Source organism: Cygnus olor, chromosome 19 (assembly GCF_009769625.2).
Source record: "Cygnus olor isolate bCygOlo1 chromosome 19, bCygOlo1.pri.v2, whole genome shotgun sequence".
NCBI classification, from domain to species: Eukaryota; Metazoa; Chordata; class Aves; order Anseriformes; family Anatidae; genus Cygnus; species Cygnus olor.
The window spans coordinates 11,910,802-12,177,500 of NC_049187.1; the positions used below are offsets into that span (position 1 = coordinate 11,910,802).

The window sequence follows — 266,699 nt, forward strand, 5'->3', positions numbered from 1 at the left end:
TAGCTCTCTAAACTAATTTCCTGCCTTAAAGCTGAGGATCTCAAGGTAGTTGGTAAACACCTCTTACGTTGAACAATTGTTTCAACCAACAAAGAAATAACAATTTCTTAAGATGTGTGACTGTATACAGACAGTTACAGTGCTCAGTTACAGAATTTTAGTCATTTAGTCATTTTTAGTCATTTGTCTGTCATTCTCCTTAGTGGGAGCTTTTTTTTTTTTTTCCAGTCCTTCTAGTTCCTCCCACTATCCAGTGGGGAGAGATTAGTGTAAGGTTTCAAGAAAGGACACTGTGGTCAAAAAAGTACCTTTTTTATTTTGTCTATTTTGCTGTGATTATTTATGGTTATAAATGGGTTTCATAAATGAAGAAAACAGACTGGGAAGAATGACCTGTTAGAGACGTACATAGGAGAGTCACAGTGATGCCATACTTCTAATAATAAAATAAAAAAAAAAGCGTAATCCTCACCATTCTGTAGAGGATGCTCATTTCAGCATTTGCAAGGAGTTTGGGCCTGTATTTCTTGAAAGGTATTGATGGTTGTCTGACTCTAATGCTCTCTTTTCTATGGCAACCGTGTTCACCGTGATCGAAGATAACAGCGAATGACTTGTTTTAACCTCCATATGTTGTCATCCTTTTCTATCTTTGAAACTTTGAAGAAGGAATATTGAGGCTTAGGGGGAATAGGAGAAAGGTGTCAACAATATGAGCTGGAAAAGATCTGAATGGTCAGGAAAGGATTATGTAACGATGAGCTATTGACTAAATGTTGTTTTACATAATCATTCCCGTGTAGTCAGTGTTTTGTAAGCAAATGCTGCTATTTTTTTCTGCACTTAGCAGTCATAAATTTGTGCCAATATACCAGCATACGAACACGGTGCATCTAATGAACAGTTTTCTATAGGTGGTTACATAACCGCATAGAAAGTACTACAGAGAGTCTGTACAATAACCATAGAGGTGATTCATAATCATATCTTCTCAATTCCTTATTTTCATTACACATGAATTTCAGAGTACTATTTGTAATGCAAATTCTATTTCAATATTATATTCAGAAAGTGTCTTAAATTCTGTATGTGTGCTATCTGCTAATTTACTAAGTATTCTTTTTCAGGTGTGCAGCTCCACCCGTTAAGTAGGAAAGTGAGAGTTTTATGAGAAACAACTTGACAGAGGAAAACTGCTTGCTACTCCACAGCTCTGTTGGAGTTCCATTGTGTTCAATTTACTCATTGAAAAGTTGCACAAATTTAGTTTATTCAGGCTGTTAATGTTGGTCTTTTTGTTTTTACATTTAATCTTCTGTCGTTATTCCTGATAATAACATGGAAATTCGTCTTAAATTCAAATTTAAAACGTAAAGCAGACATTTTAAAGAATTCTAGCACAAAGCTGACATAGTCATTTAAACAATAATAAGATGTCTGGGTCATGTGGGAATGCAAAAAAATACCTGAACTGTTAGTTGAGCTTCTAGTGTATAATTGTTGCATTGTTACATATATACAAGGTGCATACAGTCAAAACTGTACAGCTGAGGTGCAGTCGGTCTTTATTGGGGGATCAATTAGATGATGTTGCCCGTTGAAATGCAATATTTTTCATATGCTGTTTTAAACACAAACATCCTGGAGTTAACTTTGTAGCTATAATTTCATGAAATAACTGTTCTTGTTATCCTAAATCCATGCTTGAAATGATTAACCTATGTCTACTGGGTGACTCTCTGTAGCTCCTGCTATAGTTGATGAGCCCTTTGGGATGGAAGAACAGCAAAATATGCTGGCATAGCAACTTGTGGCCTCAATATCTCTTTGAGAAAAGAGAAAGATGAGGTGAAGGGGAACAATAGAAATACAGCAGCGACATAGGTTGCAGAAAATATTGGACTGAGTTCCATATGAGTCCGCTTAAGTTATTGCTTTCAATTTCCTTATACACCTTTTCAGAAAGATCAATACTTTACTAAGCAGAATTTCTGATCTTTTTTTTTTTCTTTCAGCACAACACTAAATTTGTAATGAAATGGAGTCTGGGTCAAGCTCTTTTCGAGTGGAATTTCCAGATTTTTCTAGCACCATTTTGCAGAAGTTAAATCAGCAGCGCCAGCAAGGACAATTATGTGATGTGTCCATCGTAGTTCAGGGCCATCTCTTCAGAGCCCATAAAGCTGTTCTTGCAGCTAGTTCACCTTACTTTTGTGATCAGGTTCTCCTAAAAAATAGCAGGCGAATAGTGCTGCCTGATGTGATGAATCCAAGAGTGTTTGAAAACATTCTTCTGTCTACGTATACAGGTCGACTGGTAATGCCTGCTCCAGAAATTGTTAGTTACTTGACAGCAGCAAGTTTCCTTCAAATGTGGCATGTAGTGGATAAATGCACCGAAGTGCTAGAGGGGAATCCAACAGTTCTCTGTCAGAAGATGAATCATGGCAGTGATCATCAGTCCCCAAGCAGTAGTAGTTACAATGGCCTTGCTGAAACCTTTGAACTCGGCTCTGGAGGACAGACGGAATTTCACAAAGTGCAGGAACTGAGGGATGGTGAAAATGAAGAAGAGAGCTCTAAAGATGAACTGTCGTGTCAACTGACAGAACATGAGTACCTTCCCAGTAATTCTTCAACAGAACATGATAGACTTAGCACAGGAATGACAAGTCAGGATGGTGAAGAAGGAACTAGTGATAGTGCAGAGTATCAGTATACCAGACCTATATATAGCAAACCCAGCATCATGTCTCACAAGCGATGGATCCATGTGAAACCAGAAAGATTTGAACAAGACTGTGAAGGTGTTGATAATCCTTATGATGAACACCAAGTTTCTGAATCCGTGAATGCCATTCAGGCAGATCATTCAATCCAGTCTTCAGGTGTTGAAGACTTTCATATAGCTGACAAAAAGATGGAAGCAGAATTTGATGAACAGGCAGATGAAAGTAATTATGATGAACAAGTTGATTTCTATGGCTCTTCTATGGAAGAATTTTCTGGTGAAAGGGCAGATGGAAATTTAAGTGCTCACAGACAGGATCTTATGATAGCAGCAGGCTATGGTGAAGGAATTGAAATGGCTGCAGGAATTAAAGAAGAAACATCCCTCACTGGATTCTCACATGCTGATAAGCTGTATCCTTGTCAGTGTGGTAAAAGCTTTACACACAAAAGTCAGAGAGATCGGCATATGAGTATGCACCTTGGTCTTCGACCTTATGGCTGTGGTGTCTGTGGTAAGAAATTCAAAATGAAACACCATCTTGTTGGCCATATGAAAATTCATACAGGCATAAAACCGTACGAGTGTAACATCTGTGGGAAAAGATTTATGTGGCGGGACAGTTTTCACCGGCATGTGACCTCTTGTACCAAGTCATATCAAGCTTCTAAAGCTGAGCAGAGTACTACTGAGATGAACTGAGACATTAGTGCTTACATTTGTTTAGAAGAGTAATCAAAATAAACTAATTATGCAAATAGTGTCTGGTACTTGCTATTGTGAAATTTAAATTAAAAAAAAAAAGTTTCAATAATTATGCTGGTATGAGCAGACCAAAGTTTTTATTTTCCACAATATTATTCTAGGTGTTCAGCGTGTGACGTAGAAATGGTTAATCAGAAAGGTGGTTGCAAAATGAGGTCAATAAGGTCTTTAAGATACTGATTATCATCACAGCAGTGTTTAGAAGTCCTGTTGTTTTAATAAGTCTTCCAAATTCACAGTAAAACCCAGCTCTAAATTGGCCCAAATTCTGCAAACATTTACAGGAAGCAGGAATTGAAGTAGCCTTACTGAAAAAGAGAATTAGGATAACCATACCAGGCTACGTGGGCTACCTGTTGATAAAATTCTTGTGATTCACATTTTAATTAAAAAAAAAAAAAAAAAAAAGAATTTGACCTCAAACTGCAGATTGCCAACATACTTAACATGCATCATTAATAGCCTGCATCATTAAATATCACTTACTGTTTTGTTTAATGAAAGGCTGTGTTAAGTGATTTGGCTTTCCTTTATCTGTCCTCCATTCTTTTTCCATCTTCAGCGAAACAAGTGATTGTTTAATTTTGTGCTAGTTTCTATTTAAAGAGTCTGTAAAGCACTGAAATATAGTTGTGCACCATGTAAACTTAAATCTGTGTTAAATATAATTTAGTTGCCTCCTGTAGGGCCTAATGCTGTATGATGCTTGGCTTGATTTTGGTTGCTACATAATGAGAGCTTTTAAAGTGTGTGTAATAAATGTCTTGTCAAAACAAACAAAAATAGGTGTAACATTTGGAACTCTCCCTGAATACTCAAAATTCTAAACCCTAGCTTTATATTCAGATTTTTTGTCTTAACTACAGTAGCAAGTACCAAACTCCGTAGCTTCATGAATTGAATTTTTTTTATTGGTACAAAATCTTGTTTGAGAACTTCTATCTAGTTTTAGAACATGCTTTAGGAAAATGATTTAGACATTGATATGTGTTTTTACTCTTAATTCTTTACTCTTTGAATGGTAAGAATTATAATACAGATTCTTGGTACTGAACTACTGTGACTGGTTACATGTGATCATAAGCAGCCAGAGCTGTTTACCTCTTCATTTGAAGTTGCTTGTAGGGAAAAATGTAGAAAGTATGGCATTTGGATCTATTAATGGTACTGCAAAACATGGTACCATGCTCATGTCCGAAGTCTGGATTTTCGCTGGGAAAGTGGCACCTCTCATTCATTAGGATGAGGATTTATATCCTGTGCTCTCATTCCTGGAGCTATATAGAGGAGTGTTTGTAGTTTTGAGAGATGCTGCCAGCTCTGCAGGTAGAGTGAACGCATCAATTTTAAATGTGACAGGATTTGGGGTTTGAAAGCTTAGTGCATTTCTATGCAAAAGCAATTAACCCTTCTCTGTAGTTTACTGAAATATGAAAAGGAAAGAGCCTTTAGAGTATACGTAGGCTATAATAGGAAGGAGTGATGTCCAAGTACAGTGCTGGCGGAAATAAATTAACCAGCATCAAAAACCTTCTAAGTCTGTCTGGCCCCGGTTTATGTATTAGATACTGCAATAGGCGGGATCATGTACTTAAACAGATGACCCTGTAGCAAAAACACACTAAGGTAATTCCAATTTGGACGCTTTATTGAACTCCCGCTTACAAATTGTCTTAAGATACAACCAAACTGTATCCTGAACGTGAATATCTAGTGCAAGCTGGGGTTTATTACTCAGTGGGCTGTAATTACTGTAACATCTTTTCTGGCATTCTACTTACAAACTTTAATTTTTTAAGAGGCTCTTAATTCTTAATCTTCTAATGCTTCAGATATTTTTTCATATGGAATTTTGTTAAAACAGATATTCCCAAATATGATGAAACCATTGCTGGCAATGGGCATGAATGGTCAGCACCAAGGAGTTCATATTCTTAGCACTTGGTTGAACTCTGTAACATACCATGGTGGCCATATATATAACCCTTGTACTCAAGGTAACTAAACAGGGATTTGCTCACTAACACTGTAACCTGCTTAATGTATAGAAGCACTTTGTATTTAAGAAAAAAAACTTTATAAGTATGTTTTTTAAACTTAGAAACTATATTCCCTTTATGGTTTGTTTCCACACTGCTAACGCTGTCTTTTAATATTAAGAAAATTACAATGCTTGCCTGTTTACATGAGTGTAGAGGAAAAAATTCTTGCACTCGCTGGCCCTATTTGTCCATTCTCCAAGGCCTTATTACATACAGGGTGTCATTTCTTCAAGTACCATCATCACATTTGAGGAAGGTATTCTCATACTCATTTTACGAATGATCTTGTATATCACATTGGTTCTCAGACCCTTTCAAATTGTCACTTTAGTATTGCATAAAAAGGTTAAGGGTGCCTCTTCCCATTTAACCATTAAAAAGGCTGTTATGAAGCACCAGGCTGTGAAACATGGTCAAGCAAAAAATTCTATCTGTTAAACCCAGACCATCCTACAGAGCTGCCAGCAAAACCGTTACTTTTACCAGCTTGGAATGACTTTTATACATGACATTTCAAAGTTGAAAGTTGCTCCTTTTTGCAGTTAGATTACTTTGAAATAATGCTTTAAAATAAAATGTACTGAGAGAGACACTTTAAAGGTTTTATAACAGGTCCAGTAGATCATATTATAGAACCATATTCTTTTTAGTGGTTTAGCATGAATAGTAACCTTTAAATGTTTGCCTGTTACTGTTTTACCCCAGCTTGGAATTCCAGCAATTGTTGCTACACTGATTTTTGTAACACTTGGCTTTCTGATGTTGATTTACATGAAACCAACTGATTGAAGGGAAGTAATGATTTATCACAAGATCTAATTGAGAGGATTGAGGATTTAAGTGAAACTTGAGATATTTCTCTAAAAAAAAAAAAAAAAAACACCACCACTTTCTTTTGCTTATCACAGGCAAAACAGTTGACTTGTAATGTTTTTACTGAATTTAATTTATTGCTTTTCAACAGACTTCTAATCGATTCAGGTATTGAGAAAAAGAAAACAAAAAATTAAACACTTAAAGAAATGCCTTTCCCCCTTCCTCCTACTTAACTTCTCTCTAATACCTCTTCTCCCCACAGCTTCCTAGTCTTTCTCTTGTCACTGGGAGTTGCACTAGGTCAGTCTGTTCCAATTTTCTTGCTGAGGTGACAGTTTGCCCAGGAGGTTGGGGTCATATACGTACTGGCTTGTCTGGCTCTTTTCATTTCTTAGTGAATGTTCTCTGCTGCACTGGGCTTGTCAGTGTCACTGCCCCTGGCATGGTTCCTGCATGGACTGTAGCCTCTTCTGGGATGTGCCTGTTCCAGCTTGGGTCTCCCCCAGTCGTCAGTTTCTTCAGTGGTGTACCTGCTCTGGCCTAGGCCAAAGTCGTTCAGAAGTTTATCTCCTCTGGCATGGAGCGTGTCCTTCTGAGAGTGGGTCATGATACATGTTCTCAGCGTCTCCTCTGTGTGTCTTTCCAAGAGTATCTCCTCAGTTTCTCCTCATGTGTTTCCAGTTGTGTCTTCCCAGGAGTATCTCCTTCTTCCATGTCTCCCCACACCTCTTGATTGCAGCTGCCACTCTTTCTTAGATGTATTTCAGCAGAAGTGCTCTGATGATTGAAGTTTTGGCATGTAATGGGTTGTTCACATCAGTTTCAGTGCTGGCTAGAACCTATTTTGATCGGCACAGGGCAGCTCATGACTCTTGCTGTGTGTCACCCTTGCAGCCCACTGCCACTGAAACCCTGCAATTTACGCCCAATACAGCTGTAGATAGCAAACAGAAATGTAGATGCAGCTTCTGTCAAGCACTTAATCGTTGCTTGTGGGGTGGATTTGTTCAAGACAGGAGATGATTTCTTGTCTGTGGGGAGGAGGGAAGCGATCAGTGTGTAATATGAATGCATATGTATATGGTGAATTTCATTCATCTTCCCTTAAGATTCATCACCTTAATGATACCACAACTTTTGTGCATTTTTGTGTTGCTCACGTCTTCTGTTGACTGTAGTAAAGTGAGTATCTTCTGAAAACCAGAATCGTTGTATGCACAGGAGACTATTGATATTTTCGGTTACTGTGAAGCCATTCATTGTCCTATTGGTGGTAAGAACATTTACTGATAATACAATTCATTTTCATTCCATTCAATAACAAAGATGTTGATTACAATGAAATCTATGTAACTGGCATTCCGAAAAAAAAAAAAAAAGCTCGTAGCAGGCTTAAGTTGTCAGTTTAGGTGTATATCTGACACCTTTCTGAAGGGGGAGGTTCTGTCATGGTTTTGTTGTTGTTCTTTTAAACATTACCTTCACTGTTGCATGCAGCAACTGTCTTTATTTTATGAGTGAGCAGGTAGGTTCTAAAGGAAGCAGTTGGTAAAATATTTGGTCTTAGCTTTTTTTTTTTTCATCTGAGATACTTTGCAGTTAAGAAACTGTCCTGGATCAAAAGCAAGGAGGGTGATCAAAGACTAATATATTGGATTTCTTATTAAAAAAAAAATGAATATTTTACATCTCTGTGCTATTGAATCTGAAAGAATGGAGGCACTTCAGATCTTGTAACTTCACCACTTTAGCTGATGCTAGTGAGGTGTCCTGTTTCTGCATTCTGAGAACCTATAGCAGGATATTGAGTATTTTGGTTTAGTAGAACCTTTCTCAAAACAACAAATGAAAATGTTTTGTTTTGTTTTTGTTTTGTCATTTAAATGCTTAATTAGGTAGCTAGAGTTATTTAGCTATAAGCTGTAAACTGTCAGTGCCCTAGGGGAAGATGCTGGAAAACAAAATAGTATATTTTTAATGTGATTAAACTGTAAATTCTAATTTTGCTTGACGCCTGTGTCTGTCGATTGCTGCTCCTTTTTTGTTCTTCATGGGATTCCATATTTCTTCCAGAAATGTAACTGTTTATGCAAGTCAAGTGAATCTTCCTTAATGAGCTATAAGTTTTTATTCAAAACAAGTCATTTATAATAGTAAAACTGCATATCTTGATATTTTGTGAGATGTTATGCTTGTATTGCAGAGGTTGGATAGTTTTGTCTATAAATATTGCTGTCTTAATTGTACAGCATGGTTTTAATTTAATTTTACTGTTCAATATTTTCTTCTTATAGAAGAGTCCCATGCCCCTTTTTTGTATAACATGTTTTAATAAATGTTATCTGTCAACTTTGTAAATGTTTTCTTAAGCTTGAATGAAAGGAATGCATGTCTAGTACCAGTATTTAATATTTCACTTTTGCCAAAATAAGTGCTCAAACAAAACTTCAAATCCAAAAGTTGTTGATATATTATATAACTTTATTAAATATATAAAGAAAATTTTTTTCTAGTAATGTGTCTTCTTGAAATACTGAGAACATGCCAGCCTAGCCTAAGAAAACACTAAACTAAGAACTGATATTTAAAATACAAGTAGTTGATGAATACAGAGAATTGGTCCTGTTTCTTTGGTGCTTAGGTAATTAGTTGCCATGTGAGTCCAAATTTATCAAACAGGTTTTATCATATCTGTGGTTTGTTGTTTCTTTTTGCAAAACAGTGATTCCTTAAGTTGTAATACAATATGTACAGGCCAATATGAAAATTTTGGAACACACACTTAATAGTACCAGCAACTGCAAAAACCCTACAAGTAAACTAGAAGTAGGTACAGATAATGTGTCAATCTTGTCAAAGTATCAAAGAAATTTCACGCTGTGAAAAACGTATTAAAGATTAAATTTATCTTCCTGTGAGGATTCCTCCTCTACCTGTCTAAATTTGGTTATTCTAACAGAATAATTTGCTTTGCCCATCCTCCATCTGTTAATTCCTCATGGAACTGTCATAGCTGATGCTTCTTACTCAGCAACATAATGCTTGCAATCTAAACAATAGATGAATTCACTTTCTTGTAAAACGTATTGAGCTGATTCCTGGAGAACTCAGTATTTGTATACCATAGTCCTTCATCTTCAGCAATTTTAAATGGAATATGACACAAGCAAATTCACTTACTATTGCCATTAGTTACTCTTACTGCATACACACAAAAAGCTGCAAGTATTCCGTCTGTTCAGAGTTGATCGTTTGATTTTCTTTGATAAGTGTATCTGTTATTTAACTTTGCTATTTATGCACTGGTCAGGATACTTAGGGTACCTTATCCTATTACCATTCAGCACCTAATTTCTGAAGACTGCTTTCCATATTTTTTGATACAGAGAGAAAGACACACATCTTGAAGATAATATGTGATGTCTGATGTTACATAATGTGAATATTGTAGCAGCAGCTACTAGCTTCAGCCCTTCTGTCTTTTGAAAAGTGGTACAGTTTTACAGTGTATCGTTACCCTACATATGCTGCAAGCATGTGCAGGATAGGCTCTGAAAACATATGCATGCTCTCTAAAGCAATTGGTGTAAGTTAAAAGGATGGTGTAATACAGGTGACTTTCTTAATTCCTAATTTATTGTGCTCAGTAAAGGTGGTAGTTCGCAGCTGGGAGGGAGTTCCTCTCCCAGACGCTTGCTGTCTTCATCCAGGTGCACTTAGAACAGCCATGTAATCTGCAGTGGGCCGGACACCCGGTGTTTAAAAGACGAAGGGGGGGGAGAGGAGCAAGAAAAGTTGATCTCAAAATATGTCAGATCAGACGTTTCCAGAAATTAATACTGCTGTAACACTAAGCTGTTCTTGGGAATCTGGCGTTTTGTTTTCTCTTTTCCAAATTCCTCGCTCCTGCTAACGTCTTGGAATGCGCGCTCCGAGGCAGAATTCAGGAGGAACGTTATTTCCCGCTGTTGTCCGCAGCTTTCAGTTGCAGCTTGAACTCCCTCATTTCCTCGTGCGGCAGCTCGGCGGCAGGGCAGACGCCAGGCCTCGCGGCCCGCGCCGCGCTCCCGGGCCCAGCAGCGCGGGGAGGCGCCGAGACAGAGCCCGCCCCGCCCCGCCCGCGCCCCCCGGCGGCCTCGGGAGGGCTCTGCGCCCGCTGCCGGCGCGCGTCGCCGGGAAGCGGAAGCGCCGCCAGCGGAATCGTTTCCGGGTGCGAAGAGCTGCGGGAGAGGGCGGGAAGCGGCGGTGGGAGCGGGCAGGAGACGGGCCGGGACCCGCCATGCGAGAGACCCCGACAGCCCCAGGTGAGCCGCGGGCGGGCCGGCCGCTGCAGGGGGCGTCGGGCCGGGGGCTGGGGCGGCGCTACCGCGGGGGACGGAGGCGGCTCGGGGTAGGGGGTCCCGGCGCCCTGACAGGCCCCGCAGGGGCGGTGGCCCGGCGCCGCGGGAGGCGCCGGCGCCGCGGGGGGCTCGGCCCGGGCCTGTGCTGCGGGCGCCGTCTCGGCCCTGCGGCCGCGCGGCGCCCCGGCGCGAGCTGAGGCGAGCCCTGCAGCCGGCCGCCCGGGAGCCGCCGCGACGTCCCTGCTGCCGCGGCCGACCCCGGCTCCGTCGGGGTTGCTCCGCTTTCAGCCAGGTCTTGCCGAAAGCTGCCCTTGCGTAGCCTGAGCCTGTGGCTGGAGCGTAAGCTTGGTTTGCGAGCAGAGAGGCAGGACGCGCGTGTGTCTTGGCCTTTTATTAGTGCGAACGAGGCGCGGCGCAACTGATGCGGTCGGCTTGGCTGGCTGAAGTACTTTGAGACCCTAGTACCTTTTTTAGTGTTGTCCCCAGAAGCTGGCGGACCTTTCGGCTGTTGCTGTTCTGTTTGAGGAACTGGAAGTTCTAGTTAAGACTCAGTCTTCGTGAAGGCCCTTCAAAAGCTCTGCAGGTGCACATGGCGTATGCAATTAGTTTTATTTAAAAATAAGTCAGTGGTGAAGGTACACTTGGAATAAATCTGAACTGCCTCATAAAAGCTGATGTGGGAGTTCCCAGTCATGGGGGGGGGGGGGGGGGGGGTGGAATAAAAGCGGTTTAGGTATATACGTGTTACAGAATTATCAGCATCTAGAATAGGAGGAGCCTGTGCTTCTTTGCCTCGTTAGTGAGAGCTACAAAATGCTTGGTGTATCAGAAGTAATGGAATCAAAGACTGAGAGAATACTATGGGGAAAAAAAAAGGAGGAAAGCGTACTCTTGAGAGCTACCTTAAACCTATTATAAAAATATCTAGAGAATATAGCTACTTCATTGCTTAAAATAAGTCTTGAAGTCAAATAGTTATAATTTGATTAAGAGTGAGTAGCTAAAAAAGAAAAAGGATGAAAAAAGTAGGTAGATTAAAATGCATAATGCTAGCCAATTATTTCCTTGATAATACATAATTTCTTATTATAGTAGCAGAATGAAAGCTTGCTCTCCCTTCCCACTTATTAAAGGCCTTACTATGCTCTCAGTTGTTTCCCTGATTCTGATAGTGACTTCTCTAAACATGTATCTCAAAGTTGTCAGAAATTTAGGAAATAAAATATGTGGGGTATAAATATTCAGGATTAAATAAACAGTACTCAGAAGCTTGCATATTATGAAGTTGGTGCACGGAAGAAAACTGATCAGTACTGGTAAGGTCTTACAGCTTTAAAGCATATGTGTCATAAATGTGCCTTTATTTCACTTAACTGACACAATACTTCTGCTGATCTTGGCTATCTGTGTTTTGCCTTCTAATAACATTTTTTTTTCCCATCTTTAGAAATACATGCATACCTGCAATTGCTTTTATAGTAACTTGATTTCTAGGGCCAACATTTGGAGCTTATTTGTGTTCCGGTTTCTAATCATTGGGTGAACCTTTGTTTATCCATCTCTAGTTTCATATTTACTATTTTAATCACTTACATACAGGCAAGCAATTTTGAGAGGACTATTTGAGAATAAGGGAGGAAAGTGGTCCTTGGAATTCTGTTTCACAACTGCTCTGGATATTTGCTCAAATAAAATACTCTTTTTTTGTTGTTTGTTTGTTTTACTGTGAAATGCTAAATATGCAGTTCTGATAATTGCCTGGCTGCACCATACTGAGAGTTGTGAATAGCAATGTAGTTTTTACAATGTTAGCGTTTGTGTGTGTGTATGTGTATATATATAAATGAATTGGTTTTAATGTTGATACTAAAATCATCCGCTCCTTCAAGTGGTTTTCTCAGGATGGCAAATGTAATTGTCCATTTTCTGTATAAACAATTGTTGCTATGTCTGTGAAGAGCTTCCCAGGAGTATACTCATCCTGTTGTTTTAGTGAGGTCAAAAATAAATCCTTTTCAATTCCTGTTAGACAAAAGTCAGAATTAATAAGAATTTTTCTGCAAAAACTGTACGGGACTAAAGTATTGCTCACCTATGAAAATGATGGGATTGTGTTCTGCGATGCTTTAGGATGGGAGTGCTTGCCTGAGAGACGTGAATTTTGTTCTTGTAACTTTTTCTGTATTTTAATCCAAAATATGAGTGAAGCAGTCGTTTTTCAAAGCTGTTTCACCATAGACTGTTAAAAACTGTGCTGAGCTTAACAAAAGTTTGGGCAAGAAGCTCATGTAAACATAAGCTTGTGTTAGCTGTTTTTAATCATACTGGCAGTTTTTACCTGTTAGAGGCAAATCCAACGGAGTAATCTGTTGAATCGAACTGAAAAGAGTTTGGAGATCATTGTAAATGTAAAAGATGCCATAAATAAAGGTCATTTTATGCTATTGGAGAAGCTACAAACAAAATGAAACAGTGCTGCAACAGAAACATTACAGAACTTTCTCTTGTGCTGGAGCATCTTTTAGGAACTGCATATCAACTCATTGTTAAACTTCCATCTGAGTTGGAGAGTCACTCATATATTCTGAGAAAGCAAAATTCCATGTTTATGCATAGCGATCTATTTGTGCTCTCCAGTATGTTTTAAGTTTAAATATGTCCGAGTGAGTTTAAAAACAAATATTACAAATCAAACCAAGCAAAAGTTGTTTATAGGTGTAGTAATGCTTCTAGAATTCAGCTTTGTAATTCTCTTGAAATCAAGAGTTCACAGAGTTAACTGAAAGTGATTTAGGAAGTGACCTTGTTTAGCATGAGAAGTACTTGAGAAGTCAGTCCATACTTGTTTAATATTCCGTTCAAGGGATGCTTTAAAAGAATATGGATGAAATTTTCACTTTATTTACTTAAGTAGACACTTGCCATTTCACCTCTATTAACAGTGTGTAAGTGTTCCACAAAAGACATGTTCACTTGAATTCAGTTTAATAGATTACAGACTGACATTCCTGTAGTCTAAGCAATGAAGGAATACGGTATTGCTTTGAAATAAGTTGTTGTTGTAAGTGCATCTTATATTACTGCCTTTGTACCATAAATTTTTAACAAGGTTTTTAAGGCATTACATTTTTTGCCACAGTACAATTTCTTTCATCACAGTACTTCTTCCACCAGCCTTAAAGCCTGTTGCTCATGAAATTCTTTTGGTTTTAGGCAACTGTGCATTCATGAATTACTGCTATGAGATAACATCTAGATGATCAGATTCTGAACGGGTACAATAGTCTTCAAAGATTCCTTGCCTGCTCTAGTGCTGTGGTTTGTATAATACACGTTAAGTGGCTTTTAAATGTTCTTTCTATATAGTGCAGTCAACGTTTTGAAAAATCTATTTTGCATACAGACATACTTGATGTATTCCTTCTACCAATCTTCAAGTGGTTCTTTTTCTTAAGTATCAAGTGCAAACATTCCTTCTAATCATTCTTTTCATTGCTTAAAGGAGTTGTTTGATATTTGTATGACTTAGCATATAAGCTGCATGGAGAACAGTGTCACCTTAGGTACATTTTCAGTCACCAGGAGGATGTTTCTGGCAGCGTGTTGTGTAGACCTGGAAATAGTTTGTGTGGATGAGCTGAAAATACACAAGAGCCTATTTTTATTATTCGCCGTGTATGTTTCTGGAAAACCATTTAATGCAATTGATTTGTAAATCTATATTAAAATAAAAAAAGTGTTTAATTATCTCACTTGAAATAAGTATAAAATAACTTAGTCTCCTTCATGATCTTTAAAGGCTGCAGAGTTCTCAAGAAAATGGCTGCGTAAATTTAGGAAGAGTTGATACATTAACCCAACATTAAATATTTCCATAATACTGCTTATATTATTGTAAGTATTTTATGGTTCTGCAAGAAAAAATCTCAGTTGGGAGAGAAGCTTTTTTGTTTTACTCATTTTTAAATGATGGTTTCTTCCCAGTTTTCAAAGACTGTTTAAAGTAGACTGTCCTAAAGCAATGTCCTAAAAAATGCACTTAGACTATGACAGACCTGATTGCAGTTTTTCTTTGGTACAACTAGCTTTAATTATTGTGTCGAGTCTAATCCGAAGACTGTCTAAGGCAACTGAAACAAGTGAAAGTAATGAAGATGTTGCCATAAATCTTCCACAATCACAGATGATTGGGTTACATTCATAGATTAAAAATACTTCTGAATGATGGTTTTGCAAGAATGTCTTAAGTTCTCACAGATGGAGTAGTAAATAATATGACAAAATGCAAGGGAGGTATGCGGTGATTAATAGAAACACCTGTTTCTTTTCTTGCTTATTCTCTGTTCTGAGCAGTAGCGTATGGTGTATCCATTCTTGGTGTCACAGGAGCACTTTATTTTTTTAGTCTTAATTTTCCTTATGACCTTCCTAACTTTTATGCTTTTATGCATTTCTGTTTTCAAGCACTTTCCACAATAGTAATGTTTTTGTTTGTTTGTTTGCTAAGGAACTCATGTTGGTGAGCTAAAGAAAATGCAAGGGATCTTTACTTGCACCTTTGCTTGAGTTAAAATGAGCATAACATGTATCATTCACCTGTCTATGAGAACAGCAAACCATACATCAGCAAGTGAATGAAGTTAAACAGGTGCAGATTTAGAAGCAGAAACTAATATGATGCTGGCAAACGCACAGCTTCATGTTGTAGTTATATGATGCTTTCCTGCTGTTACTATATGATGTCAGTAAAATGAAATACCAAATTAGCTTTGTCATCATCTATTTTTGTTTTTTCAAGTGTAATGAGAGCTTTCATAGAACACAGTTTTTAAAGTATGTTTTTTTGAAATCTAACAAGAAATGTTAAATGCATGTCATTCTCATGTTCACAGGTTACTTCAACGAACACTTTTGTTTGAAGATAAAGGGCAGCGATCCACTGCTAGTAATTCATACTATATTTTATGTTTGTGTAAGACCCTGATGAATAAATGTAATGCAAACTCAAAGAGAATTTATATGATTGTTTTGAGTGTGACTGGATGATCACCCACAGAAATAGACAGGAGACTCAACATAGCACTGCTGGAACTTAATATGTGGTTCTGTCCCATGCTTCAAAAATTAGAATCATAAGGTTGGAAAAGACCTCCAAGATCATCTGATCCAACTGTCCCCCTACCACCAACATTACCTACTAAACCTTGTTCTAAGTACCACATCCGGCCATTTCTTAAACACGCCCAGGGACAGTGATTCCACCACCTCTCTGGGCAACCCATTCCAGTGCCTAAGTACTTCTTTCTGAGAAGAAATTTCTCCTAACTTCCAACCTGAGAAATTAGAAAGCCTTCATCAAATTTCTTGTACACATTTGTATGAAAACTTTAACCTTCCTGAATAAGTGGATCAAACTGTTTAACAGAAGACCTAGTTATAGACAGGTGACCAGAGGTGGACTTAAATTTTATAGCACTTTAACCTAAGGTGGAACTCTCCAACAACAGGGATAAAAACCTAAAGCAAGACAAAATGCATTACTTTGTAACAATGAGGTTCCCTAACATTACTGTGAGTTGTCTTGGCTCTCACCAGTCCCCCAAATGCTAGAGCTTGTATAATACACATCTTCATTCTGTAGTGGTCTTGGTCTTAACACAGATTGACTCCATATGTGCTGAAATATCATGGAAGGTATTGGACATAACTTCTGACTACTTATTAATTTTTTCTTCTTCTCTGCTAATTCTCTAAATATTTGTTATGTGAGTTAAAGTAGTTACCGTTCCATTGTTTTGAGAAGCAAAGACTGGATGGTTAACTGTAGAGAGAATGTTTGTGATTTATTTTTTAGTTTGTTTTGTTTTTATTTAGAGCATACAGTGGATGTGTCCATAGCTAATTTGCCTTTTAGAGTACTTCTCTGCTTCAGTTTAATGTGAATTTCCTCACCCTAAAAGAAGAGATTAGTAAGACACTTCAACTTGGAAGAAACTGTTTTTAAAAAAAAAAAACAAAACTTGAGGATTTCTTCTTTGCCAGGCTCATCAGAAATACTTCAAGCATAAATCACATTGTCTTGAAAGAGCTACTGGCTTGCCAGTATTGGTGAATAATCAAGTACTATTATGGTACAGTACCCTGCTGAACAATAATCTGCTTAACTCTACTGGAATTGGAATCTGGGTCTGCTAGCTTTATTCTGCATGCAAACATAATAAAAACTTTTTGTGTGGGGGGAATATATTTCGAAGATGATTTTCTAGATAATGAAATTGGGGATTTATATGAATAAGTAAGATCATTCTTCCTCTAATCATTACTCATCAGTAAAACATTGCCAGTGGTGCCTGCCTCTCTTACTTGTAATACCCAGATTTTTCCTCAGGTCTTATCTCCCCTAATCTGTGCAAGAAAGTTGGTGTGCCCTGGTACTAACCCTACCAAAATTACTACAGTCTCAGTCCAGTTCCTGCTATGGTACTGCTACACGCAAACGTGGTGTTCATTGACAAATTCCTTCATCTAGAAATGTTTGAGAGTTTAGCCAAAAGCAAAAGACGGGTTCCCTTCTGTCAGAGGCTGCTGCTGTGTAAAATTCTTGTTACTTTACACTTTCTACAGAAGTTTTCAGGATCCCAGGAAGCATTTGTTTTCAGAGGAAGAAACTGACGTTGCAACAAGAGCGTGCTGTAGATTCTTCTTTTTTAAGAACAGCGGGGTGTCCTCTGCTTTTTGGGCTACACTTGATGTGTTTGCTTTCAAAGCGATACCGTATGTTCCTGTGTTCACTACACTGACAAGCAACCTCGCAAACCTTCAATTCCATCATCCTTTCCATTCCCTACCAGGATTTGTGCGGTTTATTCTCCTGAAAATGGTAATAGTAAAATTCTCTGCTTCCTAAGAGGAAGTTGAAACAGTTCTCGGAACAAGGCTGTAGAATTGCTTATAGATACACATGCCCATGGATTTGGGAAGGAGTCCTCGAGGGGTCCCTTCCAACTTGGGATATTCTATGATTCCATAGAGAGAGTTAGAATTTCCAACAGTTATGATGTGCAAGTACTGCCAAGCATCCCTTTTCTCTCAGTGACCCCATCTTCCTGTCTCTCATGCTTTCCCTAGTATGTGTTTACAGTACCTTTGCAATGTGTGGTCATCTCCTAGGGGGTGTGAATTCATCTAGACGTGCCAAGATGCCTTGATCAAAAGAATGAAATTGTGGGCTTTTTTTTTTTTTTTCACAGTAAGACGTAAAGTACCCATCGTCTTTCTACTTAAGGGCTCCTATCCCTATCCCATTCCTTCTGTCTGTACTAGTGCTTGTGGTGACTATATTTTAATGTTTTGTCTGGGACTACGTTGTTTTCCATTTCACTGAATAAAGAGCCCTTAGGGAAGTACAGGGCAAGGAGAAAGGCCACTGGCTAAATATGACAAACTGTTTCTGTACATTCTATACATAAAAAAAAGGAATAACTTCTGATGGAATTTGGGTGAGGCTTGATTAGGATCTGGTTCCTGAGATCAGAGATCTGTAAAGATGTAGGAATGACAAATTATCACTGCTGGGGACTGGTCTTACAGTTTGTACATAGCTCTCAACCTAGGTAACAGCTCTCCGTGTTGTTTCAGGTCAACAAAAACCCTTCAAATGAGCAAAGAAAAGCTCAGTCAGGAACGTTGCACCTGTGTATAGTGCATAAATCCCACAAGTCAAAGGTAGTGGCCTATGTGGGGTTAGTAAAGAAACCTGATGCCCTGTCAAACAACAGTGATGTTGACAAATATGTATCCTTATTGCCGAGAATGCAGTCTTCCCAATGGAGTGGATGCAAGCTAGGAACTTGGACAGTGGTTCTCTGTGCAGCATGGAGGGATGCTCAGAATACCAAGGTTAATCTTCCAGTTTAATTGCTCCATCATTCACTTGAGGTTTGTTTGTTTGTTTGTCATGTTTGATTTCTGGTTTATGCCTGACTTGTTTCAGCTCACAAGCACTGAATCATTCTATAGCTTTATTTGCTGACTGAAAGAACTGTCCTGCCAAAGCTATCTTTGTATGGATGGCTGTGATCATATCAGTTCTGTTAACCATTTTAATCTTTATTTCCATCATCGGTCAAGCGAAGTACAATTTACTGAAGTTTTCTCAGTAATGCTAGTCGAGTCAGGAAGCTGGCTGTTTTGTTTCTCTGCTGAAAGGAACTTCCATTTGTGAAGACAATGAACCTTAGTTTTAGGTGACAGCTCCAGTTCTTCCTTGTAAATCTTTTGTCATATTCCTACCTGTTGATTTTGTTTTTTACAGTGCCTAAATTTTCGTAATTTGATTTAAAATTGTTCATATGTCCTATTACAGCATGTAACATAAGACACAAATAGAAAAAAAATCTGCTAGTATGTTGTGATACATTGGACATGCTTCCTGCATCAGAAGTCAATGGATGATGTTGAGATCTGTTTGTCCAATTGGAAAAGCAGGTATGATGGCTATATTATGACTTCTGCATTAATAAGAACAAGAATAACAATGAAAATATGAAGATTCTTGGGTACTTGATTACAGGCCTACTCTTAGAAATATAGGATAGTCTGCTACAGGCACTCTCGGGGAACAAGTGTGTATTCGCTTTTTACGATAATGTAGGGTAGTACCTTTCTTTAGATCTTATTCTGAAATGTATACATTTCGCTAAAGCTCTTGGAACATCCTTTCCCATTGTATCAAGAAAGTTTTAATACTAATGGCTTTGGAGTTATGTTGAACTTAATTGGCAAATCATCTTAGTTAAGAAGTCAGTGCAGTGTCAGATGAGCTTCAAAGCGGGGCAGAGGGCAGCAGGCAATAGATGAAAACCACAAAAAGAAACTCAAAAAATTGAAAGTCCGTGGGTGGCTCCCACACTTTTCCTTCAAAAATGCTGCCTTGCATATTGACACGTTCATTGTTATCTGGAAACCTCTGGCACACTGGGTAAACAGTTCAGAATTGAGTCTACACTCTGATATTTCCTTCAATTAGGATTCCTTGTTTTTTGATGTAAATACTGAATGATTGATTTATTTCTTTAATAAGTATTGAGAGTATTTTCTCAAGAGGTAAACGTTTGTCTAAACAGAAATACCATTGATGTCAAATTTATTTCAGAGCTGAATATACTACATATCTAGACCTAAAAAATACATTTTAAAAATATTTTAATGTTTGTGTTTGTATGCGTATACATATATCCACACAACTGTGGTTTTTCTTCATCAGGTTTTTCAAACTTCATGAAATACCTTTCAAAAATTATTCTTGGACAATTTAAAAGTGCAGTTCCCTGCAAGTATCAGTGTAGTCTCTTAAGACAGTAAAGATTCTGAAGTTTTTGACCTGCTTTAGTGACTTTAATATTAGGATTCTGTTAGGAGGTTGGGGACTGCAAAGTTTCTTTTAGGTTAAACATAGACTATCCCAGGGACCCTGTGATGTGTTATAAGCAATTGAATTATGAATGTTGCAGAGGGATAATTTGATAGCAATGCAAGAGATCAGTAGATCAAGACTCTACTTTTTCTGTTACATAAGTATTTATACCAGCTGTTTTGTTGACACCCACCTTAAACAGATCAATGTGGTAATTTAACCTCAACATGTGTAAGCATTTATTTTTGAAACGGAAAACTCTGTATTCATTCTCAGTTGTAAATCTTCTCACTTTTCTTTCAGATTCCATTTTACATCAGTAGAAATGGACAGCAGCAGTTTCATTCAGTTTGATGTGCCTGAGTACAGCAACACTGTTCTGAGCCAGTTAAACGAACTCCGCTTGCAAGGAAAGCTGTGTGACATAATTGTGCATATTCAGGGTCAGCCATTTCGAGCCCATAAAGCTGTCTTAGCTGCCAGTTCTCCATATTTCCGTGACCATTCAGCATTAAGCACCATGAGTGGCTTATCTATATCAGTTATTAAAAATCCCAATGTTTTTGAACAATTGCTTTCATTTTGTTACACTGGAAGGATGTCCTTACAACTGAAGGATGTTGTTAGTTTTCTAACTGCAGCTAGCTTTCTACAGATGCAGTGCGTCATTGATAAGTGCACACAGATACTGGAGAGTATTCATTCAAAGATCAGTGTTGGTGATGTTGACTCTGTCACTGTTGGTGCTGAAGAAAATTCAGAAAATCGCAATGGAGTTAAAGATGGCAGCTATTTTGCCAACCCCATTGAAATATCTCCCCCCTATTGCTCTCAGGTGCGACAGTCAACAGCAAGCAGCGATCTTAGGATGGAAACTACTCCAGGCAAAACTCTGCGTAGTCGACTGCAAGAAGAAGGGCATTCAGATCGAGGAAGCAGCGGGAGTATTTCTGAATATGAAATTCAGATTGAAGGTGATCATGAGCAAGGAGACCTGATAGTAAGGGAAAGTCAGATTGCAGAGGTGAAAGTTAAAATGGAAAAGTCTGACAGGCCAAGTTGCTCTGATAGCTCTTCCCTTGGTGATGATGGATATCATACTGAAATGGTGGATGGAGAGCAAGTGGTAGCAGTAAATGTTGGTTCCTATGGGTCTGTCTTGCAACACGTTTATTCATTTACCCATGCCTCATCACAGGCTGCAGGTGTGTCTGAAACTTTTGGAAGCCTGAGCAATTCAAGTCCCTCAAGGTCAATGCTGAGCTGTTTCAGAGGGGGTCGTGCACGCCAAAAACGGGTATCCACTGGTCATTTACATAGTGATGTTCAGGGCTTGGTGCAAGGGGCTGACAGTGATTCTATGGTGAGTAACACAGGATACGAAAATAGTCCACGGGAAAGAAATACAAGAGGTCATTGGTATCCATACAATGAGAGGCTGATTTGTATTTACTGTGGCAAGTCTTTCAACCAGAAAGGGAGCCTCGATCGGCACATGCGATTGCACATGGGAATAACTCCTTTTGTGTGCAAATTTTGTGGGAAGAAATATACCCGCAAGGACCAACTTGAGTATCATATTCGCGGTCATACAGATGATAAGCCCTTTCGCTGTGAGGTCTGTGGAAAATGTTTTCCTTTCCAGGGTACACTAAACCAGCATTTGCGAAAGAATCACCCTGGAGTAACAGAAGTAAGAAACAGGGTAGAGTCTCCAGACAGAACAGAAGCTTTTGTGGAACAGAAAATAGATAATGATGCTTCGGCTTCTGAAGCTATGGATTCTAGTATGGAAATTCATGCAATGTCTAGCACATCTGATTAAAATATTACATTCTAAGTGCAACACAAACAAGCACATTAATAATGTATTTTTAAAATCTTTTATTCTTTTAGTAATCTTCATTACAAGTATAACAGCCTTTTAATTTTCCTGACCTTCTGGAAATCAGTGTGAAATGGTTTCTGAAAAAGACTACATAAGTATTATTTGCTTCTGTAGGAGGTTGGGCTGTTTTTTTGTGTTTGTTTGTTTGTTTTTCCACTTTTGAAGATGCTCAAAATATAAAAAACAGTGTGCTGGGGAATGGATGGGAAGAGTCTGCTAAGGTGTCCCTACTGGTTGATCTGGTAAGACACAAATTCCAGTGGAGAAAGATATTAAAATAAGATTGGCAGCTCTGCTGGATACACCAAGAAGCTGTAGTCTCGCTTATTTCTTAAATCCTGTTGCTGATAAAGAGGGTTACACAGCAGTGGGGAGAGAGAATATTATATATTTGATTCCTTCCATGTGTTCCAATGAATTGTGCTTGTTTTTCCAACTGTTTTTGGTAGTTAGTCTGTTTATATATATAAATTTGCTTTATATATATGAAACGCTTTCACTTTCCCTATTCTGGTTGAAGTGAATGTAAAAGTATGTCAAGGTTTATACCACGTACCATTCTTTCAACTACTAGCTCTCCTCTCTGCCTAGGATTTAGGACTTCAGACTTTGGGAGGATGCTTTTGTTTTTAGAAGAATGTTTGGTTTTCATCTTATTAAACTATTACTTTGTGTGCAGAAGTGAGCAAAGTGAATTACCTTGTTTTAATTGCTTTGCTTTATAACATTTGTAAACCAAATGCCATAAATCTATTAAATTATGGTTAAATTGTTAAGGGGTTTTGTTAGTTGTCTAGAACATAAACTGGACAACCTGTGGTGCTGACCTTTTTATATATATAGAGATAGATATATATCTATATATATATTAAAAAAAAAAAAAAAAGGAAAACTAATAGCAAACCCAGAAGTAGCATTGTGGTTTTAAATGTGTTTTTACTGGCCTCAGAATCTACCTTCATTTCGTACTGTAGAAGTATACCAGGTAACTAAATTTAACTTTATCACTCTTCATGGTTGGTTGATACTAACCTGAGAGGTATCTTGTAGTTTAAACTACAGTATTTCCAAGCAGTGTTTTAACAGGTCTCTTCACAGAGAGCTGTTTTCAGGTGCACATTGACTTCCTACTTACAGCTCCAAGTGATATGTTAGCACTTGGAATTTGTACTTTTTTGTATTAAAAAAAAAACAAAACACAAATACTCTATGGGAACTTCAAGCAATATGTCTGTTATTTCATGTGCAAGTATTACAGAGTTGCTGTGGCTTCCCTATTATCTTCAGTGGTTGTTTTCTGTATAAAGGAACTACCAACAACTTTAAAAATACTCTAAATATTGTTGTTTCACCAAATGTTTTTTTTTATTATGGTGCTAACTTCATCATTTAGGTCAGTATAATATATTAAAATGTGAAAACTAATGGTAAACATTAAGCAAAATAGAAAAAAGAAATAAAAAAAAAATAAACAATAGTTTCAGACCTCAAAAGCATGAGCTGGCAAACACTACTGTGTAAATTCTACCTGATAAGCAAAATTAAATTAACCACATGCATCTTTAAAATACATGCTTTATATAATTGGGCCTTATGCTTTATTTAGCAAATATTGAAAATCCATCTGTGAACATGTTGTCTGAGTCCTGGAATTTAGAAAATATAGTCTCATTCTTAAGTTACAGGAAAGCAAAAAGATAGGTTTGATATCTTGTAATGCTTTTTGGGCTCCTGTGAAGTTGGGGCATATTTGTGTAGTAGTAGCTTTATTGAATACACTAGTTCTTAATATTGTGACAGTCTGCAATAAGATTTTTATTAAATACCAACTTACAGTAAAAATCCACCAGCTCCTTTGGAGCAGCTTCAGTTGAATTGAGTACATAATTTGCCTCTTTGTCCTAAAACTGCCTAAATAAAGAGGTGCAGGGAGGTGAGATGATGTTTCTCTCCTTGAACCAATAGAACTGTTATTTTCAGTAAGGGAAATTGTATGTCTGTGTCTATGGGAGGTAGTCTGTATGTTTACCCACTTAAAAACAGGTTGGTGTTTCTGATACTGTTTTTTCTCATGTTTGCTTTAAGTAATTAAATTTTTTAAAAAATGTGTTTTGACAAATTAAGTTTGAGACATGTAAAATCCAAGAAATGTACAGTTATTCTTAACCCTTTATCTTGGACCTGTGCTGTGGTGCCTTTGGTGTGACTTTTTTTATGGAAGTATGAGTTGAAGATAGCAGGATATGGGCACTAATTTTATATTTCTTGAATTTCTGTGTCACAATCTTAACATTATTTAAATCTAGTTCTTTGTAAATTTATTGAACTGGTTTGAGTTTACCAAAGAGTGACTTATCCAAACTTGTCTCTGACAAACGAAAAAAAAAAAAAAAGGAAAGAAAAATCACACAAAAACAACAACAAAAGTTACTTTGATTGTACAGGTTCAGGTTCAGAACATTGTAACAGGACTGTTAAGGGGCAGGAAGTGATCACTTTTTCTACAAAACCATGATTCATCAGTTTGCAAGTTTTACTTGCTCCTATTCACATTGATATGCCATTTACCTTTTCCACTGCTAGCAGTGTTAAGAATTATCAAGCCATAACACAGTACTGTAAAGTTCAGCAGTGCTTCAAAGGATACATAAAACATCATTGAACATTACGTTTACACTTACAAAGTGTGTGACTCTGGTAGAAAGCGAACTTCAAACCTGGCAACAGCAAATAAATTGTGCCTTGTCACATAATGGTATGCCAGGTTTAACATTGTCATGACACATGAAGCATTATCTAATTGAAGTTCATTTCACAAGTCCACCAAAACAGAGTATGCTGTGTTATTTTAAGCAGATTATGGAAGTACTGTACAGTGTCTTGTTTCTGTACAGTTTTAAGTTAGCACAGAATTGTTACACATTTCATTTACAATAAATGCAGAAGTCAATAAAATATGTGAAAAAATATTTGACAGCAAAATAAATCATGAAATTATATAGGCTGGTTCATAATTGAGTCTCTTAATCTACCTTTTTATTATAGACAAATGTGAAAACAGTGACAGTGTCCTTTCCTCTAGATGTTTAACCAATTATGACAAACTGTGAAAATAAAGGATTTTATATCTTTGCTAATGTTTGTGGTTTTAAACAGTTAGTTTACTTAATCAGTTATCTTCCATATTATTTTTAAACCTGTAAATACAGTTAGAAAATAGCTTTGTAAATACAGTATATTAGCAGTTCAGTTTGGTCAATAAGTCTTCAGGATTGGCTCTGCTTTTTTTAGTGTGAACTCTTTCAATAGCATAAAGGATACTGTCGATTTACTGTTCAGCAGAATATAATGTAGGCCTAAATTGATAGTTTTTAATGCAGTCTTCCCAAGCATAAAGTAACATTTTATGCTGAAGCCTTTGGTTTACTTTTAGATAAAACAATGAGGCCTCATAATATATTTAGTCTGAACTTTAGGAAGAACAGCAGGAATTAAATCAAGGGCTGGGAAAAGATTGAATGAGCTTTACCTTTAAAAATATCTTATTTGACTTTTTGTATTAGTTGACTGTGATTCTTTTATTGACATTTTTCTAAACAGGTTTCAGATGAAACCATTGAAAGGGACTCAAATATGCAACACCTAATCTATTTTCCAAGGGAGTTTTACCCTTGAATGGTGCTTTTTGACTGGTCAGGGTTATTTATTAAATTTTATATTTGAAAGTATTTGGGGAATTGTGTAAATTCTTTATATGAATCTGTTTAGTTCATTAATTGTAAATTTCATAATACTCAGTGATTGAAACGGAAGTTTAGTAAAGTCATTCAAAATGTTCAAAGTTTATAATCTGTATTTTACATATCTTTTAACAAGTGCCAGAATAGTTGTATTTAATATTTTAGATTTAATGCTCCTTGCACATCCCTGTGGCAGCATTATGTTAGTTATGCAAGTTTACATTAAAAAAAGAAAAAAAAAAAAAAGCCTGGGACACGTTCCTGTATTTATTTCTTCAGGGGATGTGAAGCTAATTATCAGTAACTGAGCAGGTTTGCTTCTAGTTTACCTAAGTAACTCCTGCTATAGCAAATAAAACTAACTGCTGTCTCTCCAATTTACATATGCTATGAATGCAGCCTTTGGACTTGTATTGCAAGCCTCTGGTTGTATATCTGATTAGAGGTAGAGCTCTTGCACGATTTAAAGTGTGTGTTTCTGACTGAAAATTTGTATTTTTAAATAACTTTTATTTGTATTGTTGTTTATCATGATAAATATTTGAACAGTTTGAATGACTTGACTTCGTGTTATTATCTTGCAATATAAACCGGTAACCTCACAACTCCACACTTCATCACCATATGAAGTAAATGAAGCTAGCTAAGCTGATGCTGTAACAATTAACTTGCCATTAAGGATTATTTTGTAGCATGAATTTTAAAATATTTATTCAAATGATATTTTACTCTTGTATTCACTTTGTTTTTAGATTTGTGACATGAATATTTCAGTGCTGCTTTATTTTGTTCTGATGAATTTGTTTCTTGCTTGTAAATTGCTTTTTTTATGGTATAAAGTCAATGGGAATTGCTGTTTGTAAATTAAAATGCTTCTAGAGCAAACCTATGGTGTCGGTGTCTACAATTATATATTTAATTAGCAGTGGACTTCAGGAAAAGCAGCTACAAAAAGTTGTGGTTTAATACTTATGTACCTACTAGAAATCAAAAAGCATTAGAGACAAACTACTGTTGAAGTTTCTCTTTTTCGCCAGCATCATGTGTTTAGTTCTGAACAAATGATCATTTCAGTATTGTGCTCCAAAACTGTCCAACCCTCAAAGCAGAACAAGAACAACAGAAACAAAAAAATGGACTGGCAATCTGCCCAACACCAAGCTAGAGGTAAGTCAGTTGGGCAGGGAGGTATACTTAATTTCCAGAGCAGCGTTTTGTTATGCCGTATGTAACAGTAGAGCTAATACTGTTCTCACCAAGTGTAGGATACATATCCTAGCCCACAAGCTTGAATTTAACGTGCGTATCCAGCAAATGATTAGCTATTTTTAGCTTGCAGAGCCTTAGCTTGTTTCATGGCAGCTGGCTCTTTAAGTGCCTTTGTGACAAGCAACTTCTAGGAGGAGTTAATACATCCTAAACAAAGTGTATACTGTCACTGATTTGCTGAGATAGACTCATACTTTCTGAGGCAAGTAGAATCTTGCAGAAAGAGATTATACTATTAAATTTGGTTTAAATTTTACTAGTGTTGTTCCCAACTTTTCATTGTGTTTGATATGTATACTAGCAAAGATTTTGTTCTATAATAAACCTGAATGAAATTTAAGCGAGTTTTAAACAATGTGGCAGCAAATGATGTGTTTATATTGTGTTAATGCAGCTGAAGAATCTTGACTGGCTCTGAATTTTGGGAGAGGGATGGGGATGTTGGTTTTTTTAGTCTTATATGTTACAGGCAGATCCAGAATGAATAACTATTCTAAAAAATGTATCTGTTCCATTTCCCTTGCTTATAGCATCTGAAAAGTCAAGTAATGCAGAGTAGGGTACACAAGACATGACTTAAGAATAGAAGAAATGTAGCATTGCTTGTATGTGAGGGAGGAGAGCAGAGAAACAGAACCTAACATACTAGCTTTAGTAAATTCCTACCCCCACTTTTTTCTTTTTTTTTTTTTTTTTTTTAAGGTGGTGAATTGTTTCATCTTGTCGAGTAGCCATAGGGGGTTAGAAATAAGTCATGGCAAAGCTATGTCCACAGAACTTAATGCACCTAACTTATGGAAATGTGGTTTTCAGTAAGAATGTGATGTATGTCTTTGCACAATCAGCAACATACATGCATAATGTGTGCAACAGCATCTGGATAGCATGCCCTATAGCACACATGATACTGTGAATTATAAAATTAACAATATAATAAAACATTATTTAAATGGCTTTTTTTTACCTTTTTTTTTTTTAATGTATTACTTTGAACAGCACCAAGTAGTATCATTAGTGAAATGCAAATATGCCAGTATGGGTAGTGATAAGCTACTAGTCCTGATCATTTGTCTCTGAACCTAGTGGAGTTTGGTCAAGGGCATTAGAAAAAGGTGGTGCTTTTATGGAGGTTCATACCTGTAAGTCCACTGTGCAAACAGCTTTTTTCTAGTTACAGAAGAACTAGGTCTGTAGGAGCTAATAATGCTGAGTGGTCAAAAGAGAGCTCGCTTTCTGCCAAACACCATTAAGTTCTGGCATTATGAGTAAAAATAGCATTGGGGAAGATCTTCCACTGAGAGTAACGGAAGACTTATGAGGATGGTATAGAGCTTTGAAACACCATATGCACTGCCATGGCACTATAAATCAGGTTCATGTTTAAGAAAGACATGTTCCCATATGACTTCTCTGGAAATAACATACTGTGTAAAACAAAAGACAACAGATGTAGGCAGGAAAGGAAAAGAAATGAGGTCTTTGGTCAGTGAGGCAAGCTGCAGTCACCCACACTGTACTTTTGCTAGCATTAAAACAAAGAAGGGGTTTGAAGCATTTTTGTGGCAAATTTGCAAGGTTGATGGAGAATTCATCAGTATGAGGCAGTATCAGAGAAAGTACAAAGGTGCTTGCTTGCAAACAGTAAGAAGGCAAAGAACAGTGATCCTGGGTAGATAAAAGAAAAACACGATGATAAGACAATAGGTAAAACGTATTGAAGATGAATGGAAAAGCCTTTAAAAGTGAAGATAAACAATTGCTTTTGGAGCAGAAAACTTAGGAAAACACAGAAGGGAAAGATCTAAAAGGGGAGATGATACAACCAGAGCAATAAGATTTGAAAACCATCTCCATATGTTTAACAAGTCAAAACTTATAAAGCTAGTTAAAGCTAAAAAAAATGGTACAGTGAAGTTCTCACAGTGTATAAAAGTGTCTATCAATTCCAGAGCTGTTCCTAATGCATCAGAAGATTTCACAGCATCTGAATACAGTCTTCTTAATATTGATTTCTCTCCTTTTATAGAGAGGAAAACATCTCCTTATACATAGACTATGCTCAGATATGAGATGGCATAGGTCAATTTTCTATGTAAACTGGCTACAGACAAAGGACCCCTTCTTTGCTAGCAACACATAAAGATGTGGAAATAAGAGAAACTATCATGGTGTATCAGATGACTTTAAGATTTAAAATATCCATGGGTTTAATAGAATGGTTCTGATAATTTTGGGCTTTTAACACTGGACATTATTCAGGTTTTTCTCTAACTCCGTATTTTCTAGATAACCTTATGCTGTGTTTTTGCTACGTAGGATTTCATCTTCATCCAGTTTTATCTAGGGATACACCATTGACCTTGGGTACTTCATATTTGTTTGAAGTTGCAAGCCATGACAATAATTACAGTGCCATAGTACAGTATGTATGGTTAAACTTCAACTTACCTGCTTGTTTAGAGTTTGCCCCTAATAACTGGGAGAATACGTTAGGCTACTTAAGCAGAGATATCCAAAAAAAAAAAAAAAAAAAAGCATAAGACAAAGTAACATATTTCCAAAGCACTAATTTTGTATAGCCTGAAAAAGGTATGCTCTAAATCAAAAAAAAATTAAAGAATTTATTTTTATATTAAAAAATAAATTTATTAAATTTAATAATAATATAATTTATTAAATAAGTATATTAATAAATATATAATTAATGAATAATTAAAATATAATTATTAATATAAATTTATTTATTAAAATAATAAATAATTTAACAATTTATATAAAATAAAATTTAAATAATAAAAAAATAAGAATCTGTTCAACTGATCTTTGTGTACATGCAGACACACTCCACGTTATTTAAACTTTCATCAATGCAGACTTCCTGAAGAGAGCTTGAGGGGACGCCAGAATAGGCCATGACCGTGACATTTTAAAGAATTTATTTTCTCACAGCAATAGTCATGCAGGAAGAATAGATCCCATAGACGCTACATTTTGCTACATATATGAAGTAGTATATTCCAATTGTATTGTGCATGGATTTAGGAAAAGTTTAAATCAGACATTCAATGCATTAATCTATAGACAAACTTTTAATGAAAACTTTGGGAAATTATATGACTATTGGCAGTCTTTAAAGTGACATTATATTTCCATGCAGTTTGCTAGCCTTTTCAAAGAACTCAGTACAGTACAGCTCTAAATCTTGTCTATGCATTTTTTCCCACCAGAGGGTGCTGGCTAATTTTTAAAAATATATATGTTATGGAAGAATAACTTAGGGTGCAGTACATAGCAGCAATCTGAAACGGGAACTGAAAAAGTTCTGAGTCTTCACTCATGTTGTCCTCAACACAGGCAGTTGCTGAGTAATTCCATTCTTAGCGGGGCAGTGTTTGTATTCAGGATTTCAGAGAGTGTCCTATTGTAATGCAAAAGACTATTTAGGCAGTGGACATTATCACTTTGCAGTAGTTTAAGCACCAGTTTGTAAACACTGATGTAATTATTAGGATAAGAACTAACTACCTTGCAGTTTGTGTTGGTTGGTTGGTTGGTTTGTTTGTTTTCTGAACCCTTGTAGAAATACAAGGAGATAGATTTTTATTTTTTATTTTTTTTCCCTCTCTCTCTCTCTTCTGGGGAGGACTGTAGCTCACAAACGTTTTGGGAAGCACTTCTTTACTGTGTGGGTGACAGAGCAGTGGCACAGGTTGCCTGAAAGTGGTTGTGGAATCTCCCTCCTTAGAAATTTTCAAAAGCTGGCTGGACATGGTCCTAGGCAATCTGCTCTAGGTAGCACTGCTTGAGCAAGGGGTTGAACCAGATGACCTCCAGAAGTACATTCCAATCTTAACCATTCTAAGATTCTCTGAACCGCTGTCTTTAATGTCCTGGTATAGTGATACAGGACAGAGTGGAAAATGTTTTGCCAGAGAATCCTCATTCTAGTAGGAGCTGATGCCAGAAATTTTAGAGGAAAGTATATGTAGCTTAGTAGTACCTATAGGACAAACTCTAATAAGTGAAGAATAGTCAATGCCTATGAAATGACTGGAGATTCACATGAAATAACTTTTAACACTTCAGCAATTCAAAGGAAAAAAAAAGTAATAAAATACCTTTCTGTAAAGTGAATTTGGCTTTGGTTTGCATGTTGGAGTTGTGAGCATCAGTATTCCCAGGGAGATCCCAAATCTCAAGTTTTTTTTTATTATTATTATTTTTAATATTTTTTTTAGCTTATTCTCAAAATGAATCCATCTGCTTTGGAAATAAAGTTCTTGCATGTTTAACTGGGATGTTTGAAGACCTTTAATCTGTTCTGGATTTAATAGTCTTACACTAGTTGTTCACCTTATGATAAACAATCACTGAAGACCTTTAGTAACTAGGAGATTGGAAAGACAACAACTTTGCAATATATTCTGCACATAATGCAGTCTCTCAAAACTTTCTCCTAAGTAACCTCATTTAGTTTGTGTTCTCTCACGCTCTGTGAGATGAACTTCAGTCTGATGCACTAGAGACCAGTCCTGCATGAACAGAATAAGATAGTGAGTTTGAAGGGACATGCAAAGATCAGAGTCCGAATCCTGGCTCCATTCAGGAGTAACTAAAAATCAGACCCTATGTCTGAGCATGTTGTCCAAACACTTGAACTCCACCAGGCTCAGTGCAGTAACCACTTTCCTGGGGATCCTGTTTCAATGCCCAACCACCTTCTTGATGAAGAATCTTGCCATAATATCCAACCTGAACCTCCCCTGTCACAGCTTCACACCGTTTTCTTGAGTCCTGTTGCTGTTGCCAGAGAAGAGCTCAGCGCCTGCCCCTCCACTCCCCTCATGAGGAAGCTGCAGGATGCCTTGAGGCCTCCCCTCAGGCTCCTCTTCTCTCAGCTGAACAAACCAAGGGACCTCAGCTGCTTCTCATCCATCTCGCCCTACAGGCACTTCAGAATCTTTATTGCCCTCCTTTGGATGCTCTCGAACAGTTTTAAGTCCTTCTTATACTGTGGCGCCCAAAACTGAACACAGTGCTTGAAGTTAGAGCAGAGCAGAGCAATCACTCCCCTCAACTATGTAGCGATGCTGTGCTTGATGCACCCCAGGATGTGTTTGGCCCTTTTGGCTGCCGGGACACACTGCTGGCTCATGTTCAACTTGCTGTCAATCAGAAGCCACAGATCCCTCTCTGCAAGGCTGCTCTCCAGCCTCTCATCCACCAGTCTGTATGTACAGCCAGGGTTGCCCTGTCCCAGGTGCAAAATCCAGCACTTTGTCTTGTTAAACCTTGGTGATTGCCCAGCAATCTATCAAGATCTCTTTGCAAGGCCTCTCTACTCACAAGGGAGTCAACAGTTCCTCCTCATTTAGTATCATCTGCACACTTAGTGTGCATTCAACTCCTGTGTCCAGATCATTGATAAAAATGTTGAAGAGAACCAGACCCAAAATGGAGCCCTGCAGAATCCCATTGGCGACTGACATAACCCCATTTACTAGAGCCCTTTGAGCCCAACCCCGCAGCCAACTGGTCACCTATCGTATCGTGTGCTTGTCTAACTGTACGCTGGACATTTTGTCCAGAAGGATACTGAGAGACAGTGTTGACAGCTTTGCTAAAATCCTAAAAAATCACACCTACTGGCCTACCTTGGTCAACAAGACGGGTAACCACATTAGAAAAGGAAATTAAGCTTATCAAACAGGACTTTTCCATTGTGAACCCACACTGGCTCTGACCCATGACTGTGTTGTCTTTCAGGTGTTTTTCAATAACTCTCACAATAATCTCCTCCATAAATTTACCAGGCAATGAAATGAGACTGCCAGGCCTATAATTACTAGGGTCTTCTTTCTTACCCCTCTTGAAAACTGGGACAGCATTTGACAGATTCCAGTTGACTAGGACCTCTCCCGATTCTCAGGAGCATTTAAAAATAATTGAGAGGTCTCAGGATGACATCAGCCAGCTCTTTGAGTTCTCTGGGATGAATCTCATTTGGCCCTGAACACTTACACGCATCCACCTGGAGCAGCAAATCCTACACAAGTTCATAGTCAGCGGGGAGTTTATAAATTGGTATATGGCTACCAATCCGAAGAGCAAATGTATTTTTTTTTAACCCATTTAAATACATAATTTGGTAGAAATGTTCTCTTTCAAATATACCCCAGTAAACATAAAAAGCCCTACTTGACTGCCTTGCAAGAACACATTACTGTCCTTTCTCAGGTGTTTCCAGTACTATTTCGTGTACGTGCACTCAACGTCTGGCTTGTGGCTTGAGGTATTCTTTGCTACACTCGGAAAGATGAGCTGAAGTCGGCAGCGCAGCAGGTGATGAGCGGATAAAGGTGACGAGCTCCTCTTCTCTGAGCAGCGACTGGGCTGTTCTACCCCCGCGAGCACGGGAAGGGAGGCGAGCCGATGAACTGAGGGAGCGCAGGCAGGCGTTCAGCGGGCACGGCGCGGGCCCTGCGAAGAGCGCGGGCTACGGCACGCTGGGCCCGTCCCGCCGACAGGAGGCCCAGACACCCTGCCGGCCTGACCGCGGCCCCGCAGCCCGGCTCGTCCCCGGGTGCTGCTGGCCGCGCCGCGACCCCGCCGCGGGGGCCCAGGCCGGGCCTAGCGGCGCGCCGTGCCGCCGGGACCGCGGCCCCAGCCGGACGCACCCCGCGGATGCCGAGGGCGGCGCAGCACCGCGCACCTGCAGCCGGCGGTGGCTCCTGCGCACTGGCTGCTTGCTCGCGCGCTCCCGCCCCACGCAGCGCCGATTGGCTGAGCGCGCCCGTGCGGAGCAGCGGTTGGCCGGCGGGCCTGTCGGTCCGGCGCGCCCCGTCCCCTCCGCTCGGTCCCCCCCTTGGCCGGCCTGGGCCTCGTCCTCGGCGGCTGAGGCGGGAGGGGGGGATCGGTGCGGGGGCGGCCCGCGGTGCTGCGGGCGCCTCCGTGCCGCCGGGGCCTCCGTCGCCGAGCAGGCTCGTGGGCGACGCCCGGGGCAGCCGTCTCGGGACAGGTGAGACGCAGCTGGGCCCCGCGTCCCTTCCGGGACAGGTGAGGCGCTGCCGGGCCCTTCTCGCTGGCGCGGGGCAGCTGCGCTCTCCCTGCCTCGCCGCCCCCCGCCCGCTGCTGCCAACCCCGCCTCAGGCGCGTGCAGCGGGCGGAGCTCTGCGGCGCCGGGCCGGGCTGGGCCGGGCTGGGCCGGGCCGGGCGCCCCCCCTCTGGGGGCGCGCCGCCTGCGGGAGGCCGCTGCTGCCCAGGGCTCCGAAGGGGCGGCGCGGGGCGCGGGCGGGGGTGCGAGTGGGGGGGCTGCGCGCCGGTGCCTCGCCCCCTGCCGCGGGACCCTTCCTCGCGGGCGCCTCCCCGGCTCGGGGCTCGGGCTTCGCCGGACCCTCAGTAAGAGCCTCCGAGTTCCGTGGCCCCGCGCTCTTAGGCGGTGCCCGGGGGACCTCGTACCGTTGCGGTCTTAGGGCACGTAGCCCGCAGAAGTGCTTATGCTGTCATGACTGCTGTACGTCGCCTGTCCCGTTTCCCCCCCTCCCCTTCCACGCACCGGGCGCAGCTGGCCTACCGTCTGCCTCGTATAGCTCGGACGTGGGAGCGGTCGTTGTCTTTGTGCCTTGTCTGCGCAGATAGCTTACGAATTAGTTGGGTTTCCATCGCTTGTAAGGTGTGGTGAGATGAGGTAGGTAGTTACTTCTGGGCGTGGGGATTCAGAGGGTACTGTGCTTTTCAAGACTGGGGAGAGGTTGCGGGTAGGCTTCTCAGCTGTATATTTATTGTGAAGAGGATAATGGGGGTGCAGATGTAAGCCTTGTTAGTTTGACCACATCGTGCACTGAACTTCAGGAATAAACTTGAAAGCTATCTGCATGTTGCATGCGTGATATCGTTCAAATACTTTAAAGGAACCTTGATTGGCTGAGATCTCTTCTCAGATCAGATAAATAATTTTTTAGTCTGGCTTCAGCAGGCTTGAAAGTGTCTAAGGTTCTGGCATGTGGTGGAGAAAACTTGTTGAAATTCTCAGCTGTAGAACTGTAGCATGTCTTTTGTCTGTGGTTCTAAATATACATAGAAATGGAACTTATTTGTGAAAAAAACAGTGTATTGGTACATCTTGCTGCATGAAAAGATAGTCCTTGCTTTAAAGACTTTATAGTTGAATGTAGAAATCTGCATCCAACAAAAGCTTTTAAATTCAGGTTTGTTTTCATACTGAACGCTCATGTTGTACCTAGCAATTATCCTTTGTTTGTAAAGGTTGAAAGTGTGTGTAGTAAGGACAGAACGGTGCGCACTTTTTTGTTCGCTGCCTCTGTGTTTTCCATCTCGCACGCTAGCACCAGTTTAGAAGAAAAAATATTAGGAAGCTCTTGTTTTAATCAAGCAATTTTAGTTGATTTTCTGTTTATTTACCTTAGGTGTAGTAAAGGGGAGATATATAGAAGTCACGATGGGTGGTAATTATGAGCTTTGCTTTCTGTCCATGTAAACTTTATTTTCAGGTTTTTAGAGTTCTTTATAATCAAACTGTATATGTGGATATGAAAATGTATTTAAAACTGTTATTAATAAGGGCCTTATTAAGTGGAAGATTTTATTTTTATTTTTCATTGTCCTTTATCTTCCATTCAAATGTAAATACCTTTAGACAAACTTGCATAGGAAGCACAGCCTTTGTCAGACTAAGAGACTACGGAACTTACTCCTTAGAAATCTACTACTGACTACATTTGTTATATTTCCTATCCTATCTAGTGTTTTCTGCAGCTACCAATGCTGAAGTTGAACTGTGTGGTTTTTTTTGGTTTTTTTTTTCAGTCTCTTTGGCTAAAGAGACTTTTCCTAAAGAGGAGCTAAAGCTCCTCTTTTTCAACTGCCAAAAAAAGTTTTGTTTTTAATTAAACGTCATTTTTCAACGACATTTCTCCATGAAAAGCTTTTATTCCACAGCTTTTTGCTCTGATTTGTCATCAAAATTAGGAAGTTAGCCTATTTGGAGTGGGGAAAAATAGTTCAACAGGGAGTGTCTGATTTAAAAATTGCGTATTCAGTTCCTATGAAACTTGAAAAAAAAAAATATGACACTTTTCATCAGCAGCTCAACCTGACTTAGTTGCAAAATGATGACATCATTTAGAAGTGAAAAGGAATGTATAAAAATGGGACCAGGGGAACTACATAGCAATCTGTATAAATGGAATTTATGAAGTACCATAGATCAAAATGTAAAGAAAATATTCTGGAGTCTGTTGTACTTATTAGAGCTGAGGACAGCAAGGAAGAATTGATACTGGTTCTGTAGGAAGGAGGGAGGAAGCCTAGTAATGTGTTTGTCTGTTGCTAGGTGAATTTGGGAAAATCATTAATGTCTGTATGTTTTAAAATATATATTTTACTGGTAATAAACAGGGTGCTGTATCAGATAAGAATGGTGAAATATTTTGCAGTCTAATAAGTGTTGGACAGTGTCTCCTGAGGATGCTACTTAAAAGTTTTTGAGAACCATGTTTCAAATTTCTTCTGAAATTGCTGGCTACGTTTGAGATTTCTGGCCTGCCGGTCCTGATTTTGAAGACTGAGAGTTCCAGTGTTGAGCTAATAAAAGACAAGTGCTCTCTCAGGCTCATTCTTTTAATATTATCTTTGTTACCTATATCAAACAAAATAATGGGAAAAATATGTTGGGGTTCATTTAATAATATATTGAAGGACAGTACTGGGGTAGTCAGGCAACAAAGTTCTGTGAAAAAATCGTCTTGCTAACCAAGCCTTTGTTCTTGTATGCAATTGTAGGTTGACTTGACTGGGGTAACTAGGTAGCTATAAATGTTCAGGTAATCAGTCAAGCAGTCTAGTACTGCATGATACTCCAACTTAAAAAAAAAAAAAAGTATTGTTTTAGTAAAAAATGCAATAAATGGCTCGTTTACTATCTGTCAGATACATTTCTATTAGCTGCTGATGGAAAAATTACTTAATAATACATCTGTAGGGCACAGTGCATAATTTCATCAGTGATCTGACAATAAATTTGTGAATGCCATGGTTAACACTTGTAAATGACTTATTAAAATGGTGAGCAGTTGTGACAGAACAGAGGGAAGTAGACTCTGCTATGGTATGCTAGGTATTCAAATAAAGTTTGTGTTAAGGTCAAACATTTTTATATCAAAGAAGAGGAAGTGTAGGCTTCATTTAGACACAAGGGAATGTATTTTGAGGAGCAGTCATTCTGTGAAAGATGCAGGCAGTCAAAATAGGTAAGCAACTTAATGTGAACTCTCAGTCCAATGTTACAGGAAAAAAAGGATTAATACTGTGTCTAAATAAACAGACAAGGAAGAAGTAAACAGAAAAAGATTTTAAGCTCTAAAAAGTATTGGTGAAATTGGTGCTGAATTATAATGTACAATTTTGAGATTCTCGTTTTTAAAAGGGAGATAAAAGTTTTGAATGCCCCAAAATTATCAGTAAAAATATTTCAAGAGTTTGTGATGAGAACCTTAAAGAGCAAGGTCCTCCAAATTGATTAAATGGAGGATCAAGGAATGTCTGGAACAAAAGAGAAATGTTTGCTGCAGTCCGCCTCTTCAAGGTGAGCAGAAGAGATCTGTGAGAACATCGAAGTGATCCAAAAAAGTGTTAGTACTAGGAGAATATTAGAGAACAAGTATCAGGTAGGTACATATCTTGAAGGGTGTTTGTTGTTCTTCTGTCCCAGTCCTGGAAATGGTGTTACAAAATTAGCAAAGCTACAGAAAGGGGCAATGGGGATGAAGGGAAGGATGTGGTCTACTTATGGCTAAACTGTAAGCTGCCTGGGAGACCTCAGCCTGCAAGATTCCTCTGGGAAGAGGGTATAGTATCTTTATAACATTACGAATTGTGAAGGTGGACAGGCAAGATTGTTTTTTTGTCTGTTTTTGAATTATCTTTAATGCAAGAACCAGAGGACATAAAATAAAACTAAAAAAGCCAGATTCAGGAGCAGAGTTTTTTCACAAAAACATTAATATTCTTGCAAATTAAGCTGCAGGGCTTTTCATCAGAGGATGTTGTAGGTGCTCCAACTTGATGTAGATTTGTGAGGCAACTAGATAAATTATAAGAGAGAAGTCTAAAGAAATCATAAAGTGAAAAGATTTTCATCTGTGACTCGAAGTCCCTGAACTGCAAACGATGATTGACTGGAAAAATATTTTGGGAAAGTAATGCTACATGTTTTCATTCTTCTGCTTTCCTGTACCTTCCACCTATGAACCCATGTGAAGTTTGGAAGGTGTGCTGCAAAGATAGTTGGTTTTTCATGTTACGGATGCTGTTATGTTCAGGAAATAAACAAATGATACTGAAGCCAAAAGACTTTAAATAAGAAATTAGGATGCGTTTATGGAGCAAGAAGACTGGAAACTTCAGATCTATCCGTTCCCTGTTAGTAAAAACATCCTGTGTTCATTTGTAGATAAATTATTAAGGTTAATTCACAAACAACTGAATGAAATTTAAAGACCTGTCATTAAAACCTACAGATCAGTCTAAGTGATTGTAGTGATCTCTTATGGCTTAAATCCCTGTGAATAAGGAGGTTAGGCATGTTAGTGATGTGTAATACCCATGCAAACTTACTTTAAGTGGGATATAGAACAATATGCTTAGGTATTCACAGTCTCTAGCTTGGGCATCTTTTAGAATAAGGAATTAGTGCAGTTGTAGAATAATGCAAGTTGGGAGGGACCTCCAGAAATAATCTAATCCAGATCCATGCTCAAAGCAGGGTCAGGTTAGAGCAGGTTGCTTTGAATTTTGAGTTTCGGTAACCTCACCAGGTAACCTTGCTTGTTCCAGTGCGTAAGCATTTTCATTGTGAATATATTTTTCCTTATGTGTAATTGGAATTCACTTTGCTCTGACTTCTCTGTTACCTCTTACCATTTCATCGCTTGCCTTGGAGAAAAGTCTGGTTCCACCTCCCCAATAATTTCTCTTTAGGCAGTTAAAGCCAGCAATGAATTAGTCCTTAACTTTGTCCTCTTAAGATTAACAAACCTAGTTTTGTCAGCCTGTCCTCTCACATCTGAACTTATTTTCTTACTTTCTGTCATTGAAAGCCTAACTTTCAGTTGACCTTTATGTCTGTCATGCATATTCAGTTTCCTGAGCATTATGCTAGATAGTCTTCTATTGAACTTCTTCTGAAACTGCTCCAGGATGGCTTTCCAGAAAATTCACTTACTTCGGTAGACTAATGATTGGTTTAGAATTACTGTAATATCTTTACGTTTATCTTATAAAATGTCATCTTCAAGTGATGGAAAATGAATAGCATAAAGGCTTAGGTATTTTGTATACTAATGTTTTCAGATTTTAAATGTTGAGTAGAAAAACCTGCAACTGTTACGTGAATGTAGACTTCGTTTTTGTGTTTTAGCAAAGCATAGCTGATCCTTTGCCAAAGAAAAAAGACTGCTTAGGTAGTGTAGTTAAAATATGCTACTTTCAGTGATTTTCTTTTATGACTAAGTCTATTTATAAGTAGTCAGAAATAGATAGGCATTAGTATCTCATCTCTTAAGTAAGTACAAGTATTTTTAATTAAGAAAATAAATTACTTTAAGTATTAAAAATGTGTATTTTTCTCATGTTTGGATAAGAAAGCATTTTCCTGTCTTACATAAGTTTCCCCAAAATATTTAGATACCCTTTTAAGGAACATGTGACATCAAAAGAATTGAGAATATGGAAGCTTTAATACTTCCTTTAGAAAGCAGTATGAAATGTAAGGAATCTGGAGTATTCTACAGTTGTCTAAGACATGGTTTGGGATTTTTTTTTTTTGAATTTCTGTCATTCCTTCATATAATTAGTGCTAAATGTTTTCTTTTTCTACAAACTTTTTATCAAGTATAGTGAATATTCAGATTATTTTCAAAATAAATTTTATTGGTTTAGTTGTGTGAAACATGCTTCAACTTGAACTAATGTTGGCCTCAAAATTAAAAGAAGGTTCAGAGGTCTCCTTTAAATGCAGGATTCTGGTGATTGATTCTGATGATATTGATGATTTTTTTTCCAACGAGATTTTCTTCTTCCCTGTTTATCCATAATACTTTCATAGACATCTGTTTGCTGATATAAAGTGTCGTGTATCTGTAGGTGATAAATTCTTTCTGTCTGCCTGTTTTCTGTACTTCCAATAGCAAATGACCTTTGACTATTAACAATATGGTGAAGGTGGAGAAGCAGGAGCAATTAATGCTCTGTAATTAAAAAGTTCAAACACAGTGGAGACTGAGTTTGCAGAGAATTTTTTGCAGAGAGATTTTTCAGATATATAGAAATTTTACTTGGAAAGTTAGTCTTCAACGACATTCAGAGTGAAAGAAGCATATAGAATAGGTTGTGCCCCCCAAAACAAACAAACAAAAAAAAACAAGTAAAGAAAACTGCCAGGAGTTGAATATGATTGATGAAGTTGAGTTGGGATGTGAACGTATGTTACATCTATAATTGTACCTGAAATAATTAAGGGGATACTGACTCACTTGTACCTTGTCATGTTCATTCTTGTGTGAACCAGGATCCCTTGATTTGGTAGGGAGCCCCTACTGTATGTGTATTTGCAGTATGGATGATTTTTGAGTGTATGAAGAGAACAGTACTTTTTGAGCAGGGAATAGCTTTCTTTGATACCAGACAGAATTTAAAGGCTAGAAGATACACATCTTTGTAAATGGAGGCTCCTTAACAGTAGGAAGAGTGTAGAGACTGTAGTAGAGGCACAGTGTTACTAACACTATCTGATTCTCAATGGCTTTTGTTAACATTAGCAATGCTACATGGGCTTTAGTGGAATTTTCAGTTTCCCGGTGAAAATTGCCTATCTTTGAGATGATTTTGTTCTAATTTGATATTTAGTTGTCTTAAATACTAGGTATTATAAAAGTCGGTATAAGGCAAAAGAGGAGAAAGGGAAAGGGTGACATGGTCTAAATGTCACTAAGGCAAGCCACCTAAATAGCATTTTCTCAGGTTTGGTGGTGGTCTTGTTTTATGGAAGAGCCGAGGCTTGATTTGCTGGTATAAAGAAATTGATTGTATTTGGGTTTGTGTCCGTTTTGCTATGTTTAGTTAAGTCTTGAGGAAACCAAAGTGAGAATGAGTAGCATTTACCAATAATCGCACCGATATCAACTTGAAAGCTGTACTGACTGATATTGTGAGAGTTACAGGTAATCTTTGGAGTATACAGTAATACTACAGGTACTATTTGGAGAATAGTTAAACAATTCTTCATACGTTGCTCTTTCCTAAGTGATGTATTCTTTGTTTAATACTTTTTTTTAAGTTTTGGAATTTGTCACATACTAGTCAAACTAGAATGGGAAATTAGCAATCAAAGCAATTTACAACTGGGAGGGAGAGCCAAGAATAAAAATATCCAAGCGCGTGTTACAGGTAAGAAATGCAGAGTTTGGGAAGAACTGAGTTATGTAATAAATGTCACCATAATTCTGTTTCTGGTTATTTGCAGGAATGTCATGCTTTTAAACAAGAGATAAACCATCTCAATAGTGAGAGCCAGACCGAACAATGGATTGATGGAGATGTGCAGCAAAATGGGTTGAGTGAGTGCAGCACTAACTTACTCTGCTGTAAGTATGCAACTGTGATTAAAGTAGGTATTTTCCTATTTTCATCTCTGTTTGATACCAGAGATTATGGAAGCGTCTATCAGCTCTCTTCTGTTGAGAGAAGAACCTAGAGTCATGATAGTATTATACAGTAATATTGCAGATATGTATTTCTCTTTCTTTGAGAGCTTTATTGAGACTTACCTGAAGTGTAACTCTCTCAAGTGTATATCTTGTCGTAAGTTAGCAGATGTGTTTGAAGGATAATGGCTTTTGAGAGAGGACTGACTTCTGCTAGAGATAAAACTGCAGCTCTGTTTTGATACAGATCAAGATGATATCAGATTCTTAAATCGGTATTTATTATTTATTCTTTGTGAAGGACAGGTATTGCTTATTTAGTTATTGTTGTTAACCTGAGAAATATTTTTTACTTTGTTCCCTTCAACATTAGGCAGCAGTGCTTGCTCCTTTTTTTCCTCATTTTATTTAGTAATCTTTCAGTTTCTTAGCAAATACTAAGACACGGTTTGTGGTCATGTTTCATTTAACTTAAGTAATTAACAGTTAACATAGTGTAGCTATGTTTGTGTGGTTATAAATGTTAATTTTGATTTTTTCAGGTGCCAAAACGCAGCCTCCATGAGCTGCTTTTGTGAGGGTGACTCCTGCAGAATATCAACTGCATGTAATCTGGATTAAGATAAAGTAATTTAACGCCACACAGCAGGGAGTTATAACACCCCAACTACATTTTTGGAAAAGGCCACTGAAATAGCAATATAGTGTTCTTTCAGTGTTCCACGAAAGTTCAGTCCTTCTTTCCAGAGCGTCAATAGGAGACTGGACTGGAGGCTGTGGTCTAATAGCTTGTTTGAACTGATACATGTATTGCAGTAAATTGTCTTCAAACAATCATCTGTTGGAATGAGGATTGCTTGCAGGCCAATTAATTTTAAACCAATCTTTTGAGATGCGTGGGATACATCTCTATGCTAGAGTTACTGTCAAAGTGTAGAGGAAGCCTGAGATGACTGATGCTGATAGATGGATGCTCTTGGGAAGTATCTTGGGTGACTGAATTATCAGCTCTGAGACCTGTACTCGTAAAGTATTTGGAATCCTGCACCCATTACTTTAAACTTCCGTAATACACATTTCTGTATTTTAACTGCATTGCATTAGTTTTCAGTTTAGTGCATCAATAGCCGATACCTTAATCTTACGTTCAAATTTAATAATATGACATAAAGTTGTTAAAGGATTTCTTTAGCCAAAAGCTTGAGATATGCTTTCTTTTAACCTCGTTGGGGTCCAAGGCTTGTCTCCATTGTGCCAATGTTCTCTCCTTCCCACAAATGCACATCTTCGTATCTTCATAGCTCTAGAGAGATGGCAGCTTTTTTTTTTTTCCCCTCCCTTATCTACTATTGCCTTGAGAGCTGCTACTGCTACTACATACCTGCTACTGTACCTGAAAGACAGTTTGGAGAGGGTGGAGCCCTTATCAAGTTCATGCGCATTCTCTGGATAGTATATGTACCTATGCAGCCTGTAAATGCTATATCACATTCAGTGAATAATAGGATTCTATCATATGGAATATAAATGTTCCACTAAAATAGTTTCTAGATAGTATTGTCTTCTGGTTGACTTCACATTAACCAATTGTGATACTTTCTCTCAATTTATTTCCATTTTTCTAAATTATGATGTAAAATAGGTTTTCAGAGTAATTGAATATAAAAGTAGAATCATTTCCATTTTAATTTTTTAAGAACATGTGGATGTCTTTGGTAGATTTTCTGAGTTATGATTATATACTAAAACAAAAGATTTAAGATACGTTGCAGACAGGCCTTTAATAAGTTAAGAATCAGTGCCGCCTAGTGGAACATTGCAAACCTTGAAGTGTTCTAAAATAAATTTGGAGAGACTAAGTCTAGAGGTTTTTATGGTTGACACAGAATGAGGCATTTTAAGTAGTAGCAAATTATACTAGATTTTTTTTGGGGGGGTGGGGGAGGATAGCTTACAGCTAATTTCTTAATTTAAGAAATGCAACTTCTTTTTTCCAGTGAGAGTAGATGTGAGATACCCCTGCTGACTTCTAGTATTTGAACACAAAAACCGCCTTATAATTAATAGAAGACTTCCAAACTGCAAAGGCTGTTCTTCTATATTGCAAATACTAGTCCTTGCGAGTCCCTCAAAGTAATATTGTGTTTATATACTGCTTCAAAATATGTTAATGATGTTTAGTGTGACTGCCCCAGGTGTCTTCTAATCTTGAGACTGATACTAAGTATGATAATTCAACTAGTTTTGCTGAGAAATTTAAACACAATTTAATGTTTGACTAGATGTTACTGCTTTAGCTGAGAGACATTATTTTCAATTTTTGAATGAAAACAAAAAGCTGGGTTTTACAGAAGCAGAAAATATGTTCCAAATGCCAGTAACTGACCATAATTGTTTCCTTCCTGCTGGGAGTGGAGACATCATTTTTTTGTTCCTGTTTGTGGTTGGATTTTTTTTTTTAACAATGAAGCATTCTTTTGTCCTGTGCAAACAGATTTTTTTTTTTTCCTTAACATGCTCTAGTGATACAATGAGAGCAAATGCAGCATTTACTTGACTTTGAGAGGAGAATCTGTAACACTGTGGTATGGGAGTGTCAAGTCAGTGAAGCTAAGGGTGAATTTAAGACACTGTGTCATTTTCCAGTAAATCTATTTTTGTACTATGACAAATTAACAAAATGAATTTTTAAATTAATTACTTGTTCACACTTTTCATACAGGTGTTTACTGCAGAGTCTGGGTTTTGCACTGATTTTCAGTATTAAAACTTTAAGTGATATGTGCAATGGATTGAATTAATGATGATGAAAACAAGGGAAGACTCTAGTGATAATCACTTAAGTCTTCTATACTGTATGTGTGCAATAAAATTTCCTTGAATTCTTAATCAATTTTAAGGGATGGCTGTGGATTTTTGTTGTTGTTTTGGTTGGTTGGTTGTTGTTGTTTGTTTTTAAAAAAGTCCAAGCTTGATGTGAAGACTTCAGAAATTGGTTATGAATTATTAGAAACCTCCACTATATTTCTTGTCTTAATTGGTTTAGGTATTCAGATGCTGTCTCTATTTAGTTAAATGTCACTTGATCATGCCTTTTTTTTTGTGTTTATACAGACAGCATTGCTCATATAATTACATTACTTCTTGAGGCGTTAAATGGCAGCAGAAATAGCTAAATGGAGATAAGAGAAGAGAAAATGGAATAATGAATTTGTAAATATAATAAACAGGCATTTGAGTGAACTCAGTTACTTGTGGGTGTAATAAAATATGGGATATAATCCGGATGGAAATAGCATTTCATATTCAAACCTGTTTTTCCAGCCTCCTGCTCTTTCATGGTTTTACCAGCTAAGGATTCTCTGAGATATTTAATAATTTTGAAAGTAATTTTGAAATTAATTTTGACAGTTTAGGAGCATTATGAAGTACATTTTGGTGATATTGTACATACAGATCTTGAATGAAAAATGTATCTTGTAGTTATTATTTCAAAAAACAGTAAGACCTTATTTTTATTGACTTTGCAGAGTGTCAGCTCTACCTTTTTGGTGTAGTGGTTGCCACAGATTCCTTTATTTATTTATTTTTGTGTCCAGGTTGCTATGATGGTGAGTTCTTTCGGGAAGGCAGGATTTGGACTGTTGCAGGACAACTAAATTACTGGGTTAACATACAGTTAATCCACAGTACCTTAATGTTTATATGTTTTTGGTTAAAATCCTCTTTCAATCTATTGAACACTGACAGGACTGATGACCCTAAATATGGGATGCACTTTGTTAAAACTGCTCAATTTTTGTTTTACTTGTGCTGATAGTATAACAGTGAATGGTGTAAATCGCTGCAATGAACTTTGGAGTACTGTTTCCCTTCAAAAGATGTATCTTCATTTGATCTTGTCGCAGCCCAGCACAGGATCTTATATGCTGAATTAAAAACATAATTTCCGTTAGCTTTTCATTATTCACTGTTAACTGTAGTAATAAGTTTATCAGAAAAGAATGTGCATGAAACTACTAACTTGTTTGTGACATTTTATCTATAGGTGGTACTGTTGCATAAATAATAATGAAATATATTAGAACTTCCTGGTAAAATGGATACTAAAAACATGTACACAAGACAGTTGTCACTTAGGATGATTTTAGTCGTAAGATTAAAAAGTCTTAACATTTATTTATAGCCTATTTACTTTTTTTTCCTTAAACTATTAGTAGGCAATTATTTGTATCCAGGGATTTTAATATTTTAGAACTTTTCGTGTTGTACAAAATCATAGAATGGCTCGGGATGGCCCAGGTTGGAAGGGACCTCAAAGATCATCTAGTTCCAACACCCCTGCCATAGGCAAGGATGCCACCCACTGGATCAGGTTTCTCAGGGCCTCATCTGTCCTGGTCTTAAACGCCTCCAGGGATATGGGGCATCCACAGCCTCTCTGGGCAACCTGTTGCAGTGCCTCGCCAACCTCTGAGTAAAGAATTTCTTCCTAATATCTAATCTAAATCTCCCCTTTTTTAGTTTAAAGCCATTACTTGTTCTGTCACTGTACTCCCTGAGGAAGAGTCCCTCCCCAGCTTTCCTGTAGGCCCCCTTTAGGTACTGGAAGGCCGCTGTAAGGTCTCCCCAGAGCCTTCTCTTCTCCAGGCTGAACAACTCCAACTCCCTTAGCCTGTCTTTGCAGGAGAGGTGCTCCAGCCCCTTGATCATCTTCTTGGTCCTCCTCTGGACCTGATCTAATACATCCATGTCCTTCTTGTGCTGTGGGCACCAGAGCTACAAAAATGGCCAAAAACATTGTGTTGAATCATTTCAAAAGAACAAAAGCTTTTGCATATAAAGCATTGTGGCTGTTAGACCACTCAGCTATCCCGAGTCTTATGCATGTGTTTGTGCATGCATTTTATATCATAAAAGGGCTCAGAATGGCACATAAAAGATTTCTGTTTTCTAAAGGAAGTAGGTCGTTTCTGCCTTTACAATAGGAAATGGGGTCTTTTTCCTTTCCACTTTGCGGAAGTCATATGTGAGGGAATGAGAAGTGAGATTTGACAGTTGATATTTGGCTGGACAGGGCACTCAGGAAAGCAAAGATAGGACGTAGTGTTTCAAAGTACTGAACTTCTCAGAAGGGATGCTGTCAGTCAGATTTTACAGCGGGGTGCTCAGTGCTTCTGAGGTTTGTGCATTAACTTTTCTCTAGGTTAGCAAGTATCTGCATAGAATTCAGCAGCTGTTTCTTTGAAAGATTTAAAGAAGTTCTACTTTTGAAATGCATCCAGGCTGGCTTGCTCTGTCACTGCAATAATAAAATAGCTATAAACTGCCCAGACTCAGAGTTTGAAAGTTTACTTTTTTGCTTTCTAATTTTAAGATGATGACACTAAGCAAATGAAATTTAGGAAAAAAGAAAAAAAAAAAGCTACATAAATACCTAGGTGTAGAGAATAAGCAAAACATGGTTCTAGATTACCTTAATTCTAACTCCCTTTTTATTTATCAATAGCACAAAAAGGTGGGGCTTTTTTTTTTGCCTCTTTCAAGCCTCCGGTCTGAAACTAGATGTGACATAGATGGTGATGTATGGTTCACATCAGTGGTTCACATCAGTGGTTGAAAGCAAGCAGAGGGGTGCAAGTGTAACCACGTTATTGTTTCATCCTGTTTTCATAATGCAGTCCCACTTTCATCTTCCAGTGTGTTAACTGTAGTATATTCTCATTTGTACTCTACGCCCACAGCATCTGAATATGACTTTGTTCATTGTTCATCATGGAAAGCAATGTTCTGATGTTGAACATCTGGAGGAATAGTTTTGCGATGAAGAAAGAGGAAAATGAGTGCAGAGATCATAAATCAGAATTGAACGTAGAGCTCTGTGTAGTATATTGTAAAGGTGTCCGTAGGTTATGGCAACTGCCAGTAAAGTGGAGTAGTATATTGAAAGGATCTTGCTTTTTACCTCCAGCAAGATCAACAGTGTTCTTCATTCCCTTATCTTGTTCAATGACAGCTAACCTCTCTGATGTTTGGTACTGGTGTTTGTTTCTTTTTTTTTTAAATAAACCAAAACTGTTAACTCTTGTTGGTTCCAGCCAAGCTTATCAGCGCTCAAATGAGGCCCTACTGCTTTTTAATTGTCTTCGCTGAACAGCTGAGCAATTAATTTGAACTTAAGAAAAAACAGTCAGCTTTTGATAAAATACTAATGCATATTTTCTTAAAAGCATGCTACAGCTGTCAGTTCATGATTCAGTGATATTGGGAAAACTGCAATGACTTAATGAAGTTATTAAGTAGGTAGGGTTTGAAATTGGTGAAGACAGTTATAGTTTGGAGCTCAGAACGGGTGTACCAGGTCTTATCAGAAGTTTGTCTAAACCAATATTTTTTCTCCAACAAGAAAATCAGTAAGATTAATGGTCATCAATGGTTGCTTACATAGTTATTCTCATATTTCTTGAGAACAGTGTGGTTAGTTACTTCCCCTGAATAGTCTGCTGGCATTTAGAATTTATAGCACAGTGACTTTATTGGCCAAAGGTGGTATCTGTGCTTAAGATTCCATAAGGACTTTCTCATGTAATAAGGATGAACTTGTGGTCTTTGTAAGTAGAATACATGCATATCACTAAAAACAATGTAAAATTAGCCTTTCTGCTTTCAGAGAGTGTCACTCCTGTACCATAGATGACAAACTTGACATATTCTGTTAAAATAATGGTTATAGGGATTATTCTTGTTTTGTTTTGATTTTTTTTTTCAATTTAGTTGATCTTGCCCTATCTCCACTTCTGCTGCAAAGAGGAGAAATCCATGTGTAAATGGGTTTAAGTTGGCAGCAAAGAGCGGACAAACTGTGCTGGTATGTACATTTGCATCCTGACTTACCCGTTTTGCTACTGTCTATCTCTGAATGAGGTCTACTGTACATGTGAACCTTCCCTACAAACACAAAAGGGCTTTTTCATTTTGTTTTAGCACTGTTTATATAATAAATCATTGTAATGATTAACTAGTCAAGAGAATTTTTAAGAAGCAAAGGCTATGAAATGAAATTATATGTTATTTTAGTGACTTTCATTGCGAACATGTTGGACCTTTTATAATTTTCAGAATTTTGAGTATTTCTTTTTAATCTCACTGGAGTGAAATATTGCAAGTATGGGAGAGTATCTTTTGTATTAGTTGTTCTTACTGTTTGCATGTAGTCTGACAGCCTTTTGTTACAGGAGACTTAGTAGTAGCTCCACTGTTAATTTGCAGAGTAATACCATTTGTGGTAGCAGGCGTGGAAATGCTTCATATCACCAGATGATTTCATAAGAATAAAATCCCCACCTTTGACTTGACTTGCGAAGACAATTGCTCCCTATGACTTTCCTCCAGCAAAAGAAAATGGGTGTGAGAGAAGTTGTTTTTCATACAAGAAGTGAATCTTGAAGAAACATGCACACAAAAGTAATGTAATTTTAAAGCTTATGTTATATTTGAAGTATTTGTGAAAAAATCGATTTTGTTCCTTTTTAAAATGAAAGTATCTAACCCAGTAGGCTTTCTGTGTGCTGAATTTTGAAAGCAAAAGTATGCTAGTGCTTTTGGTTTCAGATGTTAAAGCAGTTCTGTCTCTTGTTTAGTAAATGTAAAAACTTGCAGTAAAACAGAGCTTGGACAGGATACAAGATCACATATGGGATTTTTCTTTCCCCTTTCAGAGCATTTTTGAGCCCCCGCACACTGGAAACCTTAGTCAGGAAGGCGGAGAAGGAGGAGATGAGAGTGTTTTTGTGGCCATGATATAAATACTACATTTTAAAGAAATTACATCATAAAAATTGCTTTCCACCTCAGTATCTCTAAGGGCTATTAACAGAAGCAACTCCAGACCTAGAAATACTTTGCAGTCTGCTAGTGCTCAAAATACAAGTTTATTTTATCAGGACACAAGATAAAGGAAATTGATTCTTGACTAGTTTAACTGAGGAGATTCTGGTGTTATTTGAAACACAGTTATTGCTTGATTTCACACATGTCCATGAGATTGTGTGAAAAATTGCTGCTGTTTGTTCTGTAAGGCCTTCTATGGTGATAAGTGCAGCAAAGACCTTGCTTTTCTCAATGAAGTAAAATAAGGGGTTACTTTTATTCTCATCTGCTTTTTTTTTTTCAGCACTTTCCTGTTTGTGTGATTGAAGTATTTTGGGAAAGGATAAGGATGTGAAGGGAGATGTGGTGATATCCCTAGTTGTATATTTGAGTACCTGCAGACTAATTTGTATGCATTTTGCTAAAAGAGTACATATACAGGAGCCTGTGGCAGTGGTTGCCATGGAGTATGCTGTGCGGAATGATTGTTTTCTCATTTTGAAGTGAATCAGTGTTTGAGCTGACTTGGTAATTCTGTGAGCAGTTCCTTTTTTTTTTTTGTGCTTATTTAAACACACGTGAATAATACTGCTCATAGTATGTGTGTGCATGCTGTGTATGAAACATTCTCAGCAGCTGTCTGCTAGCAGTATGTTTGAAGTACGTGTAAACTTTCTGCAACACTACCAGTTCTTCATGCAGTGAAACAGGACTACAGAGTTAGCTATATTTTAATCTGTCCCTAACAGCTGATTTAGATGTTATAATAAAATAGTTCATTTTGCTTTCACCTCACAGGTATCATACTGATTTAAATTGGGGAAAAAGTTCATTCTTTTGATGGGACAGGTGTTGGAATTCAGCAGTCTCTTCTGTGCAGTCCTGTGTTAGCTTTTTTTTTTTTAATATGCATCTTAACAAGTTTTCACTTAAGGTTCCATTAGGTGCTCAGATGTGAATCATGCAAGTCATCACCTATGTAACAAAATGAGGGGCAGATCCTCTGCTTAGACCTTCTCTATATAATGAGGAATGGATCGTGTTGAACACTGTGACTTCAGGAAGGCTTCTAAACATCTACTGCTGTCCCCTTATTCAGTTAATCATCCATTTTATTGTAGTCCCAAGAATCTGTTAATGTATACCTATAAAATTGTTTACAAGGTAAAAGTAGTTTTAGATTTGAGAATGTATAAACTCTCATTCATGATGCAATGTACATAAACTTTAAATGTATCGTTATGATATATCTGACAAAATTTTCAGGATAAGAGTGCAATGTGGTATTGAATTTTTTACTGAAGGTCTTTGGCAAGTACTGTGCCATTGTGCTGTCACTAGGACAATAATGTAATGGCAGCTTTAGCTTATTAAGCTAGTAACGAGTATGAATGTGTGCAAAATGCACTAAACATAGTGTCTGTGTGAAGTATATTTTGGCTGTGATTGAGAGTAGAATTTAAATTTGGTGCTGACTTTTACTTCGTGTCATATAAATATAAAGAATGCTTGTCTTGAAACAGCATTTTCTGTTTCAAGAAGAACCAGTGAATTAATCGCAGTCTTATTGCGATGATAAGAGGTCCACTGTGAGGGAGGGGCCTGATGTATCCGTTGGTGACAGTTCTCTGAGTGACATAAGAAAGCTGCCTAAGGGAATTTCTGAATTAGCCAGCATTATGGTCACATTCTATGGGTTTTTTTTGGCTACATAGATTTGGAAATAAAGTTGCTTGTGATTCCTTTCACTTCCCCTTACATAAAATTTTGAACAAAAAGAATGTTGTTGTGTGTGGAAGTATCTGTTTTTGTTATCGGATAAGAGATTTTTATTTAAAAATGTTTGTGTGTAATTCTTTTGAATACCCTTTTAATCTGAATTCAAAGTCTGTAGTCACATCAGTTGCTGTCATTTTAGTTGTGCCTGTTTATATACCAGTTGTTTTTCTGATTGAGATGCAACTTAATTAAATTAATGAACTCATACATCCACCTCTGTCCACATGGCACATATCCTTTAAAGCGTAGTAGTTAAAATATATCAAAGAAAATGAAGTCGGATTTCCTGGTATCAGGGAGATGATTCTTTGCTGAATACTTAGGACTATGGTGTCCTGTAATTATTTGTGCTTTATTTGAGCTTTATTTGAAGATTGGTTGATTCTTTTATTTAATAATGTTACTATTATGACCAATGTCTATTAATTCAGAACTGAATATGTTTTTGTTTTAAACGTTCATTAAACATTTTGTATTTCTGCAGCAACTTAACTGGAACAGATCATTTATTTCAAGTAGATAGAGGCAGCTTCTTTCTGATAACTGCATACTCTTTTTTTGCAATCCAGTCTTTGGTTTCTGAAGGAAGCTTAAGGCGATATATGTGAAGTCATAATTTGGAAATGTATTTGTCTGCTTAAGACAGTTTGAAAAAGTCTCATTTCAGATGATGTTGTTGCTGGATTAGCCAAGATACTTGAGATTCATCCTTCCAATTACAGACGACGATGTTGGCATGTTGTGTGTTCTGTTCTTTGGGACCTGACTGAGATGCTTTCAGGCACACCTGTCTGTAAATATTAGTGGAGGTCTGAGCAGCTGCAAATATAATTTTTGTATTACTTTCATACAGTACACTGTATCACCAATTATGAGAGTAATTCATACATTTATAAAAAAGCAATGAGCAGAGGATTGTGAGGAAGCACCATTTCTTCAGTCAATTAATAGCTTCAGTTTCTCATCTAAAGGTATATAGTGGTATCCTGCAGTTTCTGGATGAATACTGTCTAGCATAGACTTTGAATAAAATCTAATGCAATATAAATCATGAATAAAACACGATGCCATTTAACATTTCTTGAGTTAATTGGAAATGGGTGTAAGGATTTGGCCTAGCTTTAGTGATACTTACAGTCCTTTGTGTTTGCTACCTGAAACAGAAAAGACAATCTAGCTTTTAAGATTATATTGTTTCTAAAGAATCTTTTCATTTAGAAATAACAGTGCATTTACTTTACAGGAATTCTGCTTTCGTCATGTTGTCTTACCTGTGCTGGCTGAGCTGAAACTTCTGGCTTCCTGGGGAGAGCATGTATAAAAGGAATGACTTCATGGCCAATGTGATGGTCACCTCTGCCACTCCAGAGGTACAATTCACTGTTTTTTTTTGTTTGTTTGTTTTGCCTTCAATCAAAATTGGAAGTGTTGGTTTGTTTCAAGTTTCAGAGAAACCATTTCCCCTGTCAGTCATTTCAGTCATGTTTCTTATGAACAGTGTAGTAACAGTTGACAACGAAGTAATTTGAGCTCCATGATTTTGAGTGTTTACAGTCTATTCTTTTGTTGTTGATGACAATAATTACTGATTTAGACTAGTTTTAAATAGCAGCTTTTGACCTCTTTCTACATAACTTAAATTTCTGAAGATACCAGTACTTGTTAAGGCGTTAAAAGCAATGTAATGTACCATCCAGATGGAGCCAGTCAGAAGTATTTTGGTTGGTTGGTTTGGGGAGTTTTGGGGGGGAATTTACTAGTATTCTGTAAGATGTTGTCCATTTCAACCCTTTGTATCCTTTGGAGGCCAGGCAACTCTGTTGTGGTGTCATGTCCTGTTCCCCCCCCCCCCAAAAAAAAAAAAAAAAAAAGTGTTCCATGTGATCTGCTGTGTATAGCTAACAGCCTGTGTTTGTAGGTCCAGGAGAGCCAACTGAAAACTGCTTGGTAATTAGTTACCCTACTGAATTTTTCTTTTTTACCCAGTAAAGCACATGTTTTAAATGTATGAAACTTGTTCTGAAACTTTTCCTGTTTCTATATACTTTTTAAGGTGGAGACTAATACTACATATGTGTTAAAGGTTTGGGTGCACCATGGATTTATAAAGGATCATATTCATACACCTTTATACATTTTCTCTTTTCTTTTATCAGACTAATCAAACTTGTGAAGCCCCTTTTGTAGTTTTTCATTGCCAGGTTATGTTTTTGTTTTACCATCTTGAGTAAACAAAGTGAAGATAAACGGTCATCAACAAATTGTCACCTCGTTGTTTATCTTTTCAAGGTTGCTGAATATATAATAATCCTTGCTTACCCATATGTACTTCTCAGCTGATTTACATATTCTTAATGCTTCTACCTCTAATCAGCTACTCTGCCTCCTGTCTTGTAAATAATTATTTATCATTGCAAGGATAGTCTCTGTTGTAAGGTTGCATGGTTTCCTTAAAGGCTTTGGAATCAGGAACCATGTTAAAAGTCTTTTGGAAGTCCAACAAGATTGTATTAACCATTTCCTTTGCCATTTCCATTTCCCTCAGTATCACCATGTCTGTTGATACTGAGGTAGTGCTGCTCATTCTAAATGTTATCTTGACAGTTTACTGATACAGCATACCTGTGTTTCTACTAATTCCCCTTTATACGCTTCTTAGATTTACCCAGTACCAATGTCAGGCTTCCTAGTCAGTAGTCCTCCAGATAATTGGGAGGAAGAAGGGAGGAAAACAAACAAAAAACAGCATCACGTTTACCATTTACCAGTTTCTAGTTCTTTGTTACCAAGTCAGTTTTAAGTGAGATTTACATGCCACAGTTAGTTGTTCATCTTTGTTTGACAGCCATGTTCTTCTAACAAACAAATAACTTAAGTGAGGTAAGGGCTTAAGATTTTACATGCATATATGTGTTTAATATGTAGTTTTAAGAAATAGGAAAAAAAAGATGGTATTACTATTATTAAATGAGATTATTCCTGAAGAAAGGAATTACTATTTTTTTCTTCCTTACTATTGTTATGGAGAGAGGAGCATGATTTGAATCTGCCTAATCTTTACCTGGCGCATTTAATTTAAACACTTCCTTTGAATATGAATCTTCAAAATCCCAATAAGTTTCCTTTTGTGAGAAAACTTTTATCTAGTCTATAATTTTAAAAATAGCTTTCTAAAGTGTGGAATTTCACAGAGCTAAAATTGTATGTCACCATAGTTTTTGTAGAACAAAGTTTTCTGAAATAGGTTAGAAATATTCACAAACTGTGCTAAACTAAGCTTAATAATGTAGAAGTATGCAGCTTTTTGAAGGTTCACAGTTTTTCTTGTCATTTCTTAATCGGATGTGAGTTTCATCAATCTGCAGATGTGTACTTTTTTTTGTTGTAGGGTAGTAGCAGCTCAGATTCTCTGGAAGGGCGAAGTTCAGATTATGCCAATAAAAGCTATGACGCAGTTGTATTTGATGTATTGAAAGTAACTCCTGAGGAGTTTGCTGTAAGTAGAAATACTAATTTTGCATTTATGCTTGTATTCTATTCATGACTTGCAGAATATAAAAAAACAAAAATCTGATTATATAAACTATAACAAAATAAACATCTCAGGACAATCATTTAGTGCTGAGCTGACATAGCACATTTGGTTTTCTGCTAAAGCCATTTGATTTTTTTCCCCAGTGTTTTAGAAAACAATGTATTAGGTAATAATACATGATATTAGGTATGTGCAATTCTATTGATTTTTTTTTTTTTCATTGAAATCACAGGATATCAGCTGTTGAACCTAGTTCAATGTTTCATTAACATTCTGGTTTTCAAAGTGATGTTTCATTTGTTTCAAATAAGATCCTACCTATAATATCTTCTTCACAAAAAAAGATCTGGATATGTGGCTACATTATTCTTTTGTCACTTCAGAAAAAAATCTGATGAATCTGTTCTTTAACAATAATGCAGAATACACAGATGAGAGCTGCTGTTAGGTAGAAATAATGACATGTTGCCACTCAGGATGGTGACATTTTTGCACGTGGTATGTCCCCTATGTGTAAGGTCCCTTCCAATCTCTAACGTTCTGTGATTCTGTGATATCAGCTTGGACAGGGGTGGCCTGATTCTGGACTGATTGATTATGTTCTGTGGAGGAAATACTACCGTTTGGTTTGAAGTTACTCAAGTGTCACATCAAGCAGATGTAAATACATGATTGTTAGCTCTTCATATTGCATTATTTAAAATTTTATCTTTATTGCAGAGCCAGATTACGTTAATGGATATGCCAGTATTTAAAGCTATACAGCCTGAGGTAGGTTTTTTTTTAAACTGTTTACATTTTGAGATTTCAGTACCTGTGGATATGTAACCATTTAATTAAGGGTGTTTCATTCTAAAATGCTCAACTTCTTGCAGTTCACTAATACTCTTCTAGGCTTGTTCCTTGTTAGCCCTGTGAGTCTGTAACTGAGCCTGATTTACTGTGATTTCCCAGCTGTCTTAAAAGGAGATGACTGTGCTTTTCTGCAAGTCTTTATGTCCTGCTCTGTGCAAGAGTTTATTCTGGATAAATATATAACGTGTGAAAATTGACTGCTCTCTTTTCTGCTCCCATCAGTTCACATTAGATTTCAGTGCTTGACTTATGCCTCTAGTTATAACCTGTATTTTAGGCTTTCATTTTCATTGAACTGGTGCCTTGGATTGGTTTTAGTAAAATGTGATAGACGCTGCTTTTATAAATTCTTTTATATTTTTATTGTTTTTAAACATTACTGACTTTGGATGCAATTTTTGATGTTTTTCCTAGGAGTTAGCCAGCTGCGGGTGGAATAAGAAAGAAAAACATATCCTCGCTCCAAATATCGTTGCCTTCACTAGGAGGTTTAACCAGGTATTATTTGATGAATGTGTTGAACAGGTACTGTAGTTTTCAAGTACAAAGTGAAATAGTACTACTCGTATGAATATTTTTATAAATGAGGATCAAGATTTTTAAATGACAGTTCTTTTTCTCAGTTGCTTTGTCCACGTTTTTTCCTGTTGTACCACTAGACTATAAGTTCCTAATAATTTTTGTTGGTGTGTCATTGTAGAAAATTAGCAATTCTTTTCCTTCTTTTTCTGCGTTCCGTCTGTTTCTTCAGTTATCTTAGTGTCAGCTCACTTCTGTACTTACTTCTTATATCAATGCTAATGCTTTGGGGTAATATTCAGATGAGAACTTAGGGGATCAGACCTCTTTTATTTTCCTACTCTGTTTTCTCCATCGAACATCATGAAACTATTTAATCAAGTTCTTTTTTGTAAATAAATTCAGTCACATCTCTTTACTTTATAGGTCAGTTTTTGGGTTGTACGAGAAATATTAACAACACAGACCTTAAAAATAAGGGCAGAAATACTGAGCCATTTTGTGAAAATTGCTAAAGTAAGTGCATATTTATTGTACTGTCATTTAAAATGTTATTTCCTTTTTATTTGCTTCTACACTACTCCTATGAACCATTTTTGGATTACATAGGGTAACATTCTGGGTATTTTTAGCACATCTGCTATGTTGTATGACATGAATAAGACAAAGGTATGATATCAATTGTTCCTATTTTGTTTAAAACAAAAACAAACAAAAAAAAATCATACCCAGTTCATTGTGAATTATCTTGTGTTTTTGCCTAACAAAGTTAAAAATGGTTTCTTGTGCTGGCCAACTACATGTAGCCAATGCTGAACATGGTTGTAAACTGTTCTGTTTTCTCTCCCCCCATTCAAATGTATGTCTTTATGAAAAGAAATCTTGCTTCCAAAACAGCTATTGTGTGACCTCATTACTATTTGTAAAATATAGTTGTTCAAATAAAACTTAGAGTTATAAATCATAGAATCATAGAAAAACATAATCATAGAAAAAAGCTCACAGTTTGAGAACTGTTTTTGTAAGTCATTCTTAACATTTAAAAATAAATATATTTATTTTAAGAAGTATTTTTCTGTTTCGTGACCTATGGTTATTTTGTGTATGAATACCGTGACACTTTCTAATATTAGTAAGAAGATGGCAGGTAGATCAAAGACCTGAGTACTAATCTTGTATATGTGAAATAGCTTGTGAGTGGTGGGATATGTAGATTAGCATAATATTTTCCATTTAATACAAAAACAATTTTTCTTGTATTATGAGTATTTTCAGTGAGTTTACATAGCAGTTTTGTGCTTATGGAGAAGAGAACGTACCTAAACAAGTTCCTGGCACAAATTCATAGTCCAAGTACTAGGAGAATGGTCAACCCGGAGACACTGGGTTATTCTTAGAAGAGTTTTCATGTCCTTTGCAAAATGAAAAGCACTGCCCTCCTTTTTTATTTTTCTTTCCTTCTTTTCCCTCAGTAGAATCACAAATCTTCATCAGATGCTCCTGAGCAATGAATCCATCCATCATTCAAGGATGAATTTTACATCCAGCCTCTTTCTACAATTTACAAACTACAAGGGCAGCAGTTCTAATTTTACTGTATTCTGGAACTATAGGAAAATTTTAGCTAAGCCAACTTTTTTTTTTTTCCAGAAGCTTCTAGACCTCAATAACCTTCATTCTCTTATGTCTGTGGTGTCAGCACTGCAAAGTGCACCTATCTTCAGACTGACCAAAACCTGGGCTGTAAGTGATCCCTTGACTGTTGTCTCTTCTTTCTTGTTTGAATTCTGAGGCTTTCTGAATTGATGAATTATGTGCCCTGGGAGATGATTCTTTACATTCTTGCTGTTGTGGCACTGTCACAGCAGCAGTAGTAATTTGGTATGTGGCTTTGGAAAGCAGAGATTAAATGACTGCATATCTTTTAAACAATCTGTTTTCCTGAAGAAGTTTCTTGTTTTCCTGTCTGTTTGAGAAGCTACTAATTATACGCTTGAGAGGACTTCAGTTGATAAATAATCTCAGCAGGCCCTTGCATGAGAGTGTGTCTCAGTATCCCATTGTCCAAATCATAGTGTCATTAATATATTGGGTAATAGGGAAAAAAAGATATTGCTAGTTTAGAAACACTAATTCTGTGATTATTGTACAGTGTGTTTCAATTTTTCATTTATATTGGAAATGCAAACATTGTTAATTTCATCTTCAGAAATTCATTCCCTTGATGGCAGAATTCATCAGTTAAATTTACCATGTTTTTGCTGTTTCTAGAAAGTAGAAAACACAATTGTAATGTAGTCCTACTGTATGTAATACTTAAATATACAGAGGCTTAGGTAATTCTCAATAATTTCAAATTTCACTCAACACGGACTACATCAACTGTTTGGAACTTATTCATAAAGATGGCTATACTTAACTTTTTTACCCAAGTTCATTATCATGCCTTAAAATGTCTAACTTTTTATGGTTTGAATGCTCAGAATTAGGATCTAGTCTAATAAAAAATATATGTGCCTGCTGTTCTGAGCAGCTTGATGAAGTTGGAACTTAAATAGGGAAAATCACGCATATGAAATCAAGCATGTGAATACTTAATTTCAGGACTAAGACCTAAAGAAATTTTAAGAACTCATGTAACAAAACGTAGTGTATTGCACTTATTACAATGATAGTTTGAGAGCAAATACTAACGTATTTAAGGAACTTAATTTGACATTAAAAAAGCAATACTAAAATATGACGTGCACAGTTGAATTTAGAATTCAAAATATTACTCTGTAACTTTGAATGTGTAAAACATTTCTATACAAAATGAGAAACATTTCTTTTTCTAAATATTATTACCGATCCTTTAAAAAGCTACTGCCTTTTAAGTGATTTTTGCTGCAGCTCTCAAAATATTTATTTCACTACTATAAAATGTTTTTTCCAAGATTTCATTAGAAACAAAATAACCTTTGCTCAATTCTTTTCTAAAGTCTTTGGTGACATAGAACCCGCAGGAATTATTTTTATTTCAGCTACAAAAGGTAAAATTATACAATGACACAGTTCAGCAGCTTGAAAATTATATTTATTTACTTTTTTATTAAACTGTTTTAAATGCAATCCCAGGTGATTGAATCAATATCATCCATTTGGAGACATAGCCCCTGTCCCAAATCTAAGACTTTTTATAGTCACCAGTAGTTCTGAAGTACAATACAATGCAGAGTTAGAACCTCAAAGAATTTGCAGTGCTGTTCAGAAAGAAAACAGCAACACTAATCTGAAGTCTTTTCACTCTTTTTTTTGTACTTTTAATGTTGGTTTGTTAACAGCTGTTACTTAACTATCTGTGGTATGTGCTGTTCCACTGTTGCAGAAGGCCTCAAGGCTTCCATCAGCAATGCTGGTTTACTGATGACTCTTGTTAACTCCATCCTGTTCAGAATGAGACAGACTGAAGCCATTAACTCATGCATATCCATTGCAGTATTTTTGATGAGAATGGGCAAAGTCAAAATTCTGTAGAAACAGAACAGCTAGATTTATGAGCCTTGCACTATGACGGTTGGAATTCTAGAGAGGAAGAGATCCAATGGAACTGCTGCTTTTTGTCAGAAAGTACAACCACAAGAAGCCAGCGTACGATGCAATAATTCTCCATTCACTGTAACACAGTTGGCTTTTAAAATCATCTTAAAAACTTTACTGATGTATCTAAAAACAGCTGAAATTGAGAATGTGTTTTTTATACCTACAGTTGCATATTTTATGTTTGTTTTCATCTTTTGTTGCTCTGGTATATTTTGCATTGTGTTTTTTTTCTGATTTGCTATAGTACCTCCAGTAATATAAAACAGAAGTGTAAATATCATAGCAATTTTCTTTTCTTAGACTTTTTGAAAAAAGTTTTGTGATAATTTTAATAAAACACTGTTGAAATGGCACTATTTGTTGCTATTTGTACTTTCAAATTCAATAAGATTTTTAGCAATTCTGGTAAACTATGAAAACTGGTGACTTTAGAGGAAAAAATGTATGTTATAAATTTAGTATTGCAGAGGTTATTCAAAACTGTGAGGTAGTGATATGTGGATCCTTGATGATAATCAGAAATAATAATCATATTTGTTCATAATTCAGGATTTAAGATTTTTTTAAATTAACAGGTAGCACTTTTTCAAACATTATGCTGCTTTGGGTGGTGGTGATGAATTGAATTTTAATTTGACTATGCTTTCCTTTACTGTGAGTGATTTGAATAAATCAGTATTTGTTGTTGTCTTTATACAGATTCTTCATTTGAAATTTGTATGATATTCTTTTTTTTTCTGCGTAGCTTTTGAATCGCAAAGACAAGGCCACCTTTGAGAAGTTAGACTATTTACTGTCTAAAGAAGATAATTATAAAAGAACACGAGAGTACATCAGAAGCCTAAAAATGGTTCCTACTATTCCGTATTTAGGTGAGTGCAAACATTTAGCTTATTTATGTGTTGTTCTTTTTGACTGATAACCACTAATATACGATGTTTTGATACTGTGTTTATAAAAATTAGATCTGGTGGAGATTTTTAAACTGTATACTGACTAAGATATGTCTGGCTTGTAGAAGTTTTATGCACTACTAACATCTGGAACTCTGAAGTATGTCTTTGTTTACTGTGCATTTGAGGTCATCAGAATTTACAAGAGTGTTGTGTTTCAGAAACATCTTTGAGTACAGCATGATTTAAGTCCTCATTCCTGTAGCTTTCTTTTTTTCGCTGGACTGTTTTTTAAGATACGTAATTTTATCTCTAAGTGGTAGTTGTTTTGTGTCAGTTTCACATAAATATGTTGAAAAGAGAAACAAACTGCAAAGTCATTTTACTTGATTTGTCTTTGTTTTTTTTTTGATTGATTTGTCTTTTCAGTAATTCCCTTTTATCCTTCATGTGGACGCACTATCCTTCATGTGGACGCACTATCATTATTTCCCTAGCACTCTTTTAACTTGCAGTTCCTGCACGTTACTGAACTGTGCTAGCTTTCCTGAAGACCACTCTAAAAACACAGATTACTGTTAAACAGAGACATTCATTGTACTGGAATGTCTTCCCATTGATGTTTTTTTAAAGTAAGAAGTTAATCTAATATATTTCCTTTAAATTAATCTAACTTATCATTTAATCTTACATATTTACTTATAACACGTTTAATTATGTGTTTTGAATGCAATTATATATTGTAACTGAAACAATACGGTAATTTACTGTAATTTTTTCTAGTGCACAAGAAAGACAAATATAATTCTTTTTGTACAGCTGTCTGTCTGTACAAAGCATGGTCCTGGTGAAGTTCTAAACATTCAATAAATGTAACTTCCAGAAAAAATATATTTAAAAAAAATCAAACTAAGTCTGAAATTGCCGCGCATTAATGACTTGTGCTGGATATCTGTGATCGTAAAATCTTATGAGCAACAAAATGCACCATAAAGAAATGTCTTAAATATCTTTAAACTATTGGTATAACCATGAACTCCACTTCTAATGCAAATTTTTTCTCATCTCACATCATTCTGCCTTGTGCTTTAGCCTCACAAACTCCACAGAATCAAATGTACAGTAGATCTTTCCCTAGAGTACTTACTATTTTTCCATGACTGTTATTCATGACACTGGAATTTCAGTTAATGATCTACAGTTACAGCTATGTGTGAAAAAGAAAACTTAAGTATTCTAATAATGATACATGATAGTTCTTAGAGAGCCATGTTGTATTCAGACAAGGCTTGTCGTGATTCTAGCGCTTCTTAATCAGCACAAGCAAACAAATATAGCCCTCTGAAGTGCTATGAGTATGAGGAAAGCTGTATTTACTTTTCCATACACTCTATTTATACTCTTAAAGTATTCAAGGGACTACAAAAATAAACTTGTGGATGATGTGTAAGAATTCAAAATAGTTTGCAGTAGGGTTTTTGTGTTTTGTTTTGTTGTTGTTGTTTGTGGTGGTTTGGGTCTCTTTTTTTTTTTTTTGAATCTTCATTCCTTCATTTTTTTTTTGTGTTGATTTAGTATATATGCTTTGGAATAAATCCATTACATGTGGTATTGTGTTTATTTTAAATTAAAAAAAACAAGAGGGGTATTGATTTCCACCCCACCCCAAAAGCAAGAGGTATAGATCCACAAAGATCTTGAATGTGAGAATCCTGCTGCTGTGCAGCTAACCTCCTTTAGACTTCCTATCCTTCTGAATATGTTACCCCTTAGGATTCATCATGGAGAACCTTTCCCTGATAATTGCAAAGATGTAGTGTTGCTGCTCTTTGAAAGTAAGGGTTACTACCTAGAGGTTCGGTTAAACCTTTGAGTAACCAGGTCTCTTCTAACCCAAAGCATTCTATGAATCAATGAATCCTGGACACAAATGGAATGTTCACAACCTCTGGCTATAATATAATATTAATATATTCCTTACTATAGTAAGGAATAGTGTATAGTAAATAGGTATATAGTAACAAGAAATATAGTTTAAAACAACTATGTTAAAATTCCCAACACTTGTTTTTCTTTTCAGACAAATATTCTAAATTTAAAATAATAATTAAAAAATAACTTGTGGAATCAGCATTGCTGTGGTCTAGAACATTGGAACTGTTTAGTCACAGGTTGCTCTAAGAAATAACAGCAGTCACATTGTTTTGAAAATTTGTGGGTGCAGTGGCTGTCTACAGCTTGTTCCTGTCATTGTTTTATATGATCTTTTACATTGTTATCTGTATGTTATAGAAAAGGCAAAGATATGTAAGTTCTGTTACAACTTAGAATTTTTACTGATTTTCTTTTTTTGTTGTTGTTGTTTTTTTAAATCTCTTGGAGTATGACAATGGGGATAATGCTGAAAACTTTGATAATAGAATAGTTTCAGGGAAAAACTCGTATGAAACTTGTGTATAACAGAATAGAGTTGTCTTCTGAAGTAACTTAACTCTTGTGAGCCTTTTCTCTAAATGCTGGAAGGGGAGACCCACTGTTTAGTTTCTGATACAGTGATAAAGTATTATTTACGGCATTTTCCTTATTGCTCTGAAAAAGGTAAAGATATTTCAAAAAGTTTGAAGAGCAACATTTTTAGAAGGTTTGTAGTTGCACGAATATTTCTACAGTACTTTTTGAAATGAGTGAGGAATAGAAAAGAATTGAAGTAGTCAAAACTCTTTGTTTTTCTGCAGTTCTGTCTTTCTGTCTCAAGTCAACTGTTGTGCTTTTGCTAATGACAGGAAAACGTTTTGTTTGTGATTTTTAGAAAATGTAGTGTAATCAGAGATGTACTTTGGGGAGCGATGAAACAAGAATGCTATTGAAAGAGTTAGAAGTAATTAGAGAAATATGAGGAAAAACGACCTTTCATGGTGGTGAGATGGTAGATCGTAGTGCAAAGCAATTTCTATGTGAATTTGGAAAAAAAAAAAAAGTGCATTGTGAAATTTTGCAAATCTGTGATTCAGACAGTATACTTGCAAATAACTTGTTTCACTATATAATTTCTCAATTCCTTATGTATAATTATTTTTGATGTGCCAGCCTCTGTCTTAAAAACAAATACCATGTTAAATGTTGTGTTTTTTTCTACTGGTGGCTTATCTGATCAAGTCTTAGCTAAATTATGAAATAATTATATGATCCTTATTGTTGTCTTACTGTGATGGTCCACACTGAGCCAAGCAAAGCTTGAATTTCATGAATAGTGTCTATGTAGTGACGTACACAACTTTTTCCAATGTCTTTAGTTTCTGTAAACCTGTGTCTTTAAAAGATTGCCCTACAACATTTGTGGAAAGTATTTCATTATGATGCGAATATGCTTTTTTAATACATGACAGGAACTAAATTATTAGGTACAACCAGACATACTCTTTTTCATTCATTATTCTGCTCCTTTCCTCTACCTCCTCCTCCCGCCCCAGTTGGTTTGAATGTGTCAGTTATACTTTGTGAAATTAATTATGCTTTTCTGTGAATAACCTCAACTAAAACAGGATGAAATCTGAACATTTCAAAATAACATTTGTTGCTTTATTAAAAGATTACAATATTACAGGGATGATCTAATATATTAAAAACCCTACTTTGTTATATACAACACATGCTGCTTCACACGCCAGTTTAATGCACATCATACCATTGTAAAGAATTTATGAGGTAATAAGGGAAGAAGTGTGCAAACAGATGCACAAACACATTAAGTGTCTTGCAGGCTTACTGAGAAGTATATTGAAATTCCAGGGGTTTTTGCTTTCCTTCCCTCTTACATGCATTCTTTAACTTACATTTTTCATGGTAGTTTCCATTTTGAAAGGTCTGTTCTAGAAACCTACCATAGAAGAATATTAGAATTATGCCAGTCAGTATGTCATAGTTGTGACTAAACTCTAATTATAGATGAGTAAAACGGTATAATAATTTGACAATAATATAATTGTGAAATATGGCAAATATAACTGTTCTTGGCTATAAGTAGCTTCTTTATATAATTTTCACCTATTGGCTACGAATATTAAATAGCTTATATAGTGGTATCCATCATTTGCCTGCAAAGTTGGATAGTCCCTTTAATTTATATCCAGCCATTTCTGACTAGAGAGCCTACACAGCAGGTAATGACTGAAGTCAGGTACAAAATATAGTATAGTATGACACGTTGGCTATACAGTACGTTATATCTATAGTGAATCTGGGTTTATTTCCCTGTGCAGGTAGCTAGTTCATTCTGATTAGAAAAATGGTTAAAGTTTTCCATCTAAAATGTTTTAATCAAATGCCAATTCTAATTTGTAGGAACAGATTATTAAAATGCTCAAAGTAAATAGGAAAGACTGGATTTAATATGACAGTAATGGTTTGAGTATCTGTTCACAAACTCAAGTTATATAGTATTAATTTTATTCATATCAGTTAACAAAGATTAAATTAAAATAATCATACTAATATACCAGCTACCTAGTTCAAAGGATATGATTTCCTGTGTCTAGTGATTGCTTACAATAATAATAAAACTCTTGCTGTACAGTTTGTAATATTTCCTGTATTTGAGAATATTTAATATAACATCCAAAAATATTTAAATGTTGTGGCAGTATTTTTACCATACAAACTTAATTTACAGGGAATAAAAAACAGAAAATGTATCTACAATCCATCTCAATTGTCAGTTCTAAAAGGCTTAATATAACTACTTCTAGTACAGAGAGGTGTTCTGAATATTATGTTGTTTCAGTTTTTTTTTTTTACTTCAGCTTTTCTTTCCCTGGAATGATTCTTGAAAATAAAATGTACAAGCCCTCACATCTTAGCAATAAATTTACAGTATCTTACATTCCTCATTTCTGAAATAATTCCAGGTGCTAACAGTATAGTTATACATCTTTTTTAGATCAAGAAAGGAAGAAAAAAAAAAAAGAGAAAAATTATCTCAGTGGAATGTGTTAGGGTTAGGTCTTATCATCATAACAACTTTCTTTAGTGAATATGATCCCCCCCGGAATTCAGCCCAGTAAACACCATCCTGATACCGACTGCGGTAATGTCCTCCACGATACCAAACTCCATTGAGATTTGAATGAGCACATGCATTGTACCACCATCCTCCCTTTTGGTAATGAGCACAATTACCTGTAAAAGAAAGCTACGATTCAGTCTCAGGAAAAAAATGAAAAATCTTACAGCAAGCAAACAAGCCTAGCACAAAATATACTTTTAACTGTGTATTTAACATGTAGGTACTGTGCAGTGCAAGGTGCTGCTTCTTCAAGAACCAAGTCTATATTTTAAGTTTTACAAATGGACTCATTAATGCTACTGTGCTTTGCTGGAAAATCTGGTTGCATTATTGTCTCAAATAACCTTAATAATATATTTTACAGACCTGTGTTTAATGTAATTAATAAATATTTCAGTGAGAGTGAGAATTTTTAATTCAGTTAGTACATATAAGGGTTGACACATCAGTTTGTATTTCATAAGTTACTAATTGACAGCTCTCTAAAATACAATTTCATTTTTATTTTTTTGTCTACAGCTGTATTTTTTTTTCCGTTTAAAAAAAAAAAAAAAGTCAAGGAAACCAAAAGGGGGCCTTGTACCTGTGTATACATCGTGGTCCCGGTCCAGCGTGGTGAACTGTTTACCATTGTGCCAAGTGAAAGAATCTCCTGCGTTTCCGTTATAGCGTCCCAATCTCAACTTGTAATACTCACTTTCTGGCTCTAGTCTGAAGCTAGCATACTCAGCAAATACTTTCCGACCTGACCAGTCTTCCATTGTTATGAGCAGTTTGTAGTTGCCTTGATTTGTTAGCCAATAAATATTTTCTAAACCAAGCCAGTATTCTCCATCTATATTACCAAATCCTTGCTGTAAAGGAAGCAAGAGAAGGGCGTTAATACTGTGCATATGTTTTAATGGTAAATCTGAGTGTATTCTTAAGTAGAAAACAAGTTCCTTTTTAAGAAGTCTATTGTCAAGACTCTAAAATCACCTTTTAAATTAACTTTACCAATAATTTTTAGAGGGTAGAAGACATTAAACTGCTCACTTGTCCTAACCTTGTATGTCTCCCAGTTCCTGAAAAAGTTGACAGACCCATCCAGTCGTCTCTGAATGACTGTCCAGCCACCAGGGTCATGCCGTTGATCGCACCAGACCTGCATAAGTCGGTTTGTGTTTTCTGGTTTTACAAGATAGATAGAGCTTGTATCATGGCCATCTTCTAATGCTTGTAGGCAATCTCTCCAGGGCCCTGTGTCAAAACAGAAGGACTCTGCAGTCAAAATGCAACTCAGTATAACTTTAATGCAGAGCAGTGTTTGAATTGGTAGCATGTTTCTACACTTTTCACAGTATATTTGCTTCAGCTGAATAGTGCATTTCTTTTTTCTCTTATTGAAGCTTTAGTGACCACTCAGTGTTTTCAAACAGATTACTTCACCATAACTTTTTTTTCTGGAACACTTCACAATGAAATAATGATATGGGTAGATTTTTATGTAAGGCAACTGAAGTCTAATAACATTGGTCATATTTTCAAAGAAACTAAATAGGAATTACTCTGTAGATATATATTAATATTTTCCTTTAGAAAACAGAATGATAAGTTTGACTTTATTTCTGTCTTGGAGATCCTGAGCTTTTTAGATCTCCAAAAATGTAATGAAAATAAACAGTGGAATCAGCAACATAAAACATGAATGTAGGTTACTGCTGTCACTCTAATAAATGATAATAAGCTAAACAAAATAAAAAAATCAGATTCATAACATGGAATGTGCACTATAAATACAGTGAGAGATTTTTAGATAAATGAGGTGATTTAAAATACTTTAAAATACTTTGCGTTCATGGAAGTCAAAGCTAGTGCTCTTTCCCATTTTCAGGAGAATGGATTTTTTGTTTCCCTGAATTTAGTAGACTCTATAAAGAGCATAGTTGTTTTGAAAATGTCTTTCGTTCATTATTTTATTCCTGTGGGAAGATAGATAGATTCCATGTTAACAAGTCTGAGAAATTTAGATATGAACAATCGTCAGTCCATGCTGATAACTGCATTTAGAATCCTCTAGATGTTTTGCTACTACGCTCATATCTGACAAGCAGTCAACAAGAAGTCAACAAAGAATCCTCAGGGTTAGAGACCTGTTTTTTTTTTTCCATGCTGAAGGATGGAGGTTTGTCAGATCTTCTGTCAACAGCCATACCGAAGCATGTATTGCTATTAAGAGTAACCTCTTTTAAATTAATTCAGTTCCTTTACCCTTTTTCATAATTCAGTGTCCAACAATGGAAGTAGTAGAGCTATCCTTATACTTAGTAAATGAAGTAGTAATAAATGTTTCATAGGAAGAATTTTGGTGTTTTGGGGAGTTTGTTTGTTTGTTTGTTTGTCTTTTTAACTAGCTAATAAAACATCAGTGCACCAGGAGGCAATCCAATTTTTTGGTGTGTGGTATTGCTGTGTTCTTGTTTCCTCAGTCATATTCACAAAATGCAATTAGGGTGCTGCTGCAAAGCCCATTTTCTAATTCTGTTGTGCTTAACTGTTCAGATTTCTGGAAGTGCAGGTGTAGGTAGAGTATTCTGGGACACAGTTGCATGGTTTTATTGTGAGTGGTGGAAGGAGATAGAGGTAGTGAATGATGGTAATTTAAATTGCTCTTGTTTATTTTATCATAATGTGTATGTAGTGGCACATATTAAAAAGAGCAACTGTAGTTGTATTTTGAATTCTGGAGCTGTATAATTATTTACATTTTTTTCGGGGGTGGGTGGGGGGAGAAATTCTTGTGGCCGATCTCTTCCAGTGGCTTCTTTTACAGGATCTTAAATTTTTTCACTGTATTTTTAAGAACATTAAGACATGGATGTGTGTTCAAATGCTTGTTATCTAAAAGAGACTGGAATACTTAAAATACTCCACAACTGGAAATCACAATACTTTGATAAATAGTTTTAATTGATATCTACAGTATTTGGACCGTCATTTCATGTGTCTTGATGGAAGAACATCTTCAGCATGCTTTTCTTTTTTCCAAGTTGTGATACAATCACAACTAAAATGAGAAGAAATGTAGTATATGCCACTATCCAACTATCCATCTCTTCGTTCTTCTATCTGTACTGTATAGTTTGCATCTATGCATACGGACATTCCACGTGCAAAATTACACTTATGTCCTCTAACTTTATTGCATTTGTTATTTTATAAGTATTTTCTGCATATTCTATATGTTTTCACCAAATACTTGCACTTGCTTTTCCTGCTAATTAACCTTTCTACCTTATTTTTTTATGTAATCGTAGTAATGAAAGCAATTCAGTTAAACCAAAATAATGAATATTAGTGGATTTATTATGAGAATGATTAACAAAAACATTACAGTGCATAGCTGTCTATAGGAATTCTCAGCTCTTATGTTCCACTTGACAGTCAGTTCTAGCCTGGAAAATAAATGCCATGTTGTCTGTAGATTTTTATTTTATGGTAATGTAAGCTTCTTGCTAACTATTTTGAATTACCTACTTCTATCTCTCTATCTGTTGGGAGTAGAATGCATCAGATGATATAACAAGGTTTTGGAATTTGTTGGTAACAGCCTTTTGATAAATGCATAAAATGGAGAAACAGACAAAATAGAGAGCAATCCATATTAAATTTGAACCCAGCAAGTAGGGATGAACTGACAGAAAATCTGAAATAGAAAGCACTGTGGGCAATCTTTTGAGTGTGAAATAATGGAATCTGCAATTCTTAAGAAAGAAAAGAAAGCAAAACAAAGAAAATGAGCTCAAATATAACAGACTTAAGCAAATTCAGAGAGCGAGAAAATCCTTTAGAAAAATTAGTCCAACAAAAGAGTTTAGAAGTTCATTAAAGAGTATCTGTTGAGAACACTACAGTGGATTTTGCTATTGTAGAAGGCTAGGAAAAATAGTAAGAAATTGACCTGGCTAGATCATGAACTTTCCAGTAGCTTTGAAAATCTGAAGAAAGCTCAGACAAAGTAGTTGCTAGGTCAAAGTACTAGGCATGACCGTTTGTTGCTTTTGTTCTTAAATAAATAAAGACTACAACAGTATTAAGGCCAAGATAACAGAAAACATTGACCTACTACTTTGTGATGAAGACTATCTGTCAACAGATTAAAATAAGATGCCATTTAATACCATTCTTCTATTTTGCTTCAATTTTTTTTTTTGAACAGGTCAGCTGTGGTTAGACGGTTAGTACAATCAGGAGCTTTGGCAAATTTAAGAACTTTAGACACGGTATAGAAAGGATTGGATAAAATGTACGTGGATTTTCTTTCAGTGGCTGGGCGGTTCTTCCAGTTGTGGTGGTAGGCAGGTTGTTTGTTTTGTGGGTCATTGTTCGTGGTACTTTTTTTCCTTTTTTTTTTTTTCCTAATTCATTCTAGACACTTGTAGAGCCCCTAGGGCGTGAGGGAGGGTGGCGAGGCTACCAGGGCAGGAGTTGGACTCGATGATCCTTATGGGTCCTTATGGGTCCCTTCCAACTAGGGATATTCTATGATTCTAATTGTGGGGAGGGGCTTTTGAGAACAGAGAACGTCCTGGATGATGAGGAGAAGGTATTTTATGTTCTTTGCCTACTGAAAAGGTGAGGGAGGAAGGGAGTAGAGAAGGATATCCTGGAAATGAAAGACTAAATAGCTTAACTTCAGTAGTTGGGCATTTACTTGAACAAATCAAACTGTTGTAAACTAAAAAATGAGAGAAATATTTGTGTGGATATTGTACAGAACAAACATGAAACTTTTTTCTGATAAGTTACATAGATAAGGGAAGAATAGCATATGTCAAATCAAATTAGGAAGGGACCTCTGGAGACCAAAATGAAAGACAGCTAGAAAAGCAGTACTTCCTCAGGCAAGGATCATGGGGTTCTATAGTACTGCAAGTTGATCATGAGTCAGTAACACTTCACTTTGCAAAAAAGAAAAATGCTATATGAAGATAGAACAACAAAGGTACTATGCGTATGAAGTAACTCTTCTATTCTTCTGTGTGATAGTAAAGCCAGTTTGGGTACTTAAAAGCACAAGCAGAATGTGGGCCAGTGAATGAGTTTTCAACAAATTTTAACAGGTCAGGTAAAGTCTGAAAAGAATGTTTGAAGGATAGATACTTCACTTACAGAAAGTTAGAAAAATTATAATACTGTTCTTCCATATATTAAAAAGAAATAGATGCTTTTCTACATCTGCTGTCCATAGGATGAATAATAGTAGACTTAGGTTACAGCAAGGGAATTTGTTTTTCCCTGATGAATTGTCTAATCTGGCAGTAAACTCAGCTGGGATTGGAAGTATACTACCTAGTGAGGTTGTAAATCTCCATCATTAAGGTTATACAAAAATGGACTGGAGATGCATCCGTCAGAAATGAAGACTTTCTGCTTTGTGGGAAGAGCCAAATATCATGCTCAGATTCCTTTCAGCCAGATTTTATTTTAATAGTCTTCTGTACTTCTCCCTTCATATTTCTGTCACTGACTCAAAAGATGGACTTCTGTTAAATTTGTGGATAATAGATCCAGAAAAGCAATTAATAAAATTTTGGAAAATAATGAGGAGATCAATGAGAATGTTACAGGAAAGAGAATTATATAGCAACTCTCACCAGCCACAGAACACCTTACCAGAAAATACTGGACTATCAGCCCTGACTCAGGTCTAAGTCAACATATAATAGAATCATAGAATCATTAAGGTTGGAAGAGACCTTTGAGATCATCTGATCCAACCATACCCCTATCACCACTATCACCCACTAGACCACGTCCCTAAACACCACGTCCAACCTTTCCTTAAATACCCCCAGGGGCAGTGACACCTCCCTGGGCAGCCCATTCCAGTGTCTGACTACTCTTTCTGAAAAGAAATATGTTCTAATTTCCAACCTAAACCTCCCCTGGTGCAACTTGAGGCCATTGCCTCTTTTCCTAATCATTAAAGTGACTATCCTATCATAGAATCATAGAATGGCGTGGGTTGGAAGGAACCTTTAAGATCATCTAGTTCCAACCCCCCACCATAGTCAGGAATGCCACCCACTAGATCAGGTTGCCCAGGGCCTCGTCCAACCCACTCTTGAAAACCTCCGGGTGGGGTGTCCGCAGATTCTCTGGGCAACCTGTTCCAGTACCTCACCAGCCTCCTAAGTGAAGAATTTCCTCCTAACCTCTAATGTAAATCTCCCATCTTTCAGTTTAAAAGCGTTCCCCCTTGTCCTGTCATTGTCTGCCAGAGCAAAAAGTTGCTCTCCATCTTTTTTGTAAGCCCCCTTAAAGAACTGGAAAGCTGCAGTAAGGTCGCCCTAGAGCCTTCTCTTCTTTAGGCTGAACAGCCCCAGCTCTCTCAGCCTCTCTTCATAGGAGAGGTGCTCCAGTCCTCTGATCAGCTTTGTGGCCCTCCTCTGGACCCGCTCTAACAGCTCCACGTCCTTCTTGTGCTGGGGGCTCCAGACATGGACACGGTACTCCAAGTGGGGCCTCACAAGGGCAGAGTAGAGTGGGACAATCCCCTCCCTTAACCGGCTGGCCACTCCTCTGTTGATGCAGCCCAGGATGCAGTTGGCCTTCTGGCCTGCAAGCGCACACTGCTGGCTCATGTCAAGCTTTTCATCCACCAGAACCCCCAAGCCCTTCTCTGCAGGGCTGCTCTCAATGAGTTCTTCTTCCAGTCTGTCCTCATGTCGGGGATTGGCCCCACTCAGGTGCAGCACCTTGCCCTTAGACTTGTTGAACTTCATTAGGTTCATGTGAACCCACTTTTCTAGCTTGTCCAGGTCCCTTTGAATGGCATCCCTTCCTTCTGTTATATCAACTGCACCACTCAGCTTAGTGTCATCTGCAAACTTGCTGAGGGTGCAATTGATCCAGTTGTCTATGTCATTGATAAAGATATTAAAACGTACCAGTCCAAGGGTAGTGCTCTACTGATACATCCTCTACTGTATCAATTCAAAGAAATTATAATAGATGTGTTTTTCTCCTGTTATTATTATTTATTTATTTTTTTTTTTACATAGTGAAAAATACCATGATTCTGAAGTTCTGTGGTTCCGTACTGGGTCTGGCTGCGATCAATTTAACTTCCCACACAGTGCTGTGCTCTGCACGTGTTGCTGGCACTGACTTGGTATCACACCACACACACCCTCCAAAATCCAGTAGGCTGAGGGTGGGCAAGAGGTGGGGAGGGGACATCGCCAGGGCAACTGACCTAAACTGACCAAAGGGATATTCAATGCTATATGATGTCACACTCAGCAGTAAATGCTGGGGAAGCGGAAGGAGAAAGGGAGGCTCTTGTTATGGAAATGTCTGTCGTCCCAAACAACTGCTATGTGTATTGAGGCCCTGCTTCCCAGGATGTGGCTGAACATCCTTTGCTGATGGGACGAAGAGAATAATTGTTTCTCCTTTTGGTTCTGTGTGGCCTTTGCTTTTGTTTCATTAAACAGCACCTATATCAAATCCAAACGTTTCTTTCCTCCATCTCGTTTTCTTCACCTAGCCCTGCTGAAGAGGGGGAGTGAGAGCAGTTGAGTGATAATTAGCTGCCTATCAGAGTTAAAAACAATAGGTTTTGCATGGCACAGTGCAAGCTATGGCCAGTTCATCTTTGGCAGTGTTATAAAATGACTACTTTGTAGCAAAGTGTGGTAGAGATTTTCTGTAGACTGAAACACCTGCTCAAGTTTCTTTCATTGGGAAAATTTCCATGGAGAAGTAAGTTGTGTGTTTGTGTTTTTTATTATTATTATTATTTTTATTTTATTTATTTAATGGCAATTACTATATTTGATAAATCTAAAGAGTTTGACAGGTCATTTGAAGTAAGTTGCAAATAGCCTTGAAGTATATGCTATGTGTATCTCACATGCCTTACTTCATGCCTTAGTCAGTGGTATGCCTTTTTTTCTGAAGCAAGTGCATGTTGCTCCCATGCTAAAAAAAAAAAAAGACTTCTCTTGTATTCCCAATTCAGGACACATAAAACATGAACTATGTGGAACCATAGGTGCAAGTGGATTCTTTACCTGTGATTTACCAATCACCTAGATTAATTGAGCTCTGATTTCCAATGCTTGCATTCTGGCTTATGGCAGAACTCTCTTAAGAGAGTAGTAACAGCTATATAATATCCCGTATTATTGTACCACTTGCTTCCCTTTCCTCCTGTCTTAGAGTGCAAGTGCCATATGCAAGTACAACACAGATATATTCCCTTCTGGATTTATACAAGCACAAAAATTATCACCTGCTAGATTTAAAAACTTACAATAACCTCATAAATGTTTACACGAAGTGTCAAACCCCTTCAGATGTCGTGAATTATAGCAGTTCAATCTTGAGCACAAGTAAGTAATATTTAAATCATTGACTCTCAGTTACTAAGAATTTTCTGCAGCTCCTTTGTCTCAAACATTTGGTATAAACTGATTTGTCTTGGTGAAGTAACACAGGAAAAATCTGTGGGGCTAATGTGCTTAAATCTGTTAGGTATTCAGAATGCATTTTTTTTTGCTTTTTTTTGTTTGTTCTACAACAGCTATATTAAAATTACGCTGACCTCCTTCTCTGAACATGCTATGAGACTCTTGATTCAGATTGTTGATGTGGGGAGTCTTGTATGGAAGGCTGTTGGGGATTACTGTAGCATTCTTTGACTAATTAATCTTAGCCTGATTACCTTTTTTCCCTGGCCTTGACAAGGCTACTGAAATTTCTTTATATTAAAAACAATAATAAAAATATAATACCTAGGACTTGAACTATTTTCCTTCTTACTTGCTATTCATTTAAAGCAAACTGACTCCATAACCAACATGATAAAAAATATGTCTGTAAAATCACAGAATATCAAAATAGCTGCGACTAAAAGTTAAGGACCTAAAACCTTGAGAGCAAGAGTGTACATAACCACTTCCTATTTTAAGAAAGAATTAAGAGCCAAAGGTTCAGGGACTGTGAGGCTATCTGCATTAAGAACAGGTAAAATACCGTTTTTAAATTCTGCTGTTGTCAGTTTTATTCATTCCTGGGCTAAGAAGGTGTTTTAGTTGGAGATAAAGTTTGAGATAGTTCTAAACTCTGCAAACAAAGACTCAATAACAAGAACTGAAACAACCATAAAATCAGTGTTTGATACAAAGTTACCTATTACCATTTCCTTTTCTTGAGGAGAAGGCACAGTAAGGTATAAAGGTAAAGATTGTGTTAGAATATAAACTCATTTCATGAGTGGCTCATCCAAAAGTCCCATTTGCTTCACTGGGAGTGTCTCCATTGATTTTGATTAAATTATCAACTCCAGTGGAACACCATATATAGATCTAATGGCAACTATTCACAAGAATCCGAATACCAAATGTGACTTGAATTTGGACAAAAGTCTAAAATGAATGTTTAATGCTCCAAATTCAGTGCAATCTCTCAAACTATTCCAACATCCCACCCAGCTACTCGTATTTTCCATTTTCTATCTCCTAATAAAAGCCTTGGAAATGAATCAAACTAATAATATTCCCATAAGGTCAGGAAAGTCAGGCTTTAACAAGCTGAAATTTGAAGCCTAATCTATCATGTAGATAGAACTCTGTCCAAAAAATCTGGTGCTAAAAGAAACAGTAGTTTAAATATTCTAGATAGTCAGCAGCTACATTTACCTTTTCATACAATGTCAGTTTTTGAGGTATCCTGTCATACATTAGCACGTATTTTTAGATCATGTTTAATAATTTGTACCAATAACAAATGTGGAAGCAGTATAACTGTTTTTCAGAGATGGGCTTAAGATCGACTACTGTAGTATAACCTTTCTATAACCTTAATTGATAATACAGTAGTAAAACAATGACTGAAGAAGTTCCGAATGATTGTAGTGAACTTTTTTATATTTTAAGGAAGAGGAGTAGGACTTTGTGGTAAACAGCGTTAAAGTACTTTTGTATCTACTAGTAGCCACAAGTCCAGTGCTCCACTGAAGTGAAGTTCAGTCATACTACTACGTTTTGGCTTTATGATCTCCCAAAGGGCTTTTGCCATTTGTACAGTTGGTTCAGTCAGCTCAATATACGCAGACTGTGTCAGATCTAAGAATCTCAATCAGTTCAAAATCATTTATTTTGCTAGATAAATCATGTGCATTTTCTTATATTACGATGTTTCCTACTACTTATTATTAGTGTAGACATATCAATAATATTACTTACCAGATGGTTTATCAGTTGAAGTTGGAATACTAGTTACTGCGGGCATGGTTGGTAAGGTAGGTGGCAGAACCTTCAGATTCTGATCACTCTGAATCTCATTAGTAGATATCTGGTTAATCAGGCGATTGTAAGTAGGAGGGTGGTACGCTTTGTTTGGTGGCTGTGGAGTTTGTGGAAGAGGCTTTATGGATGGCATTCTCTGACAGTGTTCTTCTAGCTGGGCAATTATTATTGACTGATTATTTGCAATTGACATCAAATGTTGGTACTTGTACTCTAAGTCTTTGTATTTGTTTGCAAGCTGCAGCATGTCTGCAGTTTGGTTCAAAATCTTATTCTCAAGTTGGGAAAGTTCTAAGGCATTGTCCCGTTTCCGGATAATTTCATGTAGTAACTGCATATAGAGTTGTGTGACACGAGAGTTCATATTTCTGCTCTCTTTTCTTAAGAGCTTGACCTCATTAACAATCCCACCATCTACCTCTACCAATTGCTGGAGAGTTTCTATTTGTCTCTTTTGTTTAAGAAGTTCATTGTTAAGTAACTGTAATTCCTGTTTATTTACCCGGTTTTCAAGTAGAACCTCAGGTTCTTTAGAATTAACACAAATGGCACCTGTCACTCTCTGCTGAGGTACAATAAAGGTGTAAGTGCATTTGTCCTGTGTGTCACTGGAACGTTTATATCTGTTCATATAAATGAATTCTTGTTCTTTTTCTTCATCATTGCCTTCAAATCCCTGTGTTTTGCTTGCAGCAGTTCCCACAACAACTATAAGCATTAAACAGATGAATCTTCTTGTCATCATGATCCTCTATTTCTGGTTAAATATTCTTCTGCAAAGAACTTCGTAAAATCTGTTTTAAAATAAATTTAACAGTAAGTAACATATTGGAAATCTGTGCAAGCTTTAAAAAAAAAACAATAAAAAATGATAATCTGTTCTAAAACTGACAATAGAATATTACATAGTATTTAGAATCGTAGAATCATAGAAACACAAGGTTGGAAAGGACTTACAAGATCATCTAGTCTAACCGTCATCCTATCACCAATACTACCCACTAAGCTACTAAATCATATCTCGTAGCACCTTGTTCAGGCACTTCCTGAACACCGCAAGGGACAGTGACTCCACCACCTCCCTGGGCAGGCTGTTCCAGTGCCTGACCACTCTTTGAGAGAGAGTTTTTCCTGATGCCTAATCTAAATTTCCCTAGGCGCAACCTGTGGCCATTTAAATTAGCTTGTCTGTGAACGAAAGAGATAATTTTCTTGTCCCATATGAGCTTGTTGTGGTTTAGCCCGGCTGGCAGCTAAACACCACGCAGCCGTTCGCTCACCCTCCCCCCTCCCTCTCTGGGATGGGGGAGAGAAACGGGAAAGTGAAGCCTGTGAGTTGAGATAAAGACAGTTTATTAAGACAGGAAAATAATAATAACAATAATAATAATAATAATAATAATGTGTACAAAACAAGTGATGCACAATGCAATTGCTCACCACCCGTTGACCGATGCCCAGCCTATCCCCGAGCAGCCGGCCCCCCCCCACCCCAGCTAGCCACCCCTATATATTGTTCAGCATGACGTCAGATGGTATGGAATACCCCTTTGGCCAGTTTGGGTCAGCTGTCCTGGGTCTGTCCCCTCCCAGCTCCTGCTGCACCCCTAGCCTGCTCGCTAGCAGGACAGAGCGAGAAGCTGAAAAGTCCTTGGCTTGGTGTAAGCACTGCTCTACAACAATTAAAACATCAGCATGTTATCAGCGCTCTTCTCATCCTAATCCAAAACATAGCGCCCTGCCAGCTACTAGGAGGAAAATTAACTCTGTCCTAACTGAAACCAGGACAGAGCTCATGTCAGCTAAAGGGGGCATCATCTGGAATAACTGTGCCACACTGTGGTCAGAACTGTAGTTAGTAGTTGCCAGATTATCTAAAGCCTGTCAAGAACCCCAAGAAACCATGTAATAAACACCAGTATTTGAAGAGCCCTTTCTACCAGGCAAGTACCACAAGTTTCCAAAATCGGTTTTCATTTAAACATATATTTTCATTTTGTATAGCTACAAATATAATCCTTAAAAATTAATCTCTTTAAAAACAAACAAAATAATACAACAAGCTTATAGGCAACAGTTTTCTAGGAAACATGAACTTAGCATTGGCAATACTGCCATGAATGCCCTTGTCAGGGAGCATTCTTTTATGAGCTGCATAAATACAACCTTGATGTCACGTATTTCTAATAGATTTGTTGGTTAATTTTAACATGCATGTGTACATCTATCCTAGTTTTCATAATTAAAAAAAAATCCAATAAAGAGCTTCTTCAGTGTATAAAGCCTGCTTGATACTTTTTAAAACCAAGGTGGTGTTATCAACATATTTTTTCTTTGCTTATAAAACATTTCACATGGAATAACCATTCAGTGTCAACTGTCACCTTACTGTTTGGTCATCTTTAGTACAATGTAATTTTATAAATGACATGACCTGTGATACTAACAGCTATGAGAAACTCAAATGAGTCCAGCTGAGCACCACCAACATGGATAGATAGGGGCTAGCAGAGATGATGTATGAGGAGCATCAGAGCAAGCTAGGTTTGTTTAGCCTAGGAGAGGAGGTAAGAGACATATTCCTGCTGTTTTAAGCTGCTTAATGGGTGTTAGTAGAGAAGATGGATTCTTTTCAGAAGGGCACGGTGAAAGGACAGGGGTCAATGGATCCAAATTGCTTCAGGAAAAATTTATTTTGGATTTCAGAAAAGAGTTTCACAATGATGGCAGCCAAGGACTGAAGCAGTGTCCTGGTTTCAGCAGAGATAGTTTTCTTCCTAGTAGCTGGTACGGTGCTGTATTTTGGGTTTAGGATGAGAATAATGCTGGTAGCACACCAGTGTTTTAGCTGTTACAGAGCAGCGCTTACACAGAGCAGAAAGGACTTTTCAGCTTCTCATACTGCCCTGCCAGCAAGGAGGCCGGGGGTGCACAAGGAGCTGGGAGGGAACACGGCCAGGACAGCTCATCCAAACTGGCCAAAGGGCTGTCCCATGTACCCTGTGGTGTCATGCAGAACGATAAAACTTAGGGGGAGTTAGGTGGGGGGCAGGCCACTGCTCAGAGGCATTGGTGGTGAGCAATTGTATTGGGCACCACTTGTTATGTATATTCTTTTGTCATCATTTTTTTTCTCTTCCTTTTCTGTCCTATTAAACTGTCATTGTCTCAACGCACGAGTTTTTTTTTTCCCTTTTTTTTTTTTTTTACCCCCCCCCCCCCCCCGCCTTTTCCCATTCTTTCCCCCATCCTGCTGTGGGGAGCAGGATGAGTAAATGAACAGCTGTGTGGTGCTGAGCTAAACCACAAGCAGTCACACAAAGAGATGGTGGAATTTCCATTCCTGGAAATATAAAAGCTCTTGATTTAGGCAAGGTGCTGAGCGACGTGATCTAATGTTGAAGTTAGTTTTCCTTTGTGAGAAGACGGTGAGGTCCCATCTAGTGTGATTTTTTTTATGGTTCTAGGCAGCTGCTGACTTTAAAGTAATTTTTCTTAGTTCCAAAATAATGATGAATATGCAGGCTTTAATTATTCATACTGAGAAGAGATATGGTTATTAGTCATTCACATTTTTCTGTTTTGAAATAAACCAAATAAATTTCTGTAAATGCTTCTGTAAATGATTTAAACAAATGTAAGCAAGACTGATCATTCTCAAAGTTTTTGGAAATGTATTTTTGCCTCAGTTTCTCATGCAGTTTGGAATAAGCTTTTTCATTTTGCAAACAGAAGGGCATTGTACTTTACAGAACTTGTCAAGAATTTTGAAAACTCGACAGATAAATGTTTGGAATTTTATATGGTTTCTCTGAGTAAAGGAATGTTATTTGGAACCCTGGAAAATGGGGAACATAAATTCACCCCAGACAGCAGTAACCTGCATAATCAACATTTGCATAGCAAGTCACATTTAGAAATCATGGGAGTTTCCAGGCCTTGTATTACAGTATAGATGGACTGTTCTTGCAAATGTCTCTAACATAGTAGGTGTAAAATGGGTTTCATTTCAGAGTTTGAATTGAAATACCTTTCTTCCTCTCAAAAAATGTAAGTATTTTGACCCACTGAAAGGAAACTAATTTTTTTCTCTGAGTTCACTTTTGTCTGTTTACAGCATCTCATGTCCTTATTCAAGCATAGGATTTGGGGTGCACATTCTTTTCCAGGCTGAAGAAATACAGAAGAACTTATAACAGTTTGTTTTTTCTCCTTTTCTTTTTTTTTTTTTAAGAATTGTATAAGAAAACATGGAACAGAGTTCATCAACCTCATCTTAACATATCTGTTCAAACATTATTTCAAAATTCAGAAGGTAAGCCGTCAGTGAATGACATCAGCATGATTAGACCGTGCTGAAATGCTTCTCTTATAAACTTGTCTGCATGTCACCTTTTCTAAGGTGTTCTTCCTATAAGAAAAAACATAGGAAATAAAAGTATCTTGGTAAAAAAATGCACCTTTACAAATTGAAGCAAGAAGTGTATTGTCTTCAGATGTCTTCCTTCCTGCAGTCTGTTTGTGAAACAATCTCTTAGTTTTATTGTCTGTACTTGTTCATTTTTAAAAAAGGAAGAAAGTTCAGAATGAAGAGTATTTGTTGCATATTGTGATTGGCTACATCAAATACATTGCATTTTTTCTGTAGCTGGATTCAAGTGAGCTTCATAACCAACATGCTTGTTTGCACAACTCTGAATGATGATTCCTTCACGGAGAAAAAAAAGCATGCTAGAAGTGGGGCAAGAAGCCAGAGAAGCAGTTTTAAGGAAGGCTTTAATACTTTTGATTTGCTTCCTCATCATTTTTGATTAGGAGAACATAAAATTTTTAGGACATCAGGATTCCTTCCCATGAGAGAGGAAGATTGTACTTATTAGATGTATAGCACACTAGCTTTCTGTTTTCTTCTGTTGTACTTATGCTGAGTAATTGCTTGTACTCTTTGTCCTTAATTAGTGCTGCTTCTTGCTGATGACGTTTCTTCCTGTTTCTCTGGCTCAGTCTCCCTCTTCCTCTTTTCCCCCTCCCTAACTCTTCTGCATTGGACTGGGAGGGAGCTGTATTGCTGAGGCCATGTTTGTCACCAGTGCAAAATTCCACTTAAGTATCTGTAGACTTTTCAACCTTGCTGTTGCATGGAGCAGCATTGTATAAAGACATGTTTGTAGGTTTGGTGTAAATTTTATTTGCTGGAAATACACCATGTCTTTCTCTTATCCTCATACGCACAAACAAAATTTCTCCAACAAACAAGCATACAAACAAAAGCAGAAGTGAAAGAATCACGCTTAGGAAGAAGATATGTCATTTTAATTACAAATGAAATATAACTTCTAATTAGGAAAAGCATGGGAGTTTGAAGTAATTTCATTTTTAAGATTCTGGCTGTTCAATACTTGTGTACTCCTATAAGCATTTTACATGGAAGTTGGTACAGTTATATTGCCAAACTCATCCTAGTACAGACCCAGCTAAAATCAAATTTGTGTATGCTTACCCTACTTGGTAGCATATATTATTCTATTCAAATTTTTTTTTTTGCCAATACAACTGCATCTGTATAAAAACTGTTGGCAGCATTGTTGTTATAACAGTATCATTTTTCATACTCCTAGCTAGAGTAAGTGCTTTGGTAAAAAATAAATCAGGTTGTAGATAAAACGTTGGTCTATTTATGTATATAACTGAAAGTAGGTAATAACAATTTGGTTTGTTTGCTCATTCGTTGTTTGCTCAACTGAGGATGTTCCCGTGATCTGGTGAAAAAAGAGGTAATAAATTTTCTGAAAGGGATATTGTATGTTTCAGCTTTTGATTGCTTTTTCCTGTCATTTAAACGGAAAAAGCAAATAAAATCTTTAATTTTCCTTGGAAATATTTCTGTTTTGTACTCTATCATATTTATATAGGATTTTTGGTTAGTCAAAATATATTACCTTTGGATTGTTATGAATATCTTGAAGCTTACAGGTGATATTTCAACAGGAGTTGAGTATTTTACCATCTGAAATTATACAGCTGTTTCACAGTCTGTAATTTATTACTGCCATGATCCTGAAATAGTGAATTTAAAAATATTTCTACGTGCAAAGTATTACTGTTTGACAGATGTTCAGAGTTGTGTTCTTTTAATCAGCTGACCTTAAGAGAAGGCATGGAAGGTGGCAATGCCAGCAGTATGTTTTTTGGTCTTTTTTTACGCTACTTGTATACAAAATGCACATTTAATTGTGAATGTTCCAGCATGTGTACTTTTTTCCATTATTTGTTTGTTCTGGTACCATCCTTCACAGGACCTCATTTTTACGAAACAGACATGCATGTATTTGTATTTAACAATTTCTTTAAGGTTTTATGAAATACTTTACCTATCCTTGGAACTTCTGTGTGCAAATGAGAATGAGGCATATCCCCATCAGATGAAATTATGACTTGCAATAATGTAATTAAGTATTGAGTTTCTTTGAAAATGCAAAACAGTAACCTTTCAATGCTATGGCTGTTTTTTGTTGGATTAATTTTTTTAAATAAAATAGACGTTTGTCTATTTAGTATTAGTATTATTTAGTATGTCTAATAGTATTACTCTGGAAATAAAGTTTTTTATAAAAGCCTCAGTATGTTATCAACACTTTTGCATGTGGAACTCAAGTGGTTTGCAGTGTTGAGTCTTTCAACCATTGAGAGACTGATCTCTTATCTCCGAGTGTCTGTACTGTGTTTTTTACACCTACACTTTCAGTGTTCTGCAAAGAAGAGCTGAGACCATAGGAAAACCACTGGAAGGTAGCTAAGCACTGAACTTAATTATTTTTTATTTTGGATTACAAGTCAGTTCAAGGAGAGAATGTCTTGACATTTAATGAAGACATCACCTATAATATAGCATTTTGGAAAAATACAGAAGTAAAATAATGAGCTCTGTAAATCTTGTGTGAAAGACCTTAACTAAGATAAACGTGGAAGAGAATTGTCTAGATTCCGTACCAAAATATAAATGTTATTGTTATGGGTTTTTTCTACAGATAAGATTCATGAAACAGCCCAGTAGGTAAAAGCTCTGTAACTGCTTCTTGCTGCTCCTCTTGTTTTTCTATAGTAAACTGTTACTAATCCAGAGGACTGAAGGTATGCAAATGTCACGTACTGAGGTATATAAATGCAGCTTTTGTATAAATGATATGTGACACTGTATCCACGGTTGGAGACTGCGTTACAGGGAAGACATTTTTCTGTACTAAAACCAAGATGTTACATGAGGGGAATTCTAGGGACTTCAGAAACCATTTGAATAAAGTTATTCAGTACTGTGTAGTATAGTTAACTTTACTGCAAAGATAATCTAATTAAGAAGAAACACTTTACTATTGTGGTTTGAGGAGCAAATAATTAAGATCCTATATGATGAAGATAGCAATTCTCACTTACAAACCATGAAAAAACTGTTTTGTTTTTTTTTAATGTTGCAGCTCAGGAGCCAAGTAGGCATTTTCAGTCCATCAGGTTTCAGTTATGCTAGTCATAAAGAAGGTGAAAGAGGATGTTTCGTACCTGACTTTTTACACTTAAGCAGGAGTGCTCCATCAACTGTCAAAGTAAAATAGGATTCCTTTTTTAACTTATGGTATCTTTTGGGATAGTAACTATTGTTAAAGCAAAAATGATTTTCAGTCATTGTCATTCAGTTCCCTTTAAAAGGCACCCAGAGTATTACATACTTAGAAAAATAATTTCAGTTCGGAGTTTTATTATTTCACTCTATTTTGTGTCTACGTTTTTTTACGTCATGTTTTCTTTCTTTTGATGGGGAGGGGAGAGGGCAGGGGGCATATTAAGTGACTTTCATCTCGTTAAAGAGTGAATAGACAGGGTCTAACACTCAATTTGTTTGCGTCATTGTATGTTGTTCATCCTGTTCTGACTGAAAGCGCTTATAGTCTAGACTGAATTGTTAAGTGTGTGCCCAAGTTGAATGCACATATTTAAACTGATACTTCATAGCTCTTTAGAAATACCCAGATAGATGGAAAAACATACATATGTGAAACATACAAGATACTCACTTTTTGCACAACACTAGTATTTTCTGACATTTCCCTGTATGGTTGTTTTGACTTAGAAGAAAAAAGCAGCAGTGTTACCCTACCTACAAATGAGTTTGTATTGCTACATTAAACCACTCTAACAAAATTCAGTTCTGTGGGTTAATCAGTATATTTTTTGTGTGTATGTTGGTCATACTTAATATAATGAGGCTAGCAGTCATCTGATGGTCTGGCTTTTCCTACATAACCCTGCATGCTGTGGTACCATGTGTGCAGCTTACTCAAGTATTTAGATACGTAAATAAAAGCATATTCACAAAAGGCATAGTGTTAGATCGTATAACATTTTCGCTTGAAAAGATCAACTATTTTGTTTGATTGTGTACTCAAGTGTAGTTTTATACTTGTTCATTCTAAACAAGAAACATGAAAAGCTAACAATAAATCTTCACTGTTTCTTTAATAATACTGTCTATGATATTAAAAGGATTTTTAGAGTAGGCAGTGCAGTTGTACATTTTCATGGAATTGTAAAAGCAAATGGAGCAAGGTTGTCAAAAAATGTAAATTCCTACTATACAAAGATCAGAGGTGTTTTATTTGTTGTTGTTTTGTTGTGATGCTTCCCCCCCCCAAACATTACTGTTTGCTTCTGCAGAGTCCTTTCATAGTCAGTGTTTGTGGATGTACAGTTAGCTAGCATGTTCCAGGCACCAAGCCAGTACTATTATCTGGATTTCACGACATTATTGTAAAAAGATACATAAGCATGACTTTTCTGAAGCTACTTTCTTTCTTATTCCCTGCCACTTTTTTAAAAGCACGCACCCATGCACTGTTCATATTCTCTCTCCCCAATATTCTTTTGAATAGAATTATATTAATCTATCGATTTTTCATGTAGCCTTTGTGTTTAATTTAATTTATTCATTTTTGCTCAATTTGAAGGGGAAGGGACTTCCATTGGTACAGATTTTCTTTTAGAATTAACTCCTGTAGCTTGATTTTAGGTGAAAATTATTGCTGTGAAAAAGCTGAATATTAAAATTTTTCAGTTTGGTAAAAGGAAATTCACAGTGAAAGTACTGCACAGTAGTGTGAATGCCACGTTTATTAGGAAAAGTTTTAAAGTTTTGCTTGAAGTATAATAGTGGATAGGAAAAGGTTGACACATAGTAAGTAGCATGCAGTTTCAATTTTGAAAAGGTGATGTAAAAGGAAGTTTAATTCCGAGTTTATTGGGTGGAGTTATATTTTTTTTTTGTCACTAGTTCTTGGTGCCATTGTGAGCCATGCCACACTTTTGACAGAAACTATTTAATTGCTTCAGAAGCTTTTATTATAGTGCATTCTATACTTAGCTTCTTTGTCCATTTAAATTCGTGGTAAAATCTTGATTCAAAAACTATCTCGTCCTTCTTAAAGGGAATGATTTTATTTTATTTATTTTTTCTTCACTCTGGGGAATGGATGACTAATGAAACACTTCAGAATGAGGATATCTTAGTTCCTGGAGAACTTTTGTTTTGAAATAGTACCAAATGCTTCAGGAAACTTCAAAGGATTATGTATCCTTTGCTGCCATGTAATATTTTGAAGTTTTTGGCAAAAGTATACAGCCTTTTTAGTTACAAGAAGTACAGATTTTCATTCTCGATTACCAAGAATTTTAGTAATATTGTTTGTGGGTTGTTCTTTCTGCTTTACTAAGTTTCCGTCCTAGACATGGAACGTAATTATTGAGAGAGCACTGTTATTGTTATTATTTCCCTTAACAGTGGCCTCACTTTATTTTTCACTTAATCCAGTCACTACCAAAAAAAATGTTTATGCCGTGTGTGTACATGCACTTAGTACGTAATAGCCCTTAAACACGTTCACATTTTAATAAATGTGACTCATTTTGCTCATGAAGAATAGTAGTTGGATCGTAAAGTAAATATTTAATGTTTACACAAAGATACTCATACATGCTATGTTCTGTTCTTCAGTGAAATTTATTTTGTAAACTGTTACAAAGTTCCAGGAACTATTGTGTCTCTTTGATCAGACATGAGCGTAAGAAAGAATAGAGATTTCATCATTTTTACTACAGGTAGTCCTTTAGAAAAGTTATCATTAGAAATTAGTATGTTCTAGAAAGTTTGTTGAAAGGCACGCAGTATTCATATGCATTTGCAGCCGGTTTGAGGAAACATGAAGCCCAAAGTTACATGCAGAATTAAGTAAGATAAAATAAATTTCATATTCGAGAAAATAATGGCAAGAAGGCTCTTCAGTGCCTGGCATCATACAATATCTCAACTATTTTCACACCTAAATTTGTTTTAAATTTGTGTAAAGGTTTGCTGTTTGTATTAGGGAGCAGTAATGTCTTTGAAAAGCTTACACTCACTCATATGCAAACCAATCAGTCTTTGGACCGTCAACATACAAAAACATATGCATATTTTAAATTTAACCCATTTGTACTATGCATTCTTACCCTGTCTCCTTCGTCTTCTTTCTTCTGTCCTTAGCGTGCCTTCATCAAAGGTTATCAGAACAACTTGTCCGCACGAGTTGTGGCATCTCACTTAGCAGTTTGCTTATCGTAAGCGCAACTCTTCAGTGAATGTAGCCTGGAGTCTACAGCTGAATAGCTTTGTGCGCTATACTGAAGTTAGAAAAGCAAATGTCTGGATGATCTACAAAATTATTTCCTTTCTTTTTCTCTATTTTTTAAAGATTTTTCACAGCTTGGCTGTTCAGTCTAAGCCATGCATCTGTACGGTGTTACCGTTGAGGTACGGTATGACTTTGTCTTGGTGAGAGAGAACTCAGCATTCTGGTTTTAAAACTGTGAGTCCATCATTTCTTGTAAGGCTAAAGCAGCCTTATTTGAACTTCAGCTCCTTTGTGGTAGACCTACATCTGGTAGGGGGGAAAAAAAGGCAGGCGTGCAGCAAGCTGACAGGTTTTGGTTGGGTAGGCTTTTTTCCTCCTCCCACGAGTGCAAGGGCTCCGCCGGTAACAGACGCGCAGGCCCCGCCGCCAGCGGCCGCGGCTGCTCGGAGCCCCGGGGCGGGGCCTCGGCCGCAGCTCGGCTGCAGCAAGGCCTGGACCGCATGGGGCGCCTCGCTCGGGGCAGACCTGGGTTTCGCTGTTTGTTGTATTTGCGTGCGGTTTTTTAAATCTGTTTCTGTAACTGAAACTCCTTAACCGTGAGTCACGAGTTCTTGTTCACAGTGCTAAAAACGTGTAAAAGCTAGACCCGGCTAAACTGTTGTGTTGTTGCCGTTGATTGAATAATCAGTGACAGTCCAAAATGGAAGTTATTTTTCTGTTGTGTAAAACGGTTATTCTTTAGAGTTAGGAAGAAATTCTAGAGACCGTGTTTGAGTGTGGTTTCGTTTTTAGGTCAAATGAGATGTTAGAATGTGTAACTGTATAGGATTCGTCCCCAAAATGTCGGAGTGGGGGGTGGCTACTTCCTGCTCATAAGGCTTTTTACAACGCGCTCTCTGATGGGAGAAGGAATATTTTTCATCCAGACATTGAATGAGCCTCTACTAGTTTTTCACAGACGGGTCCTCTTTGATGCTGACAAATACAGCAAAGCTGCTTTATTCAGAGTACCACTGATTTTATTTATTTATTAGCGCTTCCTAAGTCATTTCTATCAGGAAGCAGCATGTTCTCAGACAAAAAGGAATGTAAAATTGTCCGAATTCAAGCTAACTCTTACAATAATCTAATGCAGATTGAGAATCCATAATTTGGGTGAACGCCAGTGCATTTTTTAATGCTTGCCTGATAGTTCTAGTAGTCTAAAGCATGTTTCTCATTTGATTGCTATGAGGTCTTATTCCCCTGAACCTTTCTAAAAATTTGCTGTCACAGAAGTTTCTATGTGCAGAGTATTTCTGGTCATTAGCTATTACCTCTGTTTTTAAAAAGAATTTTTTGAATTAATGTAAAATTCATCTTTAGAACGTACTTAAAACTTGCTAGGAATCTTGCAAAGAAATTAGCAAAATTAAAAGTGAAGCTTAACAGAGCAAAGAAGTTAATTTTAAACTACCTTTTTACCAACCGCTTAACAAACCAAGCAATTCACTGTAATTGTATGTCAGTCACCTATAGAAATCTATAATGCGGTCCGGTAATTTATTTGCTCATAGTTTTCCAAGCACTTTTAAGGATCTTTGGGCTTTGAAGAAACTGAGGAAAAGAATATGGGAACACTGAAATTAGTCAAAGGACAAATAAGCAGATTAAAATGTATTACACTAGTAATTACATATGCTTTTAGGGTTTTCCCCCTTTCTTGTAATTGTTTCTTGTACCCTTAGTGTGTGGCCTGTGATACCTGCAGAGAATATTAGCACCTCTCATTAGTTACTGTCATTATTGTATCATTTTTTTGTAGTTTAAATTGAAAGTTTACTTATTTCTCTTGCCATAGACATACAAGCAGGGATTGAAGTTGCCGTTTTAGTGCACTTAAGTAGCGTGTTCTATATACTTGAGATTAAAGCATTTTAGAGCTTTTCCAGTGCATTAATTTTATATAGGAGGAAAAAAAAAAAACAACAAAAACCAGTTTTAATTGAATTGCAGTGTGAATATTCTGTTCATTTTTGAAATATTTAGCAAAAAAAAAAACCACCAAATTTTCTTTCAGTTTGCTTATGATTCCTCCTCCCTCATTTCCAAGGTGCCTTTTCAACATACAGATACATAGAGCTTCTTGAGGGACGGAACAGGAGAAGTGAAGTGTGGTTGTCATGAATGTTTGCCAAGTTATGAAGGTGTCTAGTTTTTGCAATGATCAATTTTTCAAATTCCTGGCCGTTTACAGAGACGGAAAAGTTAAGTGTCTACCTTGATTACTACTGAGTCGAATATTTAATTTTAATCTAAAAATAAATGCTTTCAGGTCTTTGCTTTTTTAGAAAAATACATTTCTAACTTGCTGTTATCCCAGAACAGCAAGATTCTGGTAAGTGAAATCTTTCCCAAGAATATAGTTCAGAATTTCTCAATAATCTTATTTAGGACCATATTCATATATTATCCATAACCATTTTTAAGTTCATTAGCATATGCTTAAGTTTTGTTGATTTTTTAGGGCAATTAAAAAAGTGTAATTAAATGCCTAGGAATTTAGTCTGTCTCTTTCATTGGGTTAAAGACTTCTCTTGTGTGTTCTTAAGTCGTTAATGTTCTCTTACAGAAAAACATGTTATTAATAAAAAGACTTGAAAGATTAAAAATAACTAGTCCTTTTTTATTTGATCACCCTCATTTCTGAATAAGAAAAAGCACAATATTACAGAGATCAACCTTTTGTTAAAGTGTTGAGTACTTTTTCTTATTTTAAAACAGCCTGAATAGACTGTTCCCAGAAAGTTTTCTGTGTGGATCATTCAAAATTGTGTATGGCAAAGCCTTATTTCTTCAGAGTGTTACAGTTTGTTTGTTGAGGAAAAAATAAAGATGTGCCCTCTTGCTAGGTGACAGGTAGCTTTTATTTGGATGTGCCCTGTGTTTATAGAATATCTGAATTGTTTGGTAGAGCACTTGGTGCTTGCCCTTTGGGAAGCATAGAAGAGAAAAATGGGATTAGCCTTTGTGTGGGCATTCTGCTTGGACCAGACGGGAATGCCCTTTCCTTGGTTTTGTAATAATTATGAATTAGAGTTTGTTGCTTTTGTTGAGGGCTTTAGGCTTCATGAAATAATTTTCAACACACTTCGTAGTTGTTCCATGTGCCTTTCCTACTGAGAATCTCAGAGATCAACTTCCATTCAAATTCAAGATTGCAGAATAGCACATTCTACTAATACTGGCAGGTCCCAGTTATTTCTGGCTGTGAAATCTGAATTTTTTCTTCATCAGAGTAATTCGGAAAGGAGTGGTCTAATGTTAGACTTGGCTTTGAGAACTTGAGAAAATACTATGAAGCAGCTGGTCTTAGGAAATTAACCTTAGGTCAGCAATTACTAGCTCAAGGTAAGCAAAATAGATAAGAATGTTGCAATCTTAAGGCAAACTTTGGGAAATCAGTCAAACTAACTAGTTTTTCAAACAGTGTGCAGTTGAATTGCTGAATTCATTTGCCACATGATCTTTCAAAACCAAAAACTGAAGAGGAAAAAAAAAAAAGCACACAGGGAGGAATAGAAGGAAAAGGTGAACAGACAGATTGAGAGAAGAAATGCCACCCAGACTTAAACACAGAAATGTTTATACAAGATCTGTCTCAGGAAGTCCCTAAACCACAGCTTACTGGTGAGAGGAACCTGAATCTCAAAAACAACTACTGTACCTTTGCCTTTTCCTATGCTCTTTTTCGTTAGCGTTCTCTGCTTTCTGACATGGGGTAACGTGTTTTAAAATGTTGAAAAGAATCACTATTACAATATTATTTTTTTATAATATGTTTTTCATGATTCATGGGAAGAACATAAGGAAATGGGTGGGGGACAGGGAGAAACGAGAAAATTTTGTAGTACTCTTGAGAAAATCTGATTGTGCTCCGAAGGAAAGCTTTGTTGGGAATTTCTGCCAGCTTCAGCATTTTTTAGACTGTTTCAGAGGGTACAGGAATTACTCACACCAGTCAGAGGCTATTTTGGACATAAATTCTTGAACAAAACTCCACCTGAACTACTGGTAACATTTTCTTTCACATACTGGAATCTTATTTGAAAGTTGCTTGATTTCCAGTGTGCTTATTTGTCTGGTTTTCTGTATTAGGCTGTGTTGCTACAGTAACAAATGTGGAATGTTTAACTTCAGTGATCCAATAGGATGAGGTTATTCAGGAAGTACTATGGCCTGATGTCCTTCTTTTAGTTTTGGGGTTGCAAAGTACGAAGTAATGATAATATTTCTTTAAAGGAAGAAAGTGAGCTCATTGAGGTGGTGGGGTTTTTGTTTGTTTGTTTGTTTTCATGTTTTTTAGTGTTTCAGGTAATACTGACTTTCTGAGAAGTCTCAAATATTTACAGACACTTTTGAGTGGCCTTTTGGATTAGCAGCCCAGCTTCTGAAAGATTTTTTTCTGAGGTCATCAATGTGCTTGAGTAGAGAATGGCAAAACTTTATATAGGTCAGCAACAATTTTTGTTTGCATGAGATGCAACATGATGTTATACTGCTTATTTGGGGATCTGGTACGTCAAAAAGAGTGAATGTCTTTCAGGAATTTTCAGTTTTCTCTGAAGCACTTTAAATCAGCTGTCAAACTGAAAAATTCATTGACATTGTGTTACTTTCATTTCCTTTAAAACCTGTGTATTTTTAACTACACTGCAATGTTGTGTCACTTACTGCAAGAGCTCTAATATTTCCAGCTGTCTCTGCCAGGCATTAGTAGAAAATGCTTGTCATATTAAGTCACTGTTATTTTCTTTGTATTCCTAAAAAGATTGATGCTGCCCATTTGTTTAAAATCTCTGCAGTATAGGACTCTATACAAATAAATGCTTCCATGGTAGATCTCAGAAACCACTGTTGTGGGAAAGTTAATGAAGTTTGAAAAGGCTAATCTATATTTGTAACACTCGCAGAAGTAATACCATGGCAATTAAAAGCATTTGCAATTTTGTTAGTGATGTATCTTCTTCCATAAAAAGCCTCTTCCTTTTTTTCTGAAAAACAAACAAAAAAACTCTAAACAATATAGAACAATGTTAAATATGAAAAATGAACTGCAGGTTAGTGGTTTAAGTATTCCGAGTACTCTGTCTGAAGCAAACGTTTCAGTGTTGAGCTTTTTGATAAAAGAAGTAAACGACTATTACTCGTCTGATGAGCAAATTAAGCTCAGGCAAAAAAAAAATCATCCCAAACTATTCAGTGAATTGCATTCAATCCACAAACAGCTTTGGAAGACCAAAACCAGACTTTTTTTACTAAGTTATTATTTGGTGGAGAAAATAGCTCCAAGCTTATTCTTTCTCCTAAATATTAACTACTATTCAGTAACAATTGCAGAGTTACCTTGAACAACTTGAACTGCTTGCACTTATGTTGTGCTTTGCGTATGTTCTTAATCCTGTTCTTACGACTCAGAGGACACAAAATAGACATGACTGAGAAAGAAAAATGTAAACATTATACAATCACATTTGTGGATAGAGCTATAACAAGGAACAGACCATTGGCACGCTCTTGGACCAGAGGAAGGACTGATTCTTTCTAAACTCATCCAGGAACTAGAATGTTTTCAACTTCCAGTTTACCACCTTTCTCAGAGTTAAGTCCAGTTAAAAAAGGTCTATTTTTTCTGTTTTATAACTTCAGTGACTCTTCAGTCATCTGCCTTTTATTTCTTTTCACTTTAGTTTGTTTATTGTAATCTTTCACTTTTTTTTTTTTTTAACATATCATGATGGTGCAGTATAGCATCTAGCATAAAATCATAGAATTATAGAATATCAGAGTTGGAAGGAGCCCACAAGGATCATTGATACTTTTGAAAATCTCAGAGTAAATGTGCAGTTCAGAATGTACAAATGCAGGCAGGTTGTTACAGTAGCAAAAATGCTTGGTAGAAGGGAAGCAAGCTGTTATACGTCTCAGAAAGATTCTTGTGTTTGTTTAAATCTTTTCTTAACTGAGTTTTATTAAGACCATGATTTACTTACTGAAAATACATAAACTATAGAGTTAATTAAAGGCAAGGCAAACAGATCTTTTCATGCTAATGGCTGTATGAAACAGATGTGGGCTAGAGGCTTAACTATCAGATGGCTTTATGAATATTTCCTCATTTCCTATAGCTGTCATTTATGAGAGAATTCTAACTAAGGAGCTAAGTAAGGTCTAGATGCATTGTGTGTGTGACTATGGTAAGACTAGAAACAAGTTCATTTGATGAACCGCCTAAGTGAGTAGCTCAAAGTAGCTGTCTAGGAAAAATGTATTAATGATTTGATGCATCTCTTTTTTGTTTATGCAAGTCTGTTAAATGTTGGTTTTTATCAATACTGATTACTGCTTTTCTGTAACAATACTAATGCACTTTATTACAAGATTTCTTAGTCTTTGATACAGAAAATTGAGAGGGAAGTTTTTTTTGTGAGGCTGGATTTTGACTGACTAACGTAGATTTCTAGGGCAGACGAGGTAGACTACTATTTCCTTTCCAACTTAGAATCATTTTAGTGCTGTTTCCATAATTTTTGTGAAAAGATTTCATTCATTTTTGATGTGCACATCAAAAGTAAAATTAATTTAACTGGTAAGAGATTTTTTTTACTTGTACTGTGTATCTGTTTTGCATGCATATGCTAAAATGATTTCCCACACCATACCTGCAGTTTTGCCTAAATGTACATTTTACAGATAGCATTTTTCAACTTATTATTAGTGAAAAAAGTATAGCAAGTACCTAAGTTGACAAAGAATTCTCTATTTTCTAGATAATATTATTTCTAGATAATATATTGAAACCTATCTGGCTGTTTTCAACTAAAAGAAATGCAGCCATGTGTCATTCTTTTCTGTAGCACAGTTGTATTCCAAATTCAGAAGAACAATAGAAAGAAGAAATTGTCTTAAATCCTGACTAAGAACTATTATTAATTTAGTTATTAACTCTTAAGTTATTATTAAGTTAATCCTTGTATTTAGCAAGGATTACAATTTTAGGATCCGCTAGTGAAATACTCTATTCTTCATCAAATGAGCAAATAGCAACACTCCATATCAAAATGAGTAGATTACTGGTTAGAATCCTCTTTTGTTTTTTTTTCTGTTCTATATACAATGGTTATGACTATAAAATAAATTCTATCTGTAACTTTATGTCGTATTCATGAGGAACACCTAGAGTTTATTCCATTTTCTCTCTTTATGATTCCCACTCATCTCTCTGTCTTGCTTATAAGATTCTTAGTACTGTTTTGCATTGGATTGATTAAATCACTGAAGAGGGTTACGGCTGTTCTTCCTGACAAATCTGGACTCAGGTGTACAGAATAAGGGAAAATCAATCAGAGCAGACATGAACTTATTCGGTGTTTTTGTTCCTTCCAGAACATCTTCTAAGTAGATACCAGAAACATCTAAAAAGAGGAAAAATATGTACAGTGTTATCACTCACCTGGTCGGAGAGCAGGAGCAAAGAGATTATTCATGGTGTGCATGTACACAGGACAAAGGACAGAAAAAAGACATATTGAGGAAAGTTTATTTAGCCTGATTTCATGCTGTATTCGGTTTACGTGGCAAGGTTTTGGTAGCAGGGGGCTGCAGGGGTGATCTCTGTGAAAAGAATCCAGAAGCTGCTCATGTTGTTTCAGTTTGCTTCTGACAGATGGACCCTGTGGTAAGAACCCATATTGGAGCAGTTCTTGAAGAGCTGCTGCCTGTGGGAAGCCCACATAGGATCAGCTCAGGAAAGACTGTATCCCATGGGAGGGACCCCATGCTGGAACAGGGGAAGAGAGTGACTGTGAAGGAGCTGCAGAGATGAAAGTGCTGTAGACTGACTGCAGCCCCTGTTCCCCTGCACCACTCGGGGGGGAGGAGGTGGAAGAGGGTGGATAGGGGGAAGGTGTTTTTAGTTTGGTTTTTTTGTTTCTCACTGCTCAACCTTGTTAGTAATAGGTAATAAATTACATTAATCTCCCTATGCTGAGTCTGTTTTGCCCATGAAGGATAACTGTTTTGTTATCTCCCTGTCCTTATCTCAACCGTTGAGCCCTTTTAATTATATTCTCTTCACCTTTCCCTTTGAGGAGGGGAAGTGAGAGAGTGGTTGTGGTGGAGCTCAGATGCCCAGCTGAGTAAAATCACCATACATGCCTTCTTGTGTATTTCGTTAACACAAACTTCGCGCAAGTTTCTAAAATAGGGATAGAATGAGCAGCACTTTTAAGTGTGTTTTATCCATAGCCAGCTCTGCTTTTTATACTTAGAATACTTCCAAAATTATCTGGAGTTGCCTAAACCAAATAATGTATCAACATGCTTGGGTAAATTGTGGAATTTACACATTTCCAGTTGTGCACACACAAATTTTCTGGAAACAGTTTAACCTGGCTATTAACATCTAAGAAAACAAATAACCCATCATTTCATTTTGTTTTGTGAGTAATAGTTTTCTCTGCAGCCAAAACAAAGCATTCCTTCTAGTCATGCCAATGTGTTTTTTTAATTGAAATTTATATTTGCACCTAAAGTTTTGCCTGTATCTTGTACTAAAATGTGCAGTATGGGGGAATACTGAGAGGGAACCATTATCTGTATGTCATAGTCCATGCCTTCACAATGCTGCCATGGTCGCCTCAGCCACATTGTGATGAGAGGGCATCATAGTAACATATGTGCCATTGTTCTGTAGAGTGTGATTCAGAAAGATATATACAGACACCACCACCACCCCCAACTATGTTATGAGTTGTCAAGTAAATAACAACAAATATTGGAAGAGCAGCTGCATCCTTTTCTGCAAAGGTGTATTATATCACAGTATCATGGAATGGTTAAAGTTGGAAGATATTTCTGGAAGTCATCTGGTTCAATCCCCTGTTCAGGCAGGATTACCTGGAGCAGGTTGCCCCAGACCACATCCAGACAGCTTTTGAAGATCTCCAAGGAAGGATGCTCCAGAACCTCTCTGGGCAACCTGTTCTAGTACTCCATCACCCACCCAGTAAAGCAGTGCTTTCTGATGTTCGGACAGACCCTCCTGTGTTCCAGTTTGTGCCCATTGCCTCTTGTCCTGGCTCTGGGTATCTCTGGAAAGAGCCTGGCTCTATTCCTCTTTTGCACCTTCCATTCAGGTACTTACGGGCATTGTTAAGATCCCTGCAATATGTCCATGTCTCTGTTGTACTGGGGCACCCAGAACTGGCCACTGCACTCCAGGTGTGGCCCCACCAGTGCTGAGCAGAGGAGAAGGATCACCTCTCTTGATGTGCTGGTGATATTTTGCTCAATGCAGCTAAGAATACCATTAACCTTCTTAGCAGCAAAGCCACATTGCTAACTCAGCTTCTTGTTGAACTTCATGAGATTTTGTCAGGCCATTTCTCCATCCTGTTGAGGTCCCTCTGGATGACTGCGTGGCCCTTTGGTGCGTCAGATACCTCCCCCAGATTCACGTCATCTGCAAATTTACTGAGGGTTCGCTCTGCCCTATCATCCAGATCATTAATGAAGGTTTTAAATATGGCTGGACCCAGTACTGACCCCTGGGCTACTCGTTAACGGTCTCCAACTGGACTCACGACTATGAGCATATGTGTGCAATGCTTGATGATCAGTGATCTCAAAATCTGTTAATGAATTTAAAATAATAAGCACAGATATTTTAGCTTAGAAAGGGCATAGTCTGCTGCAGTATCTGTCACAACTGCTGTTCTCTAGCCAGGTTTCTGTCATCATGCATATAGGTACCATTTGCAGGGCAGTTCCACAGCCACATCACCAAGTTACTACAGAATGGGGAAAAATGCACATAGAAAAAGGGCCATCTGGAGGTTATCTGGTTCAACCTCTTACTCAAAGTTGGGCTTACTTAAAATTAGGTTAGGATACTGAGGACCTTGTCCAGCTGTTTTGAAAATATCTAGAAATGGAAGTTCACAACCTTTCTGTGCAATGTTGTAGTGCTTGACCCCTCTAACAGTGATTAATTTTTCTTACACACATGTACCGCCCCAATTGGGATTTCCATTGTTGTAATTTATCTCAGTTGTTTCTTGTCCTCTCACAGTACATCTCTGAGAGGAGGGTCAATTTTTTTAATACTCTGTGGAAGTATTGGCTATTTAAAATATGGTTATAAAGCGATTTTAGCTTGTGTTCTGACAGAGGTAACAAAGGCAACAACTATTTATACTTCTTTGTTTTCCTAAGAGTGTATAACAACATTCTTGTTTTTCATGAAGTAAAATAATTTTCAGAATGTTCACTAAAGCTATTGAATTATTTGTATTCTTGGTTTTGATTGTTTTGGTTTTGAGTTAGAATTGTATATTAGAGTTAATGCTATGTATATGCGATATATCAACACTGTTTTTGAACCTGTGAAGTGCATTTGCTGGAACAATCCCTAAGTTTTATCTTGATGAATGCTGTCTCCACTGAAAACTTATTTAAGTATTTTGGATGTCATCATTTTTGAGGAATTCTGGGCCTGTAACAGAGTATCTATTCCAGAGTAAATATTCCAAAATAGTTTTTCTATGCTTTCCAGGTGTAAAAAAGCCCAGAGTCATAATCATAGAATAGAATCCTTCAGGTTGGAAAAGACTTCTGAGATTATCTAGTCCAAACTTTAACCTAGTACTAAAGTCCACCACAAATCCATGCTACAAAGTTCTAAATCTACACATTTCTTGAAGACGTGTAGAAAAATAATCTACAGCTATTTAACACTTCTTTGTTTTCTAGCACAGTCATAAAGATGTTCCCCAGTCTTCAGAATGAACATTGCATTAGTGGGTTTGTAAATATTGGCATTAAGGTTTTTCTGGAGTTCTGGGTATGCTCAGACATGTTCTGTACTTCTTTATCCAAGAGAATGTCAGTATTATCCAAAACTTTCTTTGGTAATTTTGCTTGCATAATTTTGCAGTGACACAGGAATTATAACAAATACTTACGGTACATTTTGATCCCTCGTCTCGTGTGTCTTGTTTTTTTTCTTTCTGTATATCATTTAAGCTAATATCTATATGGAGTGTGATGTTTTTAGATGTTTTGGCAGTCTTTCTGTGTGTTAATTTTTAGTTAAATGTTTCTATGAACTCTACTGGAGGCAGTGAAATTTTTTTAAAAACCTGTGGTTTTGCTTGTTGAATTCTACTTAGTAGCTATCCTGAAGCTTGGGCAGTTCGGAGAAGAGGTTTAATAATAGCCCAAAGTATTTGAAATGCTTCTTTAAGGTCCTAAATTTAGGTAATAAGTCACAACAACACAGAGAGAATCTACAAGGACAAAGTCTCGGAATGATTTATTTATTTATTTATTTATTTATTTATTTATTTATGTCACAGATGACTGTGTTTCACAGATGTTTATTCTTAAATTACCCTTGTACCATTCAATACTTTGGCCATGTACTAACAAGCTCTTTAAATCTTCTTTACAAATGAGAAAAAGAATCTGACAATTTCTGGAATGCTTGTGGTCAGTAGTTTTGAACGAGGCAGGTAATTTTAAACATAATTCATCAGTGATTAATGCAGTTTCTCTAATTGATTTAAATATGATAGTATGCTTTCCATTTCCAAAATCTACTTTAGAAGTTGTTAGTGACTTCTCAAGGCATTTTCTTGCATCTGTGGGATTTAATATGTGGACTCTCCAGGGCCACTGAAGATTGAAGAAACTGCCGAATTTAATTTAAGCAGTTTTGTTTGTTGATTCAAAATTGTGTTAGTGAGTGGACATATGTGATCTGTTTTTACTGTGTGAATGCAATTAAAGTAGGTGGTAGAAATCAGTAAAAATGTATTGTAAGAAAAAAAGTATAAATACTCCTGTAATATTTATATATTACATATATACATATATATTACATATATTACTGTAATATTTATATATAACAAATATTGTATTTTTTTTTTCTGTTGCACTCATGACAGAAATGGACTGTTTGATTTTTGTGTGTTTGATTTTAAGATGATTACCACCAACTTCTCTGATGGGATCTCCAGACTCATATACACATACATTTCTTTAATTTTAATGAAAATTGCTTCTGAAAGATGAGGCATGGATTGAAATCCATGGTGTGGAGTTCTCTACCCTTTTTGACATTGAACAAAGCTGTGTTGTTGCCATAGCAATAAGTATCTGCATTTTTACTGTGTTAGAGTAGCATATCTTGAGGATAGTTCCTGATTTTTCGCATTATTTGAATATCGTTCTCCACAAGTTAAATAGGGCTGTGTGATGAGGAAATGGGGGAAAAAAGCTAAGACAAATGTAGTGATTACTTTTTGATAACTTTTGACTGCTTCATTAGAGGATTCTTTCTGTACCTTCTGTTGAAAGTATGGGCGTATTTCAGAGACGATATTACTGTCTCTGGAAGAGACTTACATAGGGTACAGTATCTTAAAAAATAATTTTAAGCTTTTCTTAGATTGAAACAAACCAATTCAATCTTTAAAATTAACCGTTTTTAACTATAAACCCTACAACTCATCGTTGTAGGTACATTATTCATGAAATGGATGAGTAGAAAAATGACAGGATTGGGTAATTTTCTCTTGGTCCTTGGCACAGTGCTGTTTAATATAGTGCTGGATAAACAGAACAAGGAAGCTTTGGGAACTTAACTGGGAACTGTTGAAATTCCCAGTTAACTCACACTTTAATGACTTCAGAAGTTCTGAAGATATTAATTCATGGTTTTGTTATAGGAAACTAATTTTCTCTCATTGTTCCCATGAGTGTTATAATGCATGCTGTTTTTCTGTTCAATAATTGAAGTATTTGTCACTTAAAGAAAATTGTTATTTACGTGTGATATTATAATAAGTCTATACAGGAGAAGAGATAGGGACCTTCTTTTGTGTGTCTTTTAATTTAGCTAAAATTCTTTCGTGAATACAGTGTGAGACTCCATGGAACAGAATGCGGCAGGGCAAAGTTTGTGATAGCAGCCCAGAGATGCATAATCACCAGAAGGTTAGGCATGCATAATTACCTGAACTGTCTTACTGTGGTTGCAGTGAATGACCGAGGAGTCCTAAAGATGGCAAAAAAAATGGAATAGCGAAATATATTTTCTAAGTGGAAATCTAAAATGAACTTAAATTAGGAAGTAACTGTTTCTCAGACACATCAGAAAAAGTCAGCTGTTTTCTGCATAGTTGCAACAAACAGGCCTTTGAGGAAGACACCAAAAGTTAAGGTGAGCCATCCTAAAAATACTGTTTGGAAAGGTTGAAAGTGATTTGTTGAAAAAAGTCTTCACTGCCATTCTATGCAGACAGCGTAAATACAGCAGAGACACATGTAAAAAATGTATACAGTGACAGGGAGAGATGAGATTTTCATCAATGTACGAAAATTGAAAAGCTTAAGTAACAAAGCAAATGTATTTGGGGTCAAAGGTGACGATATATGTCATAGATGAGTCAAGTGTGCGGTGTTGCTGTATGTGAATCTGAACCTACTTTGGGTTAGTTTTAACATTGTAGAGATTTTTCTAACATGAGATCTAAAATGGAAAATCTTCTGGGCAGGGTTCACAAACTGTAGTAAAGGCATGTGATACATTGTAAGGAGTAGTTATATATAAACACCAAAGTCAGTGTTTCTTGGGAACATTTTGAAATTTGGAACTGTGTAAGTAAAAATAATAGAAATCATTTTATTGAAAAAAATATTTTGTCCTTTTGACTCTCTCATAATCTGCAATGGTATATGTGAGTGGTACTGATGCTATGTTCTGGCTAGCTGTCATCAGATAGAAGTGATCCCATTCGTTTGGCCACTGGACTGGCAATATCTATTACAAATCACATGTTGTTGCCTTGGCAAAGATTCATGTTTAGTTGTTCTTAAAGTATTCTAAGTCCTACCAAGGCTAACCAGCATATACCTTTGGTTCAGTAGAAAAAATATTCCAGCCCTTAGTCCGTGGAAAAGGTCCAAATTTTGTGAAACCAACGAAACCACAAAACTGTAGTATTTTCTCTGACTATGAGCAAATCTCCTAAGAATGGTGTCTTTTGGTTTTACAGACTGCTGACTGTAGGGATTTCAGCTTTCTACCAGTTAGTTAATTGATAAGTAGCTTTCTGTCTGTCCTCTGCTTCGTTTAGTATGGTAAAAGCTCGCTACTGTATGTGGGAAAAGGCTTTCTTAAATATGACTGACTAGAAATTGGAAAAACATTTTTGTCTCTTCTGGTTTTCCTATCAAATCAGTGTTGTTGTGCAACTTTTGGGGAGAGAAAAGGAAAATAATGGCATTCCATGGCTTTCTTTCTGTTATGTGTGCTAGTTAACTGTGTGTCTTATAGACATCGCTTCCTGTACTACAACTAACACTATACCTAGACGTACATGTTAAGCCACAGCATGCGTGCATTAAGGGGGTTCTGGATTGTGGATATCTTTAGAAAGTGTACGTGATGATATGTAGAGAGCTAAATTTGTCTGTTAAAACATTTAGCTGTTGTTCTCCTTTTATAGCATGTGTTTGTAGTTGTCACAGTAATGGTATAATTTAAAATGCTGAAGATTATTATAGCACTTAATCAAAATATTAAGTAAATATAACAAATTGAAGTCTCCAGGCTAATCTGAAATACTTCATCAGCTAGTTGTTCTTTGATGCAAAGTAGTGAATGTATGACTAACAAAAATGCTGAACTGCAACAGTTTAATAACTTCCTTGCATTTGCAGAATTGCACAGACCTTTAGCCAGGCACTATGCACTGAAGTATAGGTAAAGCATACAGTGTGGTGTTCATTATACACTTTATTTTGGATTTGCTAGCCTTGCTATTTCACAGGACAGCTTTATAATTGAGAATGATACAAGTTACCAATCTTTTTTTTATCTGCACTGATTTTTTTTTTTTTTTACTTCCAGTTTTGCAACAGTGTGCATTTGTACAAATTTAGGTACTGTGAATTTTGGATTACACTCTGTGCCTGCAAATTTTCATAAATCCACAAAACAGTTTTGGATTTCTGGATTGTTAAGAATAAATGCTACTACTTCTGTGGACTGCACATCCTTATATATTTTCTGTAAGGAATTTAAACCCCACTTTTGTTAAGTGTTAAGGTACCATGGTCATAATATTTATTTTCATGAGGTCTTTCTGACAGAATAAAATGTGTTTCCTGCTGAACTCATGGAAAATAGAGGACAACTGTAACTTACTCAGGTCAGAGAAATCTGTGGCAAAACAGAAAATTTGAACTCAGATTTTTGTAATTTTTTGGATAAGGCAAATACCTGAAAAAACAGATTGCCATTTGTTTCTGCTACAGGGGGTTGAAATAATACCACACCAGCTTTCTCATTGGTATAACTTTGTCCATGTGATTTGATTGAAAGTATTCTGTCATTCATAGCATGTTATGTCACTCAATGAGGAACAAATCACACAGCATTTAAAACTTAATGTTCATGCAAGTTTTAAAGCTTATATACTTGTTCTGAGCTTCAGAATTGGGTGGAGCTGAATAACCACTGATTTCAGGAGGTTTTGGATTGTGTTTCTTCAGAGCATGTTGTTAGTATCCTTTGGACTTAGATGCATCTCCAAAGTATCCATATTTATTGTCCACCTCAGTGTTATTTTCTTTTTCTCTTTCTTGGAAGCCTTGAGTAAAAAAAATAATAGGAGAAGCTTAAGGGCGAATCAAAAAAAACATGAATATATAGGCTTGGTTTCTGTATCCTGCTGAATACTGCAGTTCCCATAAATACTTTTTCAATAAAACTTGGAAAGTTGTTGTTTAGTGGATGGAGGACTCAAAATGCATGATCTGGCTGGCACTGCCTACTACATTTCAAATTGACTTTTCGGTTGTACTTCAGCTTCCCCGTTGGTAGTATTACTGCTTCTTTTTAGTTCTACAGTAAAAATTAAGAACTAGGTACTACAGTTCTTTTCGTCAATTTAAAAAAAATCACTCCCCTTTACACAATGTAATTTCCAATGAGTAATGTAATAATGGATTACTGGGCCATGCTTTTCCTTAACCTGTGTTGTTATTTCCATGATATCATAAACTAATGAATACTGTATTGTCCACATACAATAACCAGCTGCAAAATTGGTTTTAGTGACAATGGAGAAAAGGCAGCATCACTGGAAAATGTTTTGCCTGTGGAAGCAGCTGCCCATGAGCTCACCCTCTGGAAAATATCCTGATGGCTTCACATTTTAGAGAGCTTTTTCTGTGCACAGTAGCACAAATGTAAGCCAAGGTTTGGAAAGCTAGTGCTGTGTGTTTTCTTTGGCATATGGCACATCTGAGCCTTTCCTTTGAGAGGCAAGTCTTGAAGTCTTTTGCTGAGTGGAATTTTTTGTTTCCTCTGAGCAAAGTAAATTGATTCTCATCAATTCATCTATTCCAGTCATCACATCGTACATATATAGAACAGTTCACATTGCCATTGCACAGATGAAGGCTGGTAACACTTTAAAAAATAAAAATAAAAAACTAGTCCTTTTTATTTTAAAAGGGGGGAGAGGGACACCATTGAACAGGTGTAGCTTAATGTATATTTAAAAAAAAATATGGATATTACATATATGGATATTACATTCAGTTTAATTTATTGTTGGCATCCATCAGTTTGATTTCTGACATCCTGCACCTCACTACCCACAGAAAGCCCATTTTCCTGACACTTTTCTTTGCAACTTAAAGGACCTGTGCTGACCCCCCCACACACACACCCAGTTCTTTCTGTTGCGCTTGTATCTCATCAGTCCTCATCTGTATGTTGTCTTGCAAAAGTACTGTTTGTTCTCAAGAAATGCTTACTAGTGCTGGTAGAGATCTAGGTGTTCGTACCCTTGATATGAATGAAAATAGCAACAAACTTGCTCAAAACAACTAGAAAGTAGACATGAACCAAGCTGCCATAAGCCATGGCACAGCATAGAGGCACTGAGCAAATAGGATCTTTACGGTCTTCCATACTTTTTTGCATCTGAGGCTTACTTAGTACTAGGAGATGACATGAAAATAATTTGTTTTCACTGAACAGACTTAAAACACTTCCAAAGATCCAACTCTTATCACTAATTAATGCAAGCATATTAAATTTCTCTCAGGGAGGAGTGTGTTGCTTAGACATGCTCCATGCAAATCGTTATAATGGCCTTCCTTCCCTTTGAGAAAATTCTGCTTGACTAGCATAGTCACATTTTCTGTTGTTTTAATAGCTGGAATTTATTGAGAAATGTGCTGAGGCTGTAAGAGTGTAACTGAGCCAGCTAACTATTTTTCTGAAACTGTAAGAGTGTTCTTTTCAAGGCAGGGCAAGAAAACTTGGGGCAAAGAAGTCATTGATTATATACGTGCTTTAAAAGATTATGGAAAATCTGATACGGAAATGAGGCAAATTTTTATGCCGCATAAGTTATTTTCCTACTCTAAAAGAGTGTTCCTTTCATTGTTATGCAACAAAGAAACACTAGCTTCCCTATGCAGCTCATAAAATAGTTTAGGAATAGCTTAGGTTAAATTCTGCCTTTTAGCTGACCCTAAATGTTTGAGCAATCCTTTAAAGAAAAAACAGGCTGAAATAATGTTTTTGAAACACTGTAGTAATAGCTGCAGTTATCCGTGAATGAAGCACGTGCAGTGATTTCTGTTCAGTCTATTTGAATGCCACGTTAACAGCAGGCTCAGTACATTTTGTACAGCATTTTCTCACTGCATTCTTAAAGGGTTTCCCTTCCAGCATCACTGAGGTCAGTGAGAGTTTTGTTAATGACATCTGAGACTAGGAGACCATGCTGTTTATCTTTTTAGCTAAATTACAGGGCCAAAAAATAGCAGCAAGGCAGGCAAAGACTTCAGTGATGCTTGGTTTTCTAACCAAGCTGTCTTCTTTCTGTGTCTTCTTACGGTGAATATTCTGAATACTGACTTACGAGAAATATTTAATCTGTAAACAATTCTTGCTTTCAAAAGGTACTGTATTTACTATCCCTTCCTCTCAAACTTTGGAAATAAGAATTATTTCTTTCAAAGAAAGAATCTGGGATTTTAGGTATTAAGAGCTTCAGGCTAGCTTCAACAGAGGGCTACAATGGGCTGTTTGCTAACTTAGAAAGAACTAAAACCATATTTTGTATGTTTTTTCTGGTCTGGAGTAACAACTATAAACTTGCAGTGCTTTTGTACTCAGCACTTACATAAACAGTGAGCAGATATTCCTGAAAAGCTGTTTGTTTTTGAAAAGGATTAAATGCTTCATGTCCCACCCTCCGTGCAAAGCTGCATGGCCAGATTTTGTGTCAAGACTGTCCTGCACATGGCTATGAGACGCAGTGAACTGCTGTGCTGTTATTACAGATTGCAACACAGTTCTCCCACAGAGCCAAAATTTTATCATAAATTCCAGAGGAAGTTCTCAGCTGAATTTGAAAGATGGAATGGAAACCTACTGTAAACAACCAAGAAGATACCAGTAGTGCTCTTATAAGTCAGAGAATGTTGGTAGAATAGATCGCTTACATGTGATAATGGATCTACTGAAAAGCCAGAAATGTTAGGGTATATTTAGTTCTCAGGTTGACTTACCTCTTGCTTCTTGAAAAGGTTTTCTGAAGCTGATTTAATTTTCTGTTTGATGTTGTTGTTCACAACATTTTTACATGTAATTTTTCTGTTCTTAGTTATTTTAAACGGGTAATTCTAATGCTTTAGAAGAACCTGTAGACTTACGTAAATGGCTGTAGATTTCACCCATTGATCATATGGTGAATTTCTGCTTTGTATATGAGAGTGTGATAGTACATTTGCTTCTTTGCAATAGCGTTTCCTGTTTATTAGTCTCCTATTTTTATTTGGTAGCAAAATGAGGGACTGTTCTCTTGTTCTGTGTGTACGATTCATTATTTTACAACGCATTTTGCTGTCTTGTGTGTGTATGGTGTTGGGGGGGAGGATTATAGAAAAAACAGGTCAGATTCTTCTCAGAGTAGCACAGCAAAGGGGCAAGAGGCAGCAGTCACAAGTTTCCAGTCACATGTGGGAAATTACAGCTGCATATAAGCAAAAAGAAAAATTACTATTAGAATGGTTTGGGAGCACTGGATTAAGTTAATCAGTCTCCATCCCTAAGCTTGACTTGGTAAGGCTGATAGCATTTTTCAGCTTTGATTTAGTGCTGCTTTGAGCATAAGATTGGACTAGATGAGCTCTGGAGGTAGGTCCCTTTTGACCTAATTTATCCTATTATTTGTGCCAGTACAAAGCATGCATACAATGTAACCAGATTGGAATGGTGAGATTCTAATTCTTCTCTTAAAAAATCGCATTGTGCTGCAATAAAAAGATTTTAGAGAATCTATAAACGTGACGTACTTTTACACACATTTATCTCATCATTATTCTTTTCTGCCTTTTAACCTCACCCACGTTCTCTGTAAACTGAGGTTAGAAAAGGAATTATGTATGTGAATTAGTATTAGTACGAAGAAAAAAGTAAAATTTTTGAGATAGAACTTTAGTTTTGGAAATTCTGGGAATGTTTTCAAAAATAGAGATATCTAGTTCAGAAAGAGGGAAGTTATCACTCAGTGGAAGTACTGATTTTGATTTGAAACAAGTAATATTTGTTTAATATTTAGTTAGTAATATAACTGTCTTCTACAGATCACTTAGTTATTCCTCATATGAGAGGCAGTTTGCACACATACAGCACACTTCTTAGCCCAGTCCCTAGCAAATACATGTAGACTTTTCTCTCGTTAATCTACTTTTTTTTCTTCTACCAGTTGAATTTGCACCCAAAAAAGTCTGTACAACCAAGACTTACATCAGGTTAGGTTTCTGGGTCTGCAATATTGTTTGGGCTTTTAGAGCTTTTTAGTTTTGTTTTGATTTCTTCTGTAGTTTGGGGGAAGGTGTTTCTGGGAGATGTTCTAGAAGGATGTTGGGTCAGACCTCTATGACACTATTCATAGCTGTTCTTCTAACATTTTAGTTAATGTTTATGTTCTGTGATGTTTTAAGATGTTTTTCTGTCATTCGTAGGAATTGAATACTATGTCTTTTTGTGGCAAGTGGCAGAAAATATATGCTGACAGCGCTGTTACTGAACCATGAGAATATGTGAATTGAATGTTAAGTTGCAATGTTGTAAAAAGCTGCAGGTCCACAAAAAGGTGTCTCAAGGGCTCATGCATTACAGTTGCTATGTGCTATTGTGTCCATGGATTCTGCCTCAGTAGAAGCTTTTTAGAGTGTAATTTCAGAATGATTCTATTTCAGTTCTAACAGAAGATTCAAGTATTTCTGCTTAGCTTGCTTCTGCTTTTAAATGATTTTTTTTAATGATGAAATGTGATCTGTTGCTAACTGAAGTTTGTGACATCGATAGCCGTGAGATTTTGAGATAGCCAGAGAAAGGAGCTGATATGAGTGGGTTTTAGTAGAGCCGTGTCTCAAAGCAGGTAAACTAATATGTGGCTACAAAATATGTTTCGACCATGTTTGTATCAACTAAAAAAAAACTAGGTAATGTGTACCCACCTTTAGATGACAGCTCTCTTTATATGATATACAAAAATCACTTCAAGGACTGCTGCTTTGAGATGCCTCCATTGGCCTACACCTTAATACAATCTGGAATGCTTAGCAGAGTCTTAGCAAATTATATACACTGTTGTGCACATATAATACATACAATTATTATTAATTCATACAGAGTCATTAAGTTTTGGGATGCAAAAAGACTGATTTAGTCAATGTGCTAGAACTTAGTTATATTTTGCTTTAAGTTCATGGTGTAAACTGTGCTTTCCCCTTTAGAATACACGGCTTCCTGCAGAATCTGATCTGCACTTTGTTCTTTCAGTAGAAGTGAGAATACTGAAGACTATATAAAAAGATTTATACTGTAAATTGGTATGACAGTATTTAGGTTGCATCCACTTCGTTATTATTTATCACTACTGGCAGTGGCTATGTGTTTGTGTAAATTTTGTCTGAATTGCTTGCAAACTTCTTTTCAAAATTACAGGATTACAAATTTAAGCACTTCGTACTTCCTGCAGATTAAGCATGCAGTTATGTATTTTTTAGGAAAAAAAGTAAAACCTCTTTGTTAAGAGTGAATGAAGTTACACTTTCTTGTATTATCTAGTTTGGGTATGTCTGTCTGGCATATTGGCTCCATGAAGAATCAGAAGAGCACCAAGTCTCCTTTATGTATACAGCGATTGCTCTCACTAATCTCAGATCTTAGTCTCAGAGAGCTGTTTTAACCAAGGACATGTCAAAGATGACAGTGTGTTGTTGTCTGGCTTAGCAGACTACATATTTTGCTTCCCTAAAAGGTGAAGTACTGTGCATTAGGATTTTGTTCCTTCCTATGAGTTGTGGTTTAACCCCAGCAGGCAGCTAAGTACCTCACACCCACTCGCTCATTCTCCCCAGGTGGGATGGGGGAGAGAATCAGAGAGGTAAAAGTGCAAGAACTCATGGGTTGAGAGAAAGACAGTTTATCAGGTAAAGCAAAAGCTACGTGTTCAGGCAAAGCAAGGAATTCACTCAGTACCTCCAATCAGCAGGCAGACACTCAGCCACTTCCAGGAAAGCAGGGCTCATCACACGTAAAGATTTCTTGGGAAGACAAATGCCATCACTCCAAGTGCCTCCCCTTCCTCCTATAACCCAGCTTTTATTGCTGAGTATGACACTATATGGTATGGAATATCCCTTTGGCCAGCTGGGGACACCCCAAACTCCTCACTGGCAGAGCAGTATGACAAGCTGAAAAGTCCTTGACTCAGGGTAAGCACAGCAATAACAAACATTGGTGTGCCACTATTTTCCTCAAAAATCCAAAACAGCCTCTACAAAGAAAATTAACTCTATCCCAGCCGAAGTCATGACAATGTCCATGCCTTACGCCATACCATTTACGTCATGCTCAGGTCCCACACTTTCCAATACATCCTCATTAATCACCACCCTTTGGTTAATACACAGATTTCATTTCCTTAATCTGTGTACCACTATGGGCACTATGGTCTGCATCAGAGACCTGATCAACAAAAAGCATAGCTAGAAGTACTCGAATTAATTTTACACACACCACAGAGTTTCTCTACTCCTTCCCAGCATTCACTCAGTTGAAGTACTAAAACAAATTAGATTAAAGTATCCTCAGAAAAGGCAAGTGTTTCCTCCACCTCTTCATTTAAGTGCATTCAGAAAGTTACTGAAGTAAACAGATAAGCCTTGCATTGTGCTTTCATAGTACCTTTTGTGAGTTTTCTTACAGAATTATCATTCAATTATCCAGAGTTCAAAACTAAAACTTTCCATGCTTGGTGATTTTTCAGTTTTCTCAAACTTGATGATTTTATGTTGAATATACTTCCCAATTGGTGTTTGTCCTTTGTTTGCAATGACTTTCTAACTGCCTACAGCTGTAAACGAAGTTTATAAGCCATAGTGATATGAGTGAAACTGAAAGACGTGTGTTGATAAAGTGCAGTTGGGTACCATGCAAGAAATGTTACGAATTCATTTTGGCCTTATTCCTGCCCTTTTTTTTTTCCTTGCCTACTTGATAAAGGTGAAAGTACTGTACAGCCAAGACCAACTCTGCAAAATACTTGCCTACAAAATATTTAGTGAGAGGTATATTTCTGATGATGAAGATAGTTGACATCTTGCCACACTTGACTCCTGTATATAACATGCTTCTTTATCAACCAAGAACAACATTTTGTCTAGTTAGCCAGTGCTTTGGAGAAGAATAATCAGGATTTTTAGCAACTACAATAATCACCATCTTCCTGTATTTGCTGAGACATCCAAGGCCTTGGCAAGTAACCATGCCATTTTTTTTTCAACAAAGAAATTAATAAATCAAACCCTTTTCCTTACACCTTTTTAAATTATCTCATAATCAAAGCCAAAACATAATTTCCCTTCGTGTTTTACCAAATACAGCTTGAAGCCTCAGCAAATACATGTAATAATGTCTTAATGTAGTAAATAGTGGCAGACCTAGAAGGCAGTACAGTGCAGTGCTAAACTGTTCATTGTGGCCAGAGGCTGTTGTACTTGCTGTCAGTTACACCCAGACTCCCTTCACTCTCTTCAGTAGTTCGTAGCAGATGACTGTCTGTTTTTTTAGTGTCATTGTTATGGTTCTGCAAATTGCTCATAGTAGACATCAGGTTATATATAAGTCCACATGAGCAAAACCTTTTCTGTCCTGTTTTTTAAAAGATACAGAATTAAAACACTAATGACATTTTTGAACATGTTAATTTCAAGCTCTCTTTTATTTAATGGGCCCAGAATATAATAGTGGTCAAGAGTTGCTGGCTGTTCTGTTCATTAATAATTATGCAACTATTTCTATATGAAACACTAGATCAATTGATCAAATGATTTGTTTGTTTCAGGAATTTATCTCTTGGACTTAATCTACATTGATTCTGCATATCCTGCTTCAGGCAGCATTATGGAGAATGAACAAAGGTCCAATCAAATGAACAATATTCTCCGAATAATAGCTGATCTACAAGTCTCCTGTAACTATGGTTGGTAACTTTTTTTACACCTAGTAGTCTTAACTAAAATTTTTATAATACAAAAATGTGATAACAGGTTTCTGCCCTGTGTAAAGGCAACACAGGATGCTAACATTAGTGGAGTTGGACAATAACTGCTATAGCTTCCCTTTATGTATAGTTACTGGTAAATCAGGCAAATGAGCATGTATTCTAAATTTTGAGAGCTGTGACAGAAGTTGTGCAGAGTATACTGGTATGTGTATGGACTGGAAGTGGCATATTTTCAAACACAGCTGAAAGTACAGACAGAATTATCTCAATATCTTTCCTTTTATTTGCAGTAGATAGGATGTTTTTGGAGTGTACAATATGTTAATTTCATCCTCAATGTTAGTATCCTGACGTTTACAAAATGAAATACAGATATTCTAATCTATATAACAGTTGTTAAATTCTGTGTTAAATTTTTCACATATCTCACTTGGTGAGGAAGATGAGGGCTGCTTCTGTTTGTTAAAAAGATTTTGCTCTAAGATTGATTTCTGCAATTTTAGCCTGTTATGTGAAGCCGTATGTCAAGAAATGTGCTTTTTTCAGGGTCTTGATGAATACAGAGCATACTGTTGATGACTTACCATGAATTTCCATTTCCATTGCTTGAACATGGAACTATCTGGAAAACCTTGACAGCAGCTGTACAATTTAATTGAATAAATTCAGAACATTTAAATGGTACATTTTTGGAGCATTTTGAATCAAAAAAATTAAATCTTAGATTATGGAAGAATGAGATATTACTCACGTATGCTTAAGTATCCCTTGTCCTTTGTTGTAGATTTTGATATTATAAATTATTTAAAGCTAGGAATTAGGCATAATAATGTATGAGTCTGAAGAGCTAGATTGTTCAGCTGTCATGTTCTTATTGTGACTTTCATTTTGTCTGAATACTTCGACAAAGAAACCTCCTCGCTTCACTGACCCTATCTTTTGGCAGTTGTTACAGTTTCCTTCATTGCTGTTTATTAATTTTGAATGCTTTTGTTAAAATCAGAATGAAAATTAAAATGTGTCCTTGGAGAAGCAATCTTCTGTAATAACGTGTGCCTTTAAAACATTTGTTTTTATGAAAGCATAAAAATCACATAGTACAAGACCCATGTGTTGCTGTCCATACACCATACCCTCAAAAGATTTTTCTTTCTGAATTTAGTATCTTTGTATCTTAAGCATTGTAATTTTTGAAGTCTACTCACCTTGTGCGTATGAGAATCAGTAACAGCCATTGTTGCAGGCTTTAATTTCCCCCACAAAAGTTAGTACAAACTCCAGGCAGTGCTTGCATCAAAGTAACTCTTTTCTGCTTTTGACGCAGCATATAATATCATCCTGTAATCTTCCTGATGATGAAATGCATCTGTGTTTTCTTTAACAACTGAGCATCACTTTTGCTTAATCAAATATTTAACATCCTTTTAGAGTCCAAGCAATAGTTCTGCCTGATTTATTCTTTAGGAAATATCACATTCTATGTGTACATTGAGATAACCATGAGAACCAGGAAAAAAAAAAATTATTTTAGATGATGGGAATATTCATCTTGTTTTGTTTTAACACTACAGATCATCTCACAATACTGCCCCATGTGCAAAAGTATTTGAAGTCTGTCCGTTACATAGAAGAACTTCAGAAATTTGTAGAAGATGACAATTATAAGTAAGTACTATTCTTTCCTTCAGGTTTGGGGAATTTAAAGGAAAGATCACATGGATGTTAGTTTGATTCATAGTTGAACAAAAAGCTGTTGACAGAAGATGCTGTGGGGTTTGTCTGGAGTTCTTCATATTTTATTAACAGAGTTGGTAATACCAAGATGGCTGAATAAAATCCAGAATGACTGTTGTCCTTTATGACTCTAACCAGATTTCCAAAATACTTTTGTATAAGTTAAAAGCAGATGAAAATCTAATCTTCACTTTATTATACAATGTTTGTATTCTGGAAATTTTGTTCAGAAACACTAGAGCCATATCTAGGATGTCCAGAATTGACTCTGTGCTATTGTAAACTGTACATAAAAGACATCTCCCAAGCAACAAGCCATAGGACAAGAGGAAATGGCCTCAAGTTGCACCAGGGGAGGTTTAGGTTGAATATTTGGAAAAATTTCTTCACTGAAAGGGTTGTGAAGCATTGGAACAGGCTTCCCAGGGAAGTAGCTGAGTACCATCCCCAGAGGTATTCAAGAGACATGTAGATGCAGTGCTTGGGGACATGGTTTAGTGGTAGATTTGGCAGTGCTATGATAACAGTTCGACTTGATGATCTTAGAGGTCTTTTCCAACCTAAATGATTCTGTGTTTCTATCTTCCAAATTCAAATTACTATTTGAATTACTATTAAGCTGGTACTTCAGTTATAAATCTGACAATTTGGGGCAGTTGAGAAAGAGCCAACCCTCACAATGGTGTGAAGTAGACACCATAGAGCACATTGATTTTAAATCTTGCAGCCGAAGTTTTATGTAACTCAACCAAGGTAGATGCAATGCTATCTAATTAGCTATTGACAAATACAGTACATCTATTTAGATGAGCAGAATTAAAAGTGTTCAAGGCAACCAGATGTTCAGTAATAGGAGGATGACATGAAAGATTTTAGAGTATGTTTTGGAGAAAAATGTTGAGTTCTTTAAAACCAGTCTTGTTACCAGTTTTAGTAAATACTTCAGTTAGTGCCTTGTCTCAAAAGTTATGTGTATCTAGACCATATGCTAATAAAAGTGTTGGAAGGGTTCATCAAAGTAAAAGGTGATTGGGATATCACAGAAGAGTCAGAGTCCATCTGAATTAACAGTGACATAAAAAATCAAAATATTAAATATTTATTCTAACAAGTATTTATGGTGTTGATCTGTAGATGTCCCTCAGAAGTGAGATACAGCCATGAAAAGACAAATTCATGCATACTCTCTATCAAATATAATATTTCTAGGAAAAATTAAATTGTTAATACTGCTTCACAAGAAGGTGGTGAGACCTTGAATGGAGTGCTCTATGCAGTTCTGGTCATCCGTGCTTAGAATGGATTTGAAAAAAAAAAAAGATGGTGTGTTGAGAATAAAGTCTGTCTTGTAACACCAGATTTAAGGAAAGCCTGGGAAAGCAAAAGTGGAGGTAACAGAATCGCTATATGTAAATACAACTGGGTAAAAGTAGGAAGGGTAAAGAGCAATTTAAACTGCTTTGTAATGGTAGCACAAGAATAAATGAATACAAAAAATTATGAGCTCAGCATTGAAATATGGTTTTTAACTATCAGTAATGGAATTCTGGAATAGTTTCTTAATCAGAGTAGAGACACAAATAATTAGATAAGTTTGGGTTGAAACGTGATCAGTTAATGAAATGAAGACTGTTGGCTGGTATCTGTGAAAGCAGAAGAACAGTTTCAGTGAGTCACAAGATTGTATATTCCCAACGTGGGAATACCTGCTTAGTTTATATGGTTCTCAGTGTCATGCACATACCAGCATAAAGAATGACCTACTCTAACCATTCTGTATTTCTCTGCAATTATAGCTGACATTGCTGTCATACAAATGCAAAATCATACTTAGATTGTTCAAGGAAATAAAATGTGATTGCCATAAGAGACACCCCCACCGCCCCCACTTAAACAAACAGACAAACAAACAAAAACGCTATTGAGCATATGTTGAGACAAGTGTTTTTTCTTTGTTTTTGCACGTAACTGTAGTTGTTAACTCCAGTTGCCGAAGTTCATAGAATGGCCTGGGTTGAAAAGGACCTTAAAGATCATTTAGTTTCAACCCCCCTGCTCTGGGCAGGGTTGCCAACCACTAGAGCAGGCTGCCCAGAGCCGCATCCAGCCTGGCCTTGAATGCCTCCAGGGATGGGGCATCCACAACCTCTCTGGGCAACCTGTTCCAGTGCCTCACCACACTGAGTGAAAAACTTCCTCCTAATTTCTAACCTAAATCTCCCATCTTCGTTTAAAACCATTCCCCCTTGTCCTATCGCTACCAACACACATAAACAGGCGTTCCCCCTCCTGTTATACCCTCCCTTCAAATACTGGAAGGCCACAATGAGGTCTCCCCGGAGCCTTCTGTTCTTCAGTGCGCCCCCCCGCCCCCTTCCCCAGTGCATATTAATGTAGATATTCTACAAGGCAGGAAAATGGTAGTGTTCACAGATTTTGACTGGGAAAATGAGAAACTAAATGACCTGTTAATCATCACATGCTGTCCCTCAGAGAACCCCAGATTCTTCTACTTAACTCTGTTTCAAACCATTGCACATATAGAGCTATTCCTCAGCCAATTCTGTTGATGTAAATTCTTGGGATAAGTGTTTGTGGAACTTCACTTTTCCTGAGAGAATGATTCTAAAAGTGAAATAACACAGACAAAGCATTCTTTTTGAATCGGTACAAGAACTGCTTTGAATATTATCAGGACATATATCAAATAGAGAGAAAGTCTTCCAAAACTTGACCCCTTGTTTGGGGTAAACTCCAGCAGAAGTTCAGCAAAAGAATCTGAACTAGCACTGGGTAGATCACTTCAAAATATACTTGGCTGTGGTTTTGGCAGGTTTGTGCTTTTGTGTCCAGCTGATCACAGATACTAAGAATAGTGATGTTTCTGCAGGAAAATGACTTGGAACAAAATAATTTATCTGTGTGACGTTTTCATTGCCAATTATACTTGCTTTGTGGAATTAGAATTCCTACCAGAGTACTGATGATAGAATGTGTATGTCCACCTTTTTTTTTAGTCTTGTGATATTGTATATTTTTCACAAATAAAGATGCATTGTGCAACAGAGGCACATTGAACATTTGCATTGTGCACAGCCTTGTGAAAAGGTCAGGTGATCTAAGATTTGTGTTAAGATTTTTGTCTGTGATTTAAATCTCAATGTTAAAATTTAATAAGTGGCCATTATTTACTAATTTCTGACAACTGTCATTAAAGTCACATACAGAGCAAAATTAAACTGAGTAACAATTTATAAAAGTGAAGAATTCTAGTTTCTATAGGCTTTACAGCTCCTGGGCCTGATGCAAAAAAGTGTTTATGTTGCTTTATTTGATTTTTAGAGAGACTTGCCTCATGGCTTTCATTAACTCTAATATCTTAGTAAAAATAGATTAAACAAGTGGTTTCTATAAGTTTATCACACCATGACATAATATTTGGAGAAACTGCAAGTCATGAGTAACTCCAGTTTAAATTTGAAAATCATTTTAACCTTAGCAGCGACCTTGCTGATAATGCTGTAAGGTATTTGATGTATCTTACAGATCATTATGTACTTTTATTTGTACATTTTTAAGTACAGTTGTTTGTGAGAAAGAATATCTCAGTCAAATTTCACAGTTTTTTTTTCTAGGCTTCACTATGGCTGGGAAAAACTGGACTGAATTCACAAGAGGCATTAAAAGGAGGGAAAGATTTGGTTCTTAGCATAAGAGATGTTACTGCAGTTTGTATACATTGGTCTTTTTTTGAGAATCTTGACTTTATTCTACCAAGTTTGTTTCATCAGAATAAAGCTTTAAGTACAAGCCTGTATTTGTCAAAACTTAACACATCTGCCCTTAAAGAAATCTATTCCTTTTCTGCTTGTGTATTTTGTTTTGAGTATTTGATTTCACATTTTCCTCTCAGTTGTCCCTAATAGCATTTTTGCCTTCACAGCATTTTCTGGTCCCCTGCCAAAAGAAACTTTAAGCTTTAAAAAAGCTAAGAGTGGTAAGATTTTATAGTGGGAAGGAATCTTCTACCTCTTTCTCTTTTCAGTGACTGCTCTTTTTTAGCCAGGGACAGTATTAGTATACTCTGAAGAGGCTGCTTGATTTCTGGGAGGAAGAACAGAACTATCTCAGTACCAGGATGTCGGAGAGAAGCTTAGATAGTTGCCCTACAATATATTGGCAGGATCCCAACGCACGTTTCACCAAATGAGAACTTCAGTTACACTGAAAAGGAAAATTTGGCAGCCACTTTGTATAAACAAAGCTTTTCTCTTCAATTTTTTGTGCCAGTCTAATTGCTTGCTTTTGGTTTGTGCTTGTCAGCAAGTAGGAATACTCCAGAAAACCCCTGACAATGATGTCATTTCCTATAAATAATAGATTTTTCTTGCTCAGCCCATATACTGTTCTCGGCAGAAGATGAGAAATTAAATATGCTGGTTACAAGACTGAAGGGGAAAAATAGGAACCAAAACATCAGGATTCCTTCCAATTATATTCAAAATATATTGCTAATCATTTTCTCAGGGAATCACCAACAACCAACAGGTTTCAGAAATACCATGATGCAACTACTGCAGAATCTTCTTCCTCCCCCAGGAGTGTAAGAAGTGATCTGAGGAGAGTGCTTGTCCCCAGGTATGCAGTTTTTCCCTGAGCTAGACAACAGTATCCATACACTGTGGCATTATGCCACGTCATTTTGTAACCTGCCATGCCTTGCAGTGGTTCCAAAACAATTCTTTTTGCTGAACTCAGAATGATTAGGTCAGACCCGGTATTCTCCACACCTTATTCTTGGTCCTTGTTAGGATAAATAGGCATGTTTTCTCCATTCACCTTCTTACTCAGTCCTTCACCTCTGTCTTTCCTTCAGTTACTTTACTGTAGTCAAGAAAGACAGTCTGGGGAAAGGAGGCTGTGCCTTACTGACAGCCATAGAGAAGTCTTGGCTGAGAATCCAAATTAAGAAGTTTTAAGGGGTGTTTTTAAACCTGTAAGCTTAAAGAAGCAATTCTGTAAAATAGGCAACATCAGAGTACAGCAAACCCAAGACAAGATATTTCTGAGGTTTTCTTTAAAAAAGTTGACATCAGTTTGCCTAAATGTCTTAAAATTCTATTTAAATAAAATTAGTTGGAGAAGTAAGGAACCAATTAATTCTCCTTTGATTTTTTATCAGTGTAACAATGCTTGTATTCAATCATTTGACAACAAAATGCCTCCAACAGCTGCTTTGAAACTGGGTTTGTTTGCTTTGTAAAATAATTTCTCAGAACAACTTGTAAACATATTAGCTATCAGAAATTGCTGCCAAAAATCATGTTAATAAGTTTTTTTAGACAGTTATTTCCTACCAGTTAAGATGAAGACCTTCTGCATAAGTCTTTTCCTTAACTTGTACTTAACAACACAAAATTCACATGATAGGACCCTAAAAAAAAATAAAAATCACATGATAGGACCCTAAATACAAGAAGAGACCTCAGTGGCTTCTTTTTCTATTTTTCCATAATGAAGTGAATTCCCATGTGATTAACATCTTTATCATGTTCTGAGTTTTATAACTTCCTCATTACTGGCTTCCTGGAGAGGCATGTTGCCGCTTAGTCACTGAAATCATGTTAAGGGAGAGGAGAGGAGACGAGAGGAGAGTCTGGGGAAGAATAATTCGTTACCTACTTGAAGTGCATAACTTTGAACAGTTAAAAGAATCTAGCAATATCAGAAGAATATAAATTCTAAAATGTGAAAAAGGACTGTGGGTTTGTTTAAATAACTTCACAGTAAAACATAGTTGATGATATTTGAACACTGTGAAAAATGAACTGGGAGGTATTTCCAATAAAAATCTGTATACATGAAGGACAAGGTAGGAAGGAAAAAGGTAGTTAGGCCCTACATGATATTTTGAAATGCTGTCATAGGGTCCTTCCCTCACCCCCTTTTTATGGTTTTATTTAAAGTTAAGCGTGTGAAGTGGGTGTTTAATGCTGTGCAGTGACATCAGTTATTTCCTTTGGTTCTCTTCCTATTCCATTAAACTTTACTTAACAGTGTCGTCTTCTGTACTTCTGCTGTCAAACTGGTACAGAACAGAGAGAGAACTGTCAAGTTAAGAGTGCATTAACTTTATAGGTGGCAGAAGCCTTATGCACTAGAAGATCAAGACATGAGGAGGGATGTATAGCATTATAATTTCATTCTAATAATCTTTTTGAGTATTAAGCGCTTGCTATTAAGCTTTGGTCATCTCTCCCCTCTTATGCTTCTTTTCTATAGGTTATAGTAACTAATATTTTTAAATCGTTTTTCCTGATTCCACATTTTCACAAGATAACAGAATAGATTCCCTTTTCATGCACGGGGAATAAAATGTTTGCTATTAGGTTTCTCTACATTTACTGACTTTTGTAAGGGTTTTTCTTTTTTTTTTGAAGTGAAAGTCTAGGAAATTATATTTTTACGTTAATGGGGAGTATACGATATCAATTTCCGTTTCTGCTTTCATAGGCTTTCCTCACAGTTTCTTTCTTGGATCTAACAGGTAGTGATTTACTTTTAAAATGTATTGCTTTGTTACATAATGAAATAAATGACATTTCCAGCAAAGTAAAATTGCTGCTTACCACTGCCAAAATAATTACTTTAATCAGATTCTTTCAACTTTTATTGAGAAATTGTACTGTTAATTTGTCTAAACATTTGTTTTTTTCCAGATTATCATTAAGAATTGAGCCAGGTAACAGCTCTCCTCGACTGGTTTCCTCTAAAGAAGATCTTGCAGGTATAAAAGTTTATTTGAAAGTTTGAGTAAGAAAATAATGTTAATTACAGAAATCTACTGAAGTGTACAGGAGAGCCCATTAATCGGTTTCAAATATGGGCTTTTGTTGCAATTACAAAATTATCTTTTAAAGACTGTTAGAAAATTGTTCCCTTTCTTTGCATATGGCCAGTTTCAGCACACATTGGTCAAAAACACCACTCTTCTGATACTTGTTAAAAATCTGATTTTTACTACAAATTTTTATAGGGCCCACTTGTACTTGGGTTAGCATTTTCCTTTGTCTTATATAATTGCCTTACAGTGACAAATTATATACCACATGACAGGACTGATTTTGCACATATCAGCATTCATTTGGCTAGGCAAAACAAATCTGTTGATCTTGAATGAATGAAAGCAATTCTTTTATTTTCATTCTGATCAGACACTACCACCTCAGCTTATTATGGTTTAGTCCATAGTCATAGCTCTTTCTTTTTTTCTTAAGAATAAATAAAAATAAATTTGATTTCAGAAGTAAGACTTAATTTGTGGAGATTGCAGATCAGGGGTATACTGAGTAATTTGCCTTTCTGGGTGGCAAAGAAGCAGCATTTTTGATATGATTTATTAGTAAGTATTGTATCTTCAATAAAAAGCAGAAAACCTATTGGATTTTTTTCTGCTTTGATAAAAGCCCAGTTACAGCACAGTGCATCTAGAATTAATCCCTGGAACTGACCAGTGCAAATCGCCAAGTGGCACAAATAGATTCCCCCATAGATTTCCCACTAACCTTGTTATTGTATAAGAGTCTACTGCAGGACCATCATTCCCAGTAGTATTGCTATGAACTTCTAAGTCCACCAGCAGTTCAGATGTATTTCAGTAACATGAGTCATCAATAGGATATTCCTAATCTGTGTATAAACAACTGGGGTTTGAGGAGAACTCAGAATGTTTGTTAGCATTGGAACAGAAAATAGATTTGTTGTATGGTTGTGGGGGTTTTTCATTTTGTTTTGTTTTCTTTTTACAAATGTTTGCATTTTCAATAGCATTTAATAAGTGAGGCAGGAAGAATTCTTTCAGTATAAACAAATCAATGCAGTGAGTAATACAGGAAATTCTCTTTTCAGGTTTCTGTGTAAACCGAGGCACAAATTTGAGACAATTTCATTGTGTAAAGGGGGAGGACACACAATAGAAAGATTCATGTGAATGATCTGATCCATTGAATAGGTTACTTTATCTCTTAACTGTGAAAATAGATCATGATGAGAAATATTTTTTTTAAGAAATGCCTACAAGGATCACTTGTAGGGTATGCATGTACAACTCTTGTGTCTTTTAAAAATCTTCTAGATAGTAGTTGATAGTGTTTTGGCCTTGGACATCTTCTGTCGTCAGAATATATTGAAGTAGAGGTATAAAATTAAATTCTTCATAATCTCACTCTTCTTCCACCTAAACACTTACACAAAGACTCCTCTTCAAACTGATTACTGCTATGAACATGCATCAATGAGCAATGCTTCTTAGAATTTCCAATTGGACTGAACATTGAAAGTGTTATATTGGCACTGGTTTTCTAAAAACCATCTGAGAAAAGGAACTAAGCATGTGTAACATTTTTAATTAAATTATTTAATTTACAGATGAAGAGAAATGTAAGTATTTCTATGAACAGACTAAACAAACATCAGAATATATAAAATGTACTTAGGAGCCATTATCACAAAATCTCTTCTATTTTAATCTGTTAAGCTGAACGGCCTGTTTTCTGTCTCACCATGCTAAATCATATGTTAAAAAAAAAAGTTTTTAAAAACAAAAGAGTACATTTCTCATCTGACAAGCCATTTAATTTTGCATTCAAAATGTCTTTTTTTCATACCAAATGAGAGAGACAGTTTAAATGAGAAAGGAGGGAAAAAAAAAAGAAAAAAAAAAAAGGAAGATGTTCATAATGAAAGAAGAAAAATAAATATGGGTGTTCTTCCTCCACCTCCTGACTGTCTATATTGGCTGCTGTGAGCCCCTTCGTCCCTTCCTAAGTGTCCAATGGGCAGTATAGGAAAAGTATGGCTTGTCTCAGGTTGTGAATTCCATTCCTGGAGTCAGATAAGTTTAATCTGATCTTCAGTCTATACTGTTTAAAGGAAAAAGAAATACAATCTGCAGAAATAATAACTTGGAAGAAAACATTTCTGCAGGAAGGTGCTCTCTACATTCCTCTTCAATGCTCAGTTCTATTAGTTGCTGGGTAAAATATAAGGAAGTTAGTTCATATGAGGAATTTTTCGTAACTCTGTTAAGTTCATAAGGTGTTCTTGGTTAACACTTTGTACAGACATGTCAAGCTTGATATTGTTTTTGTGAAGATAATTTTTTTCATACTTGAAACTTTAAGTAATTGGTTCTCTTCATTGTATTTAATGCATTAAAGGCAGACATACAAGTGGGATTTTGGTTTTGTTGGCTTTTACTTTGTATTGCTCACTTTTAAATGCTTTATACCAGGTTTATGAAGTTAACATTTCATTAGGATGATTTTGGAAGTTCAAACTTCAGTCATAGCAGCATAATATCATCACCAATACTGTATAACTGTTAATTGAGGGCTTAGACTTCATTAGAGCTGTAATGGAAAGCAAATAAAAATACAGTTCTAAAGCCAGAAACAAGAGCTTTGAACTGTCCTGAGCCAGGCAAGTAATGTGGCTTTATACTGCAGTGAGCGTAGCTGGAGTCCACAAATACTGACTGGGTCAATGCTGAGGTGAATAGGAAATTGTAGGTTATCCAGCAGTATTAGGAGAGAATGGATTTTCACCTCTGAATCTGCAGTGTCCCTACATGCTCTGTAAGGTTGCTTTATTCAGAATGGTGAATAGAAACCAAGTCTTGAGTCATTTCTGTTGCTTAGTTTTTCTGTTAGTATTTCCTTCAACAGATTGACGTGCTTGTAGACTGCTGTTTCTTGCTCAGCTGGAGAGTTCTCATTTACTGCCAGTTAGACAATGAATGCCACCAGCATTTTGTAAAATCCAGTTGGATTTTTTCGCCTATGTGACTGCAAAAATGCTACTAAAGGCATTTATTAGGCTTCAATGGCTACTTAGGCTTCAATGTACTTTATTGAAAAAAAAACAAATTAATTCCTGAGGAAGGTTAGTTAAGTAAGTTATTATGAATTCACATCAAAATTTAATTAAGCATGAAGGCAGTAATTTATTATTTATTTCACAACATTAATAAATGTAGTCATCCACATTAGTCTTGAATAATTCCAATGTAAGATATGCAAGTACTAGTAATGAGTTATTTGACCATGCAGAATTAAAAATAGCACATTCTAAAGTATTCAAATGAACATTATTTTGATTGAAAATTCATTCAAATCATATTTTGAGATTATTTCCACTTCAACCTTTGTGCATCAGGAGTAAACCCTTTGTAGTCAGCAAGCTATGATCATAAGAGATGATCTGAAAATAGTTTAGGCAGTAGTTCAATGTTCCAGTCAAAAGCGTAGAAGTCTGAATATAGTCCATTTCAATGGACTATAAATAAAGGCTCTTGTCCCCAAAAGGCAGTCATCAGTTCAGTTCTCCTGGTAGTCAGAAAGTTAAAATGTTATTAATAGCTCTAATTCTGGTTGATTCTGTGGTTAAGTTCTGCATGTGACATATTTGCTTCTTATAGGCTGCCATATGTTTCCAAGTATGAAGAAACGTTGATTCCAAAGTTTATGGTGGACATAAGTGCAGGAAATGGTATCTTCTTCATGTCCTAAAGTATATATACTTGTGTTGATGATAGAAACTGATTTTCCTCCTCAGCATCGTGACTTCATATTCTACCCCACTTCAGCATTCTCTCTTTCAAAAGAAGATTAACAGTTTACGCTAGCCAGGGACATTGTGGTTTTTTTTTTCCCCCTTGAAGTATCTTTAGGAGTGTGAAGCTCAATAAAAACAGCTATATCCTCCAATAGTACTGTTTGCAAAGTACTGGAGAAAACCATGTGTCCATTTTCCACTGTGGTTGCCAACTGGTTTTTCAGTAAATTTTGAACAGGAGGCAGACATCTGATTAAAGTGAATGTCTTACAACAGGCTGTGTTTTGTATATTATTAGTGGCTATGATGGTCTCATTTAATTACCAAATTCATATATAACTGTGAATAGTGCTTTCACAGAAAGTTTTCATGCTTTCCAAAACACTGCAGAGATTCTTGTTGCTTGCAAGTAGCATTTAAAAAGGAGCTTTAAACAGTTTAATTGTATGTGTTTGAGGAACTGTGTCATTCACACAACTTCCTTGGCAGCAACTTAAGTCAGTTCGTTCTGCCTTGCTATGGTGAGAGGGAGAAGGAGGGAGGAAGGGAGAGAGGGAGGGGGGCTGGGGAGAATATGTAACTGGAGAGCTTATAGTATGCTAACTGTTCACAGTTTCCAGTTGAATTAGCTGTAAAAGACATCTGTGTTCCTGCAGTGTTGGCTAGGAGGTGCCAAGCATTTATGGTACAGCTATTAAACAGATTATTTTGGAAGGTATAACTTAATGTATTTTTCCAGAACAAAAGAAAAGATCTAATGTAATATATAGCAAATAAGTTAGCTTTCTAAGCAACTTAAGTTTCTTAGAATTTGCACACTGAGTGTAGCTCAGTATAGAAAACTTTATGCATGTTCTTTATCATCTTAATGCTGAAAAGTTCAGGGCTCATGTACTAATCAGAATGTAGAAAATGGTTACTTGCTGCCTGAAACATGTCTATCCTGTCCTGGAAAACTAATATAAAAAGATAAAATAATATTAAAATAATAATGATGCCCAGGAAATCATCTCTCTAATACTAAGTGAGTGACTCAATGACTAGCCTTCAAGTTTTTGTTTGCTTTAACTAACCCTTTCATTAAATTAGGAGGGGTTTCTAGCATTTAGAAAGCCTTTCTAGCAACACCTAGGCCTCAGCAATGGGTCCTTTATTTTGGGATTTTTGTTATGCAGTACTCAGGGACAGTTCCTCAACCTTCCTTTATTTTAGTTTAGTTTAGTTTCATTTTGTTTTGTTTTCTACGTTTTGTTTTGTTCTGTTTCTTCTAAGTGGGCCTCAGTATAATTCTTAACAGGACAATGGGCAGACCAGAGGTTTACCTTACTGCCCTAGAAATAATATGGAGCAATTAATCTGAAACCGGTGTATTTTCCTTTTTGTTACTGGGATAGATTTCAGCCCATTGTGTTGAATCCATTCAGCTTTGAGAGCTGCCGAAGAGCTTTTAATATGTATTTTAATTAATAGAAGTGATAGATTCATCAGATGTAAACTATGTGATATGCAGGAGTTTAAAATGTACAAAGAAGAAGGAAGAGATAGTGGAATGTTAGCACATTTGTAACTCTCTGGAAGTAGGTAGACTACACTAGTGACATCTCTAAAATACTCTCAGAGTTTTAGAATTTTTTAAAAAAATTTCCATGTAAACACCAAGTCTGACATTTAATTTTGCCATTTGTTTTACTGGTTGCTTTGGCAACTAATAAATAGTTTGTGTTAAGTGCTTTAGCAGCCAGTCTTTCTGTAGAAATGCGGTTTGTCTAATCCTCTCGCAAGTGCTTGATTATTGCTTCATGTGCATAGTGTCTGCTTTTCTTATGTTGTACTTAAACTAGAAATGGCAGAACTTTGTTTTCTTCACAAAAGTTTACAGACCATCCAGAAAACATTGCTCTTTAGTTTCAAACTTACGGTCACTTCCAATCTCTTCCTTTGTGATACTTTCCCTACAAATTTTTAAAACTTACTTGAGTATTTTCAAAAGAAATTAATACCAAACAAATGTGTGGGATTCACATGCTATTATCAACCACTAAACCCAGCCAGAATTAGTGTGCTCGGTATTTTTCTTAATAGACCAAAGCTTCCTAAAAATTGTAGAATATTCTGTAAAAATCATCAGAGAAGACGATCATGATGAGTTTTTAACTTTTTAAAATCACTTTCTAGTACTTTTTATGACTTCCTTAGCAAACGAGTCTCTTTACTATCCTAGTTTAACTTATACTTCTTTTAACTACCAAGCTATTACCTAGGAATGCTAAAAACACATAAAACAGCCAGAAAACAAGGGATTTTATCTACTCTGTGTCTCTTTCTTCAGAACAGCCACCTGAAATAATTTTTGCAAGGAGTTTTTTGTTGATGGATTGGTTAATGTTGTGTTGTTCTTTTTGAGCTCAGACTTCAGTTTCCTTGCAGCTATGCTCTCATAGTGGATATGTCTTCACTGTCAGTATAGATGTTGTCCAAACTCACACATTACTCTGCAGATCCAGCTGCAAGAAATTCAGCATTTTTACTGAAGTGTAAGTAAGGGTTTTGTACATTAGTGAATCTATAAAAGTAACACCTGAAATTGAAAATGTCACCTCTATTCAGGGAGCACCTGAAGGAAATACACTCAAGCGTGTTAACAGTGCAGTCAGAAGTGCATTAGAAATATGGTTAGTTATACATGGTCTTAATAAACTGGCACAGACAAAAGTGTCCTAGGTTTCTGATGGGCTTGTCCAGTTTGCTGACTATATTAAACTAGAACAGTGATCTTACCTGTACTGAACTTCATCTTTTACCATTATTAACCTATTTCCATGATCCTACTCTTGGAGGTACTGGATTGAGAATTACTGGGCAGACTCCTCTACGGTTCATTTTGTATTTTATTTGACACTTCATATATTAGCATCAACAAACTCCCCTCAGTGTCCACATCACTTAATTTGTAACAGCTGGTCTCCTTTTTTTGGCAATTTTAGTAAAGAAAATAGGCCAGAATTGAATAGTCCAAGAAGACTGAACTATCACACATGCACGCAGGTTTTTCCCAATACCAATGGAGACAGGTGAATGGAGCCACGCCTACTTAAACTGTACATGGCCATTAAAGGACATCTTTATCCTGAGATATCAATCCAGCATGATTCACTGTTACACTTAAATTTATGGGAAGGAAAAGTATAACTTAATCTGCTCATTGAATGTTCTATTTTTCTATAATTGTTTTTAGACATTACAAAAGATTGATGCATCCGTCAGTGTTTATTCACTTGTTGCAAGCCATGCTTTTGGAATTATCCTTTAAATTAGTGGATGTGTTCAAATGCAAATTTGAACATAAATCAAAGACTACATCAAAAGAGGGCCATGCTATATTTATTCCAAGCATTCTTGGCAACAGTAGGTGGTAGCATTTGGAAAAATAAAAATTTTTAAAAATTGGTCGAACTATTTTTGTTACAGGTTTGAGGGGGCTATGGAGAAACACCTAATAAATTGCCTAATAAATGTATTCTGGAGCTCTGTAAACGTAAAGTAGGTTCTAAAAAATAGAACCTGGAAGCGAAGGGAAGTGAACCAAAAGAACAACAGGTCCCTCTCTCTTAATATCTCATTTAGTTTGTTACGAATTTGGGGGGTGGCATTAGTTGACCAAAGCAAGTCAAATGATTTTGAGAAAAAAAGGAAATAGTCCTTTTTAATAAATGTGAATGTTTAAAAGCACAGTCTGTAATGAAACAGTGAATTAAAGTTTTTCTTTGTGTGAAATTTCTAGAATTAGAAAATCTTGATTGCCAGTGTAGACAGACTAATATTCTATACTAGTTATTGTCCTTAGGATAAAAAAAAAATGCACTGCAGAGTAACGTTGCCAAACTACTTTTTGTAAATTTATCTTTACCTTAGAATAGAACACTAATTATAGCAACAGGGATCATGTGGCAGAAATGTTTATGTTCCCTGTATTCCCAGGGCGCATGGTATTAGAAATTGTTAGTTTTTTTGTTTTCAAGCGAGACTTGTTGTGGGGGAAAGCAGAAAAGTGCAGCCAGAGTCCTGTTCTTACCATGTTCTTGTCTGAGAAGCCGGTGCAACATTGCATGTCATACGCATTGACAGGATCTAGTTGCAATACTTTGAAAATGAAATCTGTGCTTTGACAACAGCCATCATTCTAGATTTAATAATTTTTATGTCTTTCTTGATTGCATACACAACGTTCTTCTTCATTTCCTTATGGTGTGTTTTGCAAGTAGGTCTTTGTGTTTGAAAGTTTTAATTGTCACCCACTGACTTCGGTTACAATGGCAACAGAAAAGCAAAAACTCACAGCAGAGATTTAAGTAGAGAATCTGTGTCTTGGAATGTCCTTATTTAGTTTTAGAAACAGAGCTCGTAAACATCAATTTTGCTTCTTAGCTACTCATGAAAAAATAGTAACTAGTTGAAGCTGTTTTTACCTTCTACAAAAAAATCCTGTTGCTCAAATTTTTCATCATACAATATGCAACTCATTTGCAGATTTTTTTGTTTGGATGCCTAGTATTGGTTTATTGATAGACTTTTAGCAAATAAAAATTGTGAACCATTACTTCTTCACTCTGTTGCTTTATTTAAAAGCTCTGGAGACTGTAAATGTTCACATGTTCTACTGAAGGATTGCAAAAGTAACATTCATTTATAACATTCGAAGGATTATTCATGGAAAAATTATGCAAAGGAAAAAAACAGTGAGATCCTTTGGGACGTGTGTAAACTTTTCCAAATGTTCTTGCCACAGACCGCTAAACAGTACTCAGTTCATTCTGATGAAGTTGTCTTACATTCCCTACTGCAAACAATTTTTAATAATGTTTTAATATTTTTATACATTATTTTTTGTACATGTCAGCATAGACTTAAAAATGATGTTGAGAAATAATGAAAGCCAAACTAACCCTTGTTCATGCCAGCTGACTGGAAAATCCTACTAAGAGTGCTTTGTCTCCATGAAAGGCAAAAAAAAAACAGAATAGCAATCATGGTAACAGTATGCACTAGGAGTGGAGCCAGGAGAGTGAAGAGAGTAGTAGCAGATGACTTCAGTTATTGGAGGGAAAAAAAAAAAGGAAGAAGAAAAAGGGGGGGGGCAAAATAACTCATTCTCAAATGAATTTAAGTTTGGGGATTTTGTTATCAGCAGTCTCAGGCATAGTTCCCCCAGCTAATTGCTCAGCAGTCTGGTATGTCCATAAATATCCCTTGGTCTGTGCAGGTTTCATCAGCATCTCACCACTTACCCTCCTTGGCATACTTCTTGGCACAGGCTTTCTTGTATTTTACCCCTTTATAGAAACGAGGTCGTCTCCCCTGTGCCCCATAACTCACGCTGACACCCTCTGTGCCCCGTCTTCTTACTGAACTGACTGTACCCTGCAGCAGAGTTCCAGTCTAACGAGAGCTCTGAACTTCTCAGTTCTTCATAGACATTTGACAGAAGAGCAGATGTAAAGACTTTATAAAGGTTTATAGGCTCAGATTCTTTTTGTCTTAACACAGAGTTAACAGAGACAAACTGTATATATTTCCTTCTATTGCCTTGGAGATGAGGAAGATACAGAGCTACATAGAAAATGGCCACTCCAGAGAGAATATCATCAGCATAGGTGATACTTGTCTTCACCTTCTCCCACAAAGCATTCTGTTTTCATTGGGATCTTCCCTGAAGACACCTAACTAGGAATTAAAATAAGTCCATTATCTCCTTTCACAGGACTGATCAAAGCAATTGTAATGTCTAATGGTAAGTAAGCCAGGCTGGAACTGTTGGCTTAAATTGTAAGGCTCCTACACCTATTCCAACAAATTCTGTCACCACTGGGACATCTCACCTTACTCGGGCAGTATTTTAACCTGTACTGAAGTCTGATACAACAGGTTTTATATCAGTCTTCAGTCTGAGATACACAGTCCTCTTAGTCATATTACATAATTTGTTTCACTTTTTTTTAACAAACTTTTTCTTCTCTCTGTCCAGGTAATAAAAGCTCTTGCTATAATTAATTTATAATGATTGCAAATATTTTTGTTTCTGTTATATTCATAGTGTAAATTTCACCCCATGCTTGCTAAATGGGGATTTCATTTCCTAAACTAAAGTGAACTGTAGATTCTCAAAGAACTATTTTTGTTGATAGACATCATCTCTATTTTTTATTTAGAGGTTTTTGTTAGGGGTAATGTTTGAACCTGTAAACTACCTGGAGATAAAGCCAACTGACTTTGATTATGTTATGGCTTGATTGTGTCAGCATAAAGCTTGCTATTTTGCTGTTTTTTCTCTAGATAGATGTTTTGATGTAGTCTCCATGCTTTGTGTCAATGAACATTGCCTTAAAATCAAACTAATTGAACAGTCTTACTGCTTTGAGTTTAGTGGCTTTCCACGGTGAGAAACTTAATCCTTTAAACTGTTATGTATTACATCTAAATAACTTAAATTTTTTGTGGCATAGTGGCTGTGTGAAAAAGCAGTGCAATATACTAGTACTCATTTAAGGCTGTGCTTTGAGATTGCTATTCTTTAACAGGCTGTAGTTTCAACAATTTATTAAACATTGTTTCAGTAGCTCTCAGTGAACTGTAATGTCATCCACTTAAAAGGATTTAATGTAAATCATGATTTAGAACTGGCAATAGCACCAGAGAGAAAGAACTGAACAACACAACAAGTAGCCATAGAAAACTGAACCAATCCCGTAGCAACATTAAGGGGCATCACACTTTCCGTTTATGCTCTAACTGGTGCTCAGCCTCCATGGCAGAAGAGGAGAGTGAACTTTATTCACCTTGGGGAAAAAGCTTCTAAGGTTTTCTTACAAATGCAACATTTTAATTGAAAATGTATCAGAACATTGTACTAAGCCTTTTTCTTCTGACCTCCCAGGCATATGGTTCTGGTTGAATCTCTGGATCAAGAAATGATTAAAAGTGCATTTTTTTAGAATTGCATGTGACCTTTAAACATAAGACCTTGTCTGAAGCCACATGCCAGTGACTCATGCTACTTGTGTCATGTTTCACAAATTCTCAGTTGTGATAAACAAATGGTAGCAAAGCCAAGCAGGCAAAAATCCCTTCCTATATATGATGGTGTACAGGAAGAAAGCAGAAAACAGGATTCAGTGTGTTTTCTCTTTTTCTTCTTTTCTCCTCCCACTAAATGATGATCTGATGAATGGTGTTACTGAAAATTCTTCTAATGAACTTCGTTTCCTCTCTCTCGGCTGCTAGAAAGTTTCCTATTTCTTCTTGTCTTGAGGCTCCTTTTTTTTTTTTTTTTTTTTGATCTGTTTTGCTGCTACTTAATCTGTACCAAGTCTGGAAATAAGCAGGTATGGGGCAGACAGCCACTTTCATGACCACCATTCCCACTTCTGTCATGAGTACCAACATCACAACCAAATATTTATCAGTGAAATCTTAACTGTTTATTGTGAAGCCGAGAATAGCCTTGCGTTCACTGAGTATGATGATAGGCCTTGTTGTTCACTGCTGTATTGCAAAGTTCGTTGCTGATCTTTTGCGAACAGCATCAAGGAACTGGAACAAGAATATCTTGTCCAGGTTTTCCATGGGGCCTCATAAAATTTGTTAAATGAGAGGAAAAATAATTGCAGTGAGACATTGCTAAAGCTCATAGATGAGTGAGAAGTAATACATCTGTCTGGACATAAATACATGAAAAGCCCCTGCTTTCTCTTACATGCTTAAACAGTGAGTCAGTATAAGCAGGTTGTTTACCATGTATTCACAACATGGAGTTGTGAGTAAAACAGAAACGTGTGTGGACACTCCTGCTCACACCCAAAGTACAAACTGACTGTATGGTTCTGCATGTTACCCTTTGGCACATCCAGCTTTTTTAAGGGTGCCAAGATTTTTTTGTAGGAGTTCATTGTTGAAAGTATGTGCAAAGCTGTTTTAAAAATTGCTTCCAGGCAGTTCAAGTATATAGAGATGAATTCATAGTAGAAATGGATGTTATAACCCCGATGTGGAAGAAATACTTGCTCAGAAATGGTGTGTTCAGTATATCTGTAGCAATTAATTTTAATCAGCAGCTAAGCACACAAGCCCATGACCTTTCTGGGTTTTGCATCAGTTCAATGTTAAATTATGTGTGTCTTTTAGGTCCATCTGAAGTGTCAGCAATTATGAAATTCAGCAGGAGACCAACATGTCCTGATGCCTCAGTAGCAGCAAGTCTACCTACACCTCCTGTACCCAGGCACAGGAAGAGTCACAGCCTGGGAAACAAGTGGGTACACCAGGCTGTCTCACCATCAGGCAATTTCACACATCACAAAGGTTTAATCTGGCAGCAGAACACTCTTTGGTATTTGCCTCTTCCCTTTCCTGTATTGCAGGAGAGTTTCAGGCTTTAACGTCTATTCTGTAGGTTTTCTCTTTATACTTCGCTGACACTGTTCTCTGCTAGTGCCAGAAATTGTCAGTACTCCAAAGTTGTATAGCTACTTTGGCCTGTGGATGCCTGGTGTGCAGAACGTTTTTTTTTTTTTGTTGTTAACATCTTGACTAATAAATCTAAGGAGACATGCTAGCTTCTTGGCACTCATTATCGTTCAGGAAAGTTGTGACCTTTTGGACTGTTCTACAGGTTAGAAACATTTTTCTCTGTACCACTTACCAGCTAAGTAAGAGCACCTGCTCCCCAGTTAAGGGTAGCATATACCAAATTTCACATTTAATGGGTTAACAAAAAAGTAGTTCGCATACTTGATGTGTTAGTTCAGCTTAGTGCAGGATTACTGAGAAGTGCCTTAGCTGGAGCCCGCTTGTTTTTCTACCTTTGCATCTACCCATGATGTTCACATACTGTACAGAGAGGAGTAAAAAACTTACATAGTTTCCCATTTGCAGAAAAGTAATGCTTGTTACTTAAAAAGGCTGCTAAAATTTGAAACTTGTTTAGGTAGTCCAGGAGCATATATACAAGCAGCGGGAAAATGAGCAGTACCATTTATCTGCTTGCTACTTAATAACCTATGGATATTTATGATCATTGTATGATAAGGCAAGGTCTAAGCAGAAAAATCAGATAGAAAGGGTTGTTATCAGATGGCATAAGAAGGTTCTTGCATTTTCCTGTCTATATATTTCCAGCATGATGTGTCAGTTCAGTGTAGTGGAGAGCAAAAGTGCCACCTTCCCGACGGAGAAGCCGCGCCACCTTCTGGATGACAGTGTCCTGGAGTCGCACAGCCCAGCCCGCAGCCACGCACTGAACTCAATTTTCACCAATGGCGTTTCCATAGGTAGGGTCTGGGGGGGAATTGATATACCTGTTTTTCGGTCCCAGTTCTCTGGAAACTCTGAGAGATCTCCAAAAGCAGGAAATTATGAAGGTTATTAGCTCCTGAGCAAAAATTGATCCCTTTTATAGAAGAAAGTAGATTAGAGCTACTGCTCAGATATTTAGTCAACTTTATCTCAACTTTCCAGAATTACCTAATGATGGTTTTGGTAAAAGTGGCATGAAGGAGCACTTTCTTCCTATATGTTCTGTACGTAACACGGAGTGTTTGTTAGCCTTCACAGGTTAAAAAAAAGAAAAAAAAAAGTGCTACTGCCAAGATAGTATATATTCACAAAGAATATATTTCTTTAACAGAGAAAACTAGTTTTAACGATGTATTTTAGAAGGTGAGAGAATAATTTAGCTGTGCTCGCTGAGACATAAAAGAAGCTTAAAATAAACTTGTGAAAAATGTTGATGACAATAACATTATGGTATTATAATTAATTAACTATAATAATAAAAACGTCAAGGATCTGTATTCTAAGCAAGAGAAGGCAACCTTTTACGTGACTCAGGCTATTTCTAGAATAGGAAATAGACTGCAAAAGCTAGCAGAATACTTAATCAAGGAGAGCTTGACACTAAGATGATCTTTGAACTTCTGAAAATACAGCCACAGTTCACTTCAGTGTTATATTGAGCATTAGAGCATCACTCTTGGACATATTAAAACTGAGTTAATAGCTATGCAAGGGAAGGAGGGACAAATTGGTCATAGGCTTCAAAGAGAAAAAGGGATTATCATTGTGAATTCCATCACATTGATTTGTTATGGCTCCTAGCAGCAGCTGGCATACCGTCTGTTACAGGTGTGCTTGCTTGTTGAAAACAAATAATGCTATCTTGTCTAATAACTTTGAATTACAGATGTTGAGGTAGAAATAGTGTTTTACAAAGTGATTGTATTTTGTGTTCCTGAAGTATTCAGTTTTTAAAGGAAAGGCAACATAATTAAAAGAAAAGTAAGATGCAGATATCTGGTATTTAAGCACAGCAGCAATGATGACTTCATTCGTCAGTGAGAAATTATAAATAGGCTGATGTAAGCCTCTTCCAATTTTAGATGTTACCATGGTCTCTAAAGACCAACTTGGAAACATGATTTCAGTGAGCAATTTCCATGATAGTATATAAAAATTATTCTGGTGAGCCACATACAATGGCTTTTTATTTTCCCCTGGGTGGTTTCCTTACTCCTTCTCTGTACTCCTCTTTTTCTAGATAGCAGTGAAAGCTCAGAATTTAGTGAGGAGCTGTCATCAGGGCTTGAAAGGTGAGTTAGTTTTTGTTTACACTCACTGAGCACTATACAGATTTTGCTGAGAAATTCCTGAATGATCCCTAGCATAGATAAGCAATAAATCAATAGTTATTTTTATCAAATTATTGATCAGCTAATAAAAAATTGAAGACTTTTTAACATAAAGCACTGTCAAGTTGTTGTGTTTTTCTTCCAACGGACCTGAAAAAAATGGGAACTACCTCTTTTATGTTTACCAAACCTTAACTGTTGAAGTCTCAAACTAGACTTTAATTATCAGATATTTACGTTCACAAACAGGGGTCGTTTGTATGCCACACTTGGGCCTAACTGGAGGGTACCAATCCGGAATTCTCCCAGGAGTCGAAGCTGTGTCTACAGGTACAGTTCAGGCCTACTTTGCTCAGTGTATGGTGCTAAACTTTCATTTGGGCCTATGCTCTTTCCTAGATCAAAAAGGTATTTTGTGTCTTAAAGTATTCTTGTATGACTATATCAGCTTATGTGACTCTTCCTGTCCCACTTGTAAAAATTCCTGTTAATGCTAAAACAGTGTCAGGGCCAATTCAGATGAAATTCAGTTCAGGTGCTGATTCAACTGGTAATTACATCTGGCTTCCATACTGCGAAAGCTGTAGTTTACTTTTGAGTTTTATGACATTACAGAAGCAGGTTTGTCATGAAGGCTACATTAGCATTTAGATTGACTTGTTTTTAATAAAATTATCTGTGATGATTGATGAGGTTAGAAGGATGCCTTCTCTACCCTTTCTCAAAATTTCCTTCCTGATTTGTAGGACAGCTACCCATAACATCCATTTGTGTCAGAGAGCATTAGTAGGATGTGTTGATTTTGTACAGTATAGAGGTATGACCTTGGACCCATAGTAGGAGAGGGAACAACTGCAATGCGTGTGTAGCAGGTACTCCCAATGCTGCTAGTCACTAAACCATGGACTTTTCAGAAACAGGTAATCCATTTACAGCCCAAAGAGAGGTGATGTGGAAAATTGTGTGTAGTTAGTCATAAAATAAATTAAAAAAATAAAATTGGTTGCATTCATACCTGTTCGAACTTGATAAATTCTATGATAGTTGGAAGTGAAGAAGTATATATAAGCAGTAAAGAAAATAGGGCCCAGATACAGTATTCTGCAAATACTGAGATTTAGTTTGAGTTTAAATCGAGTCAGTTTTTATTTTGTCTAAATTACTTTACTATGGCTTTTGTAGAAATGTTGATATAATGCATAAATGTAAGTGCAGCCATTTTACCTGAGCTAGTAACATCTGACAGAAGCGCAAGTCAGAAGTTATACAGGATTATAAATATATATGTTATAAATAAATAAAGGAGTAACATTTTAACAATATTTCAGCTATACCTGCTTCTGAAAAATACTCCCTTATGCACGTCTATATAATAATACTGGGAAGAATACACATTAGCACAGACAGGGCAGTTTCATTTGATCAAAATAGTCACACCTGCCAGTTTGAAGTGCAGGTCTTGTATAGGTAGGTGCTGCTGTGTATATCATTCACTAGCCTGTGTTTTCATGATACCATCTGACTTGTTCATATACAGAATGATGTTTCTTTTGCAACTGACTGTGAGATTGTGTGCATGTCCTTTTCCTTGTATTCATTATCAGACATGATTTAATTGTCTCTGGTAAACTTCATTGGACCTTATATTTACAAAATATCAGGACTGGGATTACATGACAATGAAGAGAGGTTAGCAGCAGATAATTCTAGCAGATCATCACTCACTAATCAATCTTTGGTTGTTATATTATTAGCAACTGTTTATATTTCTAACTTAGCCTGTACTTGGGTTCTTTCAGTTGCAGCACTTTTTACTGTGGTATGTGGGAAGCTCTATCAGGAAGCCTCTGTCAAGGCTGTATGAACTCTTTACCAGGGATTTGACTCTTTATTAGGGAGTGTAGTGATAGGACAAGCTTTAAACTAAAAGAGGGTGGATTTAGATTAGATATAAGGAAGAAACTCTCTGCCATGAGGGTGATGAGGCACAGGAACAGGTTGCCTAGAAAACTCAGGGATGTCCCATCCTTGGAAGTGTTTAAGGCCAGGTTGGATGGGGCTTTGAGCAACCTAGTATAGTGGTAGGTGTCCCTGCCCGTGGCAGGGGGATTGGAACTAGATGGTCTTTAAGGTTCCTTCCAACCCAAACCATTCCATGATTCTATGTTTGTACTGGGTATGAAAACAATATCTTAATCACTGTACAATAACAATTTGTTACTGTTATTTAGTTAACTTTTTTTCCAATTAGCCAAGGTAACTTCATATGTTTGTTTTTGATAGCTAAAGCTTCTTTTAAGGTAAAATTATATTTGTGGGAGCTCTTATTGCTGAAATTTTAAGCTACTAATTTTCAGAAATCCAGATAATTTATTTAATTTACCAGAATAAAAATTGAAACTTGCTCTATTTCCCTTTGGCTTCAGGCCTTAGTATTTATTTTGCTTTATTTTTGTTTTATTTTTTATGTCTAAGCCCTGAGAATAGAATCTTTTGTTAACCTGCTATTTTTAAAGATTCTGCTTCCCTTTAGATGTCTAGGTCTGGAAAATAGATATTTATAGAGTCAAATGTCTAGTGATAAAATATATTCAAGGCAATACAGGAAAAGTATTAGAGTTAATATTTAGAATTATATTATTTACTTCTTGTCCTTCTTTAGCTCGAAATGTGTGGTAATGTTATGTCTCTCTAGCCCAACAGGGGCCTGCAGCTACACGTTAGGTAGTTCTACAGGAGTCATTTCCATGGAAGGGCCATTAAGGAGAAAAACACTGCTCAAAGAAGGCAAGAAACCTACTGTAAGTGATTCCTGTTCTCCCTGTAATTCTAATTCAGTAGTGATTGTTTTAATTTCCAGGATTACATTCAACTTGCAGACTGATAGTACACAAAATAACGTTCCTTGTTATTACCAACTGTAAAATCATGTGGAAAGTTTTAACTAGGTTATAACGAGGCTGTAATTCTTGCGTGTCATTTGATTTACAGCAGCTTTGCTTCTCCCTTCATTTGCACAAAATGTCTCTTGTGGCAGCAAAGCAAGTCCCAGACAACATTCTAAATCAGTGTGCATTTCTGTGAGGGCAGAAATTTAGTATCATGGTGAAATGGGAAGGCTGCAGGGCATCCACCCTTAGCACCAAAGTCATGGTCATTCATACTTACCCTAAATTCACAGGTCTCCAATGGTTCTGGTCTTACACACTTGATAATTTTTTGTTTTCTTTAGAGTTCATTGAAAGTTTTTATGTGGAACCCTACTGTTCAATACCAAAAGATTTGAAGAATTGCAGAAATGTCGTCTCAATAAATGTTACTGATCAAATGAAGACGTCTAAGTTTTGTCCAGTAGAAGGCAGCATGCTACTTTGCTGTGAAGCAATCAGTCCTGATACTTTTAGGAGATAACCGAGTAAGATAAGGCAGGGGGGTTGGAATTAGATGATCTTTAAGGTCCCTTCCAATCCAAACCATTCTGTGATTCTATGAAGATGGATTGCATTCACAGCCAGACACCTAAATTTAGGTATTTGGTTTGATTTACACCAGAAGACACTCTTTATCTAACTTTCCATTCCTGGCTTCTAAACTTACCTTCAGTAGCACTTGGACTTGCTATTGAATAGATTTTTTTAAATGTGTGAGATATGCTAAGTTCCTGTTATTGTTTTCCTTTCTGATTCAGCTCTCCTCGTGGACTAGATACTGGGTTATGCTTTCAGGATCAACTCTTCTGTACTTTGGAGCAAAATCTTTACGAGGCACTGAAAGAAAACATGTAAGCTTTAAATTTGTTCTAAAAGCAAAAATTGCATATTCATAAGCAGATCTGAGAGGGTATTTGAAGAGTATTTGCTCTTCTAGGGGAAGCAATATGTCTGCACAACTTTTGCAATGAGAAATTAATCCCTAGTACAGACTCAGCTGTGACTTATTTGTCTGTCTCTTCCAGTATAAATCTACACCTGGTAAAAAGGTTTCCATTGTGGGCTGGATGGTGGCACTGCCTGATGACCCTGAACATCCTGATATTTTCCAGCTAAATAACCCTGATAAAGGTAGATGTTGCAGGGTGGGCATTCTATGCATCGTATTTCTATGATGGGGAGTAATAGCTATTGCTGAGTTTGTAGATGACAATACTTACAGTGACACTCAGTTAAAAGAATGAAGAGAGATTTTCAAGGGAGGATAAAAATGAAGTTGATCATACTTCTATAATACCCTGTAGTATTTCTGTGGTGTCTACAGAGGTATTGCTGCATAGACAGTTACTGTAAGTTCTGCAAAAATTGCCAGACCAGTGTTAGATTTGTGCATGTATATGTACCTGCATACCCTAATCCCTGAGTTCTGAATAGCTTTCTTTAAATTGACCTATATCAAATCTCACAGTAAGGAAAACTAAAATATTATGAAAGTTCTCCAAAGATCAAATCATTTACCAAAAAAAATTTAATTAATTAATTTTTAATAATTAATTTTGAAGGGCTGTAACTCTTCCACTTTGATCCAACTTTAAAGAAAGATCAGAAAGACTCTGGTATTATTTTGTACTTTGGTTGCATAAAGATTTCTGAGGCTTCCTTCACTTCTCATGCGGTTAATTTTTGTACTGGACATGGATTCACATCTCTGGTGATAAGTGCATCTCTTGGTTGTTGAATAAAATGCGTAATGTGTCTGACAGCGAAAAAAAATAAAAATAAAAATTACAAAAAACTGATCATGGAGGAAATGTGCAGTAGGATACTGACGAAAACTAAGTTTCCAAATATCAGAAACATTCTTATAAGTTTGGCAGTAACTGCAACAGTCTTAGTGAGAAGAAAGTCAGGAGTAAATTAGATCACCGCACCGTCCTATCCAGACTTTTCTGTAGCTGTAATTTGGCCTCTCTCCCTACACACTCTCCTTAGCTTTGCAGAGCACTTATGTTCTCATGCTGCCTTCACCCAAGGACTGTTGGATAACATGCCTCACGTGGGCTCTATTGTATGAGCACTATGCTGTGTTAATTTTGTACCTCAAATGCTCATTAACAGTTTACTTAATAACTTCATCTTCTGCACAGGATTTAGAATTCACTGAAGCAGTATGTCTGCAAGTTTAGAGCCCTCAATTCTCTTATTTTTATAGGCAATGTTTACAAATTCCAGACTGGTTCAAGGTTTCATGCAATATTATGGCATAAGCATTTGGATGATGCATGCAAAAGCAACAAGCCTCAGGTAAGGCTGTGAAACTCTTTCTACCCGCTTTTTCCTATTTTTCAGAAAACCCTTACTAGAAGAGATACCTCTTTTAAATGTGTGCACACAGTCCTGTGGGGACAGACATAAATCCTTGTTTTGTACATTGATCCAATTTTTCAATAGGAGGAATGAATTTTTTTTTTTTAAACTATAGAATTCCCACACCAAATCAGGATTTGTCACGGTCTACCTATAGGTTTGGTGACCCTAACAGCATACAACCTCTACAATTGCAGCTTCAAGTAGGGTAGCCCCATCTTTATTTCAGAAGAGGCTTTCTCATGAACAGAGAAAGTAGCAAACATACTGGCATTTACACTGATGGCTAGGTTTATAACTACTTATTGGAGAGAGTGTCCTATAAAATGTTGTTTGTCCTTTATAAAGCAGCATCATTCTTCTCTTCAGGAAAAACATTCATTCTTAGAAGGATTTCCCAATGTTATATTAATAGGATGATGATCCATATAGGATATATATATATATATATGTACACACATATAGGATATATAACAGGATGCAGCTTAAGAATCCTCTTTACACGCACAGCCCCCCAACTTCCCCCCCTAATGACTTCTTAGGATACTTTGTCTGGATTTGGTCCACAAGTAGAAAAATCATTTGAGTCTTTATCTTTCAGTTACAGGGTTAGCCCTCTTTTGAGCATTTACGACTGATGATGCTTTTTGCATTAGATAATAAATTATCAGTACACTGTATTTTGCAGTTTCCCAATGCTGTAATATGCTCAGGAACAATACACTGTTGAATAGTTTACGTTTTCTTCCAGGTACCTGCTAATCTTATGTCATTTGAATAATTTGCTCTCTTACCTGCTGTGACTTCAAGTGCCAAACTGAAGAAACAGGTTATTGTTCTCTAAGGAGGAAGAGGAGAAAAGAATGGTTTTCCTGATGTGAGCCAGCCACAGCTGTTTCAGCACTTTCCTATGTAACTTGAAAGTGATTCTGAAACATCTTTTAAAAGCAGAAAACGAATGTTGTCCTTAGGACCAGACATAGTCTCATGCACTGAGTGAAAGAAAACAAGTTAGATGGACAGAAAATCAATCCTGACTCCTGCAGGATTCTAGAGCACTCAACTTTTTGTGGTCACAGACTGTCCCTGAACTGATGTTTGACCACAAACTGAGCATCATATCTTCTGCCTATCCTTTTTTAAACTGTTATTTTTATTGTTAAGCTGCTTTGTGTGACTGAAGAACATTTGGCCCATGTTGGGTTTCAATTCTTTCTAATGCACAGAATGATTGACAGTGTTAACTTGCTGCAGAGTGTCAATTAGAATAGAAAATTGTGGAACAACATTTTTATAACCTAAGTGCACTGAGTTGCTTGGCAATGTGGCTGCCTCAGATTTTGTATCAAATCTCTGGACAATTCTGCTGTTCACATTTGGGCTATTTGGGAAAAATGTATTTTGGCACAGGGCATTTTCTTTTCATTCAGTTACGTTACTCAGAAATGCCATGACAATGTATTTAAGGTGTATGTTTTTAAATTTATGTTGTGTTAAAGGTTGTCTTTCATTCTCTTACTAGTGGTATAGCTGCTTACATTTTTTTTTTTTGAATCTGGACACTGTTCATCATATATTCCTTGATACATGGAAGGAGGTGATCAGGTCCTATGATTCATATGACCCTGGCTCTTCAGAATGATTCCATATCATTATTTTCTGTTCTGTCTTTCTGTTGATGACCCAGACCCATTCAATTCCAGTACATGATGCGCCTTAATGGCATATAGTCATGGTACTGCTAAATCATGACGTCAATGAAAGCTAGGCAACACTGTCTGATAATGGAACAGGTACAAAGAAACCTCCATGTCAGTGTCCACACAATTAAAAAAATAAATAAAAATACAGAGAGCCTTATTATTAACTAGTCTTCTCCTGTAAAGGAACTCTTCTGACTCTTCCTACCTCCATAGCTATATCCCTGCTGTGCCCTAGCACACCTGTGGTCAGAGTTGTTAGAATTTTATTCCCATGATAAGTTCAGTCCTTTTTCAATGTGAAACTCTCTTGCTATAAGGCATCACTGTTCATACCTCCTTAATCACAGAAAGAGGAAAATCTCTTTTGAATTTCCTAAGATTGCATGGAGGAGATATTTTCAATACATCCAGCTTTGCAGACCATGAAAAAATGAAAGACAATTAAAATGAACAGAGCCTATATTAGAACAAGCTCCCTGGCACTAGTGGTATTTATTCTTGTGGCCTTGCATGATTTTCTGAATTTTGATTTTGAAACTTCTCTAACAGCAGCAACAACAATCTGTACTGTTAAAGGTAGGTTGACTGTAATTTTTGTGTTATTTTAATTGTCCGTGTTACAGTCCTGAGAATTAAGCCTAATTCATACCAGCTTTTCAAGAAAACCATTTCCTGACAACTCCTGCATTTAGGTCCAGGGACGTGAAAATTTATGTAAAGTTGACAGAGACTCTTCAATAGATCAAGAGTTGTGTGAAAAGAGTAGTATTGCAAAATGTATTTATACTTTTTTTCACTTTGTATGTTAAATTAAGACAAGAATGAACCAAGAAAAACACAGGTGAAGTCAGAGCATCCAGTGCTATTAGAGACAGCGTAAAAGCTTTTGAATGCTAAAAACCTGCCATCAGTAAATTAATTCAGACTGTTAGAATATATCATCTGAATTATTCTGCACCTGTGGACTTGTGTGATTAGTTATCAATGAGATTATTCATGAAAATACAGGTGTTACGTGGACTGCCATCTTAATGAGTATGCTACCTATACCCACATGTATCATGTGTTATTAGCATTCATAGGGTTTGAATGATGTCCAGTTTCTTCAGTATTTTAGATTACACTTACACCCTTAAAGCTAAAGATGGAGTCTTATTTCTCAGTACATATTATGTGCAGATACATGTATTGTCAAAATACTATCCGTTATAGAGTAGCTACATTTTAGGTGGGCCAACAAATAAATACCTAGGAAGAGAAGGTGTTATATACAGGAATTAAATCTTAACTGCAAGCATCAAGAATGGTGATCAATGATGACACACTAACCAAAGAACAACTATGCATGTAAAGAGGTGACTTTGGGGTGGGTGGTTGTGTGTGGTTTTGTTTGTGTGTGTGGTTTTTTTTAGTTTTGTTTTGTTTTGTTGCTTTTTACTTTATTAGTAGCCCTTTCCCCTTAAAAGGGAATAAACTGATCTGTCTTAAATGTAAGCTAAATTTAAAATGCTCATTGGCATAATGTGCATATATATTAGAACACCAATGACATATTTTCCAGCATATTGTAATTGAGATAAACTAATGGATGTCATGACAAATTTCAGTTATGTCTAACAAGCGTCCCTTGGAAAGAAGAATGATGTGCCTGTACACACTCAGAACTTAATAGCTTTTAGAATTTAAGGGTCTTGTAAGAGGCAGATTTTTCTGTTCTTCAAAGATATACTTTTACTCAAAATTATGAAATTATGAGCCATAGAGCTTGTTGGAGTAGTTACAAAAGGGTCCATTTTCACTTCTTTTAAAAAAGATTTCCAACTAAAAAGGAAACATCTTTACCAGAAAAGATCGAAAATGGTGTGGCATGAATGAATTAAAAAATTTATGAATGATTCTTACATCTAGTCATTTGTCACTGAGATATGTATTTGAGGAGAAAGAAAACCTTTAAAATAGTCCTACTGAGAACCTTGGAATTTGGGAATGTGTCAGAAGAACTTGAAATCATTCACGTTATTATAATTTTAATGTTTATATATATATATATATAAGATGAATGTAGTAGATAATAGACTTACACAGTAGTCAGGTAAAGTCTTTTCAGTATAGCAAAATTGTGAAATTACTGTACAATATAAAAAAGATTCAGAATGATGGAACAGTTTAAGAATATTATTAAAAATAGCTTGATCCAATTTTAAATGAATTTATAAATATTAAACAGTTTGTGGCTACTGGTTTGGGATTTTTTGCTGTCATTTGACAGCATTTGCTGTCATCAGGTACTTTTAATGTGAATTGAAAGCTGCTATCGACATACAACACATTGCAAATAGGTACTGGTTAATACACCGTTTTCACAAAAAAATGTCACAAACCACGCAAGTTTCATCTGTCAAAGAGAGTAACTGCAATAGTTGTGTAGAAGCAAACATTATCTCAAAATGACTCCAGGATTGTGAAGGTATACAATGTATTCAGGCAATATTAACTACTTAATCTGCGATTTTAATGTTACTCAGTGCCAAAATGCATGTTTTTCCAAAAAGCACTACAATGAGGCAAAGATAGTCCTTTTCAAATTGCAATTTACTTGTCACATTATAATCTAAACCAATTTCAACACTTTGGTTTGTTTTGTGTGAAGACTGTTGCACTATTTTTGGCCGTATTTTTCAGCAGTCCACTGCATGCCATTTGTGTAAGGATTCTTTCTATAATTCTTGTGAATTGTTTCACCTGTAATAACCACTAAACCCTAGCATTGGAATCTAGGTTTTTGGCAAAGTATTTTGTTACCTCAGTCTTGTATCAATTTGCTGTATTTTTCAGCTTGTTACATTGATAATGATTGTTTCAATAATTAAATACTTTAAGGTAAAAAAAAAAAAAAAAAGTTTGTTTACTTTGACAGCAATTACATTTGGTTGTAGATTTAAAAATGTGTGAAATATGTATGCTGTTAACAATAAAATATTTTAAAAAGGAATAGTAGAGGTACAGAACGAATTTTTCAGCTCAAAGGCAGCCGTTTTATTTGTGAATGAATGGTAATACAATCGAACAGATTTAATAGTGCATACCATGCAGCCATTCGATAGCATAAATACAACAGATTCATAATTTCTAACAGAAAATTGAAAATCCCTCCAGATTTTCAGTTCTGGGTTTGGAAAGTCCAAAGTAGAGACATTTATCTTACTGTTTTCCAAATGAAAGTGTTTAATCACAGCCAAACATGCATATTGACTTGGACAGCAAAGTAGATTTATTTGCGCTTATCATTAAACATTATTTAGACACCTGGGTTCTCATTTCCTGTCTGCTGAAATCAATAGGATGTTATATTTCATCCACTAATAAAGCTATCTGCCCTACATTACACAGTATATCAGTTTTGACATCTGTAATAATACCTTCCGGTTTGAGATCTGAAATATTCTTTCTTATTTCAGTGATGAAATCAGGGTTCACTCAGAACCTTGAAACACTGAGCACTGTTAGGGAAATCGTAATAATCAAGTATTCAGTAGAAAATTCTCTTGGAGAAGTCCAACATGGAAGTGTTGGCCATTGTCTGTCCTTTTTTGATAATTTCTCGTGTTATAAGCACCATTTTTCCCCCTTTGAGGGAAGCAGGCTCCATATTATGACTGGTAAGTAGGGTGTTTTAGCTGTAGTATAGTAACTATAAGAAATTGCCTGAGAGATGAGACATTACCTAAAGTGAATGTGAGAGCAAAACAAGATAGCAAAAAAAAAAAAAAAAAAGCTGCTTTCAGAGCTGAAAATGAAAGCACATATCCCTTTCCTGACATTGACTCATTTTCCTGTTTTCCCCCAGAAACAGGAAGACTTGTTCAAGACTTTAGTACTTTGTAGTCTTGGAAATCACTTGGATCTGTACAGTTTTCCTCCAGGGCTATATCCAATGTTTGATTATAAATATTTTATAAATTAAGCATCAGTGAATCTCTTACATCTACCAAATGGTTCATTTCACTGATAGCATTAATAGAAATGAAAGAAGGAAATTGGAATTCTTCTCCCAGTGGGGAACAGGATAGAAAATACACTAAAAGAACACATTAGGAAGGAAGAGCAATTATATTCATTATACTCCAGAATGTCATTGTATTATACAGAGGCAAATTTCATGGAGAGAGAGAACTACTTTCTGCATTGCAGTATTTCACTGTAATGCAACATGTTTCTGTCATAGAATACCTAAGGATGAGTACTGAAGAGCTCATTAAATGTTTATGTCCAAGCTTCTTGTTTTGTAGTCTGAGAGGAAAAAAAAAAATTTAAGAAGTTTGTTCCTACTTCAGATGTCAGGCATCAAAGGGTGGTATGTAAGTGAGGTAATGAGGTCACTGGTAAATTCTGTTCATTTTTTTTCTGAACTCGTAAAGATTGTTGTGGTACTTCTATAGTTGTGATCTACTAATAGCAACATTTATCTATCACATTCTGAAAATATGCCAGACCTTTCCTTGGGGTGCAAAGAGAAAAGAAAGTCGAAGTTCGTGTGTCTCTGTAGACCTCAGATGTGAAAGCAAGTCAGATAAGCATATTGGAAAGGATGAAAACTCCCATTTTATGTCAACTCAGCACAGTTGTTCATGAGGAAAGTGCAGATAGTAATGAATTGGAGGAAGTAGCTTTTATACTTCTGGACTTTGTAGACTTGATCTTACTGCCAGAAATCAGCTTTTCAGCTTTAAGGAAGAGTAGATCTAGTTCCAAGTGATTATTTGGTTTATGTGATCCATGGTTTGGGTTTGAAAGTGTGCAGTAGCTGGAAAATCAGAAAACAAATGCATTCATTCTGGCATCTGTACAGAGAAAAGTCTATGCAATTTTGCAGAATATAAAAGTAGACAAACAGATAATTGATTTTTACATGATTTTTTAATTGATACCACTACCTTAATAAATATAATTTTTGAATATATGAGAACACTTTTGACCTCTGGAAACACTGGCAATTATTTGTAGCCAAATGGTTAACATTTCCTGAAGTAATACAAAGTATTGATGTGAACTTGTTTGACACAAATGCATAGAATGAATGTATGCCTTGTCTGTTAGAGGGTGATGTCATAGTCTTTCACAGGGCACAGAAGACTGAAAGTAGAAAGCAAGGGAAGGGGCAACACGCTATATAGACATGAATAGCTGAAGATTCAAAAAGATTTTTTTTCTTCCTTTTAGATTGCAAAGTGTCCTTTGCTGCTTTCAAGTACTGCAATAAATTTAAGCCTAACCACTCCTGTCTGCATTGTTTAGTAGTGCAATTGTGCAATTACTTTATTTCAACAAATATGTATCATTTGGAGAATGGGAGGGAATACAGTTTTATTTCATATACCATGTGAAGATAAGACCTAGCAATTCCCGAGCAGTGAGTGTGCTGATTTACCATTAGGGGAAGCATCTGTGGCTATACAGTTCATTAGACATCTTAGAGTTCAAGCTGCCTTTTGTCTTGCTGCCTACTCTGTGCTTTGAGGAGGCAAAGAAAGAGGGAAGATCATTTAATGTCATAGCTAGCCAACTTCTGAACCAGCCCTTAACTTGTTGCTATTCCATGGCAAGGGCACATTGGTTTCAATCAAATATCTCACTTTGGAGAAGGACAACAGGATGTTGTGACATTGTAAAAGGTAGGAAGCAAAAAAAGGCTAGATGCTAAGGTGGAGTGTGTATGATGCAGGGGAAACTCAGGTGATGGCTGATTAAGGCTCTCAGTTAAGCCTTACGATCATTCTATAAAACTGGAAGCATTCTGATGGTGATTGAAACCAGTATGCTTATATCTTGCAGTTTTCTCACAGCTTTGTAAGCTTGCTAAGATTCTGTCTCAGTGGTGAATTGGTTTAGGATAAATGTCTTCACTGTAACCCCTTAGCACTATGACATACAGGCAGTCTAGATTAAGTAGTTTGCTAACTGTGGGTTTGTTTTTTTTTTTTTTTCTTGTTTGCTAATTCTGTGTGTGAAATTTTGCTTCAGTAGTTAGAGAAGATTGGGTCTGGGCTTCTGTGATTTTACTCTATTAAATGCTTGTGGGTTTTATTCATGTTACTACTGCTGTTACTTAATTTTCTAATGGTGGCTGGTTCCTTAGTTTTGTTTCTGTTTAGTCTTTACAACATATAGAGGCTGGCATTTGTACTTTTTTTTCTTTTTAAACTCATTTTGTTTCCTTATAGATCTGATAGTCATAAAAAATCATTTGTTTGTCTCTGTTTCTTTTACCATACCATTCAGTGAGTGAGATGCTGCACAGATTTAGTTTTATAATTGAATGAGGATTTTTTTTACCCAAGATTCTGGTGCCAAAGTAAGGCAAAGTGGTAGTGCGATTCTTCACTTACTAAGTCTACGGAAACTGGTATGTTTTCAGTTGGTGATAACTATATATGGAATATCACTGAAATCCTGTTCTGGTTCTTTTCTTTATTCAAAAGAGAAAAATAAAATAAAATCCTGCAGATGTTGTTTGAATATGGACATAACAGTGTCTGAGTGAAAAGCAAGCTTAGTGTAGTCTGATAGCCTGTCTTCATTAGTGACTGGTCTCAGTCGCCTTCTAAGAAGCACCAAGAAATCCCGTACCTGCCATTAGGGGTTATTCAGATTGTAAGATAATTCTTTCCTGTCTTGTTATCTGGTACATACCCGACTGAAGTGTTGCAGTAAATTGAAGAGGTTTTTTTTGTTGTTTGTCCTTGTTACAAAATTATTAATGAAAGTCTAATTCTTAATCTCAAAGGTATTTTGTGGTCAAGAGTTCTGTAAGATTTTGTAATGGCCTCAGGAATTGTAGATAATGTATAGCAGTGTTCCAAGGTGATTCAGATGTTGTATCAAAAAGCTATTGGGCAAAACTAAACCAGAAAGAGGAAGGTAAGGCCAGAAAAGAGACAAGAATGTACTATATAAGCAAAGTATTTATGGGTATGTGCATATTTTCTGGTCAGGTTTCTTTGCTTTTCTTTTTAGCAAACATATAGCCATTCATATTTTAAAGTATGAGGAAATCATTGACACTGAGAAACAAGAATGTGGTCTGTTGCAAGCTTATACTGCACAGATTACAATTCCAATATACATATATTATGCTGTTATCTATTTACATATTTCTACACTGTGGCCTGACGCACTATAGGTTAGGGTTACTTTGCCATGTCTTGTATATTTTGTGGTTAGTAGCAGGACTTTAAACTGGTTGCATTTTTTTTAAAGTCTCTAGCGTGCTGGCCTGCTAAAGCAAAATTATATTTTACTCTGTATATATTATTTGAAAGGGAGATGTAATGGGGGCACACAGACAGTGAACACAATTTATATGCAGCCTATGCCCAACTGCCAACATGTGCATGCGCTGTGAGGACATAGGGGTCTGTCAGCCACGAGGAGATTACCATGTGATTATGATATTTGAGTTAAAAAAAAATCTGAATTTGCTGAATTTTGACCTGAGAAAAGGGAAGATGAGAGAAGAAAGGGCCTGAAGGTTTGTTTTTGTTGATGATGTTTTTAGTTTTCTCCTACATTTATTTTGTAAATCTCATTTATAAGCTAATTTCTTTCGTATCCTTTAAGATAAATGGGCCAGGTGATTGCTTTGTGTCTTTACATGAAAGTATCTCTGGTCCTTTAGTCTCCCTTGTTACCCGTCTCTGAACTTCATTGTTTATCTCTTACCTTTATTAAGCAGAATAAACAGAAGTGTTCAGTGAATTTTCTGTTTCCTCAGAAACACTGGAAACTTGTCAGTGTATTTCAGGATGTTTTTAACATGTTCAAACATTCCTCTCTCTCTAGTTAATTAACAGTTAATGTAGCCACCAAAGAAAGCTGTGCCAGGGAAGGACACATCAGTGCCAGTCCAATTCACAAGGGGATGGTTCCTTCTGCCATTTACACAAAGCCACAACTGATCAGATAGAGACACCTCTCTTGCTGACTCCCACTCTTCCTTCAGTTTAGTAATGTACTGTCACCAGGATAGGGGCCAGGAGAAGAGACCCTCTAGAATGGAGATTTTACTGAAGAAACTAGAAGACAAAGGTATATATAGGAGCATGGAGTCACTTCTGTTTATGACGTGACCCCTGAAAAGGAGAAAAGGACTCTAGGTGCACGCACAAGCCTGGAAAAATCCATGGTAACCTGGGCAAATTCATGCAGCGCTGTTTTGGTACAGTTTTGTGAAAGTAAATGGGAAGTCTTAAAGGCAAAAGACAGTTTTTCATATCGTTTTGTTTTGTTTTGTTTTTCAGAAAAGCTGCAGATATCTAATTAAAATGAGCTTAGTGCAGATTTTTCTAGTTCTCATGCTAAAGTCAAGAGACCTGTTGAGATGTTAAGATTTCCAGTCAGGTGGCTACAATGTTTGCCTGACCGTTCTACAGAAGTGACCGTGTGCACACTGCAGCCCTTGGTGATCAAGTGCTTCACAACCTGAATCTACTCTAGAAGAAAAAAAACAAGATGACTATAGTGCTTTTAGGGTGGAGCCCTTCCTGACATCAATCTACTAAAGTTTATAATTAATATTACAGATAGTTGTAGTATGAGTTACTCTAAACCTAAAAAAGAAAAAGGGGGAAGGACCCTAAAATAACTCTTACATAAAACTCTTACCTGCAAATTCAGTGACAGGAAAAAAAAGATGAAAGAAAGGAAGGAAAGAAGGAAAGAGAAAGGAAGGAAGGAAGAAAAAGAAAGTAAGTTATTTCTTGGTCTGATTTGGAAAGTGTCTTTTTTGTATATGAGAAATTCACAGATTATGATAGTTTATCAGTAACATTAGTTCCTTATGCTTCTGAGCAGCAGGAACAAACCTATTTCAGGAAAGAAATTACTGCTTTGATAACTATACAAGACCACTCCTATTCTAGTTTATATATCTGGCGCCTGTACAGGCTCTGGGACCAGAATGACAGCCTGCTAAGTATTGAGTATTATGTACTGCAGCTACTTTACTGTCTTCTCACTCAAAAACATTAAATAGGCAAGTCACATACTACTTTCATAACAATACCTGTAAGTATAGCAATAGCATTAAAATAATAATAATAATAATAATAACTCCCTTCTCCATCCAGATGACTTCTTTTGAAGTGATAAGTAACTGCAGATTCAGGGACTCCTTTTGGAAATATCTCCCATAACAGCTTAATAAATAAGATTAATAATCTGTTTTAGAATTCAGGGAATTTTAACAACATACAAGTTCGAAAATGTTGGCCTAGAAGTTCATCTGACAAAGTGTGCTGTTGAAGGGCATTGAAATTTCTAATATTGATCTGAACTCAGTCAGTGTGTGGCAAAGGGAAATGGACATTAGTTGTGTAATGATCAAACTTACTGATGGAGGTCTGGGGCTACCTTAGATCTTGTTGATGCTATCTTGTTTTACTTGAAAAAAAATTGTGTATAAAGATATATTACTAGTTAATATTACTGGTTCATGGAGACTAGTTATCAACTGTGCGCAACCACATAACACAACCAGCCTCGGTTCAAGAAGGAGCAGCAGTGGACATTTATTTCTGTTTGTTTTACTCTTAGATAGCGAAAGAAACAAATTATCAAGCAGGTGAAAATTGCATAGGTCTCCTGTTGATTTTTTTTTTTTGGTGCTGGTGCATGAGGGTAGAGAAACAAATATGCATAAATAGTATAATTAAACTGTAATCAAGCCTCTTCTGCAATTTCAGTTTTTCCCACTGTGAAAATGCTTGTATTTCCACGGAAATAAAATTTATTTAAAATGGAAATTGCAAGCACCACATTCCTATTAAAAGATTTTTTTCTCTCTCTCTAAATATGTAACAAAGGAAGCTAATCCACTTTGCCCCAAAAGAATATAATCTTTTTTTTTTTTCATGTTTCCCCATCCAGAGGACTCGTCCCACTGAAGATAATGTTTATGTTAGCTACTAGCATAGCTCCAACAGCCTATCAAGTGTTGAATGAAGTTATATCCACCTGCAATTTCAGACAGCTATGATACATTAAGATATGGTATGATTATATACTGAGCTTTATTTCCTGGTCTAACAACCATGCACATAATTGTTGTGCTTGATTTTTATGTTGTTATAAAGTGCAAGAGACCATTCTTAACAGAAAACTAAGTTTTCCTGAAAATTTTCTGAAAAATACAATGGATTATTTAAGATTGATCATTGAAACACACTAGGTTACATTTGATCTAATGGAAAATATCCTGATCTAGATAAGAAGATCTACAAGAACAGATACGCAGACACCATTATAGAGGAAAATGTTCATCTATCATTTTCCCAGTTAATACGACTGTTTGAGAGCCTGAGGTGGTATAAGCATCAACTGAAGAAAATGTCATTCAATTAAGTCAAAGTTGTTAATCTGAAAAAAAAAAAAAGAACAGAAAGCAAACCAATTTGCAATACAGGAAGCTAACCAAGTCACGGGATTTCCCACAGATGGTCAGAAGTACTAGCGTAATTGCGGAGGAAGCAGATGTTGGGGGACAAGCGGGGTTGCAAGGTCTCTCATTTCAATGCACAAATCAGGCTGGGCTGAAGCACTGGAAAGCATGAAGTACTAGACAAGGAGGCTAGAAACTGTGAGTAAATACATTACCATTTGATTCGTTGTATGTTCAGGAGGGCATAATTTTGCACGTTCTGGTGAAGTGCCAAGACTGCACCTAACGACCATTGATTCCATTACCAATTATTTTCTCCTTATGTAACAACTGAAAAATACTGAGGTTTTGTCTAACTATTCCGGGCAAAATGGGTGACAATGTTTTAGAAAGCTCATCTAAAGCAGCTATACAAGCAAGGCTCTTATTGTTTTGTTTGAAGAAGTTGCTTTTACTATGTCGATATACCTTGCTGTAAAACATTATCTTCTGGTTTCTGCTCTGTAACACAAGTAGTATTAATCTAAACAGGCAGAGATGGTCCAGATTTGCTAATGTATTTTAAAACTTCTCTTTTAGACAGGAGGGATATTTTTCATTTTCAGAGCATACAAAATAATTTTTTTCAGTAACTAAGACTGTAGTGATATCAGACACAGTAAAATAGTGGTCATTTTCTCAACATTAAAATGTCATATGATATGAAGTGAGGCTTTGCCAACATATGCTCATTTGAAAAAAAAAAAAAAAAGACAATACCAAGCACAACAATATCTCTTAAGGAGCCTGCATGTAGAGTCTTTTTTCAGAATGACAGTGGCTACTCTTGTTCAAATGTTTGCTGTAACAACAGCTGAGAAAAATATTTTTTTAATGATCCTGTCCCAGCTAGAAAAAGAGAAACTACATTTTTAGCCACCTAGTTCAGTGGACACCAGGTAATGGTTTTAGCCTGTGGACTCCAAAAGAACCGTCACATGCTTGAACACAAAATCATATTTCATATTTAGGAATTGGTGCCATGTCTTTCTCAGAAAATTGTTGTACCAACTAGTCTTCCTGAGAACAGGTCAAAATTAAAGACCAAAATGACCAGGGTCAGCTATCACTAGAAGTTTCCAGAAGCTAAACAAGTCTTTGGTGGGAAAACAATAGGTTATTTAAACAGATTTTATATATATCTGTATGTGTCTCTACAGCTCTTATGGACACCATGTAAGAGAAGGGGCTTACTTGTTTATGTTCCCTAACTATATAGTTTTATTCACAGTCGCTCCTCATGTCCCAGGAGGCCTCTGTTTTCTAATACAAGTGTTATTTTACTTTTTTTACAAATCAAGTAGATGATAATACTTTTGGCATGCTAAAACTACTAATCTGAAGTAGCAGACCAGCTGCTTCTGTTCCTCATAGGCCTGTTGTTTGTCTAAAAATACACTACGGGGATGAATTTTAGGTTGCACTAATTTGGTAATATATGCATACAACATTTTTGAAAAGAAACTATATCAAAAGTTTTTTTGCACAGTTAAAAATAGACAAAAGATTGCTGTGCTTAGAAGATGTGAGGTACAAGCTAACATGTAAGTGAACTTCCTGCTTTGTGTAATTTGCATGTAAAACTAAAATGGCGGCTTCTGTGCCGGGGGGATGTACAGGAATTGCTCTTTTACGTTGTCTAGAAAGTAGTTGTGTTCCAAAAGGAAGTAAGGGTAAACAAGTGTTTGCCCATAGTGAATTTTAACACTGGGGCTCTATTGCAGGAAGAGACTACTAATATGTCTTCAATTAAAAAAAAAAAAAAAAAGCATTTTCCATGTAAATTTCCCAAGCCTGATTTAACAGGAAATTTTTAAGGCATAGAACTGCCTGGTGTAACACTAATGCAGTAAATCATCCCTCCAGAAGAGTAATGAAATTTATATCAGGGTTCTGTGATCTTCTCTACCTTCCTCAATCACATTATTGTTCTCTTGGATGGAAAGAAAAGATTGTACCCATAAACTATTCTACTTTTAGAAATTAATTGAAGTTATTGTAGTTGTTACATATATTAAAGTTGTTGTTAAATGCATCTTGGTCCCATCTGTTGTTGATTACAAGAGAACACTGACAGTTAAATCCTCCATAGTGTTAAAAAAAAAAAAAAAAGGCAATTATTTATTAAAAAAAAGGCAATTGTTTATTAAAAAAAAAAAAAAAACAAACACCAAGAACTAGAACTTGGACTGACACTTTTTTGTGTTGTTGTTAGCTTTTTTTTTTATGAATTTTTCTGTAACTATTTTTCAATTCCACTTCTCAATTAAGAAAAAACTTCAATCTAAAATATTCTCTCTTAGATTTCTGACAGCATATTAGTAATTGTAAATGGTTTACAATCCAAAAATAGAAATAACAATAAGTATTTGAAGAACTTTTGTGCAAGTTAATTAACAGCTGATTATGCTGATACAGATAGAACTCTTGGTCTGGATTATATTACAGCAGATAAAGAGATATTTCCTGTAGAACCATGTGTTACCATAAAAGTCAGTTAATGAAACTCTCTAAGACTCAATTTGGAGTTTTAGGACAGCAGGCATTCTTTAATTGAGGTGCCAGACACACAGGGGATCACTCTACCTAGTGTGCATGCCGAATTCTTCAGGTTACAGGGGTTATATGCAACCAGAGTATGCATATTCATTAGATTTCCAATAAATAATTAACATATTCATAATATTTCCCGTAACTCACTAAAATATGTAAATGTCCCTGACACATGCGCATTTGTGTCAGTTGGTCTTTCGGGGTCTTCTGGTCATCAGTAGTCTTCCTCACTATGTTTGCTGTTCGAACTCAGTTCTTTGCATGCTTAGGCCATTTCCTTCTTTTTTATCTTATTGTTTCAACTTAGGCATGCATACTAAGCTAAGTTATTTACACGTCCAAGGACACATGCCTACCCTGAGTTCCTCACCTATTCTTTTCAGACACCTCCTTCAGGCCCAAGTTATCTTACTCCCCTCCCCTGTCCTTAGATACAATTCTGTATGGTCTTACAGATAAGACTGACTAACTAGTGAGTAAGGTAGCTTCAGGGATATCAAGTTTATAGACTTCCCTCTGTCTAACTAAACATAGTAAAGGTTTGGCCTATCTGTTCATAAAACATTTCAGATTTGGTTCTATTATTCTATCAGGGGGAGAACTATATGTCCTTCTGGCTCTGTATCAATCCATCCTTTTCTTTTGAGGGTTTGTAGTGAGCAAGCTACAACTCTCATCATATTACTTTACTGTAAGCTCCAACAGAGGTTGTAGCAACAATTACAACATAACATTGTATCATTACACAGGCGATTATATATACAACCATAACAAAAATGATTAACAAATAATTCCTGTTTCCAAAATGATTGTCTTTTCCAGACCCTTAATTTTGAGCAGCAGTTGAAGATAAATTGAAGTAATACCTACATAAAACAAAAAAAAAAAAATCAAGTGTAATTACTACAGCTAAAATTCTCTCCATCCATAACTTTAAATCAGGCAACCAGGATATCATAGAATTCCACATTTCAAAAACTCCTAGAATCATAGAATATCCAAGTTGGAAGGGGACCCACAAGGATCATCAAGTCCAACTTCTGGGTCCCCAAAGGACCACCCAAAAAATCAGACCATGTGTCTGAGAGTGTTGTCCAAATGCTTCTTAAACTCCAGCAGGCTCAGTGCTGTGACCATTTCCTGGGGAGCCTGTTCCAGTGCTCGACCACCCTCTCAGTGAATAACTTTTTCCTGATATCCAGTCTGAACCTCTCCTGTCACAGCTTCAAGCCCATTCCCTCAGGTATTATTGCTGGTCACCAGAGAGAAGAGATCAGCACCTGCCCCTCTTCTCCCCTCATGAGGAAGTTGTAGACAATGATGAGGTCTCCCCTCAGACTCCTTTTCAGGCTGAACAATCCAAGTGACTTAGCTGCTCCTCATACGTCTTTGCCTCTAGACCCTTTACCATATTTATTGCCTTCCTTTTGACTCTCTTTAACATCTTTATATCTTTCTTATACTGTGGTGCCCCAAACTGCACACAGCACTCAAGGTGAGGCTGCACCAGTGCCAAGCAGAGTGGGACAATCATTTCCCTTGCAAGCTAGCAAAGCCATTGCTGATGCACCCCAAGATACAGTTGGTCCTCCTGGCCACCAAGGCACTCTGCTGGCTCATGTTCAGCTTGCTGTTGATCAAAAACCCAGATCCCTTTCTGTGGGGCTGCTCTCCAGCATCTCATCCCCCAGTCTGTACTAGGGTTGCCCCTTCCCAGGTTCAGAATTCTGACACTTGCTTTTGTTAAACTTCACATTGTTGGTAACTGCCCAGCTCTCTAATCTGTCCAGATCGCTCTGCAAAAGCCTCACCACCCTCGATGGAGTCAACAGCTCCACCCAATTTGGTATCATCCATGAAGTTGCTCAAAAAACCTTCAAGTCCTTCATCCAAATCATTTATAAAAACATTGACGAGGACTGGTCTTAAAATGAAGCTCTGGGGAACCCCACTAGTGAGAGGTCACCAGCCTGATGTAACCCCAGCTACAAGAACCCTCCCTGACCCATCAGCTAATTGTTCACCCATCTTATTATGCTTTTTTCTAACTGTGTTCTGGTCATTTTGTCCAGGAAGATACTGTGAGAGACAGTATCGAAAGCTTTATGGAAATCCATAATCAACTCCATATTATGTGTTGTCCCGTTGAACCTTGTGTAAAATTTTGGTCTGCTTCTAGATTTCATTCAAGTCTGTCATAATTCTTCCAGTCTGATCCACATACACATAGCTGGCCTAACTGAGTCTTGAGAGTAAAATTCATTTTTTCTACTCTGCCACTAGACTAGGGCAGATCCCAACTAATACCTAACAGTCTGCTTATTTCAGTAATTATCTTGGCTATAAAATGTGGAATTCTACCTGATGACATTCCCAAAGGTATCCCAAATCTTGGAATTATTTCTTCTAGCAAAGCTTTTACTACTTCTCTTGCCTTATTGGTATTACAGAAAAGCCTCAAGGCCAACCTGTATATATGTCCACGAGGACTAACAAATACTTTACCCCCCCTTTTCTTGGCAATTTGGTAAAGTCTATTTGTCAATACTCTCCAGGTGCCTGCCCTCAGTAGTGTGGAGACTTTTCTTTTTTTTTGTATCCTTCCAATTTGAATTTTATTCTGTTTTTGGATTATTCCTACAACATATTTCACACCTCTTGGTGACTGGCCTGTAACAGCCTCTACCATATTCCTGCTAATAACTGATATTTGTAAATGTTTTAACAAATTTTCTGTTCCGCAGTGCACAGAATTATGCTCTTTCTTCACTAGATTATTCATAAGGGAATAGGGTACTACTACTAGACGTGAGGGTGTAACTGCCCATCCATTCTCCTATTTTTCCACTTTTGATGTTTCAGTTAATCTTAAATCTTGCTTATCATAAATAGGGTTCTTTTGAAGAGTCTTTCCTCTGGCACTATAGCTAGTACTTCTTTTTCCATGCCTTTTTCTGCAGCCCATTCTGTGGCTAAATCAGACAGCTTATTTCCTCTTTCTTGGGTGGTTCACCCCAATTGGTGAGCTTTACAATGCATAGTAGCTACAGCAACAGGAATTTGTATACTTGCGTGTAAACTCAAAATTTCTTCCGTATGATCTATCTCTGTCCCTTTTGTAGACAGTCATCCTCTCCCTTTCCAAATGGCTCCATGTACATGGACTGTTCCAAAGGCATATTTTGAATCAGTCCAGATGTTTATGCATTTGTCTTTGCTTAACTGCAAAGCTTGAGTGAGGGCAATTAATTCAGACTTCTGGGCTGATGTGTTGGCAGGTAATGTTTGAGCTTCCACTACCATCTCAACAGTACTGACTGCATATCCAGCCTTCATAAAACTGATACAATTCCCAATCTGTGTCTTGCAAAGGAGTATACTTCAGGTTGGGTCTACTCAAATAGACCTCCTCAATTGTCTGTAAGCAATCATGCTCAGGTTTACTTTCTTCATACTGAGGTGAGAGAAACATGGCAGGGTTGACCACTGCTGTTGTCACATCATCTGGTTCTATCAGTACCACCTGAAACTTTAACATTCTGCTAGGGGATCTACCCTTCTGATCCAATACTGTAGTTACCATGTGCAGAACATAAACGTGTTTTCTGTCCCATGGCGAGCTTCCGGGTCTCTTGTGTTAAAAATACTATAGCAGCCACTGCTTTTAAGCATCCAGGTCATCACTGACTTACTAGATCCAATTGCTTGGGAAAGTATGCCACGGCTCGCTTATGTTCCCCCAAGTGCTGGGTAAAGAAACTGAGAGCTACAGCCTGCCTTTCATAGGTGAACAGTTCGAAGGGTTTTTCTAAATTAGGTAGCCCTAAAGCCAGGGCTTTCATCCAGGTTCTTTTAAGTTGACTCTGCCTTTCATTGGTCCACTGAAGGGAGCCCTCGGATAACTTCAACAATTCATCCCACCATTCCCAAGAAAGCTTCTAATTCATGAACATTTTGAGGTTCTGGGAGTTGGTGAATAGCTTCCTTCCTTTCATTACTTAACTGTCTCTGTCCCTTTAAGATTTCAAAACCTAAATATGTTACAATTTCTTGTGCAATTTGAGCCTTCTCCTTTGACACTGTATACTCACTGAGTGCAAAGAAATTTAATAGGTTAATTGTCAGTTCCAAACATTCTTCCTGGAAGTTGCCAGCTAGCAGTAGATTGTTAACATATTGTGGTATCGTTATATGTGTTTTAAAATAATTCTTACCTTTTTTAAAAAAAAATAAAAAATGAAAAAAAACAGTTGAACAACATCTTGAATTTACAAATTACACCAGGCAGCAGTGCTTTCAGTAAGTTCTTCAAAGCTAGAACTCTGAAGTCAGAATAGAGATGTAACTAAAGTGATGATTTTGTAAGCAATTTGAAAGCATTCAGATGTGACTGAATGTATTCACAAGAGAACAGAACACATACAAATGATAGATTTCCATTGTTAATGGTTCTAATGTGTTGTTGTGATGTGTCACATTATCATGCCTTTATGGCCACTCATAGTCTAAGGCAAGGTTGATTTTTATTTTAATTTGCCATCCTTCTGCTTGATGGTCTAAGCAGGGTTTAAGTAGGTGTAAATACGAAGCTGTGAATGTGTATTGAAAATCTTCACTTTGTAGTCTGGATTTGGTAACATATTAGAGAACTTTCCATGGCAAGGTTAAAAAGCTCAGTACTGCATGTAGTCCTAATGAAGGGTCACAATATTCACACAAAGTTATTCTGAAATCTACTGCCAATTTAGAATTGTGATCTGAGCTTTCATCTTTAGTGGTAAAAGCAATTTACTTTTAAAATAATTATATCAACCTGTGCAAGTTAAAAGGCAATTCTTTACAAAGCTCTTTTCTTAGATAATGTTGAACACCATAGGAGCCCACTAGACATAGGATCCCACCAGACTCTGAACACACCAGGCTCTGAAACTATTTTCTTTGTGGCTTGGGACTCAGGACACTGAAAGAATAGGACGAGATTATTCCTACTCAATACAAAAGAAAGCAGTTTCAATTTGTGTTCACATCATCTCTTTTAAGAAGGAGAATGGAAAGAATAAATCCATAGTTTTAGTTCTCAGAATAACAAAAGATAAAGATTATGGGTCTTCGCTAACACAAAATTTCTTCCAGGCTTCAAAATGACTAAAATTACACAATATTACCATTACTGTATAATGAAAAAGCTGAAACTGTTCAATTGTAGAGTTAAATAAAATTGTTTGCTTCATTTTTTCAAAATGCCAAGTCTATATGAAAGGTCTTAATACTAAAGTTTAAAGTATCAAAAGTATAGCTAATGTCTTTAAGAGAATACAACTCAGTGCAAAAAAATATCTTTTTTATTTTGTTTTATTTTGGCAAGACACTGAAAGTTTTTTTTGTTTTTTTTTTTTAGAGAAAGTAAATAGAACACTGTGTGTAAAGGTGTGTTAATTTCCAAACTGTGAAGTTCAGCAATGATACACAGTGGAAAAAAAAATATTTGTACTATTGTTGTGTGTATTCTTATTTTTGGAACTATTTTCATCTACTCCTGGAAAAGTCATCAGCTACAAAATAATATATCCAGGAAAATCTTCCCACCAGCAAAAACTGCCAGTCCAGCAAGTCAGCTCTGTAGGGGAAAACCTGCCCAAAATTCAATAACACCATTAAAAGATAACAGAACTTTTATTATATCCCCATACTTTGATGACAGAGAAAGCAAAGTCACTCGTGTGATTGGGATTGTTCACCATGAAGATGTAAAAGAACTATACTGCTGGTTTTGCTGTCAGCCCCATGGACAGATATACGTATCAAAAGCAAAAATTGATGTTCACTCAGATAGATTTGGATTCCCTTATGGTGCGGCAGATATAGTTTGTCTGGAACCTGAAAACTGCGATCCAACACATGTATCAATTCATCAGTCTCCACATGGAAATATTGACCAGCTGCCAAGGTTTGACATTAAAAACCGCAAGGCTGAGACCTTCTCTGTTGACTTCACTTTATGTATCTCTGCCATGTTTGGAAATTACAACAATGTCTTACAGTTTATACAGAGTATGGAAATGTACAAGATTCTTGGGGTACAGAAAGTGGTAGTCTATAAGAACAGCTGCAGCGAGCTGATGGAGAAAGTCTTGAAGTTTTATATGGAAGAAGGAACTGTGGAGATAATTCCTTGGCCAATAAACTCATACCTCAAGGTTTCCTCTAAATGGCACTTTTCTATGGATGCAAAAGACATTGGCTACTATGGGCAAATCACAGCTCTAAATGACTGTATATACCGTAACATGCAGAGGAGCAAGTTTGTGGTTCTTAATGATGCTGATGAAATAATTCTTCCCCTTAAGCACCCAGACTGGAAAACAATGATGAGCAGTCTTCAGGAGCAAAATCCAGGCACTGGCATTTTCCTCTTTGAGAACCATATCTTCCCAGAAACCGTATCCACTCCTGTGTTCAACATTTCATCTTGGAATACCGTGCCAGGTGTTAACATACTACAGCATGTGCACAGAGAACCTGACAGGAAAGAGGTTTTTAATCCCAAGAAAATGATAATTGATCCAAGAAGGGTGATTCAGACATCCGTCCACTCTGTCCTACGCGCTTATGGGACCAGTGTGAATGTTCCAATGGATGTGGCCCTCATTTATCACTGTCGAGTGCCCCTTCAAGAAAATCTTCCCAGAGAATCCCTCATCAGGGATACGACACTGTGGAAATATAACTCATCATTAATCACAAATGTTAACAAAGTGCTACATCAAACAGTACTGTAAGCTCAAAAGCAAAACTTTGTCTATAAGGAGGGAAAGTGGAGAGTTGTCTATGTCCCAGGGAGACATAGGATATCATTCAAAGATCACATTAAAAATCTCTTGCACCTGAAGATTACATCCTGTAAAGCTTTGGGAGACCAGCCCTTTTATGTACCATCCAAATGTAAAGGCATTTTAGCTGTGAAATGAAGCAAAGTATCCAGGGAAGGAATATTCAAAACTGAAAAAATGTATTTGATTCAAGAAGGGTGATTTTTTTTAGTTGATTGTCTTTTTGAAAGTATAATGGCTTGTTTGTGTTTGTATTTCACACATGTTAATTACATGATCTGTCAGTTAAATTTGGGGTAGAGCCCTGATCCCACTCCAACAAGGTATAGCATTGTTGTGGTCTCTCGTTTGCAGTTGCGCTCTCTTTGCTGTTCATTCCCGGGATGCTGGTGTGGGAGCATGTCCCGGTGCACGGCATCTGGACCGGGGCGGACTGCGCTGCGGGAACGGGTCTGGCGCGGGACGGGCAAGCCCTGTTCGGCCCGGCACTTCTCCAGACGCTGGGGCAGACCGGCGGCGCCGTGTTGCTCCCGGGACCGGTGCTGGCCGAGACACGGCCCCGCCCGTGTCAGCGTCCTGGGTCTGGCCCCCGCGTCACCCAGCCTCGCGGCCTTGCAGGGAGCCGCCCCGGTGAACGCCCCGGCGAACCTCCGGAGGTGGCGGGAACGAAGGCATTTCGCCTGGACCGGCCAGAGGCACACGCGGTGCGGCGCTCGCCGCAGTGGTCTGGCCGGCTGCCTGTGGCCCCGCTCCACCGGAGCGACTGCCCGGTGGCCCTCGCGGCCCGCCGATACCGGCGCCGTGCGCGGCGCCCCGCGTGTGGCGGCGCCAGAACGGGACGGCGCCCCGCGACCCAGCCCCGCGCGAGCGGGGGCGCGGCGGGGGCCCTGCCGGCGGCTCGTAGGGTCGAGCGTCTAGTGCCGCAGCCGCTCACGGGGCGTCCCGCGGGGCCGGGGCTGCCCCGCCCGCAGCTGCCGCACCTTCCCAGGTGGGAGGTGATGGGGCCGGCCGGCCCCGCCTTTCCTGGGGCTGCAGAGACGGAGGCTCTGGCGTAGCCGCCACGGAGGTAATCGCTGCTGGTTTCGGTGCCGGGGGTGGGGGGGGGACGGCGAGAGCTCCGCTAGCGCCGGCGCCCTGCCGTGGTTCAGCTTCGCGCCGTGCTACGTTTACAGTCGTGCGGGCAGCGACGCTCCGGCGTCAGCCTGCGCTGGGAAAGGCGAACCCGCGGGACGAGGACCGGAGGCAGCAGGGAGAGGGGCGTGTTGCTGTCGGATAGTTGGTAAACTGCTGGGCACAGTGAGGGTGTCAGGCTGCAGCGCCCGCTTGGGATCCTGTAACTGGCATCACTTGCAAAAGAGACTCGCCATGCTCGCCGCCCATGAAATAGCAAATAAGATATTGGTCAGCTATAGCATTATTTTGGGGTACTGATGTTGACCCCTGAATGGTAAGTTTAAGGTGTTTATTAATTGTAAAAGACAATTTTTGAAGTCTCTATCTGAATACACTACAAGGATGGGAGTTTAATTTTAGATTTAAAGAATGCATAACTTCTTGAAGGAACGGCTTCAGTGTGTGTTGTGGGTTAACCCTGTGTATTGGGTTTACATGGCAGGGGCTTCGGGGGTGGTGGTGGTGGAGAGGTCTGCAAGGGTGGCCTCTCTGAGCAGAGCCCAGAAGCTGCCCCATGTCAGTTAAGAGCCAGCTCCAGTTGGCATCAAAAGGGACCCACCGCTGGCCTGAGCTGAGCCAGTGAGCACTGCTGGTTGTGCCTCTGTGAGAGCATATTTAAGAAAGGGAAAAACAAAAACAAAAAAAAAACCTGCTGCACAACAGCAGCTGGCAGAGAGAGGAGTGAGAAACAGCACTGCAGACACCAACATCAGTGAAAAAGGAGGGCAGGAGCTGCTCCAGGCTCCAGAGCAGAAGTTCCCCTGCAGCCTGTGGAGAGGACCATGGTGGAGCAGATTGTCCCCCTGCAGCTCATGGGTATCACGGTGGAGCCGATCTCCACACTGCAGCCTATGGAGGAGCCCACGGTGGAGCTGGTGAATATGTCCTGAAGGAGGCAGCAGCCCACAGAGAGCCCCCGCCTGAGCAGATTCCAGGCTGGACCTGTAGCCTGTGGAGAGGAGTTGACACAGTAGCAGGTGATCTGGCGGGAGCTGACACTCCTGCGGAATCCATGTTGCAGCAGTTTGCTCCTGAAAGATGGATCCCGTGGTACAGACCCATATGGGGCAGTTCTTGAAGAGCTGCTGTCTGTGGGAATCCCACATAGGATCAGTTCAGGAAGGATGGCATCCTGTGGGAGGGACCCCATGATGGAGCAGGGGAAGAGAGTGACCATGAAGGAGCAGGGGGAGACGTGTTGTGGACTGACTGTAGCCCCAGTTCCCCGGTCCCCTGCACCACTTGAGGGGAGGACATAGAAGAGGGTGGATGGGGGAGGAAATGGTTTTAGTTTGCTTTTAGTTTCTCACTGTTCTAGTCTGCTAGTGATAGGCAATCTCCCTATGCTGAGTTTATTTTGCCCATGACAATAATTGGTGAGGGATCTTCCTGTCCTTATCTCAACCCTTGAGCCTCTTCCATCATATTTTCTCACCCTTTTTCTTTGAGGAGGGGGAGTGAGAGAGTGGCTGTGGTGGAGTTCAGCTGCCCAACAGGGTAAAACCACCACAACCTGGTAGGCAGCAGAGCCCCACACAGCCACTTCTTAGTCCTCCCACCACCCCCAGCAGGATGGGGAAATGAAGCAGAAGGGCAAAAATGAGAAAACACATGGGTTGCATTAAAGACAGTTTAATGGATAATGCAAAGCTGCATGAACAAGCAAAACAAAACAAGGAATTCATTCACTACTTCCCATCAGCAGACAGGTGTTCAGCCATTTCTGGAAAAGCAGGGCCTCTTCCCATGTAACAGTTGAGAAGATGAACACCATACCCCTAAGTGTTCTCCCCCTCCTTCTTTCCCCTACGTTTTTCCTTTCGTTGGTTTGGTTCAGCTCTCTCATCTGTGTCCACTCCAAGCTTCTTGTGTACCCTCAGACTACTCACAGGGACTCAATGTGTGAAGCAGAAAATGCCTTGACCCTGTGTAAGCACTGCTCAGCAGTAGCTAAAACATTGTGTTTTATCAACACTGTTTTGGTCCCAAATCCAAAACATAGCACCATATGAGATACAAATAAGAAAATTAACTCTCTCCCAGCCAAAACCAATACAGTGATAAGGACAATAAGTAGAAATAACACTCTTTTAAATATTGTCATGCAACTTTTATTTTACCTGACCTATTTCTGTTCAAAGGATACAAAGTCTAAATGTTTACAATGGGTTTATGGGTGTATGGCAGATTTTTTGTGTGTGTACAGGGACATGTGTGCTTGGCAAGTCTCATGGCTCAAACTAAGTTAATGGAATTACTCTCTGGTTTACCTTCATTGCATTTAGAATAGAAATTGCCAGTTTAATTCTTCAAGAACAATATTCTATCAACAGTGAAATAATACTGTCCTCAGTTTAACCCTTCAAAAATTATACTTCTGACTCTGGATCATGTAAGATCATGGAATGCCAGAACACTGGCATTTCAAAGAGAAGAAGCTAAACTATCAAAAGTTCAGTGACAGAATCCAGATTAAGATGGCAAAATGGTTGTTAGTCTTTAGAATTTTTATTTAAGCACTGGTGGTTTGTGTGGTTGCTTTTGGCAAAACCATAAAGCAAAGAAGAGGGAATAAATCTTATGAAAAACAATAAATTAATAAGGCTGTCCATTAATAGTAGCTTGCTTTCAGTTAAACCCCAAAGAAGCCAAGTTTTAGGCTGTGTAGTGTTCCTGTACTACTGATGCTAAGACTTTATTAGTGACTGAAATTTTGTAATCACATCTGTTAACTGACCCCTGAAATAAGTTTATTTTGCCACCTTCCACCTCTGCCCCACCCCATTTTGAGAGGTAGAAGAGTAAGGTGAGAATTATAAAAACAAACAAACAAAAAAACAACCACCCTTAATGTAGATGTCTTTGTGAAGATACTGAAATGAGCAGGATGAAAGATCTTCAGCTGTCTCAATACAAAGAAAATAAATTAAGGAGGAAGGACACAACACAGGGAAGATGTTGGTGAGATTAATAACGATCTGTGAAGGGCTGTTGAACTAAATTAGCTCTTTGTTCCACCTTTTAGTAAGGATAATGCTAATAGTGGAGAGTTCAGGAAAAGAAGGTCTGAAAATAGAAGTTGTACTGCAAAGGTAAAAACAACACTCCATTTAGAGGCCAGTATTGAATAATTTCCATTACAAAATTCTAAGATAGACAAGTTACTGAAGAACCAGTGACAGGTGTTTAATAAATATGTTGTGATCATATTGGTACAATGTGGCAAAGAAAGCACAAGTAGTTCCCTTTTTTAGGAAGGAAAAAAAAAAGACGATTTAAGTGTGCGGAAATTTCTAAGTGCAATCTTATCACGTTCAGGGTTTTAGAGCATTTTTATTTTTATTTTTATTTTTATTTTTTTAAGGACAGTAAGTAAAGAGATAAAGAGAAATGTAATTAATTCAGTCAGCTGGGACAGATGTTCTTTATTACAACTTTGCAGCAGAAGAAAGCATGTTGTGTAACTGCAGTTGGCTGGAAAACTGAGCCAGTGTATTAACGTTGGTCTCATGACAAGCTCAGATGTATCTCTCCAATGTGATGCATGTGCAAAAAAAGTAATCTTAGCACATGTTAAGAAAGAATATGTCCAGTATGTGAGGGCTTGCAATTCTCATTTACAAATGTATTTCTGATCACCTGTGCTAGAGATGAACTGAAACTGGACTAACTGTGCAAAAGCAACCGATCAGGGAAGAATGCTTCTTATAAGAATATACTAGATCATCCTGCCTTGTTTAATGAAAAAGTATTAAAAGTGAAGATTAGGAGGGGATATGACTGCAGTCCATAAATGCAGAGAGGAAGAAAGGCTTTTTGCTCTTAACGGGAATACTGAAAAAGAACAAACTGGTGTGAAGTAGTCATTGATACCATTAGCTTAATTTAGTATTAAAGCAAATTTGCATGATTTGTATCATATTCTACTTGAATACTAATTGGAATTAAAGTACAAAACCTGAATTCATTATTATTGTTAAAAGAAAATAAGCTCTTTAAGATATGCTGGAAATGTATTTTTGAAGTTAAAATTTGCCATGTACTCTCAGTAGTGAGAGAACATAAAAAATGTACCATTCCTCATTAATCTGAGTTTATGTATTTCTTGACTAGATTTCTGTGCTATTAATCTCAGGAGATAAAAATTCATGAGTCACATGTCAGGAAAACTGTGAATTTAACTCCCAAATATTTATTTTCTTTAAGAATCAGTTCTCTGGTGTGTCTTGACTTTTATATTTTGCTCTTTGTGTCTGCTTCTAGAAACTGCTGTTGTTTTGGATCTCTCTCACACTTCCTCATCTGAATCTGTCTTCGTCTATCTTAATTAAGCCTATAGTACTTTACTGAAAAAATGTACATTACAGAAAAAACAAACAAAACCAAATATAGAGTATATTTTTAAAGTTCTCTTTAAGCATGCATGTGAACTGCAGATATATCAACATGCATGATTAATTTCCAGAAGGAAACCAATTGGGTTTAAAATATCCATGTGTCTAGGTTTGATTTGCTTGGACAACTCCATATTCAAGTTTGTAATGTAAATGAAGTTCTTGGGAGGCAACTGTATGCTTTGCTCAAGAGAAGGAAAACTTGTTTTTCTGGTAGGTGTGGCCGCTATTACGCACATTAAAGAACACTAGTCATTTGAAGTAGAATGTGTTGGCATGTGTCTTAGGTATTGTACCAACTTTTTTTTTTCTCCTCAGTATTGTTCTGTATTGAGCATTTCTTGCAGATTATCTTAAAAAAAAAAAAGCTTTTATCTGATTAGAATAAACAATTAGTAGATACATGTTAGCAAAAAAAAAATCAGTTGAACTGAACAAAACTTCACTCAGCTGTCTGCTTTAAAAGGTACTTTTTCTTTCAGATGTTCACTATTCAAAACAAAATTGAAATGATAACTTTTTGTCGTCCATTTATAGCCAGCAAAAGAAGAAGAAATAACAGGTAATAAATTGCTTGTATATTTTTAATGATGATATGTTGGGACATTTCTTTATTAAAAACTATTAGCCTATAAGAGTGAACAATATTTTAAGAAATAAATAAGGAATAAGAACACTGAATGCTCCAGGGAAACTTCTTGGCTGACTTCAAAATGTTTGATAAAGAGACACATAAAATTTGAGTTTTCTCAGTCCCGAATCTTCAGCACTAAACTGCATAACTGTAGCGGGCTCTTAACCATGTATTTAATTGCAGTTCTGCTCTAAATTATAAGGACTTCTGTGGGGGATTCTCCACCTCAGATTCAGAACAGAGTCAGTATTGTCTGCTGCTGCTGTTCTGCTTTCTGAATAGTGAAAGGCAGTGAGCCTTTTGATGCCCTGTGACAGTTCTGCTCTGCAAAGAAATTTCTTGATAGCTATAAAAGTGTAATATAAAAAATATCAGCCTTGGCAAATAGGGCACTTTAAGGGTTTTATTGTGAGTATAGCTCTCCTGTGCTTTTTGAGGAAAGGACGATTGGGAAAATTCTGCACACAATTCTGAAGGCTTGGGCAATTATTTTTTTCCTTGGAGATGCAGAAGCTAGATTGCTATATTAAGAAGCTAGATTTTTTTATTATTATTATTATTTATTTTTTTCCCTTCTGCTTGGAAAGTACTGTCTTTAAGCAGAAAACCAGACCATAGGGGAATTTTTCAAGCCAAACAGTAAAGTTGCTAGAGAATTTAGGGACTTCCAAAGCTGTGAAGCTGCCGAGTGTGGTACCTGTATCAAAACTATGGATTTAGGTGTTTAGGTACTTTCTAGTTCTCTTTCTTGCTTTTCTTTAAACATGCTAGTATTTTGTTCCATCACAAAACAATATTGAGCTAGATGCTCTCAAAATAGATCTAGGCAATGTGTGAAATGTGAAAAAAAAGTGTGAAATAATAGGTGTAATTATTATTTTACAATAGACTGAATAATATGCTATGGAAAAAGTATTGTTAGAGCTCTAGCACGTGCATACTTTCAGAAGACGCCAGATCCCTCCAAAAATGCAAGTGATTTTTATTCAGATCCTTGAGAAGAAAATGGAAGGATAAGAAATAGGAGTCTTCCAATATCTACTAAATCTATGACATTGCTACTTATTTTTTCTATAAATTATACACATGGAAATCTGGCTCTTTTATTTATTTGTCTGTTTGTTTGTTTATGAGCAGCTGGCTTTTTGCAGTAATAATTTGGCCTGTAGATACATTTTCTTCATCTTGTGCAATAGGATTAGTTTATTCCATCTTGGCATTTTAACCCCACTCTTCTTGCTGGAATTCAGGGATTTTTTTTTTTCTACCAGTCTAGTTTTCTGGCCTAACATTAATTTGATTACTCTGTGTCATGCTTCTTCCAAGAATCATTGCAGCACAAGCGGGCCTTTGAAGAGACTTGCTGTCACTGTACTACTTGTGGATCACATCCGGATGGCTAAAGGTGAATTTATAAGGAAAAATGTAATTTTAGCTCCATTTGCAGAAATTACTGATTGAGAGTGCCATGGGCTCCCAGTCATATGTCAACACTTGCTCACAGAAGAGTGCTGCAAGGGACTTTGGCCAGCTAGATGCTCAGAGATGCATCTGTCCCTGTAGCAGCAGAAGTTCAAGAGCTGACCCCTCCCCAGCCATGCCAGGAGCAGTACCAGCATTAATGCAGTGTCAGAAGACACAGATCTCTGGTAATAATAATAATATGAGGCAGCCTTCCCTGCGAGCTCTGCCTTGTGCAGTGCTAAGTAGTGTAGAGCTGATAACTGAGAAGCTAAGATTTATATCACCCCTCAGCTATATATTCACTTGTCTTCTGCTGAATTGTACAAACTGACCTTCCTCTGTATGTATTGTTTCATTTGTGGTGAAACGCAAGTTAGGGAATTCACACATTATAGACTATATCTGGACCATCATGTGTAATAATCCCTGATTGATATATTTCTTCTCTGAGCTTGATTAATTCTGCCTATATTTCATTTATATGTCTGCCCCTAACTTTGTGAGAAGTCCAACTGAGTTTAGTTTGTGTATCATTTTCATGTACACTATGTAGATATTTTTTTGTTTTGCTTTAAAAATTATTTTCTATTTAATGTTCTAAAGTTTTCATTATAAAAACAATAATGCTTAGTGGCTCCCTGTTCTCCTGTATATAGACCTCTATCATATTTTTTCACATTCAGTACCCAAAGAACCCTGCATTAACAAAAATTATTCCAAACATCTGAAATATAGGTGAATTCAGAATGTTACAGACAGTACCAGCCATTCGTTTAAAGGCTTGTTCTGTGTTTTTTTTTTCTTTTTCTGCACAGTGACAGAGATTTGTCCCCTGCCCCAAGATTGTTTTTGAAATTCTTCAGCAATGAACATGAGTCAATATTATCTTATACTAAATATTTTCTTTCCTGCAGATGCAGCAGCATAAACTGCAAGGACAAAGAAATTTGCATCTACATTTAGATACATTCAAAATGTTTTGTGGTGGGAAAAAATCATACTTTGCTGCCACTGTGTGCATTATTACTCTAACTTCAATGGTCGCATTTTCATATCTGAGATTACAGAGACTTGCTCACCTGCCAAAAATAATACAGGAAGGTAGAAGATGTAGAGGGGAAATTACAAATAACACAATAACGCCATTAAAGGATAAAAGAACTTTTATTATATCCCCATACTTTGATGACAGAGAAAGCAAAGTCACTCGTGTGATTGGGATTGTTCACCATGAAGATGTAAAAGAACTATACTGCTGGTTTTGCTGTCAGCCCCATGGACAGATATACGTATCAAAAGCAAAAATTGATGTTCACTCAGATAGATTTGGATTCCCTTATGGTGCGGCAGATATAGTTTGTCTGGAACCTGAAAACTGCGATCCAACACATGTATCAATTCATCAGTCTCCACATGGAAATATTGACCAGCTGCCAAGGTTTGACATTAAAAACCGCAAGGCTGAGACCTTCTCTGTTGACTTCACTTTATGTATCTCTGCCATGTTTGGAAATTACAACAATGTCTTACAGTTTATACAGAGTATGGAAATGTACAAGATTCTTGGGGTACAGAAAGTGGTAGTCTATAAGAACAGCTGCAGCGAGCTGATGGAGAAAGTCTTGAAGTTTTATATGGAAGAAGGAACTGTGGAGATAATTCCTTGGCCAATAAACTCATACCTCAAGGTTTCCTCTAAATGGTACTTCATGCAGGATGGAACACACATTGGCTACTATGGGCAAATCACAGCTCTAAATGACTGTATATACCGTAACATGCAGAGGAGCAAGTTTGTGGTTCTTAATGATGCTGATGAAATAATTCTTCCCCTTAAGCACCCAGACTGGAAAACAATGATGAGCAGTCTTCAGGAGCAAAATCCAGGCACTGGCATTTTCCTCTTTGAGAACCATATCTTCCCAGAAACCGTATCCACTCCTGTGTTCAACATTTCATCTTGGAATACCGTGCCAGGTGTTAACATACTACAGCATGTGCACAGAGAACCTGACAGGAAAGAGGTGATCAATCCCAAGAAAATGATAATTGATCCAAGAAGGGTGATTCAGACGTCCGTCCACTCTGTCCTACGCGCTTATGGGACCAGTGTGAATGTTCCAATGGATGTGGCCCTCATTTATCACTGTCGAGTGCCCCTTCAAGAAAATCTTCCCAGAGAATCCCTCATCAGGGATACGACACTGTGGAAATATAACTCATCATTAATCACAAATGTTAACAAAGTGCTACATCAAACAGTACTGTAAGCTCAAAAGCAAAACTTTGTCTATAAGGAGGGAAAGTGGAGAGTTGTCTATGTCCCAGGGAGACATAGGATATCATTCAAAGATCACATTAAAAATCTCTTGCACCTGAAGATTACATCCTGTAAAGCTTTGGGAGACCAGCCCTTTTATGTACCATCCAAATGTAAAGGCATTTTAGCTGTGAAATGAAACATGGTACCTTGTAAAAATTGGCTGAGTGCTGATGAAGAGTTGGATTCCTCAGATGAAGTCTGTGCTGCAACCTTCTTAGATGGAAGAGCTGAGGCGTAGTGAGATGAGTGCTTTTACCTGTCCGTAACTATGAAAGGACATTATTAAAGGCATAGGAAATGACCATGCAGAAATCAGGATAAGTACTGATTTCCAGCTTTCTTTTTCTTTTCTCACCTTCATATATGTGTTACCATGTACAAGAAACCTGCCTGAAGAAAGAATGAATGTTTGGCTATTTGTATCTCTGAAGAACTGGGTGGATAAAAAAATACATCTGTGTTTAGCAGTGCTTATTAAGCAATAGCATGGGACAACATCTGCCAGATGAAGAGCTACATTGGAATTAACACTGCAGTTCATTAAAAATCTCAGAGACAGGCTAAGAAAACATACCAGCTACAGCGCTAGAGTTGTCACCTATTAAATGAGTCACTTTTTAAGGGAAACAGGAACTTGTAGCAAAGCCATAAGCCATTTAATGACAGCAAGGATCGATACAGGTGGTATTACCTCTTCTGGAAAAAATATGAGTTTGCTTTTAACTAAAAAAAATAAAATAGTATCTCTCAACTGATTTAAATAATGTTATGATCCATTTGCATTTTTCTACCTATGTACAAAAAAGTAACTACAGTGTTTAGCAGTAAAAACTAATGCTTAATTCTTGTAGTTCCTATGGCATGATTTGGGTACCAAATTTTTATGCACCAACTTAAATAAAATATAAGAAAATGCATTGTGAAAAATAACCAAGCAGAAATTACCTGTTTCAATAATCGGGGGGGGGGGGGGGGGGGGGTGATAATAATTATAATTTTAAAAGGTATTATTGGAAATAGGTTTTGTTAAAGTGTTAATATATTGAAACACTAAACATAGTTGTTGGAGTTATGCAAAGTCGAAGAGCTCTTTGACTGGTTTTTGCGACCTGTAACTTTAAGAAGTCCTTTTTTGCTACCCTGAGCTGTTGTGAATTAGTAAGAATGTGCTGTGTCTTGTTGGAAAGCTTTAAAACAGAGGGAAGGTATATAGATTGATGTTGAAGAAAAATAGGTGTCTGTGAACTGAAGACTATTTCAAGTCGGAATAATTGAAGGGAAAATGACTGCTTATGATACATGATAGTTTTGGTATGTGATAGTTTCTTTCTTTTCCCAGCACCTTAAAGCCTCTTAACAAACTGTGTCTTTGTTCAGCAAAATTAGCAGATGATTTTACTATTTTATGTGGTGGGGTGAGGTTTTTTTTGTATTCCTGCCTTATGTGGGTATTAAGGTACAGAAGACACTTTTTTTTTCCCCAATCCCTATCTAAAAAAAAAAAAAAAAAAAAAAGTAAAATGTATTCATTCATTTCTATTGAATGGTCAGTTAGGAAGGAAGGAAAAGAAAATATGTTTGCTGTACTTTTACAATTTCAGTGATTTTTCATTTTTGCTAAACCCCAGTAAGTGCATTGTACTGCATCTACAGATGTGGCAATATACTGGAACTTTCCTGTGAAGGGGCAGAAGTATTAGTCTGATGTGGGAGAGAGCAGGAGGTACATGTGGGAGTAGGCTTTCATTTATTTATCTTCTATGCCAAAATCATGTTTTCATTCTTCCATCAGTTTTGTGGTGGCACATATCTATGTCCTGAATGCATGCTGTCCTGAGTTGCTTAGTAGTATTGGTTAGGTTCAGGTGGAACTTTTCCTTGGAAGTCTTCAAGAGTCAGTGTGTGAATAAATATCTGCTTGCTAATTGTGTTTAAAATAAATATCAGCTGCCTTGTAAAGGCTAAAAGCTTTTTTTTTTTTTTTTCCTTTTCTTTTGACTAAAACTAAAAGGGTAGAACAGCAGTATACTGTGTACTGGATACTTCTCATCATGCTTTTTTGCTTGCATACTCTGTCACAATGCTGAAAAGAATTTAGCGCTTGGCAAGAGGGCCATTTAGAATTATGGATTCATAATTTAGAAGGGTCAGCTGGAAGTCTCCATTCCAACTCCCTGCTCAAAGGAGGGTAAGGAAGCAGGTGTTCTTCAGGTTTTTTTTGTTTAGGTTAGCTAGACACACAACCTCTCTGGGCTACCTGTTGCAGTGTTAAACTGCCCTCACAGTGGAGAGCGTATTTTCATTAAAGCTAGCCAGAACTCTTATTGCACAGTTTATGACCATTGGCCCTTATCTTGCTGCAAGATGCTGGAATGTCTGGTTTTTGTCCTCTTTACACCATGTTAATAGGTAGTTGGTGACTGTAATAGTGCATACCAACTTTCCCACCCCCAGCCCTCCCTTCGCGCCTATTCTGTCTGGAAGGTTGAATTTAGTTTTCACAGGTTTTCAGACACCTTGTGCTTCAGCTCCCTGTCCATCTCTGCAGCCTCTCACTGGACCTGTTCCAGTGCATAATTGTCTATTTTGTACTGGGGAACTCAACACTGAATGTGGTTGCGGATGTTCTCTTGAATGTTGAACGTAATTTAAGGATCTCTTCCCTTGAACTACCAGCTATGTACTTGGTAGAACATGTTAGTGTACAGTTGGCCTTCTGTGTTATAAGGGCATACTACCGATTCATGTTCAATTTGCTGTACAGTAGCACTCCCAGGTCCATGCCTGTAAAGCCACTTTCCATTGAGTTGTCTCCAACTATCCCTTTGTGTGGAATGATTCTCAGATGCAGAATGGTCAAGATTTCTGCCAGCCCATTTGTCCAGTTTGTTAGTCCCTCAGAACAGCATTCCCAATTCCCTTGCATATTGACTCTTCCCCTTCCTATGGGTCCCCCCCTTTGCACCTCCAATTTAGAATCATTATAAATGTGCTGAGAGGGCACTCTGCATCATCAGTGTCACGAATAAAAAGATTAACCAATTCTGGCCCTTGAAGAATACTATTAACTGGCTACCAGTTGGATTTCATATCACTAATGACCACTCTTCAAGCTTTTCATTAATCTTGCAGTCCAAATATTCAATCCATATTTTATCAGCTTGAGTATAATGGCATTTTTGGCATGTTCCTGCTTAAACTCCTCCTGTGAAGGAATCTTAATTAAACTTTCAAGGTTAATGCAATGTTTTATAGGTGTCCCATCTTCACACAGCTTCTTTAACATGAGTTACTGCACACATCAAGCACAGCATAGTTATGCTCACCTTAAGAACAATGAGACCTGCATTTCCAGACAGGTTATTGCAAGCTTTCTGTTTCATGTTGGTTTTGGTTTTGTTTTTTCACTTTTGAGTGAGATAGCAAAAGCTGTAAGAGATCATCATGTGTGCCCCACTTGGCATAGTTTAAATAAAGTGCTGTGAATTTGGCTTCTACCTGATAAAATCCTTAACTACAAGCATAATTTCAAAGTAAATTGGCATGAATAAAGGTGGAAAACTGGGTAGTTAAAGACTCCAGCCTTGTATTCAAGAGATGCTGCTCCACTGTGAACTCATGCAATTCCTACCACATCACTCCAGTATTGATTCTTGCCTATAAAAATTCTCCTTCCACTGGTGCAATTCATACTATATACTTTTGTTCAATACTACACAAGGAACTAGGTCTCCACAGATAGATACTGGAAAGAAAAAACATCACACTTAAAATACTAGTGCTAGGCAAATTCATCTTTTCAAGGACCTGAGCCAATCTTCATGAAAACTCCTGTTTTCAGCTTGTGTAAAAATAGACATTAAGGGGAGATTTTATTGTAAGGAAAACAAAAACAAAATAAACGAACAAAAGAAACCACCTCAAAGTATTTCTAAAGCACAGGAGTTGCGATGTCATTGATACAGCTTTTAAGTACAAGTCATACAGCACAAAAATATGTAGAGTATTGCTACTCGATAGTTAACTCATCTGTTCATCAGGTCTCTTACAGCTGATTAAAATAGATGTTTTTTTCACTCCTATGCCTTTTTTTTTCCTTCAAAATTTTGACTTTTTTTTTCTTTTCAGAGATGTACCGTTCACATATGCCCCTGCTTTCTAAATCTAGATGCAGCAACTACTTTAAGTGCGTAATTATAACTTCAACTTTTTCTGGGAAAAGTGTATGGCTGCTAGACATCACTTAATGTAAGTGTGATTCTTGGTGTAGGGATTGAACGTCATCTTCTGATTCATTTTATTTCTATCTGTCTGTGAACTAAATTACATTCCCACACAAACCATAGGAAACGTGAACTATAAAATACTGATCAAATCATTCTGAGTGAGATAACCACCAATAAATACGATAATACTGTCAGATGTTCTCTAAGGTTAATTGCTGTGGCAAGCTCTATCAGATAGATGAAAAGTTGGTTCATTCTGTCTGAGGAAAGCTCATATCGACATATTCCTGAGCTTAAACAAATTATTATTGTTAGCATCTGATCCTAGTTAAAGGACTGCGTTGATTCCTCAATTTCAAAGATTAAGTGCTTAAAGCTATCTCAAGGAAAAAACATTTTGACAAAAATCAATTCTAGGGAGAGAAAGGGTCTATGTTCTCATTCAATTTAAAAAAGCAGCCATGCACTGTAACCAGTATTTGCTGATACATATAAAAAAAAAAACAACACAAAAGTCTATTCTAAAATAGTAGCTTCACCTTCTGTTCCAACAGCAAAAAAAAAAAAAAAAAAACAGGGCAGAAGTCAGGTACAAGCATTATTTCATTTTAGACTTAATGGTGGATTTGAATGGTTTAAACATTACAAGCTATGCTTCAGAGCTCAAAAGGTATGCTTAAACATGAATAAAAGAAAAATTTAGTGGCAAATACTGTTAGCATGCTGTGTTGCATTATGTCAAAAACAACTCATTCCCAAATGCCCAAATAAAAGTAAATGATTGTGCACTGCATGATGATACCACTAGGTGTGCAACTTTGGTTCATGCAAAGTTTCATTTTATGGACACACTGCTGATAGTCCTGAAGATTCTGCATACGTGATCTTTTCAGCCATGTTCTTTCCATAACACCAAATGGATACTGTGGTCTGGCATACTGGTGGCAAAAACCAAGCCCATATCATTTTGGCCATTTAGTCCATTTAACCAAGATATTTCACCAGCTAAAAAACTTGAACCTCTCTTTGATTTTCTGTACTCTGGTAAAGGCCAGCGGCTTATCAATTCTTCTGTCCTCAAGTCCATTATATACAGGTATCTGTTATCAAATAGTAGAGCAAATATCTCTCCAAAGCCCAGCAAGGACACGTTTGAGAAGTCAGGAGGCTTGATAACCCTGGAAGATAAAACAGTGTTGTTAGAAACTCTGTCACTACACAGTCATGAACCAGCATTACTAAAACAAATTCTTATGTGTCTATAGAGAATAAGTGTCTAAACTCATCTTTTCTAAATTATTCAAGAAGAACTAGATGAAAATTTTTCAAATCAAGGAAGTGAGCCCTCAGGTCAGGCCTGTGGTTTCAGTGCAGGCTTTCTGCATTCAGGACAGACCCTTCTAAAGATAAATAAATGTTAAGGTTTGAAAGGGATTGTGCACAGCAGAAGAGGAAAAAAAGTCAACTTTCAGATATACACAAAAGAGCAGATGTACTTGTATTTTACAGTAAATTTTCATAGGGATTTCACACCTAAATGTCTTTAAAAAGGTACAAGATCTGTTACTATTCTTTTGACCACTCTTTTAAAAAAAAGCTGGAAATAAAGCATAGAAATGTCTTTTTGTGACAATACAATAAATCATTCAGCATTGGTCCTTAAAAGAATGTTGCTTTACTGACCCTTAGCATAAGTTAAATATTTTTACTTTAGGGAGAAATAACTGAATATATTAGTTCCACTAGACCTTTGGGATTTTGTTGCCTTAATAAACAAAACTTGAACAGAAATTAAAGAGAATGTTTTCCACAGCTGACTGATTATAGCATTACATAAAGCACAGAACCAAGGCACAAAAACACATGGAGATGAAAAACTGTTCTCAGCACTGAGAGAACATCTTTCTCTTTTGAAGAAGCACTTCTTCTGAAGTAGATCTTCCTACAGTAGGCACTCTTCAAATATTCATGACATTTCAATTAAGAGTCTGCTAACAGTTCTAGAATGCACTTTTTTGATAAGTTACAATCTTTGATGACACCATTTCCAACAGACAGAACCTCATTCTGTTTTTTGAAACAGAATACTTGATCCTTTTTTTGCAGTCCAATAGATTTTACTGTCATTCCACACTGTTATTGAGAATAACAGATTTCAGTTGAGTAGTGCTATATAAGGGAGAAATGTCTTTTTAATACCTTGTACTGTCAAATGACCTGCAGAAATGGTCTTCTGGTTTGCTGCAGAGCAATTTGGGTAGCAACATTAGCTTCCAGTCACTACAGTTTTATGTTCACAACTAGAGCACTGAAGTCTGATTTAAGTCTATTTTGAAACTCTACAGCACATGTATTGAAAATAAGAGGAGTAGTGTGTGGCCAGAAAGCAAAACAGCAATCAAATGGTTGGTATTAACAGGTGATAAATTAGAATAACATCTGGTCAATATAAACAGAATGAAACCAAGCCAACCCAAGCCTTCCTCCATATTTGAAGTTCTGGCAATTAGGTGAAGTCTCCGGTGACTGGAGAAAAGGAACCATCACTCTCATTTTTAAAAAGGGTAGGAAGGAGGACTCGGGGAACTACAGACCAGTGAGCCTCACTTCTGTGCCTGGGAAGATCATGGAAAAGATCCTCCTGGAAGCAATGTCAAGGCACGTGCAAGACAAAGAGTTGATCTGAGGGAGCCAGCATGGCTTCACCAAGCGTGAATCATGCCTGACCAATCTGGCGGCCTTCTACGATGGAGTGACTGCATCAGTTGACAAGGGAAGACCAACTGATGTCATCTGCCTGGACTTCTGTAAGGCCTGACGCGGTCCCACATGACATCCTGATCTTCAGCTTGGAGAGATATAGATTTGAAAGGTGGACCATTCAGTGGATAAGGAATTGGCTTGAAGGTCGCACCCAGAGAGTGGTGGTCAATGGCTCCATGTCCAGGTGGAGTCTGTTGATGAGTGATGTCCCTCAATGGTCCGTTCTGGGACTGGTACTGTTTACTATCTTTATCAACAACATAGACAGAAGGATCGAGTACACCCTCGACAAATTTGCAATGACACCAAGCCGAGTGGTGCAGTTGATACCAAAGAAGGAAGAGATGCCATCCAGAGGGACCTGGATGAGCTAAGTCTAAGTGCAAAGTGCTGCACCTGGGTCAGGGCAATCCCAGACATGAGGACAGACTGGAATAAGAACTCATTGAGAGCAGCCTTGCAGAGAAGGACTTGGGAGTTCTAGTGGACAAAAAGTTTGACATGAGCCAGCAGTGTGCGCTTGCAGGCCAGAAGGCCAACTGCATCCTGGGCTGCATCAACAGAGGAGTGGCCAGCCGGTTACGGGAGGGGATTGTCCCGCTCTACTCTGCCCCACTTGTAGTACTGCATCCAGGTCTGGGGCCCCAAGCACAAGGATGTGGATCTGTTAGAACGGGTCTAGTGGAAGGCCACGAAGCTGATCAGAGGGCTGGAGCACCTCTCCTGTGAAGAAAGGCTGAGAGAGCTGGGGATGTTGAGCCTAAAGAAGAGAAGGCTCTGGGGTGACCTCATTGCAACCTTGCAGTACTTAAAGGGGACTTAAAAAAGATGGAGAAAACTTTCTGCTTTGTCAGATAATGACAGGACAAGGGGGAATGGCTTTAAACTAAAAGAGAGGAAATGTAGATTAGAGGTTAGGAGGAAATTCTTCACTCAGAGGGTGGTGAAGCACTGGAACAGGTTGCCCAGAGAACTTGTGGATGCCTCATCCCTGGAGGAGTTCAAGACCAGGTTGGACTAGGCCCTGGGCAACTTGATCTAGTGGGTGGCATCCCTGCCCATTGCATGGTGGTTGGAACTGGATGATCTTAAAGGTCCCTTCCAACCCAAGCCATTCTATGATTCTATGAATATGTGTGAAGAAAGATGTTTAAAGACTTTTTTATCAAGATCCTTTTGAATTACATCTAAAGAAAGTTATTAAAACCAATACATTTCATATAATACTTCCACAGAATACTTTATATTTTCTTCAAAGTACACCACTGGAATAAGTTCTACACACCTTAAGATGAAAGATTTACCTGAGAATATCATAGCTGGCAAAGTCCCACTGGTATAATCCTAGTGCTGAACTGCACACTATGTATTTACCATCGAAGTGCAGCCTGGGCTGCAGGGATATGCTGCGATCTTCAGAAACAGACAGTGTTTTCAAACATTTGCAGTTTATTTCCCTTCCAATAGGCCAAATCTAGAATTAAAAAACAAACAAAAAACATTTTAAGACCACAAAACATTCAAGTTATAAACCATTACTCAAATAGGCTCAGTCTCTTGTTAAACGGCAGGTAAATGTGCGAATGTTTTTCAGAAATACTTATCTTCTTTATCTTATCTTCTAAAAACAGCAGTATTTGCCCAAGAGTTTCACTGTCACATTAGCACATTAGGCATGAAAAAAAAACCTTATTTTTTTAAATTACCATTCATGTTGAGCTACCATTTGATTCTAAACATGACAGAAAGTATTGAAAAGTTAGCTTCCAAAGAGTTTCTTGTCTTGTACACAACTTTACAAGTAAGGACTATGAGAGAAAAAGTCCTATTAATTGTAAATCAGCAGAGCACTCAAGTATTCTATTTCCCTAGGAAGAACAATGATGTGTTCGTGACATATGGTACATACCTTGATTTCATACTTATCTGCACTTAGAAGAATATAATCCCCGGGACTATGCATAAGAGATTTGACTTTACACTTCTGCAAAACTACCTGTAATTGAAGGATGTAATGACTTATTCTGATGCTGTTAACCACGCATTCATTTGTATTTTCCATTTCATTATACAGGAGTATGCTACAGAGATTGTTAAAGGCAATACAGATACTTTTAGCAACTGAAGGGAAACTGCTGTTTACACTTTTTTTGCTCCTACTAGTGAGAACTTACTGTACTAATACACTACGATATGTACTTCTCTACAATTCTCCCCCCAGCACACATTCCAAGTTCTGAAATGCTCACAAGGAAAATACTGTTTCTCAACTTCAGAACACTTATGTCATGCTTAGACTTTGGTTATCAAGATCATCACTCTTTCTACATAATTTTTAGAGTAGCTTTCTTTCAGAACTACTGTATTCATTTGGTCTTTGAATTGAACACCAATTCCTAGTATTATTCCAGCTGCTTTGGAACAGAAATCTCTTCAGTGTTCTGAAAGGTTTAGTTACAGCTGAAGTATTTTTTCTTTTGAAATGTTATTTTGCAATATCTACATTTCTTGATATTTTTCAGGTTCTGCACCTAGGGACAAGGTTGGGATTAGGAAACAGAAATTCAGAACACGCTAAAAACTTCATGCAAGGAAGTCTTTTGCAAGTGTTTTTAATTAAAAATTCAATATTCCCACCTTAGTGACCCATTCCGTGTGTCCAGTAAGGGTATTCAGGCATGTTCCTGTTGATAAGGCCCACACTTTCACACTGAAGTCTGCAGAACCACTGACCAGAATGTCAAGTTCATCATTGTAATCCACACTAAAAACTACAAACAGAGCGGGTTTTAAATAAGGAATGCCAGTCTCTGTGCATGTGTTTTTATGAGACACACTAACTGGGTCAAAATGCATAAGCTACTACAGTTTTAACTGTTGTTCTTGAACTGTATATATGAATTATCAATGCATCCCCAAACGTACACTACAAAAGTACCATTTGTTCAAATTAAAAGCATGTAAATCAGTGGTTCCATTATGACTGGATTACAGTGAAGTGTAACATCACTGTAGTTCCTAAGATAATAGTTCTAAGAAGTCAATTTCAGCAGGATTAGTACAACTGGTACGTCATACAAGAACAGACCTACAGCTGAGTTGAGGATATTTTGTGGTAGAGGACAGATAATTAAGACAGAAATGCACATAGAGATTCCCAGGATCTATTGTGCTCTTTCCTGTAAGACCATCTCCAGTTTGGGATATAAACACGTCCTATTGACACGTGCTCCCTGTTATATATGGCTTGCCTCTTTTTTTTCTAAACTCTAGAGCACTACATCACCACTGCATTTAGTATTATTCTCCTGCAAAAAACTATATTACTATGCCTTGGCATTATCCAAGGACAGACAGATCTAGATCTGCTCTGGCCACTTCCCTCCCAAAAAGTGATTAGGGACAGAGCTTTAAAACAATATGCTATTGTACAGAAAGCTAACTTAAATTACAATGTGTTCTATTATATGTGATATATATTACTTGACTGGTGAAATTAAAAACTGAGAAGTTCAACATACCTGCACCAGTGTGTCCTCTGAAATGCTGTGTCTTTGCCCCAGAGCTCCACTCCCAACAGGCTACTGTGTTATCAAAAGATCCTGTTACAAGCTTTTGTTCATCAAACTTCACTGTAGCACAAGTGTGTGTCTGGATACCATAGATGCACTGACCTGTGCTTACATCCCACAGTTTTGCAGACAAGTCATCTGATCCTAGAATATAAAATAACAGGATAATTGCAAGCAAATAATATATACAATTTTCAAGCCTTCACTAGTATTTCATTTTTGTCTTAAACATAACATTTTCACAGAATCACAGAACAGTTGAGGCTGGAATGGACCTCTGGAGGTCAACCCCCCTGACTCAAACAGGGCCATGTAGAGCCAGTTGCCCAGGATCATGACCAGATGGCTTTTGAGTATCTCCAAGGAGGCAGACTCCAAAACCTCTTTGGGCAACCTGTGTTAGTGCTCCATCACGGCACAGAAAAAAAAAAAAACGAAAAAAAACCCACACACACAAGGGTTTCCTGACGTTCAGATGGAACCTCTAGTGTTTCAGTTTCTGCCGACTGCCTCTTGTCCTGTCACTGGACACCTTTGATGAAACTGGTTCTACCCTCCCTTTAGGTATTTATGTATATTGTTAAGATTCTCCCAGGCCTTCTCTTCTCTAGAGAAAATAGTCCCAGCTCTCTCATCTTTTCCTCACAAGGAAAGAATTAACAATCATAATTATGCTGCTAGCTGTCTGCCTTCCATTTTTCCCTTCCACAGATTCCAGCACCCACTTTGATTGATAGTATCTACTGAAACAAATGCCTAGAAGCTTTATAAGATAGATCACACTCAGGTTTGGGGAGCCACTGACTATACTGTGTTTTAGTTTCTTTCAGGTAGGAAAGGAGTCCATCGAATCAGATCAAATCAAAAATCAGAAAGATGGAAAGACCGCAGATGAATACCAGACCCCCTCACCTGCCATTTTCCTTTCTTCCCCTGGATGTTTTTTTTTGTTGTTGTTGTTGTTTTTGTTTTTTAAAACAAATAAACTTATAACAGTAACTCAAGTCTGCTGGTTTTAGAGAGTGGGAAAAAGAGCCCAGACCATTCCATCTCTTTTTTTCTCCTGTGGTTTCAGCACATAAATGTGCCACTTTTCAGTAACGTTTGACAATGCTGCTTCGTGTGGATTTTCCTTCCCTGCTGACTAGGAAAGTGAAAGACTGGCCAGCGTCTAGTTGCTAGTTTCTAGTAAACACCCTAATGTACCAGCTGATGTGGGGGTACTTAGCCACTATTTCCAACTTATTCTATAACACTCTGTTTTCAAGTCATTGGGAAATCCTTGGAGTATGCTCTGACAGTAGTTACCATTCTTTCGTACTTAATGTTTCATATTTATTCTGGCTGTATTTCTGAGTTCAAACTGAAATCTTGAAGTCTGCATTCTTCAGGAACGAAGCTGAAACCACCATTACAATATGCAAGTCAGATTAGTAGCAAGGTTAAATCTAGTTTATAGGTCTTTATACAAGAGCTTAGATTATGTTAAGAACTGAAAGTGCTTATGAATATATCAGAGAAATTGTCTTGTCACAAGGAAGACACTTTGCCTCATACAGCTCGAGAGACTGCAGTGACCATACATACGGTCAGCCCAGTCAAGGTCCCTTTAACCTGACTAACATATCTTCTAAAGGATAACTAACATAACTGTACTTCTCAAATGTGCTTGCTAATATGAAGAATGATATGCAACAAGGTTACCATCTTCTTTTTTTTGTCCAGTAAAGAAATTGGTGTCCTTGTGTATTTTTTTTCTATTAAAGTGACTAGTGAGCTTACTAGAGCCAGAAGCTTCAGAAACTGCAAAACAAATTTTTTTTGAATCACATTGAATTGAATTAGCATTATGAAAATAATCTGTCTGGTCAAGGAAAATCAACTTGTAATTAATCAAATGAGGCTGTGTAGAAGATAACAAAATTGTAAGACTACAAGTTTTCTGAACTTCCTACCTGTGCACAGAAGACCATCTTTATAGTAAAGTGCATATACTCTGGCACTGTGTCCAATTAAAGAGGATGTCTCAAAGGCTTCATGGTCCTTCAGTTGCTTCATCCTTGAAATAGCCTTTAGGTAAACCTTCTTCCAGTGTAGAGGATCCTGAACAGAGTCATCTATTTGCCAACCCAAATTCTTACATGCAGTCTGCCAGACCTCTGTACAGGCACTTATAACCTTATTCCATTGCTTAGAGACGAGGCAACATGTGAGTAAGGTCTGAGGATCAAGCCATTTTAACAGATAAAAACTCAGTTCCAATGGAAGAAGTTTGAGGAAGTCCCTCTTGAGAAGAATCTCTAGATTATTGGAGAGGTGCCTGAGCTGGACTGCTCCACTCAAGCTAATCAGGTGATCCAGAGTTTCATTTTTCTGCAAGTCCGTCAGAGAAAGAAATGTAATAGAAATGTTATCAAGCCATGCTTCAAAGTCCTTTTTCTCCATAAGGTTATGGAAAAATTTACCTGTGATACATCAAAATACTGTATTAGTTCTATTCAGAAAACAAGATAAGCATCACATCTTTATTACTGGTATATCAGTATTCCATCGGTTAAAGCATAGACTGAAGTGACCAAACACATCATAAAATATTCATGAAGCTAGTAATGAGCATTTGCACAAACTTTGAACTATTGTCTGACCTGTATAAGACTTAGAAGTGAGTTGTACAGAGCATGTACATGTTAGCATTCATTATGAATATTTACATCTTTCTTGTTACAGGTTAACATTTTCAAGTTCTCAATCCAGTAAGGGTTGATTCAAGTTTTAAACCTACTACAACATATAAACACTGTCTTACAGTTTACTTATGGTTAAGCTGAAAAAGGGAAGAGAACAAAGCATACAGAGTGATAAGAAGCTAGTTACTGACAGAATTTATTCAGACTTTCGTCCTGAACCACTTTATGGGAAAAAGAAAAAAAAAAAGTTAGCTGCTTTGTGTTTAAAGAAGATACAAAGATATGTCTGGAGAATTGTATTGAAGGATGTTAGTTATCTTTTGTATCTCTCTGACTTCTTTAATTTTTTTTCCCTATTTCCCAGTTTATTTCCAATGAACAGAATTAACCATGAAACTGAAGGCTTCAAATGCTACTTCTTGAACTCTGTAATCGGTATGCACTTATACTATGCTGTAGCATTCTCAGGTTCCTACAATATGTTTGAAACGTCCGGCAAACAGTTAAAAAGCTTTATTTATATGTATTTTCTCTGGAAGAACTCATTCCACTCATTAGATAACTAACCAAATTTAATTAATAGAAGCTCCCAAATCTAAACAATTGAGGAATCTGAATGGGAGTCAATAATATGTTTATTTCTGTACAGAAATGTATTTCTGTTTACCTTCACAGAATAAGACCGTAAAGTACACCTCTTAACACAGCATAGTAGCACTGAAAAGTAGAGTCTTCACTATAAGAGGCTGCACATGGCCTGCATAGAAGTATCGATTCTTGATAAAAACACAGTAAGGCACTGGGCATTAAATGCACAAAACCAGCTGCTTCTGTCGAGTCACAAGTTCATGCAGTAACTGTTACTGTTGACAGCACGTAAGGGCTTTCCTCAGCACATATGGCAGAAAGCATATCTGCTGCTCTAACAGGCACATGTTCTCTTTAGAACAAACACAATTTTCTAACAGTCTCCCTAACGATAAAAAATACGTGAACTCTAAGGCGTGTGTTGCATTCAGCACATGACGCTACTGCTGAAACCAACAGCAGCTGTGAGGGCCCGAAACCGGTGCTGCGTACATAGGGCTCTTTCCTAGGCGTTCTCCGACAACCGCGCCACTCCCCCACCCGTTCCCATTTCCATCCACAAGCAAAAAGCACGGCGAGGACCGGAGACTTTTAGCGCAGCTGCAGCCAACAGCAGCCGCCTGAACAACTCCCTCTCACCTCAGGTAGCGGCCAGGCGCGGAGCGTCCCTCGGCAGGCAGCCGCCACGGCTCGCGCGGTCCCCCGGGGCCCGGCAGGAACTGGGGCTTCCCCGCAGCCATCGCTCCTGCAGCAAAGGACAAGCTCCCGCCACTTCCGCAGCCCGCACCACAACCTGCAGGCACCCGCGGGAGCGGCCGCCCTCGGACACTGCTGTGCGCCTCAGCCACGCCCGACGCGGGAGGGGGGCTGAGGGGGAGGGCGCGGAGAGAAGGCGAGCCCCGCGCCGTGGCAGCTGCGCCGGGCGAACCGGCCGGCACCCGGAGGGAAGGCACTCGGCCGGAGCCCACGGCTCTCCGTAGTCGGGCAGCTTCCGGCGCATCCTCCAAACGTCATCGCGCCCCGCTGCCGCAGCCTAGCCGCTTCCGTCTGAACTAGAGCTGGCGAGAGGCGCAGTGTCCCCCTGGGGTCGGCGTTGTCCTGAGGGCCGGTGCCTGCCCTGGAGCGCGGCCGGCTGCTCGTGCAGAAGTGCTTGGGGCTGGCCGCGCTGGGGCGCTCCCCGCGGTAGGGGCATGGCGGCAGAGGAGTCGCAGTACCTGCTGGGTTACCCGGCTTCGGACGCTTACCAGAGGTGAGCGCGGGCGCTGCGGCCCTGCCGCCTTGGCTGGCTCGGGGACAGCGCTCACTGCACTGGAGATCGTCCGCGGCCGGTATCGGGGCAGGGCGGGAGGGGGAACGTGACGGATGCGAGCTCGGGGTCGGGACCTCTGTCAGGCCCTTCTGGGCATTACCGGCCCTTGTGAGAGGCGTCGGAGGCGGCGCGATCCTTCTCATCCGTCTCTTCTGCCTCAGAGTGCAAAACAAGAAGCTGTACCTGGCCACGTTTGCTGCTGTCTTAGGACCACTTAGCTTTGGCTTCGTGCTAGGCTATAGCTCACCTGTTATACCAGAGCTGAGGAAAATCAATGATCCTACATTAAGATTAGACAGCAATCAAGCGTCGTGGTTTGGGGTAAGTCTCTGTATGATAAAGTGTTACCATTATGTGTTTTCGATTTAAAGGTAAAGAAGATACTGTTTACATAAGGGGGTCTTACTCCTCGTAAGAACAAGGATAAATATGGATCTTGTTAATGAGATTTTTTTTGTGAAATTAGTGATTGATTCAGATTTTTCCTGAATGACAATGCTGTTGTGCTCTGATGACCCTCAATTAGCATATATGAGTAAATGCCCATGTTATTTGAACTTATTTTTGATGATAAAATACCTTGTGAGAATTCTCAGCTTTCTCAATTGAGCCTGTCAGGGGATCACAGAAAATCGACTCTTTAGTAAATTAGGTGTAATCCGTCAACATAGGGAATATTTGCTTTTTGGATACAGGTTGAACTTCAGGTTATTCAAGATAACATTCTTCAGGGCTTTAAAACAGTTTGAAGGCCTGTTTGTGAATGGATGGCTTTATAGACAGATTAAAAAGGTTACTTCTGTTTTCCCTTCTTCATTGGAAGAGCTTTGTATGTGATCTGAAAATTACTTGCTGTTCAATTGTGGTGAGTAGTGCTTCTTGGCCATGGTTTGATTAGGAATTTAGTGTTTATTTTGGTTTTCAAAACACCTGCATGTTCTTGCACAATTTTTTTTTTCAGAAGCGGCTATTTACTTTAAAAGCAAGCAAAAACAACAACAAAAATGTTTTTATTTAGATGCATATATGTATAAATATATGCACACGTATTTTTAAACTTTTTTTTGAAGTCTGTAGTAACATTAGGAGCTGCTGCTGGAGGAATACTGGGAGGCTATCTTGTGGATAAAGTTGGGAGAAAGCTGAGTCTAATGCTGTGCTCAATACCATATGTCTCTGGATATGTAGTTATCATTTCAGCTCAGAATGTCTGGATGCTTTATTTTGGACGAATACTGACTGGCTTAGCCAGTGGAATTACTTCACTTGTTGTTCCGGTAAGTAAGGTGTTATTTCTGTTGGTGAGTGGTTTGTTTGTTTGGTTCATTTGTTTTTAAAGCTTTTCTAGGAGAATGTTTGTTATTTCATAGTATTATCATAGGTGGCTTGGATGCAGTAACTAACTCTAGCCAAGGCAGTTTGTGGATTTAAAATAAACTGATTTTTACAGGATCATATTTTGCGTATTTTTAGTCATGAAGAAAATACAAATACAAAAATGTTTTATTTATTCTAATAGCACTTCTGCATTATGCATTCTTAGTACAGTGATATGATCCTTCAGATTTTTAGTCTGTCCTTACTATCTGATTGCTTCTGTTTGTTTTAATATTAGTAGCTATATCTCTTGAAGTTGGATTTTTGTTTGTTTGTTTTTGCTATTGCCATCTGCTTCTAGTCATCTGGTATTTCACCAGACTTCTTAGGTTTTCAAATAAACTATGTTCACTCACTCATTCTAGCGCAACACCGAGCAGTGACTACTCCTTCCATTTAACTGCTGTCTTTGGAACATTAACTTTTCACAAGCATTCAGAAATATCTGTGCAGCAGGTTAATGGAAAGAATTCATTCTCTTGTTGTCTTCTTTTTTTGGTATAATTTGCCTATTGGACCTAGTGGCAGCAAGATATAAGCTGTCTAGAATTTCAGAATTCAAGCTTGTTTCTTTTCTGGTGGTTCCAGCATTTCTTGCTTTTGAAGTAAAAAGCTAACTGAAAATAAAAGGGAAAGAAGTCATGGTGAAGTACAGAATAAATGTTCAATTATCAATCTGGATAGTTATAAAAACAACAACAAAAAAAAGATTTCAGCAGTGGGATCTAAATTATAATCTTGTACAACTTTCTCTATTGCTAAAAGCTTGGTTATGCAATCTGTTGTGCTAATGCCTATGGAGGAACTCTGTTTTCTTTACGAACGACTGCTTTCTTTTTGTTTCCTGGAGCTGAGCTTTAAGTTCCCGTTTGCAAAGGCATTCATCCACAGCCAACAGTAAAAGATCTATATGACTGCAGTGATGAAGGAGGAAAATGTTATCTGTAATACCATGGTTTTGTAGCTGTAAACTATTTCTGAACTAAGGATTACTTATTTTTCCTCTTGAAAAACTTAAAATTGTAACTTTGGAAAAAAAAATTGCATCTGTAAACATGAGGGATTTCTCTTCTATGTTTCTATGTATACTGGTGAGCTGTAGCTGTTGACTTAGGATCAGCATTTTTTTTTTTTTTTAAAGAACTGAAAAATTTAAGTTGTTCCCAAATTTTGGAGGAGATATGTTTGCTGTTTATGTATGTTAAGATGAGCTGTCAGTTGAGGACTTCGTGGAGAATGCCATAATACGCAGTCTTTACTGTGAATGAAAAATTTTCAACTTTCATTTGCAAAGAGTTTTATGTGTGGTGTGGGCCATGTGTTCATGCAAAGACTGTCCCAAGCACCAGAATGCTTTTCAGTGATGCATTTGTTGTTGATATGGCTAACAAAAGAAACCGTTACTAATACAAGTTTAGTCATCTGTGGGATGCTGATACATCAGCATTTTTCTGTTTTAGGGCCTCCCCTTTTTCCATGGTTTTTCCATAATGCCAGTCTGCATTTCTGACATGGTACTTTTCTACTCATGCCATTTTACTTAAGTTTTTTTTTTTTAGAGAGGGGAGTTACTAGAAAGTATATCTGTATTTCAGAAATGAATTACTTCTCAAATTCATGATCCAAAATTGGATAGAAGTAATTAGATTTTTCTCCGTATGTTTTAGGTGTATATATCTGAAATATCTCATACAAAAGTCCGTGGTATGCTTGGCTCTTGTGTTCAGCTGATGGTGGTAACTGGCATACTTGGAGCCTACATTGCAGGTATTGGGGTTCGGGCTCTAAAATGACAATAAAGAGTTAGTACATGTAATGAAAGAACTACACTAAGGAATCGAAACTAGCTAATGTTCAGTCTTTTTTTTTTTTTGCCCAGGAATAACACTAAAATGGCACTGGCTGGCAGTGTTGTGTTCTTTTCCACCCTGCATAATGCTTTTGTTGATGTCCTTCATGCCTGAAACACCAAGATTTCTGCTGAATCAAAACAAACATGCAGAAGCCATAGCTTCTTTACAGTTTCTGCGGGGACCATATGTGGACCATGAATGGGAATGCAGGCAGATCAAAGCTAATGTTGAGGAGGAGGTGATGAGAATCTGATTTACATTAACATTTTTTTTGCATACTATCTGAAAGCATACAGTGTAATTAAAAGGGTTTTTAACCATTGCTTGCTTAGTAGCCTTTTCTACAAACATCAGTCCAAACCTGTTTCCTCATACAAATGAAATTTAAGAATCGGTGAGATTTAGAGTCTTTTTTTTCCACTTCCTTTCAGCTGCAACTATCACTGTTGGCTGCCATTGGTATGCCTGAGTAGCAGTCAAGCTCATGATCTTGGTAATTATCTGTGCTGATTGACATCTAATTTTTCTTTATCTAGCAGCTTTGGAGGATTGTTCAACATCTCTTAACACTAATTTCATATTGTTTGTGTTATATGAAAGCATTTCCTCTTGCACCTCTCCAAACGCGTCATTTGTTGGTGGTCTCTAATTTAGAATATTGAACTTTTCATGGAATCATTACTTCATCTTTTTAACAGGGACTAAATCTCTCTGAATTTAAGAATCCTTCCATCTACAGGCCACTTCTTATTGGTGTGGCTCTGATGTTCCTTCAGCAAGTAACAGGCATTAATGCAGTTATGTTTTATGCAGAAATTATCTTTGAAGATGCAAACTTCAAGGTAATCAGTTTGTGTTGCCAGATTGGTAAATGTCTGTTGTTTCAGTTTAGTAGGTACTGAGTAAGTCTAAAACATGTAGCAAACTGACTTGATGCTGATCCTGCCCGCATCATAAATAACAGTTTGGGTTTTGGGTTATAGATACCCTCTTGACTGTGTTACTCTGGCATATCTGAACATGACTTTTTCGGGGGGAAGTATGTTGTGTGTGAAACTTTGCTACTGATAGAAATTCTTGTTATAGTCATCTTAATTCGTAACTTTTTTTTTTAGTACAGTTACAAATCCAATGCTTCAGAGAAAGTCAAACTCTAGTGAGAAGCTGTGACTTGTTTTAAAGTTTATTAAGAGACCAGTATGTTATGTTAATTAATCTTTATGTTGGCATTTATTTTTATTTATTTATTTAAGGTTCTCCCCACCCCCCCCAATTTCTGTGGGATAGCTTTTCTTCCTCCAGAGTCAAGAAACAAATGCATCTTTAACGCTTAATAAGTGATCCTGTTATCAGCCTGAAAAAGCAAATTCTTCTCCCTGCCTCTTACTTTATTTCAGAACAGCAGAATGGCTTCTGTTGTTGTGGGTGCCGTACAAGTATGTTTCACTGCTGTGGCTGCACTTATCATAGATAAAACTGGACGGAAAGTGCTGCTTTACATATCTGGTAAAACATACTACTGACTTCAGTTAGAAAAAGAACCATATAGAGTACCAGAAAGTCTTGTAACTGTTGGGAGAATTAAGTATTACAATTTATGTATGTTAAGTGGTTTGCTTTATAATTTAACTATGGACTTAATTCATAAGAGGAAATTGTCACGTTATATGTACATAATTTGATTGTTTGACTTGGATTGGCCATAGCCAAATCACAGAATCATCTAGGTTGGAAGAGACCTCCAAGATCATCCAGTCCAGCCTCTGACCTAACACTAACAAGTCCTCCACTAAACCATATCACTAAGCTCTAAATCTAAATGTCTTTTAAAGACCTCCAGGGATGGTGACTCAACCACTTCCCTGGGCAGCCTATTCCAATGCCTAACAACCCTTTCAGTAAAGTTCTTCCTAATACCTAACTAAAACCTAGTACTAGTGTTTACAGTTTATGGTATTTAACCTAATGTATTCTTTGGACACAATTTCTGATTGTTTGTCAGAACTCATTGTAGGTGGAACCCCTTAAACCTGCGTATGGCTATCCTTTTTGTCATTTTACCAGGCCAGTTTTTACTTTGGAGTAGCTAGGTCATGAAGACACAATACATTTTCCTACCTAAGGTGTCTAAAAGTGGTCATTTCAAAGTAGCTTCTCCATAGCTGCAGCTACATTCACAGAGTGTTGTGCTGTTTAGCTACGCGAGGCCGCATGTAGTTTAAAAAAATTTAACTTTACAAATAAATGTGCCAACCCCCCCCCTAAATGTTTGATACAGTTGTTGCATTGCACACTTAATAGCAATGACTGCTTTAAGGACTTTTGTTTGACTAATGCATGGAATGATTGTTTGGTATCTTTCACTCTTGTCTAAGCCAGTGTTTGTTTCCAAGAACCCTATCTTTTTAGAAACGCTTCTGCTAGGACCAGCATATCTTGTATTTGGCTGAGCACCTGTGTTTTAGCTCTCAGAAAGAAGAGTACTTAAGCAGCAATCAGTGACAACATGGTTATTGCTTACTTTTCAGGGATCATCATGGCTGTCAGTACTGCATTGTTTGGGCTTTACTTTAAAATGGTCCTTCAACATGGGAACAACTCATCAAATGCTGATCTGTGTTTCACTCTAAATACAGTATCCCCAGGAACAGAAAACAGCCTATCCTGGCTTGCAGTAGTAAGCCTAGGGCTCTTTGTTGCTGGTGAGTGGAACAAGCTTCTAAGCAGCCATTATATGACACTCATAATTGCTGTTGAATGTGACAAATTTGTTCCATCTTGTCACATCATTGATAAATGGAGTTCTGTTTGACAGAGCTTTTTTAGTGTACGAGACAAAGTTAGGCTGGGCATTCACAACCCTGCTGATCAAGCCAGCAGAAAAGTAATTAAGCCTATGTCCTGGAAAATCAATTTATACCTCCTTCTTGTAATACTAAGTATTAATCGCTCAGTTTGAATTACTTTGTAGTCATTAATGGAAAGAAGAGTCTTTGGTAGTATTTGAGCCATACTGAATTCTGTGACAGTACAAGGAAGCAGCAGTAAGAAACAAGGTTAATTTTTAAGTAGCTTCAGAAACCTCTCAGTAAGAAATTTTGCTTGTTAAGACTATTGTTGTAAGAAATTTGACATAGAGTGCAATAGTATATAGTGGGCCACCCTCAAGTAAGTAACTCCAAGCTTTTTTTAGAGGCAGTTTTTTGCAGAATCATCCTAGAATATGGAGTTACTTGCCTAACTTGACCATCATTCAGTTTTCCCTTTGAAATATACTTAACTTGCATTTAATCTCTTCTGTTTGTAATTTCAGGTTTTGCCCTTGGCTGGGGTCCTGTTCCATGGCTGGTGATGTCTGAAATTTTCCCACTTAAAGCTAGGGGCATATCTAGTGGTGTCTGTGTGTTAACAAACTGGGTTATGGCGTTCTTGGTAACTAAGGAATTTCATGATTTGATAGTAAGCATCATAAATTACAATCCAGTATTTCTTTTCATCAGAAAATTTATTTAAGATGATTCTGAGAGAGCATTGGGCCAGTCTTCTCTGGTGGCCCAGACTGTAGTTGCACAGTAACAATTTATATAATATTTTGCTGTTGTTTCCCTTCCCTCAGGCTTTAATGTCCTATGGCACATTCTGGCTCTTCTCTGCCTTCTGCTGCCTCAGTGTGACTTTTACAGCCTTTTATGTACCTGAAACAAAAGGACAGACCCTGGAACAGATTGAAGCCCACTTCAGAAGATCTTAAGTCGGAGCCTGTTACTGATATGAAACCTTTATATCATGAATTATGGTGCTGTTGCTAAAACTGACTCTCACTTGGCAGATAGTTACACAGCTTCCTAGCAAATTGTTTTAATGAATTTTTGTAAAATGTTTTTCCCTTCTCCCCCCACTTGCAACTTGATTATCTCTGTATGTTCACTGTAGCATATCTTCCTTGTAAAAGTCTTAAACATACTCCTTCTTAAATTGCCATGTTTTTTTGTTTGTTTTCCCCTACCTTGTGCAGACTGTAATGGACAAGAAACCATGTTTAATGTATTGGCTGGTATCTTTTTTTCTAATAGGTAAATCGAGATCTAATTTTATAAATAATAATAAAAACAATTCCTTGTTCTTCTGTACCTTTTCCTGATGGCATATGGAGAAACTAGTGATAGAGCCTGGATAACGTTAATTTCAGACTGTGACTTTTCTTTTATGTGTGTTACTACTTCAGTATCTGGGATACCTGACCAAGGAAGTAAGTCTAGATCCCAAACGGAGATGAAGGTTTGGCTGTAGTGGGTGGTAGTGTTAGGGTGGCATTATCTGTCCTAGTGCTGTCAGGTTGGCTAGAAATGCATTTAAATCACAAGATGGGTTGTAACTCTCAGCAGAATGTTTTTTGGAGTCTCCTTTTCAAAAGGAATCAATAGATCTTGTAGACTGAGACGATATACCTATATATAGCCAGAAAAATGGAGGAAATCTGTCTTTTGTAGCCTTAAGTTAAGGGGTAAAGATCTATAACTGAAGATTCCCGAAAGACTTAATGGCCCAGAAACACAAACCAACGCTGAATTATAGCTCTTGTCCAAGATGGGTAATGCTTAAGATACAAGCACCAATCTCAGCAGCTGTGACAAGCACTTGAATGAATGACATGTCTGAAATGCTTTGTACAGAACTCAACTAGAAGTAGTAATCCAGCACTGTTGGCAGCCATACTACCTCTTTTCTTTTTAATTTCTCTTGATTGATGAACCAAATTTAGAGAAGCCATTAGTCCTGCAAATGTGAAAGAAAGAATCGATGTAAAGTTTATTACATATGAAGGAATAAATCTTCTCTTCCTCCTTCACAAAAACAATAAATTGCAATAAATTAAAACAGTTCCAGCTGTGATAGGAATGTTTCTATTTGGATGCTACATCTAAAACACAAACCATACGCACTATCACATGACATTAAAAACAATGATAATACATACTTAAGACAACTGGTATTAAAGAGGTTTTGATCACAAACTCAGCAATATCAGTCATTAAATTACAAAAACAGTCTGCCAACATTCAAAGACTGTTAAAATTGACACTGCAGGTTGATAATACTGTCTGCATAAACCTTCAGAGACATTTTCCATCCAATCGGATATATATCTAGTAGAGCTATAAATACACACACAAAAATAACCTCTTATTTTTTCTCCTGAAATTATAGGCTAATATGGTTTCAGTAGCAAACAGGGTGTCAGTCAGTTGCAGGTCAGCAACAACAAAGTGAAGCAGCTAGGCATTAAACAGCCTGGTGAAGTGGCTGTGCTCAACTGTAATAATGCACATACTTTCTACCCTGCATGCTAGTACAGATGTTTACTGTCTATTGGCATAAGAGCTTCCTTGTATTATTATTATTATTTAGTTCTCTGGGTATAATTTATTTCTCCACAAATTCAGACTATGCCTAAGTATCTGAGAAAACTGCTTTAACAGAATTAGCAAGCACTGGGCAAATTAACCATGACATCAAAATTGTTAATAATGACACCAGTCAGTATCACACACACGTGTGTGTATATATATATATATATATATACACACACACACACACATATACACATACACATACATATATACAAACACACATTAAAAAAAAAATAAATCCAAATCCAAGGACTAGGTCTCAAATGCAGACTAAGCCACAGCTCTGGGGACGCTCCTGCATCTGCAAGCACAAGCCATAAATGCAAATCAGGCAAGCCTGCAAGAGCTTGAAACTCGCTTGTCCAAATACACCTAGAACAGCAGAGAGGAAATGGCAGGCACAGCAGCCTTGGCCATATATAACAATGCTACACTTCCTGTGGGTGCAACCTAACCTATTACCTGCCCTACTAAGAACTGTTTAAATATATATGCAGTTGACCAGCCCAGTACTCCAAAAATATTTTAATTTTAATCTACCAATCAATTACAAATGCTTGCACATGTATAGGGACAGATACATGAATACAGACAACAAAACTGCTACTCATTCTGAGTGACACTTCACATCCTGTCACGGACTGAAAAAAAGAAAGAAAAAGGCCAGAACAAATGAAAATTCCTCATTCCCCAGTCTAGGAAACGACTGTAATCAGAAGAGGCCCCACTTGTTCCTGGCAAACCAATCAACTGGAGTTATTATTCACATGTCCATTCAACCTAGAGTCTGCATCTTTTGCCATAATGAGAGCACCCAGCCCTTCCAAAGTTGTGCTTGGGTCTTTATCTCCTCAGAGTGAAACATTCCATTGCTTTCAGTTTCAAACATTTTTAAAATTTATGTGTACTCCATTGCCACTTGAGGAAAGAGTTAGAAAGAAATGACTGTTAGTCTGGAACACAGGTAGGTTTATCTCTCTTCAAAGTTCCTAAACGTCAAACCGGTACAGACCTTGGAAAGGGCTCATCAGCCTTGAGTGACGTATTATGCACATGGGAAGGATTTAATTAATGTCTCAGGGCTCTCAAGTCCTACTTACACTTCAAAGTAGTGATGGTTTATCTGCATGCTGTACAAACGCAATGCAAGGATGATGAGTTGCTCAAAATTTTGCATCTCTATTCTTGAACATAATCAAAATCAAATGACATCATACTGAACAAGCTGCTCCAGTTTTCATTGTTTTGAATGGAGATGCCCGGGGGCAGCTATTGGACTGGATGATCTGCAGTGATCCCTTCTAACCTCACCTAGTCTGTGATTCCATGTGTTGTTTCCCACGGTGTTGATGAGGTATATGTCCATTCTAAATTAGCTGCCTGTTCAGTCCCACTGCTTGAACCAAGTAAATTACATTCCTATAGTTTAGTCAGACTAACACATGATACTGAAGTGATGACAATCCCACTGTCCAGAAGAGGTTAAAAGCCCCCCTCCTCCAACACATCCATCAAGTGAAGCAGGAAACATTTCCTACAGAAACGTATCTGTAATAAGAGTTCATAACTGGCCTTCAGTTTAGCTTAGCTTGATAGTAACTGTTCAAGCTGGTAACAATTCTTCCTTAGTGGAAGGAATTTTTTTTACCCTTCTGTTGAAGGTGGTAGCAAGCTTTATTCAGTATTCTTCTTTATTAGAAAAAGCATCTACCCATCATAGCTGTAGTTTTAGAGATTTTCTTTTTTCTCATGCATATGATGATCAGCCAACACTAAGAACACAGGCTACTAATACCAGTTTTAACACAAGATGTGAAAGTGGGAATGGTCGTGCTTAGGGTAGACAGGGCTGCTATTTGTGTCCAAGGCTACTTTCTAAGCTTTAATGAGTATACGCATGTTACAAAGAGGAACAGAAATAACATGATTCCAAGGGGCTGTATTAACAAACACTATACCTGTCCATCCCAGTAGCCTTCCAATAAGCCATTTCATGTTTCCTGGTCACCTGACACTGGTTTGAAGACAGATTACAAAGATGTATGAAAAATGTGGCCTTTAGAAATGATGAACAAGAACATATCCATCAATACCACCACTTGGCTTTTGTTTTGATCAAGAGCCTGAATAGGATGGATCTAAGACACTACTTTGAGACAGCCAATGGCTAGAAGCTAGTTCAGAGAACAACGTCTCATCACACTAAGATGCATGTAATTCATGCCACAGTCTGACAAGACTACTCGTATACTGGCTATTTGTCCAGTTTTCCCAGCAGTTTCACATTATTGTGTGATACTTTGTCTTTTAGATACGACAAATGTGAAAAAGAACTTCACACACTGGTTCCTGTGGCTTGTGTCAAACAAAATTCAAGCATAACTACCATGTTCCCTGCCTTCTACCTACGCTCCAGGCTGCTCTTGTACGGTAAGTAGAGAGTAAACTACACATACGTGACCCTAAAGCCTCAGTTACCATACCTAGGAGTCATATAAAACAAAATAATTTTGCCTGATCCCTCCTTCACCTCCTCCTGCTAGGTCCAATATTATTCCCACGTGCCTGCATGACATGGTGGTTGACCACAGAAGTAAATACTCAAGAAGTGACAGTACTGTTAAGGCACTTACTGCATACCTAAGGAATGAAGACAGGCCTTTTTTCCAGTGTTCAGATCCTGCCTGTCCTGTACGAGTAATAGTATTTTAGGTCCGGTAGTTCCCAATGTGACCTGCATAACAGTTTGCATCTGACACATTAAACTATACCATAAAATTCAGACTGGAGGGGAGAGACAAGCCAATTGATATGGGATCTATACTTCCTCCCTCCTAAAACTATTCCAACATCCTCTTCCAGATAAAATAAATACCATGAAGCTAGTCTGATCCTTTTTTTTCTTTTTTGTCTAGCTTAAGCAGTCAGACTTTTGCTGTATTCCTTACAGTACTTTTGCTGCTTGTTAGTATTTGCTAGATGTCATCAATACTGCTATTACAGGCAGAACTCCACACACACACTTCATAGCAATACTTTATTGCCACTGCTGTGGTTTCGCATCCTGACTATCACCCTAGGTCAGTTATAGTCAAGCTTTCTCCATTCTTCTTGATCTCTCTATTGCTCCATCTATAAGGTCTTTCTATGTCTTTCAGGATACCTAAATGTGTGTTTGTTCAGGTTCTTCAAACAAGTTTTCTAATCAACATATGTATACACATGTATATTCAACTACTATCAAGCTATCATTTAATCATGTTAAATCATGCTAGAATAGCAGAGGTGAACCTCTGCAATACGTTTAAAATCTGATATTCTAAAAGTTCAAAGCAAACTTTCCAGTTAAAATTTTATTTTAATTAAAGCCTGAGTTTTGCAGCACACTGGTACAGTCTTCAAAAACACCCACACAACAGAAATAAAAATACTACACTGAGAAACCTGTTTATGGAAAAAGGTGATGCTTCAGCTTTCTAAAAATATCCAAGCCCAAACAGTGCTTCCCCTAAAATTGATTCAATGAGTCCACACAAGTGGTTACAACTTGCAGCAGAATAAGGACTACATGATACTTTGAGACTGACTTTTTTTTTAAACCATAGCTAACCAGATAAGTAGAACAGAATAAATGGATACTGGTGGGTTTTTTTTTGTTTGTTTGTTTGTTTGCTTTCCCCCAGAGACATTCTCAAAAAGAATTACAAGTTTTTGCAAAGACTCTGAGGTGGCACTTCCAGGTGTTTACTAAGGTTCACCCCATACATATTTAGGTGCAAAAATACTAAAGTACAAGTAGCCACTGGTTAATACTGCTTCTGCCCCTGTACTAATTAATGTTTAAAATATTGCTTCTTTTCTTGATCAGCTACTCTGACTGAGAATAAGAAGTAATCTTTTCAGTTAAGGCCTTGCGTATTTTCTTAGGCGGAGAAATAAAGTCATCATATACCATGAAACTTTGCAAAAAAAAAAAGTTTTACAATCAGACAGACTGAAGCAAAAGGCACAAATCACCAGATGTCATGCTTGGACAGGGGAAATCATGACACATAAATGGTATTACAAAATAAATCAAGGATACAGAAATATTTCCACATAAAGAGCAAGAAATACCCTAATAAAGCCCAAATCTTCATATATAAAAAGCCTGGAAGCATCACTTTTTCATGAAAAACAGCAAACCCCTTCAAAAAATTGTCTAAAATTGATTTTTGGCATAGAGGAAAGGGTTAAAAAAAATCAAGCTTTAATGATGAAATACTGTCCTTTAACAAAACGAAAGATCTAATATGACTATTTCATCATAGAAAACTAGCTTCTTGGCAGTAAAACTTCAGCCCGGTCCATTTAGAAAAATATGTTTACTTGGAGCAATGAATTCTATTGTTGGTGTAAAAGCAGACAACAGTTATTTCTGATGCCAGCACAGGAATCTTTGTGTAGTCAGAGAGAAAATCAGGGCACAGGCTTCTGCCTGTAATGAGGAAATATGCAGGTGCACTACAGAAACAGCATTCCAGTAGTGGAGAAATACACTGTATTTTTGACTTTCAATTTTATGGAAGATTTGAAAGCTTGTATTTTCTTATAAAAAGTCCTCCTACTCAAAGATTCTTAATGCCAAAACAGTTTTCAAGTTTCTCTTAAAAAAAAAATGTGCAAGGACAGGTCAGAGAAAAGAAAACAGCACGTTTGTGTTACCTCATCTTTATAGAATAACCATCACTCCTCAGTGAATAAAACACAGCTCCATCATTTCAAGGACAGACTGCACTTGCACTGTCTGGAAAGACCTTGTCTACAAGCATTTTTTTTTTTTTTTTAAGAATGAAAAAACAAAATGAGTGATTTACATTATCAAATTCTTCTTTCTACATGGTGCACACTTGTAAAACAGCTCATGATATTAGTAACAGCAATTAACTTAACTGAATGCCACTTTCATTCAGGTACTTCAAATATAAGAAGCTCAGAATAAATAATACTTTTTACTTCATTTTCAGCCTGAAGCTCTCATTGATTACCTACCTTTAGAATGCCACAAAAAGTAATGTTTCATTAACTGAGATAAGAAAACATACATATGTCAAAGATGTAAGCATCACCAAATCAGGCTAAGCAAGCCAGAACAACATGGGATCTATAAAGATTAATCACCAATACTTCCAGCCACATTTTACCACTAGAAGCAGTGTTTCTGACGTTCCTACAGAGCTCACAGATCTGTAAGAAAAGGTGAAGTAAGGAACAGTCTGTTGGTCTTCACTTCAAGTCAATGATGTCCTCATCGTATAAAGAAGTCAGATGGAACGGATAGCTAGATGGTGAGCTCTCCTCTCTGTTTGCTACAGTATCAGGATCTGAACTAGTGGAAAGATGACGACTCTCAGAAAAGCTTTCAAAAGAGGTTGAGATTAATCTGCAAAGATGAAGACAAAAGTTACTGAGAAACAATACACAGGTAAGGGCAAGCAGGGTCAGTGGCTATTTCTGCATACAATCAAGTTATCCCAAAGGGGGAGACAAACCATTAAAACTGAATTTCTCTCTGTTTTACTCTGCTTCCACACCAGGCTAGCACTGAACCAGAGCCTTGATAACAACTCATATTAAAACAAAGATTACGTACATCAGATTATTGCCCAAAGGTAACATTAATGAACACTCCCCTCCATATAATTCTCAAATAGTGAAATAAATAAAATAAAGTTTTACATTGCAGCAGATTGAAAAAAATAATCTCAGTCTACTGTATCTTGGCTAAATTCTGCTGCTACTTATCACAAATGCAGGTTATAAAAACAAGTAAAAAACAGAATGGCAGGGGGTCTGGTAAGCAGACCCAAATAGACATATGCAATAGCGTTTATTTGCAAAATTCATTTTGGAGATAATGAGACACGAGGAAATGAAGAAAACAGCAAGTGAGTCTGCACAGTGCAGATGTAGTAGGCCTAATGACCATCTCAACTGCACCAGGTCCCCACAAAGTCCCATTTAGCCTTGCTTTGCTCATAACATATCTTTAGCAAAAGGTATAACCATTTCAGTACTGATAGTATTCAGATACTCTCATACACAGTAGGATGAAATTCCCATTAGTATACAAGGGCCTCAGTCAGTCTACGCCCAACTAAGATTAGAGTAAAAAGGTTGAGAAACAATCAGTTCCCAAAATACTTACAGTCTAACTTAGGTTATTTTCTAAAGCCCATATATTTACCTGTCACTACTAGTTGATCTTACCGCTCCCTGCTTGGGATCTGACTGTCTTCGAGGAGCCTTTTTTTGCTTCTGTGCACCTTCCATCTTGGGAATAGGTTCATCCAAAAGGCCTCAATAAAGGAATAAAAGTCTTAATACTCTTAAAAGGAAATAAGACATTCACAAAAACATTGTGATCTCTCTTGATGGTTTTCATTACTAACTAAACAGTTCCTAGCTGGCTTAGAATATGGTTACCTTATCATAGAATCATCATAGAATGGCTTGTGTTGGAAGGGATCTTAAAGATCATCTAACTCCAACCCCCCTGCCATAGACAGGGATGCCACCCACTAGATCAGGTTGGCCAAGGCCCCATCCAGCCTTGCCTTGAACACCTCCAGGGATGGGGCATCGACTTCTCTTGGCAACATGTTCCAGTGCCTCACTACCCTTACAGTGAAGCATTTCCTCCTAATGTCTAGTCTAAATCTATCTTGTTTTAGTTTAAGACCATTCCCCACATCCTATCATTATCTACCCGAGTAAAGAGTCCTCCACCTTTTTTTAAAAGACCCCTTTAATTACTGAAAGGTCACAGTGAGGTCCTCCCTGAAGCCTTCTCTCCTCCAGGCTGAACAGCCCCAGCTCTCTCAGCCTTTCTTCATAGGAAAGGTGCTCCAGTCCTCTGAGCATTTTTGCAGCCCCCCTCTGTACTCACACTAACAGGTCCAAATCTTTCTTGCGCCGGGGGTCCAGACCTGGATGCAGTACTCCAAGTGGGGCCTCACAAGGGCAGAGTAGAGGGGGGACAATCCCCTCCCTTAACCTGCTGGCCACTCCTCTCTTGATGCAGCCCAGGATTCAGTTGGCCTTCTGGCCTGCAAGTGCACACTGCTGGCTCATGTCGAGCCGTTTGTCCACCAGAACCCCCAAGTCCTTCTCTGCAGGACTGCTCTCAATGAGTGCTTCTCCTAGTCTGTCCTCATGTCTGGGATTGCCCCAACCCAGGTGCAGCACCTTGCACTTGAGCTTGCTGAACCTCATTAGGTTCACGTGGGCCCACTTCTCCAGCCTGTCCAGGTCCCTCTGGCTGGCATCTCTTCCTTCTTTGGTATCAACTGCACCACTCAGCTTGGTGTCATCAGCAATTTTGCTAAGGGTGCACTCAATCCCATTCTCTATGTCATTGATGAAGATATTAAACAGTACTGGTTCCAAGAAAGACCCCCCTGAGGGACACCGATTGTCACTGGCCTCCACGTGGAAATAATTCAACCAGAGGCTATCTAGAGTATTTGCGAATAACATTTTCACACTGATTTATTTGTTTCTTTGTACTAATTATTTATGAACACTGGTTGCATAACACTAATCTGACTGTGACTGTCCAAAAAATAGAAATTACATACTTGGTAATTGATATATATACAGAAGAACAAGGGAAGTTTACCTAGCAATTCTTTACGTGTTCTGCTTGCAATTTCTTTAATTTCCATACGAGATAAGGATAGTGAGTGAGTAACAGGAAGAGAGGTAACACCACTAGATGTTGGAGTAGTGATGACTTTGGGAGTCAAAGGTGACTTCAGAGGTCGTTCAATGCTTCGCCCAACTAGATTACTGAGAGGAATTTTGTACAGGTTTTTGCCTGGGATTTCACCTGAAATGCAGAAGGAAAAAAGAACGTTACACTTTCATACCAGTATCAGTTCTAAATACTTCCAATGAAAAGTTATACAGAAAAGTTATAAACATTATGTGGGGAGCTTTTTAACCCAAGTAACAAAGATCTTCCTTGTACTGTATCTTTCAATATAAATAGGCTAGAAGGATGAAGAAATACGACCACATTTTGCAGACAGACAATTTGGCTTACTGAGAAAAGCATACTGACTGTCTTAAAAACTAAAATTCCGACTCCTTTCTCTTTTCCCCTTCTGTCAACAGTGCAGCAGCAGATTTAAACACATCTAAATGAACAAGATCCACATATATCTTGCATTATCTAGTTGGTGTTCCCTTGTTTCTCCACTATTTTTCCCTTGTAGATCGATTGTTCACAGATCATGTTACACCAAATTTACTGTGCATTTATTAACTTTAAATTTATTAACTCTTTTGAGACTAGAAATACTTCTTGCCCTTAGTTTGCATTAGTTTAATTAGCCATTGATAGTTTAGCTGTTCATAAATGAAAGGAATGGCATACATGAAGTCTGAAAGTTTTCCCACAATTTTATACCTCTTCTTGCCTTATAGTCTTGGCCACATTGCCAAATACTCATTAAGCTAGTGAAGCTTAACTCTTCCCCTCCTACAGAAATGATTTCTTCAAAACAGTGCTGCTATTCATTCAGAAGAGATACTATGGGGCAAAAGCTCAGCCAGGTGCTTCAGATCTGTGGATAAAAAGGTTTCCATCTTCCAGACTCTCAGCCATGAAAACAAAATCTTTTACCTGATCAATTTCATTTTACTAAAGATAATAATCGAAGCTTCAAGCTGCCTGGAAACCATGTTACCTTCTGAAGAAGAAAGAGGACATTCTGCCATTTCATAAGCCGTCGGTGTTTGAGGAGAACTCCTTGAACTCATTTCCTTAGAACTGCTATAAGATGATCCCCTTACTGCAGCAGTAGCTTTAAAATAAATATCCGACTGAAATCACAAAGAACTCATCATTAGTACAGCAAAACTTTCTTAAACATTTGCTGAATAAGAGCTCAAATGTTTGTCCACTATGTTCTATTGCCACTGTTGCTGTATTGCTGCTAAGTCAACTAGAGCTGGCCACAGAAAGGCTATCTCACTGTAAATGGGGAGAACTTCTGTGATGTTCAGAAGAGCATTTGCCCCATAAATAACCAAATACTTCAGCTCTGCATTACTGCAAGCAATAAAGGACAGTTAGATCAATTCTGATTCTCATTGTACTCACTACAAGCTAAGAGCACACAGATTAACAGTTAATGCAAATCAGAAAATGTGTCAGTTTTGGTTTGGTTTGGCTTCAGCAACTCTTCATGTGAATTAGGTCCCAACACCTCACAAATAGTCAAACATGCTTTTCTTGTGTCTTACCCTTGATGCTACAAGTTGAAGCTCAGGCACAACTGCTGTGTGGACTAAGTTTCCATTCACCACTAATCGGATCTCAATGGAATCAGTAGTGAAGGCAAGGATATAAGGGAAAGCACAGACTGCAAAGAAACAAGAATTATTTGGCAAGGAAGAATGATTAATGTAAATGTTTCTCAGATGCTCCCTGAAAACAATTCTTGAGTATCTGACCTACTCTGCTATCTCCCTTTCCTATGACAAGGTTTGTCTACTGTACTGACGGACATTCAGATACAACAAGCCTGAAGAAAACTTCGCTCTCCATGCCTGGAAGAATGTAAACTGAACGGAAAATGAAAAACAGAAAAAAGAGAAAAGAAAAAAAAAGGTTTATCAGAGGAAAAACTTGGCCCCAAGGCTCCACTTACTAAAGATACCATATGCAGAATCTTAGCTGAAGTGGCATCATGAATGCAACACGCTTAGAGAATCACAGAATCATCTAGCTTGGAAAAAACTTTCAAGTCAATGAAATACAATCAACCTGACCTACCAAAAGTTCCATCACTAAACCATGGCCCTTGGTGCTATGTCAACACCTCCCTCAAATATCTCCAGCGATAGGGATTCCACCACTTCCCTGGGCAGTCCATTCTAATGGTTAACCACCCTCTCCATGAAGAAATTCTTATTTATAAGAATTTATTAATCCATATTTATTGAATTTTAATATATTAAATATAGATTTATGTATGTTAAATTATTTTTAAATTTATATTTAATCTTATATATTCCTAGCACACATGCTGCAATTCCACCAATGGCCAAGTGCAAGCCTAAATAGTAATGAAAAAAGGGTAAAAAGAGGTATGTTCTTACCAACAGCATAAGGAACTTGATTCCAGCTAAAGTGAAAGTCATAAGCCGATGACTGGATGAACGGAGAACCTCCATTAAAAGGATACACCTTTCTATATTGGCAAACATCTGTAAAAACAAAAGGAAAAAAGAAGCCTCCAATATCTTACAGCGCAAATGACGAACACCAACATTATAGGTAGATTTTACAGAAGTGTGGATAATACACAGATAAATATCAAACACTTACGTAGAAGTCGCTCTATATCTAAACAGATCATAAGGGAAATGTGCTTCCTTTGTGAATACATTTACAAGATAAAAATAAGAGAGCTACATTTTAATAACTTGTCAGATTTCACAAAGTAAGTATTATTCTGTTTCAATAATCATCAGCTCCTTACTTTGTCTATGGATAGAGGAACAGGTAAGAACATTTCTGAAAGTGATGTAAGCAGAGCTGTACCCCTCTGACTGTAAGAACTACCCTTCAAGCAGCCACATACTAGCACAGTTTGTGTTCTTTGAGGATTGTAATACACATGGGATACTACAGATACCAAGATTTCATTAATCATATAACTTGTGAATCTACTTCTTCTCTATTTTTAGGTAAAATCCTTTTTTTTCTGTAATTGGTGTCCCTAAACTGAAACTAACTTTATATCCACAACTGTAAAAAAAGGTCTTGTTTGAAATCCAAACTTAGAACACTGTCGAATCATGTGTTTTCATACTTGTTCCATGATGATACTTTCATAACTGTAAAACTGTCACAAGACCAAAGGAGGTTTCCCTGTGACAGGGCCCTACAAATAGGGATTCAAGTTGCTGCAACCCTGTGCAACAGGCTTTAGGACCTTAGGATCAACCAAGTTTGTTAGCTCTGGCTCTGTGATGAGCCTATTAGAGTAGAACTGATTCTGCACAGAAATACAGGTTTGGGAATTCACGCTACTCTGTCGCAGACCTTTTAGTTCTGAAGCAGTGCTGAGTGAACCAGAACTAGGCAGGATCTGTTAAACTACCAGAACCAATGAGGCCTCACAGAGCATAGAAAGATACACTTTAGAGACTTTTTCCCTGTGGTACCTATCTAACAGCCAATGCTAGAATACGTAGATGTATTTATCCTGTTTCCATCAATGCTCACTTCGGAAAGGCAAATAGGACACGCCATCTGAAACAGAAAGTTGTGCTTTGTCCTTCAGCATCACCTCATAAAGGATGTTTCATATTCATAACTTTGATTTTCCTGAGGACTGAAAGCAAAACTACACGTGTACTGCACAGAAAAGCATATGCATATTAAATCTAAGGCCGTTTTATAAAAAGAGGTTAAGAGAATTACAACCAAAAAATGTGACAGCACAAAGAAGTGTGCAGAAGGAAAGAAAGCACAATGACAGAATGGGAAAGCACAACGAAGAAAAGGGGTGGAATACTAAATTGTACACGTCTTGGAAACACCTAGTGTGTGACCGGGTAAAGAGTAAGATAGATCTGAAGAAATAGGACTTTTGTGAGTAAGGTGGTAATGTCTGTCCAATTACACACACTGCAATAAAACAGTACTTCCATTTCTAGTCCTTCTAATATGCACTTAAATTGAAAGAAATTTATTTTGAAATACTTTCCATTAAACACTGACATTTTAAAATACAGATCTAAGCTCCAATGAAGAAAGAATTACATATTGAGGTATTATCATTTCCAGCCTTCCCTAACTACTTACAGTTATAACATAACAGTAGGCCAGCTTCACCATCTTCATATACATCAATAGCTGCAACAAAATTAACCTGCAATGATAATGGGAAAGGGTAATGATCAGGCAGATGGGATACTGATGTTACTATGACCAGGTTTTGACTAAGAAGCAATCAAATCAGTTGGTGCATAATTACAGATAAAAAAAATACTATTTCTCTTTTGTGATTCATTTTCAGGATGCTGATAGGATGGAAATCACTTTCTTTTGTATTCAATGCTGTATTTCAGTAATGCATATTCACTTCTGTACCTTCAGTATAAATATATACCTACAGTATAAAGTGATACAAACATACCTAACTTACTTGACAATATAAATTTTGGGAAATGGAGTTATTTCAAGATAGCTTTGAATTAACACGCTATGCTAAAAATAGCGATTCTTTCCAAAAAGTGAAATCTAAAAAGCTCCACTGAAAATCATGACAAGCAGAAAGATCGAAAGTGCCAATTATTGGATCAAAACCACTAACAGGTACATTGATTGACGTGGATGTACTTCAAGAATTACTGAATAAGCTGAATTTAGAAACTGAGAACCACTGCTGGATAAACTGTTTTTTGCATAGCATAGGCTACTTATATTCTCATACTTTAATCCTGTATTTGTCTTTTACAGTTAAATTAAAAAAAAACACAAGACACCCATAAGTAGTATATACATTCAGAAAATGAGACCTCCCTGATGAAATACTTAAGATTGGATTAGACAAATGTCTCCTAGACCACACTATTTGCTACTTGGGCAGGGCTGGAGATTGACTACACGAACAGCAGTTCTTTGGCTTTCCTTTGTGCAATAAAGTAGGTGTTCTCTTGATTTAAGACAAATATAGGGCAAGAACTGTTAAACAGACCTGGAAGCTTATATATATCTATACAAAACACATTTTGACCCATCCTTTGTAGCAACTGAAAGACATTTCTGCTTTGTGACCTGTGGAAATAATTTGGTGACCAATTTCAACAACACAAAAATCACTGGCACAGCTCTAATTAACTTCCTGCTTTGTCTGTGTTCTCAAAGGAAATAAGGGTTACTGGGGAGGAGAACAGAGGGGGGTGGTTCTTGTCTGTCCACATTCTTTAATTGTCTTTCCTTCTCATCCAGATTAAAATAGATTCCCATCGCTGTGGAGAAGCTTAACGCTGTATTGCCAATGCTAGGAGTACCAACCCTCTTCATCATCAAATCTGAATAAAAATACAGATGATTTAAAAAAAAAAAAAAAAAAAAACAACAACAAAAATCAACAAGAAGCATCAAATGAAAAGAGACGTCCCTTATATCATTATGAGCAGAGAAGTCAACAGAACACAAAAGAGTAACCCTGTAAAAGGTTCCTTTTTTTTTTAATTACGTTTAAAGTTATACATCCACATCCGTATTAAGAAATTATTAAAATTATCTGATTTTCAAAGATGCTGAAGATCATTATCTTCCCAGCAGCAGGAAACATTTGAACTCTTTTCCAAAAATCAGGATGTTTACTTAAATCCCAACCCTATGTCCTAGTTAGTAAGATACAGTTAATGTATTACTTGGCTGGGCAGCAGTTTAGAACTAAAAGATATACACAAATATTTCAGCTTTAGTACATGCAAATAGGCAAATCTGAATGAGATAATGGTGGCCAAAACCTGAAATTATTTTGCTGCAACCTCCAAAAGAATAAAACACTGAAACCACGAAGAAAAGACAAAAATCAAAATATTGACTAAGAAAGGAGAAAAATGGCTTTGCATTTACATCAACAGCAATATTCCAGAGCTTGAAACACAGGCTCTTTCCTAATGTGTCATACCTTATAACTACCTCTCCTAGGAGTGATTATCATCTCACATCCCAAAAGGAAAAAATGCCTCAGAGTACCCTAGTACTCTGTAGAGTAGAAGTTACAAAAGTGAAAAGTAAAGGAGACATGAGGATCTCCATAAATGCTGCTCCCAGGAGGTCAGCACAGCATGGACCAATTCTGCAATAAAATAGTTTCAATGCTAGAAACGTACAGCACAGCATGGACCAATTCTGCAAGAAAATAGTTTCAATGCTAGAAACTTACTTTGTTTGCTTCAACATGATGCAGTCTATAGGACTCCCCAGTACTCTCATTAACTAAATCAAACTGATGCCGATATGCCACACAGATCATATTGTCACTGTCTCCAGTAGGTCCATCCACCAGTGTCATAACCACTGGAGGGTCAGAAAGGCATATTTCCTATAAGATAAATAATAGTATTACTCTCTTTTTCGGGCACTTAGTGTGAATATTGCATTACTCCATGAATTTACAGGAACATACTCTAAGCAGAGAAACATGATGCAGAACAAGATGACAATTTAAGAAGTCTGAAATATTTCTTTGGCATATAAATGATGATCTCCATCATATTGCTTCTCACATCTGTCTGGAGGTTCCAGAAGATAAAATGTATGCTCTTTGCCTTTTTCCCCCACTAGCTGAGTGCTGCCCAGTCTGTAAAAGTAATTAGTGATTAGATTACACATACCCGGATGTACTGGAACTCGTCTACTGGAGATTCAGGTAATGATAGCAGAGAGCTGCTGGTTACACTGTTGCATGGATTGTATTTCTTTGTGATGAGTAGTAGTTTGTTCCGAATAGCCACAACAATCCTCAGTTCACTGCCATGGTGAGTATTAATGGCATACAAATGGCAGCCTAAGACAAAAAACAATTTAGATTGTAAGTATTTGGGGTAAGGACTGTTTTTTTTTGTTCTGTATTTGTATGATGGTTAGTACAATGGGTATCTGATGCCTGAGCACCACAGAATTACAAACATCTCAACAGGATAATATTAAATTCTAGAAAAAGACAAAAGGCTATAACTCTTTTGAAATCTATTTTCCCCCTTACTCCTTTTGCAAGTAAAAGAGTAAATTTTTTTTTTTTTTTTTTTTTTACTATTCTGCAGTTTCCAGCTTTCCAAGGAAGCTTGATGCTGAAGATCGGAAAACGTTTACATCTACTAAAATAATCTGCAATACCCAAACTATTCTAAGCACTACTAATTTAAAAAGATTTGCCATTGTTCCTCTACCTCATAGTGACCTTTATTTCAGTCTTACATCCATGCATAATTTTTCTTATACGCCTCAATCCTGAAAGCAACATATCTGTTTTCTCCAGAGCTTTTCATCAGCAGTGATTGCCAAGTAACATGGTATTTTTTACCAAGTTCTCAAATGGTAGGCTGGACTGTACCCTATGTTATTTTCACATATAAACTAACAAAGTTTGAATTAACTGTCCAGAGATAAAACTAAAGGTGAATACCTACAACAGCCTCAAGGGAGCTAATAAACCCTGGCAACTACTGGCACAATACCACAGTGGACGCTTTTAACACAAGATAATAAAGCCACCTTTTGTTCTCTCCAATTTATTTTCTCTGCAGTCATATTTGCTTCTTATCATCTGCTTTGTTTCTATATCTTTTTGGACAGCACTCAATCTGAAGACAAGGAGACGAGAGTCTTTCCCTGAAGATGGAGAAAGCCAGGAAACAGCAAATTAGAAAAAAGACAGTGGTGGTTTGAAATTAATACTTCCAAAGAGATGAAGCACCTAACAGACAGAGCATTGCCGTGAAAGAAAAGATAAACAATTTTGCTTCTCTGAGTGTAAGCAGCAATGTGACAGGAAGGAAAGACTGCTTGTGAACTCTATCTAGACTCTACAATTCCAGTAAGCAACCCTTTCAGTTCACTAGCAGAGTTTCCCATCAGATGGTGCTGCAGCAATGAATGATAGGAGCCTCAAAACAGTGAAACCTACACTGCTGGAAGACAGTGAAAATACGATAGATACAAACTAAAGGCAATAGAAGAAGGGTTAACTTTAAATCCTGGAACCATCCAGCCTAGCAGCTGATACCTGCATCTTTAACAGAGTCTGAAAACCTTTTAGATGCGGGCTGGTTTTGCTTATCAGTTCTTCAAAATTAGGCAAGTTAGGTTCAAGGCATATTCCAACTGCAAAAATAATACAGCATCCACCACCATGGCTAAATGTATTTTCCACAAAGATAGACATGAGTAGAATACACAACTCCTAAATTTAAAATAAATAAATAAATAAACGATACACTACTATTTGCAGTTGGAAATAAGCTATTATTAAGAATAGTTTCTCACCTAAAAGCCAAGTTTCTTAAAATGCAAGCAAAGCAAGATTTTCTGACAAAGGTATACTCTTTTACTAGTCTAGCTGGTATAGCTGGAAACATAAGCACACTTTTTTAATATATAGTCAGTGTGGATCCTACCGCAAATACAAAAGCAAGATTACAGTTGCTGCCTTCAATTCTGATAATAGATAAACATGAATCAGGGCAGCTTCTGGAACCTTTATGACCTTCTTTTCCCATAGAAAGTGTAAGAGTAAAGAAGATGCAATGTTTCCTTAAGTCCACCACAACTTGAAACACTGAGCAACCAGCAAATTCTTACTGTTAACACCAATAAAAGGAAAATAAAATATATGCAATCTCTCTCTTTTCAAGAATGTACACACAAGAATGTGTGCTTCTGTGAATGAGTTCATGGAGGAAGAATGGCAAGCAAAATTCACCCTTTTGAAAGGAAGGCGAGAAAACATAAGCTAAATCAAATGTTCAAGAACCGCGTTACTACTCAGTAATTCAGCTTTGTCTCTTTGTCAGGTGTGTCCTATAGGATGCATCCTAGAGATTGCACTCCTCAATGCATTCCTCTTTCAGGATACTAGTTGTTTTGCAGATGTCCCAAACAACCCCACTGCAGTGTTACATCTATCTGGCTGCTCATGAAACTGACCATCATCCAAGCTTTTTTTGATGTCGTTTTTTTTAAGAGAGTTTTTCTTCACCTCCTACAGACTTGATTATTCCAAGTGAAGGAGCTCTTCCTCCTTCCCCCTCACCATATCTAGGTGTTTCACAAAATAAGTTGTAGCAAAAGAATAAACAAACATGTTTGGAGGACAAAGTGGATCCACTTCTATAACTCATCTCTCATTACTAAGACAAATTTAATCAACATTAGAAAAGAGAGCACTGCTACCAAAGCAATTTCTGCATCTGTCATTAATACCAGATGTATTGTTGGTGCCTACAATACCCCCTTCTCTTGGTATGCTGACCTGAAAAATCTCAGTGATATCATTATCTTCAGTTCTAGTTTCACTGTTAACATTTCCTCTCTCCTGGAAATGCACAGGGTACTAGAAAGCAGTGGAAACAGGATTTTCTTCTTAAATGAGCTGCCTTAAAGTGATCTTAACCCTGGCTGTTACAACTGAGTGCTGGATAATACCACATTCTATATGAACATTTTCATAACACAAACATCAGTCTTTCTGCTTGAGTCTTAAAATATCACTTTTACATTGATGCACTTGAAGTACATCAGAAGGATGCATTTAAAGTACATACAAAGTTAACCTTGAAACATATTATTATATCCTAAAAACCCATATAGTCTTTAATACCAATTTGTACACCCAATATAAGATTGCTTTTACCCATCTAACTCATTATTTTTCTCATTTTCCTTTATCAGCCAACATCAGTCATCATGGGGATAGGAAGAGGGTCTCCAGAAGACCATATGGAAAACTAGACTAAGGCATAGTCTGAAAATAATGGGCAACGATAGCTTTTCTTCCACTCCAGATCTCAATTTCACTATGGTATACAAATGCAAAATAAGAGGCAAGGATACTAGCAAGAACAAAAGAACTTTCTCTCTTCTAAATGATTCAGAAAGCACCCACAACAGCAGTCAAAAATCTCTGCAACTTTTTACACAAAAAGTCTTTATCAAAATATGCTTGAAGCATCAGGAATTGATGCCAGTAATGCCTAATCGTGTTACCTCAAAATGCTTGTAACATCTCTCTCTTCAGGTTTAACCAATCATTACAGCGTTTTGACTATTAAATACAATTATCTATTCTAGAAGCTTCATAAACTAAGCTTCAGATACAACTACCCTTTTCAGATCTTCAAAAATGTCACCCACCCACCAGGTGTCTTCAGAGATGACTGCAAATGCCTCTCGGGTAATCTCAGCTGGTTCTGCAAGGGTTCCAGGATGAACTTCATCAGGTCCAGCCAAAATGGGCAACTCCCAATGATGTAAAAGGAACCACATTTTACCCTTAGTTTAGGTAAATGTAACTTCAGCTAATATTGAGCAAACAGACATAATGTGGTAAAAAACAATAAAACAATCATATTTGTAATTCTTTTATCTGTGTTACACATACAGATCTTGTTCTTGCACTGTGCACATTCACTTCGTGAAATTCAATCGCAGACTTCTGAGTAAAAAGTACCTAATTGAAAAAGTGCATCTTTTAGGGACATTTAATCCTTTTGAAATGAGGGTAAAAAAAAGAAGTCGTTTGGACTGACGGGTTTTAAGTGTTTTTTTATACCAGAACACTCAAGAAAATATAATCTATAGCACTAGAATGTGGTTACACATCACAGAACAAAAACCAGTAACACATTTGGTAGAACAGTGACAGCATAAGTAATTTCCTCCACATTTTGTACAACTGAACAAACACATTATTCAGCTAGGGAGATTTCCAAAGAGTGTTGAGTTCTAACAGTAGCTGGAGACCAACTATATACTGGTGGATGACAAATCTGACATGAGCCAGTAATGTCTACCTTCAGCCTAGAAAGTTATTCATATTCTGTGCTGCACAAAAAGAAGTGTGGCCCAGCAGGTCGAGGGAAGTGATACTCCCCCACTCCACACTGCCCCTGTGAGATACAACCTGGAGTACTATGTTCACCTCTGGTGCCCCCAGCACAAGAAGGACATGGACCTGCTAAAGTGGATCCAGAGAACGGTCACAAAAATGATCAGAGGGCTGGAACACCTACAAGAAAGGCTGAGAAAGCTGTGTTCTTTTAGCCTGGATAAGAGAATGCTCTGGGGAGACATTATTGTGGCCTTTCAATACTTAAAGGGGGCTTATAAGAAAGACAGAGACTTTTTACAAGGGCACGTAGTGACAGCACAAGGCATAATAGTTTCAAATTGAAAGACAGTAGATTTAGATTAGATATAAAGAAGAAATTCTTCACTATGAGAGTGGTTAGGCACTGGAACAGGTTGCCCAGAGAAGATGTGGATGTCCCATCCTTGGAAGTGTTCAAGGTCAGGCTGGATGAGGCTTTGGGCAACCACATCTACTGAAAGATGTACCTGACCATGGCAGGGAGGTCGGACTAAAAGGTCTTGAAAAGTTGTTTACAACCAAAACCATTTGATGATATGTCCAGTTTCAGGTTTGCTCTGAAGCATGATTCTGAGCATCTAGAGACTTTTTTTCCACACTTTTTAGAAACAAACAACAGTAGTTGTTGTATGCACTCCCTTATTCTAAATGAGGCATCTAATGCACTTGCCACTGATAAGAACATGATTGCCTCATGACACTTACAAACCCTAAAGCCTTAGGGCATGTACGTAAGTTAGCACCATGTGAGCAGCCCAGAGGAAATCAGAAAAGGGAAAGGGGTGGAAGGATCTGAAAAGGAGAACCAACAAACTCAGAGCTCAGAAACCTAACAACAACAATTTAAGAATAGCTATGTGATGTGACAAAAGGCAATTATATAAATCTAGTGCTGTGGGAATTAAAATTCTACAGCATGTTTCCCAGTTAAAAAACAAAAACAACTCTTAAAGAAGAGCAGCTAAGACATTCCCTCCTACTGATATGTCTGCCAAATAAACAGTTAAACAGACATATTCATATGAGAACCAAATAACAAGGACCTCTCCTACCTTTGTCTGTTCGGGCAATCAAAAGATCCAGAGCTTCCAACACATGCATCTGCTTTATTTGGAGCGTTTTATCAAATACTTGAACTGATGGCTGACCATCTAAAAAGAAAACACACGTATTTCTTTACAATTCTGCTAAAATTTGGTAGTCAATGGTTCTGAACTATTTCTTTCTAATAAAATAAGTCTTGTTTTTTCTCATGAAAATGAAACATCCTGCACAAAGCTCGTATGTATGCTGCAGCATCATAACCAGTACTTCCCTATTGGAGTGTTTTATCATTGCCATGGATGAAATTACGCAACTGAAGCCCAAAAGGGACCTTTCTTTGGAAAGTTTGAAAATTTTCACTGAGAACTAACTTCATTCCCTTAGTCCCAATGGCCTTATGTGGCACACAGAAGATATGAGGTTAAACTAGTAAAAGCACTGCTACGGAAGAAACAGGCTTTCAACACCACATAAGCCTTGTGCTTCATGTTCATTAGTATTATCAAGGGCTAAAAAATCCAGACACTCCTTGAGTTTGGGTTTGACTTCATAAATCTTTTCAGATGGTCAAGATAACAGCACCTGAAATAACAAAATATTCAGAAATCTGCATGAAAATTGGCTCCAAATAAGGATTCTGATGCAGAGAAAAAATCTGCAACTAGATTACATAAATGTAATAGATTCACTTGGATTGGTACTATCCTTGCAGGTGAGGACTTACCAATTACCTAAACGGAGCTTATGAACATTTATTTTGAAGAAAATGGTCAGATACACAAATAATTGACACAAGAACACAGCATCATTTACTAACCATCAATTAACAAGATGCCAGCATCTGTAGAAACCAACAAGGACTGGCCCCAGGAATCTGCACAGACAACCTCATGAGGAAAATTACTGCAGAAAGATTGGGACTCCCAAGGCTATGATGTAACATAAGGGATACATATTAATTATACTAAGAAATACTGACCATATAGACACGAATGAGATAAGACAATGACATGTAAGAACACTTAAATACTTTTGGCAGGATACATTTCTTAAAAGTATATTTTTTGAATTTGAAATATCAAAATCTAGTTAATTTTCTTGCAGAGAAACACTCTCCCTACCAATTGGACTTGGAGACTAATAAGTATAAGATACACTCTTGGAACACTGGAATTAAAACCCAAGCAGCTGATATTCAGTGCAACCCTGGAAATTTGTTATTAAAAAAATAAAAATACAGACTTAAAATATATGCACCAACATGCATATACAGTTTGATTTCATTTCATGGTTCAGTTTGTGATATTTAGACATGGTACTGCTAAAACTACCTTTCCCCCAAATTGTTCTTTTGTCATGTTCTCTGTACTTACCTCCTAAATTCTGTCCCCTCCCCACCCTCTTCCCCAATATTAAGTATTAAGCTGAAGTCTGAAATTCTACGAGCACTTCTGAAGCTTCTATATATAAGATGCACATAGAAAAACATGGTTTACATTTTTCACTCCTATGCCTTGTAAAAAAAAAAAAAAAGTAGTTACAGGAAATAAAAACGCAACTAAATTTTGCTTTAAACTTGATAAAGATGTTAAAATAATCAAAAGATGATTGCTTATGGAAAACATTATGGTTTTTTTTTCACGAAATATGCTCAGATATAAAAGTATCCAGACTTGCATTAACATGAGAAGTACTACTACCTTCAGGCTCATCCTTTACTCATTTGCTATGGGCTGAAGAATCACTTTAACAGTATACATTACAACTTTGCTGCTATAGTATCTAATCACAAAAGTAAATAAACAATATATAGAACTGATATACAATGCCATACTCAATTGCATTTAGTTTTTTTTTTTGAACTCTCCTTACACAAATGGGTTCACTCACCTCCTTTTTACAAAAGCTGGTGGTTGCCAGGGTAGCTGGTGTATCCCCTTTCACAGTGGTTTTCAATTTCAGCGCCTAATACAAACAGGTATTTTAACTAAATTAAGCTTTTGTCACTAATATATAACCTAAAGCCTAAAAAGAAAGGACAACTTAGGATGACAAAGTAGTTTACAACTTGGAATTCCTATTACAGTTATTAAGAAAGAAGGGGAACTATCTATACCCTGAAGAAAGAATGCACTAATCACTATGGAGCTGCAGCCAAAGCCTACATAGCTTATAAAGAAAAAGGAAGCTCAAAATATGAAGTGTTCAACATAGTAATGAACAGAACGACAGAATGAAATCATAGAATGGCTTGGGTTGGAAGGGACCTCAAAGATCATCCAGTTCCAACCACCCTGCCACAGCCAGGGACACCACTCACTAGATCAGGTTGCTCAGGGCCTCGTCCAATCTGGTCTTGAACACCTCCAATGATGAGGCATCCACATCTTCTCTCAGCAACCTGTTCCAGTGCCTCGCCACCCTCCAAGTGAAGAATTTCCCCCTAACCTCTAATCTAAGTCTCACCTCTTTTAGTTTAAAGCCATTCCCCCTCATCCTGTCTTCATCTGATTGAGCATAGTTGTTCCCCATCTTTTTTTTTTTACGCCCCCTTTAAGCATTGCAAGGTTGCAATGAGGTCACCCCGGAGCCTTCTCTTCTGTAGGTTGAAAAGCCCCAGCCCTCTCAGCCTTTCTTCATCGGAGAAGTGTTCCAGCCCCTTGAGCACTTTTGTAGCCCCCCTCTGGACCCGCTCTTAAAAGATAAATGTCCTTCTTGTTCTGGGGACCCCCAGACCTGGATGCAGTACTCCAAGTGGGGCCTCACAAGGACAGAATAGAGGGGGACAATCCCCTCCCTTAACCTGCTGGCCACTCCTCTGTTGATGCAGCCCAGGATTCAGTTGGCATTCTGGCCTGAAAGCATGCACTCCTGGCTCATGTCAAGCTTTTCATCCACCAGAACCCCCAAGTCCTTCTCTGCAGGACTGCTCTCAATGAGTGCTTCTCCTAGTCTGTCCTCATGTCTGGGATTGCCCCAACCCAGGTGCAGCACCTTGCACATGGACTTGTTGAACCTCATTAGGTTCACATGGGCCCACTTCTCCAGCCTGTCCAGGTCCCTCTGGCTGGCATCCTTTCCTTCTACAGCAAAGTCTTGTAGCTTTTTTTTTTTTTTTTTAAACTGTTTGGAAACAGAAGTGCTGAGGTACTAAAAGGCCAACTCTTGTTCTTACCCCTGCCATCAGAGTGGTCCCAAAGAGTGTTTATCAATATGGTGATAGGCATTTTATATATATAAATATAAATGAGCTTTGTGTCAGCTTGGTGTCATCTGCAAATTTGCTAAGGGTGTACTCAATCCCACTGTCTATGTCACTGATATAAATATTAAACAGTACCCGTCCCAAAACAGATCCCTGAGGTACACCACTCGTCACCGGCTTCCACTTGGACATAGAGCCTCTGACACATCTACACAATTCATTCTGTAGGTCAGCTGATCAGAGGAACCTTTTATCAGTTACATAAGCTGGCCTTTCACTTGCAAAAGCATTTAGCAAACCACTAAATCAAACTACACAGATACACACTGCTACAGGGGTGGTGCCAAAAGACACACGGTCACAGTATCATGAATTCTTCAGCTACGTATAACTGAAAGTGTTCTGATTCTAAAAGGGCTAAACACTCCAGCGAAATACCATATAAACATAGTTCCACTCAGATAGAGAATAAAGCTGTTTAAGATATCTTATATATCTTCATTGCTAGTATTTACAGCACACCAAAATCCAGTATGCCTATAAAGTGATGACACAGTCTTTGTAAACATAGATGCATACTTGCTGAATTGATCCCACCTGACCAAGTCGGACAAATTCTGCTTGCCGAGCTTCTTCTTTTTTCCGTGTTGATTTTGGGGACTCTGGCAACACATCACTGAAAGACCTTCTATTGAGCATGTTCTAAAACAGAAAAAATTGTTTTTGTTTTAAAATTAAATCAAAAGTTTTCATATTTTTTTTAATTTTAGTCAATTTAATACAATACCATTTACATTGTCTGCTTTTTTTAATATACTTTCCTGTCCTGATGAATCTAACTGTATTGCTTCTCAGAGAACAGTAATCACTATTTTTCCAATCGTTGACTTTTTTTTTTTTTTTTTTTTTTTTTACTTTCCTACTTGTCATCCTTTACCACTTTCATACTATACAATTACAACAAAGGTTGCAGACATAGAATCATAAAGGTTAGAAAAGACCTCCAAGATCATCTGGTCCAACCATCCTCCTACCACCAATATTACCCATTAAACCACGTTCCTAAGTACCACCTCCTATCCTGTCAGTCTTCTTGTCAGTCAGGACAGTCTGTCAGTTTTCATATAACTGTAAAACAAACTATGTCACTATTAGTATTTAGCCTAGTGTACACAATCCAGTGCTCATCAGGATTACAGCCTTTTAAAGCAACAGAACATTCAACATACTAGTGAAAGCAGGAGAGAACATACGAGAGGCACAGAGATCACTTTTGACTTTCTGACTTACATTTACCTTGTGTAGATCAGGCATCAGGTCCTGGTATAAAGAGCGGATCAGCATGTCTAGAGTGCGCTGACGTTTTTGAGAAAATGTTGGGGTTTCCAAGGTGGCTTTTTCACCATTTATTACTAAAATATAATGGAAAAGAAGATACGTTACTTTAATGTGCTTTGCTATTTTCCACTGACTCTATCTTGCCTCTATATAAATATAACCAGTTTTCCCGTAGTAACTTAGTTTCACCACTTTTTGCATGTTTTTTAGTAAGTGACAATCCCTCAAGCTTAAAAGGAAATAAAGACTAATAGCAGTATTCTACAAGGCACCCCAATAACCTCCTGATACAAAAATTAAAGACAAACTACTCATCAATTTAAGTGCTAAACCAACTTAAATATTTGTTAGCAATGTGTGCAAAAGAAGTTACTAGTAAAGTTCCTGTCAGGTAAGTGTGTAATTGTAATCCTTATGATTATGTTAGATGTCTGTTATTGACCTCCCAGTCAGGACAACAAGGCCAATGAAGCCTTACTTCAGCTGCTCAAAGATGTCTCAGGCCAACAAAACCTGATCTTCAAGGGTAACTTCAATTACCTGGACACTTGTTGGGAACACAACACAGCAGTGCACAGATCCTCCATCAGGTCCCTGGAATGCATTAAGGACTGCTTCCTGCTACACGTGCTGGACATGCCAAAGGTGCACTAGGTTTACTGCCCGCAAACTGTGACCTTGACAACACAACTACCAATGATAGACTTGGATACAGAAATCCTAACACTGAACTTTAAGAGCCTGTTGAGCACACCGAAGACCAGCAATAGGACAAAGATTCTGGATTTTAGAAGAGCCAAATTCAATATGCTCAGAGCCCAGCTTTGAGGGATTTCATGGGAAGCATGCAAGGAGGGCAAAGGAGCTTGTGAGCGCTGGGATTTATTTGAGAACAACCTCCTGGAAGCACAAGAACAGTCCATCCCCTACAAAGAGAAAGGATGAAGGCAGAACAAGAGACCACCCTGGCTTAACGATGAGCTTTTGGGTATGCATAGGAGCAAAAAAGAATCATATCAGCTATGGAAAAAAGGCTTAAATGAGTACACTGAGGACTACAAGAACCTTGCCAAGACCTATGCAGAGATGCAAACAGGAAGGCTAAGGCTCAGGTAGAAATGAAATTGGCCCAAAATGTCAAGAACAAGAAAGTACTCTTCAGATACATGAGCAACAAGCAGCAGCACAGAGAAGACGTAGGCCCATTGCTGAACAGGGCAAGGATACTAGTTACTAACAGTGCTGAACAGGCAGAGGCTCTCAATACTTTCTTTTCCTCTTTCTTTACCAGTGTAGCTCACAATCCAGATCACAGTATCAAGTAGCTCCAACAACACCTGTGTTGACACACCAATAGTGGTGGAAGGGCTGGTCTGCAGATAGTATGCAGGGCATACACTCATACAAATCTATGGGTCTGGATGGAATCCACCCGTGTTAAGATGGCACAAAGTGGTGATCAATGTTTTTTACTCAAGCTGGCAACCTGCCACAAGTGGGGTCCCCCAGGGACTGACACTAGGGACCACGCTGTTCAACATCTTCATAAATGATCTGGATCGCGTGGTTGAAAGCACCGTCACTAAGTGTTCTGATGACACTACACTGAGTGGTGAGGTGGACACATCAGATGGGGGAGTCATCTTACAGACAGACCTAGAGAGGCCGGAAGAGTAAGCAAGCAAGAACCCTATGAAGTTTAACAAAGCCAAGTGCGCCTGGGATGGCATTACAAAAGAGCCCAGCACAGGCTAGGATCTGTGCCTGGGGTGCAGCATTGCTGAAAGGGATTTTTAGGTCCTGGTAGACAAGATGAATATTATTCAGCAGTGCACTAGTGCTGCAACGAAGACAAATCAAATCATGGGCTCCATCCACAGAGGCATTACTAGGAGAGAGAGAGAGAGATGTGATCATCTCACCCTACTCAGTGGTTGTCAGGCCACACCTGGAGCACTGTTGCAGTTTAACCTGGCAGGCAGCTAAGCACCACACAGCCATTTGCTCACACCCCCTCCCCACTGGGATCAGGGAGAGAATTGGGGAAAAAAAAAGTAAAACTCGTGTGGTAGAGATAAAGACAGTTTAATACAGAAGAAAAGGGGCAAAGAAAACAAAAGAAGTGATGCACAACTCAACTACTCACCACCAGCCAACCAATGCCCAGCCAGTCCCCGAGCAACAGTAGCACCCCCCATAGCCAACTCCCCCCTAGTTTTATTGTTCAGCATGACATCATGTGGTATGGAATACTCCTTTGGTTAGTTTGGGTCAGCTGCCCTGTTTGTGTCCCCTCACTGCTTCTAGTACTTTCCCAACCTCCTTGCAGCATGAGAAGTCTAAAAGTCTTTGTCCAGTATAAGCACTGCTGAGCAACAGCTATAACATGTGCATGTTATCAACATTATTTTCATCCTAAATCCAAAACACAGCACCACACCAGTTACTATGGAGAAACTTAGCTCTATCACAGCTGAAAACAGAAGTACTGTCCAATTCCAGTTCCCACAATTTGAAAGAGATGGGGTCAGACTGAAGAGGGTCCAAAGGAGTGACACGAAGATGATCAAAAAGCTGGAGAATCTGCCATATGAGGAAAGACTGAAGGAATGAGGTCTTTTCACCCTGGAAAAGGCTCTGGGGTCACCTCATCACAGTATTCCAATAGTTAAAGGGTGGCTACAAAGAGAATGGAGGCTCTGCCTTCACAAGGATCCACGTGGAGAAGACAAGGGGCAATGGGTACAAGTTGTACCAGAAGAAGTTTTGTCTTGATATAAGAAAGTGGTTTTTTGTGTGTTTTTTTGTTGTTTGTTTGTTTGTTTGTTTTATAGTGAGATCAGTCACTGGAACAATCTCTCTGGGGATGTGGTAAAACTCCCATCATTGGAGGTTTTCAAGATGCAATTGGAGAGGTTGCTAGATAATCTCAGCTTCCTTTTGGACCAGATGATCTTTTGAGATCCCTTCTAACATGGGTTATTTTATGATTCTATGATCAACTCCCAAATATCTCTTTATGGCTCATTTAGAAGCGTAAGTAAGGGTCAAGGAAACCTGGAACTGAATCACTACAGAATTAAAAAGGTCTTAAAGGTGCAGAAAGGCAACTATTCAGCATGCATTCAGAAATACTTATATTTTCAGAGATGCTAACCTAACACCTTTTATTACTAAGTATCAAGCAGCACTATAAATTATGTGAGATCTCAGGTTCCTATAAGAAAACATGAAAATATATGTGGCTGCACATTCTACATATGTAAAGGTCAGTTTAGATCTAGTAGTCTGAGAAGCATAACTGCATAGAAAATAATTTTTGTGTTCATCTGACTGGACCTGGCATCCCATCTACTTTACAGATTTGGAAAAAAAAATTGTACAGAAGAGCAGCACACACAATAAAATGTATTTACGCTTTACGTATCATGAATTTCAATTTAGTAAAGTAATTATTTAAAAAGTGTTTCTAGCAAAAGAAAAAACTGACTTACATTTCACTAACAAAAAATCCCTGAATTCCTGGTGATTTGTAAACACAGGGGGGGATGGAAGTGGAGGCCCAAAGAGAGGAACACTTTCTTCTGAAAATATTTTCAGCCTAGTGAAAGAACAAGTATTTATCTGTGTTCAAAGCCATGTTCAAAAACCACCATTTTTACAGACAGGAGAAAGAACTGGAAACAATTATCTGGGTATGTCTAAGGTAAGAATTTCCACAGGTCTAACAAAAAACAAGCAAACAAACAAACAAGCAAGCAAACTCACTCATAAATGGGCATTCATTTGGAATGAATTGCTTGAACCAAAATTCTGAATCTTTTACATGAACATTGGGACAATAACAATTACAGCAGAACTTTGCAATTCTACTCATAGAATAATGCTGTTAATGGTATTGCCAAAATCTAGTCCTTTTCAAAAAAAGCTGTAAAAGAACAGTTCCTCACCTACAAAACATATTCTCCTTATAGATTTCCACCTTACCTGTGCATTAACCACACTTATGAAAGATGCGATTCTTTCTGAGTAACACCAGAAACACCAAACTTCCACTGATAATTATCAACTTTTGGAGCTAGGCAAATTTATGGTTTAATTAATGCAGTATCTTTAAAATAAAAAAGGTTCAGGTAACTTGTGTTGCAGAAAAAAAAACAGCAAACAAACAAAAAAATGGATTCATAGATTACTATAAAGATAGCTCAGCCTATTAAGAATAAAAAAACCTTCCAAAGCAAGCCAGAAATTATTACGTTAGAATAACGTGATCAGATCTGAGCAGCAGCTTCTGAAACCATGGACCATGGTTGGTATCTGTGGTCTATACCGTGCATGGAGGAAAAGGCTAAAAGAATGCCTTCCTTCAACACTTTAACTGTATTTCTCAGCTGTCAGAATGAGATTAGTTGTTCAAAAAAGGACTACTGCCAGGTGATCAGTATAAGGCATATTGTTGGTCTCTTTCACAACCTGCCTGAATCCTTATAGTTACGGAATTTTCAGGAAAGGAGGAAGCAAAACCAATCCACCTAATGACCCTGTTGATTCCCGGACGCCATTTCAAAGTCTACCCTGTACACAGCTTCTTTCTTTCCCCTACAAGCTACCTGATACTTCACACAAAGTAACAGACCCAGCATGGTCAATCCTCCTCTTGGTCTTGCAAATGTGGGGTATAATGATTTACAAACAAACAGTTTAAAATTATGCTAATTAACTACTGAAGTCACGCACGGTCACACCATCATTAAAAGTCTGCATTCACAGTCTAACACACTGAGTTCCCCCTTCCATCTTGCAAAGTTTGTAGCTCTGAATTAGCGTTATAGACGCACACATGCATTCCAGTTTGAGGCATAATTTTAGTTTCATGCCCCAAAATCTCCTGTCTAGTGCTAGATAAACCAAATATTTTGATTTCCTAATATAAATTCTTTAGCCATAAGAGACTTCAGCATTTGAGCTTACAGTATCCTGTCCTCAGACATATCTGAAAGTGAATGCAATCCTTTTTTTTTTTTTTTGACCTAAACAGTAAATGATGTAGCACAGTTTCAATAGAAGAGGGATTAGTACAGACATTGCTACTACTTTGAAAAGGAGAAATAACAGTGCCAAATCTGTGTCCTACGCTGAGAAATGCAGTACACAACAATTTAAGTCAAAGGGCGGCTCTTTTATTTGTCTTTACTGCTTATTCTGTTCAAGCCCAAATTGAAACCCTCGCATGAGCTCAGACAATGATATCCCTCTGCAATTCTGCTTTTTCAAGACTGACAGATATCTCTGGCATCTCACCATTAACCTCAGGACAATAGCTGGAATGGTTAATGTGGTAAAAGCCACTTCGTTCATTTGTAACTTGTTTACATGTTACATGGGCTGCAGCCCATGGAGAGGGGACAACACAGGAGCAGGTGACCTGGCAGGAACTGCTGTCTGTGGGGGACCCATGTCTGAGCAGTTTGTTCCTGATGGATGGACCCTGTGGTATGGACCCATATTTGGAGCAGTTCTTGAAGAGCTGCTTCCTGCTGGAAGCCCATACAGGATCAGTTCGGGAAGGACTGCATCCCATGGGAGGGATCCCAGGCTGGAGCAGGCGAAGAGAGTGACCGTGAAGGAGTGGCAGAGGCAAAGTGCTATAGACTGACCGCCGTTCCCCTGTGCCATTTGAGGGGAGGAGATGGAAGAGGGTGGATGGGGGGAAGGTGTTTTTAGTTTGTTTCCCTTGTTTCCCATTTCTCCATCGTGCTAGTAATAGGCAATAAACTCCTCTATCTCCCTACACCGAGTCTGTTTTGCCCATCACGATAATTGTTGAGTGATCTCCCTGTCCTTATCTCAACCCTTGAGCCCTTTGCATCATATTTTCTCCCCCTTTCCCTTTGAGGAGGAGCAGTGAGAGAGCAGCTGTGGTGGAGCTCAGCTGCCCACCTGAGTAAAACCATCACATCATTAAAGCCTACAAAATGCTAGAATGCCGGAATGCTTGCTGTTGAGATTCTGCTGAGAGCTAACAGACTCAGACTTGGATAGCACAGGACTCTCTATGTGTGAGGGTCCCACAGCTAACTGAAAAATACACTATTTGCCAGCAAAATTTCCCTAGGTTTTAAGTATGTGATGACCAACTGTACATCCCTTAAGTATTCCGAAGATCCCTAAAAATGAGCTGGTTTGCTTAGCTACAACCGAAACCGGACCAGTAAAGATCCACTACACAGCTATCACAACATCATGTCTATTTAACTTTCATCATACAGGTAGTTCACTATGTCATTGATCTCATCAGATCAGAATCTTGCAGACATATCTTCCATCATTTTTCACATTTCATCTAAAAGGTACTTTTGTTTTGCCCCCTTAGCTTATGACTGTTCCAGAATTTCATTATTCTGATTGTTAGAAACACATAGCTTAGAACCAATTTACAGTTCTCTGCATCTAGATCCATACTGTCTTTCAATTTTAAAAGTTCATTTGGCTTCCAGGCATATAGACAGGTGGACAACACAAAATGTTTTCCCATTACCTCTAAACGATCAGAAATTAAGTATGAAATGATTAGTTACAATCAGAACCTACCTGTAACTATCATTCTGCTTATTATATCTCACTAAGGCAAAAATATCTGTCATTCAGTTAAGGAAATTAATCCAGTACTAATAAAGCTCACATGTATTTTAATTTTAATCTGTTCCTGCAACAGATTTAATAGTAGTCAAGCATAATAATAAATGTAAAGACAAAATATTCCAGACCGTACATTTTACTACTATAAAAGGGGTCAATTTAAAAAATTGAGCTACTACCACAAACACATACTTGTTGCTGTTATATGAAGCATAAAGTGTGCTATATAGTTCTGTTTTTCATGTTCATATTTTATAAACTTGAGATTAAAAATTATTTCAGGTGACCAGAAAAAAAAAAAAAAAAAACACAAAAAATGATTCCTAGCTTCTCTTATGCCGAAACTCCCACTGAGGAAAAATAATCCCACAAAATAATTTTGCTATCAGAGTTGTAAGAAAATAAAGAGAAAGATGTAAACTGGAAATACACAAAAATATATTTAAGATGCTTGAGAGCATACTCTCTAGACTCTAGCTGGCACTCCAAAAGAGTAAAGATCTTCTGTAAGCCCTAAGTCATATAAGCCAGACTTGCACAGACATTTCAGGTACGTTGGGACATCTGAACTGACACTGGCTGCCTTTATTTGATTAACTCAATCCTAATCTACCTGTGTCATTGCTGTATAGGACAGCACACTGAAATATCTGCATATTTAACTTTTCCCATTGCAGAAGTAACAAAAAGGGGATGCTATAGTATGCAAGGTGAGTAGGAAGTGATAGAGCATGTTAAATAAGTTTTGAGATTTACACATTTCACACAGACCAGCCCCTGTATTTTTTATGGACACCTTTATCCCTGGCTGCTCTTAACTGAAAACATCAGGAAGGTGATATGACTCTGCGGACCACCTGTGTATTACTTACAATGACCTAAACAAGTCCGTATGGATATAGGACACATCCTGAAATGGCAGACGTTAGGTACATTTCTCAATAACGCCACTCAATAGGAGAATCATGTACCTCAGGGAAAGAGAAATCCCTTTATAGGCCACACCTTTCAAAAAGTTTTCCAGGACCATTTTTCTGGTGCTGAGTAACACCTCAGCACTGGAGTATTCTGATCAGTGTTTTCCATTCATCAGCTCATTTATTCCACACCATCTTCAAGATGCTTAACATCATTGTCAGCAAAATGGACAGTGGAATCGAGTGCACCGTCAGCAAGTTTGCTGATGACACCACGCTGTGTGGTGCAGTCGACATGCTGGAGGGAAGGGATGCTATCCAGAAGGACCTGGACAGGCTTGAGAAGTAGGCCCGTGTGAACGTTGTAAAGTTGAACAAGGCCAAGTGCAAGGTCCTGCATCTGGGCTGGGGCAATCCCAAAACAAATACGGGCTGGGTGGAGAATGGATTGAGGGCAGCCTTGATAAGAAGGACTTGGGGGTGTCAGTTGATGACAAGCTCAAAATGCGCGCTTGTAGCCCAGAAAGCCAACCATAAAATAGTTCTCCCTTCTCTAAACAGCATGTAAGAGGGATTAGGGTAGAATTAGAAATAATAATAATATTCAAAAAATATATGTATATAAGAAAAAAGATACGTGTAAAATGAGAGCGAATCATGGATGGCTTGAATGCTGGAGAAGATTCTTCTCCTTCCTGAAATACGATAGTGACAATGTCATTTCCAATATGCCGCTTCCTTTCTACCTGAAAGAAAAATAAAGAAGGAGAGAAAAAAAGCAAAAAGAAAAATAGGAAGGAAAAGACAGACACAAGGATTTAAAGGAGATCAATGCTTCAACAGTTCTGTGACAGAACCCTGAAACAACAACTCCTAATCTGTATGCAGCTCAGGAAATGCCAGTCTTAAGAAAAAGTATCATAAATATGATTGAAGACAATATAAATTACTAACTACAATTAAGTAAACTTAGCAATGTCATGTTGCACATACAAGGCAGCTGCTAAAAGTGCAGCTATTTTTTTTCTTTCCTTTCCTTTTTTTTTTTTTTTTTTTAAGTTAGAAAAGCTCTCAGAATTTCCAAATATTAATATTCACAAATAGAGTATGGAACACATAATATTCCAAAAAAGAAAATCCACCACTTGAAATAAAAGGAGAAAAACACCAATCCTATTATTCTTTAAAAACAATAAAGGTCCTCTGATTTCTGCTGTGATCTTGTCATCCAAGGCAAAAACATGAGAAAACTGACATGGAAATAAAAAAAAGACATTATATAATCTAATTATATGATTATAATAGTTGCCTAAAAGATTAATAAAACAATTTGTGAGTAATTTTAGATATATCATTATGGATGTGCTTATAAAGTGTTGTGGGTTTTTTTTCCTTCATAAAGGTTCAAGCAATGGATGAGAGCATATTTGAACAAGCACCCCAAGAATCCACCTAGTCCATCTATGAGAGGGCAACAGCAGTGCTTTACAGCAAATGCACAGAACTGGTCTTTAACACGTTCACAAGCAGAGTTTCTTTAAAGCTACATTAATTACTACCTGAGTATGAGTTGTACGTTATGCATGTGCATATTCTGATAATTCAGAATTAAGTCTAATTTCCAGTCTTCATAAATTCTTTGAAGGCAGTGACAACTGCAGCAGTGAAGTTCTGCAAGTCATCTCAGTACCAGACTATTTAGTAATTTTTAAATTAATTAAATTTGAAATTCTTCACAAAAGTCTTAAGACTTGTATTTCTAAAATATTAACACGCAAGAAGATTCCCTATTTTAAGACGTTTTGGAGTTTATGATTAACTACATTAAAAAAAAAAAGGAAGGGAGAACGGGGGGAGAACGGGGGGGAGAACGGGGCAGGAGAGAGATGAGAGAACCGTGTACCTGCTGCTTGTTCTCTCTAGAATACGGCAGCATGGTTGAAACATGGAACATAATTTCATGCCCTTGGTAAACTGTATAGATGGAACAGGTTCCTGTTGTATCATCTGCAAAGGAAGACAAGATTCTTAGTAGGAATGTATCCTTTAAGTTTTTTAAAGATTAAAAGATATTTCAGGTCTTTCTACGAAACCTTCTTTAGTCATCCCTTTTTCTGATCAATTTTAGAACATGTCCACGCTGCATGTTTTTGCGCAGATGTCTAAATCTGAGTTTGCAACCTAGTCTGCATATTCCCACAGCTAAAACCTATGACATCCTTCACCTAACCTCCTGAAATCACATATGGGCATTCAAACCATGATGCTTTACTGTTATGAAACAACTAATGTCTCAGGTTATTCTCCACTCCCTTACAATATAAAATGAAATGTTCACCTTAAAATACAAGTTACATATCTTTTCTTCCACTGCATTACATACCAGTGATTTAAGCTAACCTGCTCAACTGTTTCCTCATAAAGCACAGCATTTAACATGCATGTGAAAAAGTTTTTGGAATCGTATTATTTCTTCAACAAATATTATGCACATGCAGTAAGCAAAATCTTTCATATTGTAGCCCCTGCTTCTTTGCCTCAGCTGAGTTCTTACTTTTTGTGTCCAGTCCTCCTCTGTAGCCTGTCCAGCCTTTCAAAGTAATTGTGTCGCCCAAGAGATGCAAAAATCTCTGAAAGCTCTCACTTCCAGTTTCTATACATGGAAGGGAGAAATGTTACAAAAACAAAGCACATGTAGTAATAGAACACCTACCAAAGATTGATTAAAATACAGGAACAGATCCTGCCTTCAGGACATAAGGACCAGAGTTTAAGCTGAATTAGTTTCTTCTCATGTCATCCAGGCTTTCTACCCTTACAGAAAGGGCATCCCAGCCTTACAGAATGGCAGAAAAAGGATCACCATGCGACATTAAACACCGATCTCTTTTGCTAACTCCACAACACTGTTCAAGTGCATAGAAGAATGAGATCACAAAACCTTAAGAATGAAAGAACTAGAAACAGTGACTTCTTGCAGGTAACAAGAGTCACCTCCTTCAACTGCTTCTTTTTTTTTTTAAATCTTACTTTGTATAGTCTATTTCTAGAAAGAAAATTTCATCATTTTCCAAGCTGTAACATTAGGTTTCCTATAGCAACCTTTCATAGAAATAGAATATTCTTTGCTACAGTTTTTCCACCCAATATGAACATGAAAACCTTACAAAACTACTGTTAACATGATCATTATCCACTGTCTGGCTTCCACGTGCTCGGTATATGGGCAGTAGCCGATATTTTTAATAAAAAATTAAGGAAAAGGTAAAAAACTCACCATTGCTGAACATTTCATCATCTGTAAGCTGCCCATCCTTAGCGTAAAGGACTCCAAATTTAAAATTCACAGATCCCTAAGAAATAAAACTAAAGATTATAAGCTAAACAGGCAAAAGACCTAAACTAATGCTTTCTCTAAGGAATTTTAAATGTGTAACTTTGTATACATCCTGCACATGTGAATATATATCTCATACCAACTCCATTACATGCACAAATAACAAGCACCTAATATTTTACCTTTGATTATAGACTATGAATTGTATGACATACTTTTTACACTGGTGTTTAAAATGATTTTTGATTTCATATATTGAAAACTAATACTCCATTTTTTTATTGCAATAAGCAATCGACTGGGAAGTTGTCACAAAAGATGTCAGTACAAATATAACAAATACAGCTATATTCTTTGAACAAGTCTATGAGCTAGGAGTGGTAAGCTTACATTTACCTCTTGCTCTTCAAGAACCAATAAATCCTGCAAATAAAACAGTTTGTTTAGCACTCTGGCATTAAAGGCAACACAAATAAAATGATTACATCCTTGTGTATTTAAGTTTTGCTTTGAAGTGGCCAGTTCAACTGATAAACGAAGTTTACTTTTTAAAACCCCTAATCCTCATTATTATTCTGCTGAAACAAACAAACTAGTAATATTTATGCTTAATTATTTATTTTCCAGAAAATAATAAAGAAAAACAACTAAGCAAAAGAAGAAATGACCACTTACCTTTTGTATCTCGGGATGAAAAATTTCCCTTGGGCTCTTCTCAAATTTCTCAAGACTCATAGCACTGAAATGTAAATGAAATACTGTGTAATAGAAAGGCAAGCATACATTTCAACATTAAAGCACTAATAGTTGCAGTTAGAACTGCTTACAAAAGGAATTGTTCAAAGGCCCTGTCTTACATGGAATGTATTGTGGAAACAAAGATTGGTTTTGTTTGGAAGGGACCTTAAAGATCATCCCATTCCAACCCCCATGCCTTAGGCAAAGACACCTTCCACTAGACCAGGTTGCTCAAATCCCCATCCAGCCTGGCCTTTAACACTTCCAGGGATGGGGTATCCACAACTTTTCTGGGTAACCTGTTCCAGTGCCTCACCACTCTCTGAGTAAAGAATTTCTTCCTAATATCTAATCTAAATCTACCCTCTTTTAATTTAAAGCCATTACCCCTTGTCCTGTCACTATACTCACTGACAAAGAGTCCCTCTCCTGCTTTCCTGTAGGCCCCCTTTGGTACTGGAAGATCGCTATAAGGTCTCCCTGGAGCCTTCTCTTCTCCAGGCTGAACAACCCCAACTCTCTCGGCCTCTCTTTGTAGGAGAGGTGCTCCAGCCCCTTAATCATCTTTGTGGCCCTCCTCTGGACTCGTTCTAAATACTTCCATGTCCTTCTTGTGCTGGGGGCCCCAGAGCTGAATGCAGTGCTCCAGGTGGGGTCTCACAAGAGTAGAGTAGATGGGGGAGAATCACCTCCCTCGACCTGCTGGCCACGCTTATTTTGGTGCAGCGCAGGATATGGCTGGCTTTCTGGGCTGTAAGTGTACATTGCCAGAATCATCATTTCTTTTCCACAATGCTAATCTCCAAGACTTTCCAAACTTCTGCATTTTAAGTACAGAAACCATTAAAACCCTGCATGGATGTCAGGATTAACTTTATACCTGTTTTACAATTAATTTGAAAATAGTCCCTCTGCCAAAGAAATGGTCTGAGAATCTTTGTCCATTCTAAATTGTCACTTTTTCTACTCCAGGACAGGCATTAAAAGCACTTTTTCCTGTCCTCAGTGATTAAGATTTGTAAACCTGTTTTTACTGTTTTTAAAATCATGAAGATCATGCAACACAAGCTCTGAATTACAGAAAGAAAAGATACACACAAGTCTCTTAACCCATAATTTATTTGTAAATACATACCTCAATATAGATTTCACTGATAATGTTTTTGTGGGACTGTAAGGGAGACATATTTTCTGAGTACCCTATAAAGGGGGAAAAATTACAAAAAAATAGAAGACATTACAGGACGTACTGACATTCTCTATACATTAAAATAGGAATGCTGATAAAAACGATTAAGTAAAAAACAAATATCAAGACCATGCTAGTTTTACTTAGTCATATTTACTACTGAATAAAAAAAAAAAAAGAAAAAATGAACACGAAAAGGCATAGGATGGTGCAAAAATATTTTTTAATTAGCTTTTACTACTCTGCCATGTAGGAACTTAAGAGGAAACTCACAGTACAATACTGGGCATTAGGAAGAATGTTGAAACTAGTAGACATAACTATTTCTCTTCTAAAACAAATGTGAACTATGCATGTGTACTAAACAATATTAAATTAATTGCTTAGATAAAGGTCATTATGGAGAGCTAAGTGAAAAGAAAATCCTAAGAAGATACTAGTAAAACCAGTATCACATTTGGCTATTTTCTTAACATTGTATAAAAATATCAGTAAATCAGTAGTATATCACAGCTTAAACTCATCACAGGACATAAATCAAGAACAATTTAGGCAACATTTTTAAAAACAATGCAGAGCTGCATGTAAGAACAATTAGAAATATCTTACATCATACATTTCTGTCATAAAGTTTAGTATACTGTTATCTACTAAGCTAGCTTAGTTTTATCTACTAGGATAGAATTATATGTTCTCATATAAAAGTGAAATCTCCATATACTAAATACTGAAATTTTGTAGAAGCAAAAAAGTCTGTGGTGAATGCACACAAAACAAACAAGCAAGCAAGCAAGCAAACAAAAATAAGCAGCAGTTAAGTATTTGTTTCTTACTGTTTTTCTCCAAAGAATTGAATGGTATTGGGGAACACGCTGATTATTTTGGTCAGAGAGTACAACGGACAGAAAGAAAGGGTTCTTCTCTGCATCTGTACCTATGTAATTTTGATGAACTGTTACAGAAAAATAAGTGTTATGTATTTTAAAGAAAACACACACACACAGGTTTACATGTGGAAATATATACTTATCTGTATATAAATATATAGTTATGTAGATACGTATAAAAGACAAGAGACAGGTATAGACTTCAAGGCCTATAGGGGTTTCTGTTTGTTTTCTGTTTGGTAGCATGGGTTCCGCTGCTTACAGAACACCATCCTCTGTCTTCAAGTTAAAAATACATCAAACAAGAACTTGCTTTGAGTACAGGGCAAAAATGTGTTAGTATTACATTAATGTCATTTTTTCCCCATATTTAAATACTTGCAATTCAAAGCTACATTGCTTTTGCATTGAACAAAACTTCAAATACATTCACAAAAACATTAATACCTTTTCCTAAAAAATATTTGAAATACCATCTTGTATAATATTCTGGATTTTCCAAATGCACATCCGTTCTGTGCCATGTTCCTGGAGTGTAGTCTGTATTCTGAAACAGAATTGGGAGACTGCAGATCAAATGCTGAAGAAAAAAATTGAGAACATAATAGAGGGAAAAGTCCAGCAAGTGTGGCCAATTCACCAGAAGAATTTTAGTTGTATACTTTTTTTTTTATAAAAAGCAAAGAATTATCCTGAATTCAGTTGTTGTGCAGATGAAATTAAAATGTATCTCTCTCTACATATTTTTAAAATAACTTTTCCCTTTGTACCACCATTATAGGTAATAACTTAGTATTTCACTAACAAGCAGATATTTTAATGTGGAGTTTGAAGACCTGGATTTTTAAAACTTAAAAATCAATAGATGAACAGATTTCTGTCCCACAAGTTTCATTTTCTCACAGTTCTTCCTCAAGGACTCCTCACTAAAGCCAATCATGCTGTGGAAGTTTTTCAGCATTCTTTCTGGATTGACTAGTTAATATAAGTTCTCAAGCATGCCTCACTCCCTTTCTACTAAGAGCATATGCAAAGAAAAAGCCATTCTCCAGGTCCATTCTCTATGTTGCCTAATCAGTCGCCCAGAGGATCTCTCTGTGATACAAGATAATCAGCTTTTGAAATGCATGAAACTAAACTGAAAAAACAGTGTACGGAACATGACCTCACAGGGAGTCAATGCAGAAAAGTTTGCTTTAATGCTGTACCCAGTGCTGACGCAAACAGATGATCTGTAACAGTTTATGGTTAATATTAGTTCAATACAAGTTTACCAAGACCTTATGCACATTTCTAGACTATGAAGTTTTATTTCTTCAAGTATTAAGTTGATATTTATAGCTAAAAATGTTTTACAAAGGAAGATAACTCCCGTCCTCCATTTAAGGAGAAATCTAAATATCACTGGAGTGGTTAAGGGGGAACACCATGAGATTAATAGCACAGGAATCTGGAAGGAATGACTCTTTCAGGCACCATTCAGCTTCTTCATCTCTCATTTAAAAGATGAGCATAGCTGCCTAAACACATATAAGAGGAAAAAAAAAAAGCTATAAACTCATCACACTCATGAACAAACTTAAAATCACAAAGGTTAGCTTGAACACTATAGTATCAAGACACCATTGTAACAAAGTGAATTAAAGTCTGCAAAGTGTTATTCAGAGAATAAGACTTTTTTTTCCTTCTAACCTGATCAAATGAGCAAAATATCACCAAAACTAAAATAAATATCATATCTGTCCCTAAAAAGGGAATTGTCAAGATTTTGTACTCTTGAAATAAAACCCTAGACCTGAGGGTAAAAGCCCACCATCTCCCTACTCTCAGATTCTTATATTCTCATATTATCTAACATTTTTAAGACCAGTCCCCTAGTAATTGACTGTAAATCCACCTTTCAGTTGTGAAGAGTAACTGAAACTGATCTATTTTTTGTTTTCTATGAGTATATGTAGCCACTTACCTCATCAGAGGAGCCATTTTCCACACGGAATCTTCCAGCTCTTTGGATGGCTCCATCAGCATCACTAGATATAAGCTATGAAAGAGCTTAAGATAAATGTTCTAGTTCCAAAGACACCAATATGATCAGCAAACAAATCTTACTTGGTTTCTCCTTCTCCCAGGTGTTATATCACTACCCATAGGGATGGTATGAACACATCCATTACCAATTTGACTACAGATTTGGAATGACCCAATTATAACTCTAAGAATGTGTGCGTGGGAAAGCTGTACTTTCTTCTGGTATATCCAGTGCTAATCAGAAATTCTCCTGTCTCAGGTTTTGGCTACACCAACATGCAGAATGCATACAGAGGTACATGCCACCTTCCAGAAACTGATCTTGAAGTTCACTCCTTTCCAAACAATGGCTCTTACAGACATGTTGATTCTACTCCTCTCAGCTTTGCTATGTTTAAAACCCTACTTGTTCGTAGTGTCACTGTGACTAGCAGTCTTTTATTGCATTTATTACATATTTATGTAAGTTTTCAGAAGATAGAAAGCAGTAATAATCTCTAAACATTATAGTCAGTGATGATACCGAACATTTTAAGGTATGCTGTTCAGTATATCCTGCTCTGCCTCCTGCATTTACATCAGAAAATATGGCTTGTTTCAATTTGAAGACTTCTAGAGTTTCATAAATATTCTGGGAAAGGCTGCCTGGTCTTTCTATAAGGGAATCCAGCGATTTCCAGAAGACAAACTCCTTTTGTTGCTAAAAAAAAATCATGAAAAGGTAACAACACATAAAGATAACATGACACTTTTTTCTGTGTTCAACAACATTGCTTGGGATCCATAAAAGGAAGCAGCAGAGAAGAGGAGAATGTTTTTTTTCCCCTCAAAGATCAGCTGGAAATAACACTGCATGTTGCTCCTCTAAAAACTGTAAAAAAGAGATTGTCACATATTATACCAAACTTAAGAAATAGGATCTGAACAATAATAATGCAGTAGTATACCCTTTTTCACTTCTCTCCAGCAATCCATGTTATTACATGATAATACTTTCTCCCTTTGCTTGGTGGAAGAGTTATCGGAATGTTTTGTTCTCTTTGCTCCTTCCTTTGAAGAGATCTGAGACTATGTCAGGAATAAGCTAACAAGGCAAGAACTGCAACAGACCCAGTATGAACTGCAAGAAAAACCTTAGGGACAACTGGTCATAGCAGACCAGTAGGAAGGACATAGGAGAAACTGTTTAGGGCTGAGACAAAACAAATGTGTTATAATAAATAAAAGATAGAAATCATTGAGCAATAGGGATGCCGTTGAGGAAAATACTAAGGAATTAAATATTTAGAAACTTAAAAGGGCAAACACCTTTTTACGTATGTATTTCAAAAGATAAAGAGAGTATTTGGCTTACATGGCAAGGTTTTGGTAGCAGGGGCAGGGGGGCTGCGGGGGCAGCCTTTGTGAGGAGTTCAGCAGCTGCCCTGTGTTAGAAAAGGGCCAGTTCCAGCCAGCTCCAGAAGGGACCCACTACTGGTCAGAGCCAAGCCATGAGTGGCGCAGGTTGCGCCTCTGGGAAAACATATTAGAGAAAGGGAAAAAACTGCTGCGCAACAGCAGCTGGGAGAGAGTAGCGAGCCACCAAGAAAGAAAGAATCCTGAAGACACCAAGGTCAGTGAAGAAGGAGGGGAGGAAGTGCTCCAGGCACCAGGGCAGAAGTTCCCCTGAAGCTTGTGATAAGGAACACAGTGGAGCAGGCTGTCACCCTGCAGCCTGTGGTATATCACAGTGAAGCAGATCTCCATGCTGCAGCCCATGAAGGAGCCCATGCAGGAGCAGGTGGATCTGGCCATAGCTGCCGCCTGTGGGGGACCCATGCCGGAACAGTCCGGCCCTGAAGGACTGCACCCGATGGTACAGACCCACATGGGAACAGTTCTTGAAGAACTGTAGTCTGTGGAAAGCCCATGTAGGATCAGTTCAGAAGAACTGCATCCCACAGGACAGACGCTACACTGGACCAGGGGAAGGACCCTGAAGGACCAGCAGAGATGAAGCATTATGGACTGATCACAAACCCTGTTCGCCTGAACCACTCAACGGGAGGACACAGAAGAGGCGGGGGGCGGGGGGGTGAAGGTGCTTCTGCTTTAGTTCTCGTTGCTCTAGTATGTTATCAATAGGTAATAAATTACATTAATCTCCCTTATACCGAGTCTGTTTTGCCTGTGACAGTAATTGGTGAGTGATCTCTCCCTATCCTTATCTCAACCCAAGAGCTTTTCTTTCTTCATCATATTTTCTTCCTCTGTCCTTCTGAGGAGGTGGAGTGTGAGGGCAGTGTAGTTTAACTCATCCCTTGTTAAACTACCACACATGCTTTCATAAAATACTAGCAGAATTTTAAGAAAACCAATCACAAGACAAGACTACTTGTATGAGGTTACTGTGAATTTATAATTTCCAATATATTTCTCTTTTCCAGCTAAAGAACCAAAATACTAGGAATGAAAGTGCCTCTTAGCACAAAGCGTTTCACTTGCCTTTTTGATTAAAATACCATCTCTAATACATGGAATGTATGGAAAGTGAAGATAGGTACCTGGTGTTCTTGCAATGAAAATTCCAGAAACTAAGCCACCAACTGAAAGCATTTATATTTATAAATACACAAGCCAAGATCTTGAAAGTACAACCTTAGTTAACAGAACATTAATGATTTATTCCTGTAGCAACAGAGCTGGCTTACTTTTTGCGCCCCTCCACACTTACGTAGATTTTATTATGACTTCGTATACAGTGATATTATTTTAACTCCTGACATAGAAGAAATAAATAATTCACAGAAAGAATTTCTACATGAGAGAAAAAAAAAAAGTGCTGAGCTAATCTTTGAAGAAAATTTAGAAAAACTACCAGATTTCAGGAAACAGATTTTTCAATATTCTTATGTTGCCTAGTTCTTTTAATTTTACACCCTTTCCCACTACTCAGGGGCAAGTACACATAAAATGACATGCACACGCCAACACATGAGCACGGATACAGTTTTTAACTCAGATCACCACAAATGCTTCATCAAATATAGCCCTAATATTTCACAATCTTCAGCTTATAGAGGGGAAAAAAGGCTCAATTTCCATCTTCCTGAATCAACTGGGGTAAACAGGGTATTTATATAATATTTTCTGTCACATTAAGATGAAAGATTCATTAATAAGGTTGTAAAACGATTTCCTAGCACACATCTAATTTAGGTAATTGGCAGCCTCTTTTTATTACTCTAAAATTTTCAAGTCCAGCTTAGAAAGCACATCTTCCAAACTAAATTCGAATTTTTACCTGGAAATGAAAAGGATTTGCACTTTGCGTTATAAGGTGTTTAAATTAAAGGATGGGCAAAGTAAACTTACAAGCTCCACAGATCCATAGTGCTTTCTGCTAAACTCTCCACGTCTGCAACCCAGATCTTCAGAGACAGAGCTGGAATAGAAACACTTTATCAGTATACACAGTCAATTAGCCTTAGAACTCCTGCAACACTATATGCTGCCATTAACAAATATCATTCCTGCTGAACGAGGTTTGCAGTGCATAAGCTCATTACTGCAATGAACACTCCTTACAATGTGCTCACTCTAGCCACTGCAGCCTGGTGTTCATACTACCAGCCAAAGGAAAAGAAATGTCTGTGTCTTGACTGAAAGCAAAAACTATGATTAAATATCTAGTCATGATGGAACCAACATAGAGTTCCAAATGTCTACGCTTAATAAACTTTGCTTAGTATGTTGCTGTTTGTTTTTTTTTCTCCAGAAAGTCTCTCTTTAGACTACACACAATTAAATTAAACAATTAGTTCAATTCAAAAGCAGAAAGAAGGAACAGTATTTCATAGATTTCCCCCTCCCATAACACTGACAAAAATGAAATTGTCAGGTAAGCAAAGGGAAGCCTCAAACACCACGTTCAAAATCTACATGCATTATCGCCTATAATTTTATACCATCATGTCCCATTAAGCACATCAGCGTGTGTTTCATGAGCTCAAAACAGACGGCAAATACCTCTGCTAGCTATAAGCACCAAGCCTCTCAAATTTGTAATGGAAGGCTTAGCGGTAGATGTTACAAATACAAGCTAAATAAAGATTTAGATGCAAATATAAAATAAACCTTTATTACCTCATCTAGCAGCTGGGTAGACTATCAACTAAGTCACTCCATCATATTCCAAACTCACAGTTCACCACTATGTCAGCCTTAATGAAGATAACGCCTTTTTTTCACATTAAAATTAAATGACAGTAACCCACCAACCAGCAATAAAGGATTAAATTTTCTGAGAATGATAAGTACCGTTAAGTTGTAACATTACATCAGTACACAAAGAAATACTTGAATTTTAATTCAACACCCTCATACTTGGTTCTTGACTGTAAGAGATACTGTGACACTGGAACCCTGAAATATCTTGATTTTTAAACAGCTTTTCCATTTGGATTTGTACTTATAGGTACTCAGAATTTATTAAACATGATTCATAATTCTGAGTTCCGTTCATTTGGATTCCATGTCTTCAAACAAGGAACAGCAATACAAACAAGACGTATCTAACAAAACTTTAAAACTCACGAAAATAATTCAAGTGCTTGCTATCGATGTATAAGAAAGGGTAATAAGAGTAATAATAAGTAATAATAAGATTTACATAAATTACAAATGAGCCACAACAGGAGTCAGTTCCAGTGAGTAAGACTACTTCAGGATGCTACATATTAATGCGGCAGAGATAACAAAATCAATTGATAAAAAAAAGCTTCGAAAATAAAACACAAAAAGAGCATTCAGAGAACATCTTGGGTTGGAAAGGACATTTAAGATCATCCAGTTCCAACCGCCATGCAATGGGCAGGGATGTCACCCACTAGATCAAGTTGCCCAGGGCCTCATCCAACCTGGTCTTGAACTCCTCCAGGGATAAGGCATCCACAACTTCTCTGGGCAACCTGTTCCAGTGCTTCACCACCCTCCAAGTAAAGAATTTCCTCCTAACCTCTGATCTAAATCTCCCCTCTTTTAGTTTAAAGCCATTCCCCCTTGTCCTGTCATTATCTGACAAAGCAGAAAGTTGCTCTCCTTTTTTTTTTTTTTTTTTTTTAAGTCCCCTTTAAGTACAGAAAAGCTGCAAAAAGGTCACCCCAGAGCCTTCTCTTCTTTAGGCTCAACATCCCCAGCTCTCTCAGCCTTTTTTCACAGGAGAGGTGCTCCAGCCCTCTGATCAGCTTCGTGGCCCTCCTCTGGACTCACTGTAACAGGTCTACATCCTTCCCGTGCTGCGGGCCCCAGATATAGATGCAGTACTCCAAGTGGGGTCTCACAAGGGCAGAGTAGAGGGGGACAATCCCCTCCCGTAACCGGCTGGCCACTCCTCTGTTGATGCAGCCCAGGATGCAGTTGGCCTTCTGGCCTGCAAGCGCACACTGCTGGCTCATGTCAAACTTTTTGTCCACTAGAACTCCCAAGTCCTTCTCTGCAAGGCTGCTCTCAATGAGTTCTTATTCCAGTCTGTCCTCATGTCTGGGATTGCCCTGACCCAGGTGCAGCACTTTGCACTTAGACTTAGCTCATCCAGGTCCCTCTGGATGGCATCTCTTCCTTCTTTGGTATCAACTGCACCACTCGGCTTGGTGTCATTGCAAATTTGTCGAGGGTGTACTCGATCCTTCTGTCTATGTTGTTGATAAAGATAGTAAACAGTACCAGTCCCAGAACGGACCATTGAGGGACATCACTCATCAACAGACTCCACCTGGACATGGAGCCATTGACCACCACTCTCTGGGTGCGACCTTCAAGCCAATTCCTTATCCACTGAATGGTCCACCTTTCAAATCTATATCTCTCCAAGCTGAAGATCAGGATGTCATGTGGGACCGCGTCAGGCCTTACAGAAGTCCAGGCAGATGACATCAGTTGGTCTTCCCTTGTCAACTGATGCAGTCACTCCATCGTAGAAGGCCGCCAGATTGGTCAGGCATGATTCACGCTTGGTGAAGCCATGCTGGCTCCCTCAGATCAACTCTTTGTCTTGCACGTGCCTTGACATTGCTTCCAGAAGGATCTTTTCCAGGATCTTCCCAGGCACAGAAGTGAGGCTCACTGGTCTGTAGTTCCCCGAGTCCTCCTTCCTACCCTTTTTAAAAATGGGAGTGATGGTTCCTTTTCTCCAGTCACCAGGGGCTTCACCTGAATGCCAGGACTTTTCAAATATGATGGAAAGAGGCTTGTCAACTTCATCAGCCAGTTCACTCCAGACCCTGGGATGCATGTCATCAGGCCCCATAGACTTGTACTTGTTCAGTTTCATCAGGTGGTCTTGAACCTGCTCTTCGCTTACAGTGGGAGGGTCTTTGCTCCCTCAGCCATCACCCAGAGGTTCAGGGAAACAAGAGACATGGAAAGTCTGACTGGTAGCGAAGACTGAGGTGAAGTTGTTGAATACCTCAGCCTTCTCCACGTCTGTTGTTACCAGTTCTCACTTCTCATCCATCAGAGGGGGTACACTCTCCTTGGCCTTTCTTTTCTGACCAATATACCTACAGAATCCCCTCTTGTTATTTTTTGCATCCCTTGCCAAGCTCGGCTCTATCTGTACCTTGGCTTTCTTCATCCCATCCCTGTACATCTGGATAGCATGCCTGTACTCTTCCCAGGCCACATGTCCCTGCTTCCACTGACTGTGCATTTCCTTCTAGTACCTCAGTTTGACCAGCAGGTCCTTGCACAGCCATCCTGGTTTTCTGCCCTCCTTGTTCACTTTCTTACACAGGGGGATAGAGAGTTCTTGAGCTGTAAGAAAAACATCCTTAAAGAGTTGCCAGCTCTATTCAGCTACTTTATCCTTCCGGACAGCGTTCCAGGGGATCTAATCCACTAGGTCTTTAAATAGCTTGAAGTTCGCTCTTTAGAAGTTCAGGGTCCCGACTTTTCTCTTTGCCAGGCCCATATTCCTCAAGATCACAAGCTCAACCAGGGCATGGTCACTGCATCCCAGACTGCCTCCAATCCTAACCTCTTTATTGAGTTTGTCTGCACTGATAATCAGAAATTCAAAAAATAAACATTATATAACTAAGAAATGGTATACATATACAACACGAGTGCACTAATGTAACAAGGGTACAGGTTGTCAAGTTAAAGGAGGGCAAAATTGAAAGCGAAATTGAATATAAAAATGTAATGTATATATTCATGTATATGCCTATATGCCTGGCAACCCAGGTAAAGAGCCTGGGAAGTAACGTCCAAAATACGGAGACCAGATCAGACTACGCTTCAACAACAAATACTGCACTAACATTTCCCAACTAGAAAGTCACAACAAAACAAACTGAGGTGCAGAGTAAATTCAAATGTAATTTTTTTTTTTTCCAACATGGAATAGGTGACTGTCCTCCATATGGTCAGCCGCATGCAACACCGCTTCTAGCAATATTCTGGAGGCCAACTCCAAAAAACGGTTCACCATGAAGACTCCCTGATTTCCATGACAGAGTAGATGTCGAAGGAGACCAGCTGATATATAAACTTACATTTTACCTGCACTTGCAAATACAAAAAGCTCTTCATGGCTGGTGTGATTCTTTACTCCAGATTCTCACAAACAAACAAACAAAAAAAGAAAAACACTTAATCTAGACAATCCCAGTACAGTTATTTGATTTTTTTTAAAGCATTTCCATAATGACAAGCAATAAAATAGCTACCTTTAGGAGGCACTGTAAAGTACTGGGTACATCTCATGTTATATCAGTTTTGCTTGCCACAGAATGACAGGGAGCAGTGCTGCGTCAGAGTTCTGTCACTGCATGATAGACACAATGATAAGCAGAAAATAGCCAGCAGCAGTATACAAAAAACAATGAAGAGTTAGCACTGTTGCTTTCTGCAAGGACATCGGCAGAGGCTTTGCACCACTCATCATTGGATCTTGGTAAGAGTTACTGCAATACCACTGCCAACCTCCAATGCAACCCCATGATCACAGAGATGCATGTCAATACAGGTGAAAAAAAAAAGGAACTGATATGCATGCATGCCTTGTGAGGCATTCTAACCCAAATACCTAAGACCTAACCCTACTAAGGGTATAGAGACTCCCAGATGCAGTGAGAGTGGTGGGCATATTCATCAAATTATGCAGAGGAGAACCCCAAGAGCAAGTGCGTTTAATGGGAGAAAAAATCTATTTTCTCAGACCATGAGATACGGATGGAAAACACAGACAAGCTCAGAAAAAACAAAGAACAGCTTATACACCAAAAATGTTCATGCTCCTATCCCCTCCACAAACTATTGTCACATAATTTAGGAAAATACATTGTCCCACCACAAATTACACCTTTCAATATCAAAGACATTTCTCTGATACTTTTTCTTTCACTGAAGAATTTCTGCTGCTGAAGAAGGGTAAGAAACTAAGCATCAATAGTTTCAATTCATCAGTCCTACATATACTCACGATAATGAACAGAGATTATTTTTTCCACCCATAAAAAATGTAGAAATTAAAATTAATGTAGCACAACATTTTTGAAAATAGGCGTATAAACACAATCATGCACTCCATGTTCAAATGCATGTACAATATAAGCTGCAAACAGTAGAACAGAATAGTTCATTTGGAAGGGACCTACAAAGACCACCAAGTCCAACTGCCTGACCACTCCAGGGCTAACCAAAAGTTAAAGCATATTATTGAGGGCATTGTCCAAACGCCTCGAACACTGACAGGAATGGGGCATCAACCACCTCTCTAGGAAGCCTGTTCCAGTTTTTGATCGCCCTCAGGGTAAAGAATTTTTTCCTAACATCCAGTCTGAACCTCCCCGGCACAGCTTTGTGCTGTTGCCCCACATCCTGCCATCATTTATCAGGGAGCAGAGACAGGCACCTCTCTCTGCATGTTCCCTCCTCTGGGAGAGTCCCTTCCTCAGGAGAGCAATGAGATCGCCTCTGTCTTTTTTTCTCCAGACAAGACAAACCAAGTATCCGCAGCCTCTCCTCACAAGACAAGCTTTCCAGCCCTTTTACTAGTTTTGTTGCCCTCCTCTGGATGCATTCAAGTATCTTAATATTCTTTTTATATTGTGGAGCCCAGAACTGCACACAATATTCAAGATGAAGCCGCACCAATGCTAAATATAGTAGGAGCATCACTTCTTTTGACCAGCTGGCTATGCTGTGTTTAATGCATCCCAAAATGCAGTTTGCCCTCTTGGCTGCCAGGGCACACTGCTGACTCATGTTGAACCTGCTGTCGACCAGCACCCCCAGATCTCTTTCTGCTGAGCTGCTCTCCAGCCACTCATCTCCCATTCTGTACTTCTGATCAGCATTACTCCATTCCTGGTGCAGCATCTAGCTTTCACCTTTGTTGAATTTCATGCCATTGCTCCGATCTACCTAGATCCCTCTGCTTCTCGCCCTTTCAGAGTCAACAGCATCTCCCAGTTTAGTACTGTCAGCAAACTTGCTAAGTATGCATTCAACTCCTGCATCTAGACCATTGCTAAAAATGGTAAACAGATCTGTTACTGTAGTAACAGTTTACTCAACATACTTTTCTATGAATGGCAAATAAGCTCTTTAACAACCTGTGCAAACAAGACCGATTTTTTTCCCAAACAACTTCCAGACAGAATAGGATCAAAACATAAATAAAAAAGAACTCCCCACGCTCACCACTACATACATAAGTGCACGAGTCAGCAACAGTTTCCACTAGTGTTTTAGTATTAATAGTCTTGTCCTTCTGCATCCTGAATCGAACTACCCAAAATATACCTAACTTCCACACACTATCAGTCCTTTTGAAATCAGAATTATACATAAAAGCTTTTCTTTTTAATTTTCTTCACTGGATTACATCCTTCCTCAGTCCTGACCTGACCTACACTACAAAAACACTGGCGTTCCAGCTATGACAATTTAAAAAATAGTTTTCATGGTATTAAGATGAATTGCCAGCACTGAAATACTAATGTTAGTTTACCAGTGGCTCGTATCTGTTTAATAAGTTAGAATTTACTTTTATTGTAAAGTGTTTTAATACAGACAAGCCCTTATTCCAATGGAAAACAAACAAACAAACCAGTTTAAACCCATTTGTACACTAGCAGGATATATTCCATTTCCCTCACCCATTTGTTTGGGAACACAGGTTCCTACAAACTTCAACAGTCCTGAAAGTCAAATAGCAAAGCGAGTTTCCACATATCGGATAATCTAAACTTAAGCACGTGATTTCAGTATCCTGGTGTCACGTCAAAAGTTTTGTGGTTTAGGACTTTGACACGAGAGCAATTCACAAGGGAGAAGTGGGGGGGGGGGGGGGAACAGCGGCAGAAAGGGGTGAGCTTGCACACTGCACCTGTTTGATTACAAGGCCTGCACGCCTCTTCAGCTCTCCTATCTCCATACCATCTAGATCATTACTTGTCAGCCCTTTGACACATCGTAGCTGTTAATCTGTTTTCATTGAACAGGTAGGCACAGGTACAAACATGCTAAGCAGACGAGTAATCGCACAGTTACTTTCCCAGTGATACCTGCCTGCAGGAGCACGACGCTGAACAGGCTGAAAAATCCACCCCGAGGACACCACATCTGGCCCTGCTCACGCCAGCGGCGACGGCCCCTGAGGAAGGCGGCCGCAGCTCCGGGACTCACACCGCTCCGCCGCCCGGGGGCCGGCCCTGCACCGCCCCTCCGGCCCCCACACGCAGGGTCCCAGCCGGTGCAATTACGGCACCGTCCGACCGCCATCGACAGGGCAGGCCCGCGCCGCGCCCCACCCGAGATCAGCCCCCGCCTCCCTGGCTCCGGTACCGCTGAGTGAGGCCGAGGAGCCGACTGGAGACCGCCTCTGCGCTTCTCAGTTCCATGCGTGCGGAGGCCTCACCGCTCCTGCGTCGCTTCCGCGGTTCCGTCCCGCTCGGGAGAGACGACGAGAGCCCCCCTCACACATCCCGCTGCCCTGGCGCGCAGGCACGGCGCGCCAGCCGCTCAGGCGCCGCGCCGCCGCGAGGCACGCCGGGAGCTGTAGTCCCAAGAGCGAGCGGCCCGTTCTCCGCAGCCGGGAGCTGGCTACAGGAGGGGAACAAACGGGCCCTGCGGGTCGCCGGGCTCCTCCACAGACAGGGGCCTCCTGCGGCCCCTCCACACACAGACAGGGGCCGGGCTCGCGGCAGCACTCCGCGCGAACTCTGTCTTGGTAAACGCGGGACGTAGAGAAGCAGGCTCCTGTAGAGTCGTTTTCTCTGAGCTGGTTGCTATTTATTAGGAGCAAAACACCGAGGAAAACATTCTGCACAGCAATACTCTTTTGCCAGCTCACTGTCCGCTTCTGGTTTCTGCTGCATCCTAGAAGCCAGGCTTAATCTGGCTACTGTTATATCAGTAAAGGCACATAAAAAGGTCTTCTCAGCCTGCCTGGCTACAGCTCGAACACTTCAGAAGTGCAGTCATCTCACAGACTATTCTGTCATGTTCAAACACAACCAGCCATCAGGGCAAAACCTTACCGGGGACAGAATGGCAGCTCTATCCAGTATTACTTCATTCACAAAGTTGAAAATTCAGACAGCACACGGACAGAATCTTTGGTTTGCTAGCTGGCACCAGACCACTTCATTGCAATTGAGCCTTCAACAAGCCCTGCATGCCTTTAAAAGTCTAACACAAACCAAATGGGAAACACTTTCAAGTGTGTGAAGCTCTTCTCCCTGCTTTCTCCTTTAATGTAGATACATGCTATTGTTCTCTACCTTTCCAAGAGGTAAACATAGTTGATGCTTATCACCTTCACATCACGAATCTAAGCATGACAACGTGACATAAAGTACTTTGACCATGTGAAGACTTACTTTAAAACTTTTCAGTAGGAGTTGAAACCAGTATTAAAATCAACCATTATGACTAAAGATGAAACAGTTCTTTGCTAGAGTAACAACTTGTATCTCAAGTAGTTTAACTTGCATGGCTGTACTCCGTTTACACCAACTCCTTCAATAATTTCAATGGCTTGCATGTTTTGTAATAAACTTAAGTGCACTACTGTCTATTATGAAATACCACAGCCATCCAGGTAGTAAACTGTAATGAATTATTACATGATGTAATTGTGTGTATATTCTTAGCTTCCTTTACAACCATTACCATGAAATTGCAACTTCAGGTAATATACTAAAACTTTACTTTGAGGTTTGATTTTAATGAAAAGCTACCCTAGTGTTAAGAAATTCAATTTCCAGAATTCATATTGTTCTGAGTCTCTCTGCTTACTGTGTCAGCCACCAGAAAATTAATTTGGATCTTCCACAAGCAAAGTTTATAACATTTTGACACCTGAGGATAGCTTCATAATACAAGCTTCTGGCAGCAATGCTGTCTAAGTAAGTCTGCATCCTCCACCAGTAACTTACTCTTCCTTCTATGTCACAGCATTACCCCTCACTATTAATTCTGATAATGTGTGTTTAAGGAGCCACACTACCAGCTGCTCAATAAAAGGGGGAGGAAGGGGGAAGAAGGGGGAGGAAGCCTTCCAAAAAAGGCAGAGAGACTCTTTTGTTATCCAAGGAATTAATGGAACACAGTTGGACTGTGAGTTTAACGGTAGATTAATACGAGCAAACTGCGAGCAAGAATAAAGTGATAAAATGCAATTGGAACCCAGCTTGCCTTTATTCTGAACCTCACATCATCATGTAGGACCACCTACAAGTTACATGTCCAACAGCTGCTCAGTTTGGCAGATGGCTCCTCAGGTCCAAATAAAAAATAAAATAAAATTGCATCCACACATCCATCTCCTCACACAAAACTGGCTGTTATTACTAGAGAAGCATGTATCAGTGCCAAGGTAGTTTTCAACCTATGAAAGTCAATGTAGAAAGGGCAAACTGCAGGCAGTTGATGGCTGCATCTAAGTCTGGAACATGATGCTCAGTGAATAAAATTTAAATATACTTACATACTTTTTATTTTCTTTGTTTTGATCCCCAATGCTAAAACAGAGCAAGAATTCCATGCATGGAGCACTCTTGGAGTAACATCTCTTCATGCTTTCTCCTGCACACTTTTTTCCTCATATATGTAATTATAACATGTCATAATTCTTTCAGATAGACATAATGCTATCAAATTTAAATCAGTAACATTTAATAATTTGGAGAGTAATCTCCCCTCACTATCTATACTATTGTGATTTTACTCAATATTAAATGTATAAACATGACAGCAGCACCCTGACAAATCTTCAAAGCTAACAGGAGACAGAAATCTGCACCTTACCAACTACAACTTTCTTTTAAAAACGTGAATCTAAAACTTATGTCTACAGGCAAGAAACTACAAGATAACTGGTTAAGTACTGCAAACAAGTCTTTATACTAGTTAACTGTAAAAGTTGCTTTTGTTATTAAAGGATTACCCCCCATGCATTGAAAAGATCTTCCAGTTTTGAACATCAATGGAAATAATTGATATTAGTCTTGTAACGTTAAACATTGTAAAGAATAATTCACTTGTTTGCAGACTATGTGTATAGAGTCCACTACATCGTAACTTCAATATCAAAACACAAATCCAACTACTTACCACAAACAAGTTTATTGCAAACCTAAATTAATATATTCCACATGCCAGCCGAAAGTAATTTTCACCTAATAAAACAGGAAACTTAAGACTGACTGCCTGTATACTGAGAAACACCCTAATAGACAAGAATAGGCATACCCAGTAAAACAGCTTCAAGGGATCTTCCATGTTAGAGAAGCAAAAATATTTACTGGAGAAAAACAAACAAACAAACAACAACAAACTATTACCCCTCCTCAGCATTTTGTATTAAACCACAATATTCGTTCTCTATGAATACCTGGACTGCTTTAGAAGCTTGCCGTAAGTGAAGCTTCATTTCTCTTGCTCCTTCAGAAGAACCTACTTCTATGGAAGTAATGAAACAGAAAGAACCTACTACTTAATGTATTTAATTTTCACTTTGACGCAGTTGTCATTTACCCTATCCCTCTTCCCTTCTAAGCACTAGGACTAAAACAGAGTAAAAAAGAACACATGCATGCATTCAAATGTAAGTATTTGCTTTGTAGTGCCCCACTGTCATCCTGAAAAAGTAATACCAAAACACGACCACCTCTCTTTCAAACAGAAAAGAAACAACACCTACTTTTGCACAGACCTTAGAAACTACAACAATGCTGAAGATTCTCACTTCAGTTTTTCAGACTGAGCTTTTTCCTCAATCAACTCCTTCCTAAGAAGGTCTTCTGAAATGAAAAGCCTGAATAAGTTCTGGGCCTGTTACACCACACTGAAGTCCAAAAGCATGTCAAAATTTCAGCCAGAGTGGAATGCAAACACAGACCCTCTGCATGAGAACGATCAGCACATCAGATTTCTGTAGCATGCTATCATTTCAATGCTGTAATAAATCTTAAACATGATAAAAACAACATTCTTTGCACAAAGGGCTTCCTCCCTTACAACACGCTGTCAGTAATTCTTTTCCTACTTTTTAAACAATAAGCACACAGAGGTGGAACTAGGAAAGGTTACTTGGATGCTGCCTAATAAGATGTGGGATTCCTATTGGCAGCTTACAGCAACGATAGATGCTTCTTATTCTGTTGCAGGATGCAGCATGTCTCTGCAGTAACAGGCTGGCAGAGACACAAAGAACTGCTTTTGCTTTATTCGTAATTGCTGCTGACTGTTTGCCAAGTTCCTCCCTATACTCCCTCAAAAAGAAATATTTATACACACATAAATGGATTTTCTAAGCACATGTAGTGATAAACAGAGAGAGAATATTTTAAAACAGGGCAGACAAATGAGCCCACAATGTATGATTTAAAGAAGACCCACAATGTATGATTTAAAGAAGAAAGTCTGAGAAATAGAATTATGGGCATATTAGGAAAAAGAAGTGATTTACTTTTCTTCAGGTTTATTACCATGCCATATAAAGTATAAATCAAAATGACCCCCTACTTTTTCTGTTTAATTTCCAGAGTTACATCTCCTTTAATCTGCTTCTGCCTTTATAACAGCATTCCATTTTGTATGATTTATATAACGACAAATGAAGGGCTTAATTCACCAGACTTGTGGTATCTGTACTGTCAGCAATTTCAAATAGTGCTATACTTCTCTTAAAACACTGTACTGGTTCTGGCTGGGATGGAGTTAACTTTCCCTGCAGCAGCCCATACAGTGCTGTGCTCTGCATTTGTAGCTAGAACAGAATTGGTATCACACCAGTGTGGTGTCTACTGCTGAGCAACACCGGCACAGCATCAGGACTCCCTCTAACCCCCCAAGAGCCAGCAGGCTGCAGGTGGGCAAGAGGTGGGGCGGGAACATCACCAGGGCAGCTGACCTAAACCAACCAAAGGTATATTCCATGCCATATGATGTCACAGTCAGTAATAAAAGGTGGAAAAAGGAAGGAGAGGGGAGAGGTAGGCTCTCGTGAAAATGTCTGTCCTCCCGAACAACAATGCTAGGCACATTGAGGCCCTGCTTCAAGGACGTGGTGGTCAAACATTGCTCATTGGCGGGAAGTAGAGAGCTATTTTTTTCCTCTGTGCTTCCACACAGCCTTTTCTTTTTCTTTTTTTTTTTTTCCCCTTCCCCCTTTTCCTTTACTCTTTAGTTAAATTATTTAATTAATAATAATTTCCCCTTAATAATTATTTTTCCTTTAATTAAATTATCCTTATCTCAACCCATGAGCTGTTTTTTTTTTTTCCTTTTCTTCTTCCCCCTCCTAAGGAGAGGAGGGGGAGTGAGAGCACAGTTGTGGTGGAGTTCAGCTGCCTAGCAAGGTAAAACCACCACAAACACAGTCTTCATTACTTTTGTTATAGCCATGTGAAACAAATCTTACTCTTTAACCAACTTCAGGACAGACGAGATCCTCACCATTTTGCAGACACAGAAAATACTTTGGAAGTGATTGCAGACTCTTAGATAGGAATACAGCTGGTACATCTCAACCTGACAAGTAATGATACTAGCAGGATTTCAAAACAACTCTATCAGTCCATTTTATCTCCTTGGCTTTCCACAAAGAGCATAAATATGCTTTTAGTGACACCTTTAAAGGATGAACGTTCCCTTTATAACCACACCACTTAGTAACTCTCTGCTGGTGATGCACCTCACATCTTCTGAAGCAAGCAGAACAAAATACTTACATAACATAAAGGGATCCAGGAAGAGAACTGATGTTCCATTTCCTTTTATTAGATGAAATCAAAACCACTCATCTTTTCCACAATCAAATTGCTACGAAGACATCTAGAAGGAAAGTTCTAAAAAGCGGGCTAAGCCACAAATACTGAAGTTTTAGTGTTTTATTTATTTATTTTTAAATGTTTGGAAAATAAATAATGAGGTCTTGAAAACTCTGGGATAGAGTAAGGTGGCTCAAATCATAATTAAGTCCACATCACCAGCATTTTCTATGTCATCCATTTTGAACCTTCAAATGCAGTTAGCCAACTAGGAACAGCAGTCATAATGACAGGTAGAAATCAGACCACTTGGATCTTGACCAGAAGGTTTGCATTAGCTTCCAGCCATAAACATTCCTAGTGCACAGCCAAACTTTACTCACTATTACTACTTCCAAGCTTGCCACTTCACACTGTCTATTCAATGGACCTGTGCAGACCTGAAGTGGCAGAAGTTGACCTGGGCAAGTTTGAGATTCTACACTCTTCTATAATCCCTGTCTCTGAAGGCTCACCCAGCATGCGTGCAAACCAACCATATAACATGAGAGTCAAAGAACTTCAGTTAAGCTCCTGAACTAGCTATATCTCCAAACTTATATATCTATATATGCATATATATATCCTTTTATATATATATATATATGTATATGTATATGTATATACGTGCATACATGGCAACGGATCCAGAGGAGCAGACTCATCTGCTTCCTTGTACCCTGCTGTATGTTGATCATTTATGAGATTGTAAAGTTATCACATAATTTCAGCTGCCTACAGAGAGTTTTCTGTGGAGAGTATTCAGTATGCCTGCAAGTAGCAGAAACCAGCCAGTTCCAAGTTAGCCAAGGAGACATGAAAGTTTTGCTGCTCCTGATTCAAGACACCCTTCACACTATTAAATTAAAATACTGGGCATGCATGGCAACATCCCTGAAAGCAATGGAATTTATAAGGAAGCTAGACAGCATCATACTGAACACTGAGGAAAAGCCAGTCATCACAGTTTGTGGAGAGAGCAATAAGAGAGAACGGATAAAATACTAATACTACAGGCGCACTTAAAATACTTAGAAGTAAAGAACCAGAAGAACCACAATAACATTCTCTAAAGCATATATGGCACCACACTTGACACCAAACAGGCAGGCAGAATCTCAGCAGGAAATGGAGAATTTGGTATTCTAGACCAAAAAGTTCTAGAAAAAAAAAAAAGGAGGGGGTGTCTTGCAATTACACAGCTGGTGCAAAGAATGATGAAAATCCAAACGAAACCCAGTTAATCTGACAAATCCCAAAACAGAACATGAGCTGTTAAAAAAAAAAAAAGTACAACTGATGAAAATTTTTAAACAGGCTAATGCACAAAATGTGTAACTTGTAGGGGAAAAAAAGGCCATTACGCTGTATTTTCTTCTGGGAAAAAATGGTATCTTACATAGGTCTAACTAAGGTAAGTATCTTCTAAATTCTACTGAAAACTTTTCAAGATTGACTCAACTCTAGCTATTTTTGCAGATAGCTGGTAAAGCCGGATGTTTCTCTCTCTCTATATATAAATTATTCTCAGTAATTAAAATGTTTTAAGTACTTCAGCAAAGCAGAGGATAAAGAAAAAAATAAAAGTTTTAAAGAAAACAAGACAACACTTCCTTTTAAAAACATTCTAAATTTCCCACATGAAAAATTCATCTATACATTTCTAGAGACAGTTTTGAATGATATGTAAAGCAAAATAAAAGGACAAGAATTTCTTTTCCTATAGGCAAGACATTCTTATGCCTCTGAGAATATGTGTGTGCCTACCTATACATGTACAAAGACATAAATACCATTGAATACACGTATAGAACCCATATCAAAGAAAACATTGCCTTATCAAGGGCCGGCAGGTTCACCCACAGACCTCATTCGGATGAGCTCTTCACAGATCTTCTGTTTCTCGGTTTATTTTAGACAGATCTCTGAAGGCGTTTTGTCTGTTTTCCCATGTTTCAGAGTCGCCACCAAGCCGGGCAGGCCACTGCCGAACAACGGAGAGAACGTGCGGCTCGCCCGCCCCTCTCAGGCTGGCGGTGCCAGCACCGGCCGGCGCCGCTGCCCTCGGAAAGCCCGACTGCAGGGCCCGGCACCGCCGCGCCCGGGGCCCGCCCACCGCCCGCGCTGCCGGAGCGGCGGCGCTTCCCGGCACCACCCCGCCGGCCGAGAGCCCGCAGTTCTCGGACGCTCCCGAGCCAGGTAGTTACCAGAGAACTCTCAGAGGCGCCGGCCACCAGCAGCAGCTGGAGGTGAAGCTGTCCGGCGCACCTGAGAAGGGCATCAGGACGCTTCCCGCCGCGGCGCCCCCGCGCTCCCCTCGGTTTCGGATCTGCCCTGCTAACGCAGACCAGGCGAGCGCACGGGGGCGGAGGCCGCCGGCGAGGGTTGCGCTGCGGCCCGGCGCCGCGGCAGCCCGTGTCCCCTCCGCCGCGCGCCATGGCGCAGGCCGCGGAGCCCGGGTCCTAGAGCCCGCGGGTCCACGGCGCGGGCCGCAGAGAGGGCGCCGGCGTTGTTTACTAGGCAGCTCGAGCGAGGGCCGCGGAGCCCTGCTTCGGTCATTGTCCAGGCCAGGGTCAGTGCCTCAGTAGCTGAGTCCCTGCAGTGTCTCTTGTTTTTAAGAGACCGTCGTTCTCATCCTGTTTTGGCTGGACACAGCTTTATGAGCGGTCTGAAGGTGACCACAAATTTTGCATGCTGTGGCAGTGTTCTCTTTGAAGGAAGGACTAGGGCTGCACTTAATGCAGAAGCATTAGTGGAGAAGGAGTGAGAGACAGCTGGGGACAGACAGCTGCGGTGGGCTGTCTTCCTGGCTCTCGGATGAGAGGCACTTTTCTGATGACGGTATGCTGAACACAGTGCTCAGGCACTGTGACAGCTGGTTGCTTCACTTTCCTTCTGCCTGTGATGAGTGAGAGGGTGGTTAAGGTAGGGGACTGCTTGTTCCTCCTGTGTTGGGTGTGTGCATTGTCATGCCAAGTAGGGGAGACACTTAGCATTGCAGTCTCACAGTGCCACAGTTTCTGAGGACTGTCATCAACAGAGGGCTGGAGTTAGCTGGGCACCTAAGTGAAACTGTCAGACCTTCAGGGCTACTTGACATCCTGGTAATGAAACAGAGCCAGAGAAGGTGACCAAAGTAGCATAGAGTCAGCCTTAATTGTGGCAACCACAGACTAGGGCATAGTTCTGGGGGGTTGTGCCTGGCCATTTGTTAACTGTTCAGTCTTTTGCAGATGCTGAGGTGTACCCTAACAGTTGAAGGAGTGTCACAGCTGGGAGCTTTGCAGAGACCTGGGGCCAACAAATTATTGTCAGGGATTTAAAGTTTGTGGATGATGTTAGATTGTAAACCCTGATGCCTGATCGGTAAATGAGTAAACTATAAACCCAGACAAATACTGAGTCCCACCCAATAAATTAATAAACTATAACCCCGGAGTAAGAAACCCTCAACTACGACCACTGTAAACGATAATTGAAAGACACTGAACCCTCAGTTTTAAGAAATACAAGCACATATGAGGAGGAAAACTATAGTGCTACCGAGCTCTCTTCTGTGACCCGATAACCAAAATTCCATACTGCCAGGCCAAGCATGTCTGTCCTGTCCTCTTTTTTTTTCTCTCTCTCTGTATGTCCTGCTCCCTGTGCCATTCTTTCTCTATTCTTCTTTCCTTCTTCCTGTCCTTTTTGTCTCTTTCCCTCTGTCCTGCTCACTGTCCCTGGTTTGTTTTTCTATAGGCTACTGTCCCTGTCTTTCTTCCCACTCATTTCTTGTTCTCTTGATTCCTCTGTCCCAATCTGTGTCCCTGTTTCTCTTTGATTCTCTGCCCTTTCTCCTTGCTCTCTATTCCTTCTTATGTCCTGTTCCCTGTTCCCGTTTTGCTCTTCATACCTCTGTCCTGCTCCCTGTCCCTGTTTTTTCTTCCTCCGTCTGTCCTGCCACCCATCACTGTTTTTCCTCCTCCATTCCTTGTGGGGTAAAGTTGGCATTCCAGAAGAGAAAGAGAACTCCGTGCAGCCAGCACCTGGGGAGCAGCCTCTCCCTCCCCGCCAGCAGGATGGGAGAGCCTCAGGCCGGCCCCGAGGGGCTCCATGGAGGCCACAGACCTCAACATGCCAACAGGGGCTTCCCGGGAGGCAAAGGCCAAGAGCCGTGACACACCCCGACGACAGGGGGTCACGCTGGCCGGGCCAACGGCAGGCAGAAAGCCGCTGGGGCCGCAGGAGCGGGGAAACAGACCGCCCCTGCTTACAGGGAGGCCTCGGGGTCTGGCGAGCTCCATCTACCCCTTGGGTGCGGAGATGCTGCCTCTTGCCCTGCCTACAGGGGGGCCACACTCTCTGGGCAGCCAGAGGAGCAATGGGCCAAAAGGCCAAAAAGAGCGCAAAGACCCAGCCCTGCTTACAGGGAGGGCACCCAGCACAAACCAGCCATGCTCTCCCATGACCACAGCCCCGGTGACAGGGGGTTCCCTTTGCCCTGGCTGCCTTTCTCTTGCCACCTCATCAGTCCTCCGCTCCTCTCGCCTCACAGCTCCACACCAGGACTCTTCTTTCTTCCTCCTCCACCATCGGATGCTGCAAAAAGGAAGGATGACGCCGTGAGACAGGACAAGAGCCAGCTCCTGTGGCTGAAGGATATGGGGATGCCCGCTGCGTCCATTTGTCCTCTCGTTACCGCAGTTTTTCCCTGCAAAAATGCTTAGTTTGTCCCTTTCAAGGTACCTCAGATTTTAACCCATAATTGTAATTTTATGTCCTCTAATGTTACTGTAGATTTTCCCTCACAAAATGCTTCACTTGTCCCCTTCAACTTACCTCAGATTTTAATCCATAAATGTAGTTTTATATCCTCTTATGTTACCACAGATTTTCCCTCACAAAATGCTCCATTTGTCCCCTTCTAGGTACCCCCAATTTAACCATAAATGTATTTGTAGTTTTATATCCTCTAATGTTACCACAGGTTTTCCCTGCAAAAATGATAATTCTCCCCTGTAGGTTTCATTAGATTCCACCCCCTAACGGTGTCATTCTCTGCCCTCTGAAGTTACCTCAGATTTTATCCCCAAGATATAATTTTATATCCCAAATGTTACCGCAGAATTTCCCTCACAAAATGCTCCATTTGTCCCCTTCAAGTTATCTCAGATTTTAATCCATAAATGTAGTTTCTTATCCTCTAATGCTATCACAGAATTTCCCTCACAAAACAGTAAATTTCCGCCTAGGTTTCATTAGATTCTCTCCCCGCCCCAGCGTCATTCTTCATGCTCCTCAATTCCTGGGACAGGGAAAGCCCCTGGCGAGGGGGCGGAACCGCGGGGCGGGGTAGCAGGTCAGAAAGCTCGGGGCTGGCTCCAGGGCGTCCACAGGGTCAGGTGGCTGTGAGCACCCTGCCCTGCAGCATGCCGGGAGTTGTGGCCTTTGGGCTCCGGGCTTCCGGTCGGCCAAGTTGCTTTCTGGGGCACGCCGGGAAATGTAGTTTCACGTTGCCACTCAGCTTCCAAGCCCGGAGTGGCACGTGGGCAGTTTGGAACGGCAGTTCCTTCCTCCGCATCAGTGAAGCGGGGTACCTTTTCTTGCCGTTTTCGTGCGGTGTTCCGCCTGGTTCCCGCTGCTTCCCTTTACGAGCAGACGGTTTTGGAAGCCGTGCCTGCAGTTCTGCTTCCGCGCATGAGAGGAGAAGGCTGAGTCGGCACGGGCGCCGGGGCGGTGTCGGGTGTCACCTGCTGGCCGAACAGCGGTACTGCAGGCGGAGAGGCGTCACAGCGGCGACTCGCTCTCTGCTCCCACCTGCTGGACAAAAATCGGTATTGCAGACGGAGATGTGCAGCACATGCGCAGTAGCGTCACGTGGCACTCTGCTCCCACCTGCTGGTGAAGAATCGGTACTGCAGGAGGAGAGGCTTTGCGCATGCGCCGTAGCTGTGGCCAGGCCTCCTGCCCCGCAGAATGACGGGAGTTGTGGTCTTTAGGCTCCGGTGCTCCGACCTTCCGGTCGGCCATGTTGGTTTCTGGGGCATGTCGGGAAATGTAGTTTTCCGTTACTGCTCGGCTTCCAGACCAGGAGCGGCACGTTGCTCAGGGCAGTTATTTCCTCCCCTCGACAGTGTGGTGTGCATTTTTTTCTGCTGTTTTCATGTCTAACTTTCCGCGAGGATCCCACTGCTTCCGTTAACGATAAAACGGTTTGTGAAGCCGTGCCTGCCGCAGTGGCGACTCGCTCTCTGCTCCCACCTGCTGGAGAAAAATAAGTACTGCAGGCGGACATGCGCAGCGCATGCGGAGTAGTGGCGCGTTGCACTCTTCTCCCTCCTGCTGGCGAAGAGTTGGTACTGCAGGCAGAGATGTACCGCGCATGCGCTGTAGCTGTGGCCAGGCGTCGTGCCCTGCAGCATGCCGGGAGTAGTGGTCTTTGGGCTCCGGGCTTCCTGTCGGCCATGTTGGTTCCCGGGGCATGCCGGAAAAAGTAGTTTTGCCTTGCCGTTCGGCTTCCATGCCAAGAGCAGCACGTTGCTCAGGATAGTTATTTCCTCTCCGAGAGCGTGGGGTGCATTTTTCTGCCGTTTTCACGTGTGACTTTCCACGTTTCCCCACTGTTTCCACTTGTTGTGGTTTAAACTGGCCAGCAGCTAAGCACCACACAGCTGTTCCGCTCACCCTCCCCCCTCCTTTCTGGGATGGGGGAGAGAACAGGAAAATAAAGCCTGTGGGTTGAGATGGAGACAGTTTATTTAGGCAGAGAATAATAATAATAATAATAATAATGATAATGATAATGATAATAGTACAACTAATAATAACGTGTACGAAACAAGCGATGCCAATGCAATTGCTCACCACCCCGCTGACCGATGCCCAGCCTGTCCCCGAGCAGGTGTCGCTCACACGCTGTAATGGCACATTGCTCTCTCATCCCACCTTCTGGCAATGGGGTTTAAGTTGGGTGCAGCAGCGGGCCAGTATCCTGTGTCCTGTTTTGACCTATCAGCACAGCCTTATGTTTTTTTCAGATATCCTACTCAAGTGTGTGATTTCTCCTCTGAGTAATGTTATTACGTTGAGAGTGAATGAGTGTGTGCGTCCATGTGTAGTCTGTTACACTCCTAGATTATTTTTGCCTACGTAAAGAAAGGTTTAAGCTAATTTCAGTTGAATAGTTTCAGTACTTGCTTGGTCACATTGTCCTTTCAATACTGAAAGCTGAAGCAAAAGCATGGGAATTGTTGCCTCTAGAACAGCCCAGTTCTCTTTGTTGTGCTCTGCACACTGTTGACCTAAGCCAGCCAAAAAACAGGGCTGCTGCTCCTCCTTTTCTCTTCATCCCTTCTGTGCTTTGCCCCTCCTCTTTCCCAGGTGATTGGGGCGGGGTGCCAGGCAGGGCCAATGGTATATGAGCCACAGGCATCCCACCAGAGTTCATTTTGCCTAAGCTGCTTTTTTGGGGGTAAGTGCTTGTTTTTTTCCTCAGTCAGTTACAGGTTTTTTTTTTTTTTTTCTTTTTTAGTGTGGGTCAGAGTCTGTGTGCTGATGTGTTTCCACACTGAGAGAGGTAAGCACATCTTTTTGAGGTAACAACTAGTAGGATCATTTAAAGTAAAACAATCTATATAGTAGTAGGTGCATTTATTGCCTATAGCTCTTCTTCAGGTGAGTAATTTTTATGGCGTCTATGGTTAGAAAGATGACAGTACTTTGTGTTTGCTTTGTAATTCTAGGCCCCGTTTGATTTTTGCACAATTACAGGGCTTACTGTGAATGTGGCCTTATGTCTTCACCTGTTCTGTCAAATATTATCAAAGATATAACCTGGATGGTGAAATGATGGAGCAGGGTTTAGGGTCAATGTATCATCTAAGATCTCTGTGCAAGTATATATCTGAAAACAGCAGCAGTAAGCACATAAGGAGTAATCTTTTTCAGTCTTAGCAGTAGTTTGTTATAATTCCGGAACTTTTGCCTGCTGTTTTGCTGGCTGTTGAGTCTTTAGACCTTGTAGCCTTCTAGATTTTAAGTGCTTAGAATTCAGTTAATAAGTGGATATTTAGGAGAGGTTGCTGGCCAGCTTGTTTCTGGGACATGGTGGGGTATACTTCTGTTTTTGGGTTATGTTTTAATCTCTAGATATATCAAACTACTTGAGTAACTCTCCAGAGGACTCAAAAGAGCTTCAGTACACACCGTGAGGGGCTTGACCTCATAGGCGTGGTAATACCAAAGACTGAGCAGGGTCATAGCAGAGTACCTTTTTCACCTATAAGGTTAAGTCTGTGATTACCCCTGCCCGGGCTGCTGTGTGTGCATGGCTTTCGTGCATTTGTGGATCTGTGTTTTTTTTTTTTTTTTTTTTTTTTTTGGGGGGGGTCCGGTATTTGTGTTTGAGTCATTTGGGCAGTCTTGGCAAGCACCGCATGACAGTAGCGTGCATCTCCTGCCACATTCCTGAGGTACACCGGATGTCACAGTTCCAGTTCCTGAGGTGCTGGAGATGCTCAGAGTGCAGGAGGAGCAGGGAGTGTGATGAATCTCTTTGGGATATCTCTTTGGGACATTAGGTGAGCAAAGCAGTGGTGCTGGCTGGGGGACATGGTGGCTCTGGGCTTGGCTGTTGGGGTAGGGGAGGAAAGAAGGGGAGAGGATATATGCTGTCTTGTGGATTTTCGGTTAGGGTTAGTGTTACAGGTGGATGGATACATGGATACAATTAGGGTTGGAAGGAGAGAAGGTGCAGAGTCCTGTTGTGTATGGGGTTGCATAAAGGCTCCCCAAGGGAGTTCAGGTGTACCCAAAGGCTTCCGTTGGGAGCACTTTTTGATGGGAGAAGGTGGTGCCGTACGTGTTTCCTAGGGTCCTAATTAGGGTTAGGTGGGTTAGGGTTACCCGTTAGGGTTACCCGTTAGGGTTAGGTTTAGGACTAGCTATTAGGGTTAAGTATTAAGGTTAGAGTTATGTTCGTGTTAGGTTTAGGGTTAGGGTTAGTGTTTGGCGTTAGGGTTTACGGTTACGTGTAGGGTTGGGTTGGGGTTAGGGATAGGATAGGGTAGGGTAGAGATAGGGTTAGGGGTAGTGGTAGGTTTTAGTGTTAGGTTTACAGTTAGGGTTAGTTTTTTTGGGGTTAGTGCTAGGGGTTAGGGTTAGGATTAGAGTTTTTTTTATGTTAGGGTTAGGGTTAGGGTTAGGTTAGAGATAGGGTTTGGGTTAGGGTTTAGCTTTAAGGTTGTTTTTTTTTGTTTTGGGTTAGGGTTACGGTTAGGGTTTTTTATTTTTTTGGGGTTAGGGTTAGGGTTTAGGGTTAGGGTTTAGGGTTAGGGTTAGGGTTAGGGTTAGGGTTAGGGTTAGGCTTTAGGGTTAGGATTTTTAGGCCTAGGTTTATGCCTAGTGTTAGGCCTAGGCCTAGGGTTAGACCTACGGTTAGGATTTAGACGTAGGTTTAGGCCGGCCTAGGTCTAGGCCTAGGCCTAGGTTTACAGGGAGGGATAGGGTTACGGTTAGGGTTAGGATTAGGGTTTAGCGTTAGGGTTAGGGTTAGGGTTATGGTTTAGGGTTAGGATTAGGGTTAGGGTTAGGGTTACGTTTAGGGTTAGGGTTAGGGTTAGGGTTATAGTTAGGGTTAGGGTTAGGGTTTGGGTTAGGGTTAGGGTTTAGGGTTTAAGGATAGGATTTTTAGGCCTAGGTTTATGCCTAGTGTTAGGCCTAGGCCTAGGCATAGTCCTACATTTAGGCCTGGACTTATGTTTAGGCCTCGGCCTAGGCCTAGGCCTAGGCCTAGGGTTAGGTTTAGGGTTAGGGTTAGGGTTAGGGTTAGGGTTTAGGGTTAGATTTTTAGGCCTAGGTTTATGCCTAGTGTTAGGCCTAGGCCTAGGCATAGTCCTACGTATTGCCTAGACGAAGGTTTAGGCCTAGGCCTAGGCCTAGACCTAGGGTTAGGGTTAGGGTTAGGGTTAGGGTTACGGTTACGGTTAGGGTTAGGGTTAGGGTTAGGGTTAGGGTTTAGGGTTAGGATTTTAGGCCTAGGTGTAAGCCTAGTGTTAGGCCTAGGCCTAGGGTTAGAACTACGGTTAGGACTAGACGTAGGTTTAGGCCTAAGCTTAGCCTAGGCCTAGGGTTAGGGTTAGGGTTAGGGTTAGGGTTAGAGTTAGGGTTTAGGGTTTATGGTTAGGATTTTTAGGCCTAGGTTTATGCTAGTGTTAGGCCTAGGCCTAGGCATAGTCCTACGTTTAGGCCTAGACGTAGGTATAGGCCTAGGCCTTGGCCTAGGCCTAGGGTTAGGGTTAGGGTTAGGGTTAGGGTTTAGGGTTTAGGGTTAGGATTTTAGGCGTAGGTTTATGCCTAGTGTTAGGCCTAGGCCTAGGAGATAGTCCTACGTTTCTAGGCCTAGACGAACGTTAAGGCCTAGGCCTAGGCCTAGGGTTAGGGTTACGGTTAGTGTTAGGGTTAGGGTAGGGTTAGGGTAAGGGTTACGGTTACGGTTAGGGTAGGCTTAGGGTTAGGGTTTAGGGTTTAGGTTAGGATTTTTAGGCCTAGGTTTATGCCTAGTGTTAGGCCTAGGCCTAGGAATAGTATACCTTTAGGCCTGGACGTAGGTTTAGGCCTAAGCTTAGGCCTAGGTTTAGGCCTAGGTTTAGGGTTAGGGTAGGTTAGGGTTAGGGTTCTTAGGGTTTAGGGTTAGGTTTTTAGGCCTAGGTTTATGCTAGTGTTAGGCCTAGGCCTAGGCATAGTCCTCATTTGAGCCTAGACGAAGGTTTAGGCCTAGGCCTAGGCCTAGGCCTAGCCTAGGGTTAGGGTTAGGGTTAGGGTTAGGGTTAGGGTTTAGGGTATAGGGTTAGGATTTTTAGGCCTAGGTTTCGGCCTAGTGTTAGGCCTAGGCATAGGCATAGACTTCCGGTTAGGCCTAGGCCTAGGGTTAGGGTTAGGGTTATGGTTAAGCCTAGGCCTAGGATTACGGTTAGGGTTAGGGTTAGGTTTAGGGTTATGGTGTAGGGTTAGGGTTTAGTGTTTAAGGTTAGGATTTTTATGCCTAGGTTTATGCCTAGTGTTAGGCCTAGTCCTAGGGTTAGACCTACATTTAGGCCTAGACGTAGATTTAGGCCGAGGCCTAGGGTTAGGCCTAGGGTTAGGGTTAGAGTTAGGGTTTAGTGTTTTAGGGTTAGGATTTTTATTCGTAGGTTTATGCCTAGTGTTAGGTTTTTAGGTGTATTAGTTAGATATAGTTAGGTAGTATTTAGGGTTAGGGGGAAAACCTCCATAAACACAAAACGACAGGAGAAATGTAACAAAGCAAATAGTGGCGTCCTACGGTAAGCAGCGAGGCTCAATTTTCGGAGTGTGCTGGGAAATGTAGTTCTCAGCATAGGGCTTCCGGGAGGCCATATGATTTCCCAGAGCATGCCGAGAGATGTAGTTTTCCGGCACTCGGGTTCCGGAGGCCATATTCGTTTCCCAGAGCATGCCGGGAGAAGCAGTTTTCCGGCACTGGGCTTCCGGGAGGCCATATTGGTTTCACAGAGCATGCCGGGAGACGTAGTTCTCGAGCACCAGGCTTCCGGGAGGCCTATGGTTCCCAGAGAATGCCAGGAGATGTAGTTTCCCAGCACTCGGGTTCGGGAGGCCATATCGTTTCCCAGAGCATGCCGAGAGACGTAGTTTTCCGGCACTGGGCTTCCGGAGGCCATCTTGGGTTAGGGTTAGGTTAGGGTTAGGGTTTAGGGGTTAGGGTCAGGTTAGGGTTAGGGTTAGGGTTAGGGTTAGGTTTTAGGGTTGAAGTTTAGGATTTTTAGGTCTATGTTTATGCCTAGTGTTAGGCCTAGGCCGAGGGTTAGACTACGGTTAGGTCTAGACGTAGGTTTAGGCCTAGGCCTAGGCCTAGGCCTAGGGTTAGGGTTAGGGTTAGGTACGGTTAGGGTTAGAGTTAGGGTTAGGGTTTAGGGTTTAGGGTTTAGGGTTTAGGGTTAGGATTTTAGGCCTAGGTTTATGCCTAGTGTTAGCCTAGGCCTAGGCATAGTCCTACATTTAGGCCTAGACGAAGGTTTAGGCCTAGGCCTAGGCCTAGGGTGAGGTTAGGTTAGGGTTAGGGTTAGGTTTGGGTTTAGGGTTTAGGGTTAGGATTTTCAGGCCTAGGTTTTATGCCTAGTGTTAGGCCTAGCCTAGGCATAGACCTCCGGTTAGGCCTAGGCCTAGGGTTAGGCCTAGGTTTAGGGTTAGGGTTAGGGTTAGGGTTAGGGTTAGGGTTAGGTTTTAGGGTTTAGGGTTAGGATTTTTAGGCCTAGGTTTATGCCTAGTGTTAGGCCTAGGCCTAGGGTTAGACCTACATTTAGGCCTAGACGCAGGTTTAGGCCTAGGCCTAGGGTTAGGCCTAGGGTTAGGGTTAGAGTTAGGGTTTAGTGTTTAGGGTTAGGATTTTATTCGTAGGTTTACTGCCTAGTGTTAGGTTTTTAGGTAGTATTAGTTTTAGATATAGTTAGGTAGTATTTAGGGTTAGGGGGAAAAACCTCCATAAAACACAAAACGACAGGAGAAATGTAACAAAGCAAATAGTGGCGTCCTACGGTAAGCAGCGAGGCTCAATTTTCCGGAGTGTGCTGGGAAATGTAGTTCTCAGGCATAGGGCTTTCCGGGAGGCCATATGGTTTCACAGAGCATGCCGGGAGACGTAGGTTTTCCGGCACTGGGCTTCCGGGAGGCCATTTTGGTTTCCCAGAGCATGCCGGGAGAAGTAGTTTTCCGGCACTGGGCTTCCGGGAGGCCATATTGATTCCCAGAGCATGCCGAGAGATGTAGTTTTCCGGCACTCGGGTTCCGGGAGGCCATATTCGTTTCCCAGGCATGCCGGGAGAAGCAGTTTTCCGGCACTGGGCTTCCGGGAGGCCATATTGGTTTCACAGAGCATGCCGGGAGACGTAGTTCTCGAGCACCAGGCTTCCGGGAGGCCATATTGTTCCAGAGCATGCCAGGAGATGTAGTTTCCAGCACTCGGTTCCGGGAGGCCATATTCGTTTCCCAGAGCATGCCGAGAGACGTAGTTTTCCGGTACTGGGCTTCCGGGAGGCCATCTTGGATTAGGGTTAGGGTTAGGGGTTAGGGTCAGGGTTAGGGTTAGGGTTAGGGTTTAGGGTTTAAGGTTAGGTTTTTAGGCCTAGGTTTATGCCTAGGTTAGGCCTAGGCCTAGGGTTAGACCTACGGTTAGGACTAGACGTAGGTTAGGCCTAGGCCTAGGCCTAGGGTTAGGGGTTAGGGTTAGGGTTAGGGTTAGGTTTAGGTTACGGTTAGGGTTAGGGTTAGGGTTTAGGTTTAGGGTTAGGAGTTTTAGGCCTAGGTTTATGCCTAGTGTTAGGCCTAGGCCTAGGCATAGTCCTACGTTTAGGCCTAGACGAAGGTTTAGGCCTAGGCCTAGGCCTAGGTTGAGGGTTAGGGTTAGGGTTGGGTTAGGGTTGGGTTTAGGGTTAGGGTTAGGATTTTCAGGCCTAGGTTTATGCCTAGTGTTAGGCCTAGGCCTAGGCATAGACCTCCGGTTAGGCCTAGGCCTAGGGTTAGGCCTACCCTAGGGTTAGGCCTAGGTTTAGGGTTAGGGTTGGTTAGGGTTAGGGTTATGGTGTAGGGTTAGGGTTTAGGGTTTAAGGTTAGGATTTTTATGCCTAGGTTTTGCCTAGTGTTAGGCCTAGGCCTAGGGTTAGACCTACATTTAGGCCTAGACGCAGGTTTAGGCCTAGGCCTAGGGTAGGCCTAGGGTTAGGGTTAGAGTTAGGGTTTAGTGTTTAGGGTTAGGATTTTTATTCGTAGGTTTATGCCTAGTGTTAGGTTTTTAGGGTATTAGTTAGGTATATAGTTAGGTAGTATTTAGGGTTAGGGGGAAAAACCTCCATAAACACAAACGACAGGAGAAATGTAACAAAGCAAATAGTGGCGTCCTACGGTAAGCAGCGAGGCTCAATTTTCCGGAGTGTGCTGGGAAATGTATTCTCAGGCATAGGGCTTCCGGGAGGCCATATTGGTTTCCCCAGAGCATGCCGGGAGACGTAGTTTTCCGGCAATGGGCTTCCGGGAGGCCATTTTGGTTTCCCAGAGCATGCCGGGAGACGTAGTTTTCCGGCACTGGGCTTCCGGGAGGCCATATGGATTTCCCAGAGCATGCCGAGAGATGTAGTTTTCCGGCACTCGGGTTCCGGGAGGCCATATTCGTTTCCCAGAGCATGCCGGAGAAGCAGTTTTCCGGCACTGGGCTTCCGGAGGCCATATTGGTTTCACAGGCATGCCGGGAGACGTAGTTCTCGAGCACCAGGCTTTCCGGGAGGCCATATTGGTTTCCCAGAGCATGACAGGAGAGTAGTTTCCCAGCACTCGGGTTCGGGAGGCCATATCGTTTCCCAGAGCATGCCGAGAGACGTAGTTTTCCGGTACTGGGCTTCCGGGAGGCCATCTTGGATTAGGGTTAGGTTAGGGTTAGGGTTAGGGGTTAGAGTTAGGGGTTAGGGTCAGGGTTAGGTTAGGGTTAGGGTTTAGGGTTAGGGTTAGGATTTTTAGGCCTAGGTTTATGCCTAGTGTTAGGCCTAGGGCTAGGGTTAGGGTTAGGGTTAGAGCTACGGTTAGGACTAGACGTAGGTTTAGGCCTAGGCCTAGGTCTAGGCCTAGGGTTAGGGTTAGGGTTACGGTTAGGGTTAGGGTTAGGGTTAGGGTTAGGGTTTAGGGTTTAGGGTTAGGAGTTTTAGGCCTAGGTTATGCCTAGTGTTAGGCCTAGGCTAGGCATAGTCCTACGTTTAGGCCTAGACGAACGTTAAGGCCTAGGCCTAGGCCTAGGCCTAGGTTTAGGGTTAGGGTTAGGGTTAGGGTTAGGGTTTAGGGTAGGGTTAGGGTTTAGGGTAGGGTTAGGGTTTAGGGTTAGGGTTAGGGTGAGGGTTAGGTTCGGGTTTAGGGTTAGGATTTTTAGCCTAGGTTTATGCCTAGTGTTAGGCCTAGGCCTAGGCATAGTCCTACGTTTAGGCCTAGACTTAGGTTTAGGCCTCGGCCTAGGGTTAGGCCTAGGCCTAGGCCTAGGGTTAGGGTTAGGGTTAGGGTTAGGGTTAGGGTTAGGTTTAGTGTTAGGCCTAGGTTTATGCCTAGTGTTAGGCCTAGGCCTAGGCATAGTCCTACGTTTAGGCCTAGACGTAGGTTTAGGCCTAGGCCTAGGCCTAGGCCTAGGGTTAGGGTTAGGGTTAGGGTTAGGGTTAGGGTTAGGGTTAGGGTTAGGGTTTGGGTTAGGGTTTAGGGTTTAGGGTTTAGGGTTAGGATTTTTAGGCCTAGGTTTATGCCTAGTGTTAGGCTAGGCCTAGGGTTAGACCTAGGGTTAGGACTAGACGTAGGTTTAGGCCTAGGCCTAGTCCTAGGGTGGGTTAGGGTTAGGGTTAGGGTTACGGTTAGGGTTAGGGTTTGGGTTAGGGTTTAGGGTTTAGGGTTTAGGGTTACGGTTAGGGTTAGGGTTAGGGTTTAGGGTTTAGGGTTTAGGGTTAGGATTTTTAGGCCTAGGTTTATGCCTAGTGTTAGGCCTAGGCCTAGGAATTGTCCTACCTTTAGGCCTAGACGTAGGTTTAGGCCTAGGCCGAGGGTTAGGCCTAGGTTTAGGGTTAGGGTTAGGGTTAGGGTTAGGGTTAGGGTTAGGGTTAGGGTTTAGGGTTAGGATTTTAGGCCTAGGTTTATGCCTAGTGTTAGGCCTAGGCCTAGGCATAGTCCTACATTTAGGCCTAGATATAGGTTTAGGCCTAGGCCTAGGCCTAGGCCTAGGGTTAGGGTTAGGGTTAGGGTTTGGGTTTGGGTTTAGGGTTTAGGGTTAGGATTTTCAGGCCTAGGTTTATGCCTAGTGTTAGGCCCAGGCCTAGGCATAGACCTCCGGTTAGGCCTAGGCCTAGGGTTAGGCCTACCCCTAGGGTTAGGCCTAGGTTTAGGGTTAGGGTTAGGGTTAGGTTTAGGTTTATGGTGTAGGGTTAGGGTTTAGGGTTTAAGGTTAGGATTTTTATGCCTAGGTTTATGCCTAGTGTTAGGCCTAGGCCTAGGGTTAGACCTACGTTTAGGCCTAGACGTAGGTTTAGGCCTAGGCCTTGGGTTAGGCCTAGGGTTAGGGTTAGAGTTAGGGTTTAGTGTTTAGGGTTAGGATTTTTATTCGTAGGTTTATGCCTAGTGTTAGGTTTTTAGGTAGTATTAGTTAGTTATAGTTAGGTAGTATTTAGGGTTAGGGGGAAAAACCTCCATAAACACAAAACGACAGGAGAAATGTAACAAAGCAATAGTGGCGTCCTACGGTAAGCAGCGGGCTCATTTTCCGGAGTGTGCTGGGAAATGTAGTTCTCA

The 266,699-nt window shown here is 38.3% G+C and overlaps 8 protein-coding genes across 63 annotated transcripts in view; 5 read left to right on the plus strand and 3 right to left on the minus strand.

Moving 5' to 3' along the window:
* The window catches only part of ZBTB43 (zinc finger and BTB domain containing 43), a 7,757-nt gene extending 1,337 nt beyond the window's left edge, over nucleotides 1-6,420 (plus strand). The window contains exons 1-2 of one of the 2 annotated variants that reach the window (XM_040531692.1): nucleotides 466-735; nucleotides 2,016-6,420. In XM_040531692.1, the coding sequence (XP_040387626.1) occupies nucleotides 2,039-3,433 (1,395 nt within the window). In that variant the 5' untranslated portion in view covers nucleotides 466-735; nucleotides 2,016-2,038 and the 3' untranslated portion in view covers nucleotides 3,434-6,420. Of the gene's footprint in view, nucleotides 1-465; nucleotides 736-2,015 lie in introns of those variants that run through there. The other variant, XM_040531691.1, reaches the window with a different exon arrangement.
* A 4,120-nt stretch (nucleotides 6,421-10,540) lies between these two features.
* Nucleotides 10,541-24,373, plus strand: ZBTB34 (zinc finger and BTB domain containing 34). Of its 8 annotated transcripts, none has more exons than XM_040531477.1 (6): nucleotides 10,579-10,658; nucleotides 13,908-14,012; nucleotides 15,587-18,419; nucleotides 18,513-18,632; nucleotides 19,060-19,181; nucleotides 20,413-24,373. In XM_040531477.1, exons 5-6 carry the CDS (start codon nucleotides 19,141-19,143, stop codon nucleotides 21,932-21,934), a joined length of 1,563 nt encoding a protein of 520 aa, XP_040387411.1. In that variant the 5' UTR covers nucleotides 10,579-10,658; nucleotides 13,908-14,012; nucleotides 15,587-18,419; nucleotides 18,513-18,632; nucleotides 19,060-19,140; the 3' UTR covers nucleotides 21,935-24,373. The 8 variants fall into 8 exon arrangements, with proteins under 8 accessions (XP_040387413.1, XP_040387412.1, XP_040387414.1 ...); XM_040531483.1 differs by having other exon boundaries at nucleotides 18,513-18,593; XM_040531484.1 differs by lacking the exon at nucleotides 13,908-14,012 and having other exon boundaries at nucleotides 10,564-10,658; nucleotides 18,333-18,419.
* Nucleotides 24,374-33,710: 9,337 nt separating this feature from the next.
* On the plus strand, nucleotides 33,711-143,442 carry RALGPS1 (Ral GEF with PH domain and SH3 binding motif 1). 6 transcript variants are annotated; one of them, XM_040531469.1, is made up of 23 exons: nucleotides 33,711-34,024; nucleotides 41,546-41,666; nucleotides 48,501-48,594; nucleotides 52,618-52,744; nucleotides 54,740-54,870; nucleotides 55,630-55,680; nucleotides 56,179-56,262; nucleotides 56,710-56,799; nucleotides 57,934-58,026; nucleotides 60,611-60,737; nucleotides 110,266-110,403; nucleotides 111,999-112,092; nucleotides 116,689-116,799; nucleotides 118,881-118,948; nucleotides 130,954-131,080; nucleotides 131,947-132,098; nucleotides 133,364-133,415; nucleotides 133,704-133,784; nucleotides 136,150-136,255; nucleotides 137,143-137,235; nucleotides 137,410-137,515; nucleotides 138,597-138,688; nucleotides 139,503-143,442. In XM_040531469.1, exons 6-23 carry the CDS (start codon nucleotides 55,645-55,647, stop codon nucleotides 139,530-139,532), a joined length of 1,680 nt encoding a protein of 559 aa, XP_040387403.1. In that variant the 5' UTR covers nucleotides 33,711-34,024; nucleotides 41,546-41,666; nucleotides 48,501-48,594; nucleotides 52,618-52,744; nucleotides 54,740-54,870; nucleotides 55,630-55,644; the 3' UTR covers nucleotides 139,533-143,442. The 6 variants fall into 6 exon arrangements, with proteins under 6 accessions (XP_040387403.1, XP_040387399.1, XP_040387397.1 ...); XM_040531465.1 differs by lacking the exon at nucleotides 48,501-48,594 and having other exon boundaries at nucleotides 33,720-34,062; nucleotides 54,763-54,870; XM_040531463.1 differs by lacking the exon at nucleotides 48,501-48,594 and having other exon boundaries at nucleotides 33,720-34,024; nucleotides 54,763-54,870.
* ANGPTL2 (angiopoietin like 2) lies at nucleotides 60,607-87,304 on the minus strand. Of its 2 annotated transcripts, none has more exons than XM_040531487.1 (5): nucleotides 86,652-87,224; nucleotides 76,056-76,912; nucleotides 66,866-67,059; nucleotides 66,340-66,674; nucleotides 60,607-60,737 (listed from the first exon to the last, which is right to left on the minus strand). In XM_040531487.1, exons 2-5 carry the CDS (start codon nucleotides 76,861-76,863, stop codon nucleotides 60,734-60,736), a joined length of 1,341 nt encoding a protein of 446 aa, XP_040387421.1. In that variant the 5' UTR covers nucleotides 76,864-76,912; nucleotides 86,652-87,224; the 3' UTR covers nucleotides 60,607-60,733. The 2 variants fall into 2 exon arrangements, with proteins under 2 accessions (XP_040387421.1, XP_040387419.1); XM_040531485.1 differs by lacking the exon at nucleotides 60,607-60,737 and adding an exon at nucleotides 64,316-65,933 and having other exon boundaries at nucleotides 66,404-66,674; nucleotides 86,652-87,304.
* A 6,735-nt stretch (nucleotides 143,443-150,177) lies between the features above and the next one.
* Nucleotides 150,178-170,543, plus strand: LOC121057389 (beta-1,4-galactosyltransferase galt-1-like). 6 transcript variants are annotated; one of them, XM_040531471.1, is made up of 5 exons: nucleotides 150,178-151,087; nucleotides 166,416-166,440; nucleotides 167,839-167,917; nucleotides 168,712-168,755; nucleotides 168,891-170,543. In XM_040531471.1, exons 3-5 carry the CDS (start codon nucleotides 167,908-167,910, stop codon nucleotides 170,244-170,246), a joined length of 1,410 nt encoding a protein of 469 aa, XP_040387405.1. In that variant the 5' UTR covers nucleotides 150,178-151,087; nucleotides 166,416-166,440; nucleotides 167,839-167,907; the 3' UTR covers nucleotides 170,247-170,543. The 6 variants fall into 6 exon arrangements, with proteins under 6 accessions (XP_040387405.1, XP_040387407.1, XP_040387408.1 ...); XM_040531473.1 differs by having other exon boundaries at nucleotides 150,179-151,087; nucleotides 168,633-168,755; XM_040531472.1 differs by lacking the exon at nucleotides 150,178-151,087 and adding an exon at nucleotides 161,197-161,758.
* Nucleotides 170,544-174,146: 3,603 nt separating this feature from the next.
* FBXW2 (F-box and WD repeat domain containing 2) lies at nucleotides 174,147-185,134 on the minus strand. Of its 3 annotated transcripts, none has more exons than XM_040531492.1 (7): nucleotides 184,775-185,134; nucleotides 182,816-183,325; nucleotides 180,810-181,004; nucleotides 179,926-180,059; nucleotides 179,198-179,284; nucleotides 178,593-178,762; nucleotides 174,147-175,703 (listed from the first exon to the last, which is right to left on the minus strand). In XM_040531492.1, the coding sequence occupies exons 2-7, from the start codon at nucleotides 183,303-183,305 to the stop codon at nucleotides 175,415-175,417; spliced, it is 1,365 nt and encodes a 454-aa protein (XP_040387426.1). In that variant the 5' UTR covers nucleotides 183,306-183,325; nucleotides 184,775-185,134; the 3' UTR covers nucleotides 174,147-175,414. The 3 variants fall into 3 exon arrangements, with proteins under 3 accessions (XP_040387426.1, XP_040387428.1, XP_040387427.1); XM_040531494.1 differs by having other exon boundaries at nucleotides 182,816-183,233; nucleotides 184,775-185,125; XM_040531493.1 differs by lacking the exon at nucleotides 179,198-179,284 and having other exon boundaries at nucleotides 184,775-185,132.
* Nucleotides 185,135-185,156: 22 nt separating this feature from the next.
* SLC2A8 (solute carrier family 2 member 8) lies at nucleotides 185,157-194,143 on the plus strand. Of its 4 annotated transcripts, none has more exons than XM_040531488.1 (10): nucleotides 185,157-185,384; nucleotides 185,606-185,765; nucleotides 186,515-186,721; nucleotides 188,489-188,588; nucleotides 188,701-188,912; nucleotides 189,373-189,516; nucleotides 190,072-190,180; nucleotides 191,203-191,376; nucleotides 191,988-192,133; nucleotides 192,291-194,143. In XM_040531488.1, exons 1-10 carry the CDS (start codon nucleotides 185,326-185,328, stop codon nucleotides 192,423-192,425), a joined length of 1,446 nt encoding a protein of 481 aa, XP_040387422.1. In that variant the 5' UTR covers nucleotides 185,157-185,325; the 3' UTR covers nucleotides 192,426-194,143. The 4 variants fall into 4 exon arrangements, with proteins under 4 accessions (XP_040387422.1, XP_040387424.1, XP_040387425.1 ...); XM_040531489.1 differs by lacking the exon at nucleotides 185,157-185,384 and adding an exon at nucleotides 186,140-186,309 and having other exon boundaries at nucleotides 185,627-185,765; XM_040531490.1 differs by lacking the exon at nucleotides 189,373-189,516 and having other exon boundaries at nucleotides 185,169-185,384.
* Nucleotides 194,144-198,134: 3,991 nt separating this feature from the next.
* On the minus strand, nucleotides 198,135-256,121 carry GARNL3 (GTPase activating Rap/RanGAP domain like 3). Of its 32 annotated transcripts, XM_040531427.1 has the most exons (30): nucleotides 254,885-256,121; nucleotides 252,587-253,670; nucleotides 237,430-237,499; nucleotides 234,014-234,088; nucleotides 232,495-232,594; nucleotides 231,994-232,112; nucleotides 231,107-231,171; nucleotides 229,909-229,972; nucleotides 229,630-229,656; nucleotides 229,174-229,249; nucleotides 228,451-228,549; nucleotides 227,800-227,903; nucleotides 226,534-226,642; nucleotides 224,932-224,977; nucleotides 221,835-221,941; nucleotides 218,293-218,414; nucleotides 217,600-217,704; nucleotides 215,688-215,762; nucleotides 214,615-214,726; nucleotides 213,806-213,904; nucleotides 209,381-209,497; nucleotides 208,501-208,673; nucleotides 208,050-208,208; nucleotides 205,949-206,015; nucleotides 204,235-204,342; nucleotides 203,377-203,495; nucleotides 202,818-202,953; nucleotides 201,746-201,955; nucleotides 200,312-200,423; nucleotides 198,135-199,507 (listed from the first exon to the last, which is right to left on the minus strand). In XM_040531427.1, exons 2-30 carry the CDS (start codon nucleotides 252,658-252,660, stop codon nucleotides 199,351-199,353), a joined length of 3,006 nt encoding a protein of 1,001 aa, XP_040387361.1. In that variant the 5' UTR covers nucleotides 252,661-253,670; nucleotides 254,885-256,121; the 3' UTR covers nucleotides 198,135-199,350. The 32 variants fall into 32 exon arrangements, with proteins under 32 accessions (XP_040387361.1, XP_040387363.1, XP_040387362.1 ...); XM_040531429.1 differs by lacking the exon at nucleotides 254,885-256,121 and having other exon boundaries at nucleotides 231,994-232,094; nucleotides 252,587-253,139; XM_040531428.1 differs by lacking the exon at nucleotides 254,885-256,121 and having other exon boundaries at nucleotides 218,299-218,414; nucleotides 252,587-253,139.
* Between the last annotated feature and the right edge of the window lie 10,578 nt (nucleotides 256,122-266,699).

Bases quoted from the DNA above. Each gene is read 5' to 3' on its own strand.
- ZBTB34 (XM_040531479.1), top strand. From the start codon at position 19,141: ATGGATGATGTTGAGATCTGTTTGTCCAATTGGAAAAGCAG. The intron at 19,182-20,412 runs GTATGATGGCTA...CTTTTCTTTCAG, and splicing joins TTGTCCAATTGGAAAAGCAG to ATTCCATTTTACATCAGTAG.
- RALGPS1 (XM_040531465.1), top strand. From the start codon at position 52,688: ATGTATAAAAGGAATGACTTCATGGCCAATGTGATGGTCACCTCTGCC. The intron at 112,093-116,688 runs GTAAGTACTATT...TCATTTTCTCAG, and splicing joins GTAGAAGATGACAATTATAA to GGAATCACCAACAACCAACA. The intron at 133,416-133,703 runs GTGAGTTAGTTT...GTTCACAAACAG, and splicing joins CTGTCATCAGGGCTTGAAAG to GGGTCGTTTGTATGCCACAC.
- ANGPTL2 (XM_040531485.1), bottom strand. From the start codon at position 76,863: ATGATGACAAGAAGATTCATCTGTTTAATGCTTATAGTTGTTGTGGGA. The intron at 67,060-76,055 runs GTAAGTAATATT...GTTTTGACACAG, and splicing joins TTCAACTGATAAACCATCTG to GGCCCTGGAGAGATTGCCTA. The intron at 65,934-66,403 runs GTACAAGGCCCC...TTTCTTTTACAG, and splicing joins GGACCACGATGTATACACAG to GTAATTGTGCTCATTACCAA.
- LOC121057389 (XM_040531470.1), top strand. From the start codon at position 167,599: ATGGAAATCTGGCTCTTTTATTTATTTGTCTGTTTGTTTGTTTATGAG. The intron at 167,918-168,711 runs GTGAATTTATAA...TCTGAAATATAG, and splicing joins TCACATCCGGATGGCTAAAG to GTGAATTCAGAATGTTACAG. The intron at 168,756-168,890 runs GCTTGTTCTGTG...TCTTTCCTGCAG, and splicing joins TACCAGCCATTCGTTTAAAG to ATGCAGCAGCATAAACTGCA.
- FBXW2 (XM_040531492.1), bottom strand. From the start codon at position 183,305: ATGGAGAAAAAGGACTTTGAAGCATGGCTTGATAACATTTCTATTACA. The intron at 181,005-182,815 runs GTAGGAAGTTCA...TTTATATTCTAG, and splicing joins AGATGGTCTTCTGTGCACAG to GATCAGATGACTTGTCTGCA. The intron at 180,060-180,809 runs GTATGTTGAACT...CTCTGTTTGTAG, and splicing joins CAGAGGACACACTGGTGCAG to TTTTTAGTGTGGATTACAAT.
- SLC2A8 (XM_040531488.1), top strand. From the start codon at position 185,326: ATGGCGGCAGAGGAGTCGCAGTACCTGCTGGGTTACCCGGCTTCGGAC. The intron at 185,385-185,605 runs GTGAGCGCGGGC...CTTCTGCCTCAG, and splicing joins GCTTCGGACGCTTACCAGAG to AGTGCAAAACAAGAAGCTGT. The intron at 190,181-191,202 runs GTAAAACATACT...CTTACTTTTCAG, and splicing joins AGTGCTGCTTTACATATCTG to GGATCATCATGGCTGTCAGT.
- GARNL3 (XM_040531427.1), bottom strand. From the start codon at position 252,660: ATGCCCTTCTCAGGTGCGCCGGACAGCTTCACCTCCAGCTGCTGCTGG. The intron at 237,500-252,586 runs GTAACTACCTGG...TTTCTATTCCAG, and splicing joins GCGCCTCTGAGAGTTCTCTG to CTCTGTCTCTGAAGATCTGG. The intron at 227,904-228,450 runs GTAAGAACTCAG...CTTCCTTTGCAG, and splicing joins AGGAGGACTGGACACAAAAA to ATGATACAACAGGAACCTGT.